At 39.6% G+C, this 288,358-nt stretch overlaps 1 protein-coding gene across 1 annotated transcript; it reads right to left on the bottom strand.

The window, feature by feature from the left end:
• Positions 1 to 108,504: 108,504 nt before the first annotated feature.
• Positions 108,505 to 256,706, bottom strand: PDGFC (platelet derived growth factor C). Its single transcript, XM_089525617.1, has 6 exons — positions 255,530 to 256,706; positions 177,051 to 177,246; positions 142,627 to 142,807; positions 116,329 to 116,536; positions 109,704 to 109,921; positions 108,505 to 108,633 (listed from the first exon to the last, which is right to left on the bottom strand). The coding sequence occupies exons 1-6, from the start codon at positions 255,666 to 255,668 to the stop codon at positions 108,517 to 108,519; spliced, it is 1,059 nt and encodes a 352-aa protein (XP_089381743.1). The 5' UTR covers positions 255,669 to 256,706; the 3' UTR covers positions 108,505 to 108,516.
• Between the last annotated feature and the right edge of the window lie 31,652 nt (positions 256,707 to 288,358).

Here is a 288,358-nt window from a genome sequence, read left to right as displayed (position 1 = left end):
GTCCACGGAGGCTCTGGATGCCTCTACCCTAGGTTCTGCTTGAATGTCGGCGTCAAGACCTTCGCTTATCCGAGAAGTTTTATCCGCGAAGAAGTTGTTAAATTGGTCACAGCAGGCCTTAGAAGGTTCAAGGATCTGGTTCGGGGCAGGAGGGAGCTGAGTTAGCTCCCCGACTACCCTGAACAACTCTGCTGGACGCGACTCCGTGGACGCGACACAAGCACCATAGAACGAATTCTTAGCTGCTCGTATCGCCTCTCCGTAGTCCACTAACAGTTGGTCTAGGAGAGTCTTGTCGTCTAAGCGAAGGTGTTTCCGCCAACGGTACTCTAGCCGTTGCAGTTCCCGCTTTCTCGCCCGGAGATCTTCCGTATACCAGGGCTTACGTTTGGAAGCGGGTCTGAGAGGGCGCTTGGGAGCGATACTGTGTATAGCCCTCGAGAGACCGGTATTCCAGATACCAGTCAGGGCATCAACAGAATCGCCGTCACTTCCAACCATGTATCCCTCTAGGGCTTCCTGGAACCTTTTGGGTTCCATCAGCCTTCGAGGGTGGACCATCCTAATAGGTCCACCACCCCCGGAGGTATCTGGGTAGAGACCTTGATTTTTGCCTCAACCAGTTAATGATCCGTCCATGGCAAGGGGGAAATATTAGTTATTTCCGCCCACGGATTTTCCGCATCCGAACAGAAGACCAGATCAAGAGTATTACCCGCACAATGCGTGGGACCCAAAATCAGCTGGGACAGGCCCATGGCCGCCATGGTATCCATGAATTCGCGAGCTGCACCGGGGGGAACATAGCTGGCTGTGAGGGAGATGTTGAAGTCGCCCAGGACAAGTAGCCTGGGCGTCTCCAGCATCAGTTCAGCGACCAGCTGTGTCAGCTCGTTAAGGGAGTCCGTTAGCGCACGGGGTGGCCGATACACCAACAGAATCCCTAGACTGTCCTTCGCTTTTAGGGTCAGGTAGATACACTCGATGTAGGACGTCTGACGAATGTGGTTCCTGGTGAGGGACACGGTGTTCCTATGTATCAAGGCCACACACCCCCCCGCCCACCTAACCTGGGCTGGTCCTTCACCGAGAACCCGGCAGGCAGGGTCTGAGCCCACACAGCATCCCCTTCAGGCCCAAGCCAGGTCTCGGTAATGCAAGCCAGATCGCAACCTTGGTCCTCCAGCAGATCGTGGAGGATGTGGGACTTGTTGTTAATCGATCTGGCGTTGCACAGGAGCAGCGACAGGGTTTGTGGCACGGTTGGAGCGACCCTCAGGTCCCTTAGGTTGGGAAGGGGACCGGAAGGAGAGATAGATATGACGCATCGATCTCGCCTTCCCCTGGAACGCAAGTCCCTTTTCCCACCGCCATACCTCTCCCTGCCCCACACAACCTCAATAGGAGCTCCGCTCAAGGCGATGTTATCCCCTTCCTCCCCAGCCCATGCATCCCCCGCATCCATGACCTCCCCCCACCCTCCTCCAGCAACTCAGAGAGCAGAGGTTAGCCACCTCTGGCATCCTCTGCTCTAATGCTGACCCACACCCTCCCTAGCCCACTAAGCTGTGCAGTTGCGCAGCTGCGCGGTGGTAGCGCTGCGGAGTCCCGCAGCGGTCCCCTTTTGCAGTCTGTGGGCGGCACTCCCGGGGCGATGCGCAGCTTCGCAGCTGCGCACCTCCGACACCACCGGGAGGAGGCCGCCCGGCAGAAGCGCGGCTCTGGCGGCGGCGGTGTCCGGTGAGGAGGCGGAGGGGGCGTGGCAGGAAGGTCCGGACGCCCGGCTTTATGCTCACCGCTCTCACCTGGTGAGCCTCCTCCTTGCCTTCCCCCCAGATGTTCCTTAAAGGGCCCCTCCCCGGCTGCCGCAAAACGCCAAGGCAAGCCAAAAGGAGAAAAGAGTCCCGCAGTGGTCCCCTTTTGCAGTCCGTGGGCGGCACTCCCGGGGCGATGCGCAGCTTCGCAGCTGCGCACCTCTGACACCACCGGGAGGAGGCCGCCCGGCAGAAGCGCGGCTCTGGCGGCGGCGGTGTCCGGCGAGGAGGCGGAGGGGGCGTGGCAGGAAGGTCCGGACGCCCGGCTTTATGCTCACCGCTCTCACCTGGTGAGCCTCCTCCTTGCCTTCCCCCCAGATGTTCCTTAAAGGGCCCTTCCCCGGCTGCCGCATTTCTTCCTTCATTACCCAATGACCTTCATTGTGGGTCACTATTTATTTGACACTAATGATGCCACCAGCCTTTGAAATTAGCCAACTCATACACTGAAACTTGGATATATGAAAAGCCACGTGTGAATTCTGTGATCCAGGAACCTTTATAATTTTTCATAATTAAAACCAAATTAATTATTATTTTCTTTCTCTGCTTTGTGTGGTCTTCATGATTTTGTGAAAGAGACATACAGACATACAAGGAGGTGTGGTGACTTTCAAGCCATTTCCTATGTTATTTTTAAACATTGCTTAAAAAAGGTAAAAAGAAGAGGCCAGGAAATACCACTCCTTTTTCACACTTCCAAAACAGGGACTTGCCCTTGGAAATGGATTACATAATATTGTTTCCATGGGCTAGAAAGAAAAAAGATTGTTTCCATGGGCTAGAAAGAAAAAGAAAGAAAGAAAGAAAGAGTTGGTTGCCTGCTTCCAGCAGGATAACTATCTTCTTTATTTCCCCTGAACTGCACTCATTACTGTCAAATTGTTTCACTTAGGACCTTGTTGCACCACTTTTAAATAACCTGGCTTACCTCTTCCAAATTGAAGTGTAAATCGGATTGCAGTCGGATCCTATCACAAGGATTTTGCTGTCAAAACCATTGGATGAACTCAGACTGGCTGCAACCCGGGTCCCCAGTGTGCTTTGGCAGCCATTTTTTTCAGCCGTTTCTTTCACTCATAAAGGTCTCTGTTTTGAAATGAGGTTCCTGAGGCATGCCTGGGACCCAGGTTGCAGCCAAGCTGGACTTGCCCAGCAGCTTTGGCAGCAAAATCCTTGTGATAGGACCTGTCTGCAATCCAAATCACACTTCAGTTTGGAAGAGGTAAGCTGGGTTATTTAAGTGGTGCGATAACGTGCTTATTTGCACTTCACAGGTCTATTGGCAAAGGCAAGATGAAAAGACAGAGGAGACAGAAGATTTTTTTTCTGTGTGCATTAAGTTATGCATATTTATTTTTCTTCAAGAGTGTAGCAAACAGAGCAGTACATGCTCTGATTTCTCTGAATACATTTGCATTCTTTCCTGTGTTTTTTTTTAAATAGGGAAATAATGATGTAGTTTGACATTATGAAAACATTGTCAGGAAATGAATTAAGTGATTTACTCTCTGATTGGGAAATACTTACTGGATACATGCTCTAAAATGTTTGTAGAGGCATGCTGGGGTGTACGCCTGTCTCTTAACCTATTTTAAATGGTATCTCAGTGTAATCTCATTTAAGGCTCGCCTGAATTCCTTAGAAGCACTTCTTAGCTTAGATAATATTTCACCCCTTCTACTCAGAATTCTTTTAGTTCCCTTCCTCCAACAACTACAAGACTGCAAGAATATAAAATATTTTTTTAAAAGATAGAATGTAGTTAAAATATTTTTTTAAAAAAAATCCCATGATAGTTTTTCAATATCATGATAAAATGTGAAAACCAGGAGGCAAAGATTAAAATAGATGGTTTGAAACAAAGTAGGTATGTCAGGGGTAGGAGTAATGCCACCCTCCATAAATTGGTGGATTGCAAGTCTCAACAACCCTAGCCAGCATTGCTCATGGTGGGTAATGCTTGGAGCTGCAGTCTAACAACTTCTGGAGGGCCCCATAATTCCCATTCCTGAGGTAGATAAATCAGAATGGGGCATACAAAGGTTTTAAGGATCAAGATCTCATACCTTCAGAGTTTCTTTTATCTAGAAAACAGGTTGGGATCTGATAAATGAGTAGGAATAGAAACAAACTAAGTGTATTTTCAATATACAGTCAAACTACCATGAGAGGAAGGTTTTGATTGGGTCAGATACACTGATCCAAAACCAAACTGTTTATGTCAATTTAGTCCTATCTTGCATAGGTATGCAAAAGTAACCACTATCCTATCATAACCTATTTAAGAGATATGGTTCAGCCCATTGGATAGGTCTTGTAAATGTCAGACTGAAGCCCTGAAGTGTATTCACTGCCCTACTGACCTGGAAGCCACCAGTTGCCACTAGCCTAGACTGGAAATGAAGAAATAGTACAGTGGGCTCTTGCTATACGCTAGGGATTGGTTCCAGGATTTCTCATGGATACCAAAACCCATAGATGTGCAAGTCTCACTGCCTGCAATGGCATAGTAAAATGGGGTCTCTTATATAAAATGGCAAAATCAAGGTTTGCTTTAGGAATTTATTTATATATATATATTCAAATTGTGGATGGTTGAATCTGTGGATAAAGAATCCATAGATACAGAGCTGTTGCAAACCAGCATTTGAACGGATTGTGATACATATGGCTGTCTAGAGGGGTGGGGCTGAAAGACCAGTAAAGACCAGAAAGACAAGGTAAGAGATAATTTATCTCACTACTGTCCCTATCCTTTCCTTTGGACGCTCCAGGTAATTGCAGTCTAATACCATCTGGAGGCCAAATATTGAGATGAGAACCACTGGAAATGGACAAAGTGAGTGTTGATTAAGGAGAAATCTTCAAAAAAAATTAAGAAAGATTGTGAATTGTTTATTTTTTGTCTTATTAGGAGTAGTACATTTTTTTTGGTAAAATAAACATAGTTTGTATGTCATAATAGCATAATGATGGCCTGATACAGATGGCGCGGAAGCGCTATCCTCAGGCCAAAACTAGGGCTGGAGAGCGCACAGCATTCGCACGCTAGTTCATATGGACAGCACCATTTTGGAAGCACGCCGTCCATACAGCGCACGTGACGATGGCATCACGCACGTGCCACCTCCACATGGACCGGCATGTGCGTGATGTCACCATGGCACTGCAGGGCACTTGGGGCACCCTTTCAGCATGGCGAGAAGGAGCTACAAAACAGAGCTCCTTCTGTGTGCGCGCATTGCTGGTGCAGCCTGTATATGACCGCACCAGCGATGCAATGGAGAAAGGGGCCAGGTGGCCCCTTTCTCCTTTTCTCTGCACCTGTTGGGGTGTCCGGGGGCATGAAGCCCCATGGACACCTCTTTCTAGGCCATGGAGAAGCAGCATTTTGCCACTTTTCCGTGGTATGGAAATGCGCCAGGTTGGGACCGCAGGGGCTGCCAGTGAAACTGCCCTGTCTCCAACCCAGCAAGAAAAGGGGCGGCTGCTGACCACCCCTTTTCCATGGTCTGTACCGCGCCTATATCATCATAATAAAGGAAATGTAGTAATAGTGGAATATATCCATCAGTTAGAGGGTGGGAAATCAGTAGTATGTTATCTGTTTGGGGCTTGTAGATTTGTTGTTGTTTATATTGTTTGTTTTACATAGCTTTACAGATTTTGTGTGTGGGTGTGTCTGTGTTCAATAAAAATATATTTTTTAAAAAAACATTGGAAACAATACTCATACAGAGGCCTCATCCAGGGCTGTGTTCCTATCATTGACAAACAAGGTGGAAAATGTATGTATGGTTCAGCATAATATAACTCAGCATGTGTGAGAGGAATCATGATAGCTTGCTAATTACAACTGCAAACCAGCATTAGAATGGATCTTGTGTCATTTTCACTCACTGTCACACCTAGCCAAAGCAGTGGAGCAATTCACTGTGATTCAATCGTAATGACTCTGCAAGTGACCCATATCTATACACAGCAGTGAAGCATAAACTTAAGCTTTAAGTATGTGAAATAGAATCAATGGTGTTGGCATCATTTAAATGCAGGAACATTCAGACACTGGAGGAGGAGAACATAAAATTTGTCTGCAATGAAATGATGTCCTGGATAGAAATGGCTAAAAATAGATTTTCATTGAAAAGCAAATAAATCAGGGGCACAATTAAAAGGGGCCTACATATAGAAACAGCAGGAAAAAGCTAGTTTACAATATTTAATTTACCGTATATACTCGACTATAAGTTGACCTCATGTATAAGTTGAGGGCAGGTTTTGGGGCCAAAATGATGGATTTTGATATGACCCGTGGATAAATCAAGAGTAAGACTTAGGGTCACGTAACAAAGGATCTAGAGGATGAAGCAGAGGAAAGCAATGCCAAAGAACTTACAAAATTGCAGGAGGCATAACTGTTTGTGTTCACACTGAAGGATGGATAGATGAAAGAGTAGAGGGGGGCCACTGCTCCCAGGATAGATTACACTCTTGCATTTCATCAGGGGATGGTTTCTATTTTTATGAGAGTTAAGTTACAGTACTTACATTGATCTGTGGATAAGTCAACTCAGATTTTTTGGGGTCAATTTTGGGACTAAAATTTCTAGACTTACACATGAGTATATACAGTATGTATGCCAATGTTATTTTTCTCATTTGTGTGTGTGTGATTGGTATAAGAAATAAAAGCAGAAAATATAAGAGCAAGAGTCCATATATCCAAAGATAACCTTATGAATTAAGAACAGGTGATCATTTGTATTGTGTTGAGGATGTGCAATACAAAATTTAGAGCAGAACAATAACCTACAATATCATTTATACTACTACTACTACATTTGGTTAGAAAACACTTTTTGAACATTTAAGCTTTTTATCTGTAAAAAAATGAGTCAAAACCAAATCCAGATCTTAGAAGTAACTATTTTCACAATAATGAGTTACCTATAATTATTTTGTTACAATAACTAAAGCATAGTTAATAATGCTAATACTTGCTTTTCATTACTTTTGTAGTTACAGGAGGTTTCACTATTTAAGTATGTTGGTGCTACAGGCTAGCAGACTGTAGCATTCACATTTTAAAAATGTAACTGTTTCCTGAAATAATGTGGAAGTAACTATAATAGCAGCAAGGAATTTTGGACTTTGGAACAATAATGACAATACTTCCCAATGTCCCACTGAACACTGCAAGTAAGGATAGTCTTCCATCAGAGCAAATTTCACATTATTTCATCTCATTATTGAGTTCAGCCTTGAACATACTTAAAAAGTAGTGTTAATATGACCGACTCTTAGATATATCATTCACATAATTTACTAGTTCCAGAGAGGATACCACACCCAAGGAAGAAAGTGGGGGGAAAAGGCTGTCACTTACAACTCACAATGCCATACTTCAGGGTGTGGGTTGAAATCAATGACAATTAGTCATGGCTAACTTTTCACATCAATTGCAAAGGGACTTGTGTGCAACTAACTCAGTATGAATCCAACACTGGATTCTTCACTCTTTTGCAGGAGCAAGAAAATGTGAATCTGTCAAATACTCTAAATTATATACTATAGTTATTTTTCTTGGGAAGATTACTCTTCAAATTATGGCTATCATCCTGCATTGGGAGAGGTAGCTGTTACAGCCCTTTGTTTCAAATAAGGTGAGCACTCTTTCTAGCCCTTTTCAGGTATGCATTTTCTGTCAAGTGAGCACACATGGGACTTTGTATATGTTCTTACAAGGACTACTGAAAATCAGCTGCACTACAAAAGGGAGTTTGGCAAGCTGTATGGGGGCTCCTGGGAGTTGTATTCTAATAAAAGTAATTTTTCCAAGAACTGCAGCAAGAGTCTGCATAATATAGACTATTATAATAGTAAGTATTATCTTTGAAAACACCATGTTATCCTCAGTTTTTAAAAGAAATATATCATCGTGTAGTGCCTGACATTTTGAACCCTTGCACTAGATGAAAAGCAACTCATAAGATCAACCCTAAGTGTGTTAGCACTATCAGAAGGCCACCTGAGTGGAAAATGGGTCGTTATTTTACACTTTATCACCTCTGGTATGTATTGTTGTTTCTCAACCTCATGATAGTATGTAAATATGGACAGGGCAGGATTGAAAGAGAGCAGAACACCCACAATCTCAGTATCATCTATATGGATTCCTAGAAGACTGCTGAGAATGGTACTGGGCAACTTGAGGTGTTTAGATTAAGAAAGAGAGCTCAGTAAGAAAACATCTTATCACACTTTTGTAGCATGTGACATAATATTTGCTTTAGTGGCACAAATCCCTGTTTTCATTTAATATGGCTGTTTGGATTAGGGTGACTACCTCTACTGCATCTTAAATTCAAATCATGGGCCCGTTACAGATGGGCACACTAGCACGGACTCAGTCCGTGCTAGGGTTAGAAAGGGGTGTCTCTTCCAGACGCCCCTAACCCTACTACGGACTGAGTCCATACGAAATGGCGGCAGCTTTTCCATACGGCCGCCGCCATCTTGACATAGCAGGCGTGCTGTGTCCGCATGTCGCACCCCGGAAATGACGCCGCGAGTGCGCGCTTCGGCACTTGCAGCGTCTCTTCCGGGTCGCAGGAAGGAGCGCGATTTTCGCGCTCCTTCTGTGCAGTGTCCGGGAACCACATCGTTTGGCTGCTGTGGTTCCCAGACACTGCAACCGGAGCGGCAGCAGACCGCCGCTTTTCAGCGGTCTGTAACCCGCCATGGGTTATTATTTAAGGCAGTCAAGGCAGAGAGTATCTATCTCCTCTTCCAAAGTTTCAGGGTTTTACAGTGGTTCTCCACTTTGAGTAGCCAAATGCACATTTAATCCCTCACCACCACACCACACATGCCCACAATGAGAGAACTTTCAATTTAAGTCTTTTTCAGTTGTGCTTATGTATATGATGGATAGCTGTGGCTTGGAAGCACATACATTAGAAAGTCTATAGGGATCCCCCCATACTTTTATATGCCACTAGGCTCCCTACAAGGCCAGTGTGGTTGTGGGCGGGGCCACCCCGCCCCTAGGTGCCGCCCCTGGGACTGGCTCCATATTTGCAACTCAAAAGTCTTTATAAACAAACACTGAGGCAAATAACTTTGTTAACCAAGCCTGCAGCCCTTCTTTTATTCTTAGTTGCTGGATACAGAATTACACAAGCCTATCTCTCAGTTATTTCACTGGAGATAGTAACAGAAAATAAAGTCCCGAAGCTACTGTGACACTGGCCTAGTTACCCCACTGGCTCATAAAGGACCTCTTCCTTTTCCTCGGGATGCAACCGTCTATTGGGCTCTTCTTTATAAGGTGTGTGAACGAGGAGGACAATAATCCCACGCCGGGTTCCTGGCTCTTTCCCTTGTGGGACGTCTCGGAAGTGCCGCTCTTGCTTGGCGCCCTTCCCTTAGCACCCACCACGGCTCCTCACCTTCTTCCAGCCCTTACCTCCTGCTACCTACTTCAGGGTTCCAAGGCCAACCTCTTCTTTCCAACTCCTCTCGAGGGCATGCAGGGTGAGTGGTGAGGACCGGGCCTACTCGCACTCTCCCTCCTATATAATAATCTCTTCTTCCGTGGTGTTCTTCTCTTCCCTCCGAGCTTACCTCCTCTCTCCCTCTCCACGCCTCCTCTCCGGGTCCCTGTCTTCCGCTTGCTCTCCTCCCCCCGAGCGCCTCTCCCTTGCTCCTTTTCAAACCCCCCAGGGCCTCACCCCTCCCCTCAGGTGTAACTCCTAATTGTTTCCCTCCTTCCATCTGCATCCTTTCTCTATCTTTCCACTCTCCTGGGTCCTCCTGCCCTCCACTCGCCCGTTCAACCCGACCACTAGCTTCCTTTTCTTTACAGTGGTATAGTGTTTTGAGTGTTGGACTATAACTCTGGAGAACAGAGTTTGATTTCAGGTTGGGCATGAAACCCAGTGGATGACTTTGGGCTAGTCATCAGTCTCAGAGGAAGGCAGTGGCAAACCTTCTATGAACAAATGTTACCAAGAAAATCCCATGATAGGTTTGCCTTAGGATCACCATAGGTTTGAAAGAATTAAAGACAAACAACAACAACAAAGGCTACTGACAGGCATTCTAATGAGCACATTGCTACTCAGGATCTCTCAGTGGATTGCAAAGGGGATCAGTTGTTGTAGCTGTCATTATTACTGTTGGTTCGATATTTTATCCAATAACCTTGTGTTTGATTGCTTTATTTTAACCTTTTTTCATCCTGTGTCTAATGCAATTGTAATTTTGTCACCAATACATGACTTGTTTTCCTAGATATATTGTTTTGTCAGAATGTTTTGTAATGGACATTGTGCCACAGACAAATCAAAATTATCTGTCTACTGAGGATCTCAGTCATGATCATTCACACATTAAGTTTGTAGCCCATATTGTGGGAATTTAATCTGTCTAATACAACTGAGCTTTTCCACAGAACACGCAGGGATGTAGCCAAGGGGTGGGGGTCTGTGGGGTCTGGACCCCCCTTCCATTAGATACAATGAATGGTGCGTACCACCATCCCCAAGCCCCATTATAATAGTGGCACTTAGTCTGGACCTTCCCCCCCCCCTTCCCAAAATCCTGGCTATGTCCCTGGAACACGCGACTCTCATGTATTCTTCTGTCTGGGTCTAAGATCTCCCTTTGGTTCACCTGGTAAGATATCTCACTGAACATCACCAACAAGTGTTATCACATAGCCTGTTATAACAATACATCTGTCCCCTACAACACCCACATGTGAAGTGACATCAGGAGCTCATCTGTGGGAGATTTGGAAAAGTTACTTTTTTGGCTAGACAATTCTGGGTGTTGTTATCGCCAAAAGTGTGACCTGCTCCATCACTGTTTATTGCTCGCTCTGGTCAAGAACCCATATTTCCAGGGTAAGAAATATTAAGACAGTGGTTATTAATATTAACCACCAAGATTCATGAATGTAGTTACTGTTTCACTTTTGCTGTGAGGATCTGAAAAATCTTGCAATCTTGCTTCATTCTGTCTGTTTGTAGAGGATATTTACTTTCTGATCTCATTATATACCGTGTGGGACAACTAGGGAGAGGAAGGCATGAAAAAATTGGGGCATTGGAAATAAAGCAAGAGGTTTATTACTCTTAAGTTTTCCTTAAGAGCTAGATAAGACAAGAATATGATTCTAGAATGTGTGGTGTATGGGAGGAACTCCTTTTCTAGGAGAGTATTGAGTTTTTTAATGAAATAATTGGTTAGTTTATTAGTTAAAGCACACATTTAATTGACTAGTAAAAAATCTTTAAGCCCTTGAAAGCCCTCATGTAAGCATATGAGAGCAGAAAGTGATCAGTAGTGAAATCCAAATCAGATGGATTTCAGCCAACTAGAAGATAAGCAATTAGATTCCACATATATGAGTCAAAGCAAGAAAAAAGGTGGGAAAATGAAATATTCTTAAGCAGTTTGCCAGAAGAAAATATTGACTGGAAAGGTGTCCTAGGAATCCAATAGGGTGAAGCAGGTAAAACAAAGATACTCCAGCTGATTGGCTGAAGGATGGTTTGTTGAACTGCAACGCCCAGCCTACCTTACCATGATCTTTGCCGGCTGGGAATCCTGAGAATCCAACAACATCTTCAGGGACACACAATTCTGATCAGTGCTTTGTAGTGGATGCTTAAACACGTTTTATTCCCATTCATATTTCAACAAGGCCTTCTAGAAAAACTATTTGTTGGCTAGGGCCTATATCCATCTAGAACAGACCATGGGATTGCTGTATGGTAAGTCAGCCACTCAATGAACCCCACTGATTCAGTGGGTCCACTCTACTTGAGTCTAACAATGGGGTGTAGGTTTAGCATAACATGTACATAAAAATAATTGATATGGTTGTCATTTTTAAAGAATGATTGTTTGCCACTGCAGTCACAAACTGTAAGTTTGCTTCACTTGCTCTCTCTCTCTCACTCTATTCATATATGTGTGTACATTTCAGAGGATAGTGGCTAGTCCATTCTTAAACTCTGACCTTAAGGATATTGCCATAATATTACTGAATTCTATTGACTGGACTATATCAGAGTCCAATTCTTGCACCAAACTCTTGTGTAAAGCATTTAACATTTATGTAGCTCATTCTCAGTAAAAAGACATTCCCTCTTTGAAGGTAAATGTTACTAGCCAGGCTATTTAAAAAAGTTATCTTCCCAGGAAGTTTAAAAAAAAATAAAAAAATCTTTCAGAGCCTACAAAAACTGCAAGGCGTCAAAGTACCTGCAGCAAATTTTCTTTTCAGATTGAACCATCAAAAATAAGGATTGTAATCCAATCTGACACTACAAATCAGCAAAAGTATGTGTATTTGGATCAGTGGTTTGGGGTGAAGATGCTATTCTGACAAAAGCAGTTTTGTTCAGTTCTGAAGCATATTCATCTTCTTATCAGGACTTGTGTAACTTATTCATAAACATTTGTAAGAGATTCACAAATAAAAATATATAAGGCTGATCTGAAAATTAATTAAATGAAAACAATTTGATTGATCCCCTCATTTACTTTTTAAAATATGTGTTATATATTTGTATGATAACAATATTTCATTCTCCCTTTCTCTCTCTTCCTCTGTGCATGCGTGTAAAGTTTGTTGTTCTGTGCCTTCAAGTAATTTCTGACTTATGGTGACCCTAAAGTGAACCTGTTATAGGGTTTTCTTGGCAAGATTTGTTCAGAGGAGGTTTGCCATTGCCTTTCCCTGTGGCTGAGAGCATATGACATGCCCAAGGCCACCCAGTAGGTTTCCATAGCTGTGCACGGATACAAACCTTGGTCTCCAGTTCAACACTCAAACCTCTGGGTAAGGCTGGATATTTTATATAAGCAATCCACACCTTGGTTTAAGCACCAATATGTCACAACAACAGCAACAAAATCTGAGCAAATTTCATGCAATATTTCTTGCAGGCAACTCTTAGAAACACTCATTATCAGATCCTTGTCAGCACATGGCCTCCTTGATCAGCTGCTGTTTCTTCAGAGGATTCATGTACATTGTTGTTTTTCTACCACCCCTCAACTGTAGGCATTATCAGTAGCTGGCAACTTTTTTATTCTCCCACGTTGCCTTGGAGTGCAGCTACATCAGGGGCATTGTGGATAATTTAATCCACTGTTTACTGCTGTAGCTACTTGATAAATTCATGACCTGGTGTACACACCAACACAGAATGGATTCACCCCATAGGGTATTAGACTAGAATCTGCTTAGGTCTGGAACCATCTAAGAACTTTAACCCAGTGCTTAAACTTATGTAATATTGCAAGAGATCCTGAGGTCTATTCATCAAAACTGTTACATGTAAAGTAAAAACATGTAAAGCAATCTTCTCTCATAAGTATTTTTGCTTTTGATTCTACCACAAGCCATCAGCTGCCAGGCTCTGGAGAATTTCCAGGAAAGAAATTTGTAACCAATTGACATAAATATGTTACCGATCCTTGGCACACTGGGGAGAAAATTGTCAGTATTCCAAATCAGATAGCTTAAGAAGCATTGGTCCAGAACATGGTAGAAGTTGGAAGTCTCTCTGTTCAGTGCTTCAGTTACCGAATATCTGACAGATGGAGTAGAAATCTAGCCTTATAGTCAGAGAAAAGGAAAGGAGGTTCCCTGCAGCCACTCTTCTCTGGAAGGTGGCTGGGATTGCCAGTCTTCTCTTGCCAGACTGGGATTGCCAGTCTTCTCTTAGAAGAGTGGCTTCGACAACAACCCAGTGGCCTAAAGAATGCTATTTCAGTGCCCTGAAATGGAGCTATTGCCAGAGCTTCTTAAAACAACACAAAACAACTTTTAATTATATATAGTGACAGCTAATCACAGCTTTCAGGCAACATCCTCTTTTTAGTTTTCATATCTTAGCAGCTCATTCTCTCTTTGGTGTCAGCCTTTGGTAAAGGATGAGGGCCAAGTACAGCAAACACCTTGATGTCGTAAGCTATAAATTTGTAGGTTTCTGATGGGTAGGGTGCACATTTGGTTCCGGTGGTATTGGGGGGACATTCATGCAGGCAAGCCTTGCCTTTTTCTGGCCATGTGGCTACTCTAGGAGATAAAATGTAAGTTTTTGAAATTCACTAGCAAGACAAAAAGAGATGCTGCTCTTAAGATCCAAATTGCCTCCATCCTCTGTGAAGCTATAAGCTCTTTTGTTAGGTAGAGAGCACTGAATTGCTCAATAAGTCCTTTGTGTTTTTGCATTAGGAAACAATTTTAGGTGCTGTTTTGGTAAAACATGTCCAATTTTTTTTAGAAAAATGTTTTACCTTTGTTGGAGGTAGACACTTGAACTAAGAGCAGCTACAGCATCTTGACAAAATGGTAGCTGGTGGCTAACATTGTCATCCCCCTCGCCCATATGATTTTTAACCCCTTTGGCTGATAAAGAAGCCTGTGGCGCTTTGAAAGCTTGCAATGTGTATTTTGTACATTTTGCTTGGCCCAATAAATATATCATTGTTTTGTGGAGTTTGGATGTTATTGTAGTTTGCTACATGGCTAATACATCTACGCCTGGATATGCTTCATGGCAATGACAGCATACCATTGTGCAATGTGTAAAGCTCAGTATACAACTGCAATACATAATGTTGCTATATACAAAACTCTGCTTCTACTACTGTCAGCAGAATATGTGTGTTGCACTATGGAGAATAATTTGTCTTGCATTCATAGCACATGCCTGGGACCAGCTTTGCAAATCTGCTGACTGAACTTGGGTTCTATCCAGAAGTTACACAGGCTGCAACCGCCCAGTGGCATCAGTGGCAAAAATCCATGTGACAGGATCCTGATGCAGCCTGAATTAGAATTCAATTTTGGAGCAGGTAAGTCAATTTTTAAAGCTATTCCTTTTGTATGAATGACAGAAGATATGCTTTGCATGTAGAATGTTAAATCCTTGTGCCTCTAGGTTGAACCAGAGAGCTGCTGCCATTCAGCATAAACAACATTGAGCTAGATAGATAAATAACCTGACTAAATACATAGGTAACCAAATCAACCCATTTATAAAGGGAAAATGCAGTATGTCTTTTCAGATTTAACATACAGATTTTAGGAGAATACAATGCCTTGAGATAATCAAGTAGTTGTACATTTCAAGACCAGCAAGTTCCTTCTGTGGACTTGGAATAATTTCTAATCAGTTGACCTTTAGTGCAAGAATATATGAGATTACTTTGCGCCTTTAGAATTTGCAGCAGTAAAAGAAAGTTTTCCAAGAACATTCATGTTGCTGTAGAAACAAACAAACATCCTCCAAAAGATTAGAATTTTGCTCTCCAAGACTCTCTTGAGGATAGGCATCAAAAGCACTTTTCAAGCCAAAAATGGATATACTTTGGTCATCAGAAGTAAACATAAACACATAGAATTCTTTTGATAACAGAGTCATAAACAGCTAAGGAACTCACTTTTTCCATCATGCTATTCCAGACTACCCCAGGAAATGATTTTTAATTAGCCAGGTGTCTAGCTTCTGTTTTTTCTGCTTCTGAATGGAAAAAAAACCCTCTTGGAATTTGAGTTCTCAGATTCATATTTTCCAGGTTAGCTGATTAATGTTTGGCATGAAACCAGGCAGCTGGAGTGTGCAAAGGTGGCTTTAAGCTAAATTTGCAGCCAGCTGGATCTGTAGTAGATCAGACATTCAGGTAAAAGCCTTTCCCATACCTTTTCCAGGGTGGCATGGACTGCTGTAAAGACACAACTCAAACAGAAATACAGGATCAGAACCAGATGTGTCCAGAAAAAGGAATATCACTTGAACTGTCTCTATAATAACTGTATAAAAATTAGCCTACCAAAAAAGAGATTCTCTTTGAAACCCTAAGATACTTTTGCTTGGGTTCCATAAGTAATACTGTAATTGCTACAAAAGACCATGGTATTTCACCATCTGCATTTATGCCTTCTGAAGTCGGATTGCAGGCTGACATACTGGCATTATGTCAAGATGTTTGTCTCCTTTGGGTATTCCTAGTTTAATAGTGCTAACTATATCAATTTACTACTTGATTACTACTGTTATTGTTTTTATAAAATTTCCTTCTCTGTTTTTTAAAGCAAACTGCAAATATAAAAATGCACATGTGCATGCTACATGCTAATTAAAGCAACCATGTTATTAGAATCAAAATGAAAGCTCCCTTTAAATACTAAATATTTCCAAAGGCTTGGTAGAACAGGTGCCTACATTCTTCTAAAACCTAGTAAAATGAATCAAAAGCCCAGGTGGGAGTGCAGAGGATGTGATCTGGACTAGGGTTACTAGGCCTTGAGGCATTGTCTGAAATGTCAACAAATTGCTATGCTTCTCCTGGTCTTCATATAGGATAAATCTTGTGGAAAATGTTACTGGGAAAGGAGAAAATCTATTTTCCTTTTTGTATGTGAGGTGGTTTTAAAGCACCCATCTGCACACTGTACCAGCAGGCAGCAGATTTGTCTGGCTCAGTGTGAAACTGTTTGTATGTCTTTTGTGCTTGTGCACCAAAATGTCAAAAGGAAAAGGCGTGAACCAAGGAGAAAGATGGTAGATACTTTGAAAATGGGGAGTGGGGCTGCAACTCATGAGCCTTACAGGCCCACTGGCATGGGTTTTTCTTGGCAAGATTTGTTCAGAATGCATTTTGCTTTTGTCTTCCTCTGAAACTGAGAGAGTGGGACTTGCCCAAAGGCTCCAAGTCAGTTTCCATGAACCTGAGCTTCAGAGTCAAAGTCCAAAACTCAAACCATTACACCATGCTGCCTCCTTTTATGAGAGAGGAAGGCAAAACAATTATCTGGTGGGGGCAAGGCTGGAATATCTACCACATCCCATTCAAACCTTCTTCTTCTGCACAGAGCAAGAGAGACAAAAATGGAACTCAGCATTCCTGGTCAGCATGTGCCTGCAACATTTACAAGGTCAGAGTACATCTCTACCTTTCCTTAAGCAGCTTGGGAACCCAGTCAGAATCTTCATATTTGTCCCAGGCATCCAATTCCTACCAGCCTCTTCCACATGTATACATTGAAGTTTGAAGGTCAGCTTATAATATGTGTGAGGAAATTGTGAGCCATGGGCCTTGTGCAGACACAACTTCTTCTTTCTGATCCCCAAGTTCCTTTTGACAAGAACCCCAACACATTTTTTTCAATAATAATAATAAAAATCCTGGAGAAACACCCCCCAAGAGAATTCAATTATCACTCCTGGGGCCCTTTCATGCTGCATAATTATAGCATTATGATTCCACTTTAAGTGCATTTGATGGAACCTGGAGGTTTGTAATTTGGTGGGACACTAGAGTTTTCTGACAGAGAATTTGAAGTACCTCTCCCTAAACTATAAGCCCCAGGAATCCATCAACAGGACCATGATAGCTAAAGTGGGATCACCATAGCACTATAGTTGTGTAATGTAAAAGGGTCCTTGGAGGCCTGGGATTAATCCAAAATCCCCCTCCAACCTCTCATAGCCCCAAATTTGGCCAATGGAACACAGATGTTACACTTGAAAGTGACTTCCAGTTGCAACTCCTTACCACTTAAGTAGTGTGGGAGTGAAAACTGGCCTTCACTGACTACAAGGTAAGCTGCTGTAGAGCTGGATTCTAGAACATCTGGAATGTCAGAGATCTGCCTCCCCTGCTTTGTGCCTCTCAAAAAAAGATATTTGACTCAAAAAGGTTTAATTTCATTCAGAAAACCCTTCATGACAATCTTTCCCATTTTTTTTTAAAAAAAAACTTGCTGGCAATAGCAAGTTTCACAGTGTTCTACTTTAAAACATATGAATTCTAAGTATCAAAACTCAGCAGCAGGTTGTTTTGTTGTTTTTTTGCATTGATAATAGTCATTGTGTGCACATGTGGGCCCACGGGTATTCACCATGGCCATAATCTAACACAGAATTAGGTGCACTTATGTCCATTGAAGTCAATGTATCTCTAGCTATGTGACTGGCCTTTTGCTAAAGTTCTATTTCCAGAGAGATTCCAGATGTAGAAGAACAATGAAGGTGATTTAATTTCTGGAATAGAATACAGTAAAACATTGAGAGTGCATCCAGATGCCATAGTTTCATGCAACCAGCTCAGCTGTGACAGGCAGGTACTGCACTCAGAAGAGTACATTGTCCTGTTCAGCAGCCTCCATCTGGCATGTGGATCAGGACTCTGTGGACTTCAGAAACAAGAAACAAGAATGCCTCTGGGGTCTGTACTAGCTAGATGCATTAAGAAGATGCGGTAATGAAGGCAGGCAATCCTCAGAGGGAATGAAAAACAGAAAGGCAATGGACTAGAAGCAGAGATGGCAGACACACAGGCAGTCTCTCATTAGCAGAAGGAATGGGTGAGAAAAAATAGCTCAGAAGGGAAAGCATTGCTAGGAAATCTAAGGGCATGGGAGGTGATTATAACAGTAGGATGTTTACTTCCAAATTTTTGTTTTTTCCCTTACAAGATGCAGACTCATCTGATTAACTCACAAAATACTGCAGCTTCTGCCCAACTTTCTGTGGAAAAGAAACATTGTTTTTCACACATTTTTGCAAAGCTATAAAGTGTTTTGCAACCGCTCCAGCTCTTGGTTCCAAAAAAAGGCCTATGTCACTTTTCCCAAAACAGCTTGCTTTCCCCAGAAACATCATTACCACAAAGCAGCCTTGTTTGTTTTTTAAACACGCATCACTCTAAAAGCCTCAGCTCAATTTCAGTTCAGTTGAAAGGTTTCTTCCACCTTTGTGTTTGAAGTGCATAACGAGATTTTTCCTTCTGTTTCTGTACAGCGTACATAATATTTATGTGGGCTGCTTTCATTCTCTTGTAGATTGGACCAGAATGTGGGAAGATTACCAATGTGGAAAACTGTGGAGATGATTTGCCAACCAGTGTATTGTCCTAAAAGTAGGAGCTTATCCAATGAACAAATAAGACGGCTTACCTCTTCTGGCTTGAATTCAGAATCCAGGATGCCCCCTGATGTTATCATAATCTAGCTGGGATGTCACCGCCTGGATGCATCCTGGGTTGAAACCTCGCTCAGCCAGCACTTTTTCGAAGTCGGGTTTGGGCTATGTTAGGCAGCCCTGGTGCAGCCTCAGTGCAGCCTCTGTGCAATCCAGGGATGTGCATCATATGCACACTCCGCCCCTGGATCAGCCTGATGCCAGCCCTTTTGGGCCGTCTGTTTGAGGCCATAGAAAGCAGTAGTAGAAGGCAGCATACTGATGGGACCAGACCTCAAAACTCTGAAAAACCTGTCCCAGTGGTTTGATGTATATTTAAATAGCATGGGCCTGGTACACATGGGCAGGAAGCAGTGCTGATTCTAGGGTTCCAGAGCGCACAGCAACCGCATGCTCCAGAACCCTAGAATGTGCTGCCACCACCATCATACCAATGTCCTGTCCATAAGGGGGCCGCCACGATGTACGTGACACATAGCATCCACACGTCATGCACAGGAAGCGGCGTCATAGGGCTGTGCTTCAGCCCTTATGCTGCCGTAAGGAAGAAGCTGCTCTAGGCAGCTTCCTCCTGGTTGAGTATCGTTCCCGCACTGTTTGGCTGGTCTGGGAATGATACGTAGCAAAGAAGGGCAGTGTTTTGCCACCCGTATGTACAGCCCCATGGAGAACAAAAGAGAACTGTGAGGGACATCACAGGTCAATGACCAAAGAATTTAACAGCATCACCTTCTGGATTCACCCCTCTGGAAATTAAAATGTAAAGTGAAAATGTAAGACAGTGCCTCCAAGTCGCATCCCAGCCAGGCAGTTCAGAAAATTTGATAATATATGCTTGATGATATCAAAAGCCACTGAGAGGTCTAGTAGAACTAGTAGGATCACATTCCTCCTGTACAGTTCCTGGTATAGGTCATCCACCAAGACAACCAAAGCTGTCTCTATCAGAAACCCAATTGAAATGGAACTAGGTAATCCAGGCCTGAAACCAGAATGAAATGGATCTATATAAACAATTTCATTCTGAAATTCCTTTATGTGGATGACTACCACATGTTCCAGTAACTTGCCCAATGGTGGAACATTAGAAACTGGTTGGTAGTTGTCCAACATGGAGTTATCCATGGAGGGTTTTTTCAACAATGGTCTTATAACTGCATTGAGCACTCCCTCTAACCAATCAGCCAGTCTCCCTCTGGCTTTTTTTTAATAAACCAGGAAGGGCAAGAGACTCATACACAGGTGGTGACCCTCATCTCTTCAAGAATCCCATCCACATCTTTAGGCTGTAAAAATTAGAAAGTATCCATTATCAGTGGACCAGCAGGGGCAAAGGTTTTACCCACTGAAACTATGGACCGTTCCGCACGGGCCTTTGCGGCGCCCCCGTCACGTGCTAGGGGTTGGCCGAGGACCTAGCGTCCATACCGGCCTCACCCCAGCACATGATGGGGGCGTAAAAATGTCCGTGGCCTATACACACAGGTGTGGCCATTTTTACGTGCCGGACACTTACGTGCCGCATGTAGCGTCACAAAAATGATGCGTCGAGTGTGCCATTGGAGCTTCTTTTTAGCTGCGCCGGGAAGCCTTGCAGTTTGGCCACTGGGACTTCTCGGCACAGCTAATGACAGTGCAGGCAGAACGCCACTTTTCAGCGCTCTGTAACGTGCCTATATTAGGTAAAGAAATGAGATTTATTATGGTCAATGACCCGCACAAATCAATACAATACAGTACAATATTATACAATGTACAATATAATAGAAAAAGCAATGTAAGCATACAATACTAATACAAAAAGGAATACACCTTGGAGATACCTCGAACAAGGGTCAATAGGTACTGGAATGAGTAATATTGTACATCAAGTTGTATCAATTTTCTCAGTAATTCAGAAGCTGAATAAATTCTAAAATCTATATAATAAAAAACTATTCAAAGAGAAAATAGGTTCGTTAAAATTAAAACACCATTCTACATCGGCACACTATTAGAGCGACACGAAAAATTGCCACCTTGGCTGTAAACCCTGGCTGAGGGTCAGCCCAGAGGTAGTGAGGTTTACCTGATATTATTTGTAAGATTAATGCTATAAAACAATGATGAAAAACAGTATGTTAGGATGGGCAAAATTATACATCAAATTTCATCAATTTTATCAATGGATCAAAACCTAGGTAAATGCAAATAACTTTACAGAGTTTAATCCCTTCAAATACTAAATGAAATTGGTGAAATTAGACTATATTAGGTATAGCATACAAAGTGGAGAGGATCCAAACAATGTTATCTGCAGAATGGCAGGCACGTTATTTACAGTGGGCTGTCAAGTGGTCTGGATTCTCTTCTTCTTGGCCAATGTGCAAGAGATCACTTGCAGCTTCTCTGCCCAGTTCCTTGCAGACACAATGGTGTCAAAGAAGAAATATTTTTTTCTGCTTGTTTTGCCACAGCATGGGCCTTGTGTGCAATCAAACCTGCTCTGAGTTCTTTTGCCAACGTCACTCTAGTAACTTTCTCACTAAGTCAAATTACCCACATGTGGCATATATTCTCAAAACTGAGATGCACAGTAGTGGAATCTGGGGAGTCCTGATTCTACTACAGTTGAATGTTAAGAACCTGTGGAGATACATGTATGAAAATCTGGACTCTTTAGATTTGTATAGCAGTAGAGAACAAAAAAAGTCAGAAAAATATATGAGGAAAAAAATACATTTCATTCATTCATTCAAGAGGTCAAAAATTGTTTCTTTCATTTAGGGTAAGCCTTTCAATATCTCAACAAAGAAAGACAGATATGATACAAACCTTTCTTTCTTGCATATATTTGTTTAGGTTTCTGTGTGCCTTTTGCTACGTGAATGTAAATTCTCCATATTTTCCTGTCTATTTGTCTGCCTAAACAGTCCTTGTGTTCATTTTCTAGTTACAGCATCTGTAGATTGCTTATATGAATCTACTACTTTGAAATATCCTCATTTTATGTAGCCAGACAAATACAAAAAAGGCTTGAGAAATTCTTGTTACTCAATCTCTGCTGGAATTCTTTGTGTGTAACAATAAAGCAGAAACAGAAAGTTGAGAGAGAAGAGAAATTCTCTAGAGATATTTTACTGTTTTTATTAAGGAAAAAATCTAATCTATAGGGATATTGATGACAGAAACATCTAGACAGAAAGAGTGAAAAATACACAGTATGGCCATGAAGTTGGGAGTAATTAAAAGTGATTTCGTGAGCTCTACAGTGATTTCGTGAGCTCTACAGTGATATATCATTATCATTTTCCAGATTTTAAATGCCCAACATTTAAGCTCCTCAATAGAGGCTCTGTTACATGTCCTACCACTTTTAGAGTCTAAGCTGGTGAGTACATAAGACAGGGCCTTCTCTGTAACAGCATCTCAGTCGTAGAATGTCTTGCCAAAGGAGTGAAGTTGTTCCATCCCTTTTGAGTTCTCAGCTGGCAGCAAAAATAGCACTGTTTTGTTTGACTTTTAAGCTTTAAAAGTAGGGCTGGGTTTGAGGGTTTTTTTTAAAAGTTGAATTTGTATTTTTAAATATTTAAAAAACTGTTTTAGTCTCTTTTAATGGTCCTTTAAAATATGCTTCACTCACTTGAATTATGCATCTCTTACAAGTCAGAGTCAAAGAATGCCCTCAAAGAAAGTAAGCAATTGTAAATGCTCCATATAGTAAATATAGCTTTGCTGGAATGTTTCTCGCCCTCCCCCCAGCCCTCCCCCCAACTTAGAGGGAAGCCACTGCGGAACAAATACAATACACAGCAGTTGGAAGAAAAAAGGCCACAACTTTATTTAACACAACTATAACAACCAGAAATGTAGGGTTGGCTCTAATGCATGAGGTCTGGATCTGTCATCCATCAGCCCCTGACTGAATGGATGAACCAAAGTACTTGGTCTCGGCCAAGCTTCAGGATGGCAAGGGATAAATTAGTTAAGCACCCATCTGTTCCAATAATTGATCATGCGATTGATTGCATCTCTATTCCTTATCAACGGGGGAAGGCTGTATCGATGTTGCCCCCGCAATGGCAACACCACATTGCTCAAAGCACCCCCGTGTCCCCATTGGACTCCTGATCCAGCGCTATGCAGCCCTGGAAACCATGCCCACCAGATCCGAGACCTATGCAACCGCCTCCAAAGTTGTGACAGCAACCCTGTTCCCCAGAGGGAGGGTGGGTGGGTGAGCCAAGCTGGCAATGGAGCAGGCTAGGGCGCCTCATGGCCTTAAATAGGCCTGGGAACCAATGGGATGCCGAGATGGGGCGGAGGACCTGCCTCCCAGCCTCCCCACCAATCCCGGGTGGTGCCACCTAATGACGGCACCCAATCAGGAGGCACTTCTGCCCCCTGGTGCCTTCTGGGACCTATAGTCCCCGCTGGCGTGAGCGGAAGTCCCTCCCTATCCCCTATCGCCGGCCAATCATGGCTTGGGTGGTCCTGCACAAAGGTTTCTGGGGCCACCCGAGCCGGGAGAGCATGGGCTCTGGGCCGTCAGTTCTGCCTGGGCAGCAACTGGGCCATCCCGCCGAGGCAGGCGGCCTCCTTTCTCAGCATAGAGTTCCACTAAATCTTTTAGTTTTGAAATATGGAAACTCTGGATCTTCTGCAGAGCAGCTGTTTGCTAAGGCTTCCCTACTATTCTTGGAAAGTTACAAAATGTCTGTGCTTCAGTAAAATTACAACGGTTTATTGCTCAGCTGACGGTTAGGAATGAAAAGCCAGAAATGATGGTTTGCAATGAAAAATGATGAAAACCCAGAAGTTTTCCAAGAACCATTTGATGGATTATATTTTATCAGAGCTTGGAAGGTTATTTTTAAAGCATAATGAGTTGCTGTTAGGGTTTTAAAGACTAAAAAGTAGTTTGTCAGTATAACAATCTTTAAAAGAAAAATAACTATTTGCACTCCTCCTTTCAACAGTAACAGTGTCCTTTTTAAAATCTATGTGCTACAAACCATGGGGTGATAGTAAAAAAACACATTCCACTCATGACCATCTCCTCATTGCATAAACACATAAAACGGAGCATGAGAAAACAACATGTGAATCGTGAGATTTTCTTCTTCCACTGTTTAGTGACGCCATATCACCATAAATATAAAAAAACCCCTCAAAATTTACAGGTACAATGTCATCAATTACAATGACAGGATCAGTTATAAGTAACTCATTGCTATGGTTCATCATTTTTCATTCTGGTGTCTGATCACAGTGGCGGTGGTAATCTTGTGGAAAGAACATCTGGACTACTCACTGAATCACTGCTACTGGGAAATGTTTTATTGGATGAAAAGTCATGGAGCTTCTTGCCTTTGACCTCCTCAGACTCCCAACTGCATCCTATACTTTGCCTCTTTAGGAAATTAAAATGTGAGGATTTGATTCTCCCTCCTCACAACTCTGTGAAGTCAATATGAACTCTGCCACAGACTTTAGCAAAAGCAGAGTCAAGCTCTGAATCATCCTTCAGCCAAGGACAACTTTCTTTGAAGAGCTGTTTTCATGAGGCAAGTGAAAAGCAGCTGCCAACTTCCATATAACCAAGGGAGTGATTATATGTTAAAAATATGGAGAAGTCAGTGGCAAGCTTTTCCCCTGTTAAATCTTCTTTTATTATTTTTATGGGATATGGACAATACTTCCCAGTTTAAGGACCTGTGCTCTCCGTCCCACCCAAAACACTAGGGAGTTTATTTAGAACCTTGATACATTTCAAGTCATATCAGATGGATTAACAAAACTAAAGGTTCACCGAGAGGGAGAGGTTACTGCTGTCTCTCTAGCCAACAGACAACAGCATATTGTGAGGCTATTTTGAGAGGTTATAGATGACATATATTCCATGATTCACAGTTCTCACATATGTTTACACATCCACGTCTCAATTCAGAGGTAACCAAATAAGGACTGAGAGAGATTCCCAAATGAAGCTTAGTGTCCATGTCAGTCGGTTGCAGCCAGCCCAGTTTCTTGGCAACTGCAGTGTGACCAGTAGCACTGGAAGGCTGGCCCAAAGATAATTGTATATGTTACAAAACCACAGAATATTATGGTTACTCAAGAAAGGATTGGCACCAAGACAGCAAGAATGTTGCATGTCAGGATTGATGTGATTTGGCAGGAACATATGGAGAAGCTTACACAATGCTTGCCCACCCTCTGCTCTGCTCTCGCCAAGGAGCTTTTAGTTCCCCTCCATCATGAGGGCTGAAATCACTCTTCAAAACTTCCAATATGTACTTAAAAATAGATGGAACCCTACCTCATTTTTCCTTCGGTCTGAAACCAAACAGTTTATACTGCACATAGGAATGTCACATCCAAATAAACCACAGTGTTTACCTCTCACGTATCAGTCGCGCACATGTGGTAGAGGCAGTGGACTGAAGTGGCCTCCACTCACATTGGGAGAGAAGAATGGGTGAGTTTGTTCAGCTGGTAGCTCTGCAGGTGAAGATAGTGAAGTGTAGGTCATTGGACCAATTGCCAGGGTATCTAGGCCACACTCTCATTCCAAAATGTTGATCAGGTTTCCTGACTGTCTGTGGTGCACTCCTGTACAAGTGTTGCAAATACAGCTGAGACCACTACTATTCCAGTCACAGCTAAAAATATAGATTCTGACAAGCTGAGGAAGATATATCCCGCAGTTTTGTGACAAGCTGGCCAGTGTGCTCAGAGAAAAAGAGGAAAACAATGCACTAGAGATAATAAAAATACCTTTCCTTTAATATGAGACCATTTTAGATGACCCACAGGAGAGCCACACCCCAGCACAGCCATGGAGATACAACACAATGGAATATCAGAGTTGTTTCCAAAACTGTAGAATCAAACTAAACAACCAGCTGCCTAATTTTCTTTGTTATTTTTATTTGTGACTAATCCTGGATACCCTAAACTTTTGAAAACTACACTTACACCTCACCATATTCATCTGGTAGAGGAAATATTTTGCAAGCAAATGTGTGAATTGCATGCAAATATGACTCTGGTTCAACCCCATGCCACTCAGATAGGCCTGGGGAAAATCCCTGTCTCAGATGCTGGAGAGCCACTGCCAGTCAGAATCCTGGGCTAAATAGACCACTGGTTTGACTCAGTGTAAACTGAGTCTAATGTTCCTAATATAGAAGTAGAGTGATGTCAACTACAGAAAAGGAAAAGCAGGAATGGACCTATTTGAAATCTGTAATAATTTAAACATACAGCTTGTAATCTGTTAGAAGGTTAGTTGCCTACAGGATATTGATGTCATATGTGCTTTCTTGATCTGACCATAAACTGAACACTGTATCATAAAAACTGAGGCTGGGATCTCTGAATAGGGATATTCCTAGTTCAAATCTCACCTTACTTATGATTCATTTGCTGTTTTCAAGCAAGTCATGATGAATTGCTTGTCTATTTTTGGAGTTTGGATGATTGCAACAAATGCTGGATTAGGTGGACCTTGGTCTGAGCCAGAAAAGCCAGAGGTTAGAAAAATTACTTTTTTGGATGCAACTACTAGGATCTTTAAGTGAGCACAGCCAGTGGGTGTACTAAAAAGAAGATTCTAGGAGTTATAATTGAAGACTAGAATCCTTTTTGATGCTAAGTGGAATGTCACATTTTACTAGCATACTTATGCCAGAGGTCTGGGGGTTGAAGCTTGCTCTTTTCTCCCAACTATGCCATGGGACCTGGATGCCAGCACAGCACAGTCACTTGGTGGCTTTTGGGGTTGGGGAGTTGAGGTACAAGCAGGTGCATCTATTTGCCATTGCTTAATGAGAAAAAAAGACTTTTTGCAAGGAAGCAGTTGTTACTTCCTTGTGCAACAGCTGAGTAGCAGTTTGAGTGTTGGACTATGACTCTAGAAATCAAGGTTCAATTCCCCACTCAGCCATGGAAACAATTGGGTGACCTTGGGTGAATTACACACTCTCAGCCCCAGAAAACCCCATGATAGGTTTGCCTTAGGGTCATCATAAATTGAAAATGATTTGAAGGCACACTACCACCACCACTGTTTATGCCAGTGTAAGTCACTATAAAAATTCCAGACCCCTGAAGTAACTTTTCCAAGTCTGAGCCATTATTGCCTTAAGCAAGAGTATATTTTCAGTAAAACTTAATGCAGAAAAGATACACCCCAATTGTTTACGAGCCTGCATTTGCACTTCTGTTCTGAAAATTTTAAACATATAAGTAAGCTCTTGAGGAAACTGAGCCAGAGTAAGAAAAAGTAGATGATGCAAGGCTGAAGTCAGCCTAACCTTGCGGTACAGCCTGTGTTCAATTATGCCACAGACTGAAGGATTGCTCCCTTGCAATCTTCAACTTCATGCTGATGGTTAGTAGAAAAATACAATAAGCCAGCAATTTTTCATGCCATTTTTTCCAGAATGTCCTTGTTTGTGCTTGAGCTATCCGCAGGTGTCTCAACAGCAATTGCACTAGAACAGAGTATTTGTTTTTTCTCATTCTGAATAGCAAGCAAGCTTCCCATTGGTCTTCTAGATTAGTGTAGAGTTATTTTTGCATTCTTTGTCCTCACGATGTGGATTGAGAGGGGAGTTTACTGGGTTTGATGGAAATAGGTCCATAGTAGAATTTTCTACAAATTTAAAAGAGTTTTAATACAATATTTATAGAATATGATGTGACACAGGACTTTCAAAAAAATTCCTGATAACAGAAACAAACAAAGGGTTAATGAGACCAAACTAACAGTAAGCCACAGAAGAAAGTTAAAGTTTGATGGCATTACTTTTCTTCCATAATCCTGGCTAGGAATAAAGCAGAGGTAGAGAGCCAGCATGGTGTAGTGGTTTGAGCACTGGACTATGACTCTGGAAATCAGGGTTTGATTTTCTGCTTGAGCATAATAAACACTGGGTGACCTTGTGCAGGTCACATTCTCTCAGCCTCAGAGGATGGCGATAGTAAACCCCCTATGAAGAAATTTGTCAAGAAAACCCTATGGAAGGTTTACCTTAGTAGCCAAACAGACTTCCCCCCCCCCCAAAAAAAAAAGTTCTATATTTGGTCTGAGGGACTACTATGCGCCGTGGCACGGTCTCAATATGTCACAACCATGCCGCCTCGTGTGGAGGCGGCGCGGTCGTGACGTATTCATGGCGGCAGCCGTGTGGAACGACCACCACCATTTTGTGCATGTGGAGCGCATACTAGGGTTAGGGGTGTGTGGAAGCACCGCCCCTTCCTAACCCTAGTACATGCTCGTTGCGTACTTTCTGGCGGTCTGTAACCCGCCTGTGTTTCCTTTTGCTATTGTGAGTTAGAAACACCACACTTCCTACTTAGTAACTATCAATGTTTTATTTTATTCAACTGTAAATTAATTAATATGATTGTTTGATAACAACATAAAAAGCAAAAATAAAGAGGGAGGGACTACCACACAACCTCAATTGTATTCTAATCCCTGTAAATCCCTCTGTTAGAAAGCAACCAAACACATTAGTGCTTCCCTTGGAGATGTACAAAAGAAACAGAAAAGTTGAGGGGGATGAAGGGTCCTGTAAAATAGGATTGTGACTTTCTCATCCACAAAATAAGCACATAAGCACTACAGTGATATGAATTTCTTGGCCTGAAGTGGCATTGTATTTCAAGGAGATTACAGCTTTCACTTCCCGGGTAGCTGTTGGAAAATGCTAAAATAAACCTTCTGGGACAGTTGGAGTTTTGAACACATGCAAAACCTGACAGGTTTCACATCTACAAATTTATGACTTGATCTTCAACGTTGTTATGTCAGAAAACTGGAATATAAACAAGTTTTGTTCCATTGGTTTCCAGCTTTAATATAAGTATTTAGGCAGAAATGGTTAACAGATTTAGCTGTCTAAATAGAGAGTGAGAATAAAAAGCCATATTCCAGCCAAACCCCAAACTTGTGGCAGGCTGCCCTGAAGACAAGGTGTTGTTCTCTTTGGGCTAATGATGAATACATCACCCTTCCCTTCAGCAAGGCATCCTTGCAATCATTCACACCCTTAAGTGTTAATTTCCTCTCGTTTAATTGATTGCCCCACAAATTAGCACTCTCTGGTAGAGTTGCTACCTGGAAATGTGTTATTAAGACTTCACTTGTAAATGTGCTGCTTTAGATCCTTTGTGCCTTTTACACTTTGGGCAAAACGAGAGCATGTTCTGGAGATATGTAAAAATCAATGCTGGGAAGTGGGAAAGACAATGTGAGTAGTGTGTTTCACTCAAAGAACAATGCACTTACTTTGTGAATACATGTAAGGAAAAGCACCAGGTAAAGATATTGGAAGTCTCCGTATAATCCACCCAGCTATGGCTAGCTAGCCATACAGAAAATGTGCTGAATCCCCAATTGGGTATCTTCTGCTAGTTACAGCCCAGTAATGAGTGATGATTGCTAATCCTGGAAAGCAAAGAGAAGTTTTTCCTCTTTCTTTACTGTCATTTCCTCTTCACGTGACCTCTCTAAATTTTTTGACAGTGACAATTTTGCTCCCCTTGCATTCCATCTCTTAGAAATATGTTGATTGTTAGCAAGGGGATAAGTGAATGAAACCAACAGAAAAATGGTGGTCTACCTCAGGAAAGAGGACCCCAAAAACATTTTGTCCAAGCAGTTCCCTTCCTCTTATAAATCTGGAACTTGCACTATTGGGATGCATGCACGTGAAGAGATTATAAAACTGGAACAAAAAGAATTTAACTGGAGCACAGTAAGGTGACAGTGAGACCCAGTGTGGTGTGGTCATTGGTGTTGGGCTATGATTTTTGAGAGCAGGTTTGGAATCCCCACTCAGCCATGGAAACCTACTGGGTTTGCTTCAGCAAGCTGCACTGTCACATCCCCAAAGGAAAGCCAAGTAAATACACCTCTGAACAAATCTTACCAAGAAAACCTCATGACAGGGTGATCATAAGTCAGAAAGAACTTGAAGACTAAAACAGTGAGGTGGCTCACTACAGCCTGTTCTTGTTTCATGTGAAGAACAGGGTGGTGGCCCACCATTCTTGGTGCACCTATGTATGGGCTGTATTTTATGCCCAAAAGTAACTGCTTGTGTGGAAAGTAGAAATTCTGCTCAAGGTTTTGTGATGCTGTTGAAACTATGCACTGGTCTTCAGTTACTAGGTTATGACCTGTATGAGGTAGGTCATACCAGTGGCAACAATATTTGAAAACATAGCTGGGGGGGGGGGGGGGAAGGAAGAGACAGAAACAGAGATATCAGTAGTCTATACCAGTCTAACTATTATGGCTTCCCTGTCAGCATCTATCATGGTGGCTATATGTAGCTTTGAGGCTAACAGTCCAGACTGACAATTTCTAAATGTGAAAGCCTTCAACTTCACAATTTCTAACGTTCCTAAAGAGAGTAAGTTAAGTCAGCTGGGCACACTGTCCCACACTTAGAAAATAGATTGGAAGAAGGAGGCACCAGTATTATCTAAACTGAAAACTGACTTCCTTGGTTAAAGGTTTGAATTTTAACCAAATGCATCATGGGCGTGAAGAAAATGAAGCCTGATCATCGTTGTTTCCATTTTAAATTCTTGATTTTTATAATGAAATAGGTCATTACTTGCCTTACCCTGAGTCCCTCTGTTGACCATCCTTTCAATTTCACTAGGAGCAAAAGCACTCTTAATCAAAGCTAGGCTTCACAAATTATGAATACAGTTAATCTGAACAGAGGTCAGAAGTTGGAAGTAACACATTACATACAGATCACAACACTGCTTGCATCATCTTGCTCTTTGGAATAACAGGACATAATGATGTTCTTTTTGTGAAATAATAGAATGGATATATTTCAGGGTGAAGAGCAAGTTTACTTTCTATTTTAAAACATTTCTTAGGGAGACATTTGGAGGGTTATGTGTTTGTGGTGTTGTTTTTGTTGTTTTGCCTTTGAAGCCATTTGTCTATTTTTATGTTCTCTTGTAACATAATAATAATAATAATAATAATAATAATAATAATAATAATAATAATAATAATGTGACACTAATGTTACTCACAAAGTGAATGTACATGTGTTATATTGAGAAAATAATGAAAAAGACCTAACACATTACTTTTGAAACAATAATGTTCAAAGCGTTGAGAAAAGCTGTCTTTGCTTTCTCTCTTTCTGTTCCCTACAAAGCCCCATTTCTTCACTCTCTCTCCTGCCAACTGGCTGCCTTCCAAGATTCAGCAGAAGCAACTTAGTCCTAATGCTGTTCCATGCACAGCTGCAGTGGGATTCAGCCTGTCAACACTCATGAAAGAAGGTAGTGAACTGAGATGACAGTTTAACAATATTTCGCCTTCAACCATTTGGTGCTTTCAAACCTAGACTGCATTTTTAACACATATAATTCACATCCTAGGCTTTCTACAAAGGATAGGATTCGGCACTGTGTTTACAGGAGATATGATTATAGCCAGTGATCCATGTATATTGTATTCTCCCCCGCCCCCCAATTTGGATTCACGTAACAGTAATCTATGGGTGTGCAACAGCATGCTGCTGTAACTGTCTGCTATGGTAACTCCCTCTGATCATTTTCTTTAGCCATTTATGTTATTTAATACTCTCAAAGAGTCAGAATACAAAACTATACCCCACCATCATCCTAAAAGCAAGGCTTGGGATGGATTTGTGATGGGGGCAATGAGGTCCATTCGGCATATTGATCCTGCTTAGTATTAACTTTTATGTGTAATTAATACTAGTGGATCAATCAGTCTTGGGTTTGGAAGTGAAATTTTATCTGATTGCAAGCATTACTAATGCTACCCCGATCCTTATCTGTTGAAAGAAAAAAGGAGTTCTTAACAGGCATGCATAACCCCCTTTTTATGATTGCATGTACCTTACCAAATATTATAAAAGGCCTATTGTGTGAAATGGATACTAAATGGACACTTGTGGTTCCCATGGACATAGCTGAACATTCAGTTAATGGGATCAGCACAGTCTGTTAAATTGCACTTTGCCCCCCCCCTTCCAAAAAAATGTCTATAAAGATCAATGTTTGACTACAATATTTGCAGATACTTTTCTATTTTCATCTTTTATACTTTGGCCCAGAAAACATCACAGTGATGGTATTCTGGAAGAGATATTGCATCTTGAGGCAATAATTGCTACACATTTTAATGTTTGGCTGTGCCAAATGTTTCACAATTTGTAGGGGAGTGCTTTAAAAAAAACTCCTCTGAATACAAGCATAGTCTTTGTTCATAATGGTGTGCACTGTCTTTGGTCTAGAATGCCAAGCCATTGCAAATATATTAAAACACACAGAGACACACAAACTCTCTCCCCCCACATTCCAGAAAGTTTGAATACACTGCCTTCCCAAGGAAATGAGAAGTGTTTTTAATTGTTTTTTTGTGGGTTTTTTGGGCTATGAAGCTGTGTTCTAGAAGAGTTTATTCCTGACATTTCACCAGTAGCTGTGGCTGGCATCTTCAGAGAATCCTGGTGTGGAGGAAAATGGGGTATATATACTGTTGGTTGAGGGGACATGATTTGCATGTTAATCTGTGTATTGTTCTGTTTTTGAATGGCAAGACCTACAGGGTGTCCATTTACTTAATGATCCATTGTCTGCTGGGAAACCCCCTCACCCTGGGTGGTTTTCATTTGCATTTTCTGAGTCTTGATTTTGGTGTTTTTCGGGACTGGTAGCCAAACTTTGTTTACTTTAAGGGTTTCTTCTTTCCTGTTGAAATTGTCCAGGTATTTCTGGATTTCAAAGGCTTCCTTGTGCATTCTGGCCAGATACTTGTTGGCATGGTCTAGAATTTCAGTGTTTTCCTTCCCTCTGGGTGGTTGTTTTTCTTCATTCCTATGGATTTTTCCTGGATCTGGCAGCCCTTCTGATGTCTGAGCTGGAGTAACCTACACACAATAGAACAATATACATAGATCAATACACAGATTAACATGCAAATAATTTCCCCTCTATCAACAGTATATATACCCCACTCTCTTCCATTCCAACATTCTCTGAAGATGCCAGACACAGCTGCTGGTGAAATGTCAGGAATAAACTCTTCTAGAACACAGCCTCATAGCCCTAAAAAACCACAAAAAACTATGGATGCCAGCCATGAAAGGCGTCATCTTCACATTTAATACTGACATTTCGCCAGCAGCTGTGGCAAAACATGTTTTAATATTTCTCAGTTTACAAAACAGAAATTAAAAGCAAATATAATGAAGGATTTTTGGTTTTGTCATACATTTGAAAATGTTTTTAGCCATATAAGCTCTGTAAGTGGTCATTAACAATATAATGTATTGGAGAATCTGAAAACTTTCTTAAGTGATTATTGGCTCAATAGTTTGAATTTTTTAGTCAGAACTCTGCAGCAGTTTATACTTAATTCAGTTCTTAACTTGTGCAGTAATGTCTCCTGGACTAGCACCCTCAAACCTAATGGAAGTATTATTCAACCATTCTCTGATCATCAATGGAATGGATCTCCTTCTCTCCATTAAGCTGATGCCCAGTAAAATAAGTTGGGAGGTTTGTTAAGACTATGACAATAATGTCAAAATTGTAAGTAGCATTCATGAATATAAAACAGTTACAGTTATGCTATTAGCACAATACTCACTCACCTCCAACCTACCTTACTCGGCATCAGCTGGTTGCCAATGACTTGCCAATGTTCTGAGCATTGTTGAATGACGTCTTTATTAGGCTTAGGAAGTTGGACAAGGAGAAGTTACTTACTTAAATATTGAGTTAAGTATAAGTTGATATATGATACTGACCTTTGATTTTATGTCATTTTCAAATAAGACACATATTTGGAAACACTGATAAAAGTCATTTATATTCATAGCACAACAAAATGGAAGTTCAATATGACTTTCAGTTACTGTTTATTGGCAGACCAGCCATTTCCCCTACTCTTTACACAATATTTTTCTAACACTTCAAAACCACATCAGGATGATGCACTCTGTGGTTGTTATTTGTTGTCATATTGAGTCTGTGTTAAGTTCTGAAAAGCACCTATTATCTTCAGCCAACCTGAATAACTATTGAAGGACTAAGTCCTGTTAAAGATATTAAAACAAACACTGAGATATTTCCCACAGAAGCAACTATGGCACACAACAGGTTTTGGGGTATCATGAAAAAGCAGCAAATTTGTCCCTCTTCATTCTTTTTTTAAAAAACTTATTGGACATAATTCTGCTAGTAAGATACAAAGATGTAATATCAAGTTATGTCCTTTAGCAGTCATTGGGAAAGTAAGTACTCACTACCTTCTTCATGCAATGAACCCCTGCCCACAAAACCCACCATCTCCTTCCCACCCCCTAACCTAGCCATTTAGTGGCCAGCAAAGGGCTTAGAATAGCCAAACAACATCCAGCTTTGTTCCTATAGGTCAAATGCAAAAATACAATGCCATCCTCTAGGACAGTGGTTCTCAACCTTCCTAATGTCCCAACCCTTTAATACAGTTCCTCATATTGTGGTGACCCCAACCATAAAATTATTTGTGTCTCTTGATGGAAATATGTGCTTTTTAAAAGATCTTAGATGACCCCTGTGAAAGGGTCGTTTGACCCCCCAAAGGGGTTGCAACCCACAAGTTGAAAACTGCTGCTCTAGGACCTCTGGAGGATCCCTGGGACACACCAGATGATGCCTTCTTCATTGCGCATCTCATGGTAGAAACATAACTGGATGTTGCCTGGCCCCTCCACCCCGCCTCTCCTTCAGCACTCAATGGTTGAAGGGAGTGGAGTTCCTTCTGGTGGACCACTGTGCTCTACCAGATCCATCTAGGATCTCAGCCACTGTATTTTCAGGAGAGGTTTTCTGGATCCTCTGTATATACCAAAATAACTTGGCTTGGCTATCCTTGAGGATTATGTATTCCCATTTATTATTTGAATAGAATGCTCTGTGCAACTGAGATTAATGCTTTATACAGCATTGTTAATGATGTCACCAGGATAGTACGATACCACTTGTTCTTAAGTTTTGGATTTCAAATCTCAGAACCTGGGATGGTCCTGAGCTAGCAATCCTAATCACATGTACTTACCAAAAATCTGAATACTATGTGCCTGTCTTGCATAAATAACCTATGCAAGCTGTATGTGGGCTTTGTTGTGACCAATACATAGAACCACAGAGGTTGGGAGAGGCTTTTGCCATCAAATTTGCTGCCCGAATGCAGCCCGGGTACATCCCTGCTTCCAGGAGCACTCTGCATAGCTCTTTTCGGATATGGGAGTTTCCCGGCTTAAGAAAATGGCCTCCGGAGCACTCCTGGAAGCGGGGATGCACCTTGGCTGTATTTGGGTGGCAAATTCAGTGACAAAAACCTTCTGATAAGATCAGGATGCAGCCCAAATTGAAATTTAAATCAGGAGATAAACCAAATTAATAAACCAAGCGATAAGCTCCTAATATAATCTATCTGTCCCTTCAAATAACAAAATATGTGTTCCAATATTTTCCACAGCTCTAAACAACTTGATAATGAATGATCTGAAAAGTATATATCTTTTGGCAACAACGTATTGTTGCCTTAGCCTAGTTTAAATAAATAAAGAGCTATTGATAAGATTTATTAATAAAGGTTTAATTTTTAAAGTGAGGATATGGTTGCCACCTTTCCATAAGCCTAATTATAAGAAAGAGCAGATGAGACTGGATAGTGTCATCCAGACTGCAGGTAGAATCTCACCACAGATCACCAATGCTATGGAATTCTAGGATTTGTAGTTTGTTATGACACCAGATCTCTCTGACAGAGAAGGCATCTCAGTAAAATGACAGACCTCAGAATTCCATAGCATTGATCCATGGTAGTTAAAGTGGTGTCAAACTGCATTACTTCTGCAGTGCAGATTAAATCTCAACCAAGAAAGCCATGGTTCTACAAGACCTGAGTAGCGTGGGTGATGATAGGGTGACTTGGAGGTCTCCCAGTCATAGGGCTGCTGTAAGTCAAAGTCAATTTGACAGCAGTTAACAACTAATACAGAGAGGCTATACACTCTCAGTGTAGCATGAATACACACCAGGTATAATATTGGATTCCTTAGTTGCTCATCTATTTGTGGAATGAAGCCATGGCCACATGTTACACAGGGATCAATTAGCTCCCGTTTCATCACATCAAAAATGTGGAAGATTCTTCTCTTTCTCTCACTCTCCCCCTGTATGTGGAAATGGTATTTACACATCTTCCATGAAAGCACAACTAGTCTACAATGATTTTTTACCCAAGCACAGTGCCGCAACTAGATGTCAACCTCAGAACTGTCACTTACAGAGCTGTGCGTAAAGCTGTGCATAAAATATAATAGTTGTGTATCTGTGCATAAAGTATACTAGATACCTTGTCAAACTACAAATCACAGGATCCCATAGGATGTGGCCTTGACAGTTCAGGTGTCATGAAACCTCTGTTACTAAGTACTGAGGATACATTCCCCACCACCTCCCAATTTTCTTTCAAGAAATCTTCATCTTCCAACCCTATTAACTAGGTTTTTTTTGGAGCAGAAAATATTTAAGCTTTTTTTTTTAAAAAAAAAAATAATGATGAGGAATTTCTTTAAAGATGACAGCATTACTCCACAGCCAGATATGTTTTGGGGAGAAGCATGTATTTGTATGCACATGTGCATTGCTTCTGCATGAACACCATCATCCTAACATGACTGAGTCATTTTGTCTGTTGCCTAGCAAGCTTTATTAGTGGTCAAAAAGATAAGAAATCCAAGTAAATTATATAAATAATTTATAAATCATATGGTACTCTGCACAAAACTAACATTCTGTACAATATAAGATTCTAGTATAATGCGTTTTGTGTATTAAAATGAGTCTAAAAATAACAACTGGGATGTCACCTGATCTTTTTTCCTGAATTAGTTTTTTGGAATCTTATTGTCTATTAAAGATATTGAAAACAAAAAACAAACACCAACTATGCCAATTACTGCATACCCCCAACAACTCTTCCAATTTTTAGTAGCTCATATGATGAGGACTGGTAATGTCATGTAACACATTCTCTCATTTCTTCTAAAACCACATTCTGGACTAATAGATTCTAAACAAAACAGAAAGAAACCGCTTACCAATTTCTTACAGGCAAGGAAATGAATCACTGCTCAGGACTTTGGATACATCAAATCACAATCTGGACAGGATACACCAAGTTCACTGGAGGTCTCCTCCTCCTCTTTGCAGCCTCCACTTTGTCACTTTTGGCTCTTAGATCTTGCTTGCCTTGTTTTATTGTGATAGTAGACAGAGATAGCCAGAACCAACCACAGAAGAAAGCCACATTTCTGCAAGACTTAAGCTGGATGGGCAATGATAGGGTGACTTAGGGGATTGACAGGCCGCCCCTTTCCTAGCCAGGTCAGGGCTGCAACAACCTTACACCACAGTCTCAATCTGGCCTTTGGAGGGTGTAAAAGGAGCCACAAAAAGCAGCTTCTTTTTGCACCCTTGAAAGGGTGCCATAACTGTGGCGGCACAGCTATACGGTGCTCCTTTGTGCTGCATTATATGGACACCGTGCCAGAGGCACACCGTGATGCTGCACACTGTGTGGATCAGCACGTGGCATCAAGGTGCCCTGGGGGGGGGGGGGCAGAATCGGGCATATGTCGTGAGGACACTGCACCCAACTCTGCCTCCATGCCGGCTTTTTGGGCCAGTCTGTAAAGGGCCTTGCATACAAAAAGAATTACTCAGTTGGACTACCCAACTACTCCAACTGTGCATCTCTGCACAGTTATTGTAGTGTTTTAGGCCTGAATTCTATTGTTAGTGCTAACTAAAGTAGACCCATTGAATCAATGGAATTTATAGGTGGTATCTTATCAAGTTATTGCTGCTTTAATGGATCTACTCTAGTCCACAGATTTAGACCAGACAGATGTTACTTTTCCTCAACCAAAGGATACACAGAAGATTCAGATGGGGAAAAAACAGACACTTTAATTTTGTATATAAGGTTATTTCTCAAATGTTACCTATACATATCTTACTTTATACACAGGATTGGCACAGCCAGTCATGCCGTGCCACTGACAACTGGATAATATTGCCTTAAGCAACATGTATTTTTTGCATTTGGTTAGCCCAATAATCATATCACTGTTTTGTGGATTTTGGATATTATTGTGCATTGCCTTAAGCAATACATTAAACATATTTATAAGAAGCAAACCCTAATGAATTCAAAATCCAGATCCATAATTTCTGCAGATATAGAGTTGTATTGAGAGCCAGCATGCTGTAGTGGTTTGAGCACTGGACTACAACTCTGAAGACCAGGGTTCAAATCTGTGCTTGGCTATGGAAGCCCACCAGGTGACCTTGGGCAAGTCACACTCTCTCAGCCTCAGAGAAAGGCAAATCCAGTTTGAATAAGTCTTACTGAGAAAACCCTGTGATAGGGTCACCTTAGGGTCACCAGAACTCGGAAATGACTTGAAGGAACACAACAACAATAATTATACTGCATATTTACCTTATGTAGGGTTGCCATAGGTCAGGACCTCCAAACCGGGACAAATGTAGGATAACATTTTCAAATGTAGGACACATTTTTTTAACATGGAGGACACGCGAAAAAAATGATGATTTTTTTAAAAATGTAAATATAAATGCATGTTTCTTAGGCATGATCAAAATGGATGACATTTTGGCATTATTCCTAGGCAGATGGTAGAAATGTAAAAAAAAATTGTGCAAATAGCCACCCACCTCCTCCTCCTCCTCCTCTTCATACTTGGTGCCAAATCGCGCCAGGAAATTCTCCTTCCCCTGGCCAAGAGCCAGAGGCTCTCAGTGCTCCTCCTCCTCTTCTGAAGCTTCCTTCTTCTCTGAAGCTTCCTGAGGCTGGCCAATAGGAGACTGGGGCTAGAAACAGCCCCGCCCCTGCTGTCCTCCTATTGACCAGCCAGCCTGATGGAGCTGCTGCCAAACTGCGCTTGCACTCGCGTGGAAGCGCAGCGCGCGCAAACCACAGCCAGCCGCGGCCCGGGCAACTGCAGCCCATGGGGGAGGCGGTGGAGGAGGAGGTGGGTGGGTGGGTGGCTGGCCGGCTGGCGCTGTGCAAACTAGTGCGGCATGCGCATGCTAACACATGGCGCGCGCAAGCTGCAGCCATCCGCGGCCCACACAGCTGCCTTGGGCGGTGCAGCCGCCGCCACGGCCCACCCAGGAGGTGGAGCGCGGAGGAGGAGGAGTTGGGTGGTTGGCTGGCCAGCCACATTAATGGCCGCTGGCTGGGGCAATGGCCGCATCGGCAGGCCAGGCCCCAGAGCCGGCTCCGGAGGCGGGATTTGGTGGGATCCGGGACGTGACCGTACCGGTACTGCCAAAACCGTGCATGCCCCACCTACCGGCGGGATATGGCAACCCTAACCTTATGCAATATAATAAATAATCACCAGAATCCTCTTCCGACCTTACACCTTCATAAGTGGACTTACAGTTTTGAGAATTAGAATTTCTCAGTAGTGTAACATTTGTCTCCAGTGGAGGGCTGATGTTACATTACTACTTAGCAGAGCCAGCAAAGTGATTGGTGTTCATTGGTGTGCAATGTACATCAGTGACCAATGCACATCAGTGTGCATCATGCACCAATACACACTGCACACTGACACACATCAGTCCTGATGCACATTGGACTATCTTGCCGGTGTCCTGTTATGAATCTTCACAACTCAGTAAAGGGACTTCTTAGGTCTATGTAAGTAAATATACATAAAGTTATGTAGCATAACAGGCCAATTTGCTTCCAGTGTTGGTTATCACCTTTAAAGCCCCTATATGGCCTGGGCCCAAGTTACTTACAGGAACTCATCTCCCTATATAACCCACCCTGCACTTTTAGAACAATGGGGAAGAATTTGCTAGCGCTAACAACTAAATTTACTTCAACTTCCCAAAGAGTGTTTAGCATAGCTGCCCCAAGATTGTGGAATGGTCTCCCAGAAGAGCTCTGTCTTACCACCTCCCTGGAAACCTTCAGGAGGGCAGTTAAGATGGAGCTCTTCCAGCGAGCATACCTACCTGATCTCATGTGAAACACAGATCCACTTCCCTGTACAGGATGAGAGCATTCTGCCGCACCGTTGCTTGTGAAACCCTGTTTTTTATTGCTATGTTAATTGCTATTTTTGCATTTTATGAACTTGTTTGTATTATTTGTATTTTAACTGTATTATATTTTATATTATGCTGTAATCCCGCCTCGATCCACCCAGGAGAAGCAGGAAAAGATTATTATTGTTATTATTATTATTATTATTATTATTATTATATGGGATTCCAATCAGTGGCATCACTGAAGGGTTGCGGACTGCACTGGGTGATACACGTTTAGGCCCTCCTCCCCTTTCATAGCAGGAGGGGTTTCCCAGGGGACAAAGCCTAGAATAGAGGTGCAGGAAGGGTTTGCATGCACCCTTCAATGAGAAAGCCTGATAGTGGTGGGGCACAAACATGCCCTTCCCACACCAGGTGACACCATCGTTAATGATGCCACTGTTTTCAGTGATTGTGTACATACTGTATACTAATACTGTTGATAGATACCACCCTAGTAATTCAGTATGGTAGATATTGTGGTTTGAGTGCTGGACTCTTACTCTGGATAAAAACTCACTTGGGCAAGTCAGACTCTCTCAGCTTCAGGGGATGACAATAGCAAACCTTCTCTGAACAAATCTTGCCAAGAAAACCCCATACTAGGTTTGCCTTAGGGTCGCCATAAGTCAGAAACAACTCGAAGGGACACGGCAATAATAAGAAAATTCAATATGGGTGGGAATTAGGAAAGTGCTTTCTCCACCCGATCCTCCCTATTCATGCCACTGTGCTTTTATTAGCACATATAATCCAAAATTCAAATCATATTTTTATATTGCTTAGACTATTACATTTTATGGAGATGTCCCTGCCACATGTCACTTAGCTCTTGGTCTGCAGACTCTATCTATACACACAAAATAAATGTTAAAGTGCCATTACTAACGAAGCATATATTCTAGTGGAGAAACATCTATTTTTAGGTCTGACCCAGGTCAGTCTGTTTTTATTTTTTTCATGCAACCACAACATCAGATAAACAGGACCTGTCACTGTGGTTCTATTTTGGGTTATATCTGTTTACCTAGGCTGTTCATTCCATAGAAAAGCCCATTATGAAGGAGAGAAAACAGCATGATAGTTACTGCATCCTTAGTGGTTAGCACACATCCTTTTTGTGCCAGTGTGGACACAAAAATGCAAGCTTGTGGGGGGGAATGAAGCCCCTCTCATTTAAAAATTATGGATTTGGAAACACTTCTGCTGCTGTAGCAGCAGCAGCAGCCTTAATGCTCACAAGGTTAGCCTTTTGCAACCAAAGCTGCCTTATTTTTCAGTTAAGCCACATGTGAGTGCTTAGCTACTAAACCTAATTTAAACTGTTCTCATTTCTTTTCCAGAAAGCTCTGAGCGGCAGCAGCAGCATGAAAACAGTGGTCAGCAACTGGGAAGTGGCTGATGTCTAAAGACCATTTTTCCCCATTTGCTTCACTGTCCTTGACTCATGCATCCTGTCTGAGCTAATGTTAGTGCTCTGATTGCAGAGTGTCTCGTACTTTGTAGACTCTCATCAGGAGCCAGAACTGACCTAGAAGGATCACTTTCAGTCATTAGGAAATGTAGTTCTACCCTCCAATACATTTCATCTTTTGCTGGGGGTCTCTGGCAATAGAATCATAAGTTACTTTCTGCTGTCAGCTATGTATCAGAAATTACTTGGATACTGAAGGTCAATTCACATGCTTATTTGGCAGCCTATTCATTCCCACTGTTAGCCCAACATTTTTTCTCCTCCCTCCTCTCCCCCTTCTCTCACTCCACACACACACACACACACACACACACACACACACACCTCACTTTGTTGTTGTTAGCTGTCCTTAAATCAATCCCAACTCATGGTAACCCTGTGGGATGAGATGATCCCTTACCCTCCACTGCTCTGTTTAAGTCCTGCAAATTCATGCCAGTTATCTCCCAGACTGAGTCCAACCATATGGCCTCTGGTATTCATTGCCTTCCTCTACCCTCTACCTTTCCTAGAATTATTATGATCCATGCCTTCTCATGATGGACAAAGTACAACAGCATCATCTTGACTTTGAAGGAGATTTCAGACTTGATCTGTTCCAGGATCCATTTGTTTGTCTTTTTCACTGTCTACAGTATCTTAAGCAGTCTTCTCCAGCACCACATTTCCAATTAGTTGACTTTCTTTATGTCTGCTTTCTTTACTGTCAAGTTCTTGGATCTATACATAGTGATGGACAATATAATGGCTTGGGCAATTCTAACTTTAGTGCACAGTTGTATGTCTTTGCACTTTAGGATCTTGTCTAGTTCTTTCATAGCTGCCCTCCTAGTGTTCTTTTTATTTCTTGACTGCAGTCACTATTCTGATCAATGTTTGTTCCTAAGCATGAAAATTCTTTAACTAACTATTTTAATTTCATCACTGTCTAGGTTGAATTTATGTATTCCTTCTCTGGTCATTATTTTTGCCTTCTTTATGTTCAGCATTAAGCCTACCTTTGCACTTTCATCTTTGATATTCCTTAGTAACTGTTCCAAGTCTGTGATGTCTTCTGCCAGTATTATAGTGACATCCATGTATCTTAGGTTGTTGAAGTCCTGTCTTCACTTTTCCTTTTTCTGAGTCTAACCCTGCTTTTCTTGTAATGTTTTCAGATTGTTTCCATTAATTTAAAACTATTTTTATGCCTTCAATCTGTCTTTCATTTGTTAATTGCTTAATATATTATAGCCTTTTAAAATTGTTATAATTATTTATACTATTTTAAATTTTGTCAGATTAGTTTTATTCTACATTGCCTTGAAATCTTTGGCGAAAGGGTGGGGCATAAATGCTTACCGTATATACTCAACCATAAGTCGACCTCATGTATAAGTCGAGGGCAGAGATTTTGACAAGACGAGGGTAAAATTTAAGGACATGTAACAAAGAACATAATGGATGATGCAAAGGAAAGCAATGTCAAAGAACATAAAAAATCCAGCAGATACTAAATACTGTATGGATGACATAATGGAGGAGGGTCAGTGCTTCCAGGCCACATTATGTTCTTACCTTTCACCAGGGTATGGTTCCTTTTTAAATAACTATGGCCCGTTACAGACAGGCTCTTCCGGCACTAGGGGTTGGCCGAGGACCTAGCGTCCACACCGGCCTCACCCCTAGCACGTGACGAGGGCGTAAAGATGGCAGCGCCCTATACACATGGGTGCCGCCATCTTTACGTGCTGGATGCATAGCATCCGCACGTCGCGCACCAGATGTGATGCCTCGAGTGCGCGAGTAGCGCCTCGTGGCGTCTCATCCGGGGCGGAAGAAGCACCATTTTGGTGCTTCTTCTTTGCTGCATCTGTGAACCGCGTGGTTTGGATGCTGCGGTTCCTGGACGCAGCAACCAGCAGCGGTGCGAGACTGCCCCTTCTGGGCGGCCTGTAACATGCCTATTAAAGAATAGTATTTATATTAACCTGTGGATAAGTCGACACAGGTTTTGGGGGTCAATTTTTCGACTCAAATTTATAGACTTATACATGAGTATATACAGTAAATAAATATCCTTAGGCAGGTTACAGACCACCCTCAAGCGACCGTTCTCCCACCGCCACCATTCGCTGCGGAGGGAAGCCCCAGCGGCCAGACCGCGAGGCTTCCCGGCGGAGCGAAAAAGGAGTGCCGAAATGGTGCTCCTTTTCAAAACATGGAAGTGGCGCTGCGAGGGGCGAAGCGTGCCCTCGCGGCATCACTTCCGCTGCGACACGTCTGGATGCTATGCGTCCAAGACGTCAAAATGGCGGTGCCCATATGGATGGGCGCCACCATTTACGACGTGTTCCGTGCGTGTTGGGGCCGGTTAGGAAGGGGCGACTGTTCCTAACCCTAGCACGCACAGAGCACATAGTAAGTGGCGGTTTGTAACCCGCCTTAGTTCCTTTGCCTGTGTATTTAGGACTTTATCACACAAGGCTATAAAACTGGAATTTTAACAAAATAAAATCTTCTCTGGCCAGTACTTATCACACAATGTCACATCCTGCTGCTGACTTTCATTCCATTTGTTACTGTACTGCATATTTTCATTGTTGGGGAAAGCTTGTCAACAGGATCTCAATCTCACTGCTATTCCATTGAATATGGTGGTGAACATGGAGAGTTGCAGTTCTTCAACATCTGGAAGGCTGCACTTGCCTGCCCTGCAACAGTGGCTTCATGCCCTAATGATCAGTCATTGGTCATGTGTTGGTTGGGTCCTCTGGACAGAGCCTATATGAACACAAAGTGTATCAAGCATTTTTGTAGGGTATCAACAAGCTTGAGCTCTCCCTGGAAGCCAAGATAATTAAACCGAGGCTGTTGCACTTCGGCCACATCATGAGAAGTCATGACTCACTAGAAACCTGATCAATGCACGGAAGTCAAGAGTATAATCCTACTCCTCGCTGTTGTGTTGCTGTTATGCTGAATTATTATCTGAACAGGATGTAATCTCTTAGCAAAGTCACCATCTTCCCACTTCAATTCACTATGGTGCGTTACAGACTGCCAAGAAGCGGCGGTCTGCCGCCGCTGCCAGTTTCAGCGTCCGGGAACCGCAGCAGCCAAACGGCGCGGTTCCCGGACGCTGCCAAGAAGGAGCGTGAAAATCGCGCTCCTTCTTGCGGCCCAGAAGAGACGCCGCGAGGCACTAGTCGCGCACTCACGGCATCACTTCCGCTGCGTGACGTGCGGACGCACAGTGTCCGCTACGTCAAAATGGCTGCGGCCGTGTGGAACGGGCGCCGCCATTTGTTGCGGACTCTGTACGTAATAGGAGTAGGGGCATCTATAAGAGACACCCCTTTTTCAAACTGGGACGTCCTGAGGACGTCCGAAATGGCGGTCTGTAACCCGCCTATGTTCCTGAATGGGTAATAACTCTGGTCTACTTTACAAGATTACTCTAAATATTATTAACATAAATTATTGGACAGTGACCAGTGCAAAAGCTAGAATTTTCAGTGAAGAGAGTAAAAAAGAAAACTTTAAAGCTTTATCATGTTGGACAGAAAGAAATGGTAAGACTTAGCAGAGTTCTGAATATAGAAAACTGTTTTCTTAAAAAGTTATTGGGCAGCAGCTAGTGATAGGTACTTTACATATAAAATATGCTGAAAGTGGTGATGACACTGAGATAATGGAACTGTCATCTTAACGGTGTCAGCAAACAATCAAGCCCCAGGAAAGGAGAAAGAGAACCTGGAAATTAAATAGAAATGCAGTATGTAGTTTTGGAAGATAATGGCACACCCATCCTATTATATTTATTAAATATCTTATTATCCCCTTTCCATGTGCTGCTCCAGATGAAAAATGCATAATAGACTATCCATCTGCTGCTCATTTCTTCCACCCATCCTTCAGTTTCCTACTTAAAGAAGAGATTCCCTCTAGGTCTGTCCTTGTTTCAAAGGCAAGTTGAATGTTGCAATAGAGAAATCACAGTTAAGTGAACAACATTATGATTCTCAAATGGTGGCCCAGAACTATTGGAGTGTCATTAAAGCTTGCTGAATTTTAGGAGATACAAGGAAAGAGTGTTAGGGGGTAATGGGGCAAAATGGCCTTTGGGAAAAATAATATTCTAAGTCAGTGGATCCTGCCCATGAAAAATAAAAAGTTAGTTGCAGAGTTGCCTATGCTGGAATAACATAGCTTCTTTTTTCCTTATGCCAATTTAAAACTAAGATATATGCTTGGTCTCAGCAACAGTTCACCGGGTTTTAAGCTCAGAGTTGGTCTATAGAAGTAGGCAGAGTGAAGTTCAGTGAACCAGAGGTAGATGACATGATTGAGGATTGAGGAGAGGCAAGTGGTTAGCTTCCAAATTAAGGAAACACTTGGGAAAGTCTTAGCCAGGGAGGCTATTGTGAGTGGGAAACATTTTCAGAGTAAGAAGGAGCAGATTTGGATGTGAGATCTTTCAACAGCTTGGATTCCAACTGGCCGATAGGACCAGCTAACAGTACTCAGGATAGCATTAAAATACATTGGTTGCACTCGACATCCAAACATTAATAAGCTTGTTCTACTGAAGGACCAGAATTCTGGCAGTTTAGGAGATTAAGAACCAGAGACTATAGGATTGGTCTGATTCTTTGTTCTTGTGTTTTACAGTAGTGTAAGCCTTCAACTTTCTGAAGCAGGCTGCTCTGACAAACTAGTTGTCAGCACAGAATACATTTGTCCATGAGTTCCCCTATCTTATCTCTACTTTGTGGGTCTCTTGTCTACACAATGAAGCAGAATGTTCACCTATTCTCAGAGCTTGCAATTAAAAAAACCCCAGTCTGTTACATAACTATTGCAAATTATCATACGCACCCTCCCCTGAGGGCTATTATCAGGACTGAGAACTCCTTATCAGATGAAGAACAAATCTAACCTTGGCAGCATGAAAATGGGGAGACCCAGCAGCCACCTGAAGACCCTCTGCTGTCAGGTACAATAGCTCAGAATCTGAAAGGGATAAAGAAGAACCACCCAGACCCTGACAAAAATGTAGACAAAAGCTGCTAACCCATAATTCTCTCCCCCTGCCCCCACACACTGTGCAGCTAAAATAAAGACTTGGGAGAGGCACATCTAAGAATGCATTCTGTGATAATTCCTGGAAAACTGGGTGGGACTAGGAGCCTTCAGCTTTAAAAGCAGGGCAATTTTTAAACCGGTGTTGCAAACAACTTCGGTCTTAGATCTCTATTTAGAATCTATGACTGATGTTTGTGATCCTCAGACCATTTCTGACTCTCTTTCTTATCTAGTGCTTTTGGATTGTCTGACCTGGCTCTTGATCTTTGGTTGTTCTTGGTACATGCTCTTCACTCCTTTTCTTTACAGCATTTCTGACTTTCTGGTGTCTGACTTGGCTTTTCTCCACCTGTTCATGAATTCCTGACTCCTATCAGTTGTGTTACACTGCACCAGAACTGCATTTAAGACACATAAAGACAAAGACCCCTTCCCCACAATGTTTTAACACTAATATTACTATTTTTTTTTTTGCATAACACATGCTGTTACTAAATAAATTACATTACTTTTAGGTTTTGATGATGGTGATGCTGATGATGTGAGTGTGGCAGCACACACATAAATTCAAGTCACCTGCTGACTTAGAGTGACCTCATAATTTCACAGGGTTTTCTTAGGCAAGGAATACTCAGAGGTGGTTTTGACGGTTCTTTCCTCTGAAAATTATAGCCTACAGCACTTACTATTTGTTGGTGGTCTCCCATCCATGTTCTAACCAGAGTTGACCTTGTTTAACTTCCAAGCTCAGTTGGGATCTGGTACCTTTAGCGTAGAGCATTTAGGCCTACTGGTAACTTAAAAAACCCACTAAAAGATGATCCACTAAAGCCTAGGAATGCTGAAAAGCATGATGCAGCAAGGATGCAGGGGTGGGCTGTACTGAGATCTGGCTGAAAATGTCCAGCTGCCTAACAGTCCAGGACTTTTATAAAACCACTAAATGAGCTATGGGAAAAATCAGAATACCTGATACATTTCTAATGTTCTAGCAAGTCTTTAACTTTGGATTAGACATCCAGATGACCCTCTGTACATTTATTCTCAGCTCTGTTCTCTATATCACCAGAAAAGATGGTCTTCAAAAACTTTCAAAAGAATCAATGACCTTAAAGAGATTAACTTACTTGCTAATTAGCTTACTTGATGTTCACCGCTATGATCTTTGGAATAGCGGTATATAAATAAATAAATAAAAACTAAGGGAAAAAAAGTCTCACCCAAAGCAATTTCTGACACAACAGAATGATTTTATATGCCTGCAGGTATTGACTACTGGCCTATCCTCCCACCACTTATAGTATGTTCCTGTACAAGTGTTGCTAAGCAATAAATTTTATGGTTTCTTCCTTATTTTCTTCTACAAGACCGCTAACTGAAAGGTATCAATTCAACAATGATTTGTTCAAGCCTGTGGTGTTCTTCCGGAAGAAAGATGCAGTTTTCAAAAAATGCATAAATGTGGAACAACTGTCAATAATGCCATTCAGTGTGCATTTAATAGGCCAGAATATTGTTCAAATGTTATACCATAGGTTGGTAATACTATCTGGTATTATTTTTAGGGCAGTTGAAGCTTGAATGCCCAGCAGAGTGGAGTTTTCTTCAATTTATATAGAGCAGAGCTCAAGTGCCACAACGAACTATAATCTCCAGAATTCCAGAGCATTGAGCCACAGCAGTTAAGGTGGTGTCAAACTGGGTTATTTCTGCAGTGCATATACAGACAAAGAGGACCTCATTGAAGCATGCTGCATCAGTGTTGGGCACATGGAAAGCACTTTCCATCTGACCTGCTGATTGGCTGTAGACTTCTGGACCCATGAAACCACAAAGGGGCATGGGAAGTAGAAGCCTTTCTGCAAGGGACAAGATAGCCCTACTCATGGAAAATATAAATCTGTAGTGAAATTTGCTTGTGTGGGCCATTGTAATAATCTGGCGTGAGTGTATATGTATATGCGACTTTAGGTCTCCTGTCGACTTAAGGTAACTCCATGAATTTCACAGATCAGAGGTGGCTTTGCCAGTTGCTTCCTGAAATACAGCCTAGAGCACCCAGTAGTCCTTGGCAATCTCCCATCCAAGTATTAACCAGGGCTCACTCTGTTTTAGCTTCCAAAATCAGACGGCATCTGGTTCCTTGGGGGGGGGGGATTTAGGCTAATAATCTGGGATGCTAAGGAAATGGGAAGGTGGAAGTTTAAATGATATGAAAATTTTTTTGAATGAAATTGTAGTTACTATTGCATCAATAGTACTTTGCTTGTGTGTTGCGTTAGTAATTATGAGTTTTTGTTAGTAATGCTGAGAGAGAAGAAAAGATAAAATTAAACAAACAGCTTTAAAAACAAAGCTGTTGATGTCTCATAACCAGAATCTCAGGGGCTATTTTCTTAGTGTTTGTGCAATGTAAGAGGCCACCCCATTAAAAGGGAACTATGCCCTATGGACTGAATTAGTGATTGGGTAAGGAGCGGTTGCACATGACTAAACTGAAGAAACAACCACTTTTTGATGAAAGTGGCCTCATGCTGTAAATCATCCTTGACGTTCTGTTCTGTGAGGAAATAAATGGTGCTACAAATGTGTGTGTATTGGCCATACTATTTGTTCCCTCTGTGCCAATAAATATATGCACTTTTGATTGAATTGTCTTTCATTATTGACTAAAGAGTACCTAGCAGTCAAATGATGCTGTAGTCTTCCTGTTAATTATTACTTTTTATATAAATCTGGCATGTTGGTTGATTCATTTGTTTTCATTGTTTGTCAACCTTTGTTCTCTTTCCCAGATGCAGACATGGAATCAGCCATAAGTAATCTGTTCCCCAGTGATTTTGTTTTGTTTGTACTATGTTTGCCCCCAAAAACAGGTGTTTTGCTTTAGGATTCAGTATTCAATCTATGTACTTTCTTCTTGAAAGTTTTCCACTCAGCACCTTTGACACAAACAGCAATATCTAATCAAATTCATGCATTGTATGCTACAAACCTTTAGAGGCAGATGATCTATTTCTAGAGGATTATGATTTAGTACCACATTAATTTAATTCATATAATTTTATCACATTTGTACCCATAGATTCCTCCTCATTATACCCCAAGCTTTGTCCTTGTTCTCAAAATTCCTCCTGGTTTTATTTTCATAATTGTAAAATAAGTAAAACTTTGGTCAGAACAGTAACATTTCTTTAGACAAAATCTACCCTTCCAAAGCTTCATTAAATCTTTTAGGATGGTTATTTAGACCAATGCAGAAACTTCTTTCATCACATAGCCAAATTCCATTTCAATGAATTTCTCAGGAGACACATTCCAGTGGTGCACAAGGCCAAAGGCAAAAATGAAACCAAAAATACAAGCATATTTAACTGAAAAGTCTTAATGCTGGTAACAAAACCTTAGGACATTATCACACCAGCCTCATATCATGGTGCAATCATGTTATGAAAGGAAACAAGAACATACTGCTTTGAAAAGTTTTCTTATCACGCCTCACTTATTTCACATGACTGCTCTGCTTTAAAACCCTGGGCCCTGGTGGCGCAGTGGTTAAATGCCTGTACTGCAGCCATTCACTCAAAACCACAAGGTTGCGAGTTCAAGACCAGCAAAAGGGCCCAAGCTCAACTCAGGCTTGCATCCTTCCGAGGTCGCTAAAATGAGTACCCAGATTGTTGGGGGCAAATTAGCTTACTTGCTAATTAGCTTACTTGCTGTTCACCGCTATGATCTTTGGAATAGCGGTATATAAATAAAACAAACTAATTAATTAATTAAAAATTAAAACTCCTGCAGGTGTGATAAGTCTCTTTGCTATAGTTCCTGCATTACAACAGTCAGTGCCAAGAGGGGTGCTGATTTTCCTCTCCCCCACTTGTTACTATGCTGTGTTTGCATAATTACAGCAAAATTCTTTTATCATTTTTCTGTAAGTATGCAAACACAGCCAAGATTTAAAAAAAAATAAAATCCCTGACAAGCATGCTGTTAGCCTGATTTGGAATAGTGAATGGGAGGAGGAGAGAGGGGGTCCCATCCTACAACTTAACTGCTGTAATGCCAGAATTGAAATGAAGAGACTTTTTGCACCCATGAAAAAATAGGAGATGTGGTAGTTCAGAGGTTAAGGTCAGCAATTCACTACCCAAGAGCAATGTGACAGAGTGAGCTCCCATCATTAGTCCCGCCTTTTGCCAACCTAGAAGTTCGAAAGCATGTAAAAGTGCAAGTAGATAAATAGGTACCACTTCAGTGGGAAGATAACAACATTCCATGTAGTCATTTCACATGGCCATAGAGTCATCTTTGAAAATGCTAGCTCCCTCAGTAACAGAGATGAGCACCACCCCCTACGGTCAGACATGACTAGAAAACTTGTCAAAGGGGAAACCTTTACCTTTACCTTTAGCTATGCTATAAAAGAGCTATTGATGGGTTTGCCTGCCAATGAAAAGATGCACTACAGTAACAAATGGAATGCAAGGCACAGCAGGATAAACACAACATCATGATAAGTACAGGCCAAAGATCCTGTTAAAATCTCTCTTTTTATCCTCATGTTGTAAAGTCCTTACAGACATTCAACCATTTTGAATTATAAAAAGCCACCACACTAAAGTGAGAAACCAACTTTCCTTCCAAATTCTTAGAAACCACCATATATTCCGTTCATTTGAGGTGTAGCCTCCTGGAAATTTCGAAGAGGCCCAATTGGAACCACAACAAGACTGAACCCAGCCTGCAGCCAGAAGTTCCCCACCTCTATATTAGACTGAGAAGAATTAGGTTGCCCTGTGTCCCATACTGGAAGAAAGCAGTACTTAGCTGCTCAAAGAGGTTCATTCATCATCCATTGAGGTATCTTTTCTCTTTGGCTGCAGATAGTGTCTTTTTGCATTTCTCCCTGACAATGTCCCTGGCTTCAGTATAGAATTCATCTGGCTCCTGGTCAATTAGGCTTAATAGTGCAAATCTACTTTTACATTATCTTTACATTCTACAGGGATGTTTTTCAGATTGTATTTTTGATATGGTGGTTGGTTTAGTCTTCCTCTTTAGCTTTACTCTAATTTTTTATATTAGTGATTCATGCTCTATGCCACAATCTGATCCTGTACTTGGTTTTGCAGAGAGAGTAGAACTTTGATCATCTGCTTCCAATTATGTAGTCTATTTGGCTTCTCTATTGGCCATCTGGTTGCTTGAAGAATATGTTTGCAATGTACAAACTGTTGATTTTGCAAAATTCAGTCAGTCACTCTCTTGATTCATATCTTGATATCAGCCCAAATTTTCCTACAGTCTTTGATTCCACTCTGTTTCCTGCTCTGCGTTCCAATCCCGTATGATTAACAAGAAGTCCTGTTTTGGTGTGTGGTGAATTTCCTCCTAGAATTCAGCATGGAATCCTTCAATTTCTTATTCTTCAACCTCTGTAGTTTGAGCATAAACTTGGATTATGGTTGTTGGTTGTTGTGTGCATTGAAGTCATTTCTGACTTATGGCAACCATAAGGCAAACCAAGGGTTTTCTTGACAAGATTTGTTCAGAGGGGATTGCCTTCGCCTCTGCTAGTGTCACACACTCAACACTGTTGCTACATAATAATTATTTGGCATGGCAAAAAGCCTGCCTGATGTGGGAGACCCCTACCACCAGCATTGCTGCCATCAGCATAGCCATTTTCCTCACAGGGGTATACAATCCCACCACTGCAGAAAGGTAATACCACTAGTTATATACCATATGATAAAAATGGACAGATCAAAATTCTTTGTATGTCCTAGAATGCTAGGAAAAGAAAAGGCATGATGTTTATAATTAGCCTGTCAGTTCTATACAATAAGCAGTGGAAACATTCCTGAACTCCCTTTGTGCTTTATTTAACTCCAATGAAAGCTGCTGCCACTCTGAAGAATTAATGCAGTTTGACACTGCTTTAACTGTCATGATTCCATCTTATGAAATCCTGGGATGTGTGGTTTGTTGCGGCACTAGAGTTCTTTGACAGAGAAGGCTAAAAAAAAATCATAAAACTACAAATCCTATAAAACCATAGCCATGGCAGCTAAAGTGGCATCAAACTGCATTAATTCTGCAGTGCAAATACAGCCTAAATCTCTGAGATTCAGAAAGTTTATTTCCCTCTTTCACAAGGTTCCCCCTAATACTCACAATACATAGTTTTCAGCATCAGTGAATAGGATTTTCTGATAAGTTTATAATTATCCAAAACTCAGGACTACATCCAGTCTCTCAGCTGAATCAAATTTTCAAGTCTAATGCATGCTTACTTAGAGGTACATTTACCTGCATTCAGTGGGGTTTATTTTCATATAAATGCTAAGTAGCAATATAGCAATAGCAAATATGTTTCTATGCCACTTATCAGTACACTTAAGCACTCCCTAAGTGGTTTACAATGTGTAAGTTAATTGCTCCTCACAAGCTGGGTACTCATTTACGTGACCTAAGGAAGGATACTGAGTCGACCCTGGAACCCTGGGACTGAACTCACACAACCTTGTGGCTAAGGATGACTGCAGTACAGGCATTTATCCGCTGTGCCATCAGTGCTCCCTTTTGCAGTAGAAACAGGCCTTTTAAAAAAAAGACATTCACCCACATTTACATAGCATAACATGTAATATTGCTGAAAGCTACATATCTACATATTTTAATTTCCCAAAGATTAGGAATATAATTTCCCAAATAAAGACTTTCCCCCCAAAGGAATGAAAGCAAGATTTTTAAATAGTATTTTTATACAGTGAAATGACATATACAAAAGACAAGGAGACTAGTATTGTCTCAAGCATGTAGGTGCAGAAAGGAGGTATGCTTTAGATCTTGCTACAGGTTTTGTGCATATCGCAACTAAAAAACTAAAAAAAAGCAAAGTATTTTATATCTTGTAAATATCATCTTGCAAATATATGTCTCTCCTAGCTGGAAAGTATTCTATATCTTGCACATATAACTGTAGGTTATGGAACAAATTATGAAGAGTTCCACAGTTAAAGCTGCACTATGTTCTTAATTGTCTTAAAACTAATTAAGAAATTGAAGAATAAAGATATTTCTCAATTGTTTATAGTAATTTATCCTTTCCTTTCCTAAATGGCTTGGGCCCAGGGTAATTGGAGGACCGCCTCTCTCCATACAATCCGCCTTGCACACTCAGGTCAGCCGGGAAGCAATTGTTAAGGGTTCCAGAAGCTAGATATACTACCACCACCCAGAGGACCTTTTCTACCTCGGCCCCCAAGCTCTGGAACTCGCTCCCCGGCGAGCTCCGCTCGGCCGCCTCGCTGGACCAATTCAAGAAGGGGTTGAAGACATACTTGTTCCAGCAGGCATACCCCTGACCCCTGAAGTACCCTCCCCCCTCCCCTCTCAACAGCATTGGAAGCTGGCTTGAGATTTTTTGGGGTGAAAATGTAACTGTGTTTTATCTTGTTTTTATTGTTGGTTTTTGTTGTATTGTGGATGTTTTTAGCCATGTTGTTAAACCGCCTTGATCTTTGGAAAGGCGGTATATAAATAAATTATTATTATTATTATTATTATTATTATTATTATTAGACATTTTCAAAATTACTGAATTGATTCAGAACTAATGCAAATTTAGGAACATTCAATTTTTCCAATTAGAAAAGCCTTTCTTTCTTCCTTCTTTTCTGTCCTCCCCTCTCACTTTTCTTTGCATGTATTCAGATTTAGAACTCATTCACTCTTACTCTTCAACATATTTGTTTGCTTGTTTGTTCATATATTAGGTTGTTAAGCCAAGCAGTCCACAGTTAGAAGTAATGCTGATTAATTCTCACAGAAGCATTACTGAGCAAGAGCTTGTCTGCAAAATTTAGTGAATCTGGCAAGGCCTTTCTCATCCCCCACCAAATACAGCCCCCTGACAATGTCTCAATGGCCCATTCCACACGGGCCTTTGTGCCACCCCGTCATGTGGTATTGGACTCGTAACCTTGTGGCTGTAGTACAGGCATTTAGCCACTGCACCACCAGGGATCCAGGTGAATACCTCACTAAACTACAAATCCCAGGATTCTGTAGGAAGAATTATGATAATTATAGTGGTGCCAAACTACTTTAATTCTGCAGTGTGGATACACCTGTAGCTAAAAGATTTTGGTCATTGTGAAGAGTCAATTATGAATGCCAACCTATGCACTGACCTTTTAAAAAGGTGTGACTTATGATGGTATACATTGGTCACTAACAGAATACCAGCCAATTATTTGAAACTGTAGTTTAGGTGGGAGGGGAGAAGGTAAGGTGAAAAGGGAATGGTGGTAGTCAATGAAATAATGCATATTTGTTTCTCCTTTCCCCATTAAACTACAGCATAGTGCATAATTAAACTATGAACTTTGCTGGTGGAAGATGTTGTAATGGTCACCATGTTGGATGGTTTTAAAAGGGGATTAAACTAATTCATTGAAACTGAAGCAAAAAGTGGCTTCAAGTTGTGATGGTTGTAAACCATCCCTGTGTTTCAGAAACTGCATTCATCTGAATACCAATTGCTAGGAAGAATCAAAAGAAAAGACTCATATGTCTGCTTGTGGTCTTCCCAAAGGCATCTGTTTGGGTACAATGTGGCACAGATTTTCAAGAAAAATAATGTTAACAACTTCTTATAAACAATATGTTGTATTATCACCTAACAGCTTCAGTATCATTGGTTGGTTTGTTTCTAAAAGTTCCAGTATGTCTTGATATGTCTTGATACTGGAAGTTGAAACAGGTTTATATTGCAAGTCCCACTCTGGTCCGTCCTGCATCACCAAGGGCAATTATGTCTTAGGATTGCCACTGTCCTGTTGTGGAGCAAAAAATATCTTCACTTTTGAATATGGATCTATATGCTGTTTCTACCTTGGAATCCAGGATGAAATTTATAAGTGAACAAGCTTGATCAAACAAATTAATGAGCATATTTGCATATCATACTTCATTTTGCACAAATGATTGGGATGATAAAAAGGAATTTTAACACTCCTGGCATCATAGGTGTTACCAAGTCAAGATAGCTTCTATCATCACTAGACACATGTGGCTTCATATTTTGAAATATGATGTTTGCACATTAAAGAGATTTGCCACCAGTTATTGAATTTCTTAGCTCTGTATAAAATGCTGTTTACCACAGATGGTTCAAAAACCTCTGAAGTAAATTGCTTATCGAATGAGTTGTCATCATAAGTTTCTGTATCTCTTTGTGGTTTCATCATAGTCTTTAACTCTTTCTGAACACATCTCATACCTAAAGATCTTTCTATTGATGCATAGACAAGCCATCTGGCAAACAAATCTATTTTGCTATTTAGCATCTCTGAAATTTAGTGTCTAAAATGTAAAACAAGAAACTTTCAGTCTGTAGTTTTGGATGGTGGGTGTTGTGGTTAAGCAACAGTCCCCTTCTTGTTTTACAGGCCTCATTACTCCTAACACCACATAAACCCTACAGTTATAATGGTGTGGGTAGGATTCCAAGGACAAGGAATGCCATCCATGTGAATAAGCAAAAGGAGATTACCTGACAGGAGTTGTCATCGAAGTATGACTTCTAGGGGAAAAAGGATATGTACTTGAGACCCAGATTTTACTTTTCTTATTCTATTGACAATTCTGGATGTCAGTCAAGTGACATGATTAGAGAAAACCTCCTTACCAGCCTTCTAAGACTATGACCTAATTTTGTATTAGCAGCTGCAATAATTTAAACATTCTGAAAACAATTTGTAATGTTGAGAATCATTTTTATCTGGTAACCTGGCATTTATGAGTATACAGTTAAGAGACTGTTATTGTTAACTGCCTTTGAGTCGATTTTGACTCATGACGACCCTATGGATGAGACATCTATCCTTCAAGGCTCTGCTTAATTCCTGCAACCCCATACCATGACCTTCTTAATATCCAGCCATCTGGCATGTGGCCTTCCTCTCTTCCTATTTCCCTCCACCTTTCCCAGCATTATTGTCTTTTCCAATGAGTTCTCCCTTCTCATGATGTGTCTGAAGTACAACAGCCTCAGTTTGGTAATTTTTGCTTCCAGGGAGGTTTCCAGCTTGATCCGCTCTAGGACCCATTTATTTGTTCTTTTGGCTGACCATGGGATCCTCAGCACTCTCCTCCAGCACCACATCTAAAATGAATTGATTTTCTTCCTATCATCTTTCTTAACTCTCCAGCTTTCATATCTATACATGATAATAGGAAATACGATGGCTTGTATGATTCTAACTTTTGTGCTGAGTTGTATATCTTTTCATTTTAGAAGCTTTTTTAATTCTTTCATAGCCACCCTCCCCATTCTTAATCTTCTTCTGATTTCCTGATTGCAGTCCCCATATCTATCAGTGTTTGATCCCAGGTATTCTTTTAGTATTTCTATTTCTTCATTGTCTAGGTTGAACTTGTCAAGGTCCCTGGTGGTCATTACTTTTGTTTTCTTTGTGTTCAGCATTAAGCCTGCCTTTGTCCTTTCTTCTTTGATCGTCCTTAATAGGTGTTCCAGGTCTGTGAGGTTTTCTGCTAACTATGGTGTCATCTGCATATCTTAGATGGTTTATATTCCTTCCTCCTATTTTCACTCCTTCTTCTGTGCCCAAGCCTGCTTTTCTTATAATATGTTCTGCATATAAGTTGAACAGATAGGTTGAAAGGATGCAGCTTTGTCTGACCCCTTTGCCAACTGGGAACCATTCTGTTTCTCTGTGTTCTGTTCTGATAGTAGCCTCTTGTCCTGAGTACAGATTCTTCATCAGGACTATCATATGTGTTGGCACTCCGATGTCTTTAAGGGCATTCCATAGCGTTTCATAATCGATGCAGTCAAAGGCTTTGCTATAGTCTATAAAGCACAAGCTGATTTTCTTTTGGAATTCCCTGATATGATCCATTAGCCATCGTATGTTTGCAGTGTGGTCCCTAGTGCCTCTTCCTTTCCTGAATCCCGCTTGAACCTCTGGGATTTCTCTCTCCATGTATGGTTGGAGTCTGTGTTGCAAAATTTTGAGCATGATTTTGCTTGCGTGGTTGATCAGTGCTATGGTTCTATAGTTGTTGCAGTCTCTTATGTCTCCCTTTTTATGGATGGGGATGTATATTGCTCTCTTCCGATCTGTTGGCCATCATTTTGTTTTCCATATCTGTTGACACAAGTTGGTTATGACTAGAGCTGACTCTGTCAATGTGGATTGCAGCAATTCAACAGTAATATCACCTCTTCCTAGTGATTTGTTTTTCGCTATTTCTCTTATTGCAGTTTCCGCCTCACTTTTTAGAATTTGGGGTTAATCTTCATATGTTTCTTCATTCCATGTGTCCTTCATTTTGTCATCCCTTTTGTATAATTTTTCTGTGTATTGCATCCAACAACTTTTTATTCCTTCCTTGTCTTGAATTATGTGATTTTTTATTGTCTTAGAGCATCCCAGCCCTTGGCTTGAATTTTCCTTTCATTTCCCTGATCTTGTGAAATAGATCTCTTGTTCTTCCCTTATTGTTGTTGTCTTCTATTTCTTTGCATTGGTCATTGCAGTAATTTTCTTTATCTTTCTGCCCAAGCCGTTGTACAGTTGCATTCATAATTTTTAGTTTGTTCTTAGCTCTCTTTTATTTTTCTTCTCTTCTTTTCATTATTGCTTGTGGTGTTTTTTTCTGTCATCAATGTTTTTTCTCTTTCTTTTTATTTATTAAAAGTGTCTGTCTGCATTTTTTTTATTATGTTCCTGGCTTCAGACCATAGTTCCTCTGGTTCTTGGTCTATTATGCTTAGTAGTGCAAATCTGTTTCTTATGTTGTTAGTACAGTGGACCCTTGTTATACGCTGGGGTTTGGTTCCAAGATCCCCCGTGTATAACAAAATCCGTGTATGCTCAAGTCCCATTAAATGTAATGGCATAGCAAAATGATGTCCCTTATAAAAAAAGGAAAATCAAGGTAACTTTATACTTTTTTGGAACATTTTCAAACCGTGTATGCTTGAATCCGTGTATAAAAAATCCGTATAAGAAGAGCCGACTGTAAATTCTGTTGAGATATTATTTAGATCATATTTTGGTATAATCACTGTTTTGTTTTCTTCTTGAGTCTTATTTTTGATATGAGTAATTCATGATCTGTGCCACAATTGGTTCCTGGTCTAGTCTTGGTCATCAGTATAGAGTCCTGCTATCTTTTACTTCCACTTATATAATCTATTTGATTTTTGTGTTGACCCTCTGGTGAGGGTCTTTCCGATTGTATGAAAAATGTGTTTGCAATGAATAGGTTGTTGGCCTCACAAAAATTTATCAGACACTCACCTGCTTTGTTTCTTTTGCCTAATCCAAATCTGCCTATTGTTTTTTATTCTTCTTTGCTTCCAACTTTTTCGTTCCAATATCCAATGATCAGTTTGATATTCTGTATTGGTTTGCTGTCAATTTCTTCCTGTACTCCTTCATAGAATCTAAAATTTTCTTCCTGTTCTGTCTCCATGATTGATGCATATACTTGAATTGTGGTGATATTCATTCGTTTACCATGGAGTCTTACTGAATTGATTTGGTCTAATTTTACATTGTATTTTCTGACTGCTTTTGCCACATCTTTCGTTAGTAGGAAACCCACCCCATTTCTTCTTGTGTTTAACTCACTCACACCCAGTACTGCTATGTTCATGCATTCCATTTCCATTTTTTCTGTGTCCCGCTTCCCTTGGCTCATGCTTCTCACATTCACCATCCCTATTTTATGTGTAATGCTGCTTTGGATGCCATTTGCCTTCCTAAGGGTGTCTGCTATTTGTCTGGGCATCTTTCTTATGCCCTTGGCTAATCTTGAAAATGTGATATCCCTTTATTTCTCCCTCCTTCTTTCTGTTAATGCTCTGTTCCTGCCTGTGTCTCACTTGGGGTGTCTCATCATAGAGTTTTCTAGGTGATGGGGTCACATAAGGAGGGCCACCTACACCTTCCTGTGCACTGTGCTAACCAATGTTAGTTATGGTGTCACAATTCATTCCTGTTAGTGACACCCATTACTGCTGCTGCTGCTGCCCTGTAGCTGTTTGTCTCCCTGTATTATTCTTCCTGTTGTTGTTTGTTTGCTTTCCTACCAATCCCATTATGTTGTGAATAGATTCTACATTCTCTATTTCATTCCTTATTTCACTTTTCTTTGACAGTGAGTAGTAGTTACAGTCAATGGCCATATCATATTGGATTACACAGTCAATCAGATTCTCAACACAACTGAGCAGAAATACTTTATAATCAGTTAGTTCAGTCCCACTGAAAGTTGATAGATGTGAATGAACACATTGCTAAGAATTTCAGCTTAACTGGGTTGTGGACCAGCCTGTTGCCTCTTAATTGCTCTTTAATTTTCCAGGGAGTGTAGTAACTTTAAAGCATGTTAGAGTGATTCTTTACATGAAACATCTGTAACATTTTTTTAAAATTATAAATGTTCCGGGATTGGGGACTCCAGCTGTTGCCCAACTGAAGGAATCCCCATGACATCAGCAGTTAGGAATTAAGTTTCATTTACCCATTTTGCCATGGTGAAGCAGAAGGGAGTCAACATGCTCCAGATGGTCGTTCTGGGTATTAAAGTGTGCTTGCTTTGTGACTGTGGTCTAGGACACAGGCTCTCTCTCCTTATGGTGCTGAAAGAATTGATTTCACCCTGCTTTCTAGAGTGTAAAAGAATCCAAGAAAGCATACACACACACACACACACACACATATATATCCCCTACACTTGAGGGTGGGGAACCATCTAAATAGCTTTATTGTTCTTCAGAATCCACTGCTTAATAATATGATGTAATGTTGATTTCTGAAATGCCAAGCTAGCTTGGCCTAAGCCAGAATTCATTGACTTTACGGAATAATATGGTATGATTTTGAGCTCAGAGTAATAGGAAAAGACATTACTAATTCTTCTTCAGTGTTAGATCCATACTTAGGGACAAATCATTGGACTTAAAACTTAAATGAGTAAGGATGAAGACCTATTTATTTCAGTATGATGATGTTCAGATCCAATCTATGGTGTTTTTTCTTAAGAAATGTCTTGAATTTGGCTGTATTAATTTTTCACTTTTGACTATCAAATGCCATAGCAAGAGTTGTCAGTGCATTAACAACAGAGCTTAGGAAAGTTAAGGGTTTTCCTCTGACAGTATGTAGCCTAAAGTTCTAAGAATCTCCCACCCAGCATGTCCTTTGACTGTGCTGGCTGGGGGAACCTGGGACCTGTAGTTCCCAAAATCAGTGTTTCCAGGTCCTGGTCTTAAGGAACCCTTTCTATTATTTCTGAAAACAGTAGCTGTAGAAAGCAAGCAGCTTAGTATAAATAAAAGACACCTGAAGAAGTTACAGTTTAATCTAGGAATGCAAATTACTCTTGCAAATGAAAGGTAAGAGTAGATGTATTGTAACAGCTAACTAACAGGTGCAGGCCCTCTGGTTCTTTTGAGCCTTCCATGTCATTGTTAAAACAATGTCACCTGCAACTTGTAAGCCCTTCTAGTTTTGAATCAAAATTGGCATGAATTTGATGAAAATAAATCCACATTTATTTGGGAATGTGTGTGTGTGTAGAGTAACCACCTTAGGTTAAAATATACTCACTGTTACAGATCATGTTGGATTTAGTGAATTTAATGGGGGGACAAGTTTTAAAGTGCTGAGGTAAGTATGTCAACATACCATTAGTCCACATCTAGTTTCTTTCTTGTAGAGTAAATGACATTTCTTAGAATCATAGCTGGAAGATTTAACAACAGTTTTCTACTTTAGTCCAAGTGATAGCACAGAAAAATCCACTGCCACACAGATGGTTATGTAGTCTTAAGTGGAAAAACTCCAACGAAGGACCTTACAAAGTTTCTGTTCCAGTGTCAAGCAGTTGGTATGAAATTTAGTCAAAACTCAAAATCCCGTTTCTTGTAATCCATATCTACTGGTATGTGTCTATATGCCACAGAGCATATAGAACAGATTTATTCAATATCCACACGACAACCCTTGTAATATATACATACTCAACTCTACAACTTTTTTTTACAGTTTTGCTTTGCTCCCAGTCCCCTTACCATTTTTGCAAGGTTCCTCTAGACACATTTCAAGGATCAATGTTTAAAACATATTATCATGAGGTAAGAACACATGCATTGCATTGACTTTGGTGGAGTGCCACATGCCTCCATGCATTTGTCTTCAAGTTAGGCCACTGCAGAACTTGGAAATAACAGATCACAAGTAACAAGGGCATCTATTTACCTAGGGGTGGGGTTATTGAGAGTGAAAGATAGATTTCAAAAGTAACATGATAGTAGATGCTAAATTATTGATATATTGTTATGAATAAAGCCTTCTAATTGCCTTCTCAAGCAGAGATGGGGAACTGCACAGTGAATTTCCCCCAAACTCCAAGTATCCCCATACCATCAAGTTGGCTGATAAGCACTAAGAAGAAAATCAGAAGTAACCTCCAGCTTCTGGTTTTTGGCCTACTTTCCTTGTTCAGGGTGGTATGGAGGTTTGTGGAAGGTTCCCACCACTTGTGGATGCTGCCAGGAGAGATTTTTACCCAGTTTGGAGTGATTTTCACCCCTTTATTTATTTATGGAATGCTGAGGTTCTAGGAGATTCAAGGGATCTGGGGCAGCCTCCAGCCACCCCTTTTATAGCTAGATTGGGGCCATGGCAACCACAAGCCGCAGCCCCGATCTGGCCTTTGCAAGGCGCAAAAAGGAGCCACAAAAAGTGGCTCCCTTTTGTGCCCTGAAAAGGGTGCAATAACCACTGTGCTAGTGCTTTACAGCACTTCTTCAGCACACATCATGTGACTCCTCTGCAGTGCCAAAAGAGTTCCGTGATGCTGCATGCTGTGATGTGCAATGTGCAGCATCACACCACCCTTGGGGTTGGGCTGGGGTGTGTGTGTGTCATGTAGACGCTAAGCCCTGACTTCGCCCCCAACCCAGCCCAAACTGCCGGTCTGCCCAGGGCCAAAATTAGGAGAGGTAGCCAATACTGCAGAGGACAGGATCATAATTCAAAATGACCTTAATAGATTAGAGAGCTGGGCCAGAACTAACAAAATGAATTTCAACATGAAAAAATGTAAGGTACTGTACTGAAGGAGGGGAAAAAATGCAATCCCGAGATATAGAAAGGGTGACACTTAACTTGACAACAGTATATGTGAAGGCCATCCAGGAGCCTTAGTAGACCACAAGCTGAATGAGTCAACAGTGTGATGTGGCAGCTAAAAAAACCCAGCCAATGTGATTCTAGGTTGCATCAATAGGAGTATAGTGTCTAGACCGAGTAGAGTAATAGTACCACTCTATTCTATTGTGGTCAGACCTCACCTGGGATACTATGTCCAGTTCTGGCCACCACAGTTCAAGAAGGATATTGGCAAGCTGAAACATGTTCAGAAGAGGGTGACCAAAATGGTAAAAGGTCTGGAAGCCATGCCCTTTGAAGAAAAGCTTAGGGAGCTGCCTTTATTTAGCCAGGAAAAGAGAAGGTTTAGCGGTGACATGATAGCCATGTTTAAATATTTGAAAGGATATCATATTGAAGAAGAAGCAAGCTTATTTTCTGCTGCTTCAGAGACTAGGATGTGCAGCAATGGATTCAAACAACAGGAAAAGATATTCCTAAGAGTAAGAGCTGTTTGAGAGTGGAATATGCTGCCATAGAGTATGGTGAAATGTCATCCTTGGGAGGTTTTAATCAGAGGATGGATGGCCATCTGTTGGGAATGCTGTGATTGTGTATTAATGCATGGCAGGCAGTTGTACTGGATGGCCCTTGTAGTGTCTTCCAACTCTGTGATTCTAAGATTTTACTCTTATGTTTATGTTTATCATAGAATCATAGAATTGTAGAGTTAGAAGAGACCACAAGGGCCATCCAGTTCAACCTCCTGGCATGCAGGAACTCTCAATCAAAGCATACCTGACGATGGCCATCTGTTTAGGGCAGAGCTAGGTGACTAAACACCTTCTGAGGATGTTGGGCTGCAATTCCTATCTATTATCAACTTCACTATAGAGTGAAGAAATGGTTTTCATGCCATGTGGATCAATCCTTGACCATGTGTTGATGGGGTATTTTGGACAGGGCCTGTATGAGACCTAAATGTGTCAACTGTTTTTGGAGGGTACCAATAATACAGGCAGAGCCTATTCTGCTTTGCAGACCTGATCTACGCACAGAGGTCATTGGTACATTCTCACTCCCTGTTACTTTTATGCTGAGTTATTATCTGAACTGGACTTAATATCTTAGTAAAGTCAAGTGTCTCTCAGCTTCAGTTCACCATGTTCCCAATTGGGTAATAGCTATTACTTACATTACAAGATTACATTGCATATTATTAAGATAAATTTATGAGGAGTAAGTAGTGCAGAAGCTGAAGTTTTTACTGAGAAGCCAAAGAAGGAGATTTAAAAAAAAACTTTGCAGTATTGGACAGCAAGGAATGAAATGACCTAGTTGTATACTGAATATAGAAAATTGCTTTCTTAAAAAGTTATTGTATAAAACTTTGTAATAGATGCTTCATAGATAAAATATGCTGGAGGTGGTGATGATGCTCAGATAATGGAATTGTTGTCTTGCAGTATCAGCAAACAATCAAGCCCAAGGAGAGGAGGAGGAGAACCTGGGAAATTTATTTTTAATAAATATAATAGGATGGATGTGCCATTATCCCCCAAAGAACTTATTTCTACTTATTATATTTATTAAATATCTTACTCTACACTTGATCTCTTAACAAAGTCAGTCTCACAGCTTCAGCATACCATGTTCTTATGGGGTATGGGAGATGATTAGGGTGAAAATTGGAGTTTTCAGTGCAGAGGAGGGACACCAAGCATTGTAGGTCAAAAGTATTGGGAGGGTCACAGTTTCTGAGTCCTAATTTAGGGATACAATTTGAATATAGGCCCCATTCCCACTGGCCCTTTTGGCTTGGATGGAACTGGGCAGATCTGGGTCCAGGTGTGTGTGTGTGTTGTGTGTAGCAAAAGTTTGTATCACTTTGCCAAATTGAAAGGGAAACATTCGCATTGTAGAATTTGCATCTTACACAATAATAATAATAATAATAATAATAATAATAATAATAAAGCCTCTTGCAAAGTGAGGTGCCCTGACGGGAGCAAGGAAATGAAAGAGAAATGTAGCACAAGCACACACACACATTCTTATCTATATGCATCACCCTGTAGCAACAAGCATTCGCATAGTCTTTATTTTTTATTTTTTTATTTTTTTTTTTAAAAAATTAAAATATAAAAAGAGACAGAGAAAGCTGCCTGCGAGAGGGAGGCATGTTCTGTTCTTTGCTCTCCCTCTGACCATCCCTCCCCTGAACTTGACCCTTTCTCCTGCTTCATCCTCCTCCTCCTCCTCCTTAGCCCTGATTCTGCCCTTGGCACCCCTTCTCCAGCTCCTTCCTTCTCCTCCTCCTCCTCCTTCACCCCAATGAAGGGGAGGCATGTTCCGCCCTCTGCCCTCCCTCTAACCTAAATCCCTCCCCTGAACCTGACCTGATCATGACCGGGGCAAAGTTCATATTTGCCAGACCCAGTTTTTCTCAAAAGATACAGCTTTTACTCTGCTTTCAAAAGACCTGTGCCAAGGGGCATTTGCCCCTGAATAGGTGTGATAGCCTCGATTTCACTTGTGGAAGGATCGGGTCCAATATAAACTTCCCATGGTTAATCCAGTTTCTGAACCGGGGTAAAAGGTAGTCTGAATGGCACCATAGTTTAAGTGCATGAAAGGCTGAAGGATGAAAATTAGCTGAAGAATGGATGTTTACATTTGTAGAAACAATGATGGAGGAATAATTGAACAGATAGATGTTTCTCTGTCCTGGGAAACCTAGGCCTGTTACAGACTGCCAAAATAAAGCTGCTTCGGGTCTCTTTGGAGGTTTGCTATTTAAATGATGCATAAGAGTCCGGAGGTTGTGCCAAAGCCACACTCCATTCCTAAGCACTGGAGTGCAGCTTTGGTGCAGCTTCTGGATTCTTAGGATGCATGCATCATTTAAACAGCATACCTCCAAAGAGACCCGAAGCAGCTTTATTTTGGCAGTCTGTAACAGGCCCTATAGTTCAAAGATAACATTGAACATATTGGGGGAAAAAGAAGCATGGTGTTGGAATGTCATAGCATGCAGCCATACATTCAATCAGTGTGGCTTTGTGGTTAAATAAATCCACTTGACCCCTTTCAGAGCTTCTTTGGATTTGGGGTAGCAAAGTGGTATAAAGCAGCAGACTGACTAGTCTGGAATATGAACCAGGTCCCTGTTTTCTCCATCACTGAAAGTTGTATCATATGTAGCTCAGATAAGTTACATTTTCTTGGTTCTTCCTTAATGGGGAAAATTTGGCATATGACAGGAGTACCTTCTCTACACTTTTTGCATCCAAATCTGATGTGTCTTCTTCTACATGCCTTTGCTATCCGTTTACACTTGTGGTGTGTATCTATATATGTGTAGGGGAGCAATATCTTGAAAGGCAAGGCTCACATTTAAAGGTTTGTATGGACCTAGGGGTATTCCACAATCACTAGCCAGGACAGTCATTCTCCTATCCTGGTTTATATCCTCTCTCTGGTGGAATGTGTGAATGGTAGTGGGGGAACTCCATGCTCTAAATTTTGTCCAGAAAAAAACAACAACCAGAAATTAATTTTGGGTTTAAGAAAGAGGTTAGATAATTCCATACTGGGAATAATTAGAGATATAAAGGCTATTCACAAGTTTGTGTAGCCTAATACATGAAGCACTACATTGAAAACAACAACAGCTGTGAAATTTTAAAATCATTTTGGTATTTATTGAAAAACAAAGTTTGTACAAAGGAAGGGATTATGGGGAAAGAAAATGTTTTGTGCAAAAATGAAGGCAGTAGTAACACACACACAAAAATTCCACAATGAAATCCCACCCACCACTCCCAGAAAAAAAAAATCACTGGAAAGCATGTTAAAAAGTGCAGTCTCACCTAGTGATGAGAAAAATAATTAATATCTTCACTTTCTGCATACCATTATGACACAGCAATCCATATCACCTTTATCCATATCCTCTACACATGATCTACATTCATTGTAACAGCAGACGTATTGAGCAGAATCCCACAGAAAAATGTGATCTGGAGAATTTTGTCATGTGGCTAAGAATGCCCTAGGGATAACATCTGTTGGCAATCATATTGCTGATTAATTGGGAACAGGGTGCACCAACTGTTGAGGATCCAGTGTAGTGACTGGCTTGGGGCATTACTGATCCAGATGGCATGAGCTTCTCAATCCCAGCACACCTGCAGCATGTAATAATGGCATCAAATATGGAAGATTCCTTTGAAGTCATGGATAAAGCTCTTTATCAACCACAGTGAAGCAAGAGATTTATCTCAGGAGTGTTATGGGATTTCAGAATGAGTTTTGGAATTTCCTCATATAATGAGCCTTTTGTTTAGAAAGGATGGGGCATGTTGCCCTGAGCAAAGAACTAGATTGACAGAAGCTGTGAAATTGTCTACCCACATCAGAGGAAGGAAATTGGCATTAAGCAGGAAGTGCTGCAAGGCTCAAAGCATGGGCATGATAAATTATATGGCAACTCAGAGATATATTGCCAGCTGCATAGGCCATTGGAAGAGCTCCCACCGAAACCTCCCTGAGGTTATCAGGAAGGGAGAAAAACCACAAAGCTTGGGAAGGGAAAAGAATCCAAAATACAAAATCTGTCATTAGCCAGATTGCCAATCTGCTGATGTTCTTATCAGCAATTTATCAAGAAACATATCTAAGTGAGCAACTCCATTTGACTGGATATAGGGAAGGAAATCTAGGAAGTAGATAGATATAGATGTCAAACATGATGGAAGAAATGGTGAATTATATCTCAGAGGTTGGACACACCTGCAGGGAATTGGACCAGATAATCACACGCACAATAAATTGTGTTAAAATGAGTAATTTTGGTTGAACATTTTTAGATAAGTGTCATTGTGGTAATGGCCTAAAATGTATTTTTATATGATTTTTGCATGAATAAAACAAAGTTGTGAAAAGGGTGGAATCTCTTGCAATAGCTATCTCTGCCTCATTCTCAAGTTATCTGTAATTATTCAGAGAGAGAAAGAGAAGAAATTTGCAAAATATTGAAAGTAAAGACAGAAAATAGTAAATTGTGGTATATAGTAATTTGCCCAACATTTGTTGGTGGAAACTTTTCTTTGACATTGAAATAGCAAACTAGAAATTGAACAGATTACAGTACATCCACGCCTTACGTGGGCGCACTTTACATGCCTTCCATGGAAGCTGAGTGATGATAAAAGCAATGGCGTGCACGCCTGTGGCACATACGCTGTCTTGAGCCACGAGCACGTGCCCCATTGTTTCCAATGGGGGACGAGCATTCGTGGATTTCCCCTTACGCCGGGGATCTGGAACAGATCTCCCGCATAAGGGGAGGGCCCACTGTATTAGTTTTCTGTGGGGTTTGGGGGCTATGTGACTGTGTTCTGGAAGAATTTATTCCTGACGTTTTGCCTTTATCTGTGGCTGGCATCTTCAGAGGGTGGTGGCATGGAAGTGTGGTGTGTGTGTGTGTGTGTGTGTGTGTATACACACTTCTGTGACCCTTGGTTGGGAGGAAGTGATTTACATGTTAATCTGTTGCTGAAGGCTTCAGGGTTGGAGGATATATGAGGCAGGTGTGTGTCTATTTAATTAGCAATCCATTGTCTTGAGGAAACCCCCTGACCCTGGGCATTGTTTATTTGCATGAATTGAGTCTTAATTTTGGTGTTCCTCAGGACTGGATACAGACCGCCTAAAAAGGGTGGTCTGCCGCTGCCTCCATTTCCGCTGGCAGGAAGCCTCAGCTGCCAAATGGTGAGGCTTCCTGCCGGCGGAAAAAGAACCCTCAAATAGCAGGTTCTTTTTGCGTCGCTCTTGCTATGCCCAAGTGTGCAAACGGCGCACTTGTGACGTCGCAAGTGTGACGGGACGTGTGGATGCTATGCATCTGTCATGTCAAAATGGCGGTGCCTGTGTAGACAGTGTGCCACCATTTGGATGTACTGAGTACATACTAGGGTTAGGGAGCGTCTAAAGGACGCTCCTAGGCAACCCTAGCACATACTCAGTACGTGCTTTTTGGCCCATCTGGACAGGGCCTTTGTTTCCTTTTAGGTTTTCTTCTTTCCTGTTGAAGTTGTCCAGGTGTTTGTGAATTTCAATCATCTCCCTGTGCATTCTGCCTGGTAGTTGTTGGCATAGTCCAGAATTTCAGTGTTTTCAAATAGCAATCTATGTCCAGGTTGGTTTATGATGTGTTCTGCTATTGACGATTTTTCTGGCTGGCTCAAGATGCAGTGTCCCATAGTTGCATGGTATGCGGTAAACTCCTGCAGCAGTGACAGGGTCTCTCCTGTTCTCACTGAGCACAGCATTTGCTGGATTTTCTTGCTGCTTTATCACACAACGAGCAAACAGGATTCAAACATGAGTTAAACTACAGAAAACCAGGAAATGTTGTGTGATAAACATCAGGCATTTCCTGGTTTTCTCTAGTTTAACTCTCATTTAAATCCTGTTTGCCCTCTAGTTTGATAAAGCAGTTGTTCAGTCTGTAGATGATTTGGAGGTTGTGGCCCATTACAGACGAGCATAAAGTACGGACTGGGTCCGTACTAGGGTTAGAAAGGGGCGTCCCTTCCGGACACCCCTAACCCTAATACGGACTGAGTCCGTACAAAATGGCGGCGCCTGTTCCACACGGGGGGCGCCATCTTGACGTAGTGGACGCTTTATGTCTGCACGTTGCGAGGCACATATGATGCCGCAAGTGTGCCATTGGCGCCTCGCAGCGTCATAACTGTGCTGCAAAGAGAAGCACCATTTTGGCGCTTCTTATTTGCAGTGGGGAGGAGCCGCGCGGTTGGGATGCTGGGGCTTCTCCACACTGCAACCGGCAGCGGCGTGAGACTGCCCATTTTGGGTGGTCTGTAACGTGCCTGGGTTTCCTTATCAGTTTCCTTATTCTGTCCATGACTCCTTTGATGTATGGTAAAAATACTTTTCCTTTGGGTGGTGTTTGTCTTCACTCTTGTGTTTTTTTGGGTTTTTTTCCCCTGGGTCTGGCAGCTCTTCTGATGTCTGACCTGGAGTAGCCATTAGCCTATAGAGCCCAGTTTAGGTTCTTCAATTCATCTTCCAGGAAGTGGGGTTCTCAGATCCTTTTTGCATGGTCTACCAGTGTTTTTATTGTGCCCTTTTTTTTGTCCCGGGTGATGGTTGGAGTTCTTGTGTATGTATCTGTCAGTATGTGCAGGTTTTCTGTATACCATGTGGCCCAATTGTTGGTTCAGTTTGTGGATAACCAGAACAGCCAAGAACAGGTAATGTTCTTTCCTTTTCCCCCCCATCATGAATTGGATGTTGGGGTGGATGTTGTTCAGATGGTTCTGAAAAAACAACAACTCAGAAGTAAAGATAACCTAATTAAATAGACACACATCCACCTCACATATCCTCCCACCTTGTGGCCTTGCCATACAACGACCAACACAAAAATTAATCACTTCCTCTCAACCAAGGGTCACACACACATCTGTGTCACCACACTTTGAATATGCCTGCCACATATGCAGAAATGTCAGGAATAAATTCTTCCAGAATGTGGCCACATAGCCACAGAAAACTGTGGACACTGGCCATGAAAACCTTCTACTTCACGTTGAACAGATTATTCATAATACACATTATATATAATTGTAATCAATTTAAAGTGATATAAATCAATTATAATCAAATTGTATATTTTTCAAAATACCTCTAAAACAAGGACCAGCTCTTAGTAAATTTAGACTATAGTTAGTATACTCATCCAACCTAATATTTTCCTATTAATAGAAAGTAAGGGAAGGATACAAAGAGCAGATACATGACATGGCATGGTGGATGGAATCATAGTGAGTGAGTAGTAGGGAAGATCAGCTGAGAGGATGAAAAAGACAACCAGGTTAACAGTTACTGGTGAAAAGGCCAGTCAGATATGTTGTGTCAATTTATTAGGCAGAAACATTATTTCCCATTCTCTGTTGAATTATTCCATGTTGGTTTTGAAATAAGTGCAGTAGGTTCCCCTGCCTAAAATTAATAGTTGATATGTTATTGCCTTGGTGGATCCCATTCCATGTTTTGGCCTTCATGTTCACAATGTGTTGTTTGTTGCTAACTACCTCAAGTCGACCATGACTCAGGGCGACCTTGTGGACAACATATCTCCAAGCTCTCCTATCCTCCACTGCTCTGCTTAGTTCCTGCAAATCCAGGCCCATGATCTCTCTGAGTCTATCCATCTGGCATACAGTCTCCCTCTCTTTCCACCCATTTGTAGATAATGAGCAACTTATGTATGTGTAGGGCACATAAAAATTTATGGGAAGATAAGAGAAAATGCATGTTTAGTTGGAAAGCCAGAGTCTAGTTATTTACACTTACATCAAAATAGGAGAATAACGTTCTCCAGTTTCTGAAGAGGTGAAAATCTTTTCAGGGTAGAAATAATTATCTGTAACTTGCAGACCTCCCTGGTCGTTTTGTACATGGCTTTAATGCCAAGAAACTGGCTCATGCTAGTTAGAAGAAAATGAACATAAACAAAAGAGTGTTATTGCTTTGCCAAGAGAAGGTGTCTTACACTCTGCAAAGAGTACACTCCTATACATGTCTACTGGGAAGTAAGTCCCGTTAGGTTCAGCAAGGACATTCCCTCACAACAGCCCCAGGTTAGTTACTATCAGGCTGCAAAAATCTTGACAGCTTAATTATTGATTTCAGCAGCACAAACTGGTTTCTACATGTATCCCCTAATTTCCAGTCACATTATTAGAATGACTCACTGCTAAATTGACTCAATTGATAACTAAGGCTGGACTGGTAAACTAATGTGGTTAGCCTAAACAGGACCTTTGAAGGGGCTTGAAATGTTTAACAAACCCTCCCATTACACCCCAAATGTTTGCCTTGTGTGTATTGGTGTTTATTGATGTTTGGTGTCCATCTTACAAGCTGACTCAATTTTTCAATATTATTTTTATTGCAATTTAATTATTTTAAAAAAGAAAAATACCCCCTCCCAAAAACAGTTGACAATGTCACTAGGACAATTAAAGACAAAGAAAGAGGGAGATGAGAGAACAACACTAGACAAACACAATAAACCCCTCTTTGCCACCCCAGTCAACTTTTTGCACATCACTGATTGCAGTTCTTAAACAGTCTGCCCTCCATATTCATGATTTCTTTATCAGTAGAGTCAACCATCCGTGCCTTGACAATCTTCACACAAAAAATAAGTTCCAGAAAGCAAACCTTGATTTTGCTATTTTATTAAGGGACACCATTTAACTACACCATTTTATTTAATGGGATTTGAGCATCCACAGATTTTGATATCCACAGGGGGTCCTAGAAGCAAACCCCAGTGGGTGACAAGGTCCCACTGCCAATCAAGTTTCTCCTCTTGGTTTATATACTTTCTTTTCCCATATACAGACGAGAGCTTATATAAAAATCTAAAAGTTCATCATCCCCTTTTCTTTTCTCAATAAATTCTGTGAAATTCAGCACCATTTTAAAACTACATGAGATAGGGGTGTAGCTACAACGAGGCCAAAATGAGGACATAATAAGAATTCTGCTCCCCAATAAAATATTCTTTCATTCCCTAAATTTGTAGCATTGCAGTAATTTAAACCTTCAGCTGAGCATTTAGAAATAGAGTTGAGGCATTCAAAGAAAATGGACGGGCTATGTTACCAAGGGAATGCAAGCACAGTAGGTATAAATTCTAGGTATAAATAGTTTTCAGTTTCTTAATCTCTGCAATGCAAGAAATGTGGGGAATGAAAGAAATATTCATTGGGGAGTGGCAGCATTCTCACTTGCAGGGCCGATACCCTCACTCCTGCTACATCCCTGAAGCAGCATCTTCCTTCTCTTTCAGGCTACATGGACATAGCTAACCACACCCATGTGTGTGCATATTTTAAAATGGCAATAGAGCAAAGACAGTGTTTTCTCTTCTCAACATGAAAATACAAATGCTTTCTCTTTTAGTCAATTTTTCCCCACAAAAATGTCACCGAAAGAGAGACATTTTTCACAGGGAGGCAAAATCATTGCCACTTGCACCTCTTGCTTCATCCTGTATAGCCATGGTGGACTTTTCCATTGAGTAGTATCCAGCATGCTGTAGTGGTTTGACTCTGGAGACCAGGATTTGATTTCCACTCAGCCATGAACCCTGCTGATTGACCTTGGGTGTAGGTCACATACTTTCAGCCTCAGGAAAAAGCAATGTCAAACCTCCTCTGGACAAATCTTGCAAAGAAAACCCTACGAAAAGTTGGAGGACTTGAAGGCACACATCAGTGAAAATATTTGCACTTACCCATATATCCAATTGTATGTTTCTGGGGATTTTCTATTGGCTGGCAGCAGCTTTAAGTAGAAACACATCTGCCTATCCATATTACATTCCATCTAAGCTTATTTGTTCAGTGGTCATCCTTATATTTTGACCATTATTCAGGTGTTCAGTAATCATGTGTAGTCCACACACATGGAATTTACTGTTTTTAAGAGCATGTTAACCCAGTTGAGAGCCAGTGGTTTGTGTTGAACCCTGGTGGAACCAGGACTCAAATCCCTACTTGGTCAAGGAAACCCACTGGGTTACCTTAGGTAAGTCACAGGAGTTTATCACACAAAGTTTATCCCATGAATATTAAAAAAAAACACCCATGTAAATACGCATAACAATTACACACGACGTCACACAAAACCCACCATTAAAGTGGTCGCAAAGAAGCATTCATGCACATCTTTTTACTTTTGGGATTTCAGTGACAATGCATTTCCGATATCACTCTATTTGCGCAATTGCGTGTGAAAATCATCTTTGCAATTACACAACATTCCTGCTTTATTTACGGGATGCTTTAAATGTACTGTAATTTCTCTTTTTTGCCAAAATCAGACCAGTGTGATAAACTCCATACTCTCTCTGCTTCACAGGAAGGTGAAGGAAAACCCCCCCTAATGAATTTCTGCCAAGAAAACTGTGTCAAGTTCAACTTAGGGTTGCTAGAGGTCAGAAATGACTTGAAGGCACACAACAATAACCACCTCTGTTGAGAGCTTAATTTGTCCAAGTCATGCTGTTTTTGTTCTTGCCCTGTCACCCCAGTACAGAGAATATCTCCCTAGAGTCCATAAACATCTCCACACTTTACAGTAAGAAGAATCACTTAAAGTACTAGAGTTAGGGTGGGTTATTTCATCAAAAGAAAACATGACAGACAGCTAAATCAAAGGAAATATATTCTAGGGTAGCCATGTTGGCCATGTAGCAAAGGACAATAACATCCAAAATCCAAAAACAGTGATACCTTTATTTGATCAGTCAAAATGCACAAAATACATGATGCAAGCTTTTGACACTCCATTGGATTCTTCATCAGGGAAAAGTGTTAAAAATCATCCTGGAGAAAAATGTTTTAAAAGTGACGATGTTAGTCACAGGGCTGCATTTTGTCAAGGTCTTCTTGATGTGTTATTTTGTGTTGAGATAGTGTGGAGGGGTATTTTGCAAACAGGTCCCTCTTCCTCCTGGCCATGTGGAACTGGAAGCAAAGGCTTTGGAGTGCAGGGGAATCCTAAATCAGCCAAATCACAAACCCGTTCCAGATGGGCATAGTCCTCATACTTAGGGGCATCATGCTAAAGCCTCAAAGAGCATCTCAGAGGTTCATAGCTAAAGTGCTGCTGCACTGAATAATGCAAAGAAAGGGAGGACAAAATCTAAAAATCAGAGTTGAAGTATTTCCCTGAAAGACAGCTTGGTGGGCACTGAATTGACACTGAGTAGGCAGTAGTGGTTGGCAGAACTAGGCAAACAGACTAAGCTGTGGAGAAGAGCAGCAGACACCTATGTAAGCTCATCCAAGAGATGTTCTAGGCTGGCATTTTCCACTAGTTTTGGAAACAATATGGAAAATCCTTTAGTAACATTCCCTTAGATTTGCATTTGAAATGCTGTACATATCAAGGGATCACTAGTAATCTAATACCATCATCTAACCATGGCATTTGATGATATGAGCTGGTAAGGAACCTACATTTTGTGTTTCAGTACACATTTGTATTCCGGCACTGAAACTGAGTGTATGGCTCATAACAGTCCATAATTAGCACAGCTGCTTTGTGTAGATAGTGAGATTCTGGGGTCAGTAGCATTAAAAAGTGCCCTTTTCAAGATCTATTTCTGAAATGTCATGATAAAAATACTCATATGCTTTACAAGATGGTTTTTAAAATAGCCACATAATCCTGTGTGTACGTACTCAAAAGTAAGCTCCACTGTGTTTTCAAAATCTTATTCCCAAGTGCTCGGTCATGGGACTTGGCTGATGGACAATTAATGTGAAACATTGTGAAGTACTGCAAAAATATTAAATATTATCATTATTTGTTTATAGCAAGTGAACCAGCATGGCCAACCCATCCCTATAATCTCCTCTATTGTGTTTTTCTGTACTATAGCAGTTAACTTATTCTTCAGTGCACAGATAGAGATGTCATGTGGCACCTAATTTGGAGATATTAAAAGCAGCTTGCACTGTTAAACTATAAAATTTCTGCAACTGTATTTTTTGTTTAAACAGTGACTCCCCAAGATACTACACATGCTGTGGAAATTGTTTATTCAGCAAAAGTGATTTATCTCTATATTACTGCAGGAACAAAACCATGGTCTTGCTTATCCACAAAGGAGTAAATCATGTGTACTTTGCTTTGAGGGATTACTCTATCATAATCACTGAGATTGCAAGTAAGTGGCACAGTTTCATAAATAAAAGGAGATGAAGGAAAAGTTGCTTCTGACATTATGCAATCTAAAAATATTTTAACTCTGACTAAGGATGGCATCTCTCCTCTGAATGCCTGTCATGGGGCGGTAATGGACTGGATGAGGGAAAACCGACTCAAGCTGAATCTAGGTAAGACGGAGGTACTCGCTATAGGAACCCCGAATCCAGGAATGGAGTTGTGTCAGCCAGTTCTGGATGGGGTCACACTTCCCCTGAAGGATTCTGTTCGTAGCTTGGGGTGCTCCTTGACTCATCGCTCCAACTGACAGCTCAGGTGGATGTGACAGTCAAGAGCGCCTGCTATCAGCTTTATATGATACGCCAACTGCAACCCTTCCTGGAGCCGAGGGACCTGGAAACAGTAGTACATGCACTGGTAACCTCTCGATTGAACTTCTGTAATTTGCTCTACTTGGGGCTACTTTTGTGTCAAGTTTGGAAACTTCAGTCGGTACAAAATATGGCAGCCAGATTGATCACGGGAACTTCTAGGAATGACCATATAACACCGGTCTTGAAGTCCCTGAGCTGGCTGCCTATTAGTTTCCGGCAAAGTACAAGGTGTTGGTGATCACATTTAAAGCCCTACATGGCTTGGGCCCAGAATACTTGAGGGAACGCCTTCTTCCCTATTGTCCGCCCTGCACACTAAGGTCCTCTGGAAGAAATCTACAGCCAAAAAAATCTAGGTTAACATCAGTTTCCCAGAGGGCCTTCTCTACTACTGCTCCTAAACTATGGAATGACCTGCCGGAGGAGATCCGTCACATTTCCACTCTGACAGCTTTTAAGAAAACACTCAAGACGGATATCTTCCGGCAGGCCTTTCCAACTTAGTTACCCTCCCCAGATATTGTCCCCTCATTTGTCTATTCTTCCCCACCTATGTTTCTGCCTTTTTAAAAAATGCTTTTAATGTTTTTAATGTTTTTATACTATTATTGTTTAATTCTGTTTTAGTACTGGGTATGGGGGGGTGGTAGGTCTAGGGTTTGATTTTTAACTCTATTGAAATTGATGTATTTTATTGTTGTAACCCGCCCGGATTCTTCATGATTGGGTGGGCTATAAATAAATCTTTATTATTATCTTTATTATAATTCACCGAAGATATTTTAATATCGCTCCTGATAGCTGTTTTCATTTCAGAACATTATTGTAGGGACAGGCCTTTTTTTTTTAAGTTAACATTGGCAGAAATTGTGAATCAGGAGATATAACATTCTGCACAGGCAGAACTATGACACTTGTCTCCACTTACCCCACTAACCATCCTTTAAACGTTGCAGCCCCCTCATTCCAATTTACTGGATGATGGAGAAATGCTCAGTTATGTTCCTACATATAGCTTTAAGTACAGCAATGAGGCATCCTTTGGGATCTCATTACATTAAAAAAAGTTACATTAAATATCTTTAAAAAAATAGATTGTATCTCTTTGGCAGGACTGTCTTTTTGTTGTTTTATTCTGTGATATTCAATCAACTTTTCAGTTACAGCTGATTCATATCTTCAACTTCTACCTTGTGGGCTTTAAGTTCAGTGGAGCATTATACATAGGCAAAGCCATGCCTATAGACTCCTCAATATTATGTGAAGTCTGGGGTCTTCGGTTCCTTACTAGAATAGGTAGGATAAAGTTAGCCTACCCTTACATAACGCATTACCTGGATAATCGCTTAATGACAAGCCGAACTTGCAGCAACACTCATGCAGTCCTCTTAGCCTCTTTTATATCCTTGCTGATGAAGTAGGGGCTCCCCCTCACTCAGGATAAGACAGAGGATCCAGCAACTCAGATAATTAATGTTGGCATACACATGCATTCAGTGGAATGTTGATCCTGTTTACCAGCTGGGAAATTTAAGACCTTGAGGATTAAAGAGTACACTAAAAGAGCTGAAGTATCTTACTGGTCATCCTAACGTGTAGGATAAAATTAGCTTGCCTTCCTTTCATATTTTAATTAGTTCTCTATTGGCAAGAGCCATGGCTTAATTCTGCTGCTGCTGCTGCTGGCAGCATCCCTGTCTTCACCTTTGGAAAGCATTCAGGGGTAGCTGTGTTGGCCATTTAACAAATACAAACAAAAATCCATCAGTGATACCTTTATTGGCCAACTGAAATGCACAGTATACTTGTTGCAAGCTTTTGAAACTCCATGGGCTTCTTCATCAGGCAGGATGTTACAAACCAAACAGGAGGGGAAAAAACAATTGGAGATGTTAGATGCCTGCAGGTTGTTTCAGTCCTTAATAAAGATGTTATGATGGGGAGGATATATTTTGCAGGCAGGCTCCTCCTCCTTCTGGCCATGCAGCAATAGGGAGATTTTCTATGTACAGGAAATTTAAACTCCATTTGCAATTCAGCAGGGACCCCTCTTTTGTAATCCAGTATTTCTCCATTCCAGTGAGGTCACAGGTGTCTTGGTAGGCATCTTCCTGATGCAAAAGCATGGAGACTTCTTGAGGAATCCATTGTTTTCTGCCTACAGCTTGAATCTGGTTCCAGTTTGAATCTGGATCATTTCCTGGCAGGGACACAGTGGCCTTCACCCACGTGGTGGGTGAAGACCCAGCTTTCTTGCCATTCCATGGGTCTCCCAGTAGAAGGGCTGGGGTATGGGTTCTTCATTGGTAGACAAGCAGATTGCCCAGTGGCAGGACCTGCCTTTTATACCACTCCATTGCCCATGACCGGAGTTTCCAGTGAAGTTGTGGCCATTTTAATACCAATATAAATGTTAACATGTATGATCTTTTTGATATCTCCCATTCCAGTGTGTCTAACCCCTGGGGCAGCAAATTAAAACTTACCACCCTAAAACAATTATGTATTTTACATCTAAACTATTTTCTCCTTTCACAGACAGATTGGTCTGCTTACTGAACGGTTCAGTGACTCCCATGTATCATATTTAAGAATGCTACATCTGCTGGAATATGGAAAGAAAGAATAAACTCTTGCATCTGCAATTTTTATCTGTGCAGGTAGCCACATAGAACTCCAGGGAGCCATGGGGAGCCCCATTAAAATCAACAGACATGATTTTATTTGTGGGACCAAAGCCAAAGGAAAAATACAGCAGGTGTTAATATTTGAAAGTTGGAAGTAACATCAGTCATCCAACTGTGTTGTGGTTTACAGCTGCCGATTATCAGTCTCTTTTCTCAGAAATGCACACCTGGGATAAGTTCCCATGGAAAGTCAGTTCTGTATGATGTGTAGCCTGGTAGCAGAAAAGGCTACAAGGTGTTTTGAACTGCTGCTACACCCCTCACAAAAACACTTTTTCATTGGTGCTGCTTCCCTCAACTGTATCCCTTTCTATGATTTCCAGATTTTCCAATAGGAGAAAGCCAAATTATTTTTCATTTACTTTATTAGCTGGAAAGAATTTTATAGCAAATGCTGGCATAAAAAGAAAGTGAGATTTCCAGCTGATTTTCTGGCTTCCTTTAGTATGAGTTGGGAAATAAAAGCCTATATTCTCCCTTCACACTGGTTATGCAGAGAATATTCTTCATGCATCATTTTGTTAATCGGATTTGCACACTATACTGTTTTCCCCCAATTCGGCAATAAAGAAGTTTAATTTATCAGTGCTTGGCCAAATACTGAAAGCAGAGCCAGCTCCAAAAATGGAGGGGATAATGCTGACTGGGCCCATCTTTTCATTCTTGTTCCCAGTTGCCTGTTTATTTCCCCCTTTCCTCAGCTTCAATCCATTTAGCTGCCTAGAAGTATGCAAAACAAATCAAGATGATGTCCTATCTCTTTATCCTTGTCACTGAGCATGCATGCCCTGTGAACAAGGTGAGATGGCAAGAAAAAACTGCCATAGGTTATAGATGCTGGTAACGCGTCCTCTACTGGGATGTGAACACTGTCAGGTACTGCCTACCCCTGATGTCAGCTCTCTCTAAAAATCTTTGGAAAACAGCAAGAATCTAGTTAATATGATTTTCTCCTGGGAAAATGCTCTTCTGAAGTGTGAAGGGAAACATTACAGCTCATGGGGTAAACATTTATTGGGAACAGTTATCATGATACACAAAATTCTCCTGCATGGGTACCTAGCACATGAATGGGAGTTATTACAGAATATGCACATTCAGAAATGCTTCTTAGCAGATTTTTCCTAAAATCAGAACCTGGTGAGTGGTGGTGTCAGGACAATGTTTAATGGCACAACGCTATTCATGTTATTCATGTATCAAACAAATCTTGGTGACTTCATGGGGGCTTACTTCCTAGTAAATGGGTCTAACGTTCCAGCTAAAGGCGCCTTGATTTCATTGGAGCCAAGAAATTTGTCCCCCTCCCGCATCATGTAGCATTGCATATGGGGAGATGTTTTTTCTGGCCTCCATTGGAGAAGAAGCCAGTATAAACGTGCCATAGGCGCGTTACAGACTGCCGAAAATCGGCAGCCTGCACCCGCCCCTTTCCCCGCCGGATCGGGGCCTCAGTGGCCAGAGCAGCAGCCGCTGAGGCCCTGATCCGCCGCTTTCCAGGCCGCAGGGAAGCGGCAAAAGGTCCCTTCCCCGAGGCCTTCCCCGAGGCCTGGAAAGGGGTGTCCTTGGGGCTTCAAGCCCCAAGGACACCCCGTGGTGGAGGGGAAGAGGAGAAAGGGGCCGCTTGGCCCCTTTCTCCCTTGCGTCGCTGAGCGCAGCCATCTAAAGGCTGTGCCCAGCGACGCAAGACCAGGAAGGAGCTCCGTTTCATCCTACTGTGATGAAAGGGCGCAGTAAGCGCCCTCGTGCGTCACGGAGGCATCACGTCCGCGCCACCTCGTTTGGAGGCGGTGCGTTTGTGACGCCATCATGGTGGTCCCCATGTAGATGGGGCACCGCCATCTTGTACGTCCTCAGGACGTATTAGGCTTGGAGGTGTCAAGAAGTGACGCCCCTTTTTAAACCTAGGACGTCCTGAGGACGTCCCTATATGCTGGTCTGTAACGCGCCATAGTGCTGTGTGCTTCAATAGAAAGCATAGGTGTTGGAGTTGGAGAGTTTATAAGTTACTGTTGCTCACCACTCTCCTTCTCTGGCTAGGAATTCAGGGTTCAGGGTGCACACACACTACCTGTATAGGTTTAGACATGAATGCTTAGTTGGTGGGGGAGGGGGTCACTTCTTTTTAAACTGTCCCAAAGGTCAATTAACTGATAAGAGGGATCAGCATTTGGATGAGAAGGGGAAGGAAATGCTTCTCTATCTCCAAAAGAGGACCAACCTCATTAATTTTCATAGATTATTGGTTTTGCTGCAATTGTATCCTGATAAGGTAGTGGCACATTATTTGTGGGAGGGATTTAGGATAGGTGTTGGACTTTCCATTTCAAGTAATTTGTTGTCTAAGAATTTAAAATCAGTTGTAAGCTTGCTAGGGGAAAGATTTAGAAAGAGGTCTCAGAAGGAGGGGTAGTTGGTCTTTTTCCTTCACCTCCTGCTTTCTATTGAAGGATATCTCCTCTCAGCATAGTACTGAAGAAAGTTCCTGTTGAATATGCAATCAATCCCTATTTGTCATATCTGAAAGGTGAGTCAGTTAATGATGTTATACCTACTGAACTGTGTACTGTCTGTTACACTCCATTTGATTTAGCAGTGAGAGAGGTTTGCAGGCATGGTGTGGGGACTGAATTGGCAAAGTGTGACATGAAATCAGCATTTCACCTTTTTCATTTGGCCCTGGCAGGCTGGTAATGGGTGAAGGGGACCCTTGGTGCATTGACAGAACCCAGAGAAATAGGGAAATTCAAAATGCCTTAATGAAAGAGTTGGTCCACCTTTTCCCACATCCTCAGATAATTTGTCAGAAGCTTGAGTTCTACATTGTTGATAGTGTTCACCTATTGGATGCAGGTAATCTGTTATGTCTGGGAGATTTGCAACAGGGGTGAGGGGCCTTTTGGCCAGCCTGGCAGGAGATAAAGGCTAAGCAGATGTGTTCCTCTTATCCAAGGCAGGTACCTACAGCTAGAGGGAAATAAGAATTCAGTGCACACCCATGACACTTGTTTGTTAAAGAGGTGGATTCAGTAGCTGCCTTTTTAGGTCTTACATGGGACCAGGAGAATGGGAAAAGACCTTTGCGGCTGGCACCAAAACTGAGCCTTCACTTTAAGTCATGAGACATCAAAGGGTGCTTCTTGGGTAGCCTTCCAGCAGTGGGCCAGTTGGAGAGCAACCCATCTTTTGATATTCTCCTCGGGGACCACTCTGGAGGAGGTCTGGGTGAGATCATCTGCCTCAGCCACTCCAAAGCCAGTTGCTTCCTCCTTTTGCATCTCTCAGAGGTTAAGGATTAAATAACATAACATTTAAATTAAATTAAAGTGGGCACTTTTCAACCCAGTCTTCATTGTCTGCCTCTTTGTTTCCATGGTTGATCAGCAAACTGCAAGGGCAGCATTCCCTTGTGTTCAGGTGAAGAGGAAGATGCAGGATATTATCACATGTGGTAAGGAGGGATCGCTTCCATCCTTACCTTGTCCTTATCGCTTCCATGATTATCCAGTCCTTGTCTTGTCAGTGGCTCGGTCATTGTATTAATGTGAATTTCCATTAATACAAACTGATGGGGTCATGCCACTTCAGGAGTGGGAGAAGAATGGGATAAGTGCAACATTGTCTGAAAATCTTATCATGATTGCACAACAGATGTGATAATGATGACATTGTAGGATAATTTTCATGTGATCATGTGGGAAGGATGGAACAGGGACAGAACAAGGATGTCCCGTCACCCACATCAAGAGTTACATGCATCTCTCCTATGTTGTAAATCACTGAACTACAGATGGCAGCTTCTCAGTGGAGAATTTTCCAGACTAATTCCTAGATAGGCCATTGGATTCTACTGGGCAAGTAGTATGCCTTGTTTCCTCCTGTTTTATCTGAGCCTTGTTGCATTCTTGCTTCTCCTTTAACCCTGACATTTGAGTTGCTTCTTGACCTTGCCTTTTGACTTATTCTTTGGTTCATTGCTAGCTTGTCCCGTATTTTCTGGGTCCTTCTCACTTTTGGTAAATATCACCATAAGGTCCTCTCACATGTACCTTGCCCATTGGTCAATCAAAATTATTTTAATTATTTCATTGACCATGTAAACAGGGCTGACATCTCAAACAAACATTTTGAAGAGTGCAAAATCAAGCTAATCCAGTGAATAATGCTAATGACAGAAGAGTGCATGTCCAGTGTTGACTATCAAGATGGTAGTACGAAGATGGTCTGACTGCACTAAAATCTGTTAGACAGAACAAAATGCTCTAGGCTGATGATTGTGGTGATGGTTCTACAGCATGAGGAGCAAAGAAAACAAACAACCATTTTCACCTTGCAGCTCTTGTGTGCAAACTTATAGACATCAGACCGCTGAAACTTGGTAAAATGATTCATTTTAAGCTCAAAAACTGCTGTGAACTCATTCATGGACCTAGTGAGCATCACAGAGAGAATAAAGTACAATTGTCAGTTATTGGTGTTTGGTTATTTAAATGAAGAACATGTGGAAATATTGACGATTACCTTTCAACAAATCCCTAAACATAAAGTTGTGAAGTGTATTTGTTTTGTTTTCCTACTCTCTTCTCTGTTGCGTCTTAATATCTGAGGCAATAGCATGATCTGTATTTCCCATTACTTATGGCGCTACACAACTAGCCACTGTTTTGACTCATCAGGATGACAGTGAGACATTTTAAGTAGGCTCCATTTAAATTGTGGTTTTTCAAAGGAAATGGCCTAACAGATGCATTGGCGAATGATGTACACAGCAGAAAACCAAACCTCAAGAGTGTTTTAGGGGTGTGGTGAGTAAAACATCCAAGTGCAAGTTAGTTCTTTCAGCATAAAAGTAAGAATCTTTATCTGGAATTCTAAAAGTATAGGTTACACAAATGGAAAGAAATCATCACCTGCAATGACTTCTTCTGGTCCAGAAAGGAAATGTTCAAACTGATCCATGTTCTGGCATATTTCTCAAAAGAGGAAAACTTTTTTTTTCATGCTTCTTACTACAACTGCTTTTGAAGAAATTCCAGAAAGTAGTGTATTCTAATGCAAAGGAAAAGTTATGAAATGTATGTGACTTGCAAAGAGGACGCAAGATAGTTTGTATCCTGGGCCAAAGGACAAAATGCCACACTATTTTGTACATTTCACATTGAAAAAATTGACTTGGGTGGCAGCTAAATTATCAACACTGAAAGCTAAATAGAGACCTGCCATGCCATGCCATGCCATGCCATGCCATGCCACTTCAAAGTAGCAGGGTAATTTAGGGCATAAAGACAGGCTATGTGGCACAAACAGTTCCATCCTGCAACAGTGGGAAATGGTCAGAGGGCTGGGAGGAGTCCCCATTGCTGTCCCCAAGCAGTTGTCATCTGGGGTGATTGCTCCACTCTGCCTAATGGTAGGACTAGTGAGAGAATGAATCTGCACATTTCTTTTTTATATTAGAGGAATAAGAACAAGTTAGTGTATAATCACACAAAGTAGTTTTCATGCCAGCACTGTTTATAATTTCACTAAGGGAGTAATCTAGAGCTATGCATTCATGACTGGTTCATATAATTTCTATGTATTCTCTAGTTTAGTGAATACATAAGGACTTTCATAGTCCCTATGTATCTTCTAAAGTAGGGAATACATAAGGACTGTGAAAGTCCCCCATTCCCCACTTACTGGGCAGCAGCCACAATGATCAACAATGATCTGTTTCTCCTGTCAACTGGAAAACAGCTATCCCATTATCCCTCGTGTGATTCATCTTCAGTGCACGAGAAGATTGCAGCAGGGTCCCTGCTTCTATGTCTCACAATGCAGATTGCTCATGCGAAGAGGTGGGAAATACAACAAAATCCAAAATGCACAAAAAAGCAATGCCTTTTTTGGACAACCAAAATGCAGAAAATACATTGCATGATGTATTTCCTGTTGTTTGGTTGGCCAATAACGATATCACTTTTGATGGATTTTTTTTTTTTTTTTGTATTTTGCTGCATGATCAGCATGGCTATCCTTGAATATATTTTTGGGAACAAGTGGTAACATCAGTCAGCTGCTTCCTCAGCGACAGGGGAACAGCCCCCTTTCAACTATTGTGGCCGCTGCTCAGTAAGTGGGGATTGCAGGGGGGGGAGGGGGGAGGAGAGTCAGGCCAGAAGACACTAAATAGCTAGTAAACTAATGTGGTTATATATTTCTGACTGCCTTGGTGCATTCTGGCCAAAATATTTAGGTGCAGATACATATTGTAAATGCCTGTTAAGTGCTTAGGGATGGTGAGAAAGATGTCCCTTTTTTTTCATTTTGTGTTGACAGAAGACCTATTCATAAATTCTTCACCATTCATAGGACAAAATGAAGAGTTAGGCAAAGCTTAATTGAATGGTTTCCACATTTTAAGCGACAAAGCTTCTTCACACAGGGGACCTTACAAACAATTCCATATTGGTTTCACTCAGCACTGAATTTTCCCAGTCTTAAATTTTATTTGTCTCATTTCTACATAAGCTTCTTACTTTAAAAAAAATCCACCCACATTTTCTTATGCATTTTCATGCACATTTCCCCTAATACCTGTGTTTCTGCATACATTTTTCTCCGTATACACCTTTGTGGTGAATGGTTTTCCTTATGTAATGCTTGTTATTCATATTAACATTAAAATATACATTTTTGTATTCAACATATATGCAGATTTTTTTGTTCAGAGATGAGATTCACAAAATGCTTGGTGGTATGATTTACTAAACAATAGCTGCATTCCAGTTTCCATAGTAATTTGTGAAGTGTGGATTTGGCAAATTCTCATCAAAATGTGAAGAAAACAAAAATCTCTAAGTGTGGTTGTACAGCCAGCCAAATGGTCAGCTCATTGTACATTGAGGAAGAGGAATGACAGCCTCTGGTAATACCTTCTCCATCAACACAAGGAACCTTGGGTGGAGGAATGTAATGAGCACATATTCCCATCCAAGGTATTGAAATATTAATTTAGTGGGTCACAAATTCTAGAATCCAACAGCTATCATTGCCACTAATTTCACTGGCTCTGGAATTCTGAGAGTTGGAGTCCAAAAATGTCCAAGCTGTCAATTTACCCCTATTTATTTTATTCTGTGAAAACATGAGAAAATCTGTCATGTGTACAAGTTAGTCAGGATCTTGAATCCTCCTTTCCTCCATAATTGAAAACTTGCATCGCTGAAGAGGCTTCTTGCGGATCAGAAAGGAATTTGGGGTGTTTGTGAAAAACAGTGAGTTTCTCTTGTTCCCTTATTACACAAGCACGTGAGTTACTGTGTTTCTTATGCACAAATTGAACCTTCATTTTCCTTTGTTGTGAGATGGTTGGGTTCCCTTACCTTTTGGGATCTTTAAAGTTAATATATGCAGCATAGTTCTGTGGCTTTGGGTCCTGACATTTCTCAAATAGGGATGAATAATATTTAGCTCAGTGCCCGGGACTCTGGTTTACTATAGTCATGCCTTTCTTTTCAGCGACCATTTATTTCAGTTGAACTCAATGCATGTCTTTGCATTTAAGCAGTCAAGGAATTCCAAACATTTATCATTCAGAATGGTGCCTGGTTCTTGTCTTCCTTGTGTGGCACAGCTTTTAACCCTGTATTAACTGACTAGAATATACTGGAATTAATTTGAAAACGTTGTTCCTTTTGTAATTAAGAGAGCTGAATAATTGTAATTAAGAGAATTGCACTTTGAGGTTGGATATACTTGGGTTTACATCACTCCTTAGCTAGCACATGAAAGTGATTATCTTTAAACATATCAATCAATAACTAGTAGATCCATGTCATTTTTGTGCAGCCACAAGTCTACCATACATTACAATAGTGTGGGTGGGGACAATCAGAGGGATGCTTGTTACTCCAGGATCCAGCCCCAGTTACCCCTCATTGGTTTATATCAAATTAATATCAAAAAGAGATGTTACAAGCAGATAGGCAAAGGGGGACAGTGCAGGAAAATCAGTCATACCATATTACATAATAAATCTGGATGGCTTAGCATGCGGGAGGCCTCAGCACTTAACTGTGATGATATCATCCAAGATTGGAATCAGCATAACCTCTTCACCTAGGAGTGTGATGGTGGATGCTGGACCTGGAAATTGCTTGCATACTACAGACAAAGGGAGTTTCCTTCTAGGAATGAAACTTTCTTTATCTGAGGACATGAGTGCCATTCTCCCATATCCCATTCCATTCTTCATCTCCGGGAAAGTAAGGCGCAGGACAGACCACCCCAAAAGGGCAGCCTGCCAGCAGCCTTCTTCCCTCTGGAGGGATGCCGCAGCCACCAGATCACACAGCATCCATCTGGAGGAAGAAGAACCTTGAAAAAATGGGCTCTTTTTGTGCTGTTCGGCAGATGTAATTAGTTCTCCAATGGCGCGTGTCATTTACGTTATAATGACAGCGCCTGTATGGATAGGACACTGCCATTGTAGCACTGCCACACCATGCTAGGGTTAGGGACCGTGAGGTTGCCGTGCGGTCCGCAACCCTAAAATCGGTGCCAGCACGACGCATTTGCGTGGTCTGTACTGCACCTAATTTAACTTCTGAAAAAACAAACATTTAACTCTGAAACACTGCCCCAGGACCCATGTCTTGCTATTAATATATGTGCCTGGACAATAACAATTCAATTTAGTTTTAAGCCAGACAGTACCTCTGTTCGATTTTAGCTGGACACCTCAGAAGCCATCTACCCCATGTGTTGCAGGTGGCTACTGAGCCATCCTCATTTCAGTAATCATGCAATTGGAGCTGTGCTTCAGGTTCAGTATAATAGTGCCTCTTTATAATCCTGCAACGTGCTGTTTTTTACTACCTTTGCATTGCTAGTTATTGTGTGTCTGAGAGAGTGTGTTTGCATATCTGGTAACTTCCCTTTCTTAGAAATACACTAAATTGATCTGGAATCTGTTTCTGGAGCTCTCTGGGTTTGGAGCCAATAGTCAAAAGATTAAGGTTCTGGGCTTTATGTTACCAAAGCTCTCTCACTACTTTCTATTGTGTTAAATCAATTTCCCCACTGAATACAATTATGAGTGCCCTGTCAGGACCCCTAGCAAATAGGTAACATGCCAATAAAGGTTTGTTGAGGTTCCCCATATTGTCCCTGCACTGTCATCTTGTTCTTGTTTTGCAGGAGGTTGCAAGGCTTTATGTTTTTGTTCATACTTTGGTTATCCACTTTTCCCAACATAATCACTCTTTAATATACTTTTCATAATTGACCTTCCCATTGACCCAAGTGTATTTGAGCATATTTTCCAAAGATACTTATTTTTACATTTGCACATTAATTTGTATACAATGCAAAGGGAGAAAAGGAAAAGGAAGCTAACACTTAAAAAAACAGTCCAAATTAAAAATATTTTTTCAAAAAGTTGCAAACACTGGACATTCAGAATGGCACAGCATATTTCTATGCAACCACAAGAGAAGCAACAAAGCATTCAAGTTATGCAGAAAGTCCAGAAGGGAGTTTTTATTAGATGAAGAACTGGGTAGGGTTTTTTCCCCTTTTCTTTTGATGCAGTATTGTCTCCAAAGTATATTTGGTCTGCTTTGCTTCAATGTGCCTTTTTCTGGTTGTTTCTCTTTTACCACAACTTTGGCACACACAAAATGCTATCACTGCATGCTGGTTTAATGCTGAGGGTGGAATGTGAAAAAGTTAAATTTTGATTACAGCCCCAAGAATACCAGTGGCCACATTTGCTGAAGGACTTTGGAAACTGTTGTCTAAAACAGTAACTTTTTCATGTTCTAGTTGAGAATTTAACTGCTTGGGTGTCAAAAGCATGACTAAGGAGCTACTGTGAATACAGAACAATTACCTAAATTTACTCATCCATAACTGTTTCATATTCACAATTGTTATTCAGTCACAATTTTGACACTATTGCCATGATTGTAACTCCCCCCACAAAACCCTCTGATCTCCAGAGTTGCAGTCCAATGCTCAAATGACTACACCACGATATTTTGGTTTGCCGTAGGGCCTCCATAAGTCAGGAACAACTTGAAATAGCACACCACGAACAATGAGACATTTAGTGAAATATACTTAATGAAGGAGCTGATAAAAAAGTTTATAAACATTTGCTGTAATTCTGCATCATTAGGCTTTCAGTTGTATCTTGTTTTTACCTTGTGGTAAAAGAGTTCCCCATCAGGAGAAAGGCATGATAGATATTTAAAAATAAAATAAAATCACAGTAATCTAACACTAAAAACACTCATTTTCAGTTAAAACTGTCTATGGGTGCAGTCACATCTCCGAGGGGGAAAAAAGCCTGGATTCTACAAATCCATTTACTTACAGTACACAAAAAGGTGCAAAATGAAACTGTTCCTTATGTGCGGTGGCTAATTTGAAATCCAATCCAGCATCACTTAACTGTTTTGATCTCGAGGCCCCTTTCAGGAACACCTGCAGCTTATATTGCACACATTTCCATTCAGAACAATCTGTAAAATTGTTATAGTGTAGTCCCGTACCATGTCACATTGTGGCAGTACCTTTGATCCCTGCCCTTGGGAAAGATTTCTTCATGGGGGTGGCAGCAGCACCAGCAGCTGTAAATACAAAAGTTAATACTATTGAGGTATTGAATTTCCCATTTATTTTGCTGGCTGAAGGCAGAGGACTGTACTGCATTTCCCATAAAGCTGGCTTTCAAGTCTGTGAAGTTTGAAGATAATCTAGTAAATGAATGGCTTTAGATACCTTTTTCAGTGGTGGCAGAAAAGGGGAAACACCTTCTGGTACTTTTTAAAACTATTGACACTTAGCTGCTAAATTGTGTGTGTGTGTGTGTGTGTGTGTGTGTGTGTGAAATTAGGTTTTTGATGTGAAGACATTCATGTTGCACTTACTGAGACTTCTTTCACAAACTGATGCATTTTTAATACTTGTGATGCATTTCAGAGATGAAAATACATGCATAAACCCCTGCATGCACATTTGCATGGTCTACACATCTAAAAATGCATGCAATTCCAACATGTATTTTAATAATGCACAGAAACATCTGTGTTCTTAAAAAATCCATACATATTAAGTTTTTTACACGCCTATACCCACAAATACAGATGTGTGTGTCTAATGCAAGGTACCAAAGTTTGGGGTGATGGTGAGATTTCAGTGCATGTAACTCAAAATATAAGCCCTCCTGCTCAAATAGATTTGATTTTGATCCAGCCCTGTTTGAGGTGGGCTTGCCTTCCTTGATAGTCCCCACAAACCCAGGACCCATAGATGTTATACAATTGTTGTTGTGTGCCATCAAATAGTTTCTGACTTATGGCGACCCTCATGGGATTTTCTTGCCAAGTTTCTTCAGAGGTATTTTCCATTCTCTTCCTCTGAGGCTGAGAGAGTGTGACTTGCCCAAAGTCACCCCGTGGGTTTCCATGGCTGAATCCTGGTCTTCCAGAATCATAGTCCAACACTCAAAGCACTACGCTACACTGGCTTTCAATACAGTTATACCGCTAACATTCCATTTAGTTGCCATAGTTCTATCCTATGGAATCCTGCAATCTGTAGTTTGGTGGGGCTCTGGAGTACTCCAGTTGAGAATTCTAAATGCCTTTCTCTAAACTGCAAATCCCAGCAATCCATAGGATGGACCCATGGTGGTTAAAATGCAGTGCTATAATTCTGTGGTCTGACTGGGCCCCAATCTTCACCATTGCTTTCTTTAAAAAAAACAACAAAACACCCCTCCCTAATTTTTGTGGCTATACCACAGGAGAGGTATTGCAGAGACTCTGACAAGATTCATTTTTCACTATTCTCCAGTGTCAACCAAAATCCTTACCTACCTGCTACCACTTTCCTTTCTGTCCCATAACAATTTTTAGCATTTGAGAAAGGTCGAGAGGACTTGCAGAAGGGAGGGCAGTGTGAGAAAACAGTAACTGGGGCTTTCAAAAAAGGAAGACTGATGCCATTTGAGCATTCAACTAGAACACTAGAAAAGCCCAGTTCATTTGGAGACCAGCTAAGGGAGCTCACATATACCTAGATGCCATGGGAACAGTCTTCAAAGTTGCCATTGAGTTCAATAGCCTATGGAAACTATCACTAAAAATGTGAACCAGAAATGCATGCAGCCGCACTCACAGTGACAATGTGGCAACTTTATGGTTTTAGCTGCACATATCACAACTATGGAGCTCACAGAAGCTGAGACTCATGAATTTCTGGTGATGAATAGATGATTACAAAGAACAAAAATTAAATAAATCCATTGATCCAGCTTTTCTTTCAAAATAAGTCCAATGAGTAGGAACCACATTTTATCTCTTTCCTTATGAAAACAGTTACATAAATTGGCATGTTTTAATTGGTGTTGAGCTGAAATTCTGTAAGAAAAACATTTGACTCGACAAGGGGAGCATGCATTTCACCATTCTCCTTCCATATCTGAAATATGATTTTGGAGATGAAACTGCAAAAAGTGTCATTGCTAATGGGCATGAGTTGGTTGGTTTTAGCTGCCCTGGCTGCAAAAGTTGTTATTGCTGGCAGGCAGGAATTGAATTCTGCTTTTGTTGGTTGGTGTGTTATTGTTGATATTGTTATTTTGCAGTGTGAACTCTACTAGAACACAGTCTGAGGAGGAGGGGGGTCACAGCTGAGTGGAGCTGAGCCACTGGCTTAGTTTGGATGGAGTTAGCAGCACTAGTGCTATGTAAGTGCTCTCATTCTCTTGTGAGTAGGAGCTCATGGACATGATCAAAGAGGCATGAATGGTAAACAAGCTCCATGTGTGACCTAAAACATATGTGTCATGTTTGTTTAGAGCAGAACAATCTCTCCTGGAATAGGAACAGAGAAGAATACTTTTAGCATTGAAGAAGACTATGAAATGAAGAAACAAACACTTGGAATAATGCAAGCCACAGAGGAAGAACTGTCTGGAACAATGTTGTGTCTGAACTCCTATGAGCCATAGGAACAGAAATGGCAGTTGCATAGCCTTGGAGGGTTCTGTAGGTTGAAAGATTTCTACAACTTCCCAGTGGAGAAAAAGATAGTGGTGATCATAATTAAATCTCTACTGTGGAAGACAGATGCAGCGGTGTGTGGAACTGACAGTATATCTGCTGCCTTCCTTGTGCAAGTATCCATAATATGGCACAAAGATTGCCAAGACTCATCAAACTTACTGGCCATAACCTTTTCTTTATGATCCGTATAGGAACTAATGATAGTATCAGACACAATTTTTAGTATAACTGACTATGAGATTCTGGGTAAAAAGCTGAAGGACATAGAGGCATTGATTCATTTCTGCACAGTTCTTCTGTTGAAGGTAATGGCACAGAAGTTGGCAGGGAGGATATTGCAGATGAACAACTGGTCAGATGATGTCAACAGGAAATATTCAACTTTTTAGACCATAGACTTCTATGGAAAGGGACATCTGGCTAGAGAAAAGTTTCACCTCACAGTGGTGGATAAGAAGATGTTTGCAAGCTTGGAATCCAAAATGGAATGGATCCAAATAATCAGATTCATCTGATAATGCTGTCCTTGTGGAATTTATTGTGGAAACAACCTTTTATGAAAATTAAGATTAGAAACTGTTCAGCAGTTAACCTGGGTGGTGTGATACCTGCTTTGTTTACAGGAATTAGAACATGGCTGTCTTTTAGGGAAGTACAGTATTTACAACCTCTGCCAGGTTATGGCCAGTTGTCTTGATGACGTTCAGCAAACTCTCTGGACATTTCATGGATCCCATGTCCATGTCTTCCCTTTTCAGTTCTTGTCAGAATGGTATGAACATGGCTGTAACATGTAAGTGACTCAGCCAAGCAACTTGTCTGCATCACCAGTTTCAATAAATTCATCCATAAAAACTGGACAACTGGTTGCCCCAGTGAACTCATCAGAATTCACCCCTAGTGTGAACCCCAAGGTGCAAGCAGTTTTTTTTTTCTGTATTGCTCACTACTCTGGCTGACAATCACTTAAACACTTGAAACAATTCCACACCCAACAACAGGTTTTTGCATCATCTTCCTCCTGTAAGATTTGTGATTGGCCTCTTCCTTTTACCTTGTTTAGAGTGGGGTTCAGGGACCCCTTTGAGATTCTGATGAAAGTTAGAGACCTCCTACCTCGAAACACACACACACACACACACACACACACACACACACACACACACACAGTATTCATATACTTTATTTTATTGTCCTAGAAATGGATTTCCTTCACATAGACTAGTCTGGAATGGGGGCGGGGGGGGGGGGAAATCATGCTTCAAACAAACACATTTTTACCTTGAAACTCAAACTGAAAAGAAAAATACAAAGTAATGGAACACAGTGCCAAAACATTTTGTACCCAGTTCATAGATCCCCTGCTGCAGCAATTGTACTCTTGAAGCTAGTGCTCTGTGCCCTCCAGTTCTCTTTTATTCTGAGGTTGTTGCTGGAAAATACCAAGTAGGCAGATCACTTTTCTGCCCTCAGGCTAAGAGCCCCAGAAAGAAGCCCTTCAGTCTTTTGCTTCTGACCCAAGCCAGTTCCAGCTATATACCTGAAAGGAGTGGAGAAAGATGGCTCAATTCAGTACTCTCACTTAGAAGGAAATGCTTGAATGCTGCTTAGTGAATTGTTACACATGAGGCAGTGCCAATAAAGCAACATTCATTCAGTTCTTTCTTTTTTTTTAATGATGAGGCTAGCAAATAATTTGGGTTTTGAATTATATGAAACAATAGTGTATTAATTATGATAAGTGGCTATATGTCTTCAGTAGATACATAATAATTAAAAAGAGAGAGAGCTAGGGATAGTGGTATTTATAGAATGCTTTCAGAGCAAGTGCCAACTTTCATCCTCAGGCACTGTGGCCTTTAATAACCTGCTTGAATACAGACATAGTTCTGAAGTCTAGACTTTGTATTTTTTTTTTCTTGGTGAACTTCAAGCACCCATTTATTATCAGCTTTCTAGTTATAGCTTTTTGTTCTACATGGGCATATTATACAGCTTGGTTCCTTTGATATGAAACTGTTTGTTTACACAGTGCTTTCTACCAACTCTGGCTATGCACCAAGGAATGTGTTTCTGAGCTGAAATCTGTCTGAAACATTTTCCCTTTGTCTTACTTTAACCTAAGAATCCTTTAAAAGAATCTTTTAAAGAATATCATATCAAAAAATTTGAAACTGAAATTCCTATTACCAAAATAGTTTTGTCCTATAATCTTCAAGTAGATCATTTCCCCAAGAAGTCATGTTATCTAAAGTTAAATAGGAATAGTATATTTATAGAGGGCCAAGATGAACAACACCTGGTATCCTGTTTCTGTATTTGTTGGATGAATTGTTAAAGGGTGGTCTGGAATTTGGGAAAATAGTTGTGTAGTGGTAAACCCATTATCTGTTCCTCCCTCATAACTTCAGTGTGTGCCCTTTGCCAGAACATTAGGTGAAGGAGGTACATGGCGTTGCTCCCATGCCACTAACATCACACAAGGACTGATCCACCACTATTGAATTGACCATGAATATCATTCTACTGTACAACAAACTGTCTGTCCCTCAAGTCTGCTGTTTTTGGTGCTATATATTATCGCCTTAAGTCTGTACCCATTTATGCAGATGGATCCTTGAGCTACTTGCACTAATATCACTCTGTATCTAGCATACAGTGTTGTTCACAGCACATTTTTAAAATGCCAGTATCTTTACATGTTCTTGTTGTTGTGTGCCTTAAAGTCAGTTCAGATGTATGGTGACCCTAAGGTGAATCTATCATGGGGTTTTCTTGGCAAGATTTGTTCAGAGGAGGTTTGCCATTGCCACATACCAAACAATAATCACATTTATACTATGGGTGTGGGTGGGCAGTAGATCTCACTGCCAAATTTATTTTTCCTTTTTTAATTGAACTTCTTGTTCCATACCAAATTTTCTTTTATCTGTCATGTGATAAGATAGCAACACCAACATAAATTTCTTGCAATATTTCAGTATGGTATCTTGTAATATTTCAGAATGAAGGTGTAGATTTCCTGATCTATTCCTTTGTTGTTCTTTCAGTTTGCACATTGACGGAATATGTGGAAAAAGTATTTTAGGCCATGATTTGCAACACAATTCATTTTGTGCCTTGTTTTAAAGCTATGTAGTGGTTGAACACCTCCATATTTAAAGACTTGATACAATTATGGCACCTTATCAATACTGTGTCTTAGGTTCTGTCTCAGGAGAAAGGTAAGATATGTTGTAATTATAAGATACAGTGCTTTATCAGTATTTTATATGCACATAAGCTATGAAGGAGAGGACAAAGGAACTGAGAAATTTAGCAAATTTGGGATGCAGAAACTAAAAATGGGAGAAAGAAGGTTTCCAATTTGTGAAGATGACTCTTGAGACCATCTCCGGCAAAGTCTGCACTTCAGAAATAGTTAGGGTTGACACCATAGCCATGGCTCAATGCTATGGAATTCTGGGAATTGTAGTTTATTATGGCACCAGAGTTCTCTGACAGAGAAGGCTAAATGTTTCACAAAACTACAGTTCCCAGAATTCCATAGTATTGAGCCATGAATAAGTTAAAGTGGTGTTGAACTGGATTATTTCTGCAGTGTGGACAGCCCCTCTGTGTGAGAAACCTGATCCACCATATTAAACAGATCAAATTGTACCATAATTATTAAAAATGGTTATCTTATTTTCAAGAAGAGTGTTGTGTGAAATACATCAACACTCATATTCATCAGTGGAACTTGTCATGGACCTTCCTGATTTGTGTGATTGTGTAAGTACTATTCTGGGGGATTTGGAGGCTATTTGGGCCTGATCTTTGCATCCTCTTTAAAGAATTTCTAATGATGAGGGTTTCCAATGTGATTTCAAATTATTTCTGGCTCCCTTTTCAGTTTCATAGCAGCATTTCCTTCATTTTTGAAAAGGCCATTGGTCCCTTAAGTTTACATTCTAAGCTATGCAGAAATACACCCTCCCCCAGTATTTCAGGAACCAATCCAATGAAGACTGAGAGCACTTAGTGGTGATGGAGTGCTGACTGAGGGGCGTACAAACAGCCCCTAAAAGGTGGCATGCAGCTGCCCCTTCTTCACCCGGATCTGGGATGCGGCAACATCACACCACAGCCCCCATCTGGCCTTCCGAGGACACAGACAGGAGCCGCACAAAGCAGCTCCTTTTTGCGCCCTCTAAAGGATGCCATAGCCACGGCAGGACAGCTGCATGGCACCCCTTTGGTGCTGTGTCATTTAGATGCAGCACCAGAGGTGCATCATGATGCTGCGCGCCATCTGGAGCGGCATGCAGCATCATGATGCCCTGGGGGCGGAGTCAGGGCATGTGTTGTCAGGATGTTGTGCCCTGACTCTGCCCACAGGCCAGCCTTTGAGGCTGATCTCTATAGGTTCTCACTCTTCAGCAGAAACATAATGGAAAAAATAAAGGCTGGCAGAAGAAGAGAGTAATCTGAGATATGGCCTGAGTGGCAGAATTCCACAATGCAACATGGGTTGCCATTCCTACCTGTGTATGCTCTTTTCAGAGTCCTTTGAGTGGGATTTACACATGCATGGTAATTAGTTGCAGGCCAGTCAGTTTTGATTTGAGTTTCCTTTTATATCAAAGGCAGAATTTCTTTTGAAGACAGAAACATAACAATCCCTCATCATTACTTGCTACCAAACATATGGGGAGGCAATTTCCTTTACATTCCCACCCTTCCCCATATTAATTTTGCTTCCCCTTATTTTATGGTCTGAGTTGCACATTATTGGGCAACTGAGCATCTTTTAAAGAATTATCTTCTCTGGTCCAAATCACACTGCAGAAATAATCCAGTTTTAGACTGCTTGAAAAGCCCAGGCTCAGTGCTAGGGAATCTTGGGAACTGTAGTTTATTGTGGCACCAGAGTTCTCTGACAGCAAAGACCAAATGTTTCACAAAACTAAAGTTCCCAGAATTCCCTAGTATTGAGCCAGGGCAGTTAAAGTGGTCTGAAACTGGATTATTTCTGCAGTGTGTTTTGGACCGCTCCACATTAGCTCATAAGAAATTTTCAAAAATCCACAGCAGGACTTTCCCCTCTTCTTGCTGCCGAAAAAGTCTGTTTCACTTCAGGATCTTTCACTTTAACATTTACATACAGTCGGCCCTTCTTATACACTGATTTTTTATACATGGATTCAAGCATCCACGCTTTGAAAATGTTCCAAAAATTATAAATTTCAAATATCAAACCTTGATTTTCCATTTTTTATAAGGGACACCATTTTGCTATGTCATTATATTTAATGGGACTTGAGCATCCATGAATTTTGTTATTCACGGGGGATCTTGGAACCAAACCCCAGCATATAACAAGGGTCCACTGTATCTGTGTATGGTAGCACTTAGCACTGGTGATCTGTAATGTAAGTTTCAGGCAACGTAAGAACATACATTCCACACAGCTTTCTCTTTTCATTTCAGTGACTGAAGAGGTCACCATTTTCCAGAGTCAATACAGTTTGAATTTATTGCCAAAAATAAATAAATAAATGCACCTTCAAATGTTATTTAAAAAGCTAGGATTCCTTGCCAGTAATTTTTACTTTGGTTAAAAGCAGGAACTACATTCCAATCATTCCGAATTCTTGAATAGCTAAATGTTACCCAGGAGCAACATTGTAGGATAGAAGTAGCTGTTGATTTATAATTGATGTGCAAAATTGCAAAAGGAGATGTAGAGTGCACATTTTTCCTCTTGCTGAAATGAGCTTTACAAACTAACAGCTGATATGAGAAATGCCTTAAAATTATTATCTTTGTCACTCCAAAAACCATATTATATATATACCAAAAAACAGACCTGTTGTAGGCATTGGGTGCCATTGACCTTTTGCCTTCCTTAACATAAACTTCAATACTGCTAAGAGAGGTTAAGAAAGACATTATAACTTCTTTAACTGAATTTCAAAATCATTACTGTGGCAAGACCTTTGTTAGGACATCCAAAAAAGTGTAAAATGCTGAGTCAAACTTTGAGGCAAGATAAAAGCAAATCAAACAGAGATTTTGCCTGCTGAAGAGATTTGTTGATCTCCACAGCTTGTACACTTTTGTGCTTCCTTGGTTGGCCTAGTAAAAGTAATATCAAAATATTTGATCAATTGATTGGTTGGTTTATTGATATCCCACCTTTCTCACAACATGCGACCAAAGTGGCTTACAATATGGAGTTGGAGTTGTTTTACCTCCAGCCAAGTTGTCTACCAATGTTGTTTTTGCTTCAGCTGAAAATCATCAGTATCATGAGAACAGCTTGTTGACTGGTAAATAGTCTGCAGTCTCTGTCCTTGTAGTGTATGAACTAGTGTCATGAAAAATATGTTAGCACATCATTGCTTTATACACTGATATGTCTTCAGGTAGTTAAACTCGTTGACCCACTGAAACTACTTAAAGAAAATGGAAGTGTTATCTTTACTTTAAAAAAACATGCTGCAAGCAAGAACTGACATGCAACAGACAATTTTAGGAAAGCCATTCAAACAGTAATTTAACATACTACAGAGCATATGTTAAAGAAGCTATTAACAAGTTAAAGACACCGTGGAAGATCTGAAACTCCAGAGCCTTCTTTTTCTCATTTGTTTCCAGCAATTCTAAGGTGCATAAAAGTTTGGGAAATTACATTACAGTATATTATGACTGCCAGTAGAAATGTTTACACATATGCTCCATGAGCAATTTTCTTCCATTCTGCTTCTCTTAATATTCTATGGGTTCACTCTTTCTGCATTCCACTCTTCCAGAATTTAGATTTAACTGGATGCTCTTAAATTAATGAATAAATCCTGTAATTGGAGCATGCACAAATTTGCTGAAACTTTCCGTTATTTCTGCTCATTTGCAGTTCCTCTGCACCTCAATATTATCCACATAGATTTGTTTACTGGTAAAAGCACAACCTTGATACAATGTTAGCTATGACAGCATTTGCCTTTTTCTGCATATATATATATTTTAATTTATGTGCATATTTAGGTCCTGTGCATTAGTGAAACACAGGAAAAGAACCTCGATCTAAGAGACTAAGGCAGTTTACAGACTGCCCTTTTGGGGTGGCCTTTTCCCGCCCCTTTCCCCGCCAGATCAGGGCCTCAGCTGCTACAGCGGCAGCCTCTGAGGCCCCGATCCGCCGCTTTCCAGGCTTTCCTGCAGCCTGGAAAGGTGTGTCCTTGGGGCTTCATGCCCAAAGACACCTGACAGCAGCGGGGACGAAGAGAAAGGGGCCGTGACACAAACCTGGAAGAAGCTTCATTTCGGAGCTCCTTCCGGCACCGTGGAAAGAGCACCCCAGGCGCCCTCGCGTGGTGCCAGGATGTCACTTACGTGCCTCTCTGTTTGGAGGTGGCATGGTCGTGATGTCCCAAAGGAGGCGCCCATGTAGAATGGGCGGCACCATTTTGTATGTACTAGGTACGTACTAGGGTTAGGGCGTCTGGAAAGGACGCCCTTTCCTAACCCTAGTACGTACCTAGTACATACTTTTTGCGCATCTGTAACGCGCCTAAGATAATTAAAATTAATTCATTAGCAATCTTGCTTTCTCACATTAATAAAGTGAAAGTTGTGGCAAACTATGTAAACAAAGTGGGCTTAATGCAATGGTGCACTGTCTGCTATAATGTACATTTCTTCTTTCCCCCTTTCACTGCAGCCCTGTGCACCAGCCAAAAGCTAGCTCCATATAGTTTCTCAGTCATTCATTGGATCATATGGGAGGCTGTAGAGGGTTAAGGGAATCACTCCTCCTGGTTGTGCCACCAGAAATCCAGCACTGGATCCTTCCCAATATACAAAATCTGGAACAATTGGGAATTCCTAATTAGAATTGCTGAGTCAGGAACATACCAGGCTTTAGGATTCAACTAACAAAACCAGAGATCTTGCAATGTCAATAAGTTCAATATATGTAACATCAACCACAGTTGTTCAGTGTATATATTTCAAACAACAAACTTGATGTCTGCCAAATGAGATAAAGTTTATCTTGTTGGAAAGCTTCCCAGGTTCTGTGCTTAAACAGAAGAAAAGTTTTCCCACTTCTGTTTTTAACACCTTTGTAACACATTGCTTTTAACAACATATGGGAGTTACAGTCTAAAAAAAGTTTTCAGATATTTCTGCTTTGAACCAAGAAGTGAACTTCACCCATTTTCCTAAATACATTTTTAACATTACATAAGTAGCACAACTAAAGGCACTGGCAGAGGGAGAGAAGGAGACATTTAGCCAGAGTTTGGGAAGAATACAAAACAGAAACCAGGGAAGAGTAAGGATGGACTACTAAAAAGGAAGAAAATGAGTGCAGGTAGGAGAGAAATAAAATCAGTTTATGGAGAAAAGACTCAAATGTCTAAGCAGAGCTGAACATAAAAGACATTTACACTGTGCTTTTTGCTAACAGTGGAGATTATCACATTAGGGATGAGGCGTCATTGTCTTGCACTTGACCCAGCAGGGAAGCACAAGTGAAAGTGATCTTGTGAATCACCGTCTCTCGCAAGTGCGCTGAACCCATTATTCAGCTGCTCAGGAAGTGAGAGTGAAAGTGATTGCACAAATCACTTTCACATGAAAGCAGGCTGAAAAGCGCTATCAGGTGTCAGCTGAAAGTGATTTCAGCCATCATTTCCAGTCTTTTGTCAAAATGAAAGAACCCATTATTAAAAAGATGGCTGAAAGCACTTTCAGCTGATGCCTGATAACACTTTTCAGCCCACTTTCATGTGAAAGTGATTTGCACAATCACTTTCACTAAGGTCACAGATGGGATAAGGATAGGGAATGATCTCCTCCCTATCCTATCCTGTGTGAAAGTCTCCAATGGTGTAACCCACATTTGGCTCAGCAAGAAAAGAAAAGTGACTGATTTCAGTTATTTATGGTAGGATAAGGCAGTTGGGAACAGAACCGGTAATGTTCATAAGCTAGCAGCAGTCATAATGTACCATTGACCACTTTCTCATGGAGTCCTGGTGCCAAATGCAGTTTAGCAAGCTTTGCAATGGAGAAGAGGAATAAAAGGAGGCAGGAGGATACCCTGCAGAATCTACAGAGTAGCCACTCTGAAGCACCTAGCAGTCGAGGGTGTTCACAGTCTACAGTGAGAAATCTTGTTTTCTTTAAAGGACAGTGCTTTTGCCCCAAGGTTCCTCTCCTCAACCTGAAGCACATGCCAAAGGGGTCAGGTCTTGAGAAACGGGAGTCCTGTATGCAATGCAGAGATCCTCCTTCAGAAATAAGACCACATAATTCTAAAATCATGGGAGATTAAAATCAGGAGAGAAATTCAGCATTTCTTATATTATTTTTCATCCCTCCTGGCTGTATTCAACAACTTGATTTGATATACATGTTAAGTATATGCTATCTTCATATACTTAACAGTGTTTCAGAATTTTTGTTGAAACATTACTTCTGTTGGGGTGGCTCAAGATGTGTCACACAGCCTTTTGACCATATAATGTAGTGCCAGTGTCCTTTTTAAACCCCTTGCTTCAAATAGTACTCTGATTTCCATGTTATTTAATTACAAATGTAGAACAAAAGCCAGATTTGACAGATAAAAGCCACCTCCAAACTTCTGAGAGTTAATTTTGCTGACTTTATGGATTTGCTTCAGTAATCTTGATTTAAGGCTGAGGGGAGACCAGGTGCTGGAACAACTCTCTCCTTCATCGCAATTAGATCACAGGAGGGTTTTCATTGTTTAGGTTTTACTCTTAACCACAAGAAACAATGCTTTTGAAGACTGAACTATGTTTTTGACTAATTTTAACCATACCTACAATACCATAGAAGTAAATAAATAATTGCCAACTAAATATGCTTAGGATAAACTACTATACTGTTTACTTTAAATAATTTCTTCCCAAGAGTCTTATTAACCTAAAATTAGTTGGAGCCTCATTCAATAGACTCTTGAATAAAGATTAAAATATTTTGGAGCCACTACCCAGACTGTATTAGAATTACTGTGTGAATATAAAAAGATTTTTTTACATATTCCTCAGTCTCTTCACATATACTCTTATCCCAGAGTTCCCCCTCCCCCCATTGCTGATAGTAGCAGATACGATAATTACAGCTTTAAATATTAATTAATATTTAATTAATATTAATAACAGTAACCAGTTTTCTGTCTCCAAATAGGTCTATCTTGACCATCTCTCTCTACAAAATTTCAATAATGGTTCCCATATTTGTTTACCTTTGTTGGATTTATCTCTTAGAGCCATAGTGATTCTATCCATTTCTACTATATCTAGAGTTTTGTGAAGCCATGTATCCACAGTAAGGATATCTGTAGTTCTCCAATATTGTGCTAGTGACATTCTGGCGATTGTAACTAAATATAATATTGGCTTTAATCTTTCTCTTATCTCTTTGTTTTCTGCCATGTTTAGGAGATTTCGTTCCGGATCTAAACTAAATTTGATTTGAAATATTTTCTGTATTACCATGTGTCTCTCAGTCCAGAATTTTTTAACCTTAGGCCAGGGCCACCACATGTGGTAAAAGCTACCAATAGTCTCATTGCAAGCCTTGGCTGAAGAACGTGTATAAATAAATTATTATTATTATTATTATTATTATTATTATTATTATTATTATTATTTCCAGCATAGTCCTTTGTTGTTCTTATAAATTTTGCCTAATCTTGACGGTGTTAAATACCATCTGTGTATCATTTTTAACAGATTTTCTTTTATATCCATACATAAAGTGGTTGAGATCTTTCCCCCAAGCTCTTTCCCATTTTATCAAGTCTGTATTGTGACCTATATTTATTGCCCATTTAATCATACAAGGCTTGATTGATTCCTTTTCTAGATCTAATTTTAAGCATAATTTATACAGTTTCAAAATCCTTCCTTTTTTCTCTTTTCTGCTAATAATTTTGTCTAGTTCTGTATTTTCTTTTCCAGTTCCACATTGACTATTGTCCATTCTATATCTTTCCACCAATTGGCGGTATGGGAACCACTGAAGTCTTATTTCCTCTTCTTCTAATTCCTCTCTTGTTTTAATCCTCTTTTTCCCGAACTCTTCTTTCAAGATTTCTTTATATTTTAGCTTTAATTTTTTTTGGGGTTTGTGTATCTCTTTTGATTTTCTTGTAGTTCTGTAATTAAGTTTTTTTTCATTTTTTAAACTCTATAAGCTAGAAATTTCCCTGCCTTATTTCTGTGTTCAAAATACTTCTGTTTTGTGAATTTTAATTTTTTTACTTATTTCCTCAGGCATTAAATAATCCTATTGTTTCTATAAATAGTAAATTTCTCTTTGGATTTTTCCCTCTTGTGGATTTTTTATTTTTGCTTTTTCTTTATCTTGAATTTCCATTGAGATTTCTTGGATTGCCTTTTTGTTTTGTTTTTTCTTCCTTTCACTGTTTTTTTCCCCATTAGCAAACCTCTAATGACTGCTTTTGAGGTGTCCCAAATTGTATTCATATTTACTTCTCCAACTGTATTCTCATTAAAAACAATATTTCATTTGTTCTTTCATTTGTTGTATTATTCAATCATCTTTAATTAAATATTCATCTAATTTCCATGTGAATTTCTTTTTGGGGGTATATGTTTACGGAACAATTTGATTGTGGTCAGATACTTTATTTACTTTTATTTCTACCTTTTTAATTTCTTTCCATAAGTCCTTTGAAATAAAAAAGATATCGATTCTTGAAGCTGAGTAATGTGGGTTTGAAAAGAATGTGTTTTCTTTGCTAGTTCCATGTTTATTTCTTTACAGATCCATTAGTGATAGTGTTTCCAAGAGTCCAAAAATGTTTGGGGTAAAATTCCTTGCTTTTTATCAATTTTTTAAAGAGGATATTCTATCCAGCAGGGGATTTACCACCTCGTTCCAGATGCCCATAAGAATGTGTTGGTCAGATTTCAAATTTTGTATTTTTTTTGTAAGTTTTTAAAAGAATTTTGATTTCCCCCCAGTTAGTCCATATAAACCTAACACTAATGTTTGTTTTCCATTTAATGAGATATCTATTGCTATGTATCTTCCCTCCTCATCTTTAAAGACTTCTTTTGTTTCAATATGATTTTTAACATAAATTGCGGCCCCATTTTTTTTCCTTATCCCCTGCTGAGATAAAAGTTTGTCCCAATTTCAGATTTTTCAAGCATTTTTCTTCTTGTTTTTTAATTCTGGCTTCTTGGATGCAGCATATGTCAATTTTTTTCCTTTGTCTGGTTTGTCTTAACCATTCTCTGAGGCTGAGAAAGTGTTTCTTGCCTAAGGTCCCCCAGGGGGTTTCCGTGGCTGAGCAGGGATTCGAATCCTGGTGTCCAGAGCTTCAGTTCAAAGTCAAACCATTATACCACATTGGCTCTCTTGTTTAAATACCTCAGTACTTTTCATTTCCAGACCCATGGGTTCTTTAAATTCTTTAAGCAGATGGGGTGCCTAAACTATTTACAAATGCTGTCTCTATAAATTCAGCTCTTGCCTTTAGTTTACAGGAAGAATGATATCAGAATTCAATGTAATCAGTGCATTACCCGTGAAGTGAATCTTCATAAAGCACCCGTGCAGTTGGTCAGAAGCCATGCATAGAGGACCCCTTCCAAGCAGTAACGTATTTATGATGCACTTCATTAAATCTGTGGGATTTTGCTATGGAATTTCATGGTTGTGCTCATAGAGGCCAAAATTTAAACTGATCACTTTATTATGCCTCAAAATATTCTTCCAATTATTATGCCTCTAAAAAGCCTAAGAATGGGTTGGTGGGATAGCATTTCCTACTCTATCACTTAATTCCTCTTTGAAGATACTTAACTCCTGGCTTTTGGATAAAACAAATGAGCGAGAGTGCAATCCACATTCCTTTAAAGAAAATGGAAAACTCTCATTGATTTATGCTGTTCTGGATTGTATCCAGTATTTGCTTTGTTCTTTGTATTCTTATTTTCCATTGGAAGCAGAATTCCATGCGGAAGCTATGTGGCTATAGTTCAAAGTCCTTCCTTCTAGAAACCTGAGACAGGTTGGAAAATAAAGGTGTGATTTCACACAGGATTACTTTTCTAGGCTCAAGTTCTTTGCTATCATGTGGCACACATTGTAATCTCACATTCTTATCTTTTCAGTTTTAACTCTAAAGTAATGATTAACAAAGCAGATACAAACACTAGAAGGATATTGCAGGCAAAACTAAATAAAATTTCTTCAACAGCTGTCAGATCACTATCATCACAAGCCAGCTGATTACTCAATCCCACAAAAAAGCACAACAAATGTATTTCCAGTATTAAATGATAACTTTGTAAAATTGAAAATCTTTTATGATACTAGGATGAAAATTCATAGAATCATAGAATCACAGAGTTGGGAGAGACCACAAGGGCCATCCAGTCCAACCCCCTGCCATGCAGGAACTCTCAATCAAAGCATCCCTGACAGATGGCCATCCAGCCTCTGCTTAAAGACCTCCAAGGAGGGAGACTCCACCATTCTCCAAAGGAGTTGTTCCTCTGTCGAACAGCCCTTACTGTCAGGAACATCCTCCTAATGTTGAGCTGGAATCTCTTTTCCTGTAGCAGAAAAGAATATTCAGGAAATAATATGTGGGGTATTATCCATTAGTTCAAAACTATTACTTCTCCCCTGATAACTACATAAGGACTTTCTTATCTAGTTGTTCACTTCCTGCTTTTTTACTCCATATGCCTTATTTCTGGTGACACAGATAGTTGTGGTACAAATCTGAGTAAAATACCTGTTTGTCTGTGTTGGCATTATCTCCATCATTATACCACCTTTTGCCATTTCTATGGATACTCCATTTCAATAATAGGTGGTGGTTGTTGTTGTTAAAAAGAGATTAATTGGAAAAAACCCAGAAACAAGTCTTTTGATTACTATGCCTGTGGAAAATATAAATATAGGGAATTTTGATATCGCCTTTAATAAAATATAAATCTAGCTTCAGAAAGATCTATACATCTTATTCTTTTTATAGGTTTCCCGAACAACAGTGAAATCTGAAAGCCTATTGCCTTCACTTGTATGGAAAGAAAGGGAAGTAGCAGCAGAAAGACAAAAAAGAGAAGAGATGCCTCAGGACATTTGAAGTACTGCAATTTTTCTTCATGAATTATTGGTTTAGTTCACTAGATGGCTATCATATACTAACCCAGAGACTACAGGGTAGCATTTTATTTATTTAAACCACTAATTTTGGAATATCTTAAGAAGCCTGCAATCTTAAGAGCACTACCAAAAATGATAAAGCAAAAAGGTGTGAATTACAAAATGTGGTGTTGGTAGAGACAGATGTTGATAGTAGAAGTTGTATGGCAATACACTAAGGCCTGTACAAATAATGCAGGCTGTGGACTGTCGGTTGCCCACAGATGTACTGATGATACATTTTGTCCATGTCAAGATGACTGTGTACTCAATTTGTTAATAGGAAGGTTTAAAATGGGGTGGGACATGAAGACCACCAAGACCATTTTGAGTCCCTGAGCACCTCTCATTTTTTGCCCCTGAAAAATATGTTGGCTGAAAATAGTTCTTACTCCCAGTGGGTTACTTGGGAGGCCACCAGGGAATATCAAATAATGTAGCATATATTCAAATAAAGGCAATGGCAAACCAACTCTGGGTATTCCTTGCCTAAGAAAATCCTATGAAATACATGGGGTTACTGGAAGTTGACAGTCAAATTAAATACACTTTCTACTACAACTAGCTGACTGAACTACTAGATATGTATATGCTACAGAAAATTTCATTTCTGGAATTTTTACTAAATTTGAACTATGTGCTATGCATTAATGTTGATGGCATTCCATTTCTTCTTTAATAAGTGAAATTACTATTAGGGTTATTAAAATGTATACATGGTTTGGGGTGTTAAAATATGTAAGCACAAACCGTAAACAGGAACACAAAAATACACTAGACAGTGTTGAAGCATTTTACAAGCAAAATATTTTACTACTTTTTCTGAGCTTGCAACGGATGGGATAAATGTGCTGGCTTACATATAGACTGTACATAAGCAAAGCTGCATTTCATGAAACTGTATTATACATCACTAGATAATGAAAGCCCATTGTCTTTATGAAGAAATAACCATCAAGAATAATAACAACAATAAAAATAAAATAATATTAAAAATAAAAAACCTTACACCTGTAGTAATAAATATATGTGTCTTTTTCACGAGCACATTATGTATTCTGGAGGCAAGAGCACTCTGAAATATCAGTGTTGGTTATGTTCTTGTCAATCTTTCTTTCACTTCTTAATTTAACAATGAAATAAGACTACACCCTCATCATATTTACTAGAAAGAAAGCTCCACCATACTCAGCTGAAATTAGCTGTGAATAAATCTGTTCAAACGTGGGCTCTAAGAAAGAATAGGCCTTTCTGCTTTGGATCCATGATTATTTTGAAGACAGCTCCTTCTTGGATCCTTCACTGGTCACATGTTAAAATGACATTTATAAGTAATTGCACCAGAATGTGGATAAGAATATACATGGAAATGCATGAAAATGAAACCCACTGAGTACAAAACAGTATGGGTAGATAACTGCTTTGTCATGTGTGTTCTGATGTTATCAGATTTATGGCAATGGTTGTTGATCCAACATCCAATATATATTTACTTATTCAAGTGTGCTGAAGCCTGCTTCTGCGCACAGACCTCATCTGGATTGAGGCACTGTTTTTTGAAGAGAAGGGTTTTAACAGCAAATATGTTTTTTTTTTTCACCCGCCAGCATCATGGAGCTAATTACAAACAACTATGAAATTCAGACTAATATTTTCACATCCTTTGTTTATCTTTATTGTTTTAATGTGCAAATGCACCATTTAGATCCTTGCATTTTAGAAACAGTAATTCTTCCTTCCCCTATTCTATAAATCTGACTCCAATATAAAACTAAAAAGTACTTTATCTAAGTTGTAATAAAAAAAAGAATATTAAATACCTTTGGTAAAAAATAGATATATTTAACATGATTAGAAAAGCAAATAGTTATGTTGTCAAAGAGAGTATAAAAATGTACACAATAAAGTTATAAACAAAGAAAAATACTTGCAGGTCATAATAATAAGAAAAACCCACTCCTTGGATATCATTTTTTTTCCTTGTTCATGTATACTGACCACTGAAGGTTGTAAACAACAGGAACCTTACTGGAAAGTCTCTAGGCTTTTCTACTTGTATCAGTGAAAAATTAAATTTAAGTCAGAATAAGAATCTGTAAGGCAATTGATACTTTGATTCAGCATATGCAAGTGTTGGTGAGTTAAGAAAGATTCCAGATATTCTGAACAGAAGCCAGAAGTAACAGACCATGACAAACAAAATAAAACCTGCAAACAAAACTTTGCAGGAATAAAGAGTCCATGTTTTGTTTGAATGTTGTTTTTTCTCTATATTTCTAAACTTAATATCTTTTAAAATTCAAGATGTTTGAGGGAGATGATATTATATATATATATATATATATATATATATATATATATATATATATATTGAGCAGAGAAAAACAGTTCCTCATTGATACCTCCTTCTGTTCATCCTGATAGGGGGCCTTCAAGCAATCATCCTGTTACATTGCATGTGTAATCCCAGTTTGATTTCTTCTCTCTTTGTGCCCCAGCAGTGTCAAATCCAGAAGACTGAAGAGTCCCAAAGCAAACAACTGAGATTACAGAAGGAAATTAATGCACAACCCCAGAACAACATCAGCCACTCTTTGTATGTTCTGTAAAAGAAGGAGAAGCACATCTAGTTCCTTTTATCCTTCTGAATGCCCTCTACATACACAGTCACACTCCTCATGGTGGTCCAAAGGTACATCAGTCAGAGATTTATGCAATCCTTTTCCACCGCTCCTGGGCTTCAGTTGCAAGACCTGCAGGGAGACAGTCTTGTCATTAGAATTCCACTTAGTATGCAGAATATATCCCTACTGCAAAGTCAGAAACAAGCTGTGCATAACACAGTAGTCTCTTTCACACCAATACAAACTTATGCTACAGCTGTATGGCACCTTGTTCATGGGTTAGCCATGCCACTTGTAGGGATACTGGTCATTTCTTGTTAATAGGAAAGCTTATAACAAAGAGATAGTTTCTTGACTCTAGAAATTCTGAATAAGGCTGTTACAATGTACAGTATTTCTTTATCTTCAGAATTCCTTCATGTAAGTCAACACCATTAAACATGCACAACTCCAATACAAATAAGCTACCAAGAGCTTCCCCACAACCATCCAAATATTGAATCAAGCTTCATCTATCTTACGTCAAGGTTAGCATCTGAAGTCACCATGGCTGAGCACCTATTAAGGGTAATGGCCTTTGCTGAGAAGTCCATGGTCAACATGGTCTTTGCTGATTCTGCCTGTTTTTCTGTCAGAGGGTGCTCTGGCTCAGAAGAAATGAGCAAAGGAACAGCAAGGATAAGCAAGAGCAGCTGTTGCCACCTCTTTACTCACAAGTTCTTTGCTGAAAGGTTAAAGGCCAGTGAAGGCACCAGAGTATATACTGACATGATATTGCTTGCAGGCCTCAAAATCTTTTATGCACCCAGATACTGGGCAGATAATTTCCCATATCTGGATAAGAGTTCTTTGTAACCTGAAATTTATTGTGCTGCAAACTGAATGCTGTTTGATGTAAACAAAAGTATTCTGCTAACCTTTGCTTGAGTCTAAATTTTGTTTGTTAATAACAGAGAGTCTTGTGCACCTTAAAAACTAACAAGTCTTATTTGGTATGAGCTTTCATGGACTGCAGCCTATTTTGTCAGGTGCCTCAATCACTTCACTTTAGACAAAATAAAATGTCATGACTTTAAGTTGCCATGAGTGTCTTTGTTGTTTCTGTTGCAACAGACTAAGATGACTGCCATCCTGAAAATTGTTTATGAATAGTTGTCTATGGCCAGAATTTTAAAAAAAGTTTTAATAAAACAGTGTACCTCATGGTATTTTTTGGTAACCTTTGTGGGGACGCATTGGCACTCAGTACAAGAATGCTGACAGCAGGCACAGTTTCCACCACAACGTTTAACCAGCAGACAAAGTGGCCAGAAGATGGTGTCCGTTCGTTTCAGCTCCTCCCGTAGAGAAACAGAGAAGTTGCGCGGAGTACAGCTATACATTCGTACCTCCTCTTTCAGAAGGTTTAAATCTACAACTGAAGAATTTAAAAAGGGAAATGTTTAGTGTCATTTATCTATCAGATTTCTGCAGCATAAATACCTCCTAGAAAAAAAGGCTATAAGATGTTTCCTGCTCCTTTCATACACATTTGTGTGTTTGCAGGAATGGATTTTGAAAGAAACTGATCAATGACAGCCCCCCCCCTCAAAAGCAACAAAACAAACAAACAAACCCAATGACTTGCACAATAATTGATTTATTTTTTCTTTTATCCACATCAGTGAAAATGGGCTCCCATTATCTGGACAACATAGCTGAGGGTCTCTCCTTCAGGTAAACAAAGGGTTAATAATGTGATGGTTTTAGGTTACAACATCAGGTGAGAACAACAGACAGCATGAAAGACAATTGCCCAATGAGGATGACCAGTTTATGGAGAAGAGTTGAAGCTTCAAGGTGCTTCCAAAATGAGAAGTTATAAAACACTGTGTCACAAAGCACAAGCGAGACTAACTGACAGATCTTCTGAGTCTTTGAAGAGACTCTGAGACAGATGGAGAAGGAGAGAAGGTACCACTTGGTTGTACCACTGGACACAGGAGTCTAGACTCCCAGCTTCCCATAAATATTCAAAGACCCAGAATGCTATCTGTACTGTGAGCAGAATAGGAACATTCAGTTAGCTAAATTAAAGTTTATGTTTCTCCTAACATTGGCTGAATATGACGTAGACTATTTTTGCAACTTTGTAACAACTCTTAATTAATGCCCGAAGGAAGTTGCCTTCGTGTACGTCATAACCTTTTCCTAATATAAGATCGCTTGCTTAGAATAAAAGCTTTTCTTAAAATAACTCATCTTTTCTAATCTCTCCATGTTCCTCTACTCAGTGTGTGCACATGTATGTGTATAGGGCTCTCATCTTCTATGGGAGCAAAAAGGACATCTCCAGAATCAGAGCTGAAACCCTTCAGTAATTCCCACTAGGTTACTTATTCTCATGGGGTGAATTTGTATTGGTAGTGGATAGAATTCTGAGATCCCTTTCCTACTCAAGAGCAGGAGACAGGCCTGGAGTTGTTATAACATCTATCAAAAACATTTCCAAGACTTTTACTTCAGCCAGTTTCTCTGCTTTCTGTGGTTTTGCACAGAGACATCCCCCACCCCCCCAAAAAAAATTTACTGAAATCTGGACCAAAAAACTCAAAAGCATCCCTTGCCTTGTTCACACTTTGGAGGCAAGAACTCTTCCACAGACTGCTTATTTCTTATCAGACTCTCTCCCTATTTCTCTGTATAAGAATGCAAAAAAAAAAAAAAAAAGTGTAAATTCTTTAAACCCATTGCTGAGTGGGGATGGAGGAAGAGAGCTCCCATAGTTAATTGCATCTTTAAGTATCAGGGAAGAACTTCCCTTCCCTTTTAAAACATACATGTGGAAGAAACGTTTCCTGCCTTCTATGTGGGTTTTGTGGCTTTCACTGGGTATGTTTGGATGGCACAAGCACCAGTTCCTCTCTTGGCAATGAGTCAGTGTGCTGAAGCACAATGGCAGATCCCTTCTAGTGTAATGGTTAAATAAATGGTCATTGTTCACTCATAGTCATAGCCCTTAGTTCAGATTTCATGACCAGATAAATCCATACATTATTCAATGAACAAAACTGTGGGTTCTTTCTTTAACTTGTAATGGGAGAGACTAGTCAGAGTGCAAGCTCCTTGAGGAGCCCTGGTGGTGCAGTTGTTAAATGCCTGTACTGCAGCCACTCACTCAAAAACCACAAGGTTGCGAGTTCAATCCCAGCGAAAGGGCTCAAGCTCGACTCAGGCTTGCATCCTTCCAAGGTCACTAAAATGAGTACCCAGATTGTTGGGGGGAATTAGCTTACACTTTGTAAACTGCTTGGGGAGTGCTTAAATGCACTAATAAGCAGTGTAGAAATGTACTTGCTATTGCAGACAACCTGATAAATCAGAGTTGGGCTAATTTGCCAGCACTAAGGACCAATTTAATGATGCAACTCTTTCTCTAGTGCCCCAGCAGTGACTAGAAGTGGAAAAGAGTAATTCTGGTAACCACATTTTCCCCCCAGCAATACAAGAAGTATTGTGACCAGGACACATATCCCTATATCCCTATTTCAGTGCTGAATTACACTTCCCAAAGGGTTCTAGGTGCACAGTTCCCCTCTGAAACATCTCTGAAATTTGGTGGGACTCCAGGGAATGCCTGGAAGTGCATGTACATATTGCCTTTGTTGTTGTGTGTTATCAAGGCATTCCCAATGTATGGCAATCCTATCACAGGGTTTTCTGGTGCTGAGAATGTGTGACTTGCCCAAAGTTACCAGTGGGTTTCCATGACATTGTTCCTAAATGGCAATAACTTTGAATCATTATACAAATCCTACTTAAGACTATTTCAAATAGGAAAATTGGGTTTCCTCGGCTTGTCAGAGTACACTAGGATGCTACAAGTTTGCATGTTTACAAAATATTATACTTTGCTTGCATAGATTACTAGCAGTTTTAGATAGTTTTTATGTTATCAAGTCTTTGAACTGAAAAAATCTCTTCTTTCGTTCCCGTATTTGTTTTACCTAATATATCCTTTAACACATTGTAGAATAAAATGCAAGTTGAGAAAACACACATACATACACACTCCCTTAAAATATTTACTTATCCAGAAGAAAATGTTATTTGGATCTACAAAGTGGATTCAGCTACAAAACCTATTATAATGTGAACATTTAAACACCCTTTTGAACTAGACTCCCTTTCATTCATCATCTTTGACACAGTAGTCAAAGAACTTTTTAGAACAGCCTCAGAAAGAACACAGGGTTATTTGCAGTGGCAATGTAACTGCATGAATCAGAGCTTTTACCTGAAAACTAAATCCAACTCAAACAGGGAAACGCTCATACTGTGTGCCTTCAAATAAAAATGTTTTTGAAGCACTGATTACTAAAAACAAAATTTGCAAGTGGAATATATAAAACTTTCAGTGAGAATTAAACAACCAGGTGTTATGATTTTTAAAATGTATTCAATTACAGCTGTGCTTCAAATGATCTGTATAAGGAATTTTTTTAGCACATAGTGGAACTTTTGTCACCATGCAAGATTCTGGCTTCTGCCACATCCATTGCTGGTGTCCTCAGATGTGCTGAGTATCATGCTCATCATCCTCAGCCAGCCTCTCAGATGGCCAGACTGACTGGGGAAGATGGGCATTTTCATCAAATACATCAGGGAGGTGCATGCCAGGTTTAGAAAGGGTGTTCTGTATGATAGCAGGATGGGATAGAAAGAGATGAGCTTTTGATTTTATGTGAATTTGCTGATTATTCATGAACAATTAATTCTGAATGAAACCAGAGAATTCATTTGTATAGGATTCTGCTTTCTTTTCAAGCAGAAAATTTCCTTCTTCAGTCAAAAGTTGAGTGTTGCTTTCCCCATTAATAGTGGAGGTTAAAGAAGAAAACAAGTGATTGATTAGTTCTTAGGTTTTTGATTCTTATGTCTTAGGGGCTATAAATTTAGGGATATTTTGAATAGCAAGGGGAGCTGCCATTTTATGTCCAACTGGATTCAGGAGATACTAAATTAATTTTTGAATGATACCAACGGTGGGAAAAGTGCATTTGCCAGCTGCCTAAAGACCACAGCTCTTCTTTCTTTCTTTCTTTCTTTCTTTCTTTCTTTCTTTCTTTCTTTCTGTTCAAGGGTCTCATAAGAGTCCCCATATCCCTCCAAAAATTGGCAATTTTGTTTGGGGGGGATTACCTCTAAAGGTCAACTGCTGTTCCTGGAGGGTTTCAGGATTAGTGAAGTGCACTCTACCCAAAACCAAGAAAAACACCCCTGAAAACCCAGATGTGGAAGCCAAATGCCACTTGTGGATCAGATTTGTGTTTTTTTCCAACCAAATGTGAAATACTGCAATCTGTCATAGGCATATAGAGCTGGTCTCCTGTTACCAACATACATATGTGAGTTGACCTATGCAGGCAGTGCTAATTATTAGCCATAGTGAAAGGGGCACATTCTGCTGACTGTGGTTCCAAACTGCAGTTATGCATATCATATTGTGATTACACAGTGCATATCACACACATTGCATCCAACTATTGACATGTGTTGGACAATGTTGTTTTTCTGCATGGGAGCTGAATAGTGCTGGTGTAGCATATCTCCACATGTGGATATTTTCACTGTGCCTAGGGAAAACTTGGCTCCTGCAGCAATTGTTCACTTCTGTATTAAAACATGCATAAAAAGGAAATACTGAATTTCCTTCATAATGAAAGGATTCCTCCACCTCGCTACAAAAAGATGAGAATCACCCTTTTGATCTTAATATTAATCTACATTTAAATAGCTATGGAACTGGATTTTTGACAGATTCTGCTAGACATATCATAATTCAAATGACTGCAATAGAAGTAAAACAGAAGAGCCAGCATTTGTTATGCACAGACAACCAAGATGGGCTGTACACATATCAGAAGTCATTCATGATTGTTTTTTACATTGCTACCAACAATAACTGATATAAAGTTATGCAAGTTAAACTAAACTATGATATTTTAAGTCAAAGGTATATGTTCTATTAAAAAAATCACACCCCCACTTCATTCCCTGAGATACTCTATAAAGTCCCCATGTTGTATTAAAAACCAAACATTTCATCTCTGTAACAATCTTATATGTCATGTTCTCTCAGGGGAGAGATTTTCAACCATAGGCTATTATATTACAAACTCAGTAATGCAGTCTGAGGGTGGTCCTTTTTTTAGAATGGATATTGCAATAGTCTGATATGTTTATTCAATAGCAATTCTATTTTAGTGTCTCATTAGAATTCTTTTAAAAAGTATTATCTCTGTACTGTTTTCCTCTGGCTGCTGGTGGTCCAGAAATTTTTTTGCTTTGCTGGATTGGTTTTGAATAGATGCTAATCAATGCCTGTGGGTCACTTTACAACACACAAGTGATACACAGGCAAAAGAGCAATATTCTAATTAAGAAAGAGCTCGTTATATACTTTTAAAATACAGTTTACAACACTAGAAATCCTATTCATCACATCACCACACATAAGATATTGGAGTTCCTGTATATATATTGATAGCAAAGATGTAGGTAAGAAGCCAGATATTTATTCTATATTCAGGTGATCAGGGCAAACATCCAAAACTAAATTTAGAAAGATTTTGCCCAGCTTCCACTTTGTAACAAATTTCATTTTTAAGCTTTCCAAGACTCTAAATTTAAATTTGATACAACTCCATCCATATTGTCATAGTTGTGCTTACATGTATTCAGTGATTAAGCTAGCAACAATATTGTTCACATCACTATGCTTAATATTGAACATGTTCAGGTTATAATCCTGTGCAAACTCACCTGGAAGCACGATGCACTAAACTGAGTGAGACTTATTTCTGAGTAGACATTCCTATAATTACACTGAAATTATACAATGGGGCCCAGCATCTTAACTCAAGGTACATTCAAAAGAAAGTGAAAGAAAACATTTTTCTACCCATTACTGCATGCAGGTAAGGAAACAGGTTTTAACATGTAATTTGAACCCTATTGATTCAACAATATAATTGCCTGCCATCATGAATGACATGATTATTGTGCTGGATGAGATGGAAGAGCAGCAGTGGAACAACCTTCCCTCCAGGCTTAATGCAGCTGTAATCCTACCCTGCCTTCTCTTCCACCTTAGAAGAGAAGTTTTGACTAGTCAACAGATGTTGATTTATTTTAATTATATTTAAGTGTCTGCTAGGTCACACTAAGGCTTTTAGTCCATTCATAACACATTCATTTATATTTCTGTTCATAAGTAAAAATCTACTAAGTTCAATAGGTTTAATATTCAAGTGAGTGAGTATTGGATTTCAAGCTAAGGTATGCATTCTCATTTTAAAAAAAGCAATTTAAACCAGTCCCTATCACTACTAGGAGAGGGTCAAGTTAAAACAACTGGGATTTCATTTGTTCTTTCCAAATTTCTATTTTTAAAACATTGCCAATGTAATCACATTAAAGGTAAAGATAGACATAACAATCATTGAAAATTTTACTTTTATAAAAGTATATTTTCATATACTTATATAAAATTATATCTGAGGATATAATGGTTTCCCTTACTGTTTGCTGTAATAACTGTTAATGAATGAAGAGGAAGTCCAACTAATCTATGCTATTTCAAAAAGCTGTTAATGCATTATTTTGTGAAAGAAGTAAACAGCTGCATAATTATGAGCATGAAGATATAATAAACATACAGATGGAGAAAGAACCGTGATTACAAAGTTCTCATAGGTGGTTAACATTTGTGTACTTAATCAAAGCATGGAATTGGGGAGAAGGAGTAAGAGAAAGAAACAGAGGATGGAGAAAACTAGTTACCTCTAGATTTTCTCCCATGAATGTAAGCTTTTCCAAGAAGTTGCCAAGTTGGTCTGTATAGGTCTTCCAAATCTAATTGCCATCTATCTGGCTCAAGATACCTGATAAGTTCCTCCACTGTACTAAATCCAGCAACAGCATTGTTTAGCAGTTCTAATGGTAAAGCTGATGGTGGTAGCACGGTTGGACTGGTAGATTCTGTATGATGCTGAAATGAGACAAAGAACATCGTAAATGAATATAGAATAGTAGTAGAGAAAAAATGATGACCTCTGTTGACTCTCATAAATTGGAAATTTAAAATCTGAACTCAGTTACACTGTGTAATACTAACTGTAGTGACCTAAACCAAATGAGAGCAAAATGTGATCCATTGGCAACATACAACTTCTTGGGCTGTTTTCACTGAGCAAAAAGGTCTCCATACCTCTCCCCCCCAAAAAACCTAAAGGAATGCCCCCCTGTAAATGGCTAATAGTTTCAACTAGCCATTTCTTGTGGGGGGGGGGGGCAGATCACCATTTTTAGATCTCTAAAAGCATTTCTATAGCCTTTCCTCAAATTAAGACTGCAGAAATAATCCACATTGAAACCACTTTAATTGTCATGGCTCAATGCTACGGAATTTTGGGAATTGTAGTTTTGTGAGACATGTCTCCTTCTCTGTCAGAGAGCTCTGGTGCCACAGCATGCTACAAATCCTAGAATTGAGCCATGGCAGTAAAAGTGGTGTCAACCTAGATTATTCTTGTAGTGTGGATGCAGCTTTAAATAATGGGACTTCTTGTTCTAGGCTCTTTCTGCCTAAAGAAAGGTTTATATAGGCCCATACTCCTTGAAATAGTGAAGATGATCAAAACTTGGCCAAATAGACAACAGTGCCCACTACCCCTGGCAAGTGCTAATTCCTGCCCTGGGTCCAATTGCTAGTCCCAAATAGAGTAGGGCAACTGTATTTTCTGAGTGGTGAGCTAGTATTTATGGAAATCTCATTTGTTCAATTGGTCTACTCTAGATGGCACTAGCAACTGGATTTATCGACATATATTTTATTTTTAAAAATAAAATATTTATTTTCTTTAATAAATACATTCCTTCCAGCTTTCATTATACTGTATAGTTTTCCCCAAACCTTAGCTATAAAATTCCAGTTTAAAATTAAAATATTTGATCCTCAGGGACCTAAATGAGAGTCTTGACCTTTCCTCTGTGTTTTTAAAAGATTGCTTCTAGTTCAGTCCAGTTACAATGCAATATCCATGAATGTTATGTAACAAACTCTTTCCCTCCAATGTTCACTGACATCCTAACCCCCCCCCCCAAAAAAAACACTTTTAGCCTTTTTAAATAGTGTAAGTTTCAACTTCAGAAATTTTCAGCATTAAATTTCAAATTGATATTAACATAATAATGATTTCACACATTGTAAAATGGCACTGTTTTACTATGTATTTATTTATGTATTGTATATTTTTATGATTTTTAAAACCCTGGTGGTGGATAATTACAGTTTCTGACAATGTGCTGGTACAGTAGTAGAATATTAATGACAGAGACACCACTACACCATATTCTTCCCCATATCTCACTAGGGACAAAAAGGTAAAAAAGAAAACCTTTTTGAAAATCTAAACGGGAATGGGTTTTACAAATGTGAAATTCAAACATTGATATCACTATTATTATCTCAGGATAAGAGGCTACAATCAGGAGAAAATACAGAGAAATAGAATGGTTTCCAATTGGCAAGGGAGTCAGGCATGGCTGCATTTTATCACCTTATTTGTTCAATTTTTATGCTGAACATAAAATAAGTAAAGCACAATTAGAAGTGAAAATTTGAGGAAAAAACGTCAACCATCTAAGATGTGCAGATAATACCATACTACTAGCAGAAAATAACAAAGACTTGGAATGATTACTGAAGAAAGTCAAGGAAGAAAGTGCAAAGGCAGGTTTATAGTTGAACATTAAGAAAATCAAAATAATGATCACTGATGATTTATGTAACTATTAGACAATGAAGAAATTGAAACAGTTCAATATTTTCCATAACATAGCTCAGTTATTAATGAAATGAAAACTGCCATCAAGAAATCCAATGAACATTAGGACTTGGAAGGGGAGCTAAGAAGTTACAATTTAGTATTCTAAACTGTCAAGATATATAATTGAATACTAATGTTAAAATGTTTCATATTTCATATTTCTAATTTCCATGTATGGCTGTGAAAGCTGGGCAGTGAAGAAAGCTAATAGGAAGAAAATTTAAAACGTGGTTCTGGAGAAGAGATGCTGTGGACTGATAAAAAAGACAAATAAATGGCCTCTAAAACAAATAAAGCCTGGGCTGTTCCTAGAAGCCAAGATGACTAATCTGAGGCTGTTACACTTTGTCCATATCATGAGAAGATATGACTTACCAAAAAATATAATAATGCTTGATAAGGTAGAAAGCAGTAGGAAAGAGGAAGCCTGCATTACAAATGGGTAGACTCAATCAAGGAAGTCATGGCACTGAGTCTACAAGACTTGAGCAGGGTTGTTGAAGATAGGGTGTCTTGGAAGATTCTAATTCATAGGGCTTCCATAAGACAAAGGTTCAAAACACACTGCAGAAATAATCTGGTTTGAGACTGCCTTAACTGCCCAGGCTCAGTGCTAAGTATTATAATTTATTGGGAATTGTAGTTTATTGTACCACTAATTTTGTATTGTAATGGTACTTAATGGCAATCATTGGGCCTGTACAGACAGGCCAAAATAAAGCTGCTTCGGGTCACTTTGGAGGTATGCTGTTTAAATGATGCATCCATCCTAACAGGACAGAAGCCACACCAAAGGCACAGTCCAGTCCTAAGGACTGGAGCGCAGCTTTGCCACAGCTTCTGGACTCAAGATGCATGTGTCATTTAAACAGTATGCCTCCAAAGTGACCTGAAGCAGCTTTATTTTGGCCTGTCTGTATAGGCCCCAAAATAAAAATTATTAAAATTAGAGTTGGGATGAATAAATAGCAAGTCAACCATATTCATAAGAATAGAAATTGTTTAGCATGATAAAAATTTCAAGAAATGGTACATATTAAATCTAGCCATTTATTTTGGAGTGTATGGTGTGTATGAGTTCATATGAAAGTTGATCATGGAAAAAGGTGAATGTGACTATGAGGAAAGAGATATCAGGATCACATATAGATTTTTTTCAAAATCAGCAAAAACAAAGCTTGCAGATTTCCATTTATATTTATTTTATTTTTGGGAAAGCATGTTTAAATACTCAACACCAAATATTTTATCAGAACTATAGTACTGTATGTGAATGGGACAGCAAACCAAAGCAAGTATAAATACCCTAGGCCTGCTGGTACCTTATAGTGGAGCCAAAAATGACAATTAGTGTTGGATCAAGTGGAATTTCCTGTACTGTTATTTATACAGTATTTTCCTGCATATATTTGAAGCTATCAAAATATGATTTCAGTGCAGAGCAAACCCTTTCCTGCAAGACTCCTGTGCTTTCATTGAGAGCAATAAAAGCAATGCTCTCAAAGCCTAACCAGAGCACAAATATTTAAATAAAGATTGTCTTGATTATTTGTAAAAGAAAACCCTTCAGACCAAATAAAAAAAATCTGCTGTTAACAGCTTTTAATGAAACAGTCAAAGCCAAAGAAAAGTACATCATTCATCAACCCATTAGTTATATTTAAAACAATGCTACCATGCTGAAACATATTATTTGGAAAATGCAACTGCATCATGCCCATCTATTTCCAGTTCACATCTTCCTGAACCATTTAACTCTTAGGATGGATCATTTACTGGTTAATGCCAAGAGGCTATTTTATAAGGTCCCTGGGGACAGAAGTGAGAGTTGCTTGTGTGTGCCAAGGTGTATTACAGCTGGGAATGGGCACAATGTATCTACTCTTCCTGTAATAACAGCAACAGCAGCAGTAGCAACAATAGCAACAACTTCTCTAAACCCTAAGCAGATTATCACACCCCATCTTACTGTGGTTAAAACGCTGATAAAATGCTCCAGAAATGCAAAGGTCGCGATTCTGAAGTGTTCCCTCTCCCCTCCCATCAGCAAAGCATTCGCGGAGCAGCCATTTCTTAATAACCGAAGTTCCTGTTATTGAAGAAATGCTGCTCCATGAATGCTTTGAAGACAGGAGAGACAAGGGGTTGATGCATGCTGGGAAGGGGTTGAAAAGTGAGTTTGCCTGGGCAGGGGATGTCTAGCTGATTATTCCAATGTCACCTATGTCTATGAGTGTGTGGCATTAGCCGGGTCACTGCAGAGTCACTGAAGTCTAGAAAAATGAAAGATGAGACCATTTTTTTCATCAGCGTAGATGTACTCTTAGATTACATTTGCATTTTCCTTATAGATGTAAACCTCCAGTTTCCATGGCTAGAACTGGCATTCTGTATTTTTGAAAGATAGTGGTTTGTTTTCATTGATGAAAAGGAACAATTTAAAAATATCCCACAACCCAAATAAAATGTTTAAGTGATGAGGCAAGGGGAGGATGAGAAAAGCAGTGTTAAATAAATTCTTCCAGAGTATGTTTATGTTTCAGCATGTCCTGTGTTTTTGGTCCTGGCAGTCATATTTGTGCCACATTTTAAATTCTTTAAAATGTAGATTAATGCATAGAATTTTTAACATATCTGAATAAAACTAAATATATTTTGCATTGAGGTGAACTTGAAAGTATTCCATTCATACTGCATGTCTTACTGTACAAAGGATACAGTAAAGTAATCAGTATTCTTAACTACTCTATTGGAGGTATGTGTGAAGTGAAAAGGCATCTTATCAGTTTTAAACTCACTGTATATACTTGGCTTAGAAAAGCTGAGACATAAATCTTTTTGAAGTTCAGAGAGCAAAATATTTTGCACTTGTTGCTAGGATGCAAAAAGTAAACTTGCATTCTTTGGGGAAAGTATATGTATATCTCGGGTGGGAAAGAACGACTCGTAAATGAAATGTTTTACAAATTATATTGGTTAAAAAAGGAGATAACAAATTACTATCCACTTGTGAGAAGATAAACAATGCTGTTATGAAAGTCATAGTAATTCAAATATTAAATGCTAGAAAGGGGAGAGAATGGACTTTTCTCTTTGAATAAAGAATCAAGACATGATTAAAAATTAAGATATGTATATAGTGACCTAGTTTGGACAGAACACTAAATTATAGTATTAGGATACACATGCAAGCCTTTGGCTTCTGCATTCCCTTTCCCCTCTTTTCTTAGAATCATAGAATTGGAAGAGACCACAAGGGCCATCTAGTCCAACCCCCTGCCATGCAGGAAAACAAAATCAAAGCACCTCTGACAGATGGCCATCCTGCCTGTCCTTAAAGACCTCCAAAGAAGGAGGCTCCACCACACTCAGAGAGAGTGTGTTCCACTGTTGAACAGCTCTTACTGTCAGGATGTTCTTTCTAATGTTGAGTTGGAATCACGTTTTTCCTGAAGTTTGAGTCCATTGCTCTGAGTCATGTTCTCTGGAGCAGCAGAAAACAAACTTGCTTTGGCCTCACTATGACACCCTTCCTTCTCCAGTAGAGCTTCAAGAAAGAGAGTGAATGTTTGTTTAGTTATAGTTTATCATTATGGGTGAATATACACTGTAGAAATAATGCAGTTTGACACCACTTTAACTGTCACGGTTCCATCATACATAATCCTGGGATTTGTAGTTTTGTCAGGCACCAGCACTGTTTGGCTGTGAAGGCTAAAGACCTTGTAAAACTGCAAATTCCAGGATTCCATATGATAGAGCTACAGTACTTAAAGTGGTGTCAAACTGCATCATTTCTACAGTGCAGATGTTCCATATAGTGCAGACAAGTGTTTTTAGCTCATAAAATTTTTTATATTATGGATTACTGAAACAAACCATCTTCATTAACCACAGTGGGTTCAAATCAGCTAAGTGTAGTTAAGAATAGCCACTAGAAATGCCTAGAGAGAACACTTCTCTAAGAATCTCTAGGTCCTCCAGCATGACTCTATGGTCAATGTCTGGCAGACACATACCACTGAATTGTGCTGGGGGACCTAGTAAATGCCAGAGAGAACATATTTTTTTCAGATGTTGGTAAGTGAAACTGGGTACCAGTCCTGCAGATATGGGGATCATACTATATTCCAGTGTAGTGGCATTATAGAATCAGTTTTGAACACTGATCTATAAATATATAAGTGTGGTTCTCCTACAAAATATTGCAATGTGGATTTGTTCAGGATTCCAGCCATTCATATTGTATCCTCTGCACAGCAGTATTTTATGTTATGCTCAGTCCTATGAGTGCAGCGCGCGCACACACACACACATGGATATCTGGATTTTCTACTCAAATCCAGAGCGAATCCTCGGATTAATGCCCTGAAGAGATGGAAAGACCTGAAAATGGGCTGAATAGTCCTGTCCTTTGTGTGGACTGCCCCCTAGTTTATTTTGTCCATGTAGACAAGCCCTAAGTGACAAGTAGAAATGACAAATCAGCACTGTAGGAATTTGTGGCCAATAAAACATATACTAACCAGCACTTGACATGTCAACTTCAAATTATTAAAATCTGGAGGAACTTCAGAGTAATCGTGATATCAAGTCTCTGACTAAGCCAAATAACATCTTTTTCATTAAAAATCACAATTATGTATCTTTACACATGGAAGCATTAACAAATAATTTGAGCCAAAACTTTAAACTCTGGTTTTTTTTAAAAAAACCCAAAAACAAGCTATTACAGCTGAGTAAACTACATCCCATTAAGAACTCAGCCTCAGACTCATAAATAGATAACGAACTGGAATTCTGAAATGAGGTATGCAGAAAACAACAGCTGCCTATACTCAGAGGATGGCTGAGTATAACAGCAGTTCAAACCCACGATGGAGAATCTTGTTCCCAACTGCTGGTAGCAAATTAACAGATCAAAATGTTAGGAATTGGGGAGTTTCAGGAACAGTAAGGCTTTAAATGAAGTACAATACTGTACAATTCTATATATATATATATATATATATATATATATATATATATAGACTATTTTTATAGCCAGCAATAATAATTCACAAATAATAAAGAATGAATAATATGCTACACATGAATACATACTGCTGACCCACAACACTAGCGCTGTCTAGCAGAGAATTCCACCAAACTACAAAACCAAGAATTCTGGAAGATGCAGCCATGGCAGTTAAGGAGGGTTCAAGCTATATCTATGTAATGTAAATATATGCCCTCCAGAATTTCAGTTGAGTGTGGTCAAGATGGCAAAATTTATTAATGTGGAAGTACAGACAAGCTAGGAGAGACTACAGCAGTTTGTAGCTGTGTCTACTGAAAAGAGCAAGATTCCATCCACTTCTGTCCTTTGTCCTGTACTGTATAAATTAAGTGCAAATTACTTTCCCACTCTGAACTGAGTTTGCAGCAATGGAAGTAAGCAGAGAACAAAAGAGGAAAGTAGGAGGAGAATGAAACTGGGACTTTTTCAAGGCAGTGGAAAAGGTGGTAGAACAGAAGATTAACTGGGACTGTCCCTGCAAAATCAGGACAGTTGGAGGATATGTAGATATGCTAATAAACTCTGCCTGCCCCCCCCCCCCCCCCCACCACAAAAAAATTCTGGATTAAATAACTGTTTTACTGTCACTGTGAATTGTCTTAATACTGATGAGGACAAAAGAAACATCAGTTTATTCAAAGCAGAAGAAACATTCCCTCCCACATTTCATTCAAATATATGGATGCGCCTACACAGAATAAGAGACTCAGAATCATAGAATCGTAGAGTTGGAAGAGACTGCAAGGGCCATCCAGTCCAACCCCCTGCTATGCAGGAAATCACAATCAAAGCATCCTGGACAGATGGCCATCCAGCTTCTGTTTGAAGACCTCTAAGGAAGGAGACTCCACTACACTCCAAGGGAGTGTGTTCCACTGTCGAACAGCCCTTACTGTCAGGAAGTTCCTCCTAATGTTGAGGTGGAATCTCTTTTCCTGGAGCTTGCATCCATTGTTCCGTGTTCTAGTCTCTGGAGCAGCAGAAAACAAGCTTGCTCCCTCCTCAACATGACATCCCTTCAAATATTTAAATAGGGCTATCATATCACCTCTTAACCTTCTCTTCTCCAGGCTAAACATCCCCAACTCCCTAAGTCGTTCCTCATAGGGCATGGTTTCCAGACCTTTCACCATTTTAGTCGCCCTTCTTTGGACACGCTCCAGTTTCTCAATGTCCTTTTTTAAATGTGGTGGCCAGAACTGGACACAGTATTCCAGGTGGGGCCTGACCAAAGCAGAATATAGTGGCACTATTACTTCCCTGGATCTAGACACTATACTTCTATTGATGCAGCCTAAAATCGCATTGGCCTTGTTAGCTGCCGCATCACACTGTTGACTCATATTCAACTTATGGTCTACTTGGACTCCAAGATCCCTTTCACACGTAGTTTCATTCAGCCAGGTGTCCCCCATCCTATATCTGTGCATTTCATTTTTTCACCCTAAGTGTAGTACCTTACATTTCTCCGTGTTGAATTTCATTTTGTTAGCTTTGGCCCAGTTTTCTAATCTGTTCAGGTCATTTTGAATCTTGATCCTGTCCTCTGGGATATTAGCTACTCCTCCTAAATTTGGTGTCATCTGCAAATTTGATAAGCATGCCCTCAATTTTGTCCTCCAAGTCATTAATAAAGATGTTGAATAGCACTGAGCCCAGGACAGAGCCCTGTGGGACCCCACTGGTCACTTTTCTCCAGGATGAAAAAGAGCCATTGTTGAGCACCCTTTGGGTTCGGCCGGTCAACCAATTACAAATCCATGTAACAGTTACTTTGTCAAGCCCACATTTTACAAGCTTGTTTGCAAGAATAACATGGGAAACTTTGCCAAAGGCCTTACTGAAATCAAGATATACTATATCCACAGCATTCCCTTCATCTATCAAGATGGTAATTTTATCAAAGAAAGAGATAAGGTTTGTCTGGCATGACTTCTTTCTCTGAAATCCATGTTGACTTTTTGTGATTATGGAATTGCTTTCTAGATGTTCACAGACTCTCTTTTTAATGATCTGCTCTAGAATCTTTCCTGGTATAGATGTCAGACTAACTGGACGATAATTGTTTGGATCCTCTTTTTTTCCCCTTTTGAAGATGGGGACAATGTTTGTCCTCCTCCAGTCTGCTGGGACTTCTCCAGGAGTTCAAAGATTATTGCCAATGGCTCCGATATTACATTTACCAGCTCTTTTAATACCCTTGGATGTAGTTCATCTGGTCCTGGAGATTTATATTCGTTTAGGTTAAACAAGTATTCCTGTACAATCTCTTTACTTATTCTGTGCTGAAATTCCTCTTTTCTGTCCTCTGCTCCATTATCCTCAGGTAGAGCACCCTTTTCCTTTTCTGAGAAGACTGAGGCAAAGAAGGTGTTGAGTAAGTCTGCCTTTTCTCTGTCCCCTGTTAGCATTTTGCCATCTTCTGCACGCAGTGGCCCAACCGTTTCTTTCTTCTTCCTTTTGCTGCGGACATATCCAAAAAATCGGCTTTCCTAAAGTCTAGAATGCATGTTTGACTATGCCTGGCTTCTCCTTTCCATTGTATAACAAACTCCAGGAGAACATGGTCACTTCCACCTAAGGATCCCACCACTTGCACTCCATTAACTAGGTCATCCTTGTTGGTTAGGAACAGATCCAAAATAGCTGATCCCCTTGTTGCCTCTTCCACCTTTTGGACAATGAAGTTGTCTCCAAGGCAACTGAGGAATTTGCTAGACCTTGAGGATTTGGTTGAGTTTGCCTTCCAGCAAATATCAGGATAGTTGAAGTCAACCATCACTACTACATCTCTCCTTTCTGAATGTGTGATCATCTGTTCTAGAAAGACATCATCCAATTCCTCAGTCTGACTTGGGGGTCTGTAGTAGACTCCCACAATAACATCCTTGTTGTTTCCCTGTGAAATCTTCTGTGAAGATTAAGAAATTCTGCAGCTTCTTAATTAAAAATGGCTTCAGATGCCAAGGGCAATGAGCAATGTCAGTCACGTTACATGAGAATTCAAATATAAATTAAAAACATATATTGTATGTACACTGATGCATCTTCAAGGTTTTAATTAGTTTTAATTAATTTTAATCTGGGTCCTGCAGTGGCAGAGTCCTTTGGAACAGCAGCCAATATCCACCCTTTTTACGAATGCATGGGTATCTCCTTGTGGCACAAAATACATTCTTGATGCCTACTGCATTCTACATTTAGGTAGTGGGGCATCAAATGTTGTTTTGGCTAATTTGGTATATATAATTTGGCACTTTGGATGGATACAGCAGGGTTCAAAAAGTGGCTTAATTAATAAGTACCTTGGTGAGCACTCTGAAGCATTCATAAGATAACAGGGCATTCTTGCTTTAGGGGTTAGAGAATAGCACTTTCAGGCCAGGTCAGCTGCATCACAACCAGGAGCAGAACAGCTGTGGTATCATCTGATTGCCATGGCTTCCCCATAGATGCAAACTGGGAACTGGCAAGGAGATGGCATAGGAAGGGAACAGGTTTATTCAGACCTGGAACCAAGGTGACATTACCCTTTACAGGTTGACATTGGGGGAAAATTCTAGCAGTTACCTGAAAAACAGGACATTCATTTTGTAGAATGTTAGTCTAGCCTGCAGACTAATGAGATCTGCTCATTGTTATTGTTGTTAACTGCCCTTGAGTCAGCCCTGATTCACGGTGACCCTGTGGATGAGATATCTCCAAGTCCCCTATGCTTAGGTCCTGCAGATTTAGTGTTACCTCACTGATTGATTCCAGCCATCAGGCACGGTGTGTTCTCCTCTTTCTACTACCTTCTACCTTTCCTAGCATTATTTATTGTCTTTTCTAATGAGTTGTGCCCTCTTATGAAATGGCTAAAGTATGACAGCCTCCATTTCATCATCTTGTTTTTGAGGGAAAGTTTAGGATTGATCTGTTCTAGGGCTCATCTGGTTGTCTTTTTGGTCCCTTTATTCTGAGCACTCTTCTCCAGCACCACTTCTCAAATGAGCTGATTTTCTTCCTATCCTTTCTTCACTATCCAACTCACATCTGTCTAGATCAGGGGTAGGCAACCTACGGCCTGCGGGCCGGATGCGGCCCGGCAAGGCCTTGGGACCGGCCCCAGCCCGGTCCTGCCGCTGATTGCCGCTGGGGCCTTTGGGGGGCAATTGTCTATAGAAGCCTCAGAAACATGCATTTATATTAACATTTTTTTAAAAATCAGCAAATTTTTTCGCATGTCCTCTTTTTTTTTTTTTAAAGTGTCTTCCATTTGAAAATTTTGTCCTACATTTGTCCTGGGTTATTTATATATTTATTTTTTGGCTTCGGCCCCCCAGTTGTCTGAGGGACAGCAACCCGGCCCCCGGCTCAAAAAGGTTGCCTACCCCTGGTCTAGATATCCTAATTTACTTCCACTTATCATATTCTGTTTCATCCCAAATTGAAAGGCAATATTGATTTGTATAATGTTCAGACAACATAGCTTTCTCTTTACAGGTGAGGAATACATTAACTGACAAGTGACTAACCCAAGATTAGTCAATATATCTACAGTAGTGAATTCTTCAGAGATGGTAGTGCCTTTGACAGCATATGCAGAGTGCTCTCCCTTTACTAATGAGCAGAACAGCAGCTTTGCATGCCCTCAGATACCTACTATTAAGAACTAGGACTCACAAAATTCTAACCTAGTCATATGTAAATTCCAGCACAACTGTTGATCTTAATCCCTCCTCCATCGAGAACAATATAAACAGAAAGCATATGCACATTCATCCCTACATAAACAATCCATTTGCTGTCTTCCCCTTTGTTCTCTGTGCAGAAAACAATCATTTCTCACAACTGTCTCTTGCCTTTTCCTATCACAGCATATTTAATCAATCTCGACCCTTCTCAGTCATAACTTGCATCAAGATTAATCAGGTATCAATTCAGAACATTGGTTTTCATTTTCAGAACTAAGAACAGAGATGCAATGACCATGTGCACAGGCATGCTGAATATGTCCTGTCCTCCCCCCCCCTCTCTCTCTATATATATATCTATATCTATATATATGAGCTGGTGAAACTATATTCTTTCTTGCAAATGGAACAGCCATAATTTGTTCCAGCAAGGCAATTCAAAAATACAAATACACTCTTTTTAAAATACAATTTATTGACAAAATTAAAGAGGAACCATCTCTCACCTTTTAAACTATTCATCTACCAGTAAATTAAATCAGAGGGCTAAAGAAAGGACTTCAACATGTCAGTCCTGCAAGCCTGCACAACAACTCCAGTTGGCTTTTTTTTTCCTTTAACTGTCAACCAATCAGCCATTTCTAATTCTTCATCCCTCCTCTTGTGTATTTTACCAAGGGTTTTGGAATAAGAATAGACAATAAACCAGATTTAAATAATCTATTTTGCATTTAGCCCTGAGGCATTGGAATAAAAGGTTCAAAGGAGGAGATATCAGCATTCGCTTTTAAAAGTACACAGAGCTTTCTGTACTACTTTGGTAGACAGTTCATTTGTGATAACAGTTCCCTGGCTTCAAGCTTTAACTAGCATGTATCATTAAAAAAAGAGAAAGCTAAAGAAGGAAAGTTTTAAAGTTAAGAATTACTTCACAGAAAACATATAAAAACCTAAGAACAAACAACCAAGATACCACCTTATTATCATAGAAGGCTATAAATGAAATGTGCTCAGTAACAAAGTCAGTGCAAGCTTATATGACTGGGGATGTGGTCAGCCACAATTAAAGGATGCCTTCATTTCAAGTCCTGTCTTAAAAATTACTCATATGAATAAAATACGGGAAACCTTATCAAAGCTAAACCAAAGTAAGAGGCAGTGTGCCTGGAGTCTGAGAACATGTTTGTCTTCCTCAGATTTCATATAGTGGCCTATTTGTGAAATGATTATTTTGCACTGTCTATGGGAGAGAGAGTGCTTAGTCTATCATATGCCACAGGAATATGACAGAACATCCATCTCCACATAAAAATTGAAAACTAGATGTACTTGACACATGCTTTTAAGAGAGCCACCATATAATTAAATTCATGTTTAGAGCTGTTTAATGTCTATTTGCAAAGTCTACTATATAGAAACTACTGCTTCAAGTATCTCCTTACCTGCTGTACAATCAACATATACCCATCAACTATTATTAATCACATTTATATTCTACCCTCCCTATAATGAGCTATGGGTGCCATATTGGATGCCCTCTTCCTTAAGTTGTCTTCACAACAACCCTGTCAGTTAAAGTCAGGTTTCGATTCAGTGGGCGCTCAAACCTGGATGTAAGCACTATACCACGCTGGTTTAAAATATGAGTATGTTTCTAACCAGCTACACTAAACCAAATGTGCTTCTATTCCAGCCTATTTCTAGGAGTTGATAACCAGTACAGACCTAAAAAATCACCAGTTTTCTTGTCCTCAAGACCACAGGGTGTCTTGACATCTAAAGATGCACTACAAAAGCTATCAGTTGCCATGAGATGGTCTATGAAAGTGAAAACAGTATCCCCCCACCCCGTATTTCCACTGGATTTTGTGCAAAGAACAAGACACAAATACATTTTGTGTAAAAACTAATGTAAGTTTAAATAATAGTTATGTGTCTTCAAGTTGTTCCCAATTTATGGTGACCCAATCATAGGTTTTTCTGAGGTGAAGAGTGTGTGGATCGACCAAGGCCATCCAGTAGATTTCCAGTAATTCAAATCCTGGTGCCCTGAGTTGCCATCCAGTGTTGAAACCACTCTACTACTCTGGTTTTTCGGTTTAGAGAACATGGTAGCTCCCAAATTCCAGGATCTTTTGTGGAAAAAAAACCATGTCTCATTGCAAAAATGCATCAAAAGTATACAAAAGCTTTTTTGTAAAAAAAATATTGATTTTATACACTAGTGTCATCTCTGATCTCCCTACCTCCCATTCCAATACCATTACAATCGGCCCTTGATATCAGCAGGGGATCTGTTCCAGATTCCTCCACAGATATCAAAATCCATGAATGCTCAAGTCCTGTTGTCTGTAATTGCAGTACTGCCATGTGGCCGTGCCACCATTAGGAACAACTGGACTGAATCCTTCCTCCACCTTCCTTCCCCTTCCCCTCTGAGATATCTACCCCAGGCTTGGCTTCAAAGGCAGTTTGGAGGCGGAGGCTGGAGCCCAGTCAGCTGGAGAGAGCTGGGTCTGGGTCTTGGAGCCTGGAGGTTTTGTCCCAGATGTTGGGCCGGAGGGGGGGGTGGCGCTCCATGACCCAGGCCCCACCTCTGGCTCCCTCCGGCCAACAGGGCTCCAGCCTCCACCTCCATACTGAACCTGAAGCTAGGCCAGGGCAGAAGCCTTGAAGGAGGAAGGATTTCATTTCAATTGTCCTTAAAAAGTGCAGCTTTTTACACATGCCACCACTGGGGACAATGTGGGCTTGCTGTAAATGGATGCTCAAATCTGCAGATGGCAAGTCCACAGATACTGAGGTCCCACTGTAATACAAAATTCTCTTAATCTCACAGAGTGGGGAGAAAATGTCTGACATTTTTGTTTGTGCTTGCAAGAATGAAGAAAGTGAAGATTTAGATCCCTATCAGAAATCCTCTAGAACAGTCTTTTCCAAACTTGGCTCCTCAGTTGTTTCTTAAAACACCCAACTTCCCTTACCAGCATCACTAAAACTTAGCACTGATCTGAACAGTGACTACACAACATCTGGAGGCCCAAGGTTGAACTGGGTTGGTCAGGATACTTATAATGGAAGTGTGAATGTGAGGGGCAAAGGAAGCTAGGTTAGGCTGCCTTCCTGTACGCTCTCTTTTGGCCCAGAAAGATATTTTTATTTAATCATGCTTTTGGCTATAAAGTAGTTATGAAAAATGGTCCTTGAACATGCTGTGTGTGCTGTACTATAGATGTTAATGCCATGAGTAATTTGCTATCTTCTGCAAATCCAACTCCTAGTGCAACTCTGACTCCATTTGAATAGCACCTGACACAATAAAGATCCAAGGAAAGCTAAGAGTATTTATGTGTATGTTGACCAGTCATTAATTGTTTTCCTCTGCTAATCTAAGAACAAGAGCAAATGCAAATATCAGTATAAAGCTTACAAAAAATGCATGTATATGGGTATGTGTACACACACACACACACACACACACACACACACACACACACACACACACACACCTATTTAGATGGACAAATACAAACTCATTTCAGAATAAGTATTCTTTTTAAGACTATGCTCATTAATACTAATGCTTGGGAACTCCTTTGAGAACCAAGGATCAGTCTAGCTATTCTTTTCATAAAATCAGAACACAGAACAAAAACAAAAAACAAACAAAAAAAAAATTAAAAAAAATGAAGGCCAAGTCTGCTGTCCTTACAGTACTACAGACTAACACATTAAAATGTATCTCAGGACTGCTACAAAAGGCTGAAAGGAAACATATGAAGGACTTTCACATAAAAGATTAATTTGTATGTCACTGTGTTTCCCTTCCTAAACAGGAGGAAAAAAATGATTTGTGGAAACGTAGGCAGGAAGGGTCAGAGTTATGACATATTTTTCATTGAGAAACTATCATCCTTTACAGAATACTCCTCCTTCCACTATGGTAACACACTATAAAACCAAAGTTTCCAGTGGTTTAGCAATAATTCTTATCTCAGTCCTAATGATTTACTATATGATGTATTCTAGCCTTCTTCCTTGCAGTTCTGCATGCTGCTCTGTAACTTTGTCCTAACTTGAGTTTTATGTCCCCTTGCATTTAAAAGTATGCTTACTTTTTAAAAATACATAAAATTACAATGGATCTATATAAATATAAATGTTCAAATCCATATCTCATGTGAGTATCCATTAAGCTGTTCACTCTCACACATTTCTGCTCCTATAGCATGCTATATTTATTTATATGCCTCACCCTGATGTCTTTCACATATTGCTCTTATACATGTAAAACATTCTCTCACACTCACAATCCAGCAGTTGGCCAGTACTGAAATAGCTCTGCCTATTTCCTTCTCTGATGCATCCCTTCCTATTAACACACCATTGCATCCTCACACACCTTTGTTTTGTGTAAGTGCCTTAATACATATTATCTCCTCTCTATTATTATTATTATTATTATTATTATCATCATCATCATCATCATCATCATCATCATCATCATCTCTTCAATGGACTGAAATCAAAGATCTTACAGATATTTGAATTTACTTCAATTTGAGGGTACGTTGGCAAAAATTATTATTTTTTGGCAAATCTTTGACTAAAGTAATTTAATCTGATATCTTGTTCCTCTGTGAAATGGATCACTAAAATGAACCACTAAAAAGACCAATGGATGCATCCTAGAGCGGATCAGGTTGAACTTCTACTTGGAAAAAAGATGACTGTTCTGAGGTTATCATATTTTGGCCATACCACGAGAAGAAAGGACTCACTAGAAAAGACTACAATGCTTGGTAGAGTGGAGGGCAGTAGGAAAAGAGGAAGACCACAGTCCAGATGGTTAGACTCAATCAGAGAAGCCACAGCCATGAGTTTGCAGAGGTTGAGCAGGACAGTTGATGACAGGGTGACCTGGAAGTCTCTCACATGTAGGGTTGACATGGGTCAAAATCAACTCAAATGCAATTAACAACAACAACAAAAATAATAATAGTTCTGCTTTGAAACTATTCTTTGACATTTAATTTTCAATGTAGAAATGTTATTTCCTGTGCAAAAATTTTGTTTTGTGCACAAATAACTACATGTGAATTTTGCACAGAATAAATGCTGTACTGCAAATCACTTTTGAAAACTGCATGGATTTCAAAGACTTGCATGCAGTAGAAGAAAACTGCTGAAATTACTCATTCCTACCTTCAAGAAGAAACTTAGGCCCCAAACACAGAAGCAAAACTGTGTGGTTTTGGGCCTCATTGGGGGCATGGCATTTAGATGATGTATGCGGCCAGAATATAGCCAGAAGCCATGCTGCCACTACGCCAAGGAAGAAGAACTGGGTCAAAAAGGAGTGGATATAATCCATTCCTTACAGCAGCCCAGACTATGGTTCCAGCCAGAACCATGGCAAATGCACAGGCCCAGACCTGATCTGGGCCACCACAGTCCTGAGGACACACACACACACACAACCATTTTCTCAATATTTTCAACTATTCTCTCCATCTTAGAGTAGACCCATAGACAAGATTGTTTACTGCCAAGTTTCCTTACACATTAATTTCACATACTAATTTCACCCAGGACAGAAATTATTTCCCTAAACTAACAAGCCATTAAGTTTCAAGAATTTTACTCTATGATGCTCTGATGTTTTGATGAACTTAACATTTCATGTGGGATTTTAAACTGTCATAATATCATTCTTGCTTTCAGTTGCAAACTTTCTCCAGCTGTCACTAGCAAGTTTCAGACCACTAATATGCAGGAGTAGCCACAATGACCTCAAAAGTTCTCTGGGTTTTCAGGCAAGATTTCTTCTTATCCTTATGTGGAAACACTAGGGACTGAACCTGGGACCTTTACAAAGTGCATATACTCTTTCACTGAGAACAGTTTTAGGTCTAATTGATTTAATAACAAATACTGGCCAAAATCAGAGAGCTTATTATTCCAGTGGTCTTATTTTTACCAAGCAAGCTGCTGAGTCTGGAACAGAGACAGCTCAGCAATTAAAAAAAGAAAATACAATTTAGCAGTACGTATTATGACTAAAAAGAGAAACAGATAATCCAGGCAATGCTAAAATTAACAAAATTAATAACTATTCTGCTGAAGTTCTAGCTCTCTTTATGTTTTAAATTTCAAGTGAAAATATTTGTTTCCAAGCACAGAAATATTTATGCCTTCAATATACCCATACATTCATTCCAAATAACCTTGAAGGCATGTGTGTTCTAAGAGAGTTTCAGGCTTTGTGCTGGTGTCATTTCCCTTCATTCATGTTCTTTCATGTTCTGTTATGTTATCTTACAAAAGAATGAGTTGCCTCCTAAAACTCACCTTCAGTGAATACTTTCACTGAAAATCCTGCAAGAGTGAATTAAGCATTAACACAACATTAACCCGTACAAAAAGCGCCAAAATAAAGCAGCAAAATGTCACCACTATTTAACTTAGAGGGAATCCTGAAGTTAATAAGTGGTGTGATTTTGCCACTTTTTGCATGGGTTAATGTTGTGTTAATGCTTAATTCGAGTGATGTCACCCAAAAACAATCCAGATCTTGTGGGATTTTCCCGGGTTTAAGCCCCATTTATCCATGGGATTTGTGTGCTTCCCTCCCGTGTGATAAACCCCTAGGTCTAGCTTCCCTCCCAATTCTCACATTCCATGGTCCTATAACATGTCTGTTGGAGCTCTTGACACTCTTTTCACTTTTGAACATGTCTGCTGCTTGGTTTCCCTTCTACTTTAGTTTTGTTGTGCCTTTGTCACATCCCTATTAGTGATTCTGTTCTGCTCTGCCCTTTTAGCACTTCCCTTGTGTTCTGTCACCACGTCTTGTTTCTGGATTGTATCATCACAGCATTTTTAAGTGAGGGGTTTCTGCAGTGGGCTCACCATTGCTCACCTCCCTATGCATGCAGGACAAATTTGTGTTGGTTGTGGTTTCACTGCTGTTGTCTCTAAGAGATCCTCCACCAGGATCATCACCCTCCACTACCACTGCTGCCCAGTAGTGGTCAACTTTATGTTTATATCCAAATTCACCAACCTTCAGCCCCCTCAGTACTGTCATCCCATATTACATCTACCATCAAGTTCTCTGTTCTCCCTCGGCCTGTCCCATTCTGCTCATTCCACTCTCAATTTTTAAAGGATCTGAAATTATTTTATTTTTATCAATAAACAGAAGAGGCTAAAATCCATGTGAGCCTTTTTATGTGTCCTCCGCAGCAGCCAACACACCTCCTCCCTTGGTGTTTCAGGTGTAGATGACTTGGGCTCTCTGCTTGGAAATGAGTTTGATCAGACCTTTGCTAAGAAGCTCTTGGAGGGTGGTTCTGGCCAGAGATCCCTGGCTCTTGAGCCTCTCGGAGACTATGGCCGGCGTGATGAGCTTGTAGTTGGGCACCACCTTGCAGAGCTTGTCGTAGGTGGCTTTGTTGAAGTGGACCAGGTTGTTCAGCTTGTCCCTCACTTTCCCTTTGGACCACTTCTTCTTCTTGACCTTCCCTCCAAATCTGTTGACATGGTCCTTGTCCTTCTTGTTGTCCTTGGGTGGCATGGCTGCATCAACGGAGCTTAGAGTGCTCCTTTATCAGATTCTGCTCAGCCCCCCCCCCCCTCATTTTTTAAGCTGACATTGTTTCCTCTTACTTTGTTACTTTTGCCTTTTCTTGCTCCGTCTCTCCCCCTCCCCTGTTGAATGTAGCTGGGTAGCTGTAGTGTTGATGGTGGACTGGACTAGCCCCTTGCTCTTCCCACTTGCTCTCTTGGAGACTGAGTGGCTGTGGCATCGATGGTGGGCTGGGGGAGCCCCTCACTCTTCCCCCCACTCCTGCCAGTGGGTCAGTTGTGGAATCAATGATGGGCTGGTCTAGCCCTTTGTTCTTCCCTCTCACTCTCTCAGCAGTTGGTTGTCATCATTTGTGGTAGGCTGAGCTAGCCCCTCACTTTTCCCTCTTGCTCTCTCAGTGGCGGGGTGGCTGTGGTATTGATAGCAGGCTGGACTAGCCCCTTGTTCTTTCACTAACCCAATTCGAAAAATATTGTTTCTTGCTAGGAAACCTTAGGTCCTCCAGTGTCACTCTATGGTAAACTTCTGTAGAAAGTCATTCAGTTCAATACTACCTGTAGAGTCATGTTTCTATAATATGTCTGAGAATGTAGCTCTACTGTATTCTAAAATCAATGCACTTTTATTTGTACCATTAACCCAATTTGCAGATTTCTTAAGACCAACAAGCAAAGCAGGTTTTTAAAACCTTTCTCTATGCTGTGTGACTAGTTTTATTGTGTTACTCATCTCATACAATACATCTTTCTATAATTCACATTTATGGTTTGGAGAAAAATTATGGTCTGGATTGATCTATATCAGAAGTGCATGCTTTGGCTCCAAGCATGCAAGACAAATTATACAAATGGAAAGTTAGTACAGTTTTAAATATTTCAGTGAGGCAGCTTTTCAGCAGCATCTCTCTTGATCATATAGTTTGAGATCATATCGTCTGAGCATTTGTGAACAGTGAGAGAGTTAGATGCCAGCTCACACTCCCATTTTTGTATAATATCAGCAGAATTCACACAATGTAGAAATATGGGAATTCTATATTCTGCCCCCCCCCCCCCCAATAAAATCTCCTGAGAAGCAAGAAAATTTCCCTCACCAGCTCAGTATCTAAACATTAATCTATCTGTGGCCAGACATTTGGCCTGGAGCTACTCTATGATGGTATAATATGCCAAGTATTTTTCATTTCCAAAGCTGTGTTTAGCAAATAAGGAGCTTTTACTCACTTGGGCTGATAATCAGATAAAGCCTCATTCTTTGATCTTTCATCTACTGATCAGTATTTATTATTTCATTTCTATTATATATCCGGTCTCCCCTGAAAGGACCTCAAAGATAATATGGATTGTTATTTTATCATAAATACTTTATTTTCATTCCTTTTCTTAAGCAATGACAGTGCCATGCTGAAAAGTAACTCTTATTGTCTGAGTAGCAATTAATTACCAACTAATTAGTAGCCCAATTATTTTAAATTACAGAATTAGTTAGAGAACAGTGTTGACATAAAACATCTTGCAACATGTAAAGAGGAATTGCTTAGAGTCTATAAATGTAGTGAATATAAGTGGTTAAGTATGTTGATTAGTCCTAAACACAGTATACCCATATAATCAATTGCCATGAGTAACAACAGGGTTTGGTCAAAGTCTGTTTTGGAAAACATAACTAGTCTCACAGTTATGCTTTTTAAGCTGGTTGTGGATTAGTCAGATACCTGATACCGAAGGTGGTTTTTCCTTTACTTAAAATTCCCTGCTGAAAAAAAACCCTTGCCTGATACTGAATTTTGATCTATAAAGCATATCATGAGTCTTTACTAGAGCCTTTGAGAAATTCAAAGTCTGGATTGTTGTGCAATAAATAAAATAAAGATGATTTCCTAAAAAAATAAAATTAGGTAAATTCCTATACAGGCAATTAGTACTACATACTTAGACTTCATGGTTATAATGTTATGGTTCATTTTATGAAAAATACTGTACATATTTCCTCTCCTTGAACATCATGTTAGACTATTAGTGACTCATGTTTTTTGGGGGGGAGGGGAGAGAAGGAGAAATTATAATTGTTTGAGGGAAATGCCAGCTTAGAGAGCTCTATTTCTCCTCCACCTTCTTAAGATGTGAAGAGGAATGATGGGTGATAGCAGCTACACTCACTGAGGCTTGACAAACACCTTTTGAGCCCAGCCTCAGAGGTTGCACCTATAAGTAACAGCTGAGCACATTTTGCTCTTTCTAGGGCCTTGCTTGTATGTGGAAGGAAGGGCAAATATGGCTTCCTTGTTTGACTGCCATGCTAAGTTTTTTCAGCTGCTGCTTTGGTTGGAAAATCAATGACCCCAGGGTTCATGGCCTGCAAATATCATTTGGCCAGCAGAAGGGTACAGGGAGGAAAAATGGCTCCTCCACTTCAAAATCTTTCTGAACTCCTGGCCTGGAGATGAATACATGAGAGAGTTATTTGCAGAGTAATGTTCAAAATATGTTTTCCTCCTTAAAGGGGGTGCATGGGTGGGAGATTCACACGATGGAGATCTGGCTCCTCAAGGTTCCTCAAGGTAAGGGGAGGTGCTCTAAAATAAAAATTCTCATCCACTGAACATAGATCAACTGCTTCTCCATGACCTGAATTGCCTCTCTCCTTCCTCCTGTCAGGGGCCCCCTCCTGATGCTTAACACCTGCCATACTGTGGGGACTGTGCATATGGAGCTACACAGAGATATAGGATCTTGACCACTGTCTCTGTGTCTGGGGGGAGGGATAAATATTGACTAAACAGAATTCTGCAGAAGAGCTTTAATAATGAATTGGACTACAAAGGTATGTAACATATCCGTACATATAGGCATGACTAGCTGACTGATATATACACTATGTGTGGAAATATGTATGCTGTGATTGCACGCTATGACTAAAACCTAGAAGTAACTAGTGAGAAATAATTGGTTACCTGTAACTAACCCCTTTGTCAAACTACTGTGGTTTAAAGGCTGAAATAGGAAAACTTTGTAGATGTTAAGGCAATGACAACGTGAACAAGAGGAGAATGTGTTTTGTTGTAGAAGTTGGTACATTGTAGCCATCGTTGTTATCATTGGTTGCCTTCAAATCGTTTCCAACTTATGGCATTATAGTACTGATGCTTTTAAAAAAATACCTGAAATATTTACTTATTCTCAACAAATAGCAAAGTAAACTTTTTAATTATGACAGTTACTACTTGTTTTCTAGGCCTCAGAACTGTAAATAATTACTTTTTAAAAGTAGCGTCAAGCTCTGTAGTGTTCAATGTATTCAGTATGATATGGGTTTCATTTATTTGGGAGGTGGGAGAAGCAAGCCAATGTTTTCAAACTCTGAAATATAGAATTTAAATTTATGATTTCCTCCCCCCACGAATTTACAGACCACTATGCTACTTTAAGGATAGGCCAATTAAAGCTTCACAAAAGGCAATGTGTATACCACCTAGATTTATCACAGAATGGAATTTACTTGATCAGGAATTGTTGATACCAAATCTCCAATTCAAACTTAAAAACAACAACAACCAAGTTTGAAAAAAACAGCTTCACTTGCCTCGGGTTAAAAAAAATATTTCTTAAGCCAATAATAACTACCTGTTGCAAAATTACTATCTCCCAGAGTGAATGTCTGGTACATATACAAAGCTCTAAACTTCTGACAAAATGCACTTCAAATTAGGGTGGTCACTGAAAAGCTTCTTGAATTTCCACCTTCTATCTCAGCTTCTATGGGAGAGGGTAAAGTGAGTTTGTTGTAAAGAAATTCTGGCATAATTCTGAATGACAAACGACATACTCCCAGGTGCCAAGATAGACGAGGTGGGGGATATAGTCACCCCCAACTTTAGCTTCAACTGGAGCGGCTTTGTTCTCAGTGCCCTGAATAATTAATAACTCCTTTGGCAATCAGTCATGCATTCCTTAATGGCACCTCAGGCATCAAGTGTCCCATTCACCCGCTCCCCCCAAGTAACAATAGACTTTACTACACTGGGTGTTCTATGCCAAGCTTGTAACTGACATAATTTAAACTAAACAAGTCGCTAAAAAGAATATTACCCAGACCCAAACTGGAATCTTTTATCAGGTTTGTTTACATAGCATACAGTTGCTATGTAAATTATATCAGTATCAGGGAGATTTGGGGTAGGCTTTCTTAATATCATTTTTTGGCAAGTCACTTCCCTTCTTGCATACCCAAGGAACTTTGATGCAAAAGTACTGTTATATAGCCCAAGGTGTAATATGATTGCATAAACGCAATAGCTAGGTATATCAGTATATTTTACAGGATATAAAACAATGCTTTCCCAGACCTGGATATTCCAAGTGTCATTTCCAGAACTACAAAACTGATTAAATGCCAGCAACCCAAGGCCACACACACACACAGTTATTTCAGTTTTTCATTTCATGACATTACTATTGCATGCAAATAGATGAGATCTGCTCAGTATTTGGGCATGTACTGTATAGCGCTTCCACACTGGCAAAAATAAAGATACATTTTCACTTCAAAATGACTTTCGCTTTAGGGAACAGCTTTGCTCAGTTCTTCCTTTGTCTGGACTGAGTCTAGTCTGAATTACCTCAGATGCTTAATCAACAAAAAAAGTTGGTTCTTTAAAATAGTTTACTAAATTTAAATAAATTACTTCAGAATTAAACAAAAAGGGCTTCTGAAAGAGGCCTAAGATGTCCCTTTCACTCTGTGTGGGCTCCAAAAACAAACACAAGCTTGCACTGTTCTATTTCATTTTTACTTCATTTCTCTTCAAACAATGTCTGTCTTCTAATCCATTCAGTCTTTCATCTTAGAGAACATGAGGATTGTTTCAATACTCAGTGCCTATTTATAAGAATCTGATCCAGTAGGTTGTTGTTTTTTTAAAAAAGAAATAGTAATATAATAACAGCTTTACCTCCACAGTAGTAGTTCTCTAATTCTTTCTACTTAGTGTCCTCCTTTTAAACTCTCTGTAAATTCTACCTAGACATTAGGAACTAAAAGTTAACCTTTTCTACTTGGTCCATGTATATGCTTCTTAGCATTTTCAGAGTTCCCCTTTACTGATCAAACACTAACTGTCCCCGGGCACATAAAAAACTAAGGCATGGAATCAGAGGAAAGATTCTTGAGAACAAAGCATGTCTGCTCTGACATCCATCTTAACTGGTAGAGGACCTCACAGTTTGAGAAAGTTTGTTCTACCGATCCTGGATTCCATATCTCTTAGCTGACTATACCTTGAATGATGCAAGATTTCTTTTCTTCTTAAAATGGGGGTGGGGGAATATACATTCCTGTTACCTTCAGTGTGATAGAATGAGATTAATTTTAAACATATTTATAGTTAACTTTATTATTATGGCTATGAACCAAAAGGGTACTTGGAATTTGAGATTTTCCCACTTGCTACAAGACCCTTTTCACCTTCAACATCTGCTCAAGAGGGCTAGGAAATCCCTGTGGAATATATTTTAGGGCAGTACAAAAGACTGGGAATGGGAAGTGACAAGGAGAAATTCTAGTAGAAGGGAGTTTGTGTGTATGTAAAGAGGGGCAATTGTCCCTCCTAATTCCACTGATGGAACACCTTTCATCAGCAAACATACACTACTGAATCCCAACATTTCTTTTGGTACAGTATTATGAGCTAAAAATAGCAACAAATCTTACTAGTTTCAATATAGATTACACATTGTTTAAAAAAAACCAGTCCTTTGGTGCATTGGCCACTATTTCCTTTGATCCTTCTCACAGCCTTTAATCACCAACTAAACAATGCCCCCCCACAAAGGTGAAAGCTTATGTCTTCACATTTTTCTGTACAAATAATGCAGAAGTATGTCTTATTATTTTCACATTTAATGACAAAACCTCCATGACTCACAAAAAGGGCTAATTTAGAAAAAGAAACTTGCTCCATTCTCAGGCAGGTCCAACCCTCCAAACCTGGGATGAACAACTGTGGTGCATCCAGAGTGCAATTTTCTCCTCTGGGACCCTTCTAGAACCACACAGTCTGCCCTAAATGCCTAAACAACATTCACAAACCAAATTTACCAGAAATCTACTTCTGTTTTTAACAAACTAGTGATTAAAAAAAAACCTCCAAAGATTCCATGTGGGCCATATATACAGATTCAATCCTCTGGGCAAGGTGCAGGATTTCGCATTGTCTTCATTAATGCATTATATTTTTCAGACTTGATATTTTTGTCTTTGACTAGTATAAAATGTCAGTTGTAGATGGCATGAATGTATCATGATTAAAGACATCAGCAAGGTTGTCCCTTATAACATCATTAGGGCCTGTCTCCTCTAACACAACAAGGGGCTGCCCCAGGTCTCCGATTTTGAACCTCAAATCTAAGGATCTAGAATAGTCCTAACATGGCCATCCTAAGCATGGGAGTCCTGCAGGGATCAGTTGGTGGCTAAAACTGCTTGGAGGGCCTGAGGACTGCATGTTTTCCATCTTTGGTCTAGGTGACAAAACTACAGGGTGATTCTGGTGGCTGTAATCAAGAGCAGAGAAATAATAGATGGGGAAGAGATTTTGATGCATTTCACTTCATTTCCCTTTTAAAATTTGTTCAAAGTTGCCTTCCCTTCTGTACAGAGAAAAATCGAAAGACCTGTTCTTTGCAAGGAAGAATATGAGTGAGTGAAAGGATGAGTACCAGGAAAAACTATCATCAATTGTACAACAAGAAAGCTTACTTTAAATTATATTCAGTACTCCAATACTATGTTGTGAATAATGCTTGATGGTTTTAAAATAAAAATAATTACACAACAAACATTATTGCTATTTATAATAAGAACATTTCTTCCTCTGTCCTTATGCCTTTGAAAATCTAAGAGGTATAAAAAACTGATATTACTTACTGATGTGAGAAGGGTATAATGAATACAGAATCCAGGTTCAGAAGGAAGATATTCATCTGAAACAAATCTAATCCGGATTTGGTTCCCTTTGGAAATCTGTTTGCCTGGAACAGCAGCAGAACCACACCACCGTCCTAAAATACTTCCATCACTAGGCTCTCCAACTTCTACAAAGTCATACCTAAAATAAAAGGGAAGAAGACTCACAGTTTACTATTATATTTTCTATAGAATCTTTCCAGAGCAAAGAAACAAGTTATATAAACTTATGTAAATGTGTTCATTTCAAAGCAGGCTACATCTTCATGCCCTTTGTTGTTGACTGCAACTCCTATAATTTCCTACAATGGGAATGCAAGTTGTATAGGGCTGCTGGGAATTGCAACCCAATATTATCTGATGGGCCATGAGTTGCTTATCCTCAGCTCTAGGCACATACAAATAGTGGAGCTCAACTGGAAATGGATATAATCATTGGGATCTATATGAGCAGTTAATACAAATGAGTGTCTACATTTGCTACTGCTCCAAATATGAATTATCTTCCTCATGATGGAGCATAAACACTATTGGAATTGGTAAATTTAATCATGTTTCATTTATTCAAAACACTTCTGGTTCAAGAATATACTAAAAATACAGATTGATGGCCTAAACAGATGGCCCTAAAGGGAGGTTGTCATGCCAGCCCTTTCTGCACTGGATCAGGGCTGCAGCAACCACATGCCACAGCCCCGATCCAGTGTTTTGCCAGCTCCAAAAGAAGTGGCAGAAAGCCACTCCTTTTGGAGCTGGCAAAAAACCACCCTTGCTGCTGCGATGGCACTTTCCAGTGCTCCTTTTGCAGTGTGGCATCTGAAGACTGTGCCAAAGGAGCACCATAATGCCACTTTCTGTGTGGTAGGCTGGGCAGCATGATGGCAGCTTGGGAGTGGAGTCAGAGCATGTGGCCTCCACACCCCACTCCACTCTGACACTCACCCTTTTGGCCAGTCTGTTTAGCCTCTGAATCTCTCTTATCTGGAAATCCAAAATATTCCAAAAACCAAAACTTTTTTCATGATGGCTGAAATAGTGACATCTTGGCATTCTGGTGGTTTAATATACACCAACTTTATTTCATGCTCAAAATTATTAAAGACATTGTATAAAATTACCATCAGGTTATATGCATGAGGTGTATATGAAACATGAATGAATTTCATTTTAGACTTGGGTCCATCTTCAAGATATCTCATTATGTACATATATATAAATACAGGTTACAAATACATAAGTCCCCCAAAAACCCAAAATCGAAAGCATTTCTGCTCCCAAGCATTTCGGATAAGCGGAATTCAACCTGTAGAAAATACAGCAAAAGAAAAATGGAGCTTTGGGCCTAAATCCAATTGGCAATCCCAACTAGAACAGGCTGAATCAATTACTGAATGGCAAGTCAACATTTATTGTAAGCCTGATCAGTTTGTAGGCCTATTTTAATTGGTTCAATGGATTTGGCCTTGGTATTTAGGCTGCACAGACAGGATGATATGGTACTTTGAATGTTGGACTTGGACTTTGGGAGGCCAGGGTTCAAATCTCCACTCAGCCATGGAAACCCACTGAATGACCTAGGACACCCTCTCTCAGACAGGAAGGCAATGACAAACCTCTGAATAAATCCTGCCAAGAAGAAGCTATGATGGAATAGTCAGTTGGGAACAACTTGAGGACACACAACAATTTTTTCAACATAAGAAATATGTTTTGCTTTGAAAATGTAGTTGTGGCTGCTGCTGTGTACCTTCAAATCATTTCTCACTTATGGTGACCCTAAGATGAAACTATCACAAGGTCTTATTGGCGGGTTACACACCGCCATGAAAGTACGCGCGGAGTGCGTACTAGGGTTAGGGAGGTGCAGTGCTTCCGTACCTCCCTAACCCTAATACGCACTCTGCGCGTAAAAAATGAAGGCGGCCGTTCCTGCCGGCCGCCGCCATGAGGACGTCACAGCCGCACCGCCTCTATACGGGGCGGTGCAAACGTGACGTCCTCGCTCCGCGCCAGGGCGCCTAGTGCGCCTTCAGCGCAGACCAGGAAGGAGCTCCATTTCGGAGCTCCTTCCTGGTTTGCGGCACCGCTTTGCATCGCTGGGCGCAGCCTTCAGATGGCTGCGCCCAGCGAAGCAAGGGAGAAAGGGGCCAAGCGGCCCCTTTCTCCCCCTCCCTGCCGCTGCGGGGTGTCCTTGGGGCTTGAAGCCCCAAGGACACCCCTTTTCAGGCTGCGGGGAAGCGGCATTTTTCCGCTTCCCCGCAGCCTGAAAAGCGGCGGATCGGGGCCTCAGCGGCTGCCGTTCTGGCAGCTGAGGCCCCGATACACCGGGGAAAGGGGCAGGTACAGCCCGCCCCAAATAGGCGGTCTGTAACCCACCATTGTTCAGAGGAGGTTAGCCATTGCCTTCCTCTGAGGCAAACATTTTTCAAAAGTTTAATTCTATTTTAATGTTCACTTTTTATATTTTTAAAGCTATATTGTGTTTTTAAATTATAAGATGCCTTGAATAACAATTTTGGGAGAAAGGCCAGATACAAACAACAGCAACAACAATGGTTCTGGGGGTCACATATGGTACACATGCTGCATTTTGCCCACTCCCTGTCCAAAGATTGAAGGAATATTTGTAAAGGAAGATCCTGCTTTTTTTGAGTAGGAACTCCCCATCATATGGAACCCTGGCATGAAGCATGTGTAAATGAACAGAAATACAGCTAGCTTGGTTATACAACTCCTGCTACATTTAATCTAGCCTAGAATACAATGGGATTCTGAGGAAGAAGAAAAAATGTTGAAATTGCCTTCCTTGTCTGTTCGCTTGTTTTCCAGGGTAGAACTAGGCACAACATTTAACTGGACAAAAATCCAATTTACAACATGTAACAGTATATGGGTTGAAACAGAAGGCCCTAAAGGGGCAGCTTGATGCCGCCCCTTTGATAACTGGATCAGGGCTAAAGCAACCATACTCTGGGGACCCAATCTGGCTTTTTCCAGCGCAAAAAGAAGCAGCAAAATGCCACTCCTTTTTGTGCTGGAAAAACGCCATCTTTTCTGCCGCCACCATGGCTTTTCGGCACTCCTGTGGCATGTAGCATCAAAATGCTGTACCACCAGAGCACCAAAACCTGCCTACCCTGTGGGCAACAGAGCAGCATAACGCCAGCGTCGGGATGGCATTGAGGCATGCATATGTCATGCCCCAAGCCACCAGGAAGCTGGTGTATTGTGCCAGTCTGTACTGTCCCTATATTTCAATTGGAAAGCACATGTTTCACAAGTAAGATGTCCCAAATTCAGTGTCACAGCTTAGTGCCATTAATTCAGTACAAAATTAATTAGTAATCAGAGAGGATCAGTTGTGTATCTCATACCCTGAAATTTGGATACAATTACACTTCTGTTTCATTGCATTTCACAATGTGATGTAAAGTAAAGAAAAACAGGAGCAACTTCACGTTATGAACATTTATGATGTTAATGCTAGTTAAATCAGGCTTTAAATCAGCTTTATTTAATAATTGGGATTTAAGAAATTATTTTAGTTCACTAACTTCTCAAAACTACAGGAAGTCAGGGATAATTTCAATGTATATTTATCATAAATTTTAAAAACAAATAGACTTTTGTTCTCTTTATAAATTAAGCATACAGTTGCTTGACTCCTAACTTTCCTTCTGTGAACTGGAATTCATACTCATGAGATATGGCTTTTCATCTCTCTTTTCAATGTGCCCACAAAATCCCCACAAAATTTTGAGAACCCTTAGAAACTGTTTAAGATATGATGTCTTTGTGGGACAGTCTGCAGATGAAGAAGGATTTATTATTATTATTATTATTATTATTATTATTATTATTATTATTAAACTTTATTTATAAAGTGCTGTAAATTTACACAGCGCTGTACATACAATCTTTTTAATTGTATGGTTCCCTGCCTTCGGGCTTACAATCTAAAAAGACACGACACAGAAGGAGAAGGGAGTGGTGATGGGGAAGGGGATGAGGGCCAGCAGTTCTTCTCTACCTCCGAGGCCTGGATCAGGGGAGATGGACTGGAGGGAGGGCTTGGGTTCTTAATGGATGGTTTCATACCCTTCCTTAGAAGCAACTTAGGATCAAAGCTGATATGTTTCCATTTTCAGTAAATATGAGAAGAAAATGAACATACTGATTTAAAATTAATGATTATTGCCTGTAGAATATGTGCACAGTGACTGCTAGTACATGAGTTTGAGCAACTTAAAATATAGGGTATAAAATAGTAATAACTCAAGTAAAAAAGAAACCAGTTATAAAAGTTATGCCAAACTGAATTATGGATGATTTCTCTTCAGATTTCTTATATTCAATTTCTGCTCATATTTTTGTAGCATGTTGTTTGCAAATAAAACACTTTTTAAATCAATCTTTTTTAAAAAAATACCTACTACTAATTTTTCACTCATTATGAGTCTTCTTTTCAAAGAAGCACACAGAGATCAAATAGATGCACAATCTATAAAATTTCAGGGCAGCAGAAAAGTGATATGATATAACACCTGACACATGAAGTGAAATGAACTACCACTGACAACCAGGATTCCAGATGTCCCCAGGTGATCATTTCAGAAACTTTGTAATCCTTGTAATATACGTACTGGTATTATATTGCACTGTCCAACTCAGTATTTAAAGGATTTACCAAACCTGTTTTATTGGCCAATCAAATGGAGGTTTCTCACAGCAACATGATACAGTACTTATATAACTAAGTGGCTTTTAATGACTACTTCTCTTCTCAGACATCCTTTGGGACATACAGAAGATTTATTTCCCTTCTTGCTTTACAAACAAGTATGTTTTTTGTAGACACAATGCATGTTCTGGTTTTGACTTAAAGCTCTAAATGGCAATTACATCTACTATGTCAAAGGTGCCTTCCTAAATACCTCAGGTACATCAGAGGAGAACAATGCATCCATGCAGAATGGGAGTCCAAATGGCTGCTTTCCAATTCTTTTATTTTCTTTCTCTAGAAATCAATTTTATAATTTCTGCACCAAGACCCACTAGCATATCTATTTGCAACTTCTGTCCCTCCAGATATTAATGAACCAAACTCCATCACTCCTAGCCTGCATGAGAACTGCAATCAAACAAGTAGAAGGCCACAAGTCCTCCAGTCCATGCACTAAACTTTGAAGTTTGGGATTTTGGGGGACTGAGAGCATTTTTAAGAATGGCTTACTGCTTAAAGACATTATGGAATTGTTTTAATGTTCTAAGTGCAAAACTTTAAATGGTTTTCACGTGCCCAGTAAGTATGAGAAAAGATGAAACTGGAGCTTAGAATTATTTTACCACTAGTAGCTAATGACTCACAAAAATAGATGTACAGTATTTCAATTCTCCTCCACTTCTAAGGTGGAATCCCAGCTCCTGCACCTTTCATGTCTTTGTTCCCATGTCTTTCAGTTCCATTCATCACAAGCTCCTCCTATATGCTTCACCCTAACCCACCGTCAGAAGGACCTCGTGACCTTTATTATACTCCATGAATAGAACCTCAAGCATGCAAAATTTAACATTTTCTCCCCTTGCTATAGTTGTATGGATATGGAAAATCACATACTTGAAGATGTAATTGCACTATAAACATATACAACACTGAAGTGGAGCAGAGTAGATTTTCTTTGGCACCTGTCAATAAAGTTATTTTGTTATATCAATACAGAGTTTGAAAAAGCTACTTTTCTGGTCTATGGTTCTGGCTGGCCTCAGACAGCATAGCCATTTCAACTAGTTAAAAAGTAACATTTTCAAACTCTGCATCCACATTAGAACCTCTAATTAGCACTTTATTGTCTCTGTTTTACTGCGTTTGTTCTCAGTCAACTCATGGTGTGTGACCTAATGTTTTATTTCCACAGACACGTCTTATACAACATGATAACCAAAATTATAGAGGCTGTGATTCCAACACTATGGCTCCTCCCCCCATGCCCTTAAAAACATATTTGTCTAATGAAGACACTTGTGAGCACTGAAAGCTTGAGTAATATATTTTGCACCTTCTGGTTGGCCTGATAAATGTATCATCACAAGATGAACTTTGGACTTAATTTTATTAGTACTTCCATAAACTTTGACAAATTGTGGGCCTTTTGTGGCCCTGCTGGGGTTTGGTCCCCAAATCCCCTTATACCAAAATCTGTGGATGCTCAAGTCCCATTAAACACAATACATTGCACAAAATAAAAAGCCTCTTGTTCATTCCAAGAAACAAGATAAAATATATCAGAGATGTTGTAAATGCTCAACTGAAAATCATTCTCCATCTTCCTCTTCTAACAACCATATAACTACAAGCAACACTGAGTTTCTTTCTCCTGATAATCCCCCCAATGAGCCACTTTCTTCATCAAAGGAAGTACAAGATCCATGGCAATACGTCTATGCCCGGAGCTGCATACAAGGCTCTAAGCAGGGTAATCTCGTTTATGAAGATATCAAACAACCTTCATCCTCTTGGAATTTGGTTCTAGACACAATGGCATAGTAAAATGGTGCCTCTTATATAAAATGACAAAAATCAAGGTTGGCTTTTGGGAATTTATATATTATTCAATATTTTCAAGCCATGAATGTTTGAATCCATGGATAAAGAATCTGCGAATATGGAGGGCTGAGAATATATAGCTAAATAGCCAAATGTAACAATAATAACATAGTTAAGCACAGTTAAAGTACATTTAAGAGAGGCACACTACTAGGAAGATGGAAAGTATAACAGCCTACTGACTAGATGATGGACTAGCATTTTTTTCCCTTTTTCTCAGTCACTATTCAGAGTGATTAGATACAGTCCAGTGCATTCTCTTTTTAAAATGGGTATGTGCTGCCTGACTAACTAGACTGAAATATAGTATAAGGAAAAATCAAACCTTGTGACATTTGAACTAAGGTACATCCAGAGAGAGATTCAAAGTAATAACAAATCTTGGTTCTTTGTTCACTGTAATTTCACTCAGAATTTCAAGACATTAAATATTATTGAACACACACACACACAAATTAGTGCCTTTATTGCTAATCATCCATTTTTAGTGCTAAAGTAAATGAGTACTTGATCCAGATAATGCTGTAATATTTAACCTTCAAAATAGTTAAGCAGTTGTAAAAAACCATGGAATAAAATCTTTTCATTACTCCTATTAACCCCTTGCTAAAACAGTGGTGCATGGAAATGCTCTTCAGTTATAGTGCTGTAACATCTTTAAATAAATATTTTTTTAGAAGTTACAGCTGGAGGTGTTTTAGTCATACTGTACTTGAAAAGTGATTAAAACATAAATAAATATATGATACATTTTTGCCTATTATAAAGGGTAGAGTGTATGGTAGATGCAGGGGCAAAACAGATTGACCTGAAAGGGTGGCATCAAGACCCCTGAGAGAGCCAGGTTGGGGCCACAGCCCCAATCCAGCCAGAATCTGGCCCAAATAGGAGTGACAGAAAGCCACTCCTATTTGGGATGGATTGAAGCCATCCCATTGCTGCTTCAGCTGGCTTCCAGCTGGTTTGGGGCATGTGGCACCTAAATGCCATGACCCCAAGTCACCCTGAAGCCACCTGGTATGTAATTGCTAGCGTGACTTCTGGGTGACTTGGAGACATGCCATGTGTAAATACCATGCCCCAAGCCAGCTGAAGCTGCCAGTCTCTTTCGGCCCTTAGCTGCCTGGTAAGTCACTACTCATAAAACCATACCTCTTTACAGAAAGATAAAACAGTAGCAGTGAGATATTGTGTGGAAAGAACCCAGACAATATCACAATCCATTTAAACTTGGTAGAAAAAAAATATTCTATCTTGAAAAAAATACAAAAGTACTACTACTTTTGCATTCTGTTCAAGAGAGAATCAGCCTTCTGATTCAGTTGTAAATGGATTATAATATTAAAAGGGGTAGAGCCAGTATGTTGTAGTGGTTTGACTACTGGACTACAACTCTGGATACTAGGGTTTGTATCTCTGCTCAGCCATGGAATCCACTGGGTGACCTTGGGAAAGTCACACTCTCTCAGTTTTAGAGGAAGGCAAAAGCAAAGACTCTCTGAACAAATATTGCCAAGAAAACGCCACAATAGTTTTGCCTTAGGGTCACCATGTCAGAAATGACTTCAAGGCACACAATGGCGGGGTACATACCGCCACTTTGCGGCGCTCTGCCGCCGCCGCCAGTAGGTCCGCGGGGGAGCCGGAGCCTTCACACGGCCCGACTCCCGCGCGGACCGAAAAAGAAGCTCCAAAATGGAGCTTCTTTTTTCGTCGCGTTTGCGACGTAGCGAGGCGCCAGGGGCGCGCTCGCTACGTCACAAGCGGCGCGACGCGTACGGACGCTCAGCGTCCGATACGCAAAGATGGCGGCGCCCATGTGGAAGGGGCGCCGCCATCTTGTACGTCTTCTATACGTACTAGGGTTAGGGGGGTGCGGAAGCACCGCCCCTTCCTAACCCTAGTACGTATAGAAGACGTACTATATGGCGGTATGTATCCCGCCAATGACAGCAATGGTCCAAAACAAACTACAGAAATAAATCAGTTTGAGACTGCTTTAACTGCCCAGGGTCAGTGCTAGGAAATCCTGGGAACTCTAGTTTATTGTGGCACTAGTGTTTGACACAGAAAGTTAAATGTCTCACAAAACTACAGTTCCCAGAAGTTCCTAGCACTAAACCAGGGCAGTTAAAGTGGTCTGAAACTGGAGTCTTTTTGCAATGTGTTTTGGACCAATGTGATTTCCTACCACTAATCTCACTTCCAGGCAGTGTGCCGAGAGCTGTTTTGCCCTGACAATACGTGAGGGTGAAATGAAACCTAGTGATGGCTTGTTCTTGCAAAAATTCTGGTCCCACGGGGGCAGCCAGGGCTTATGAGACTTGTAGCCTTGTAAGTATTGGTGGCCTTTAAAGACAAAAACAAATTCACCCAATCTCCGTTCCCTTGAACTATGGGCATAGTTTGTTGTGGGTTTTTTGAGCTATATGGCCATGTTCTAGAAGAGTTTCTTCCTGACATTTCACCAGCATCTGTGGCCATTCTCTGAAGATGCCAGCCACAGGAAGAAACTTTTCTAGAACATGGCCACATAGCCCGAAAAACCCACAAAAAACTATGGATGCCGGCCATGAAAGCCTTCGACTTCACAGTATGGGCATACCTAGTCATCTACTGAGGCTAAAACAGATATTTATTTATTTATTTGGGTGTACCCTCAATTGATCATGTTGCTTACTTAATAGTGTTGAGAAGTAAATAAGGCTTTGAATTCAGCTGGGCTGGTTACATTTTTACTGTGTTTGGTAGGGATTGTGGGCAAGCAGATCATGGACGATGTGGGTTTTGTTGTTAATAGACCTGGCATTGCACAGGAGCAGAAACAGGGTTTGTGGCACGGTTGGAATGACCCTCAGGTCCTTTTGGTTAGGAGGGGGACCGGAAGGAGAGATAGATATTAAGGATTGATCTCGCCTTCCTCTGTAACGCAGATTCACAAGGCAGAGGCTTAAAACTCTTGAGCTTGCAATAGGCATTTCTCAAAATATAATACCCATCTAAGAAGGTTAAGAAACAAATTGCGAGGGCAAGATTAATACCTAAGAAACCATTTACTACAAGACAGACCAAAACTAAAAACAACAGAACCTACAATCCCCAACGAACACCATTGAAGTACATCATTAATGAGCTACAACCAATTCTGGAGACTAACACAACCCTATCACAAACTCTGGGAGGCAGGCCTTGATTGGTCTACAGACAGCCTCCAAATCTTAAACAACTACTCACTTACAACAGGATACATAACATGGATTGTATTACAGGAAGAAGACCCTGCCACAAATCCAGATGCCAACTGTCTCCCTGCATCTACTTTGGGAGCAATATTACAGGGGACAATAACAACACCCACAACACCAATCTTCTTCCAATGTGACATATGGCATCGTATGCTAGCAATGACCCTCTACACACTACATTGAACAAAGAGGACAGTTTATACAGAAGAAGGTTAATGATCAGAAATCTAACATTACAAATAGCAATACCCAAGGACTAGCTACAGAACATTTCAACCTTCCTGGACACACAGTAAGTGATTTGGTAGTGTGTTCTAAACGGAAACTGGAGGCATTTAAGTATGTGTAGTGACCAGTGGATTTTTTATAGAGTGTGGGGTTTAGATATCCATTGTGCAGTATCACAATGGTGTCAAAGAAGTTAATTTGCAGAGATTTTATTTCCAGTGCTAAGAAAACTGCTAAAATTATTCATAGCTTCTTTTGGAAACCAAATTATTTAAGAATTGCATCATTAACACTGTCATGTTAGTCCCTCATTATTTTTTATTTCAAAATCTCCAAAGCAGGGTCTACAAGATCCTAAACTGACAGAAACACATCAAAATTCTATTTTATTTATTTAATTTATATTCCAGGTTTCCATTGACTAATTGTGTCAAAGCCCACATCAGCACACAGACTTTTAACAGTCCTCCCCATCCCCATTTCTCTGTTATTTTCTTCTTCAAACAAAACACAATATAAACAACATAAAAACAGATTGCTTTGGCACACTTCTGACACAATTTACCAAGTGAACAGTAAATTTGGGTAAGGTACAGAAAATACAGTATTAGCAAGCTAAGGAAATAATACAGCATATGAGTAATGTAGATTTCACTAGCTACTTTAGAATGACTATGTGCTTTTCTCCTCATCTATGTGGATTTGAAAGCCTGCCAACTGGGATCAGATGTGCATCGCAACATTCCTTGCACCACACATGTTGACTGAAATCTGAGATGCTATGAAAAATAATGGAGCAAGTGAAATTGCTTACAATGCTGTGATATTTTCATAATCTCCATGCTGCTAGTTAAAATGCAGCATGGAACTTGGATATGACTGGCCTGAGGAACAGATGTAGCCAAAAATATAGCAATCAAAATACTGGGAATTGTCAATCAGCAGTAACTGGTAAATTCTTTGTTGTGAGACATTCTAAACTCTTTTACATAATAGCTATTTATAAGTTGCACATAGCTGAATATTTTGCAACAGAATCAATTATAATAAAGATCTAGATAAACAGATTAATTTCCCCTCAGTTCATTGCTGGTTCACAAAGAGAAGTTTTTTCTTTAAATTGCTGCTACTGGCTAGGAATGGATTTGCAGATCATTTAGAAAGAAATGGATTTCTTCAAGGCTTGGATGTTATCAAAAATAGATCTGTATTTTTCAGTATTTAAAGACCCATACAAAAAAATCCCCCCAAAACTACAAGCCAATAAAAGTATTTTGCTAAGGAATATTTTTTAAATCACTTACAGTTATTTCCCCTTTTTGATGTGGCTTCCATTGTCATTTGCTAAATCTTACAGGATACTCTGCTTACTTAGGGGTCAAACAGACCAGCAGCTTGGAGCAGCCAGAGGCCAGCCCTGATCGATCCCTAAATCAGAGTGAAACTGCAGCAACTGGACAGACCGTTGGCAAGAAACTCACTCCCTCATTCCTTTTGCAGCCAGCTTTGGGCTGTGTTACCCGGCCTCTTCTAGCCGATCTGGGGGCTTGTGTCATCTGAATGCCACACCCCCAGATTAGCCCAAAGACGGCACTTTTTGCCTATCTGTTTCAGGCCTTTGACTTGCAAGCTTAATAAATACACACAGTATTACTTCCACCCTTTTTGTTATTACCCTCTAGGAATTTAAAAAATAAGTCAGTGGGTGTAAAACACAGAAACCCATCTATAATAATAAAAAATGTCTGCATGATTGTGGCATTCATAGTTCATAAGGACGCCATACACTCTAAGGTGACCTATCACAGAGTTTTCTTGGCAAGGTTTGTTCAGAGGGATAGATGCCTCTGAATTTGAAAAATAAAAGCATTTTTGGTTGCCATTCAATTTGTAATGCTGAGTTTGAAGTAAAAATTCCGAACAAAGGGATAGCAAGTAAAAGCAGGCCTGTCATAATTCATTTGGTAAAGATGTATTTTTAAAAGGGCTAGGAAAGAGGATTCTTCCTAATATTCATAAGGGAGGGGGGAAGGAAAGGAATAAGACTTTTGAAATTAGAAAAAGGGTAGGAAAATAAGAGAGGACTGTATAAGGTACTGCCAGTGGAAGCTGATGACTCCAATGTCAGTAGGGCAGTAAATCTGCTCTGCATTTCAGTCCAAATTTTAAAGGAGATCTTCCTGTGTTGAGCCTATCTCCAATTAAGGTTTACATGGGCGGGATACAAACCGCCGCTTTGCGGCGTTCCCCCGCCGGCGCCATTTGCTCCGCGAGGGAGCGGTAGCAGCTAAACCACGCGGCTCCTGCGCGGAGCAAAAAAGAAGCTCCATTTCGGAGCTTCTTTTTGCGGCGCCTCTATGATGTCGCGAGGCGCCGCGACACATCTGGACGCTATGCGTCCAGTACGTAAAGATGGCGGCGCCCATGTGGAAGGGGCGCCGCCATCTTGTACGTATTGTATACGTACTAGGGTTAGGGGGGTGCGGAAGCACCGCCCCTTCCTAACCCTAGTACGTATACAATACGTACTATATGGCGGTGTGTAACCCGCCATTAAACCCAGAGTAGCTTAACTGCTCCACCGACATCAGAGGTGTCCACTGGGCAAAACAACACTCTTGCAAAACAAACAAACAAACCAACAAAAAATTGAAGTCTACCCCAAATGAGAAGGTTTGAACCAATTTGCTGCATCTACACTGCAGATACATTTTGATACTGCTTTAACTGCCATGGCTCAATGAAATGAAATTCTGGGTTATTTAGCTCTCTGTCACAGAGCTCTAGTGGCACATCAAACTACAAACCCCAGAATTCTATAGGATAGAGCCATAACAGTTCAAGTGGTATCAAGCTTCTTCAGTGTGGCAGCAGCCAATATTGCCTCACGCAACTCAACACTACAGGATAATATCATCCCCAAACATGACAGTTGTGTTTCTTCTTTGCTCTCTCTCCTGTGGAACACAAAGACCTTTTTACATAGGCAGAACTTTGGCTCTAAACACCATCCTGATGAAAGGCCTTTCAGTGTTGTTTTCTGACCTTTCATCTTTTTATTTAAACTGAGTTCTAAAGGTGTCTAAAACTGTTATAACATTGTGCTTTTAGCATACTTGTATATTTAATTCTTTTTTGAAACTGTTGTATAATAAGATTTGTTTAATAGTATGGTTGTATACCACTTTTGGCCCCATTCCAGGGTAAGGTGGAATATAAATAAGATGTGTGGATGGATGGATTAATTCCTTTACCATTATTTTACTGATATTTTATTGCTGTTTCAATTAACAGAAGGCTGCCTCCTTAATAGTAACACCATATATAGTCTGATAAAATAGTAGAATTACAATAGCTGTGCTTCCTGAAATTCTTCTATAGGCTAGCAATATTTTAACAAGATATCCCAATTTAAATCAAAACTGAATATTCAGAAGCTTTCAGTCATACCAGAGTTTACTATGTACAATCAGAATTTTATATTGGATTCACACTAATAAAATTTACTTTAATTAAATTTACTTTCATACAGTTCAATTCTAGCTAATTTCCTTTAATATCTAATTTGCTCAGTTCATGTAATTTGTTTCTTCTGTCTTTGTATAACTGAAATTAAAATAGAACCCAAACCAATTTAGCAGAAAGTATTATAAGGCAGTCGTTCACGCAATTAATCTGCCCTTCAGAATGTGATTCATTATCAACCAATCATAAGTTTGTAAATGCATTATGTAACACTAAGTATCAATACAAAATTCTGCTTCATTTTGTCATCTCAATTTGTAATGTGTCACAACATTTTCAGTCAACAGTTCATTGCATCTGAATCTACTAATTTAGTAATAAGTCTTACAAAGTCATACAACTAGTAGAATATTCAGTGTTGAATCTCATCTCTGGATTCCAAACATGTTTACTCAAAATTAAGTCCCACTGATCTTGAACCAATTTACTTCCTAATAAATTCACTTAAGATTATAGCCTTAAGCAACTGCCTGACATCTCAGATAGTTTATTAAAAAATCTGAGCAGTGTTGGGTATTATTTGTTATTTCTGTCTAGTTGCCAAGCAGAGATCTGCTCTCATTACATATTATCACATCACCATCATACTTTTTCCTCTATTAAAACAGTCTTCCAGTTAGTCACTCACCTGAGGCAATTATTTCTTCCTGGATGAATGGCATGGGCAGACTCACCATTCAAACTGCACTGTGACATATGTGTCAAGGGGAGCAGGCTGATACAAAGCAAGTGAGCTAGAATTTGATGGTTGGTTGGGATACTTGCATTGCTTACTTTGGTACTGATATGAAAATTGTGTTAAGACCAAGAACCCTATGAGGAGATGAGAAACCAACAAGACCAAAGGCAAGAAATGAGTGGGGAAATTGTAACAGAGATAGCAGCTAGAACTATATATGCTGAAGAAACACAGATATAGATCTATAGAAGTATGTGATCTAAGAAGCATAATGACTTGCAATAATGAATTTAGTGCACCTATGCCGAAGACAATGCTAAGACAAAAAAAAAAAAAAAATCCTAATGAGGATTATGAAATCTTAATGCAGAAAGAGAATGTTGGAACAGCTGAAAAATCCTGACACAGGTATGAAGAACCACTATTGCCCCGAGGAAGGAGCAATTTGTCTAACTTCCACAACTTCCTCCCCCAGTTGTGATGGCTGCTCCCTGTCATCATCTTCTGGAACAACTCTGATTCCATGGCAGACCTACCTTCTGTAAGAGGAAGAAGACAAAATAACCAGTCTAAAGAGAGAATCATGAAAAGAGCATATGTTAGTGCTTACAGTTAGTCTGTCACAGAAAAAATAATCTGAAAAACAAAGTTTTTGAATGCAAGCAGTTCATTATAAATTGCCTGAGGCAATTTACAAATTCATAGAATTGAGGGGTTATTAAAATACACACACAGAATCACACAGAAGCTGTTACAGACTAGAATCCACTCTGTTTAATGCATGCAATAGTAATTCTGATACGCATCTGCATATATACTTGTTTGTTATATGAGGAAGAACCTTCTGAAACACAGAAATATTGACAATCATATTTTTCACAGAAAAGTTATTTTTGGCAACACAAACTGAGTAAGCTAATTAATGCTAGTAATATGCTAAATAGTGCTAGCCATGGGTTTCCTCTTCCCCAGCTTGAATTTGCCCCTTTTCTCTTGCCACTCCTCACTCCTGGAATCTTCTTCCCAAAAATTTGGGGACTATCATTTTCTTAGTCAAATAGATTAGCCCAAATGCTAGTATTATCCAGGTACCACAGATGTAAAGACCATTCATACCCAAAGTAAGACTTTTGCATAGAGATCAACAAGTATCTGAGCAATAGGAGAATCAAGTTATCAAATATGTCTATGCCCACTATCTATGAAAGTGGAAAATTTGAAGACCTGTTTTGTAAAGTTTGGGGTAAAATGTAACACTCCAATCTGAAAATATTTTTTACTATGACAGTGTCTAAGCTAGTTTCTGGTGGCATGAAGATGATATTAAATAAATCTTCAAAGATGATTAAAAAGGGTGATATCCAATATGATTAAAATCTCAAAGAAACTGAATATTATTTTTATTTTAGTTAAAATGTTTCTACATGCCACCATTATACATCAATAGTACTAGCTTTCAATATACTTTACTTCTATATCAGTCTAGACACTGTGGCATATACAATATTACGAAACTAGTACTAAGGGCTCCACAGACTGCCCCTAAGGGGCGGCCTGCAGCTGCCCTTTTTTGCACCGGATTGGAGTTGAAGCAACCGCTCGCTGCAGCCTCGATGCGGGCTTTTGAGGGCGCAAAAAGGAGCTGCAAAAAGCAGCTCCTTTTTGTGCCATCAAAAGGGTGCCAGAGCTGCAGCTGCACAGCTATACGGCACCCATTCGGTGCTGCATCATATGGGTGCAGAGTTGGAGGAGCGGCATGATGCTGCGCACCATGTGGAGTGGTACGTGGTGTTATGGTGATCTGTGTGCATCATCTGGACGTGGTGCCCCAAATCCACCCCCAGGCTGGCCTTTTGGGGCAGTCTGTATAGGGCCTACGTAAAACTAAATTGATGTCATTTGATCAGCAGCATTGAAAATTCAGACTCTAGGAGAAAAGAAGAAGAAGAAAACCCCCATAAAATAAGTAAGGGGCTTTCTAGAAGCAGATATGTGTACTGTATCTCACAGCAGAATAACCTACTTTTAAACCTGACAAATGAATCTGATCTCTGTAGGACATTTAACTTTCCAGTAATAGGAAACTGCCTGATATATGCTAGGGAGGTAATTCTTCACTATGTTTCTTCTGGAAGATAGCAACAAATAATTTCAGCATTTTTCTTCCTGCCTGAGAAAGTCTTGCAAAACTACAATTTTTAAAGGCCGTTCGCAATTAATGACTTATTCTGCATAAAACTCACATGTGGTTGTTCTGCACAGAAGACAGCATTTTTTTGTGCAGATAATAGCATTTGTGTAGAGAGAGGAGTATTTCAATGTAGAATTATTAATACTGACAGAGAAAATGCTGTTTTATATGTAAATGAACCATGTGCAAATTTTAAACAGAACAAATTCCCAATTACATTTTTTCTGTGCAGAAAACAGCATTTTCAATGCAATTAATATTCTACATAAGTTCAGAACTGCAAAAATTCTTGTTAGTCCAGAATTCTATTCATTAGAGTTTCTCAACACTATAAACACATGTTTCTGACCATTTTTTAAAAAAAAATATTTGTTAATATTCTTTCAATTCCTCAGAGATGCACAATCCTTTACAGTACATACATAGTATGTTTTTATTGCCGTACTTTCCATGGTTTTGCTTGCATTTAACTCCTGATTTCATCATTTATGAAACCACACAGAAGTGTCTGGATTCTTGGATTCAGATCTCTTGCCTGCATTATACACCTTAAATACAGAAGGTCAGTAGTAGAGACCTTCTGTTTTTATGTACCTTTATTGTCCTCATTTACTTGCATCTTTTAGTGAGTAATGAACAGGGAAAACACTCCATCAAGACTAATTGTTCCCAGAATCTCCTAGACAGAAACAAGATCTAAGAATACAGCACTTATTTTCAAGGAAAAATAACCCCATTAGACATAGAGCCAACAACAGTAACATGAAACAATTTTAGAAGCAATAAATCTGGATTAGGCTCATTTAGCAAAATATTTTGATACTGGAAACTAGTTTAATTTCTTCAAACAGGCTGTTTGATACAGAACACACACATCAGGCATTTTACAAAATATAAAGTTTTGTATACCAGATTTGGCAGATACTGGTGAGGAAAAAGAACTAAGGGTTAAGTCACTGACCTAATGTAATGCATTTTTCCTCTGGTAAATTAGAATCAAACTCATTTGCAGTTAACCAAATTATTTTACAAGCAAAAGAAACAGCAGCACATAACCTTTAAAGGATAAAAAGCATATAAAAATGTTCCTGAAAACTAAGGCCAATCATTTCAAAACCTTTAAAAAAATGCTTATTTATGAATTGGCACAAAGGTTGTGCTAAAAATCAACACATTAAAACTTAGCACTTGCCCTTAAAAATAAATAGCAATAGAAATATGAGTATAGGTCTTTGTAAAAACACTTTGACTTTCTCTTATGAATAAGCCAATCTGTGATCATAACAAATGGAAATCCGCCTATTTAATTTAAGGCTCTACCACTTTTAACAATTATCTTAACTTCTGGGACCTAGTATATATATCCTAAACGATCTGGGGATTCTATGGGCAATTTGATTATTCCAGTCAAAACTAAATGCCTTCATTCAAAAGATTTAGAACAAAACATAGCAGTGATAATGGCATAAACTGTTTGAAATTAATAGATCTTTATACTTATTTGAAATGTTGTGATGGAAAGGGGATCTATAGGTACTAGGGACTGCCAAAAAGATAAATAAATTAGTCTACAAACAAATCAAGCCTGAAGTCTCACTAGAAACCAAATCACAAAGTGGAGGCTATTGTGCTTTGAACATATTATGAGACAACTATAAAGTTCCAATCCAAATCAAACTGGCTGAGATCACAACATTTTGTAGGATGTTATCACAGATGGAAAAGTGACTTTACCACACAAACAGCATATTAGATATTCTAATGCATCCTAGCAGAGATATAGCCTATGCCTTGGTAACTGTCACTCCTCACCATGTCTGGCTCCATGTGGCTGATGTGCGGCCCGGGCGTAGCTTCTGTGTGGTTTGATGTGGGTCATCTAAATGCCATGCCACTAATGTGGCCTGACCCAGACCATTTGGACCGTCTGTTTTGGGCCTATGTTAGTGGATGCATAATTACATTGAGATGGAAGCCACCAACCATCATTGAATTGTCTAATTATTAAATTTGACTACGGACAAGCATCGGCACAGGAGAAAATTCTGTTACCATCATCTACAAATTACCAAATCATAGTATGCTTCATTCAGTCATATTTACACTTGGAAGTTGCCTTCATCTGTAGCTCTGCTAAGAACCCTACACTCCTTCTTCTAATTTATTAGTAATTAACATTTTTGATCTTGATTTCATTTTATGTATTTTGCTATAATTTTTTTAACAAAATAAGATAATAAATTCCCCCCCCCCCCCGCAGATATTTATAAGTGAACACCTGTTCTATAGAGTGATCATCTAGGGTCCACTTGTATCGGAGACGGCTCCTCGAGAAGACCATTACTTTGGTCTTATTATAATGAAGTTACCCCAATCAGTTGCATCTGATTAATGGCACTTTGTAGTTTAACTCTTGCTTGGACAAGGGATATGATTGTGGTTTTGAACTAATATGTCTTGAATGTGGTGCTCTATTACACAATATGATAGAGTTGTTTGTGAGGTGATGGCAGCCTACTCATTGTTGTGTGTTTGCCTGATTGCGCAGTCCTATCCTTGCTTTTTATCCTTACTTTTTATAGACTGCCATTTGTTTATACTCTCCAATCTGCCTGTACATGAACCTGTGTTGTGTTTTAAATTGGAATTTTGTAATTGTGCTGGCCAAATGGCCGTAATAAAGTTATTATTATAATTTTTTTAAATTTTTTATTAAACATTTAAAAAGAACATACAATAAGACAAGTAGTACCAAACACATGAAACATACAATATTGAACAAACAATACAAAACACAAGTAATACATCCTATTGCATTTAAAAAGACAAAGGACAAAAAGGTGAGATGATATAGAATTAGAAAACAGATCACATGGTTTCCACCAACCAGCTATATGTTTTATGTTAACTTCATGAAAATAAAATCACTTCCTAGATGAAGTTTACACTTCTGTTAACTTACACTTCTTGAGTTTCTTAACTAATTTTTAGTTAGTTAGCATCATTTAGCTATAAAAATTAGCATCATTCCTATAAAGGGAAGAGAAAAGAAGAAAAACAGATATCAACATTCTCTAAGAACTATTTTATACATCATATCTTTTACAGAGAGAGAGAGTATAGTTATATCCACTAGCTCTCATGAGAATAAGTATAAATATAGAGACTGGTTGCATTATAGTCAGTTTCCTCCCGAAAGAAGGGATACATGTTTTTTTCCTTTGTAATCGATCACACACTTCCAGTCTTTTTCTATTGATTTTAAGTTTCCAATACCAATACTTTTCATATGAGCTGTCAATATGTCCATTTCCATTGCCTCATATAAACTGGAGAGCCATTCGTGTTCTGTTGGTATCATCAATTTTTTCCAGTTTTTCACGTAGTTAATTCTTGCTGTTGTGACCATATATAGCATTATTCGTTTCTTCTCTTGTATTATTTTTCCGTTTCAAACATCATATTTAAGAGAAAAAAGAGTGGGTCAAAGGGTATCTTAATCTGCAAGATATCCTCCATTATCGAGTGGATGTTCCTCCAGTATTTCTCAGCTGACTTGCAATTCCACCACATATGGATATAGTTGGCATCAGGTTTGTGGCATTTCCAACAAGAGGCTGTCCCTACTTTATATATCAAATTAATTTTGTTTGGAGACATATGCCAGTGGTGAAACATTTTTTAAAAAAATTTCCTTATAATTTTGGCATAGAGTAAATTTACTGCTGTCTCGCCAGGTTTCTTCCCATTTCTCGATATCAATAGTTTTTCCAACTTCTTGTGCCCACTTCACCATAGTGTGTTTGATTGTCTCCTGCTCCAGTTCTCTCCTATTAATTAATTTATAATATTTTGACATGTGTCTCATTTTGTCATCAAAGAATATATTCTCAAGTTCTATCTTGTCTTTGCTAAGTCCCATACAGGAGTTATCTACCTTAAAACGTTCCAAGAGCTGTCTGTAAAGATACCAATCGTTCAGAACATTGTCGCTTTTCAATTTTTCCAGTGTTTTAAATTCTCCTCTTTTGTTTAATAAGTCTTTATATGTCAACCAATTGGATACCTTGTAAGATTTAGTTCTTTGAAAGAAGGCTTCTTGGGTTGAAACCCAGAGAGGCATCTTGTGATAGAACAGTTCTCTTACTTGCAATCAAACCTTTAATAATGAGTTTCTAATAAATTGATGAGTGAAGTCTTTGTTTATTGTATCTTTCTTGTACCATAGATATGCATGGAAACCAAACTTCAGGTGGATGCTTTCAAGAGTTAACAATCTATTGTTCTTAAGCTTGATCCAATCCTCGATCCAGCATAAACATGCTGCAAAATAATATGCCTTTAGATTCGGTAACGCGCATCCCCCTCTTAGGATCTCATCAGACAATATTTTCCACTTAATTCTTGGCTTATGGCCATCCCAAAGGAATTTTGCTAGTTCCTTCTGCCATGTCTCTAGCTGTTTTAGTTGGGACATAACTGGTAGATTCTGAAATAAAAAATTGAATCTGGGAAGGATATTCATTTTAATCACTGACACTTTACCAAAAAATGTAAGATTTAGCTTAGACCATCTTTCCATGTCTTTTTTAGTCTCTTTGAACATCACATTATAATTATTCTGAAAAAGATCAATGTTTCTTCCTGTTATGTAAATCCCGAGATACTTGGCTTTCTTTTCTGGTTTAAAACCAGATATTTCTTGTAGTCTTTTTTCTTCGTTTTGTGGTATATTTTTAGTTATTATAACCGTTTTATCCTCATTAATTTTAAAGCCAGAGTGGCAACCATATTCTTGAATTGTTTCTTTTAAGTGGGCTATACTGTATATGGGATCTTCCAGATATAGAATAATGTCATCAGCGAACGCTCTAAGTTTGAAGCAGTGGTCCTGAATCTGTACTCCTTTAATTTCGTGATTTGCTCTTATTTGATTATTTAATATTTCAAGCGTTAATATGAATAGTAAAGGAGATAGGGGACAGCCTTGTCTGGTCCCTCTTTCAATTTGCATATTTTGTGTTCTGGTGTTGTTAACAATTATCTGGGCTTTTTGTTCACTGTAGATCGCTTTAATCCAACTCAGAAAATTGTCGCCCATATTTATTTTCTTCACTGTTTCTTTTAAGAATAGCCAACTGACCCTGTCAAATGCAAAATAAGATAATAAATTCTGTCTTATAAGATAGGAAACTGCCTTATACTGAGTCAGACTAATGATCTATCTCAGTGATGGTGAACCTTTTTAAGGCCGAGTGCCCAAACTGCAACCCAAAACCCACTTATTTATTGCAAAGTGTCATGTACCTCTGGCTTTCTAGTAACAAACTCTGGCAAACTCTGTGCTGGGGCGACAGCACATGTGCCCACAGAGAGGGCTCTGAGTGCCACCTCTGGCACGCATGCCATAGGTTCGCCATCACTGATCTATCTCATTTAGTACTCTAATCACCGACTGGCTCTCTGAGGTTTCAGGACTCAAAACACCAAGACATCCTGCCCCCCCCCCCAAAGCAGTTTGAGACTACTCACACTTTGAGGTACACACACACACACAATCTCACACACACACACACACACGCACGCACGCACACACACACACACACACACACATACATACACATACTATTAATTTCAAACAGTTTATGTATTCCTCAGAAACAGTGTCACTGTTTTGTTCTATTCTAAATATTAACTAAGTCATTTAGTTTTGGCTGGAATATATGGAAGATGTGAAGAATCAAACTGCCTGTAGAATTCCCAGATTATTTAGGTCCCAAATGTTAAGATAATTGCTAAAAGTGGTAGATCCTTAAATTAAACAAGAAGACAGGGATTTGTCCATTTGTTATGATACACACAAATTTATTTGTGCAGTTTGAGACTACTCACATGTTTGGATATGCATATGTATGCACACACACACAGATACACACACACACATTTGTGTGTGTATGGTACACACAAATTTATTTACAATAAAACACTTTTCTTGTGCATTTTTAACCCTTGTGTTTTTCACTCAACAAGGATAAAACTTTTAAAATACTGTAACTCAATTCTTGCATATGGCTATGAAATAAATGGTGATTTACGTCGGTAACCAAGGCTCAAATCCCACTGCTCCCCCCCCCCATGTATTTTAAATGAGAAAAAATGTGTGCAGGGGTAATTCACACCACAACCATGCCACACAATGCCAATAAAATATAGCAGACTGAGGCTTGTGGCTTAATTTTTCTTTCTGGTCTCAGTCTATGGCTCTTTAAACTGCCTATAGTTCAGATCTATGGCATTAAGTAAGATTACAGCTCCAGCCCTCTTGCATTCCTTGCACATTCACAAGTACTGTGTTCACTTGTAGAAGTGCAAGTGTTTCTCTGGAAAGCAAAATTAATTATATATATGGTGATATGTGACTGTTCTAATCAATTTACAAAACTAGCAAAGATCCCAGTTATCAATTAGCATGAGTTCTTTACAGTCAATCCATATCTAAACCTTTGCAAAGAATTTTTAATCTTGAACAGAGTGCAAGATCTACACACAGAGAGAAAAGCTGATCTGGGTTTGTAAACAGTTATAGTAGCAATGAATGCAGAAATAATTTATCCAGACATTTCTTCAAAGCAACATTCATGTCCATCTTGCAATGTGTTATTTGCCAGCAATGCCTTTCTGTGATCTACATCAGATAGTCTATACTAAAAGTAATAAATAGGCACAAATCTCACCTTAAAAATGACAACATTATGGCAAGGTACATTTCAGCTTCTGAGATTATTTTGTTATTGATCTGGAAATGCCCTTTTTGTTTTTTTAGCAAACAAACTTAAATGACTTAACAACAAACCATTGAATAAGAATTCTTCAATAAACTGAATTCAGTCTTAGGTATTTGAATCAAGCTAAAGGGTACTTTTAAAACTGTAAGTAGCTGATTCAGCAACAGGATTACTGGAGTACAGCTGGTCAAAAGTGTTGATTATGAACCTCAGTTGTCTAGTAAATGTCCACTGTTATTCTTAATAGCAGACACTCTGATTGCTACTGTGATTGTCAGTGCTTGTACTTTCTGTATCTCGTTCCTCTCTTACCTCAGCCCTCCTCCACCTCAATCAGGTGCAGCTCAATGATCTCATAAACTAAATTTTAGATCACAAAAGCCTCAGCCATAATAATTTTGTTAATCTTCAAGATGCCACCAGATTCTTTGCTTTGCTGCAACAGATTACTATGACTACTCTTCTGAGTAGATTCTGTCTATTTCACCGAAACCCTCCTATTTCCTGGCTGAGGAAAATATTAAACCATCATAGAGGCAGCACAAGACAGACTCCTGGAAGTTGTAAAGATGCCAAACTCCGGAAAAGGAGGGTAATAGATAGGTCATCCCATAATAAAAAAAGAAGAAGCAAAAATAGAGAAAAATATAGTTTTCTAATTTGAGATGCTGTTAAAATGCTCAGATACACACTGATGTATTTATTCAACATGAAAAGATTAGCTCATATGTTTTTTATAAGCCTTTGCTACAATGAACCCTCAGATATCCAAATGTTTAGTCTATTTATTATGTTTATCATAACTCACCAATCCATAGTACTTGTTTCATGAATTCAATAGCTAAGAACTTTTTTCCATTGTGTAAGTACACGCTTCAAAGAGAATGCAACATATTTGATGTTGGAAATGTATTTCAGAAATGAAAACCTTCGACTTCACATATTTCAGAAATACTTGTATCACTATTCAAAGATGAAAGGCAGCTCCAGAAAAAACTTTTTTATATTTAGAAATGATAAAAAGGAATTAGTACTGAACTAGTATAATCTGCCAAATACCTGCTTGGTGACTGCCATCAGACAAGAGTAAGATGATCTCTCCCTTCTCTCACTTTTCAACATTACTTCTTAACCTTTTATACCACCTTGCTCTTCTATATCAGTGTTCTGTACTACACCACATATTGTGGTTGCTGCATTTTCTTTTCCTACTATTTCAGCTTTTCTCCACATTACTACAGCAGAATTGAATAGAACTCTGGCTGCATCCGCACTGCAGAAATAATCCAGTCTGACACCCTGTAACCAATATGGCTCAGTATTATGGAATTCTGGAAATTGCAGCTTGTTGTGGCACTAGAGTTCTCTGACAGAGAATGCTAAATATCTCACAAAACTACAATGCGTAGAATTCCACAGCACTGACCCATTATTTCTGCAGTGTGGATGCAGCCCAAGATCCTTATATCATGCCATCATCAATGCAGACCTGCATATAATAAATCTCTACAGAAGACATTCTCCACACCTTTTAAACTACTGCTGCAACAATCCCTGACCATTTATATTCTGGACAACGGGAGGTGCTCCTGGAGATCCAAAGATCTACCTATAACTAAGGCATACAATTGTATCCATATCTGTTGGACAGCATCTTCCACCTGCCCCACCACAGGAACTGTAGTCCAAAAACATGCAGAAGGCTACAGTTACCTACCCTGATGACAGTTCAAATGATATGGCATGTTAACTGTAACTGAATTATCTTGTGGACAAACAGGCGCTGTGAGCATTCTTCATCCATTTGAGTCCAACTTGGCTGAAGCCAACTGTCCTGATACAACATGCATTGCTACAGCAAGAGAAACAGTAAATGCAGTAGTGCTCTATAGGCTGACGTAAGGCAAAGATCACTTGAACCACTGGTCTACACATTCTTTTTCAGTACTATTAGCTCCTTGCCATTCACTTTGCTTTACTTCCTTGGGTACAGTATCTTTCTTGTACTACAAAGTATAAATGCAGTAATTTACAAACAAGTTAAACATGTTTTTATTGGAGTGAACATCTTCAATTTCTTCTTACTGTACATTGTTTCATTTGACCTATGATGGTTTATTCATTTGTTCCTTACTTGTGCTAGTGAAATTTATATTTCCTAGATATCATTTTTTTTAGTTTAACACACAAACTGATGGTCAATTCTACAATATAACATATTCAATTTGTCTTGGACAAGTGTTTTATTAGTGCATGTGGATATGGTCAGCAGTTAATGATGATAGTTGCATAATTCTGTCACTCAGATGGCAATTAAGTAACCAAACCAGCCAGAATTACTCAAGCCTGTTCCTCAATACATTCTGGGTCTCTGTGAAGAGATCCACAGACCCTTCTCCAGATTTCAGTTACTTCCGCAGTTATTCTTCTCCACAGTTATTTCCATCTGAAACAACAGTTTTACTACAGTGACACAGCAGCTGTCAGAGTCCTTAATGATGTCACATACCAAACAATGGGAAGCAACATCTGTCCATCCATAAAGATAAGGAGGAGCATCTTATGTTTGTTAAGTGACTTTTTAGAAGGGGAAAAACATACATTGGGAATATATTACGCTCTAAACCACCAGTACTAACAAATAAATTTCCCTCCCAAACTATGGTATATAAATGCTTGAAAAACTTTGGAAAAAGCACCACAATATTAGGAGGACTTTCAACCTGTGCTTAACGTCCATCTAAATAAATTTAACTCACCCTGCAGATCATCATGGTCAACAGTAACAAAACAAACTTGACAGATGCCTAGAGACACCTCCACCCTATGAGGAAAGATTGTTTGTTTTTCTCAGCTAGACAAAAAAACTGGACTCCAGAATCAACCATTTTTCATTTTCCAGTGAAATGGTTAATCAACTCAACTCAACTGAAACTGAACAGATTTTTAATAGTGACCATGCATTCCTCATTAATTTCAATGCCAAGCAGTACCCAAACAATCCTATTCTTCAGGAAATTAAATTCTGCATTGTCTTCTAAGCAGCTGGTGGTGTAGAATATTAATAAAGAAATGTATGCTGGAAAATGCTCATACTTTCACTTCGAAAGCATTACTATGGGGATCAGTCACTTAAATCCTGTTTTAGCCCAGATACGAATAGACCCAATTGAATCAATGATATTTACCTAGGTTCACTCACATTCAACCTTTCTTTCAATGGATCTACTCTAGCTGGAACAAGCCAATATGATTCCAGTTGCTGAAAGTAAGACTTAGCAGGCCATTTGTGGAAAAAAAAAGATTTTAAAAATAAGAAAGAAGGGCCAAGATAAACCTGAACAGGAAATAAAACATGTTGTCCTGAGATATAAACAAACAAGTTCCCCCCAAATTCCTGACAATCTTATCAAACAAGAGAACTGAACGTGAATAATTAACCCTAGACAAAATACAAAACTCAGTGGACTACACAAAGCAGCGCTATTATAAACATGGTAATAAAAAACTGGAAAGCCAGTGTGGTGCAGTGGTTTGAACATTTGACTATGACTCTGGAGACCAAGGTTTGTATCCCTGCTCATTTAAGGAAACCCACCGAGTGATTTTTAGCATGGCACACACGATCAGGCTCAGAGGAAGGCAAAGGCAAACCCTATCTGAAAAAATCTTGCCAAGAAAATTCCATGATAGGGTCACCTTAGGATTGCTATAAGTCAAAATATCTTGCTGTCACATGAACAAAAACAACTAGACCAGTGTGTGCCTTAAGGCAAAAATCTGAGAGAGACACAACAGCTTCAGTAAAAACCAATGAAGGCACAAAAAAACCCTGACCTCATCAATGAAATCAATCATGAATTTGTGAGCTTTTATTCCACATTATTTCTACATTATTACCAGCCATTAATCTTTGATCTCAAACAGATTTTCTCTCATAACTACTCACTAGTCATTTGTGGGAAGAAGAAAAAATTGACAAATTGTCTGCTTTGAATCTTTCTTTATTGGTTAAGATCAATGCCATTAAAATGTAGGTTGTGCCTCATTTTTCATTCTTATTGCAAACCTTACTCATAGATTTAGATACGGCTAAACTTGCAAGATGGCAACTGCTTATTCAAAAATGTATCTTCAAAGGTGTAAAACCTGGATTTTGTACATCTTCCCAATATAGTACTATAATTCATTTCAGTTATAGTCAATGGTCTAGATAATTCACTTTGGCCCGAAACAGATAAGCAAGAAAGAGTGGCTTCTGGCTACTTCGGCAAGATGTGCAGATGATGCATGCTCCTGGATTGTCTGGAAGCTGTGCCGAGGCAACCTAAGGTGGTCCAAACCCGGCCACAAAAGGAGCGTGAAATAACCATTCCATGCCAGTGGTCTGTTCCCTCCTCTATGTCAGCAGTGGGAAGCTGGCTGGAGAGTTTTTATTGAGTGTTTATTGGATTTTAACTTTGTTTGTATAATTCTGTATTATATTGTATGAAATGTTGTGCACCGCCCTGATTTTATAGAAGGGCGGTATATAAATAAAATTTTTATTTATTATTTATTATTATTCTGAACCATGGCAGTGGCTGGCCTCGGTACCGCAGCATCTGTTCGCTGCGGTCCTGCACTGACTGGGGTCCACTCACAGCTGTAGTACCAATTCCATCTCCATTCCATCCTTTTATCAATCATTTAATGTTTGAGGCTAATATAAATGAACAGGTAACAAAGTAATGAAAAAGAGGAAATTCTATAGACTTAATAATCTTATAACCATTTCTTTATATCTCCTACAACAGAAATGATCTAATCTGAATAGCTCATGGTTGCACTGTTTTCAAATATATAACTTTGTGATACAGCTGCCTTATGCCTCACAAATGCCAAGATCCAACATACATTCTCAAGGCCTTGTTTACAACCAAAAATTTAGTCTCTAGAGCAGCGGTCCCCAAACTGTGCCCTTTAAGAGATTTTGGACTTCAGCTCCCAGAATCCCAGACTATTGGCCAACATGGCTGAGGCTTTTGGAGCTGAACTCCAAAATCTCTTAAAGGGCGCAGTTTGGGGACCACTGCTTTAGAGGGTTAGTATATAGATACACCACTTGCTTTTAGACTACAGTACTTTGATAGCTTGGTAACAGGGTTGAAAGGATGGTGGTAATTAGAACTAATTCTAACAATCACTGAAGCTAAATGTTGACAACATATTGACCGCTTTGGGTCCCACTTTGGGAGAAAGGTGGTATAAAAATAAAATAAATAATAAATAAATAAACAACATGCCTCAAATTCCTATCAACTTCCCCTAGAGGGCAAGAATTTATCATGGGCAACCATCGGTCTTTCACTTGCTATCAACATTACAAAATTTACATTATATTATGGAGGTACTATGGGTTTTATTCATATGGTTCTTTTATTCTATACAGCTTCAGTGCCCCCAGGTTGTCCAATTTTGGATGAATATCCTAAACTTTTTATCTCAGATCAATTAGTACAGTCCTGTAAGTGCACTAGTTTTGCTACCTATATTTAAACAACACACTAAGACATATACAATTACCCTCATATTTATTCTCTCTGACAAGACTTGAAATTGCTGAACACTTGTTGATATTGAATGGTCGGCTCAACAACGTAGGGATAACAGTACTGGAACAGATCCCCCATGTAAGGGAAGAACCCACTATATTATCTTTGTACTTCTTAGTACATGCCCCCCATTGCTTTATCTGAAATATTAGAATACCCCTTTCTAACCATAATAAGTACTCTTAAGTAGGATCTGCATGGAGCAGAATATTCTGGGAGCAGCCTGGAGTAGTCTAGCTCCACAAGTGTCCTGACATCCTCCCATTATTTGGGTACACCTGCAGTGAAACAGGGCAGCTGTTCACACACATATCCTGCTGTGCCATTGGCACAGCAGCCTAATGTCAGAACAAATGTCCTTCTGACTTCATGGTGAGTGAGTGACTCACCACAACTGGTGAACCAGACAGCACAGTGGGGGACAATGTAAACATCTGCCCTGTGTTGGGACAGAGGGCTCCATATCTTCTGGGCTGATCTGGAGCAAGTAGTGAATTATTTTAATCTGTTATAAGAGGGTATATCACATGTTCTGTGCTGAACTGGCTGAACATCATCTGGACTGGACTGTTCACACCAGAATGGGGGTTTGGACTGTGCATCATTCAGACTCCCCACTGAGGATGAGGAGAGGATTTTTTTTAATTTGACCCATGAATACAGGCCCTAGTCTGTATTTAGAGGAAGTCTTGTGATAAGTTTATCTTGGATCCTGCCCATTATTTCTGATCTTTGTTCATTGCATTTTTCTTCTAAATTCGTTTTTAAAAAATGAATTCTGTTCTATCAACTTGTGATATTTACAAACTCTAGTTTTTTCCACATTATTGGTAAACTATTCCATTGGATTTGTTAGCTTAAACCTTGTTTGTTGTCATTCATTCCAAAGACAACCAAGACTATTTACTATAGAAAACATTTACCAAACATTTACAGCATATGATAATCTTCCTCTCAGAGTCATAAGCCACAGTAACCAAGTTGTCCAAGTTACTGTGGTAACTAAAGCAGATAATCACCTCTTCAGCTGAAGTAAAACAACAACAACATATTCTAACCATTTTAAAAAATCTGTCCACTGAGGTAAGACACCCAACTCTCCCTGTGGTGTCCTGTGATATTTAATATTTAAGTCAATTAGATGTGATTCCAGGCAGTCCTCCATCAAAGCTTCATTCAGAGTCCAATCTGTTTACCTTCTGCTTCTCTACATTTTTAAAAAGTGTATCTTCGGGCATCAGTGATATTATATACCTTCAAATAAATTACAATTTATGATGACCCTATCATAGGGTTTTCTTGGTCAGATGTATTCATGGGAAATTTCATTTCGTTATTGCTTATTTCATTTATGGCTGAGAGTGTGACTTGCCCAAGATCACTGAATGGCTGAGTGAGTATTTGAACTTTAGGCTCCCAGAATCCTTATCCAACATTCAAACCAATATGTCACACTGGCAATATTTTGATTGGTTATTATTAATATTTTGCATTTATTAAATAATAGAGTTGCCCTTCCTTTTTCTCAATTTTAGAGCTCTGAGGCCTACACAGGCTTCCTTCATTATCACCAATTTTAAAAATCCATTAACTGCACTACAGAAATAATGTACTTTGATACCATTTCAATTTCCATGGCTATAGAATTCTGGGGTTTGTAGTTTTATGATGTATTTGGCTTTCTCTGGAGTGATGCAGACAGGCAGCTTGGAGCAGCCTCTGGAATCTCCAGCCATGAGTGCCCCACAATTGGCTGGGGACCACGGTGCCTGGCGGGCCCTCTCTGAAAGTGGGCTGCCAGCCGCTGTGGTCCCAAATGGGCCACCAGCAAGAAGTGGACTTTCGTTGCTCCTTTTGCCAGTGGTCGCAGGCCGCCTTAGGCAGCCTGAGCAGCTTCTGCCCAAATGGGGGACATGAGTCATCTGCATGCCACACCCCTGAAGCAGCCGGAAGCCATACCTTTTGGCATATCTATTTCGGGCTTCTGTCAGAGAGATTTGATGTCACCATAAACTACAAATACCAGAAACAGCGCAGAGCCATGGTAGTTAAATCAGTGTCATTATTTCAAACTGCAATATTTCTGCTATGCAGATTCAGCCTAAATGAGCGTAAGATCAAAGATGTTTCTGTTTCCTCTCCGTCTTTTTGTCATATTCAACAGTAGAAACATTTGCCTCCTTGTTTTGAAGCCTCATATTCTCAACTATTGTTGGGTTTTTCTTTCCTCTTTTGCCATCAATTCTTAAATGAAAAGCAAACAATATGAAACAAACAGCTGGATGATGCTAGAAAAGAAAAGTCAACTTTTATTTTCTACCTTTTTGAATTTTTATTAGCTATGAAGCAAATTTTCAGTAGTCCAACAGCCTTCTCCAATGATCTCCTGTGCAGGGTTTTGTAAATGCAAAGTTGAAACTGACAACTACAGTTTCAGGCATACACTATAAAGTAAAAGTTTATGAGAAGGTGAAAATTTAAGCCTGAAAAAAAAATCTTGTGATGATTATGATGACTGCAATATGATTGATATTATATTTGTTTCTAGAAAGTGCCAAAGGTGGTCTATGGCAAAGTTTTGTTAGCCCAGTTGTAAAAGTAAAAAATATTAATATAACAGAATCATCCATTTTGCACAGGCAACATCAAAGATTTTAATGTGGATCTTGATGTCATTCACTGGACCAATCTTCCAGCTTGGGTTTTATTACGTCTTTACAAAATTGGCTAAGTACCACAAACACCCTTTGATGTAGCATCAAAGAGGGAATTTTCCTAGACTCAAAGTCTGAAAGAATTTCCTTTCCTGTCATGTGTGCTCTGTCTCCTCGAATATGGCTCAACAGCAATAAAGTAGTGTTGTGCACCTGCTTCATGTGCATCCTGGCTCAGGGTGTCAAGACATCCCCACTTTCTTCTCTAACAAAGTTCTAGCCAACACAGCTAATCATAACACACACTTAACCATACTCATGAAGATATATATAAAGTGCTACATGCATCAGTCATGCCGTAATATATCTAAAAGGAAAACTGTATATTTTCTCCTCTAGCTTTTTTTCCTTTTTATTTTCAAACAGAACCTCCACTAAAAGCACTTTTTAAGAGAAATACATGTGAATTTATTGGGCAGGGAGCCATTAGAGGACACTTTTGCTATTACCTGTTTCTGAATTCCATTCTTGCAAAACTACAACACAAAGTGGATTGCAGTTTTGGATAATTTGGTCCCACAGAACTCTTCCCCAGCACCACATTTCAAACGAGTCGATTTTTTTACAATCAGCTGTCTTCACTGCCCAGCTTTCACATCCATACATAAAAATGAGAAATATGATGTCATTGACAATCCTAACTTTGGTATCCAATATATATCTTTACACTTCAGGCTCTTGTATAGCTTCTTTTTAGTCACTCTTTCAAGTCCTAGTTGTCTTCTCCTTCTTTTGTATTGTACCCAACTGCATATAATTATTCCTTCCAAGCTTAATTTAAAAGCATTTGGCAGTTTATACATTTATTTGTAAACAGATAGGTAAATAGATAAATACAGAATAGACTGGGAATCTTATTTACGGGAATTCATTGGGCCCAACCTCCTTTTTCCAATTATATGAAAGGTGTTTTTATTTATGTCTGTCTTCATGTGTTCAGGGATACCCTACATGATGTGGCAAAACTTTTTTTTTTACAAATTGTTAGCTTAATCATTTTTTTAAAGTAAAACTCAGTTTTAACTGTACACAGAAATCTAAATAACTAAATAAATCTAAAATAACACCATACTTTTGAGTAATCTTATTAACTCTGGAGGTCTGCTGAATAATTGAGTTGTGGCCCTGAAGTACCTACAATGTATTTAGCTCCTTGACTGGATGTGTTCTCCAAGGTATGTAAACAAATGACCACTGATATAAACCAGCCACAGGGAAAGGCTGGAAAAGATGCAAAGAAATTTACTCTGAAGTATCACTCATTGTTATACATGCTGTCAAAAAGAAAAAGAACCTAATGCTCAGACAAAGCTAATTGCTGCTGCCGGAATAGCCCAAAGTTCTGCTACACATTTCATGTTATTTTACAAATAATAACAACACTTAATAAAACAAGCCAGCAAGAATACAGACAACTCTACTGTATTTCCTCCCTAATTCTTTTTCATAGTATACAAAGGTTTCAGTAATAATTAAAACAGTCTGCATGGAGAGCTCATATAAATCAAGTGTTAGATAATCTCCCTCATACATGAGAACATTTTACACATTTACTCAAAAGAAGTCCTAATGATTTCAATGGCATCTACTCTAAGATGAATACTGACAAGATTACAGACCAAATGTAGCAGACAGTACATGGTGCTGATTCACAGACTAGGCATACAGTCAAAGGTGGATATTTAAAGACATAGCTGTTAGTCTATACTTTTTGAACAGATAAGCATAATGTTGTGGCATTTTTAGACTTATTCAACATCAGCTTTTGTGGAGGTCACATTCTTCAGATGTCAAAGGTTGGATGGACCAGGTTAGATGTGGTTACTTCAAATGTGAACATGTTGTACTTAGCAAGAGATGAAGGTTGTAAGATTGAGCCCCAATTACAATTCTGTACTTAAAATAATACAGTGGGGCATTAATTCCAAGTTGTTTCTCTTTAACAAAAGCAAGCCCAAATTTATTTCATACAAAACTCTATTTTTAATGTCATGTTTCATACAATTTGTAATCTGAGTAAGTTTACTTGTCCATTGTGGTTAAAATCATTAAACAATGTAGTCAAATATTCAAACTCAGAAATTGTAAGAAATTATTCATAACATGTCCTTTTATATATTTGCAACTCCTATCTTAGTTAATAGCAACACAAGGCTTTGAATACACTAAAAAAGGAAGAAAAGTTTTCTTAGTGATGTTATTCATAAGAAGGAAAAACAATACCACAATATCATAAGTAGGTACCCAAAAATTATAAACATTTCAACAGTATGTTACTTGATTTCATACTGGGGAAAACTGAGACAGCTTACAACAAAATGCCATAGTTACATAACATTACACCTAAGATGGAAAAGAGCACAATGTGCTAAAGTGATACCTGGCTTGTATGGTCAACTTTTCTCATTATATTCTGCAAATAGAGACTGTTCCGTGGCACTAAATGGCCAAATGACATTTGTTGATTTAAAGGCTTTAAAGTCTTTCACCACTTAGATACAAATTAAATATATTTGTTTTTGGTAAGCCAGGCAAAAATACTGCATTCTAATTCAAATGTACAGAAAGTTTTACATTTATAGAGGAGGATAGCAAAGATTGTTGATCTACCCAAAATACATTACATTTGCTTTCTCATACTGTGCTTTACTCGAACTGTTCTTTGACTATAGAATAAAATGGAACTGAATGGAGGCAACACAGGAAAAAGGTTGTACAAACTATACAACAGGCAACAATGAGGAGGTCTAATTAAACATTTAGAAATAGTGCATGCAAAGTCTGTAGTATGGCTTCACCAACTCAGCAATAGTAACTTACTTGCATATATCATCTTCTGGGTCCTCAAGCCCAAATTTTTCATCAAAAGTGAGTTGTATCAACATATTCTCCTCCACTGCTACTAATCGCCACACCAATACTGTATTGCGGGGATAAGTATATGGGAACTTTGGGCTGTGAATACTTCCATTTGTAGACACCGTAATAATCTTCTCATGTTGTGGCTCTTGCACCCCTACAACAAGAGAAATACAGACAAGAATAGAGAAATATCAATTACTTCAGTCAACTATAACATGGGCAATATGATCCAAAGAGCTACATTAGGTTTTCCCAATGACATTTTGATGTTTTCCTTTGACTGCCATTCCACCATACCACATTGCTTGACCACATCATAAACTACTTACAGAATTTTCACTGTCAAAAGAAATAAAGGCTGCTATTTGAGAAACATGTTCTAATCTACATTGGCTAAGCAGAAAATATATGTCTGATTGCCAGATTAAGGACAGTGTGAAGACTTCCTTTTCAGAGATGTGCTTAATTCCATTATTGATAAATTGAAATCAAAGATCCAAAAACCAAATGGTTTACTACTGGTCCTCTCTCTCTCTGGATAAGTACAATTACACCTTTTTTGGATAAAAGACAGTGATAAATCATAAGTGAAAATTTACTTTACAAAGACTGTTTTTAAAAATAGAAGCATATGGAATAGAAGTTAGCATAATTAGAAAGCAATGCTAGAGATCAAACTACATATATCTTCTATCATAATTCTAGTGAAAGCATTTACTAGCACAAATAAATAATCATATTTGTATTCCTATAGTATTTTTTCTTTTATCTTTCATGCTCTGTTGTATCTTCTTTTCTAGCATGGCAGTCAATTTGTGCCTGCTGTAAATATAGCTCCTCACATCCATAGGCAAGAACAAAAATACAGCACAGAACTTGCAGGTCACTGCAACAGATCTCTCGCCTTCCTTGTTCTGTCATCCTATACAGGCAAAGCCATAATATTCTTCAAAATCTCCCATAAAACATCCACCCCGAATGGTTCTTGTCCTTCTGTTAGCTGACCTTCTGCTTGCCCTGTTACAGAGACTGAAGAAGCAACTATATAAAGAGCTACTGGCTGCTAGCTTCAACCTCATCCATCACTCTTGTACACATATGCTTGGTGACTATAAGTTGCATCAAGGTCTGGTTCAGGGAGGACATGAATTAGCAATTAATTTACATGAATACACATGCATTTGTGAAGGAGTTATTAGAAAGCAAATCATGATGCTATTCATGTTGTGCTGGGTAATCAAGAGATAACATACCAAATGATTTACCTCTGTTTGGGATTCTGGATTCATTCTAACAGTTTGCATGGAATGATGTATATCATTGGAGACTGCCATGGTTGCCTTAGTCCATGATCTCCATCTGGGCATCGACAGGGGAAGTGTGGTCCTGTTAGTGCTCTTGGATTTCTCAGTGGCCTTTGATACCATTAACCATGGTATCCTTCTGGAATGCTTGAGAGAGTTGGAAATTGGAGGCTCTGCATTGCAGTGGTTCCATTCCTACCTCTCGGGTAGATTCCAGGTGGTGATGCTGGGAGACAGTTGCTCTTCTGAAAGAGAGCTAACATCTGGCGTCCCTCAGGGCACCACTCTGTCTCCTATGCTGTTTAATATTTACATAAAGCCGCTGAGTGAGATCATCTGGAGACATGGGTGTTATCAGTATGCTGATGACACCCAAATTTGTTTCTCCATGTCTCGGACTGCTGCAGTGACTAAGAATGGTATCTCCCCTCTGAATGACTGAGGTCAGTAATGGTCTGGATGAGGAAAAATAGACTTAAGCTGAATCCAAAGAAAATGGAGGTAACCCTAATCTGGATGGGGTCATACTTCCCCTAAAGGCCTGTGTTCATAGCTTGGGGGTTCTCCTGGATTCATCGCTTCAGTTGTCATCTCAGATAGATGTGACAGCCAGAAGTGCCTGTTATCAGCTTCGGTTGATACACCAGCTGCAACCATACTTGGAGCTGGGGGACCTAGAAATGGTTGTACACCCATTGGTAACGTCTTTATTTCTGCAATGCTCTCTACATGGGGCTACCCTTGTGCCATGTTCGGGAAGTTTCAATTAGTTCAAAACATGGCAGCCAGATTGGATGCAGGAAAATCAAGATTCAACTGAATAAAACCTGTTCTGAAATCTTTGCATTAGCTGCCCATCAGCTTCTGGGCACAATACAAGGTGTTGGTTATGACCTATAAAGCCCTACACAGCTTGGATCCAGCTTACCTGTGGATCCAGCTTACCTCCTCCCATATAATCCTTCCCACAAACTCAGGTCCTGTGGGAAGATCCTACTGCAGTCACAGAAAAATAGATTGGTTGTGACTTCCCAGAGGACCTTCTCAATCATCGCTCCAAAAATTTGGAATGACCTGTTGGAGGAGATCCACCATATTACATCTTTAGATGCCTTTAAAAAGGCAATTAAAACGGATCTCTTCCACAGGCCTTCCCAGACTGATCTCCAAATAGTTTAGGACTACTCGCCCATCCAAATAAGACCTCTTTACCACTATTGTTATCACTATTTTAATGATTTAAATTAATATTATTTTGGATTGTAGGAGTTTATTTTACTTTATTTTATATGTGCAGGGGGAGGAATGGAGCGTTGTGGGAATGAGAGAATGTTTTGTATAATTGTATCGAATTTGCTGTTACCCGCCTTGATCCTTAGGGAAAAGCGGGCTACAAATAAATATTTATTATATTATTATTGGTTATTTCATTTCATATGCACAAGCACATAAAAAAGCACGTTCCTGTAATATTGTGCATTTGGGGCACTTTTTAAAGAAAATTTCACAAATACCATGTTTTGTAGAAAAGATATTTTGCATGATATATTTTTGCATAGGAATTATTATTTTATTGTTTATTACCATTGCTGCTAATAACTTTCACAGGCAAAAACTCCTGCATTGGTTGAAACCACTCCCCAGCCCTCTATTTTTAATGTGGTATCTTGACACATTGAGACTTGCTTTCTTGTCAAAGATAAGAAAATTTGCAAATATTTTTCAGCTCCCTATGTGCTCATGTGAAAAAGAAAATAAACTACTGAAGCCTCTGTGGAAATATTGTAAAATAAATTCCTTCAGGACTGTTGCAAATGATGGTATCAAGTGCACTGTTAAACATGTCATCATGAATTCCATTAGGAACAAGTCTGAGACTGAGGTAAACACAAATTCATCACATGTTTTGCAAAACGTTCATATAATCTGTTATTGCAATAGCATCCAATGTTTAAAGTGGAAATATTGGTTTAAATACCTTCTGAATAAATGTTTTACAAATTTGACAGCTACAAAGCAAATGAGGTACGTAAATTAAGAATCTTCTCCTTGTCTCTGTGTTTTGCTTTATAGGCAATATTATTTTAGTTGTTTAACTTAGGGTCATCTTTTAAGTATGTGTGCATGTTGGCAAAACCAGTTCTTTACTACAGTTATGTGGAAAACACTTCTTAACTTAAAAGCAAAATGTGGTACTTTCAAATCCAAAAGTAACAGGCCATTTATTTATATACAAATGATTTTCCAAGTTCTAGCAGATATTTTGGCAATCCATGCAAATTTTAAAGTAATTGGGCATCTAATTTCAGCACTCCAAAACTTTTACTTCAGGTTTGTTGGTTAGTAAGACAAACACACAAAACCCAGAGTGAGGAAAGAGAAGATTTCTGAAGATTAATACAACAATCCCACACTTTCTTGAGGATAAGTGCAATTGAATATACAAGTTGAGTCTTCAAAATCCAAAATTGTCCACACAGTTGATATCTTTGCTTTTGACAGTTCAGTGTACACAATCTTTGTTTCACAAACAGAATTATTTAAAATATTGTGGATAAAATTACCTTCAGAGTATGTGTATAAGTTGTATATGAAACATTAATGAATTTCATGTTTAGACTTGGATCCTATTTCCATGATATCTCATTATGTGTCTACAAATATTCCACAATCCCTAAAAATCCAAAATCCAAAACACTTCTGGTTCCAATCTTTTCAGATAAGGGAGATTCAACCCATAATGTGACTAACTAACTAACGTCTGAGTAAAACATGCATATGCATAAAACTGCTTGGTGAGAAAGAAAGAAAGAAATGGCAACACTAGAAAATCAGAATATGAAAAACAATCTTATGCTGAATTGGACTTTTGGTCAATCTAACTCAATACTGTTGATACCAACTGGCTGTGACTCTCCAGGGTTAAAGGCAAAAATTTTCCAGCCTTACTTGGAAATGCCAGAGACTAAACCTGAACCTGAGACTTAAACTATGGCCCTTTTCCATCAAGCCTCCCCCCCAAAAAAAATGTTACTAGCCCTGAGGCATAAAAGTCCAATGATAACATTATTACTAGACAGAAAGCCAAACCAATATTTCATTCAAACTGATCACAATTTTCTTCAGATTTTAAAGAAGGCAATTTAACATAATAATACTATCACTATAGTAAGTTACAACAACACACACTACTGAAATCACATTAGCGTTCTTGTGAAGCAGTACACAGTGACCCCATAGCTATGCAAACAAAACTGAAACCATGTCACTTACCAAAATCTGATAAGCATTGGTATCACAAACTAAAGCTGAAAACTTTAACAAGACAAGTATAGTCATGTCTGTTTTAAGGCAGAACTGTTCCCTGTAGGCACGATTTATTTCACAAAGAACAGGCCTGCTTCTTTAGAGGTATAAACACTCATCATCCTATATAATATTATAATCCTCATTATAATCCTATAAAGATTATACTGACAACTCCCACAGAGTATATCAAACTTGGTATGAAGCCAAGGCTGAATTTGTGGGAATAAAAGACAAAGAGGTATTCAAAATATGAGAGCAACAATACTATGAAACACATTAATGCACATGCATTTTAAATACACCTTAACTAGTATTTGTTTTATACAAATGTCAACACAGAATTTTTAATTCATGTTGTAATAGTTTTTAAGGAACTTTAAAATTGTTCTTTCTCGTCTTCTCTCACACTTTGTTTTCTTCTTAAAATGTGGGTCCTCTTTTCTCTCTCAAAGTGATATGTCAGTGCTTTGCTGGCAAAACTTCCCAGATATGTTCCAATTTTCAGTCTTCTCGAGACAACAGTAATAGCACTTACATTTTATACCACTTTACATTGCTAGGCATTCTCTAAGCAGTTTACAATGTGTTAACCAACTGCCCCCAACAGGCTGGGTACTCATTTTACCAACCTACGAAAGGATGGAAGGCTGAGTCAAGCCGGAGCCCTACAGGACTGAACTCATAACATCTTGGCTGCAACATTTAACCACTGCACCACCAGGGCTGGGAGAGACCCCTGTTGAAAGCCTAGATTTTGCTATACTGAGCTATATGGACCAATTAATAAAATAGACTTATGGAACATCTATCCTAACAAAAAAATTAGCCTTACTTTGCATTCTTTCTAGTCTGCAGTGATCTTGCAGCAACTCCATTAAGGCCTCACAGACACTGCCAAGTGACATCAACACAAGTGGCCACACATTTCCCCCTGGTTAAGTCACTTCTTCCCCACTTCCCAGCATGTATCAACCTATCAGCAAATGGTCCTTATTGTTTGCCTGTCAATCTGTTAGATCCACTCTTATTGGATGCCTCTCCATCAAATTCCTGTTTTCTTTTCAGAGCTCCACTGAATGAGTGAGTGAGGAGATTTAAAATGTGAACATACAGACATACACACACACAGAAACAACACACAGAGAAAAAATAAAATAAAATAGAAATTTTAAAATCTTTTATGAAGAAACTTGCTATGAAATCGCCATGATATGTTCACCTTAAGATCACCATAGGTTGGAAATGACTTGAAGGCAAATAACGCATCACATGTATAAAAATGTCCATCCATCGTGGAATCACAGATTTGGAAGGGACCTCAAGAGCCATCAAGTTCAACTCCCTATCATGCAGGAATACACAATCAAAGCACCCCCAACAGATGGCCATCCAGCTTCTGTTTAAAAACCACCAAAGAAGGAGACTCTACCACACTCTGAGGGTGTCTGTTCCACTGTCAAACAGGAAGTTCTTTCTAATACTTGGGTGGAATCTCTTTTCCTATAGTTTGCATCCATTGCTTCATTGGCTAGTCTCTGGAGCAGCAGAAAACTTACTTGCTCCATCCTTATTAATAGGACATCCCTTCAAATATTCAAACAGGGCTATTATGTCACTTTCTCTTCTCCAGGCTAAACATACCCAGCTCCCTAAGTCACTTCCCATAGGGCATGGTTTCCAGACCCTTCACCATTTTGGTTGCCCTCCTTTGAACACACTCCAGAAGTTCAACAGTGAGGGGTTTGTGCTACTCTCTCCCTCATTTGAGTGTCATTTTCATTTCTACTGTTTTTCCCTTCCCCATCTGATCAGTGTTGTGTTGTCTTTGTTCTTACTCCTTCTGTACCTGATCCTCCATTGATTATTTGCTCATCCGCTCATGTGGAGATCTCCTGCGATCCCACGTCCTATCATTGCCAATCCACACATCCCAAACCTTTGCATGAATGAACAAGTGAATGATTGGGGGAAAGATGAGAGGGAAAAAAAAATAAAAGCAGCAATAACAAATGTGACACTTGGGCAGGGGGAGGAAGATGGAGGGATAGCCTGATCTAACCCCATATCACTGATCTCGTGGCCGGACATATACTGTAGTGAAAATACATGGCAACATACACTAGGCTTGCTGAATTCAATCAATCCAGTCCACTAAAAACTCTTCCTGTCCCTGCACCCACACAAATGTTGCTATGGAGCAGAGCGCGCGCACACACACACACACACACACACACACATATCAATATCTGGATTCTCTGCTCAAATTCAGAGTAAATCTCCAGCTTTTTCACTAGATTAAAGTCCTGAAGTGATAGAATGCCCCTGATTCAGGGTGAATCATTGTGAACATTGTCTGGGCAGCTCACAGTAATGATGAGGTGAGAACATTTTATTTGGCCCATGCAGACAAGCCCTTAGTTGGATTACGATCTGATGAAGTCTGAGGCAGACTCTGTTGCTATTTCTGTTACTTTGGAGGGGGGGGGTATTACAAATTGAAATAACTTCTAAAATGTATAGTAAGGAATCATAAGAATATTCCGTCTCATGCTATGTTTCATTCAACACATTTGTACTGTCCCTGAGAGCCACACAATCCAACAGTAAAACGATTGTGCTTGAAGAGCATCCATGGCTCCTTTGATCCTACACAATTATAGCATTATGAGTTTACTTCCATTGCCATGGCAACATGCAATGGAATCTTGGGGACTGTAGTTTGGTGAGGCACTGGAGCTCTCTGAGAACTCTATATACTCCCTAAGCTGCAGCTCCCAGGAGTTCACAGAATGTTGCCATGGCAATTGAAGTGGAATCATAGGTATATGATAATGTGAAAGAGTCCCATGTGAAATTGTTCCATATCAGTCACTACATCACTATACAATGTCAGGTGATGTGTCATATTTGCTTTATAACAGAATCTGCATAGCAAATCAGTATGTGCAAACAGCTTGCAATGTGGGCAAAATCTTTATATTTACATGTTTGAGCAACCACTATGTCACTGGATGATCATACAGACTTTTCCTTGAGCTGGTTAGAAGATCTTGATACAGAGAAAATCTGAAAACATAAATATTTATTTCACATTGTTTTGAATGTGCACAATCATATATAAAACTTCAGCTGAACACTAAATAAGTTCATGAATAAGGAGCAACAGAAACCAAAATGGCTGGAATATTCATCATTTTGTTTTCAAGCTGGTCAGTTTTGAATTGCTGAATAAATTTAATGACTGATATGATATGAAGCATTTTATTACTGCCCAGGACCCAAGTATATTTCTTTTTTTTTCTTTTTTTTTGGAATAGTAATACAGGTGATTTTGCCAGATGTTAATAGTTCACAATAACATTGTTAAAAGCAATATTACAAAGTTCTTTCAATATTTTTGAGCTACAATTCCACCACATTTTCCCCCTTTCTGTTGCAGTTGCCAGACAACTAACCTGTAAAATCCAAAATCCAGGATAGAAGTTACACTCATTAACCAAGAGCCCTACCTGATCAAAAATGCTTTCTTCCAGTCTTCTCAACAAGCAGAAAGGGGTGGTATGTAAGAGGAGAAGGTCTGATAAAATGATTAAACAGGCCCTATTTTACAGTCGATATTTCCATTCATGAACCCTGATTCAGCAAAATTATCTTAGTTTTTAACAGCTTCATGACATCCAAACGGGGAAACTATAACTTGACTCCCTTCAAAATCATAGAAAATTATGGGTTCAGAAACCAAAAGAGCTTTACTGAATCCTTGTGCAAAAGGAAAGAAAGACGCGGTACAGAACACCAAAAAGAGGCGCTTCTCTGGCGCCTCTCTGCTCTGCAGGAGCGCTGCAGCAAACAAATTATGCAGCGCTACTGCACAGCAAAAAAGGAGCTCCTGGAAGCGGCTCCTTTTTCTTTCGCTGCTGCAACGCAGCAAAGCACTAGAGACGGGGCGATGATGTCACAGCTGCACTGCCCCGTTTGGAAGCGGCACAGCTGTGACATCATTGTTATGTGCCCCTTTGGTGGGTGCGCTGCAGCTGTGGTGCACCCATGATGTACTAGGGTTGCGGGGCGTGTGCACACCCCACCCTCAAGCAACCCTAGCACGTCCTGGATGTGCAGCAAAGGGCCTGTCTGTACCAGGCCAAAGAAAAGTAATTGGCAAGGAGGGGCATGCAATCAGAAAGTCAATTTCCAGGTTCATAAGGAAGTCTTTATTGGCCTGTGCTCATTTCAACTGAGCTGGACTTTAGAGAGGTTAGAAATCAGACATACACTGTAGGATAGTCCAAGTCAAATCTAAAGTCTGAAGTCTGGGAGCTAGATTTAACAGAAAAAAGGAGACGGCATGTTTCTCAGAGGGAAACAAGTAATTTCTTAGGCAACGGCTTGAGGCAGGAATGGAGGTCTGCTTGGCAGCATCTAATCAGGGATGGGCGGTTGGTCAGAGGATTAATTTTAACTAGATTTGATATGTAATACACTGTTTTTAGATGTTGTAACCTGCCTTGATTCCCTGTGAAAAGGTGGGCTATAAATAAATCATTATTATTATCATTATTATTATGTCCACACTGCGTATCGGAGGAGCTTTGTGAAGCTTTTGAAAAGCTTTAGGAGGATTATTCTGCTTCAGGCCTATTGCCTAACATATTTGCTGATGTACTCCAAGAAACACGTCCATTGTACTGGGGGCAGATCTTGCCTGATGCTCAAAGACAATATCAGCACTTTGGTCACTAAAATTACACAAGTTGTGAGCCAAGTTGAGTCCCAGTCAACTTGAGTCTACATCACTGCAAACAGAACTTGAGTCTACATGACTGCAAACTGTTATGGCTTCTCTTAATCCTTGATCTATGGTCTTGATCAGATCAAGTCACTTACCAAACAGCAAGGGGGAATAAAGTGCAACATTTATTGTCCAGTACTCTGACATATCACTCCCATTTTTTAGATTTAAAATTCTCTTTGCGTCTTGGGGGAACTGATGGCAATTTTCCAATGTTTTTCCTCTTACTTTCCTAGTTTTGGGGGGCCTGGAACATGGCAAAATTGCTCTGGGAAGTCATAGGAGGACAAGGGCAGCCTTCCAAATTCTGGAGGCCATATGTGCTTCCTGGAGCTATGGAAAGAGTAGCATCATGTAATTTGGCTTCACACCTATAAATTCTGGGAATTCAGGTCATGTGACAGCAAACTAAAAGCTATGTGGACAGTTTGGACTCCATTCTCCACTATACTTAAATGACAGTTGACATGGGATTTGTTTGACCCTACTATACAGCCTGCATGCACTGGAAAAACAATATAGTGTTCTCATCATTGAGATGGATCCAGAATTAGCTGGCTTTCCTCAAGTGGACTTTCCCACTTCAATCTCCCCAGAGAAGCCCTTCTAGTGCTCCTGAAAATGCTGCATAGAGTTAGTTGATTGAAAAAAAGGAGAACCTGCACTACTTAAGATAATGACAATTTGGCTTTAGTAGTAGTAGTATACTCAAGATCCTGGCAATGGCTGGAAGGGATATATATATATATTTAAAGGTGTCTTTAAAATGGTTTATACATTCAAGTGAGGTTCACTTTTGACAAACCCTTGATTTAGATCATCCTTATTACTAGAAAAATAAACAACTTGCCTTTTGATTCAGAGTAGTAAAATTAACCAAAATGAGTTTAAAATGTGTACCTTTGAATGTGTTGCCAACTCTCACCTTATTTTCTGGCTTTCTCTCAAAGAAAAGCAGGGCAATTAAAACAAAGTTTTACAGCATGCATGCTGAGAATTCCTGTAATAAAATAAACCCTTAAGATGATTCCAAACTAAATTCTTTTGAAAAAGTTATCTTTGTCCCAAAAGCTCCTCAACATTTTTCCTGTTAGATAAAATTTAATTTCTTTTACATTCAGCCTTCTCTATGCCTCTCCCCCATCTTCCTCCCCACTAAGGAGTATTAAACACATCTCCAGAGAAATGAAAGTCACTCTTTAATCTGAACTGGGCATGCTGATTGGAGGTTGCAGTCTGGCAAAGTAACTTTTCCATGCTCTCTCTTTCACCCCAGTCCCAGCCTCCACATGAAGCACTCATTTGCCCCAGGAATCAAGTTGTCATTTGTGCCAAATAACCTCCTCCCACAAAGGTGGAAAAAACAGTTGCCAGGAAGAACATTTTCATTAGGGCTACTTTGGCTGCATCCGCACTGCAGAAATAATCCAGACTGACACTGCTTTAACTGTCATGACTCAATACTATGGAATCCTGTGAATTGTAGTTTGTTTGGCACCAAAGCTCTCTGACAGAGAAACCTAAATGTCTCATAAAACAATTCCCAGAATTCCACAGCATAGAGCCATGGCAGTTAAAGAGGTGTCAACTGGATTATTTCTGCAGTGCAAATACAGCTATTGTGGAGAAAAATGTTAACCCTATATCCCTGTTTACTAGGGATGGCACTGTTTCCCAAGTGTCAGACAATCCTAATGAGAAGCCTGGACTGACAAAAACCTCTTTTTATTTGGGATTTATTTTGCACACAGTTCATATATGGGTTTTTGCATAAGAAACAGTATTTTATGGGCAGGAGACAGCCATTTTTGTACAAATTCTGTTTCTTGTCCAAAAAACATTGTTTTGTATGCCACCCCCCCCCCCCCCGACACACACATTTGACTTTTTTTTGCAGTTTTTGAAAACTTTCTTGTAGTGAGAAGGAAATTGCTAAAACTACTAATTTGCTCCTTTGAAGACAAAATTAGTGAGGAATAACAGCCCTACTGTATACTGTTATGATTCATAATTCTTATCAGGGGCTTCCCTTGCTGCTATTGAAAAAACAACAAAACAATATGGGAAATGCATTTCGACATGTCTTCTACTAGCTAGTTTAGTCCTAAATGCCAGTATGTCTAGACTCTTAAAGCAAACTCTCTGGGAACAAATGTGACCTACTTTACACCTGTCCCAATTGAGCCATGGCAGTCTTAATTTTCCAAGCCCTGCCCCAGAACTGGGGGGGGGGGGGATTCTTCCAAGCAGCCCCAATTTCAAAGGAGCATCAACATTTCCCTCTCCCCTATTTCCTTACTTTCCTCCACTGTTCGAAGCCCTGGTAGTTAAAGCTGAACCCTTGGGAGTAGATATCAGAAACTGACTACAAATATATAATATATTTTCTTTTTAAGGGAAGAAAAGCTAATAAAGAAGTTTGTGTTATTTTAAATGTAGTTCCTAGATGCATTTTCCCCATATGAACATTTCTCCAAATGTTTAGTGCTGCCTCCAAACTAAGTGGCTAGTTCTCCATACTGCTTGAGTCCACTAAGATCTGAGGGGAATGTCATCCAGTGGTGTTGTAGGAAAGCAGAAAATTCCAGGGGGGAAAAATACTTAGCTAAATCCAGTGGCTTAAAACATTTCTAAAATAACATTAAATCAATGGTGACAATCAAAATCAGGCAATACAGTTGTACAGTAGTGTAGAGACGTGTGTCAGGAGGATGCTGTTCTATGGAAAAGGAGAAGAAATCAAGAATGGATTTGTAGAAAGATAGGACTGTTGCAATTAGCTGTTTTCCTACAATCCTAGGCTAAGTATATGATTGGAGTCAAAATTCTAAAACTAGAGGTGTACAAAAAAGTGTAAAGATTGGATATAAGATTTTTTCTTCACAAATTTCAAGTCTAATTGCTGGTAAATGCTATCTATCCAGGGGCTACTTGCAAATATGAATATGAAACAGTTGTATCATTGCCATAGGACAGTGCGGTGAATTATGCAGCCCTTCAGATGTTGTGTAAGTGCAACTCCCAACAGTCCCAACCAGCTCAACCAATAGTGAATAATGCTAGGAGTTCTAGTTTAACATTTGGAAGACCACAGAATCTTCACATTTGAGAAAGGAAACAACCAGCAGCTGGAAACATTATCTTTGGACAATAACTCACAGACACTATGACTAATTCCATACTGTGGGAGTTGTGGTCCAAAAAAGCAACTTTCCTAAGTTCTGCAGTTATCTGTAACATTCAGTGCTAAAGAGGAGAAAAGTGATGCAAAATCTCATGCAACCAGTATCAGCCTGGACTTCTGGGCTCAGCACTACTGGCTGTTGACACAAAACAAGGTCAGCTCCAGACTAGATATGTGAAGGACTGGAAAGGGGGGAAACAGATTTTTTTAAAAAAATCTAAATGGAGACAATTATTTTATTGTTTTGTTTTTTTGTTGTTCTTGTTTTTAAGGGAAAATGTGTTTTCCCATTCCCCCCATGCCTTCTTATTTCTACAGTGAACTGAAGGCTGTGAGCAAAACATTTTGTAGACAGTCTTCTCCTACATGGCCTGGTCTTGGTAAATTTAATTACAGTAGTGCGAAACAGCACTAGCATTCTGTATCCACACTGAGCAAAGCTCTGGTGCCACAACAAACTACAATTCCCAGATTTCTATAGCATTAAGCCATGGCAACTAAAGTGGGACCAAATCAGATTACTCTTGCAGTGTGGATGCAGCCTAAGGAAGAGATGGGCAGACTATAGCCACATGTAGCCTGATGGCTAACTGCATGTCAAATTACTGTAGCTCAGGTGTGGGAAACTACACCTGTCAGAGTTCCAGTTTTCTTCCCTTGAAACACTAGCACTTTTGGTAAAAATTCTCCCACACTCCAAAGATTTGGAAGCGGCCAGAAATCCACTTTTGGTTTTGAAAAAGTTATATTTGTTAATGTTTTGGGGCAGAGATTGCAATCTATTTAAAAGGTAAATTACCATTCCTGGATGCTTCTATGGGAAGTGCTTCACCCTTTTTAAAAGCAAGTAAAAAGTTTCTCAGTGCAGTTTCAAGGGACCAAGGGCTACAAAATAACCTTGGAGGCCACACTTAACCCTCTGTTGCTTTAGACTAGGGGGTAAAGAAAATGCAGACCTCCAAGGCCATTTTTCTGGACCCAGAGCCTCTCAAAAAAATTTTAAGTGATTTTGCCCCCATCCCCATGGTGTACAAGAAGTTTATCCATGTTATTTGCTACCTGGTCATTTTTGGCACAACTAGAAAATCATCCAAAAGTTGACTTAACCCTTCTCTCTTCCCACAAAGTTGGTTAAAATTTCTTCCTTGCACTACTACTGACTTTAAGAATAACGTTACAGGTTGAGTATCCCTTATCCAAAATGCTTGAGCCTAGAGGCATTTTGTGTGTGTGGTGGATTCTGGAATATTTGTATTTGCATGGACATAATGAGGCTGGAGAGATTGTGCATCTGTGAAATGATGAAACACAAGGATTCCTGTCATTTCATAGATCCTCACATCTCTCTCTAGTCACTGTCTCTTTTCAGCCTTGCAAATACAGTTCATATACATACTATGGTACTTGAGTTGTAGCTCAAAGAATTTTGGATTTGAGTACTTCAGATTTCAGAATTCCAGATAAGAGATAATCAAATGTGTACTAACTGAAGGGTTTGTGGGAGGCTACATTTCAGCAGGATCACTGTGGTGAAAAAAAGATATGATCATGCCTTCCCTCTCTTTTACCACAGCGGTCCATCAGGATGGAAAGAAATGTAGAACATGGAAAAGGTGGCATGGCTGCTCTAGCTGAAGAGAATGGACATGGTACTTTAGCCAGTAGTTTCTTTCTGTATTACAAACTGTGGTCTAAGATAAGATTCTGCTATCAAGAAGAAAGAACAATTTCTCAGCCAGACTGAACAAGTATTTATCATACAGAGCATTTGCCAACAACAGCCTCATTGATAACACCTGCTCAAAATTAGTCTTTTTGTTACAAATGGGGTAAGAATTTCAGGGTAAGGCTGTGTCACCTACAACTAAAATGACAACTACAACCAGTGAGGATTTATTATACAAGCCCGATACTTTCCTGCCGCATTGCATTTAGGGGGGGGGGGGGGGACCCTGCAGTTTTGAAGAAGTCATGGAAGGGAAGGGGAATCCTAAAATCAAATTGTTGCATGGAGGGAAACTAAACATAGGGGCCTTTCCCACTGGGCATATAACATGAGGTATATCGCTGTGATTCTGACTCGGATTTTTTCCCCCCGAGTCGTAATCGAATCTGACCCATCGCTCCCATTAAAAATGGGTGCAGAGACCTGGAGTTTTTTACCCCTGTTTTCGTTCCCATTGGTATTTTCCCTGTGGTAATTTGAAGCAGGTTATTTTGCTCCCCGTTCCCATTGCCCTTCCGGGACCTCTTTTTTTTAAAAGCAGCTGTCAATCAAGTGCTTAAGTGCTTGACATCACAGACAATCAGTTGCTTAGGTGCTTTTCCCCTCTGGGGAAGGAGAGGGAGCCTCTATTCCCCTCAAATCTATTCTCTGGAGGCATGTAATGCGAAGCCCATCTGCTGCTCAGGCACTCAGGCAGAGGCAAAAAAAGAAAAAATGAAAAAATAATAGTTAAAAATGGTGTTCAATGGGTCTCCTCACACATCAGTCTATGAATGTGGAGCAGGGAGGAGGTTGCAGGGGGTGTAATGTGTTTACTGCATTTGGAGGTCAGTGTAGCACGATCGCCTTACCCTGCTTCCCAATCCACCAGGGGAAAGGCTATGCGAACTGGAGAAAATGGTGCCGTAATGCAGGAAAGAGAACAAGCGGGTGACAGCTCCAGGCCAGCCCCTTGAGCACTGCTTCTCCCATCCCCAAGTTCCCAAATCAGACACCCTTTTGTTCCCATTGATTTGCCCAAATCTGATGCGGGAGGCACAGAAAAACTCACTAAAAATGCACTGTTAAATTAAACTGCTTTATCAACCACTGATTCGGGGGTTTTCAAGATAATTCGATCACATGGGAGTCAGATTTGAATTCCAATGGGAACGATATCGGAGCAGTGCAGATCAAATGCGTGCTCAAATGGGAATGATGCTCCCATGATTTGCGTCCTGATCTGCGTTATAAGCCAGTGGGAATGGGGCCATATTGTGTTTTCTGTTTGCAGCAGTGCTTAGTTTCTATGGAGAATATGTCACCACTCTGTAATCAAGGCTTTACAGAATTCTCAGACTGATTTTAGGCTAGATACTTACTATTGTATGTCAGTGTTTCTCATTTGAAAGCTGGGACTGAAGTCCTCAAACTTCCAGTATTTTCTGTTTTAATATGATTTTGAGGTTGTTTTTAAATATTATGCAAGCTTGAACATTGTTTTTAACAACAAAAGGAAACCTTTCCAAGAAATAGGTTATGGTATTAGAATAAGGACTAATGAGCAACTGATGAAACTATTATGAAGAAGAACTATGGTTTTATGGGTGCAGGGAATCAAGGTAGGATGAATGGGGTGCAGCAAGGAATGAAGTGTGGTGAGGGGCTGTTGAACGTGTAGAAATTAAAAAGACTAAACAAAGAAGGACTGGAAGAGAAAGACAAGAAAGAAGAAGGAAAAAGAGGAAGTAGAAAGCTGAAACAAGAGATTTGTATGGATAATAAATAGTGTACAAGAAAGAAGATTTAATCAAAGAAGAAAACAAATGGGTATAATTGAAAATATGCCTTTGTATTTTATTGTATTTTGCTGTTAAAGGATACATACACACACACACACACACACACACACACACACACACACACAAAATAACAAAAGGATTTAAAAAAACTGAAATAAATAAGTGCATTTGTCATGTATTCCATGACTTGCCTTATTACTTTTGTTATTCAGATTTCCTTGCATGCACTTTTAGGAGCCTTTTGTCACAAGCAGCCGGCTTTTGGCACACTGGAGTGAGTGTCTTCACTATTGAGTCTCCCTTTGCTCTGCTTATGGCAGAACAGGCATCATTGCTCTGCCCTTATGATGAAAAAGAGCAAACTCTTCCTATTTTCAGTAGTGAAATTGTGGAGGATATTCTGCAATATTCACATAAAATTCACTGCTTCTATATAAACATGTACTAACAAAAAAATAAATAGTTCTGGAAGGGTGTACAGACGACTGGCATCATTTCAACATACTTAAATAGCTTCTAATTGTTACAACAAATGATTTTATTGCTTTTACTAGCTCTTGAATAACTTAATGTTAATTCCGCAGTGTGAACATTATGCTATCAGTGAGTTCTTGCAGAGCTGTTTAACTACTTGGTAATTCCTTTTATCTTACTGATGGAAGAAGGAAATTCTCCATCTTTTCAACATTTCTGTACCTCATCTATTTTCATCTCAATTAGGCTTTAATGACAGATCTATCACGTGGAATTATAGAAACAGGCCATATGAATTCAGAAGTCAATTACTGCATCATCATTACTCTCTAGAGAACTGTATAAGTCTAAGTAAAATTGTTTACAGTTTTGTCAGTGCATATTCTAAATCAAGATTGAAAACAGCTATGTGGGTCACTTTAATATAAAAATGGAAAGGTGGTAAAATAGCAAAATGAACCATCTGTTCAAGCTAAAGGTGGGAAAGTTGCAGGATAGTACCAAGGTCCCATAAACACCCCAAGAACACCAACTGAACCAGCAGTTCATGCTACTTTCAGTGACAGATTGCTCAATAATTGTATGATACTGATATATTCTGGACTAGAAATATAAATACACCTACAGAACCAATTGTTACTAGCTCTCCTTTCCACCATTTAGTGGTTTGTTATGTCTTTATTTTTGTACTTTATTATAACAGTTCTATAGTTTTATAACAGATCACCAACAGTAAATTTATTACTTATTAATGATTCTGGTGAAACGTCAGGAAGAAACTTTTCTGGAACATGGCAACATAGCCCGAAAAACTCACAAAAATCTTACTTATTAAGTTAGTGTGGAATATAATATAATATGATATAATATAAAGCTCAACTTGAAGTGGGCAGCTTGACATGACTCTTTCATTTGTTTAATGTTTTGAAGTGACAACATACCACAGCAGACTGCATAGCATTTATGAAACAGAAGCAAGCAAAGTGGCTATGCATCATTTTACTCCAAGCTGGTCAACCCCCATCTTCAGCACCAGAGCAAAATCCTTTCAACATTACGGGGAAGGATGTGGGTGAGGAAGAAAAGATTGACTCACTCCTGGTAGCAACAACAGAAACATATAATAAACTTTTACACCCTACTTTTGTTTACACAATCCACAGTGGCACAGTATGAAAGAATTCTTAACATTTCAAAACATTTCAGGAAAGATCTGAGAAAAATATTAAAATTCAAACATATCTGAACCAAACATTTTATATCTAAAATATCAAAGTCAAAGCACACACACATACACACACACACACAAATTTTGGAAAGAAAAAATGTTTTAAAACCCCATAACAGCTGGTTAAGTAGGGGATTTCAAGAAGGGGTGGTAATATCCAACAATAAAGCAAAGTATTATCTGCACATCAAAGCACAGCTGTCTGAAAGACATAGAAGGTGGCTAGGATTTTAAAGCAATAAAGCCAAAGAACTATAAAAAGATCAACACCACACAAATACAAAACCTGTATTCTCTAAACCAGGAGTCAAACACTCTGTAACAGCAGCAACCAGACCTCTTGAAAACTTATTCATGGAAAATTCTTTGAAACAGTTGACATTTGCACCTCTCTGGGAGACTAGAGAGAGGAATTCTGCATCACAAACTTCCTAATGTGGAATTTTAAAATGTTTTTGTTCATTCTATGTAATTGTACTATTTTATTATAAACAGCATTGAGTCTTGTTCATGAGAAAAAAGTAGGATACAAAAATCAATTGAATGAATACATTGTTCCATTTTAAAAAATGCAACATTCTTTTTTTGGCTATGTGGCCATATTCTGGAAGAATTTATCACTGACATTTTGCCTGCATCTGTGGCTGGCATCTTCAGAAGTTGGTGGCATGGAATTGAGTGGGTTACACTGTGTGACCCTTATACTGGTCAAAGACCAAATAAATTTTATTACATATTACTGTGTGACCCTTGGTTTGAGGAAGTGGTTTACATGTTAATCTGTCTGTTAGTCTGTTGTTGAATGGCAAGACCTCAGGGTGGGAGGATACGTGGGAGATGCAGGCAAAATGTAAGGGATAAATACTTCCAGAACATGGCCACATAGCCCGAAAAACCCACAAAAAAACTATGGATGCCAGCTGTGAAAGCCTTCGACTTCACACAAAACCATTCAGCTTTCCTGTTCACTGCAGCAGATTTCCACTGATTATTCATTGAGAGGAAAGCATGTTATGTTAACGTTACAGCTACAGGAGGCAGAGAAAGGTCACCTTGACCAAAAAAAAGGGGCCAAATTCACAGATCTGTAAGTGCAGTATGGTGGTAGGTGAAATACATTCTGGACAGTAGAGCGTAGGGCAGGTTTGCCAGTCAGTAGGGATTGCAAATGACTTATTTAATTAATTATTATTTTGCTAGATTTTTCTACCAATTTCATTTAATCCACTAGTTTCCTCAATGCACACTGATATTAAATACTGTATATACTTTAGTAAATTATGTCATCAGAGTTCATCAGAATTTGTTAGTGTGAGTGCCTCTCCCTTTGTCAGAATCAATAAAAATGGACCATCTACTGCCTCAGGAGGAGGAGTGTTTTTGAGGAAATTAGCCCGAAAAACCCACAAAACATTATCGATGCCGGCCATGAAAGCCTTCAACTTCACGTTTTCTCCTTTGTTGACTATATTCTGGAGTCTCCTGTATCTTATTTTATTTTATACAACTTTCTGTAATATTATAGGTTAGCTGCACTGAATCCTTTTGCCATTCCTTCAGTGTGTATCTAACACAGTACTAAGCGTGTACAGATTTAAGTGAAATGTCCCTGCTTTTCCTACTCTTGGCTTCCTTCTGCCATCCCTTCCATCCTGCCTACTGTTCCTACTTTTTTCACCCACTTTTCTTGAATCCCTAGCTCTTGTATGCAAACCATGAGTTATAATATCTTCTGATCTTCAAACCATTTCTTGGTTTGAAGTGGGGTGGCAGAAAGAATGCAGTGTTTCACTTGTAGATAAAAATGTTCATAATATGCTCATAAACAACACTCAGAACATTTTTGATTAAGAATACACCATTCTTAATTCACTCTTTAATCTTCATAGCTGTCCTCTTATTGGTGGGCTTGTGGTGAACTAGTGTCCTTTAATATTATTCCTTGTTAACCTGCATTCTCACTCCAGAAATAATCCAACTACTTGACACACTTTACCTTTCAATGCTATAGAATTCTGGAAACTGTAGTTTGTTTTGGCACCAGAGATCTCTGACAGAGGCTAAATATCTCACAATACTACAGTTCCCAGAATTCCACAGCCCTGAGCCATGGCAGTTAAAGTGGAGTCAAGATGGATTATTTCTGCTGTGTAGATGCAGCCAAACAATGCATTGGAAAGTGAATGAATAGTGTACATGGTGGTGGTGCTGGAAAGAAAAGAGCAGTGCAGATGAGTGAAAAACTGGATTGAAGACATTGTAAGAGATCTTTTAGCCTTTCTCAACCTGATCATTACCTACGCTGTGATGAACTTGCATCATTCCTAGGCAACCATCCTATTACAGTGGGCCCTCCCTAACGCAGGGGAACCTGCGTAAGGAGAATTCTGCGTATGCTCGGTCCCCATTCAAAAGAATGGGGCTCGTGCGTGCACCATTACCCCTTCCAGAGCACACCGAACCTTCTTCCGGTGCAGCTTTCAGCATATGCTGAAAGCCGCATAAGTTGTGCCTGCGTATGCAGTGTATGAGCTTTTTAGTCGATGTAGGGGGGGAAAAAATCTAAGTTGAAGTAAGACAACTTTAAAAGGACAAAAAAGCCCTTTTGAATGAGCTAGTAAGAAAATGTGATCAAACCTAATGTTCCAAGCTCTTGTTACCAAATATATTAGCATTTTAAATTAGACACCAATCTATTCTCATTTGAGTATGCACATTCAAAGGGGATAAGAAGCAATGATCTCCATGTGGTATCTGCTTACAGCAGTTTCATAAAACCTTAAAATTTGCTTCTCCTTCTGGTCACTTAGCAGACGAACATCCAAGTTCATTTATATTTATATCTGCGTACAAAACAGTTCGATGTCTGCTTCTTATGCAAAAGGGAGGGGGAAGCATGCAGTAGAATATAGACTATCCACATGTATTTGGAAAGCTGGTTGTCCTTCCTTTTTGGAAATAATATGTTTGAGAGCTTGGTATTGAGCCTTATATGGACACAGAAACTAGTATGCACACTATTATAAGATATTCAGTGGTGATGATCAATTATTAAATGTTTGATCCATGACAACCCCCACCCCCTGGACACCAAAATCTATGCATGCTCAAGTCCCATATATACATTGATATAGTAAAATAGTGTCTGCTCTATAAAATGGCAAAAACAAGGTTTGCTTTGGGAATTTTTTTTCAAGCCATGGATGGTTGGATCCATGGATGTAAAATTAGTGGATATGGAGGGCTGACTCGATTTAGAAAAAGACCAAAATGTGATTAATGAACTAGCAATGTGGTTCCCACTTGACTGGCCAAGCCATTTCGTTCCTGAATCCAAGAAATGGCTCAACTCATTTCTGAACCATTCTAGATTTGACTTCCATAAACCATACCCTATACACTGGAAAGAAGAAATTGCTTGATAGTTTCACACATCAAAACGAGAATTTAATGTGGCTGTGTGAAATGAATGGGTTTAAGCCTATATATGGGCACATGTTGTCTCCCCCCAGCCATTGTTGTTCATGCAGCGACCTTAAATCTTCTCAATTTAATCCAACAAAGGAACTCTGCTCTTTTAGATTGTGTATGAGAAGTTGTAAAGACATTGCAGAAACAAAAGAGGAAAAAACCAACTAGCGAGGACAAATTCTATTATTAAGGCCACACTTGCCCCAATACAACTTTGGTAAGAGCTGAGTGTTTACAATTCCCAGCTTAGTACTGCCTATTATGAGCCTCCAGAATTAATATCTGTACTCATACCTTGTGAGATTTATACCTTTTTAAAAATAGTTGCAAGTTTCTTTCTATCAGCTACACAAAGTCTGACAAAAAAAACATACGCCTGTTACAGGCGGGATACATACCGCCATATAGTACGTCTTCTATACGTACTAGGGTTAGGAAGGGGCGGTGCTTCCGCACCCCCCTAACCCTAGTACGTATAGAATACGTACAAGATGGCGGCGCCCCTTCCACATGGGCGCCGCCATCTTTGCGTATCGGACGCTGAGCGTCTGTATGCGTCGCGCCGCTTGTGACGTAGCGAGCGCGCCCCTGGCGCCTCGCTACATCGCAAACGCGACGAAAAAAGAAGCTCCATTTTGGAGCTTCTTTTTCGGTCCGCGCGGGAGTCGGGCCGTGTGAAGGCTCCGGCTCCCCCGCGGACCTACTGGCGGCGGCGGCAGAGCGCCGCAAAGTGGCGGTATGTACCCCGCCACAGACTGCCAAAATAAAGCTGCTTGGGGTCTCTTTGCTGTTTAAATGATGCATGGGTCCTAAGAGTCCAGAGATCGCGCCAAAGCCACACTCCATTCCTAAGCACTGGAGTGCAGCTTTGGTGCAGCTTCCGGATTCTTAGGACCCATGCATCATTTAAACAGCATACCTCCAAAGAGACCCCAAGCAGCTTTATTTTGGCAGTCTGTAACAGGCCATAGTCAAATCACATTACATTTAACTGCTTGTACACAAATAATCAATATTATAAAATTACTGAAATCAAAAGAGAACAGTTGGCTCTTTGAGGAAGGCCAATAAATGTGGCTAGAAGTTACATGTGAAATTGTGTAAGTATTTCTAAGTAAGCAAGTTCACCACACAACTCATTTTGTGGGCCGATTACCATCCGGGGCAAAAAGAGTCACCTGGCAGTCTTCCTCCATAAAGGAGTGCTAGTGTATTCTTCTCAAGATTCAGCATGGCTGATGCATCAACTAGGAGAAGCAGAACGCATTAGCCAATGAACTTGAACCTGGCCCAAGCTCTCTGGTTGATATATCTGGCTGGAACTAAGGAAGTATCCTTCACTCTGGTCAGATCGGGGATATTTAGAGAGCTTGCTGATTGGCAGTCTTGGGCCATCTTCCACCCACCCACCCACCCACCCACCCTTCCTTTTCTTTTTTTCTCTCTTTGGTGGGTGATGTGGGGTTGTATTGTTATGCAAGTATGATCAGTATTTTGTCACAGCTGTGGAGGGGTGGTCTGGGACATCGTTCACAAGTGTAAAAGGGCACTGGTAGCATATGGGGGGAGGGGTCCCTTAATTGACTTGGGTTGTGTGGGAAGGAAATGGTGCTTCCCAGGTGGTGCCACCCAGGTGGGGGGTGATCCTGCCCTTGGTCTGGTGCTGATCAGTGTTGGGCTCATAGATCAACAGGCAGGTTGGACTCAGAATCATGTGTTTGGCCAACCCCATTTTCAGCAGTAATCAATAAAGTTGTGGCCATGCTTTCTCCAATCAAGTTGATGGTGTGGTTACTGGGGTGACATCACCTTTGTATAGGCAATTAATATATATACACAAATCTGAGGACCATGACCATGGTAATAGTGTCTGTAATGTGGAAATGCCCTGCAAAGTGATCCTGCAACTCTCATCTTCTCTCATTATTGGATATGCTGGCTAGGGCTGATGAGAACTGCAGTTTAACAATATATGAAAAGCCACCCTGACTTAAAGTACCATACAGTGATACTGTCAAGCAAGAATATTCGCAAAATAAAAATATTTTATGTCTTGCCAGTCATTTCTACTTCCTTTGCAGTATTTTGCAGAACATTTATAAAATAAGCTTTAAATATGTGCAGAGTTCACTGGCAGTTCTCAATTTTAATTCAAGTGTATATTTTCATGAAAACACAAAGGTTTGATTTTGAATTGAATTTCCCATTATTCTTAGTGCACTTGTCTGTGCACAAAGATCAAGCAAAGCAGTACATACCAGAAAAATAAGCACAGAGAGAATTTCTATTCCCTCCCAGGTCCATTAGGTTTTGATGATAATTCTTACTTGAATTAATGAAAGAAAATGCAAAACCACTGCTCGGTTTTCACAAATTCCTATGTTTAGTATCCAAAGGTTTGTGTTTTTTTTATTTAAAAAAATGAAACATTGATCCACCTGGCCTTGCAGATATTTATTAAAACAATAAATAATTAGCAAAATAATAGTTTCGGTCTACAAAGCTGTTTCCCCATCAATACCTGAATGTTTAGGCTAGCCCAGTAAGTTTGATGACACAACTTACTGGAATTCCTCTCATCTGCCATTGTTTTCATTTATTCCATTTACACTACAGCTGGTACTATGGATGCATTCCAGATGTCATATAAAGCGCAGCTGCAAAATGCGGCCTGTGTCTGCTCTAAATCTCAAGCATTCTCCTCAGTAAGGGAATGTATTAATTCTATATATGGTAAATTTGGACCAAACTACAATGGATCAAGTTAAAAACAACACACAGGTTACATTAAAGCATTATTCTAGAGTCATACAGAATACATTCCAGGGTTATATTCAGTTGCAAATAAAAGTAAAAAACTAAGGACTAGGTTGAAGCTTCTCTGATTCTGCAAAAGGCTCATAGTTCCTTCTCAAGGGCTAACTACTGACATAACACTGGCTTCATCTTACTGAAATGAGTGCAGGCAACACTTACTTATCATGACTAGCTGAATTAATTCTGAAAGTTCAACTGAAGATAAAGAAGTGACTTTAAATGCTGACACTGGAAGTTTTCTTTTGGATACCTATGATCAAAACATATAAATAGCAAATCCCATTTCTATTCAATTTTATGACAATTTTTGCAAGTTTTAACTACTACATCAGATAAAATACATTTATTCTAAAAGGATCAGTGTTATGTAAAAAAAAACTAAAATGGATTTATTTTTATTTTTAGTAACTATTTGCCTTTTATCTTCATTAGGATTGCAAGGTCATAATCATCCCAGGTTAAGAAGTTTCTGGGCCAAACTCTGAGATGGAAAGATGGCTCCTGGTGAGGTGATGTCATTAAGCACCAAGCACAGTTGCTCGCAGCTTGTCATTCAAACACATGCATGTGCACAGAACATATTTACATCTTTGAAAATTAAGAGAGAAATCTTACCTAAAGGTGCTATTCGTATATCAAGGTGACATAACAGGATTATTCCTTCTTACTTAGGGAAATGAGATAAGGAGCTTTCAAACTAGTTTACTTGCTTCTAGCCAGAAAGCTGGTGGATAGAAGAATAAACGGTGAGTCCTGGTGCCACATTGACCAGGAGAGAAAGAGGAAGCTAACTAATGGATTTAGTTAGCTCTCTTCCAGAACATGACCACATAGCTTGAAAAACCCACAAAAATCTAAGGGATTGTCTACATTGCACTTACTACAAAGTTGTTGCTGGCAGTCTTGACAATATACAGCTACTTTGGGGGACAATCTGTGGTTTGGGGCCTTTAACCCAGAGAAGTTGTAGGCAAAGTTGTAGGTAACCCAGGGTTTCTTTGGACTGAGCTACAGCCAGGTCCAGTTCAACTGACCCAGTTCTTCACATGCCAAGAGCCACAACACCTCTCCTAAGCTGTACTGAGCAGTGCAGGGAATGGGATGGAACCCCTTCAGATCTAGATAACAGAGGCACCTCATTCTGAACTCCACAGAAGCAGGGACAGGCTTTACATGGAGATCCTGCCTGTGAAGAAGCAGTAGCAGTGCCTCCAGAAATGGGCAGGCTAATGGAGCTGATGCAGTATATGCTGGCTTGCCCATGTGGACAACAATGTGCCACCGCATCAGATTCGTGTGCCCACCACCATCATGATCAATCTGGGGCCAGTCCAAAGTATAATACACTCGACTGATCCTGGATTAGGCGCCCAGTGTTGACAAGCCCTAAGTAGACTCATGGAAAATCTTTGCAAGTTGCAGCAACAAGTCCATTAGCTGATATTGCTGTTTTTACCCTTCCCAGAAAGCATCAGCCTAGCAGCCAATAGTAATTACACTTTGCCTGTCAGTCTAATGACCACTGAGCCCTCTGACGGGATGTTTCCCTATTCAATTCCCCTTTCCCCTTTGTTGCCCCAATGAATTAGTGAGATACTATAAAAGCACATACACATACAGAAACACACAGGATGGAGAAAAATAAAATAAAAGTATATTTCATTTATCTTTTATATATGAAAATGTCCAGCCATGAGAGCAGTAGTGAGGGGTTAAATTACGCTACCCCCTACCTATTCTTTCCACCTGAGTATTATATTTGTACACCTCTCCCTCCTTCTTTTTCCTCACCACTGCATAATCAGCACTGTGTCATCTTACTTTTGACTTCAGTGACTGCAGCATGGACATTTCCCTCCCTCCGTTCATTCTGTCCCTTACTTGTGCAGAAATCACACTTGCTTCCTACCTCTCTCCCATCATTCGCTCACTTGCTCATGCAGAGATCTGCAACTTATGTATGGGTGGATGGGGGAGGGACTGTGTGTGATCTTCACATCAGTAAACTGGCCATATTTCCTTGAAACAAAAACATGACATTAGGATGGCAAAAATGGGACGGGGTTATGCAATATTCCATATTTGTGAAAACATAAGATGATAACAAAAGTTTTATTACATTAACATATTGAGCAAACAATTATTCTTCAGTGACAGAACTCATACAACAATTTAGGTAGCTGTAGAGGGAGACTGTATTTCACCACAATCATATGATGAAAATTTCTCCAATGATGTAATCTACACAGCAAATTTTGTTCTTTCAGCACCTTATAAGACTTCTCACAATCCATGGCACTCTTTATTTTTACAACCACAGTTTCAAATAGAGATCTTCAAACCATTTTTGTAACATAACAGGGCATTTTTCTTGAAAATGGGAGAAAATTGGTATTTATATTAAAACGATAGGACAGTCTGGAAATATGGAAAAATGGTACTGTTCTGTTTAAATCACTACATATGGTCAGCCTACTCATGAGTGAACGAGTGAATGTTTGGGGGAAGAGGGAATGCACATGTTCTAATCACTGAAGTCAAAACACAGATGACATAATGCTGATCAGGAGGGAAGAGGAAGAGGGAGTAGAACAAACATGACATTAGAGCAGGAGGAAGGAAGGAGGTAGCCTAATTTAACTCTCTCACTGCTGTTCTCATGGCTGAACTTACACTGCAATAGAAAAATATGGCAACACACAACAGGTTTGCTGGATAGAACAATTCCCACCCACCAAAATACTCCTTCCATCTCCCACACCAACATTGCTAAGGAGTACAGTGTACAGACAACTACAAATACTTGGATTTTTCATTCAAATTGGGAGTAAATCACCACTTTTTCCTCCAGATTAAAGCCCTGAGGTGCTGTAAAGGCCTGATTTGGCCCAAATCCTCCAGTACATCACCTGGACATAGCGAAAACAAGGTGAGAGTGTTTCATTTGGCCCTTGTGGTCAAGCCCTTGAACACTTGCAGTTTCTGTCTTCTGCTCCTAAATCTTGGGGATTGCTGTAAGCATCACTGGATGCATTTAATACTTTCTGTTTCTTTTAATAACATACTAGGATGCAACACTCAGTCATTGCTCTATGAATCAACAGTGTTAAACAATGTCAAGGAAAGGTGAAAAGGACAGTATTGTTAATCTGTATCATCACATTTTTTTGGGGGGGGGGAGGATCCTTGGAAGCAGAATTTGGAAAGTTAACTTTTAAAAGTAACTACTGTAGTTACAGCTATCATTTCAGCCCCCCAAAGTGCTTACAGTTAGAACTGCCATTTTAAAAAGCTATTTGTTTCCCCATCTCACGAAAGTAACTGAAAGAGTTACTTTTAGTTATCATTTTTAAAAACTGACTTTTTTTTTCTCTGAGCAGCATGAGGCACTCTACAAGCCAGCATTTCCTTTGAAAGAAATAAAACTTGAGGAATTACCAAAAGAAAATGCAAGTTTCACCTTTCTAAAGTGATTTTTTGTAATTTAAATTCAGAATGTAATTCGTTTATACCTTAACTATGAGAGAAAGGAATTAATTAAAACTACTACCAGGTTCTGACTTTTTTGCAAGCATCATGGGGCTGGAATCATTCTTTGTTGATTTCATCAGAAGATTAAACAGTGTTGTGATGGCATCTTCTCCCCAAAATCCAGTATTTCCACTGTGAATACATATTTAATTCAATATTTCTGGCAGCTCACAATTACAATTTTACATTAAAAAATGGATGGCTCGCTTCTTAACTAGACATCCATTTATTTTAACTATTCAAATATGTGTAACTATTTTAACTGGGTATTCTTCTACATTTGTTCCTGCTATTCAAAAATGTTTTTATCTTGAAAAAGATCAAATAATAGATTTAAAAACAGATGTACAAATCTTGACTTTGTTTTTGCATAAAAACCTTGAATGAACACCATCATCAAAGTCTGAACCTCTACCAAAAGCTGCAAGTTAACACAAAAGGTAGAATATATCAGATAATGTTAAAAAGCACTTGGTAATAAAAAGTTTCAAGAACTTTAATTGAATTTTTTATATTTTTTTGAAAACACCACTGGTTCAGTCTTAAAGTGGGGGAAATGGAGTATTCCATGACGTCTTAGGAAGTTTTGTCCTTGATTAATTAAATGGGATCCAGTCAATAAGTTTCAAAGCAAAGACCATGTCAAAATGCCTTCTTGTGTTTTCTTCCAGCGTGCCTACAGAGACAATGCTTATTTTTAAAAAATGGGACATGACAGTCTGCTCACCAACTTGGATGACAGCTGAATGGACAGCATCTGTCATTGTGAGAGGTTGTGGTTAGAGTGTTGGGCTAAGACTGGGGAGATCAGAGTTCAAACACAACAAAACCATGAAGCTCGCTCAATGACCTCAATATATGCAGAGAGATCTTGTAGCACCTTTGAGACTAATTGAAGGAAAGAAGTTGGTACCATGAGCTTCCGTAGACTTAAGTCAGCTTCCTCAGACTTAAGCCTATTAAAGCTCATGCTGCCAACTTCTTTTCTTAATTTAGTCCCAAAGGTTCTACAAGATCTGTGTACATGCTGATTCCACAGATTAACATGCCTATATCTTGAATTCAGTGACCTTGAGTTAGTCACTGGTTCCCAGCATAACCTACCTCACCTATGTAGAGAGATCCTGAGACTAACTGAAAGAAAGAGGTTGGCAGCATGAGCTTTCCTAGACTTCAGTCTACTTCTGCAGATGCATTTAGGCTGAGGAAGTAGACTGAAGTCAACGAAAGCTCGTGCTGCCAACTTTTTTCTTCCAGTTAGGGGCTGTGCATACTGGCCATAAAGGCTGGCCTAGGGACAGAGTCAGGATGTGGCATCCACATGACACATGCCCTTATTTTGCCCCCAAGGCACTGTGACGCTGTACTCTGGTCCACACGATGCAGTGCTCCACACGACGCAACTATTGTGCCCTTTCCAGGGCGCAAAAAGGAACCACTTTTTGCAGCTCCTTTTTGTGCCCTGGAAGGGACAGATCAGGGCTGTGGCATGTGGTTGCAATGGCCCTGATCTGATACAGCTGAAGGCAGTTGCAGGCCGCTCCTTAGGGAACTAATAGAGCCATTGTAGAACAGGATCTCCAAGCCCCACTTTGCCTGTAATGTGAAGGAAATTAGGTCAAAAACTCACCACCACCACCACCATTAAAGCAGGAGACAAAGACTGATGTATATTGCTTGGGGGCCTTAGGAAGTATCCTAACATTCCAGTTTAGGTACAGGATTGCTTTGACCAACTTTCAAGACAGAAAGATTTTATAACTATTCATGTTACTTTTTTCTCTTTCCAGAAACAAACACGCCTCCATTTTACTTAAGCTTTGAAGCAGAATAACCTAAACGTGAAGCTTGTTTACTGTGCTGAGCTGAATGCCTTTGAAGAAAATAAAAGATGGACCTCTTTAAAGCAGACTGTGAAAGCTGCAAGAATAACCTGTTGCTATTTCCAACATTCAGTATTTTTATCACTGGGAAACTGTTCAATAAAATATAAGGTCTGTATATTGGCCTGTGGCCTACAACTGTCAGAGTAGAGAAGTTTTGATATCCATTTTGGGAGCTTAAACTCAGTTTGACTTCTCCCCTGTCTAATGTCGTTCACAGAGCAAGCAATTACTTTCAAGAGACTCAAATAAGCACTAGAAAAACCACCTGATTAACCATATTGAAGAAATGCATGGGAAAAAATAATAAAAGTAACTTTTTGCTCCCCAAAGTAAAATTGTACTGTAAAAAAAGCATCTGAACAAAGGTGAGCTGATGAGCACATTTGCTACAATAATTTGATATAGAATTGCTGTAAAATGCGAAGTTTGTCAGATTGAGCTATATATGAGGAGCACAAAATACAGTTGGCCTTTCTTATACACTGATTTTTTAAACATGGATTCAAGCATCCACGGTTTGAAAATGTTCCAAAAAAGTATACATTTCAATTATCAAACCTTGATTTTCCATTTTTATAGGGGACACCATTTTGGTATGTCATTATATTTAATGGGACTTGAGCATCCACGGATTTTGTTATACACGGGGGATCTTAGAACCAAACCCCAGCGTATAACAAGGGTCCACTGCACATTCTCCTTTCCCTATTCCCACCCTCTCTCACATAACAGTATTAAAAACAGTTAAGCTCCTAATTTTCCCTCCTCTTCAGTTGTATCACAAAACAATGCGTGTGTTGGAGATGTAAACGTATAATGTAGTTAAGATAATTACAAGATGATAATCCGTTAATGTGCTATGGAGTACTTTCTTCTCACTCAAAATGCAAATTCCACAATAACAAACATGTTAGTCTGTTAAACACAAAACAAAATAATAACAATAGGCTCCTCCAGATTTATGTAAAGTAACACAGAGATTTTCCTCAGTTAACAAAGCCTTTGACAAAGGGTTTGTCTACACTAAGGATATATGCTGGACTCACCTTGGTCCCAGTGTGATCCCCCAGAAAACATATGGCCATATCCACTGCAAAACTGTTCTTTTAAGCCATTGATCAATTTTAAGAGAAACTGTGGTTTATTCTGGAGTGGGAACACCAGAGTGGACCTGGGTTGGTTGGTCATGAGGACAACTGGGTCAGGTTGGATCCAGAGTGATCCAGCTGTCCATATGTCTACACACCCACTGTATTGTCCCACTGGGCTTGCCTGCCCCCTCAGTGCCACCACTACAATGCTGACAAAGCATCTCCTTGTGAGACTCTGGCCATCATATTGCTTCTATTAAAGTCAGAACAGGACACCCTGCCATGTGCTCAACCAAGAAAAGGTCACTCTGCTCCCTCCTCATTGATCGCATGGGTGTCTTATTGGAACCTCAGGACATGACAGTGATGGCCCAGATATCACAGGGAGCTGCAGTGATCAGTGAGGCAATGGTAGTCACACCAAGGGGGACAGACAAGCAGGATGATGCAGTGTCACCTGGCAGCTCATCTGGCCATGCTTGGGCTGAATCATGTTAACTCAGGGCAACTCTGGAGTATAATATTCCAGATTAAAATGGGGGTGTAGGCATACCCAAAGAAGCTTCTTTTTACAATGTTTTACTGGGGGGGGGGGGGAGACACTAGAATATCTAACAAGCCAGGGATGAAAAACTGCATAAGTAGTACAGTAACAGCATATGGTTGGAAAGAGGCAAAAAGTGAGATATATGTAAGTGGAAACAATAGATAGTGGAGTATATGATGCTTGACTTTCTTTGGGAAAGAAGGGCAATATATATTGCTCAAACAAAATGAAGGTGTAAGGGCTAGAAACTGGGGAAAACTAGTTGATTAAGTCAATTGGATAGAGGGGATCAAGGAATAACATATTCTCTCCCTTTGTTTTTTTTTTGTTTTTTAAAGAATTCTGGGATATATCACAACAAAAATGTTTCAAAGATTTTGTGTGAATAAATAGTTGTGGTTCATACTGGTTTTCTTGGCTCTGGCAATCACCATTCTTCAGGAAGTTTTGCCTCATAGAAATTGCTAAGCAATGAAGAAGAGTTGGGTCTGCAACAGCAGCTCTCTCAGCCTATGCTTTTTTTTACTGCTTCCTTCTTTCTTTACTCGTGACCAGGAAATGGCACAGGAGTGGAGATTCTCATCCTTTTTAAAACCATGGGCAATGCGAAAACCCAGTTTTTTGGGGTTTTTCTTTATTATACTTTTTCAAATTAAAAATGATCACATACAGAATTCAGTAACTCATTTGCATAATATTCCATAAATCAAAAATTTTCATGCTTATCTACTTTTCCCTCATTTTTAAACACTCCCTTTCACACCTGCCCCTCAGGAACAGTCTAAGATCCAAAACACACTACAGATATAATCCAGTTTGAGACCACTATAAATGCCCTGGCTCAGTGCTAGGGAATCCTGGGAATTGTAGTTTATTGTAGCACCAGAGCTCCCTGATAGAGAACGCTAAATGTCTCACAAAACTAGAGTTCCCAGAATTCCCCAGCACTGAGCCAGGGCAGTTAAAGCCATCTCAAACTGGATTATTTCTGCAGTGTGTTTTGGACCTATTTGTTTTAATATCCACTATCTTACATGTGGAACATTATTTTAACGATATCTTTTAATTCTATCTACAATATCTACCTACCTACCTACCTAAATTAGAACTACAGCTACGAATGCCATAACCTTCAGGAATATTTGTCCCATCTGGAGGAGCTTAATCTGTTTTGTGGCATAAGGTTATTTTTTCTCTCTCATTCAGTGCTATGATGAAATTAGTCAGCCAAGGCTATTTTGTCTGGAATTACATGCCAGAACTTTAAATCTTGGAGTTGCATCTTTCTCCTCTTTTCAGCTCCATCTCATACTATGCCATTGGAGCTCCATCCTGCCAAACAAAAACATTTCTGCCACCATTCATCTTGTTAAGCCTACTCTCACAATAAGTGGGAAAAACAACATTTGATGACAGAATTATACCATCTGAGAAAGTGACAGACATGCTGCACACTGTCAAATCATGGTAAGAGAGGGCAGTTTGCAGCTGTTGTGATCAAAAAGGCAAAGTCACAAAAACTACTGTAAACACATTAATCAGATGCTGACAGCTGGAATATGAGTCCCATGTCAAAATGTTCCAATCACTGCGCAGGCTGTGCAAATATTTCCTTAGAAGAGTGAGTTACCGTAAGTGCAACATTTACAGTGGAAAGTCAAAGCCCTCTGCTATAATGCTGTCTGCAAATATTCAGGACAACATGATTATAACTTTTCCACTGCTATCTTGCTATCACTTGAGTTTAGCTGCTATTTGTTGACAGCATTACGCTTACACTACTGGTCACTGTTTTTCATCTACAATTAGGCTTTCTAGGGAAACAAATAATGATATTCCAGGGAAGCTTAACTACCACCACCAATTCTAGTGTCACAGCCACTGTTGTGGATTAAAATAAAACACTCAGTATATAAGCCTCTACTGGTGAGTGATTAAAAACACACATATATCTACCCTGGCTGTAGAAACAAACAGAAATGCAAAGTGTATTTGCATGTGTGTTATGTGATAACTGAACATGCAGACCTTCATCAGATTAATAAACATTGCTGACTATGTTACATCTACTTCAAGCATGTATATACAACTATCCCACAATAAAAACAGGATTACAATATTGTAAAAGACCACTGTTTTTCTTGTACTGCTCTATTCAGGTTGATATGTTCACGTTTTGTAATGGATCCAAGGATAAATTTACTGCTACAAAGCTAAACAAAATGAACAGGAAATTACTAAATCTTAGGTTGCTTTTTAATGAATGTGAATGCTTGAATAAAAGGTTTTTAAAAAACCAAAAAGCTTCTTAGACATGTTATGTAAACAGGCTATACTACCAGCTTCTATCAATCTCAAAGGTGTTACAATATTCCTTTGAATAATGATCCACACTAACACAGCAATGTCTTTGAATTTGTGCCCCATTAAATAAGAAAGAATGGAAATGATTTTCAATGAGCCTCGCTTAGATTTTATATTTCTGAATTCCAGTTAGCAGTTGCATACACACACACATGGTGGAGGTTGTACAGCTGTGAGCCCCATATGTGGGATTGCTATCTATGGCTTTAAGTTTACGTGGCCAGCAAACCCCAGAAGTTCCAGTGACACGCGCGCTCAGGAGTGTGTGGCCATTGAGACAAATGGGATTTGAAGTTCCGCGTTTTTTGCCAGGAATGGATCCCCCGTGTATACAAAGGGTCCACTGTATATCACAATATATGTATAGGAGCTGTGGCTGCGAAATATTTATAGGAAAGTGCATAAAATTCACTGCAAACTCTAGACCATAAAGTAGCTTGAATGCCTTCCCCAACCATAGGCTTGCTATCCTTGGCCACACATGCACACAGCTGCGGTAGAGCAGTTGCATGGCCATTGAAAACTATGGAACTTGAGGACTCACAGTTTTTTCCCTCCATAACAGAACCCCTGTGAAAACTAAGGGATGAGGGTATTTCAGCAAAAATATCTGTGAAAGGCTAAAGGTACAAGGTTAATGAGGATGGGTCATGTTGTTCAATTAATTCTAGGGGGAATGAATCAAGCTGATTAGTACTTGAGTACCACCTCTGAGTATTCCTTCCAGAAGAAAATCCTATGAAATTCATGAGGTTGCCATATGTTGACAGGCAACTTCAAGGTACATACACAGAAATAAAGATGAGATTTTATACCCAATCTTTACACTCAAAGGATGTGCAGAGGCTGTCTCAGAAAAATAAAATCATCATTTAAAATCATCACACAAAAATACTAAAGTAATACAAATTTATATAATTAATGCAATGAAGCAAAAATGCAATTTTCATAAACAAAATCTACTTTCCAAATGACGTATGGAATATCAGGGCATGCAGAGTTAAGAAGATAGCATTACGACAGTGGTGCAGAAATCAGATTGAATATACATGGTTCACCAAAGCAGAACTTACAACCACAGCAACATTTATTTATAATGCCCTTTTCACCAAAATGTCAAATATCAGACATTTTGTAGAATGTACACCATTGGAAAGTTTCATTTTTATTGATTTTATTATTTGTATGTACAGCGCTATGCAAATTTGCAGTGCTATATAAACTACAATAATAATAATGATAATAATCAGACATATATTATCAAGAACAAAGCAATAAAACACAACACTATACTATATTAAAATACTAATATAGGCCTGGTACAGACCAGCGCTATAGCACGTCATGAAGACGTGCTAGGGTTGCCTCAGGGTGTCTCTTACAGATGCCTCGCAACCCTAGCACGTCTTCCATATGTCAAAATGGTGGTGACCTGTACAGATGGGCGCTGCCATTTTGACACGACAGATGCCTAGTGCCCACATGTCATGGTGCCATAATGACGTCACGAGTGCGCCACTGGCGCACTGTGGCATCATTATGGCACCACAAAAAGAACCAGCTTTTCACGGGTTCTTTTTGCTCCCCGAGGAAGCCACGTGATTTGTCCACTGCAGCTTCCTCGCGGAGCAAACCAGGGCGCCAGCAGACCGCCCTTTTGGGCGGTCTGTACCAGGCAATAATATACTAATGTACTGAAAACTAAATTCTCATCAGTTGCTATCTATCCTGGCCATTTTAGGTCCACTAAGTAGCTTAATCTGACAAATCGAAGAAGAGAATCTTCAATCCTTTGCAAGAGCAGGTAAGGTCCTCCTTCAGCTAGAGGTGCAAAGGAAAACCCATCCACAAATGCAGAGCCTGACAGTAGGGATGTGACAATTATTGGTTGTTGTTCAGTAAACATACAGGATTTTTCTCTCTCAATCCCTTTATATTTCTCTTTATAAACTGAGAAATATTCACCTTAGGCATTAAAAATGAAATGCACAGATATAAGATGGGTGAAATCTGGCTTGACAACAGTACATGTGAAAAAGATCTAGGATATTATCGCATTCTCCTATGTGCAGCCCATATGCAACCACGGCTTTTCAGGGGCAGGATTTTCCTGTCCTTGAAAAACTGCGGGATAAGCCCAGGTTGCATATGGGCTCCATACGGGCTGCATATGGGAGAATATGATAAGACCCATCTTTGAAGTTAAATGTCCATGTATCCTATTGGGAAAAAGACAAGATAAAGCATATGTGATAATCTCTTCTGTATTCTGTCCTGACAGTAGCCTCTTATCCGGGATACAGGTTACACATCAGGACAATCAAAAGTTAATTACACCAGTTCTTACAAAACATATGGCAAAAGTGAGGTTATTTGAATACAGACAAACATAACCACTACATAAAACATGGAGTGTTAGTCTCCCTACACAAATATAGGTATATATGATTGAACAACTATCTCATCTTGCATGGCTTCAACATTATTTGTTAATTAAAACAGTATTTCTCAAACCATAAAAATGTCCTGAAGCATAAAGAAAATAACTCCCAAACGTAATCGAAATTCAAAACAAGTCATCAGTCATATTAGCACACTGAAATGTTAACTACAAGCCAATGTTTGGATACAGCATTTTGAAACGTATGATAATCTGTAGGAGACAAGGAAAGAATAACAATGTTTCAGATTCTTTTAAAAATGAGTCCAAAACATTATTTTTTTTTTGCTATAGCTTTTGTACAAATGTCAAATATCTTCAAGATATTGTCCTTGATAAATACCCATTATTTAGAGAACAGTTTTAGCCAAAGTGATTCATTTTTTGGAAACAAGACAAAAGTAAGTTTAAAAAACAAACTACTGTGGGCTATCTATAAAAACAAACACCCATAATTATTCAGCTTTTATGTGACTATATTCTTTTGTCTCTTTTGTGAACAAAACAGACATTCAGACTTTAGTTAAGATGTTGATTGTGTTTCCACTGACATGACTCACATTCAAGACCAGCAGCACATGACCTGAACATTTTGCAGTATCACTATAACCCGGAACTACAATTTTAGAAAGGTCTTCCTCCATAATTCCAGCTGCTAGACACATTTATAACAGGACAGTATTCATTAAAGTAAGCCCTCACCCACAAAAGGGAAAAAAAGCAATAATATTCAAATTAGAGGCCACATTCACAAGCCATTTTCTTAAGCATACCATTATCTGTACTCAATGCACTTTATCCTTCTCATCAAGAAAAAAACACATAAAATAGAATATTTTCATTTTCTTCTTGTTCCCTAAAGCTACCAGATCCTCTCTGATCTTGGAAGGTAAACAGGGTCAGCACTTGTTAGTTACTTGTATGACAAAGAATACCAAGTTCTATAGTCTACATTTCAGAGGAAGGAACTGGCAAAACCACCTCTGACTATTATTCTGTGAATAGCTGAAACAAAACAAGCTAGTTCCTTATTGCATAAGAAGATTCACATTTTACTATCATATGGTCAACCAGAAATACTTTATGTTCAAGTGCAGGGAAACATATAGAGGGGAAATGTTGACAAGAAAATGTAGTACTTCATTTTTATTCCACTTATATCTTCTTTTTCCTCTAAGGAGCTACCAGTTATATAAAAACTGAATTATTACTTTACCCTTGCAGTGCATGCCTTTGCTGACTGAGCTAAAGCGCTTACTTAGACCAAACCTAGAGAAGAAATTTTTCATTTTCCTTCCACTTTGTGTGCGTGTGTGTGCATGCACATTTACATGTGCATGAAAAAGAGAGAGGAGGAGGAGAAAAATGAGTTTCATCTTTAAACCAGCCACTTAGGCTGCTTCTGCAATGCAGAAATAATACAGTTTGACACCACTTTAACTGCCATCATGGCCCAATGCTAAAGAATTCTGGGATTTCTAGTTCTGTGAGATCTACCCCTCTCTAACAGGGAGCTCTAGTAACACAACAAACTACAAATCCCAGGATTCCATAGCACTGAGCCATGGCAATTAAATTGATGCAAAATTGGATTATTTCTGCTGTGCAGATGAAGCAGACTTTGGGGGAGATCTAGTGGGAAACATTGCAGTCAGGTTCCCTTTTCTACTTGCTCTCTGTTCAAGCTTAGGAGGCTGACACAACAGACATGCTACAGAGTTGATATGGTTCAAAATACAGCTGGAAGAAGGAAGCACTTGTGTGAGACACACAGGGCAGCTAACTCTGACTGATCCCTAACAATAATTGACTGCATTAGATGCAGCCTTCCCAATCATTCTGATCTCCCATTTTGTCACTCTGACATACAGCAGGAATTAGCCCAAATGCTTATTCTGTCTTGCCAGGAACCCCTATCATGTTACTTTCTCTCTCCCCCAGAAACACGCTAAAGCTACCAGATCCTTGGAAGGTAAACAGGGTCAGCACCTGTTAGTTACTTGTATGGGAGACTGACAAAGAATACCAAGTTCTATAGTCTACATTTCAGAGGAAGGAACTGGCAAAACCACCTCTGACTATTCCTTGCCTAGGAAAACCCTGAAAAATTAATGGGGTTACCATAAATTGAGAGGTAACCTAAGGGCACACATAAACGCACACACAGAGGCCTAAGTACATAAAATTAATGATTTTAACCTTTAAGGTTTCCTCCTGGATCTGAAACTCACTTTTCAGAAACCTCACAACTCTCATTCTTGCGATGACAATACTCTTTTAAGTTTCCCACATTTAGTTAAGCTTCACCCACAGAATTTTATTTTATTCACTCATTTATCTGTCTTATGTCCTTAGTATATCAGGCAAAGTATATCTTTGCCTTGTATGAGCTAATCAATTTCCTCTTATAAGTTCCATAATATTATTTGGCAATCTTCAATCCACTTATTGTTTATACTTCGATATATTTGTTTTCAGGAGCACCATCACAACCCCAAGAATTGTGATAAAGTAACATTACTAGGAAAAAGAGCACCATATAACAGGATCATCATATAAAAACAAATTATTTGAATGGTACAGAAAATACAGTCTAGTTAGAATTAGAACACCAATTGCACTAAGCAGTAAATGTTTATCTAGAGAATTTCTGATTTATTGTAAAGATTAACCAAGTCACTTAAGGAACACTCAGTCAACGTTGCTCCAGGGGAGGCCAGAAACTGAACTCAATGTGGTGGGTCTCTGGTGGGAGGTAGATGTGTGTGTTGGGGAACAGGGAGAAGAAATAGTTGATATGTGACAGACAGAGCATAGGGGTCAGGAATAAATCAGTCTATACTGGCACTGTGCACTTGTGTATTGCTTTCTAACCAGCCCCCCCCCCAAGTCTTCAAAGGTAAGACTTGCTATGTAATCCTGTGCACATTTATCCAGAAGCACGAACTGTATTCAATTAAACTTAATTTCTATATGTGTATAAGAGTGAAAGTTTATTTCCCTTTCACATGGGTTTCATATATATTTTTATATATGGGTGCACTTTTCAAAAAACTTGCTCTATTTCTTTGGATTTTCTCAAATGTTTTAACTAAAACATTTGAGAAAATCCAAAGAAACAGAGCAGGTTTTTTGCTAAAGTAAGCCAATAGAAGTTATGCAGTTTTGAAATTTTGTAAGAATTTTTTTGGTTTCAGTTTTGAAAGTCATAAAGATACTAATACAATATTAATGTTTATAACTCTCTAGCCTTTGCAGAATTTGGGTGGTTAATTAGATGACAATGACAATGACAATGATGATGACAATGACAATATTTATTGTATCCCACTCTTTTCCCAGAACTGGGACCTTGAGCAGCTCACAATATTAAAAGAACAATACAATTAAAAACACAAAAAAGTGGTATGTTAAAATAGAATTAAAATGTTACAATATTAAAATAGATTGCTCATTAAAAGAATAAAACACAATTAAAGAGCTAAAACTATTTAAAACACTTCAAATGATACAATACCCTTAGCTGGTCCTTTAAAAACATACTGTTTTAAAAGCCTGTCTAGATAAGAAAATTTTAACCTGGCGGCAGAAGGACAACAAGGAAGGGGCCATTCTGGTCTCCCTGGAAAGGGAGGTCCACAGTCTAGGGGCAACCAGTAAGAAGGCCCTCTCTTATACCCCCACCAACCGTGTGCGGGATGGTGGTGGGACTGAGAAAAGGACTTCTCCTGAGGATCTCAGGGCCCAGACCAGCTCATACAGGGAGATATACCGTTGCCATATCCCGCCTGGGAGCGGGACTTTCCCGGTTTGGGGTGGGTCTGCACGGTCCTGCCCCGGTTTGGCCCCGCCCCAGGATTCCCCCCACCCCCGGTGACGGACGCTAGGCAGGGAAAGGAGCCTCGTCTCAGCGAGGCCCATTCCCTGCCTGGCCTCCTCCGCCGGCGACGGAGGCGCCCAGGCAGGGCCAAAGGGCCTCGCTGAGGCGAGGCCCCTTTCCCCTGCCTGGCCGCCTCCTCTGTTGGTGACGGAGGCGCCCAGGCAGGGGAAAGAGCCTTTCCTCTTCTTTCTCCTCCTCCTCTTCTTCTGCCTCCTCTCCTCCTCCCCTTCTTCCTCTTCTTCTTCATCTTCTTCCTCCTCTTCTTCTTCTTCCTCCTCTCCTCCTCTTCCTCCCCTTCTTCTTCATCTTCTTCCTCCTCCTCTTCTCCACCTCTTCTTCTCCTCCTCCTCTTCTTCCCCTCTTCCTCCCCTTTTTCTTCCTCTCTACTTCCTCTTCTTCCTCCTCCTCCTTTTTCCCTCTTCCTCCTCCTCTTCCCCCTCCTTTTCTTCTTCTCCTCTTCCTCCTCCTCTGCTTCTTCCACTCTTCCTCCTCTTCTTCTGGTTTTTGGCCAGAAAGGGAAGCACATTTCTGCCATCTGTCTAGGAATAATGCCAATTGTCCTCCATTTTGATCATGCCTAAGAAACATGCATTTATATTAACATTTTTTTAAAAAAAATCATCATTTTTTTGCATGTCCTCCATTTTTAAAAAATGTGTCCTACATTTGAAAATTTTGTCCTACCTTTATCCTACATTTGTCCCGGTTTGGAGGTCCTGACTTGTGGCAACCCTAGGGAGATACAGTCTGCCAAATAGCCTGGAGTTGAGCCATACAGGGCTTTTATAGGTCATAACTAGTACTTTGAATTGTGCCTGGAAAAAAACTGTCAGCCACTGTCATCACGACATCAGTGTCATGAAGATGTCATCTTCATGGTATAAAATATAAAATCAGCCATCAGAGTTTCCTTGTCCCATAGTAAAAAGTGAATTAAGGGCCGAAATAGACTGGCAGTAAGCGCCAGTTTGGGGATGGCGTGGGAGCGTGACATTTAGATGACTCATGCCACAATGCTGCCCCCAAGCCTGCATCATGCCATCCGTCCAACCAGATGGCAGGCAGCATTGTGGTGCTCCGATGGTGCAGCATTCAGATGCCGCATGCCGTAGGAGTGCAGAAGAGCCACTGTTGTGGCAAAAAGGGCAGCTTTTTTCCACCCCAAAAAGTAATGGCATTTTGCCACTTCTTTTTGGGCCAGAAAAATGCTGGATCGGGGCCACGGCATGCAGTTACCATGGCCCTGATCTGATGCTCAAAGGGGCGGTGTCAAGCAGTCCCTTTAGGGATGTCTATACCAGCCCTAATTTACACTGGGCCATTCTGTTCTTCTGAGTGACAAGGATCTATAAGACAAATAACAAATAAAATGTATTAAAGCATTTTTAAAGTAAAAATGTAAATACTATAAAATAGATCATGGACTATATTTTTATAGGCTGAGTGAAGCAAGTCATGACAGCTAACATGCTCCAACTTCTGGTTCCAGAAGATAACCATCTGATTCTCACAAAGTCCAAAACGGTGGCCTGTTACAGACTGCCAAAATAAAGTTGCTTCGGGTCTCTTTGGAGATATGCTGTTTAAATGATGCATGCATCCTAAGAATCTGGAAGCTGCACCAAAGTGTGGCTTTGGCGCGACCTCCGGACTCTTAGGACCCATGCATCATTTAAATAGCATACCTCCAAAGAGACCCAAAGCAGCTTTATTTTGGCAGTGTGTAACAGGCCGTAGAGAACCTATTTTATGCTAACTACATACATTCCTCAATTTACTCAATATGGTACTTTGCATGTAATTAAATTCTACTTACAATATTATAAAAATCACAAATAAATCTTTTTTTCTAAAAAAAATAATTAGAGGAATTATATTGTTAAGGATTGGTAGCATAAAGGCTCTATTTAGCCACGATTTCTTATTTTAACGATAACAACAAACAGGTATTATAATACTTTCCTTTCACTATCTGAAGCCTCTTTAATTCTTGGGAGTTTTCACAATTTAATTAAACTTTGTGATACAGAAACCATAAAAGTAAGAGGGTTACAATGATCTCTCAGGCTAATTTAAACTAATAAATCTTTGCTTCCATATACAGACTTGATTGGAAGGAACGGCCCTTAGGGCATGTTTCAAAATGTCAAGCTGGAGTTATAGACAGAAATCCAGTTGCTAGTTCCAACTACAGTATGCTCACTGAATTAGTTGCTGTATGTTAAGTCAACACTTTTAAGCAAACCCCATTGGTATAATTAGTCTACTTTAGTTCAGATTAGTCAATTGCTTTAGACCAGAATACCTAGTGATGCAGATTCTCATGTTGCTACAGGGACCTTTAAAGCTTTTTACAGCTCCACACCAAAAGACAAACTTTGCACACTGAAAAGCTATATAATACACAATACTATTACATACTTTAGAATTATAATGGATACTATGCCCTGAGAGCTATCTAGTCCAACTCCCTGACATGCAGGAATGCACAGCTAAAGCACTCCTAAGAGATGATTTTCTGTTTAAAGATTTCCAATGAAGGAGAGTTTACCACCTTTTAAGGCCATCCATTCAAATGACGAACTCACAGAGTTTTTATGTTTACCTGGAATCTATTTTCTTACCATTTGAACTGAGTGATGCATATTCTAGTTTCCAGAGCTGCAGAAAACAACCTTACTCCACTTTCTCTGTGAGAACCCTTCAGATATTAAAAGATGGTTATCATGCCATAACTCACTTTTATTGTCTCTTTTTCCAAACTAAACATACCCAGCCCCCTAAGGCAATTTTCTTAGGACTTGGTTTCCAGACCTTTTAGCATCTTGATTGCCTTCCTCTGGATATCTTCCACCTGTCAATATCCATTTTGAACGGTGGTGCCCAGAACTGGACAAAGTATCCCAAGAGGAAACTCGTTAAAAAAACCCCAGAGTGATACTATTACTTTGCTCAATCTACACACTGTCCTCTTGTTTCTGACCGCTTATTTCCAAGCCATCACACTGTTGATTCATATTTAGCTTATGGTCTATTAAGGCCCTGAAATCTTTTTCACAGGTATTGTTGTCACGCCAGTCAGGTATCATCCAAGGGGCCCTGGTGGCGCAGTGGTTAAATGCCTGTACTGCAGCCATTCACTCAAAACCACAAGGTTGCGAGTTCAAGACCAGCAAAAGGGCTCAAGCTCGACTCAGGCTTGTATCCTTCCGAGGTCGCTAAAATGAGTACCCAGACTGTTGGGGGCAAATTAGCTTACTTGCTGTTAACCGCTATGATCTTTGGAATAGCGGTATATAAATAAAACAAATTATTATTATTATTATTATTATTATTATTATTATTATTATTATTATCCATCCTATATTAGTGCATTTCATTTTTTCCCCCTATCCATTTCATTTGTTCGTGTTGAAATTTAAGGAGATTATTGCATGCAACTATCCCTGATGGGATAGACACACATTTAACGCAGCAGTGATGGATCTTCACATTCCCCGTAGGCAGCCTGTAGGCAGCTTGTATGCAACATGGGCTTATCTTGTTACTTTTCAAGAATGGGATTTTCCCATTCTTGAAAAGCTGCAGGATAAGCCCGGGTTGCACATGGGCTGCATACAGGGAATGCAGTAAAATCCATCACTGATGGGTTAAACATACATCTATCTCATTGAGGATAGTCGCATGTGATAATTCTCTGAAGATGCCAGCCACAGATGCTGGCGAATCGTCAGGAAGAAATTCTTCTAGAACATGGCCACATAGCCATGATTCAGCGGGGAAGCAATAGCCCATAGGAGCAGCCTCTGGCCATTTCAGTTGCAATCACACCAGGACAGCAGCAACGGCACAGCCCACTTTCAAAGCAGGCTACTGCACAGTTCCAAGCTGGTGCTACCAGGAGTGGATTATTTCTGCTCCTTTTTGGGTCAGCTTTTAGCACCCTAATGCAGCCTTGGCACAGCCTCCAGCTGCTTTGGGGTGTGCATCATCTAAACACCACACCTCCAAAGCAGCCAGAAGCTGCTTGATTTGGCCATTATCTGCAAATTAATTTAGGACTTTTGGATGCAGTCTATTTAGTCCTGGAGATCTGAATTCATTTAGTGTAGCTAGATAGACCAGTGCTACCTCTTTACCTATTCTGGGCTGTATTTCCCTTACTACATAATTTGTCCTATTTGTACCAGGTTGAGTGATGTTTTTTCTTTTGGGAGAATACAAAGCCATAGTAGCTGTTGAATAGTTCGTCTTCTGTCCAGGAACTGACAGGAGACCTTTCATCCATAGGGCCTTTGAAGGCCACCTCTGTGCTCTCTGAAGACTAAGATCATTGTCCCATTCCTATTCTTCCTAATCACTAAACAGAGAGAGAGAGAGCCTGGAATAAATTGTTGTTGCCCTCATCCTATTCACCAAGTGTGATGCCCAGCCAGGTTGAAGATGAGGAGGCTGAGTTAGAGCCTCCACTGGGATCTGAGCCTGAAGCTGAAGTTGAGTCTGAACCTGGCCCTGGTTCTGCTCTGCCAGATCCAACAGAGCCTATGATCTCCCAGGGGACTCAGTAGCCAAGCCTCCAGGCAACAGAGTTATGGATGAGGGACAAGGGATAGTACCTAACGTCAGCCAGAAACAAGCCTAAAGGGAAGGCCTCCAGCATTCAAGGAGGCTTTATGAAAAACACCAAGGTAATCAACAGCAGCTGGACTCTTTAGGGAATTTAAAGAGGTACACAATGCCAGCCTTGGTGTCAGAGATTATCTGAGCTTCCTTGCAAAAGCATGCATATCCTGACCTCCCTTGTTGCCTGGCTGGAAACCCTGCTCCTCAGATTGCTGGTTTGCCTTTTCTCCTGGACCTCCTAACCTTGGATTTGCCTACACGTCTCGTCACTCTCTAGGACCCTGGACTTCAGATCTCCAACAACTCTCTTGGTTTTTACTCTTGGACTCTCTTGTTTGCTTTGCTGGACTACATTAGCTTTAGGACATTGTTTACTGCTGTGTGTTGCTATCAGCCTTCTTGGCTGCATTCCCAGGACACCAAGCTGCCATTTGTCTTCGTAACATATAGCACAGAGGTAGGAATCATGCGGCTCTTCAGAGGTTATTAGACTGCAACTACCATCAGCTCCTAGAAGCAGAGTCCAAGGTGAGGAATGCTGATAGCTGTAGTCAAATAACCACATGACTGCCACCCACAATACAGACTTTTGAAAGCCCAAGGTACTGCAACACCATAAGCCAGCCTCTGGTTGGGACATAAAATAATCTCTCCTCATGCCATAATTAGTCAACAGAACCTAACATTGCATAGAATCATAGAATAATAGAGTTGGAAGAGAGCACAAGGGCCATCCAGTCTAACCCCCTGCCATGCAGGAGCTCTCAATCAAAGCATCCCCAAAAGATGGCCATCCAACCTCTGTTTAAAGACTTCCATGGAAGGAGACTCCACTACACTCCGAGGGAGTGTGTTCCACTGTTGAACAGCCCTTACTGTCAGGAGATTCCTCCTAATGTTGAGGTGGAATCTCTTTTCCTGTAGCTTGCATCCATTGCTTCGGGTCGTAGTCTCTGGAGCAGCAGAAAACAAGCTAGCTCCCTCCTCAATATGACATCCCTTCAAATATTTAAATAGGGCTATCATATCACTTCTTAACCTTCTCTTCTCCAGGCTAAACATCCCCAGCTCTCTAAGTCGTTCCTCATAGGGCATGGTTTCCAGGCCCTTCACCATTTTAGTCACCCTCCTTTGGACACGCTCCAGTTTCTCAACATCCTTTTTAAATTGTGGTGCCCAGAACTGGACACAATATTCCAGGTGTGGCTTGACCAGAGCAGAATAGAGTGGCACTATTATTTCCCTTGATCTAGACACTATACTTCTGTTGATGCAGCCTAAAATCGCATTGGCCTTGTCAGCTGCCACGTCACACTGTTGACTCATGTTCAATTTGTGGTCTATGCACCCCAAAACAACAAAAGCAAATTCTTCAGACAGCTAATAGAAGAAATCCAAGAAGCAGCATATGAAAACATTATTATGCTTGGAGACTTCAATGGGGTAATAGAACCCTGAATAGACAAAAGCAAACTTTAGACCTTCAAGGTAAACTTCCTAAAACCTTCTTCTCATTAATAGAAGAATTGGAACTACAAGATATATGGAGACTTAAAAATCAAAGTGAAAAGGACTTTACCTTTTTCTCAAATCGTGATAATTCATATTCAAGAACTGATATGTCTTTCGTGACAAAAAAGCTATGTAAAATGGTGCACAAAGCAAAAATACAACCTAAATTAATATCAGACCACAATCCGTTGGTGATAAATATGAAGGGTTCTAAAAGTGAATTTATTTGGAGACTCCAAGATTATCTGTTACAGAACAACTTAATTGTAGAAGACGCGCAAAAGACCCTTAAGTATTATTTCAAAGAAAATGATAATATAGAGACAAAGGAAACCATGATGTGGGCAGCCTTGAAAGCAGTAATGAGAGGTTTCTTTATACAGAAAAAAGCAGAAATAAAAAGACAGAACGAGAAGAAAACTCAAGAAATAACTCAAGAAATTAAGAAAAAAGAATTGGAATTGCAAACAAGACAAACGGATAAAAAGCTGCAATTAGAAATAAAAAGCCTCAAACAGCAAATCTCGCAAAAGTGGATTAAAGAGCTAGAACAAAAAATGAAAACTGCAAAAGTAAAACAATTCCAACATGCAAATAAAGCTGGAAAATGGTTGGCCTTCAAACTGAAGAAGAAGAAAGAAATGTTAGTGATAAATAAACTAAAAAAGGGTGAAGACTATACCACAGACCAAAAAGAGATTAAAAAAATGATCATGGAATATTATGGAGACCTATATAAGAGTAAAAATAACGATGTAAAAGATATAAAAGAATATTTAGACAACACCACTATTGCACCTCTTACACCCCAACAGAGAGAATTGTTGGATCAACCTATTACAATTCAAGAAACCAAAGAAGCCATAAAATCATTAAAATCGGGAAAAGCACCGGGGCCTGATGGGTTCTCTGCCCAATATTACAAAGAATTCATAGACATCTTAGCTGAACCTCTGCAACGAATAATGAATAAGATCAAGATTGGAGAACTACCCCACACTTGGGATGAAGCGACCATCACTCTGATTCCAAAAGAGGGATGAGACCACACAACTCCAGCCAACTTTAGACCAATCTCTCTTCTAAACGTGGACTATAAGATTTTTGCCTCTATATTAGCGAAGCGGCTAAGAAAGTGTCTGGATGAATGGATACATGAGGACCAACGGGGGTTTCTACTAAAGAGGCAGTTAAAAGATAATATTAGATATGTGGTAAACATCTTAGAACATTATGAGGTCCACAATGAGAAAAAACTTGCTCTAGTTTTCTTGGACATAGAGAAGGCTTTCGATAATGTTCAGTGGCCATTGATCAAACAGACATTGGAAAAGCTGGAAGTGGGCCCGAAATTTTTGGAATGGACTATGGCGATATATTGTAAACAACATGCAAAAATTATTGTAAATAGTGAAAGAACTGACCCCATTGAGATACAAAAGGGAACTAGACAAGGTTGCCCCCTTTCCCCCCTCTTGTTTATTATGGTTTTTGAATTGTTATTGCATAATACAAGAAAGGAGGTTAATATAAGAGGAGTTAAAGTAAAAGATAGCGAATTTAAACTGCGTGCAAATGCGGATGACCTATTAGTATCATTGAGCAACCCATAAGAAGATGTATCAGTTCTACAAAAGGAACTATAGAGATTTGGGAAGATATCAGGTCTAAAAATGAATAAGGAAAGAACAGTAATTGTAACAAAAAACATGAAAGAGGGAGAAGAAATGGAATTAAAAAAGATTTCTGGTCTCCAAATAAATAAAAAGGTGAGGTATTTGGATATAGAACTGTCAAAAAAGAACACAGATTTATTCAAATTTAATTATAACAAAACTTGGACAAATATTAAAAAGGAAATGAAAAGTTGGACGAACATCAAACTATCACTATTGGGTTAAAATGACAATCCTCCCTAAATTATTATTTCTGTTCCAGTGTATCCCAATTTTCCAAAACAATTCGGTTTTCTCTAAATGGCAGAAAGATATTAATTCTTTTGTGTGGGAAGGGAAGAAACCACGCATAAGATTAAAATATTTGCAGGACTCGGTAGACAGAGGAGGTTTCACACTTCAAAATCTAAATCTATACTATGAGGCTAGTGGAATGATCTGGCTAAAAGATTGGCTAGAGTTGAAAAACAACCCCTTGTTGAAATTGGAAGGTTCAAACTTAAGATTTGGGTGGCATGCTTTCTTGTTTTACGATAAAGTTAAGGCAAATAAGGATTTTAGAAACCATCTTATTAGAAAAGCCATTTATAGAATCTGGATGAAATACAAGAAGCTGATTTGTAATAAAATTCCAATATGGTGTTCTCCTCATGAGGCACTCTTAAAAACTGATCCATTAAGAAATGAAAAATGGCTGAAATATATAGATCTGTTGAAACCTCTAAAGCAAGCAACATGGGAAATGAAATTGCTAGAGGAACTAAAGAAAGAGGGGAAGATAAACAACTGGTTTATGTATTTTCAACTAAATGAACAGTTTTAAAAAGACCTTAAAAACAGGGGGATAACAAATAAAAAATCAGATCTGGAGGAAATTATCTGAGCAAAAAAAGGGGCAACAATATCAGCGTTATATAGATGCCTTTTGAAATACTATACTGAAAGCGAATTAGTGAAAACAAATATGATTGCATGGGCACAAGGTATTGGGAGACCATTGAACCTGGAGCAATGGGAAAGATCTTGGACTAAAAGAATGAAATATACCCTGTGCCAAGATATAAAAGAAAATTGTTATAAATTGTATTATAGATGGTACCTCATGCCTGTGAAATTGTGTAAAATTTATGGAAAACATGATAGCAAATGCTGGAAGTGTGGGGAAAAGAGAGGGACACTTTCACATTGGGTGGGGGTGTAAAAAAGCAAAAATATTTTGGAGACCCATTCGTAAAACAATTAACAAAATATTAAATATAAACTTAGAGAATAAAACTGAAATTGTGTGTTTGGGCTCTGTATTAGGCGTTATTGTTCCACTTTAACTAATTTGGCTGCCTTGTGTTGCATCCTGGGACTTGTAGTTTAGAAAGGGGAATTGAGAGTATTCAGCCAGAGAGCTCAAGCAGTGGCTGAGAAAAGGAGAGAGGGGGAAAACTCTTTATCTGCTGTTTTTAAACCTAAGACTCACTGGAGCTGGAGAGTCTGACTGAGAGAGAGGGAGCCTCTCTTTAACTCTCCCCCCCCCCAAAAAAAATAAGAAAACAACAGCTCCTTGAGCTAGATTGCCCAAATTAAAAAATCAAAGGGATGGGGGGGGGAGAGAACTGTGGGGATGTGGCAGCAGTGATGGTTCTTTGAGCACCTCACAGAGCACCAAGAGCCAAGGAGACCATGGCAGCAGCTCTGATGCCTCCACTCAAAGGAGTGCCAAGAGACAAATGGAGCACAGGGGACAGGGAAAGAGATTCCACCTCAACATTAGGAGGAACCCCTGACAGTAAGGGCTGTTCCACAGTGAAACACACTCCCTCAGATAGTGGTGGAATCTCCTTCCTTAGAGGTCTTTCAAAAGAGGCTGGATGGCCATCTGTCAGGGATGCTTTGACTGAGAGTTCCTGCATGGCAGAATGGGGTTGGATTGGATGGCCTTTGGGGTCTTTTCCAACTCTATTATTCTGTGATGCAGAGGGAGTGGCTGCACCCTCGACATATCCACGGGTCATATTAAAATCCATAATTTTGGCCCCCAAACCTACCCTCGACTTATACATGAGGTTGACTTGTACATGAGTATATACAGTACATAACAGGAGGAGGAAAAAGATATCACTTTCCCCCAATCAAGGCAGCTAATTTAACCATGCTAACCTTAAGTGAATTAGTCAAATCAATAAAAAAAATTGAAAGTACTGCACATTTCCTTCTATTGCCAATGACTCCATTAAAAAGAGAGAAAACATCTACTGTTAAGACTCATAATTATTTTTGATTGGGGGGAGGGTTGGGGTCTTGGGTTTTTAAAATGTAATTTTTAATTGATGTTTTATTTATACTGTTGGAATCCACTTTGATTCCTTTGGGAAAAAGTGGAATATAAATTATTATTATTATTATTATTATTATTCCTTTTGCTATAAAATCCAATATTCCTATTTTGGCTCTCATAGCCTAATCAGTTTTATTTTCATATATACAGTATCTTCTTAAGGAGACATAAGCATCACAAGAATCCCTTCATAACTGAGTTAAAACCTTTGCAAATGGATATAAGGAAACCCACCATCATACTGACATAAATAGTGTTTCTAATCAATTTCCAATCAATACCTGGCTAGCCCACATATCATTACAAGAAGACTTTAGAACTATGTGCTACTACTACTACTACTACTACTACCAATTTATTAATGCTTAACCCCCCGGTGGCAAACCTATGGCACATGTGCCATAGGCGGCATGCAGAAGCCTCTCTGTGGGCATGCGGACTCACCTGCTTCCCTGCTGAGGGCTCAGAAAGCCAGAGAAGCCTTGCCAAAACACAAAAAGTTAACTCAGGGCTTACTGATCTGCCTCAATCCTGCCTCTTCCATATTCTCATCAGCCACTGGCCAGAAGGAGCTGTCAATCACCTTCCCGGGTGATTGACAGCTCTCTCTGACCAGTGGCTGATGAGAATGTGGAAGCGGCAGGGCAGAGACAGTCTTTCAACCACCTCAATCACCTAAAGAGAAACCTTGTGACTAACCAAAGAGTCAGTATCAAACAGAAGATAAAAAATACTATTTCTGAAACAGTTTTACAATATAGATAAGACAAAACAGATCTCAGAAATTTAGTTCTAGGTTCAGAATATAATGAACAGAAGAACAAATAATGAGGTAAATCTTCAATTTGTGAGGCCCCAGAAATATACAAAAAGAGGATTGGGAGGATAGCTGTCATCAGTCATAGCTGTAGACATGATTTGAAAACAAAGGGCTATAAAAGCTTGCTTATGTTTTGTGAACATGAACTTTGCCAGGTAAACAGCCCTTTGATGGTTAAATACATAAGAGTCTATACCGTTTTGAAAACTTAGCAATATTAAGCCTATCTGTCCACTTGAGTACCATAGTCAAAAATGTATACAGGAAATTTGTCTTTTGAATTCAATATAGAAAAAATGTCAAGCAGATTAGGATTCAAGCAACCTGTGACATCTTGATCTCAAAACTCTGCAGTTTCAAAAGATAACTTGGGGAAAACCCTAATTGAGGAATCTTTTACAATTCTCCAGTAGTTAAATAAAATAAAAATGAATGGAAGGAAAACTGAACTCTGCCTCAACTACAGCTGCCAGGTGGAACTATTAACAGTTTCTTGAGAAATGTGTTCTGAAGGGCCTCCAGTTTAGCTCTCTGAGACTCATCCCATCCCCAAACTGTGTACTATGTAAAAGAAAAAGAAAAAACATTTTAAAAATCCACCTGAATATTTTGGTTGCTATAATCCATTATTTATTTTATGTTAACCAGAACTCAGAATGATGAAAAATCATGTAGTTGCTTTTCTGTTTTTAAAGGGTTAGTTAGTAACCAGTCCAAAGTGAGCAACTATGAAACTTCTTAATGCATGACTAATGCAGTGATTATTTAAATAGCATGAACTGTGCTCTACCAGCATGGATCATATTCCTAAAGCTTGGGAACTGTCCATACTTCTTGCAGAAATTCCTGCTTTTTCAGGGTTACGTATCAGTTACAACATATTAATGCAGCATAATGTAAATGGTTTTAAAAGTCTCAGACTCAGATTTTATGTCAGAAGAGGATGGAGATTATCAGAGGTATAGTCTGCATTAAAATCTATTTGAAACACAAAGCACCATACAACAATAATGCAAAGACAGAGCCAACAATGCAAGCAGAGCAATACCAGCCACAACAATAATAAGAGAATCGTACAGTATTACAAAGTCTTGAGAAAGTTCTTTCAAATATATTTTCATTGACCATCAATAGTCAATATTTTCATTGAACATTAAAAAAAAAAAAGAAGTAATGGGATGCTTTGGTAAAGTAATGGGCTTCCCTGCGTAAAGCATTCTATTTATCACTGAAACAATGGAAAAGTCCCCGCTCCACCCATGCCATCTCTAAAAAGGAAAGGACCTTTCTACTGACCTCAGAGACTGATACAAGAAATTGTGAGCAATTTCTCCAGCAACTCAAATATACTGAAGTAACTTAGACTGGAATTAAATACAAATGAAAATGTTATCCCTCACACTACAAAGACTAAACATTCAGTTTCCAGAGGCCTTTTCTCTCCCCAGCTCCAGCAAATTATAACAGCTTCAAGGCCAAAGTCTCATTTCTCTCTCCAGTAACAAATTATCCTGTTGCCTTATCTGAAAAATGTGGGTGGTTTCTTCTATCAGTTCTGTGAAATGTTCAAACAAAATGTGGCTTGAATAAACTGAATTAGTCAATGGTCTTAAGAATAAACCTACTTATGAAATAAATACAGATATTATTAACATTATGTTGAGGCTTACATTTTACAGATTTTTTTGTCCCTCTTTGAAAAAAATAGGTACACAGTATTGGATTTTCATGTTATAGACTTATTTAAGCAATAAGGTACATCAGGGGGGAAAAACTTGTTCTTTTCTGATATTCACCAATCTAAAAAGAACTGAAGCAAATTTAACAGATAATCTATCACAACCAACACATACATAACTAGCAAAAGTATGATTAATGGAAGATTACCATTCTCAACCCCTATGTTTTGTGACTGAATTTCAAAACTGTTCTCTGATTCAAAACTTTAAATGTCCTTTCTACAAACTGTTTCCTTCCACTTTTTCGCAATAATATTACTTTTCTAGCAGTTTTTATTAGTTTTGGCCTCATTCCCCATTTAGTATACAAACACAGCAACTGTAAAGAAAACAAACAAGTAATGATATATCCACATGGATCCCAGAGACTTCTACAGCACTGAAAAACAATTTTCAAAAATTATTGGCTACAGTTCCATCCATAAACACACATAGCTGTAGTTGCTACTGGAATTCACCTTCATGGTGCTTTCACCCAATATAAATTTTAAATATCAAACCTTGATTTTCATTTTTATAAGGGACACCATTTTGCTATGTCATTATATTAAATGGGACTTGAGCATACACAGATTTTGTTATACACGGGGGATCTTGGAACCAAACCCCAGTGTATAACAAGGGTCCACTGTATTTTTTTTTTTAATCTGCTCTTCTAGGTTACAGTAATTAATAGAGACACCTGTCTCCATTACTTTCTCTAAGACTTTAAAGATAAAAGTTTGGTATTTAAAAAAGGCAGAACATAAAGAAAATGCATATAAATAAAACTGAGGAAAGTGAGTGGTAGAAAAACCCTTCTCTGCTAACACTTTGAAGAGTAAGTACAGCCTAGCAGCCTCTGCTCCTCTCTCAATTTCATTATAGCAAAAAACAAAAAACAAACAAACAAACAAAAACACCTCACAGTTATAGAGCTGTGGCTATAATAAATGTTCCTTGAGATTGTGGCTCAAGGGGCCATTTGCAGGAAATTGGACAAGACACACCAGTGTGTTAACTGTAAGGCTAAAAAATGTGTTACACTGTGCCCTTCCCTTACACGGGGATCCATTCAAGACCCCACCCCCACCCCGCGTAAGGGAAAAAACACATATGCTCAAGCCCCATTAGAAGTAATGGAGCTTGTGCACGCGACATGCTGCAGGAGGCACACTACGGCATGCATCCCATTACTTCTTCCAGGGCACGAGAGGAGTTTTTCCGGCACGGCTTCCAGCATATGCTGGAAACCATGTACGGTATGCCTGCCTATAACATGGGCATGCTGTACTTCCCATGTGTGCTATATTGTTCATAGCTCAATTTCTCATTCATATGGTCAGCTATGGTGTCTTGGGGGATCTACAGATAGGCAGGAAGGGGCCTGGCACCAATTTGCCCTCTGTAGAACACAAAAAGGAGCAGGAAAAAACGGCTCCTTTTTGTGCCTTCGAAGGGGTGGCACATGCTGTCTGAATGGCAGCATGCTGTCTGCAGAGCGCAGTGAGGGCTTTGAGCATACAGATGCTCAGCCCTCACCCCTCCCACAGGATGGCACTTTTCACCAGTCTGTAAGGGGCCTTGATGATTGTATTTATTTACTAAAGATGATGGTTTGTCTTTCACCAATTTGCAGCATGGCTAGAATGACTTTTATCAACTGTCATGGATTAAGATGGGTATGCAAATTCAGATTTCTTGGTGAACACCTTTGAGGCATCATGTGATAAAGCATGTCTTAACAGCCATCTGGTCAGAGGCGTTTTATTGGTGGCATGCCCTTGAAGAACAGACAGATAGACTGCAACGAATCTACTCAAACCTATTCAAGCCCAATTTACAAGACCTATCCTCTGTACTGCTAGGAATGTGGCTGTGACAGGACATGATGGGACATTGTCTCATGTTCATCTTTGAGCTGGGGAGATATTCCACCTCAAATCGCCCTTATGGGATGACTTCCAAGACCGTGCTGCTTCAAGTCAGCTTAGCTAATGACTTGCCATACTGCAGATTTTGTTGTTGTTATTGTTAACCACCGTCAAGTCAATTTCAACTCAAGGTGACCCTGTGGATGAGACATCTCCAAGACTTCCTCTCCTCTACTATTCTTCTAAGTTTTTGCAGATTCATGCCCATGACCTCTTTAATTGAGTCCATCAAACTAGCATTGGTCTTCCTCTCTTTCTACTTCCCTCCACCCTTCCTAACATTATTGTCTTTTCTAATGAGTTATGCCTTCTCATGAAGTGGCCATAGTACAACAGCCTCAGTTTAATCATCTTCGGGCAAAACAGATGGCCCCAAAATCCAGTTCCATGCCATCTTGGGGGCATGGCATTTAGATGTGCCACATCCTCAAGCCAGACAGAAACTGTGCTGCCAATTACACACCAGTCGGCTTCTGTTCATCTTTGGGGCGTGGTGAAAGGCTGTCTCTACTGCTATTTTTCCATTCCCATTTGGTGCGGAAACTGACTGGATTGGGCCCCCAATGTGCAGTTGCTGTGGTGCTCACCCAGCTCTGTTTTGGCCCTTTGACTCCAAGAAAATTTTAGTCTTCATCTGTTCAGCCATTTATTTGTTCTTTTTTCTTTCCACAGTATCCTCAGCACTCTTGTCCAGCACCACATTTCAAATGAATTTATTATCTTTTGGGCCATTTTTTTAACTGTCCAGCTCTCACAGTCATTCATGGTAATGGGGGATATGTATGTATGCTTGTCTGATCCTAACCTTCATGCTTAGTTGTATAGCTTTGCTCTTAAGGAGCGTTTCTTGTTCTTTCATAACTGCCATCCCCATTCTTAGGGGCTCGACAGACCATCCCAGAACAGGGAGTGTATGGATCTCATCTTATCAGTGAGTCTGTTTCCACTGCAAAAGCAATTTAAGAATTCCACATGAAACTTTAAATTCATTCTGTCACATTATCTACTTCAGGTAACTAATTTCTTGACCCAAACTCTGAAAAGTATATTTTCAAAATTATATCTGACATTGTTTCATTTTCAATACACAGAATACACTAAAATTGCCAAATAGCTCACCTTTAAAATGCGAAGCTGAAGGATAAACCACCTTCAGAATTCTGACCTTTAAGAACTTGAACTAAATGTATGATACACATACTGTTTTTCAGAATTTTTATAATGGATGAAATGACTTGTATGTCCTATTGTTAAAACATTTTAGAGTATCAAATACACACTTTGTGAACAGATTATATGGTCCTGAATGACAAGAGGCAGTTAAGAATTGCCTCAAGCTACAGCCAAAAAGTTATTATTTCTACCAAATACTTTTCTATGATCAAAGAAAATTAACTTTCTCCTTGAAATTTTCTTATATCCCACCATATAAAAAATTTATGTAACAATTTACTGATGTATATTTACTGTGTGTTTGGATGCTTTTTAAAAAACACTTATAGCCATAACAAATCAAAATAACCTATTTCTGTATTAAAATATGAATATCTCACTTTTCCACTGGATGACCATCAAGATGGTTAATACCGTCCACTAATAATATCAAGATTAAACAATTCAAATAATAAAATAATAGTCGAAAATATGAACGAAACCAGACAACCAAACAAATAAGAATAGCAAGTTAATTACCCCGATACAAAACCATTTTAGAAAGCCGAACTACTGCTCCTCAAACATAAACAGAATAGTGAACCATTCTAGCAACAAATTTTTAAAGGAGAAAAGGGTCAAAGTAAAAGTTGAAGCATGAAGGGTCCAACAAAACAAGTCAGGTAAAACCAATCCAAAGTAAAACACCATCCAAGTTAAAACAGTTGAAAGGTTGTTGTATGTCTTCAAGTCATTTCCAACTTATGGTGACTCTAAGGTGAACCTGTCATGCAGAAGGTGTATTGGAGTAGAACCATGGGACTCAATGAAGGGGCCAGCAATAGCTGACAGTGGTAGCATTTCTTCCACTAACCTAATCTTCCTCAGGCTGATCAGTGTGAGTTCCCACGGTCCAACCCAAGACTCTGTTAAAGAGTACTGTATTTTGGTAATAATCCTCTTCTGAATAAGAACCCTATGCCTGAGAAGACCCTTATTCCTGTATTCCAAAGGAGTACTTTACAGGCAGACACTTCTCCAGGTAACACCTAGCCTTTCCCATGTTTTATGTGATCTCTTCAGCTGGGAGAGGACAAAGCTCCCATTCTGGGATAGGCCTCAGCCCTTTCCCTGAAGGGCTCAGGATTAACTGGAGACTTGGCTTGAACTCCATTGTGTGGAAGTTCACCAAGGAATGCCAGGTGCTGTAGGCTGTATTTCAGAAGAAGGAACAAAAACACTGTGAAATTCATGGAGTCACCACAGGTCAAAAAACAATATGAAGATGCACACAGAATTATTGCAGCATTAGGGTTGTAGTCTCATTTCTCTGAGAGTCTTGTCATCAGAACAGAAAGGACTTGAGGCTTAAAAAGTGTTAAGACCAGATATCAGTTTGAGCATTGGACCGTGAGTCTGGAGATCAAGATCTGAGATCCCGTTCAGCCATGGAAATGTAGGTCACACATTTTTAGCCCCATAAAACCCTGTGATAGCTCCCTATCCTTCCTCAGAATCGCTATAAATCAGAAATGACATGAAGGGAAGCAGCAGCAGCAGCAACTGCAGAAAAAGCAAAGCGATCAGCTTTTCCAATCCTTAGTCTGAGGATAAAACTTTAAAACACAAAAAGGGCGAGGAGGCTCTAAATATTATGTCACTCATATGGAAACTGCCAAAATATCCTAAACTGATAATGATGAAGAAAGAGGGTTTTTTCCAAGTCTATGATTCTATGATATATAGCAGAACTACTTCCATTCTTCACTTTATTGTTATCTTGCCTTCTTCTCAGTCCGAGACTCAAAGCAGCTTACAAAAAGACAGAGAATACAATAATATATATATATAAAGGCTTGACAGACAGGCAGCCCCATGCCACCCGTCTTTGCTCTGCATCGTTGCTGTAGCCACCAAACGGCGCGGCAATGATGTGCTACCAGAAAAAAGCTGCCTAGAGCGGCTTCTTTTTGTGGTCCCGTAAGGGCCAAATGGTGCTGCCATGATGCCACTTTCTGCCAGTGCTGTTTGGGCGCTGTGTGACGCTCGTGCAATCATGGTGCCACCCGTGTGGATGGCAGCGAGCCATGATGGCGGCGTCCTCATGAACTAGAGCTGATGGGCATGTAAATGCCCAGCCTCATCTAACCCTAGTTCCCTGGGAGGATGCCACAAAATGTCCATCTGTACTGGACGATAGTTAAAAACATACAAACTTAAGACCAAAATTTAAACAGTTTTAAATACCAACAAAATTAAAACCAATTCATATCTTATTTTAAAACAGATTAATAACTGTATCACACCACAGAAGTCCTTTTTCTAACTATGGCCTGGTACACACCACCAGGAAGCAGTGCCCTGGCGGTGATAGTAGGGTTCGGGACCAGGCACCAACTGCATGGTTCCAAGCCCTACTACGTGCGGGCAGTGGCCTGATGATGGCATCCCGTCCACACAGGTGCTGCCATCTTTACGTAAGGGACGCGCAGCATCCGCACATTGCTGCGCGACTGTTACGCACTCACGACATAACCTGGGTGCCGCAAGAAGAACCCGGAAATACTGGGTTCTTTTTACTCTGATGGGACGTTGTGCTGTTTGGCAGCTGCAGCGTCCCTCCGGAGTTAAAATGGGTGCCTGAAAACCACCGTTTTTGGGCGGTTTGCACTGTGCCTGAGTTACATTTCATGCTAAGAGTGCCAAAAGGTTTAAGCAGGAACTACTGAAATGAACCATTACAGTATCTTACCAGAGAAGATGACATCCACATGGTTGTTTTTTGTTTATACTTCAACAATAGTTATGAAATTGTTAACAGCGTAATAACGAGGCACCAGTTCAGCTAAGCTCAAGTGACGTAAGGGGCCAACAGTGTTCCAATGTGGTTTTCTGAACCAGACTCTCTCTCAACTGCTTATTAGGAACAACTCAACACTTGGTCACTACAGGCAATGTCTGACTTCATATCTCAGCATATTTCTTGACTGCTTGCCTGTCTCACCGCCAGGCTTTCAGCTCTGAAATAACCATATATAGAGGCTGGCAAATGGTGCTGTTTTTAACAGTCCTTATATAGATTCTGTAGCATATAAAATTAAGAATCCTTCATCATACATTAGGAGTGCTCTTAATCCATGTATATGTTGTGCATTTGCAAACAGGACCAAAAATTAGTAACAGAAGGATATTAAAAATGCATGCTCTACAGTCTAGGATTGCTGAATGTCCCAAAAAGTAACTAAGAAGAAATATATTCAAGTTCTGTCTAAATGCTATTTTTGGAAACAGAAACAATGAATCAACTCCACTAAGTAGGAACAAGGAATGAACAGCCTATTTTTAGCGTAGATTAATTTATTATAATAGCAGAGCCTATTTCTACTTGAAAGGAAATATAGAAGAAAATTAACTTTTTTGCTAGGTTTTTTTTCACATCTTGCATAATATCATGAGAATTCCCCATTAAACTGAAAAATATATTTGATGTGGATTTTGTAATGTCTACAAATGTAGAAAAAAACCCCACTCCATAACTGACTATAAAAGGTCAGTAGGGAGGTTTATCAAGTGGAGAATGGAAATTTACAAATACATAGATACAAGCCATTCTTTGATGCTTACATAGTCTCTTCAAAATAAATCAGGAAAAAAACAACAAATGAGAGTAGATTTTTAATAATAAAAGTAATGACTGCAACAACAATAATAATTCAAAAGTATTTGCACAGGTCAGTATTGTCCACCATTTTCCAATTAAATATGGTATAAAATATGATTTTTTAAAGCAGTGAAGGAAATAAGAAGCCAAGCAATATTTACTAGAGCAAGCAATAAAATCTGTGATGGATGTATATACAAGAATCTAGCTTAAATCCAGGTAAGTAACTGTCAGAAATACTGGATGAAAGTTTCATTTAAACCATCCAGATTCTGTGTAGTGATGACAATGAGATCTTTTGAAGGGTCTACTAAGATCAAGTGTAATGTCATCCCCTCACAGGGCCCCACAATCAACTCGTCAAGGTGGATTCACAGATCTTACCCACAGGTCCTACAGCCGTTCGTAGCAGGCCCTGGAAATCACCATGTTATTCCCTAATCCTGTACCTTTATGAATTCTCACACATACCTGTCAAAACAGATGTGACCAAATTTGCCTAATCAAGATTTCCTATAAAAGGCACCTCATGGCACTCCTTATCAAGTAAGTTTAAAGAAGGCAAAACACAAGGGTCAATGGGGAAATAAGACAAAAATTACAGGTTCAGTCCAGAGGCAACCAACAATATTGAAGACCGGGAAGCAGAATGAAATATAAAAAATGAAATTAGGATGAAGTATGAAGAAGCACATGGAAAGATTTAACAGACTTTTGTATCCCCTGACATGATGTCACTTGAAGGTGCCAGGAATGTTCCACACATTCCTTTGTCCCATCCGGCAACTTTGTCTACCTGATGTATGCAAATATCCTTTTGTGGCAATACAACTTTGCTCAAAAGACACTTATTTAATCTTCTTTATATAATGAGGGAGAGATAAATTATAATCAAAGGCAGATGTTTCTGAACTGCAACTCCCAGCATTCCTCATCATTGGCTATCCTGACTAGGGCTGCTTGGATATGCATTCCATCACTTTTAGGGGGCTATGTTTTGCCCAATGCTCAGAGGGAGAAGCTGTATCTGATTTTATATAATAGACAGACAGACAGTTTAGGCAATTGTTATATCAGAAGATGCTGCCACAGATTGCTCTTTAAAGCATCCTGAATTCAAAAAAGCAGTTTGGAAAATGGGCAACAACAAGAGCTTTTCAAAACGAGAGGTCAGGCTGGTAAAGGCAAGATATGCTAATCCTGATTTTCAGCACTGCAATACATTACTACAGAATCATTTTGGAAATAAGGGAGTAGGCATTATCCCCTCCAGTTTGGAATTCCTTGAACAGTTTTGAGTCAAGGTAGCCTGCACCCAAACTTCACCCCAGCTTATAATAGCTCATGATCACTTCCTTCACTTACTGGCTTCATTCCTCAACAATGACCTGTTGTCCATAACATCAAGATCAAGCAAATACTTTGGCTTTGTTACTGGAGTCCTTTGGTTCTACTTGTAGTCTGCTACAAATAGAACCAAAGGACTCCAGCAACAAAGCCAAAGCATTATAGCCAAGATTACGCCCACATTCACCTGCAACCACCTAAAAAGAGCCAGACTGCCTTCAGACTGGAAATAGCTCATTCCACCAACTTAATACAGTCCTCCCTCCATTCTCGCGATCTTTGGACCCGCTTCCCTCACTTATGCATGAAGAACGGAGGGAGAATGAATGGGGGGTGCACCCACACCTATATTCAAGCCAATTGGGCTTGAATATAGGCAAAACTCCGTTTTTGCAAGGGGGTCCGGAAAGGATCCCCTGTGAAAAAGGAGTGGTGACTGTATTCACAAACAACTTCACTGGACCCTACTGACAAGCCAAAAAACCCTCACTAAAATCCAGAAGTCGAGTTATCTAAAAGTTACACTTGTGAATAGCTTTCTTTTCTAACAAGTCACAGAATGGTTAATTTTTTAAAATCCCATTATTTATTACTACTCTGCTAGAGTTTTAATGTTGGAAATCTCACACACGTGTACACGCAGGTACTCACTCTTATTGTCTTCTTAAGACCTTTCAGAAATAGCATACGTTATCAATTATTTCACAGCATTTGCAACTTTCTTTTCCATTCTCAGAAATAAACCATTTATTCTTATGAAAATTGTCCATGTCAGCTCATTGAAGATAGTTACTGGTGAAATTGGTTTCCCTCAGTGTGCATAATAAATTTCTCACTTGTCTTTTAATAAATTGAAAAATATGTTGCGAATGACTTTTTTTTCCCTGTTTGAAAATTTTGGGGAATAAAACAAAGAGACCCAGGATGCTACAATTTATTGACTCCAATGCCCCAATTTTGGTCACAAATCTTTTACATTTTACATAATTCTCCAACTTCTTTTCTAAGATTTGCCCTTTACAGCTTCCCATAGAGGCCTTTTGTAGGTGTTTTCCCCCCACCAATATCCTTATTTACCCTTGCTGTGTCAAGAGGAAATGTTAAAAGTGTCTGAAACTTTTAATGACTTTTTATGCCAGTGTTCATAAGGTAAACATGTTGCCTCACTTGACACCAAAGAAATATTTTTGGATCCTAATAGTATCATGGTGATAATGATCATAAAGTAAATGTCCAGAAGGCAAAATAAATTTGCCATAATGTTAAGGAAAACTATTACAAAGGAACTATCATGCCCAAAACTTCTAAAGTACTTTTCACAAATCCTGTCTCCTTTACCCAGACCCTCAGATCCTCCAGAGAGGCCCTTCTGTCAGTCCCACTTTCATAGAATGATAGAATTATCAAGTCAGAAGGGACCACAAGGGCCATATAGTCCAAAACACACCATACAGGTATACACAACTAGAACAGTTCTGAAAGATGCCCATCCAACCTTTGTTTAAAGACTTCCAAAGAATAATATGCATTATAATATGTTTTTATTTATTTTGACACCAGAGTCAGTACATTTCTATTGTCTCCAACACTGATTCCACACAAAATTGCTTCAGACTATGATTCTACCACTTTTGTCTTCACAGCCCTTCTTCTAGTCTCTGAAGCAGCAACAGAAAAAGCACTTTTTCTCAATATTTTACATCACATCCCTTCAGATACTGAAAAACAGCTTTTGTATCACCTCTCAGTTTTCTTCTCCAAGCTAAAGATATGCAGTTCTCTAAATAGTTCTTAATAGGTTGGTTTCCTGACCTCTGGTCATCTTGGTCACCCAGCCTGTTAATATCCTTCTTGAACTGTGGTGTCCAGAACTTAACAGAGTGTTCCTGATGATATCTGACCAAAGCTGAATAGATTAGCAAGATGGGTGACCAAGATGACCAGAGCTCTGGAAATCAAGACATATTAGGAAACTGGGTGTATTTAGCTTTAATCCGCCTGGAATCCCATTGTGGGAGAAAGGTGGGATATAAATCCTTGAAATAAAGAATAAATAAATATAGCACAACTACTTTCCTCTGGGTATGTCTACACAGGCCAAATGAGCCCCCCCCCCCCAAACTCCCTTTATGGTACTCTATATTCATGACACAGGACTAAAGCCCAATTTCGACTGTGGACTGTCTTCATGACAGGAGGTCCATCCCTCCCTTAAACCAGATTAAAAAGACTTATGTTTTGCTCCCAATTTTCCAGGAAAATCAGGAGCACTCTGGAACAATATGGGCAGCTGTTTACACATGCTGTGCTGCCTGGCACCACTGATACAAGTCACATTGTGGAGCCCAACCATTTGATCAATACTGGCACTTCATTTTCAATCTCAGAAGAAGCAACCTGTGCCAGCTGCTGAGGTAATGGGGAATTCATAGAATCATAGAATCATAGAGTTGGAAGAGACCGCACAGGCCATCCAGTCCAACCCCCTCACATGCAGGAAATCCAAATCAAAGCATCCCCAACAGATGGCCATCCAGCCTCTGCTTAAAGACCTCCAAGGAAGGAGACTCCACTACACTCCGAGGGAGTGTGTTCCACTGTCGAACAGCCCTTACTGTCAGGAAGTTCTTCCTAATGTTGAGGTGGAATCTCTTTTCCTGTAGCTTGCATCCATTGTTCCGGTCCTGTTCTCTGGAGCAGTAGATAACAAGCTTGCTCCCTCCTTAATATGACATCCTTTCAAATATTTAAACAGGGCTATCATATCACCTCTTAACCTTCTCTTCTCCAGGCTAAACATCCCCAGCTCCCTGAGTCGTTCCTCATAGGGCAAGGTTTCCAGACCTTTCACCATTTTAGTCACCCTCCTCTGGACACGCTCCAGTTTCTCAATGTTCTTTTTGAATTGTGGTGCCCAGAACTGGACACAATATTCCAGGTGGGGCCTGACCAGAGCAGAATACAGTGGCACTATTACTTCTCTTGATCTAGACACTATACTTTTATTGATGCAGCCTAAAATTGCATCTTCAGGGCCAGAATTCTCCAGGAGGAGCCCAGAGTATTCTGGTTGGTGTAGACCTGCCCTCTAGCTGGATGCTATACTCCTTATTGATGCAACCCAGAATTGCACAGGCTTTTTTGGCCACTGTATCACACTGTTGACTCATGCTTAGCTTGTGGTCTGCCATCATCAAAAGTACAGTTGCTGGGGATATAAGATAGCAGCCTCCTCAATGGCTGTCTGTAAGTTTTATTAATTCCCTTTCTGGGTGGACTAGAATAGCAATAGCAATAGTGAGAACATTTCTATACCATTTATCAGTGAACTAAGCACTCACTAAGCAGTTTACAATGTGTAAGCCAATTGCCCCCAACAAGGTGGGTACTCATTTTAGCAACCTAGAGAAGGATGCAAGGCTGAGTTGTTCTCGGAGCCCCTGGGATCGAACTCACAACCCTGTGGCTTGCAGTACAGGCATTTAACCACTGCACAACCAGGGATCCCCTTATGTGCCTTCTCCTCACAGCCCTTCCATTGGTAGGCAAAAACTTTTTTATGTCAACAGGCTTTTGAGCACTAAATACAGTGGAACCTTGTTATACGCTGGGGTTTGGTTCCAAGATGCCCCATGTATAACAAAATCCGTGTATGCTCAAATCCCATTAAATATAATGACATAGCAAAATGGTGTCCCTTATAAAAAATGGAAAATCAAGGTTTGATATTTGAAATTTATACTTTTTTGGAACATTTTCAAATCATGTATGCTTGAATCCGTGTATTAAAAAATCTATGTATAAGAAGAGCCAACTGTATTGTAAAAGGACTGTACAATGTTTTTACTATTATTAAATTGTTTTTATCATTTTAATTGTATGCTTTAAATTGTGCTTAAAGTTGTTTTTAAATTGATAGTCTAATTCTATTTTAACATTGAGCATTGTATGTTTTTAACTACATAGTATTTTAATTTGTAAGCTAGTTGGAGTCTTAGTTCTGGAGGGAAAGGCAGGATATAAAAAAAGTTTTTATCATCATCAGTTACACTTACAGCTTGAAGACATGACTGTACTGTTTTATCTGAAGGTAAGTATTTACTATCTTACTTCCCAAAATTAACTAAAGCAATTACTATTACACAGGTCTGCAATGAAAAGAACTTTCTTTAATGATTTCGCTATTTCATCTCAAAGATTATCACTATTCACTCTGAGATAGTCCCTCCTGATTTTTCTTCTACTCCTAATCTTCTATCACTCTCGCCTAAACAAATTCTGTGTTTCCTCCTGTTTCTTTGGTTGAACTCTCTACACTACTGAACTCTTCCAAACTTGCAACTTGTTCTCTTGATCCAATTCCTACTCATGTTCTAATTTCTATAGCTCCCTCTTTTCTGCCCTTGCTTCTCTATATCTTTAATCTCTCTCGCTCTACGGGTTCTTTCCCTACGGTCTTTAAACATCCCCTATTCTGAAAAAAACTTCTCTTGACCCCTCTTTGTCTAACTATCATCCAATTTCTCTTCTTCCTTTTCTTTTTAAGCTTTTGGAACGGGTTGTATAGTCTCGCTGTCTTGAGTTTCTTGAAGCCAACTCCATTCTCGATCCCTTTCAGTCTGGTTTCCGTCCACAGCATTCTACAGAGACGACTCTCACTAAGATCTCGGATGACCTTTTACAGGTCAAGGCTAATGGCCTTTAGTCTGTTCTCATTCTTCTTGATTTGTCTGCGACCTTTGACACCGTTGATCACAGTCTTCTAGTTGATATACTTTCTGACCTTGGGTTCTCGGACTCTGTTCTTGACTGGTTTAGATCTTATTTGTCAGACAGATGTTTTGCAGTGGTCATGGGTGGTCAGGCCTCATCCTCTGTTCCCTTATCTGTTGGAGCATCAGGACTCTGTTTTAGGTCCCCTTATGTTTTCTCTATACACATTGACCCTAAGAAAACTCATCAAATTATATGGAAATCTGTGGTTAATGAAACCTGGAATTGACTGCTTTTGAACTTATTACAGCTGTAGTTGAGGAGGAAATTGATTGCATGAATCTCCTGTGTTTTATTCTGTCATAATAAAATATGATTTACTGTGGTGCATTTCAAAGGAAGGAACTGGAAAAGCCACCTCTGAGGATTTCTTGACTCAGAAAACCCTATGAAATTCATGGAGTCACCATACATTGGCAGGTGACTTGAAGGTACACACACACTAACAAATCCTTATACTAGGCCTGCAGTGTATTCCACTGATGGATTGTTCAGAACAAGGCCAAAGTTTAATTTCTGAATCCCAAATCCCCCAGTACCGAACCCCATCAGAAAATAAAAGTCTATCTACTCAGAATGTCCCATCTAGCTCAGGTGCATGCTCAAGTCTTGTACTCCATTACCTTCACACAGCTGTGTTTTGTTCAGAAATATTTAACTATGTACCAGTCCCATTTTTCATATGAAAGACTGAACTCTTTTCTTTGTTGCTACCTTCTATTTCCAATTTGACATCAGCTACTAAATCAAAATTATATTTAAGTCTTGTTATGAACAGCTCTCACATACAACTTTTGAAAGGAAGTAAAAAAGCAACAGGAACCAAAGGGTCCCATTTCCCAACAATCATATGACTTAATGTAATATTCCTTTTTTCTATAAATAGGCATTTTTTATTTCATATTTTGTTTTGATATACCTTTGAACACTCTTGATGGAATGGCAGAAAATAGGTTTACCACTTTTCCTCTAATTATTTTTCCAAAAACATGGAAATTCCATACAGCTGAAATATAATCAAATGACTGTAAAACAAGGGTGGGCAGCCCATGCTTCCTAAGATGTTGACAGACTGCAGTCAGATTTATCCCTCACAATAAACTATGCTAGCTAAGGCTTGTGGGAGTTGCAGTTCAACTACATCTGCAGAGTCATACAATTCCCTCCCCTGCTATAAAATAACCCACACTCTTGAGTATGGATTTCATATCCAACACTTAAACATCTAGTAAATAAACCAATTTGTTTATACAACCCTGCAACTTTTTACAATTTTTCCATAAAGACCATTTACATCCATCCCTTTTATTTTGTTTCAGAGTATTTGAATGAGCTCCATAACCACAAGCAAGTTGAACAAGCTTTTTTCATGATGGAAGTGGCCTCATATAAAATTCACCACCACTGGTGAAATATTTGGAACAATATTTGTAGATTTAAAATACTATAAAGACCCCCACAAAAGAATTTCCTGTGCCTCATGCCATTCAAGGATCTCACCATATCTACTGGGAAAGGATGTGCTATTTTCTGTTTAAATACTATAAATATGGTGGCTGGGGTTCAAAGACACATGTGGGGAAGGAGGTGTTTAAGCATCTCCTTTTAATGGCAGCCCTCATTAAAGCCACCCAAAGGTCAGGGAACCCTCCAGGGACGCATTCCATTATGCGCAATAGACTGCCAGTAAGGGGGGAAAATTGCACCTCCTCCCCCCAGAAGGCACACGTCCCAGACTTCTCTGGAGTCAAACCATTCAGAATGCAATCCACACCAATTTAGGAAACAAAACGCAATGTTATACCCTTCTTTCTTCCATATTCAATGAGATTACATCAGGGTAAATGATCAGTGAATCACCACAGAGCTGTCCCTTTATGTAAAGCCATTACATTAACAGGCCTTCTGTCTCCTGCTATGAAGAAAGCAATGTGAAAGTATACAGCAGTGTACATTATTTGCTTTCTAAATACAGTCAGCCCCCTGTATCCACAGATTTAACCATCCACAGTTTGAAAATATTCAATAAATAAATAAATTCCAAAAACAAACCCTGATTTTATATAAGGGGCACCATTTTACTATGTTGCCATATTTAATGGGACTTGAGCATCCACAGATTTTGGTATACATGGGAGGTCCTGGAAACTGATCATGGAACCAAACCCCAGTGTATACCAAGTGCCTGCTGTATAACTGATGAAGTATTATCTGCCACCTTAGAAGAGTGTTTCCTTTTTTTGAGGCCCTTAAAAATATGAGGTTTTTGATTTCCGTTTGATAAGAATGAAATGTACATGCCGTAATTCCATTTTTACCATTTTATAAAGCTATCTTTTCTTAGCAACCTCCTCTGCAGCTTTCTTCAACGAATTCAACATTCCTTCAAATTCCACATCTCTAAGAAACCTTTATCACCTAGCCTTTGCCATATGCCCTGAACATTCTCCTCAGATTGGAAAGAAGAACTAAAGGCCTATCACACAAAAAAAGCTATAATAGCCTAAACAGATCCTCAAACACAGCTGCAACTCTAGAGGGAGTGGTCCAACATAAACCACCAGGATTCCCCAAAAGAATTATGATGTAAGTTCTACATACAGTCAGCCCTTCTTATACACGGATTTTTTATACACGGATTCAAGCATACACGGTTTGAAAATGTTCCAAAAAAAGTATAAATTTCAAATATCAAAGCTTGATTTTCCATTTTTTAAAAGGGACACCATTTTGCTATGTCATTATATTTAATGGGACTTGAGCATACACGGTTTTTGTTATACACGGGGGATCTTGGAACAAAACCCCAGCGTATAACAAGGGTCCACTGTATTTTCAACTGACAAAGCCCTCACAGAAATGCCATTGGGGAAAAAAAAAACAGGGAAGGGCATAATTTCCTTACTGTAAAGACGTGAAGTACATAGCACTATTATTTAATGATATGCCCATTATTCCATCTCTGTTACAAGTAACTGTCAGGTTTACAATGGAGAAGAGACAGAGTTAAAGGGGTTTCTAATATGTGATCCACTAGTAATTTTCTCTTCAGACTCCTAAGCACCACATATACATTTTGAAGCTTTCCGGCTTCAAAAAAAGTACTGGCGAAACGCAGCTGGACCCGGGCTGATGGCGGGTGGCAATTAGGCGGTGATTTAGCATATGATAATCCTTGCCTCCATCCCGAGTCCCGGCTGCACCCCAGGACACTTGAGCCGGTTTTAAAGGTCGTCTGATAAGCTCCTAACATTACACATGGCTGTAGTCTGTATTCACCTCCTTAATGTGGACAATGTATTCAGCTCTCTTCTGGCAGCTTGTTCCACATTCTAAGAGTGGTTGAAGAAAATGTCCTCTGACTGACAGTTGCCAGTACTGGATGACTGGAGTAAATGTCTGCCAGAGGATCCAAACATACGGGGCTGATTATATGGGAGAACACAATTCTGTAGATAACCTGGACCCAAACTATGTAGGCCTTTAAAGGTAATAACCAACACAATTAGATGGGAGTACTTCTCTCCACTCTTTCTTAAAACAGCAATCTGAAGAAAAGAGGGGTCACAGCTCAGTTGCAGAACATAAGATTTACTTGCTAAAAATTCCAGTTTCTGTGTCTGACATCTGCAGTTAAGTCTCAGAAACTCCCTTCCCCAAATCCTAGCGAGCCACTATCAATTGGTACAGACTAAATACAGCTATTTTATTTTATTTTATTTATTCAAAAATCTCATTTTTCTTCAGTATGAGACCTAAAGTGGCTTACAGTATAAATGGTCCGATGGTTTGATTTGATTTAAGGCCATTTCCTATGTCCCGGAACAACATTTTCTGTAAGAAGAAACAAAAACTCTGGGATAGCTTTGCATGACATTACTTTTTCCTTCTATGGACTGTATTTCTGTATATATAGCATACACAAAGCCATATGCATATATCTGAATAATCCCAACAGCTCTCCTGTGCAGTCACCCCTTTTTATAAATGAATGCTCCCATAGGATTTCCATATTAATTAAGAGCTACATCTTTATTACTAAATTTGTTGTTACTACATTACAATCACACAATTTTATCACCACATTTTTAAGTATTTTGTGCTTCAGCCAATGAAAAGGTTGCCTTCCTGCAAAGGACTTAGGAACACTGCTACAACATATGTTGAACTGGACAGAGAAAAAAGAACCCTAGAATTTGGAAAACATTTTAAATATCTACTCTTCTTTTTCACATGACATATTTCCAAATAGTATACTTATCTTTATGAACAAAGAAAGAAGTTTGCCACCCACTGAGTCACTGCATTTGTTGGCAAGATATAGATTTACAGTGCTTAAAAATGTACTCAATTGACATTGAACTTTCAACAGCCTACATTCCTCACATTTTTACTGCATTACGTTTCCTGAAATTTGCATGGTATGATACACAAATAATGAATATATAGCTGTTAGTCTTTTTCTGCTTTGAAGTTTAATTCATACTGCCAACACTATGCTAGAATCAGTTACATCCTCCAGTCAAATTCATGTTCCGCCTGCTGAAAATATAACAGTTATTGTTAAACAGAAATATACATAATCATTTTCTTTCTGTTCATTCACAGACTGTTTCCAGCCACATTCTTACTTCACACCAAAGGAACAGACATATTGATCCATATACATATGGATGCTGATCCATATACATATATTAAATTAATCAGTTAAAGGTTCTCTGATATCCCTCCCCCCAAAAAAAGACACTTGACCAACCTTTTAGCAGGTTACAAACAAGAAGCAAACCCATATGCGATTTTGTAGTATGGGCAGAGTTCCCAAAACAGGTGCTGATATTGCTGCACTTATTATCATGGTAGTAATGCTGTCAGGTCAGAATGGTGATGATAAGATGGAGTTATGTTATATTTGCAGTGTAGAATTGTGATACAGGCAAATCATAATTAGCATTGCCCCGATTTACATCATTAACAATTTACAACATTTCTCAAGAGAGAAAGAAATGAAACCCACAACACATAGCTCTCACAGACCACCTGTACAATTAAACTGGGAGGTAAAGAACAAGAAAATGTGAGAAAAAAGAAGGGGGAGATGTTGAGTTTGGCCATGGAGCTTTGAGCAATAAGAAAAAGTGACTGGTTTTCTTTTTCCTGCCTAGTTTTGGGTGAGTAGGGAGAAAAAAAAGCAACTACAATCTTGGCATTCCTGGAAGTGGCTTCCATTGCCTACTTCAAAGGGGGAGCATGAAGAAACTCTAATTTCCATTGTCTGGAAGATGAGGTTTCCTTTATCTATTTAGACATTGTGTGCTTAGATGTGGAGTCTCCATCTTCACTTGGCAAGCTTGCTGGAGAAGGCACAGCAGAAGACCATGGTTCTTACCAGTTGCTATCTGCCTATGTGCTCCTCTAAAGAGGAAATGACATCTACTGGCCAGCCAGCTCTCCCCAGATAAGCTTCCTTGGGGTCACCTCTTTTGGTTCCTAAGAACAGCATCAGCACAATTTATCTTCTGGAAAAGGTAAACTCTGATATGTTATACTGTAATTCTCTTTAACGTAGGTGGTGCATTGAGGAAAACTATTAACTTTGTGCCTACTTTAGTTCCACTTGGATAAATGGAGGTACTGTGATCTCCCAAGATTTCCTGTGGCACTAGTCTCAGTTTACATCATGAGTCCAGGACCAATGACAGAAATCAAGACCTGCCTGCAAAACAGAGTGAATAAGCTGTATGCTGCTTTCTCTACATATTATCAGGTTTTATAAAATCAGACAACATTGAGAATGTATGTTACTCTGTAATAAAAGCATGCCAGACTCATTTTTAAAGGGGGGAAAAGGGGGGGGGGGGTAGCAAATGTTATGGAAATTATGGTCAAGGAAGGACCTTCAAGAAACCTACTTCCTTTAAAAGCTGAATTTTCAAACTATGTCAGGTTTCCCTATGAACTATTAATTTGGCCTAAAGACACAGAATGCTGCATCAAACTTCTGGTTAATACAGTGAGCCCTTGGTATCCACTGGGGTTTGGTTCTAGGAACCCCCTCCCCAATAGATACCAAAATGTGTGGCGGCTCAAGTACCATTAAATACAATGGTATAGTAAAATGGTGTCCCTTATATAAAATGTCAAATCACAGTTTGATTTTTGGAATTCATATTTTTAAACAACACTTTCAAGCTGTCGATAGTTAAATCCATGGATAAAGAATCTTTTCCTCTTTTCTTTGTCTGAAAATGTAAACTTGGTTAAATTGAGCCAATCTAATTATAGTTTCACACACACACAAACACAGTGTGTGATCTCCAGATCCAAGCATTTAGTCTCCTTCTAATCCTAACCTAACAATGCCCCACTATGCAAGAGCAAATAAAGCCTGAACTGCCCCTAGAGGCCAAAATGACTAAATCCTGTTGTTATTCTTGACTAGAGTAGAGCCACTGAATCAATAGATTTATCTACAAAATTACATTTTTGACAACTCCCAGAATCCAACAGTCACTGCATTCAGTGGCTGTACTGGGAAAGTATGAGAGTTAAAGTACTTAACAGTGTTAATGAAGCTCTTCTGCAAGTCATGTTCTACTTTTCTGTTAAGCAGAACAGGTTGCCTGCTTGAGATTTAAAAAAACAACACAACAACCCCAAGAGATACCTACTTTGCACTTGGAATCATCACCTCCTACTCAAGTTGCCAGCCAAAATAAGCACAGATTCTCTTCTGTAAATCCCTTCTGCCTTCTCTAATGCCAAGTGTGATATTCCTCTTCCCTCCTCTTTCTCCCAAGCTGAAAGTCATACTATAAAATCAGACTGTTCATCCCACAACTTCTTTCTCTCTTTGTTTTTAATAGGAAGCCACTCAGAGTTACTGTATTTACTGATAATTGTTCTAAAACATTATTTTTTGGAAATGCTCTGATCTCATCGTCATTGCCTTGTATGGAACGATATGAGGACATTCTGCTTCCAAGACTAAAACATTCTCATTTCCTTATGTTTTGCTTAAAATATGCTAGCTTTAGACCAGTTTTACCAGACACACAGAAGCCTGCCTTGCAGTAGCATTATGTATTCTTTTTTCTTTAACTCTTATCTGAACTTTCTTTTGCCCTAAATTTCTCCAGTAGTTAATGTACCAAAAGAGTTTATTCCCTAAACACAAATTAGTCTGTACCTGAGAACATGGACAATCCTTCAGTATTCAATTATATATCTTTACACATGAGGGTCTGTTCCTTCATAGCTGCCCTTCTAAGCTCTAAGCATGAACAATTTAAAATGTAAAGGTCCAAAATAAAAGTATACTTTTACATCACTTTTGTGTCTCTTATTTTGCCATTTCAATATTATAACTTAGTCTTCAGCTCTACAAAGTCTGTTTAAATTCCAAAGGGTTCAATTTGATTTAAGCAAGCAACTTGTGTGCAGAACTGAAGTCTTATACCTGAATCTGCCACAAATACTATTTCAACAAACAATGGAAACAGCCGAATTTGTAGTAGACCAGTAGTGAAGCAAACCATATTTTCAAAGTATTTGTGGAACTTATTTCTTCAGATATTTTAAAATTTGTATTTTAATGTCATGAAGTCCCTACCATAATTTAATATTGTAAGTAGAAATGGTAACTTTGTGCTGAAAGCAATAAAAAACAGCATTCCACATAAAAACTTTTGGTGAGCCAGGCCTTCTCTGTGTTTTCAAATGAGCATGTTATAATTGTAACAGCCAAAAGATAAACTAATAAAGCCAGAGTTCTTCTATAAACAAATCCTTTCCCCAAAAAAGGTATTATAATAAAACATAAACTGGCTATACACAAGAGGACTTAAGAAGGCAGGTTTCAAATTGTTTTTCAGTAAAGATATGCTGGCTTCACAGAACCTATCAATCTGAATTCCTGGCAGGCAGTGGCAAATGCATGCTTCATAATCTAGACTTGGAAATTGCTACAAAAATATTATTTCTAGTATGTAATGCAAGGCTAGAAAAGTCATATTATAGTAACAATTAAGGCTACAATCTGCCCAAATGTACCCAAATGTAAATCCCATTTAATTTAAGGAGACTTTCTTCTAACCAGATTGCACTATTTATTACTTGATTTTTATACTGTGTTTTAGGAAACAATTATCCTTCAAAACAGTGTACAAGATTTCATAAAATGCAATAAAATATTCATAAAATATAATAAAATACTAATCTGATTAAGGCCAATTGAATTTACTTAAAACTGAGCAGTAGCAGTTAAAATATTAACAGCAATTCATAAAAGCAGCAATTCATGCAACGACTGAAATCAATCTGTTTTACATTGTTTCTTGAAAGTTTCCAAGAATGCTTCTCTCACATTTCACAAGAGACTCACGTCTGATAACAGTGGAGTGAATATTAAAATGGCCCTGTCCTCAGTATCTATCAGCCTAATATATATTGGTCAAACAGAACTTAATAGATGATATTAAAACCTGAGCAAGTCTGCTTGATTCCTCAAAGATACTGTCTACTTATTTAATCTGCATTTAGAAAGTTTACAATTTAATTGGGAATTACAAATTCTCAACAAAGGTGACTGTAGCCATTTAAAATTGGTTAAAAGATAACCAATAGCTAGTAACTAAGGCCTGTTACAGACAGCCAAAATAAAGCTGCTTCGAGTCACAGTGGAGGTATGGTGTTTCAATGATGCATGTGTCCTAAGAGTCCAGAAGTCGCACCGAAGCCATGCTCCAGCCCTAACGACTGGAATGTGGCTCTGGTGTGGCTTCTGGACTCTTAGGACACATGCATCATTGAAACACCATACCTCCACTGTGACTCGAAGCAGCTTTATTTTGGCTGTCTGTAACAGGCCTATGTCCTTGTTAAGAAACTGGGAAATCCATACCTCAAAAATGTGGCTCTTCCACAGCACAGTAGGTGACCTTAAGAATGCCTTCCTCTCTCAGTTTCAGCCCCCACACTTTCTGAACTATACAATAACTGAATTGCTCTACAGAGTTTCTTTAAAGATAATATGGTACATGGATGTGATGGTGAGGGAATACAGCTCAACAGCTGAGCACATGCTATGCATATAAGTTCCCAAGTTCAAATCCTGGCATATCCAGTCAAAAAAACAAACAAACAAAAAAAAAAAAAAAAACGAGCAACAGATAATCTAAAAGACATCTGAAAACTCTCAGAACCACTGCCAATACTGGGCTAGATGGACAAATAATAAGTTAGAAGTCAGATTCCTATGTTCTATGTTTTAATAGACAACTATGAACGACATCTCTCATTATCTCTTACCATTGTGCTTGCTGGCTAGGGTTGATGAAAATGGCAGTCCAACAATACCCAAAAGGCCCCAGATAACAGTGGTTGTGGGTTTCCATATCAGGGACATAGTGAATCAAGACTGAATTTTAATCCAAACTATAAAAGGGGCATCCACGGTGAATTCCATCTCAAAAGAAGATTCATCACTTTGGACAGCTCTTTAATGTTCAGACCAAACTTGAGGGTGGATTCAGTGCCCTACTGACATGGAAGTCCCTATCTACCACCACCCACAAGTTACCAGCCACTGTTCTGTAAATATCTAGAATTAATTCCCATGAACACACATAAAATGTGGCTTGAATCATATGCATGCTTCTTTGGGAAATAACATCTCTTAATCCAAACACTGTTTGGTTTGTTGTTGTTAAGTGCCTTGAAGTCATTTGTGACTTATGGCAACCCTAAGGCAAATGTATCATGGGATTTTCTTGGCAAGATTTGTTCAGAGGAGGCTTGCCATTGCCATACTTCCTAGTGAATATGTTCATCATTGAACAAGAAGGCAAGGTGTGAGGAAGCTTGACAGTATTATTGTTTTGACTTATGCACAACCTTGTCATGTAAAGAGTAAGTTTCCACTTGTGATTACAAGTAGTTTTAACTGGCTCCTATCTTAGAGACACAAAATATTTAAGCTGCAGTAGAGTGCAAAATCACTCTAATTATGCCAGTTAAAACTAGTTCAACAAGCATTAATGGCATTCCCTAAATAACTCTGAAGTGTTAGAAAATTATGTAGTGGTTTTGCTTTAACTTCTGTGTTAGAAGCTGTGCTACAGTAGCAGAGACTAGAAACTATAAATCAAGAGCAAATTTCAGTGCAGACATACAAATCAACTTACATAAAGCATAATTACTGTATTCATTAGAGAAAGTTTTTCTTTTCCTGAGAAGTTTTTATTTGGTTTAAGACCATCTGATACTACTAGTAGTTGACCCTATATCAATGGGCCATTACAAATGGGCACTGAATAGTCATCTGAGCAATATCAAAGCTCAGTAAACTTTGCTATGGTGCCCAATATCTAGTTTCTAGTGATAGGGAGTATTCCAACCCTAAATTTCTTGCACATTTTGGCCACTGTACATCCTTAAACACCAGTTCTACTTGCCACATGAGAAACATTTTTTGGACACAGAGACTATTTGAATTGACTTTCTCCACAGAAAACCAAATGTGCCCAGGTATTCACAAACTGCTGTTTCTTGGAAAATAACAGATAACAAGGTATATCAATAATCAGGGGGCATTTTTTTGGGTCTGAAAGAAGAAGCCAAGATGAATTCTAAACATTCCAACTACCTTGGCAGTGCAGTCCACAAACCACATCAGCTAGGGTGCTAAATCTCCCACAGAAATTTTTTTTTAAAAAAACCTCCAAAGATGAGCATGAAGCATGTTTTAAGCTTGGTGGCTACTGTGAACACCTTACAAGACCCTTAAAGTTCCATCCCACAGAGGAGCCAAGGGATGAAGAAGCTAAGAAGTATTTCTATTCTCATGCAAAGCAGAGATGCCTTCCTTGGCTCAAGGACAAAGGTTAGTGAGATCAGTGTCCTCTGGATGCAGGGCTGAGGTTTCAGAGCCTTTTGATCACTCTCCTCAGGCCTTTTGCAATGATTCTTGTTGCAGAATGATCCCTAGGCTGCTCTTTGATCATCACTTCTAGCACACTGCAGGTGCCATATGTCATCACATTAAGAACCAGCCACACTATGAATTTTCTCTGGATAAGAGTAATAGCACAAGGCAGAGTTTACCAGCTCATATAAAAGAAAGGGAATGTTTTTTTTTCGTCCAGTAAACACAGGGGAGGGGGAACTGCTTTGAGCTAATTTGTTCAAAGCTGACCTGTTATTTAATACTATGTTCTTTTTTTCTCTTTTTTTCCAGACAGCAACCCCCTCTCCCTTTATGCCTGTTTGGCTAGTTTGTGTCTAGATGAAATCATGTCCTCCTGCCTAACAAGGAAACTACTAAAAAGTTTTTCCCCTTACATTAGCATTCACCACTGGAAAGCAGGGTGTTTAATAGACTAAATTTAGGCAGCCTCCATTCACAGTGTGGTTTCATGTGGCATCTAGCATTTCTGTTTGCTAAGTACTCCTTTAAATGACTTCGTAAGAGAAGATCAAGGGAGCAGGAAGGCCTTAAAAATCTGAATAATGTATATCATATGGAGTTCGGAGGCTAAGCAAATTACACACCACAAAGCTGCCCTCGGTATGAAAGGAGCCTTTCTCCCTAGTCTCCTTCTACCCTGGCCCAGGGGAACTTACATTTGAGGGTTTTCTAAACATTTCAGGACACTTGAAAGCTTGAAAACTATTACTATTTCCTATGCAGATTAACTAGTTTCCAGCTTTGTATAAAAGAAGAGTTCATTCTCCATGGACTCCCGCCAGACCGAGGTAAACCTGGGAGGGTCAGGAGGGGGTGATCAGACAGCCATTGCAGAACCCTCTCCCCAAAAAGCTTGTCAGGGAGGGAGAAAAGGGAATAGAAAGAATTAATCTATGATTTATCTTTTGGCTTCTTAATTGGTGCCCTTTTACCTATCCTGCTTCAGTTAACAAGTTTCCTGGAGTGACCAAACACACTATGAAGGCAGAGCTGCCAACTCTCATTCATTGCAGCTTCAGTCTCCTAAAGAAAGGCTCACTCTGGCCAAGGGAGATGGTCTCCCCCACCACCAGCACCACCCAGGAGGTGACTTTCAAACGCGAGATCTTTGCAAACAGGAGGGAAGGCTTGTCATTTCCAGAGTGAACAACACACAGGCTCCCTTTAAAGAAAAGAAAAAAAGTTATCACCCAGGATTTCTGCGACAGCTACCCAGCCCCTGAAGCTTTGGAATGGCAAAAGCAGGCTGCTGATCCAGCCTTGGCCCAACGCTTTCTCATCTCCCCAAGCCTCTCTGCAACCACAACTTTTTCTATGGTGGCCTATGGTGCCTTGCAAAAGTATTCAGCTCCCTTTGACCTCTCAACAATATGGAACTAACATTGATTCAAATGGAACTGTGGCACTACCATTTGATGCACAGGACTAACTAGCATTGTGGAAGTCATGCAGTTCCACGCCGCTTTAGCTGCTTTGGCTCCATGCAGTTCCACACCATAGAATGCTAGGGAATTCTGAAATTTGTAGTTGGGTGATTGAACCATCTCTGTCAGGTGCCACAACCAACTTACAACCCCCACAATCCCACACAGCCTTGAGCCAGGGGCAATTCATGTGGCAGCAAACCAGATTTATTTCTGTATCTGTTCCAAAACACGCCTACAGAAAGAAATCCAGTTCAAGACCTCTTGACCTGTTCTGGCTCAATGTCTGGGGAATTCTGGGAACTGTAGTTTCATGAGACCTTGAACCTTCTCAGAGAGAGCTCTGGCGCTAGGGCAAACTCCAGTTCCCAGGATTTCCCTGGCATTGAGCCAGAGCAGTTCAAGTGGTCTCAAAGTGGCATCTAAACCGGAGCAATAACCTGGCTTGGCACTGCTTTAAGTGCCTTGGCTCAAGGGCATGGAATTCTGGGAGTTGGAGTATGCTATGGGGCCCTGAGCGGACCAACTCTCAGAATTCCATAGCCTTGAGCCAAGACGCTTAAAACGGTGCCAAACCAGGTTACTGTTCCAGTGTGGATGCAACCTTGTTAGGATACACGCGTAGGCGCCTGACCCGCAAGAGGCACGCATCCACACGTGCAGAAAACGGGACGTGTGCTTACCGTTCTGCTCCTTGGCGCTGGAGAACTGGAACTTACTGCTGAGGTTGGACTCGGCGCGCGCCGCCTGCTGCTGCTGCTGCCTTTGGCTGAGCAGGGCCGATGTCAGCAGCAGCCAGAAGAAGAGCCCGAAGAGGAGCATTTGGCCTCTTGCTCGGGGGGACAGGCAGGAGCCCTTTGCCGAGGGCCAGGGGCCGGGTCAAGCCTTCGCTCAGCCCCCAAAAGCTGCCCCAGTGGAGAGGAGGCAGAGGCGGGGGCAGCACTGAGCCTGTTGGGGAACCACCACCTCCAGCAGCAGCAGCAGCAGCAGCAGCAGAGAGGAGAGTAGTTTCCACATAATCCCATCCAAAACTTTTTTTGCTCCCCCCCCCCTCTCTCTCTCTCTCCCTCTGATGTCTTTTTCCCCTCTTTATCCTGCGTCTCCAGGGTTTTCTTCCCCTCTCTTTCTCTCCCTCCTCCTCCTTCTCCTCAGGTTTATACCATAATAATCCGGAGCCTCTCCAAAAGGCAGCAATCCGGAGCAAAGTTGTGGCGCAGGGAAGGCAAAGGAGGGAGGTCTGGGGAAATAAGTCAAGGGAGGGGGAAGGGGGGTCTTGGTGGCTGGAAGGCGCACCTGTCAGCTCCAGCCAGACCTGCTGAAAGAGGGGGAAAGAGAAGGGGGAAGCCTCCCGGGGAGGGAAAGGTTGGGGGGGGTCTCCAAGCAGCCTCTTTCCCCCCTCAGCCCCTGGCTAGAAAGCAAGGCTGCTTCAAGTCGGTGGCTCTGCTCCCTTCTTCGCGTGGGGCTGCCATTGCCCCCTCCTCGAAGGGGGAGGGAGGGAAGGGAAAAGAAAACAGAAAGGAGAGGGAAGGCGGGGAAGAGAGGAGAGGAAGCGGGGGAAACAAGGAGGGACAACAAGCCTCCAGACGCCCCAATTGGGGACCTTTAGGAGAGCGGCACAACCCCCTTTACCTCAGCTGCCTCGTCCCTCTTGCCTCCCCCTGAAGAAGAAGGAGCCTTTTTTCTCTGCTCCACCCCAAAAGCCTTGCTGCTCCCTCCCTGCTTCCCAGGCAGAGCCTTCTAAGGACTTGAGGGCTCCTCTGATGCCTAAAACCAAGAAGGAGAAGCAGAAGCAGAGCCCCGCTTTAGAGGCGGACCTGAGCCCACCTCTCTTCCCCCAAGCCACCCACCCCTTCTCCTCAGGCTTCCTCCTCCTGGTCTGGCGGGAAAAGGTGGTGGTGGTAAGGAAGAGAGAAAGAAAGAAAGAAAGAAAGAAAGAAAGAAAGAAAGAAAGAAAGGAGGGGCTACTGTGGCCTCAGCAGCAGCAGCAACAGGAGAGGGCAGGAAGGGGAGCTTCTTCTCCCGCCAGGAGGAGCTGAGGAAAGTCCTGCAAAGCTACTACTACTACTACTACTACTAGGCGCCCAGGTCGCAGTCCCTCTCTCTGTGTATTTCTCTCCTGAAGTGCCAGCTGCCCACTATATATTAACAGGTGCCAGGAAAAAAGAGCTTCAAGGAAGGTTTCAGTCAGGGCACGGCTTTAGAGAAAGGGCCCAAATCAAGAGTGGGCTTCCAGGCAGTCAGTGGCATCCCTAGGGTCAGTGTCACCCAGCACAGGGGGAAATTGGAAGTATAAATGGTGTTTAAGCCGTGATTAACCTGCCATTGTGTGAATGGTTTTCACATGATGTCACGTACGAAGTGCTTTTATCTCGTGAACAACTCATGATTAGCCCACAATTGCGTGGAATTGCGCAAATGGCTTGCACACGATGTTGCATGTAAAGCGCTATTATCCCATGAGCAACCCGTAATTAACCCACAATTGCATGCAACCACATGAATGGTTTTTACACTACATCATGTGAAAAGCACTATTATCCTGTGAACAACCAGTGAATTGTACAAATAGTTTTCACACAAAGTTGCATGCAAAGTGCTATTATCCTATAAATAACCCATGACTGACCCACAATTGGACACAAATGCATAAATGGTTTTCATACGACATTGAGACAAAATGTGATTAAAGTGCCATTATCCCATGAATAACCAAGCAAGAAACAACAGTAACTCATTCATGAAATTTTCCTGTGAATGACTTTTTGCTGTTTCTTGCCTGATTATTCCCTGGTTTTTTGCAGGATAATGGCACTTGTGTTAATGTCATTTTAAGCATTTTAATGTCAATTTTTAATGTCAGTTGTGCAATTTTCATGGGTTAATTGTTTAAAGTCCCATTTTCTCCGAGGTGATAAACTCCATGGTGTCACACCCCGCATTTATCTCCTGTTACACACCATACAGAATCCTTAGCAATGCTCCCCCCCCCCCATAAATTGTACCCATAAATTGTAATTCCCATATAGCACTGAGCACAATGCCAATAGATGTGACATATGCAACTAGCTAAATTAAAATTATACCTTCAAATAATAATATCATACACACAACCTAAATGTATTTATATACTGTATGCATAGTGAAGATTTGGTTGGCCGCCGCTTTCTCCTTCCACTGAGCTTCACTCCACTCCCACCACCTTTTAAAGCATTTTAAAGGAAAGCAGATGAATGCAACAGCCCATTTCTGCCAAAAAGTATGTGTTTGGGGAGCAGTGGTGTTACCCCTATTGGGTGTCACCTGGTGTGGTCCGCACCCCCTGCACCCCAATAGTGATGCCACTGCCTCCAAGGATGGAGAGTTCTTGAGTGCCTTCAAGCTGTTTCCAGATTATGACCTCTCATACACATAAGATCAATGTGTTTACCTATACATATGAGATTATCAGATGGGGGATGAAACGTCCTTGTCCCACACTTTTCCTGCTGTCATAGCACGATTGTAAGATGATTTTCATACGATGTCGCACTTATCTGGACATTATCCGTTCTGGAAAACATGATTGATCGCGATTGTACAAAAGACTTTCAAACAACATCGCACAGATCTCATCATTGTCCCAGCATTGAAGAGACAGTGCCTGGCATTTTGCATTAATGGGAGTTTGCATTAATGCAGTGCCACTTCAATGATGAGACAATAGCACTGCAATCTGCAAGCCTTTCGCGGGATCACAGTCAAAGATGGGATAAGGACGAGGGGGCGATCCTGTCCTTATGCAGTCCCTGTGCGATAGTCTCTATAGTTTTATTTGATTCATTTGGTAAAATGTGATGACTTTAAGGATCTTTTAAAAAATAATTTAAAAATATTAAAAATAAAAATCGAAATTTAATTATTAATTTAAAAAACCTGGGGCCTCTCTTTAATTCTCCCACTGTTTTCAGCATTTTAAAGATATACAGGCAAATGCCACAACCCATTTCTGTGCAAATGCAGATGTCTGAGGAGCAGTGGTGTAACCCCCCCTTCCCTTAGGGTGTCACCTGGTGTGGTCCACATCCCCTGCACCCCCTAGTGATGCCACTGTCCTAAGGCCACCCTATCCTGAGGTTTTCCTTTTTATTTTATTTTATTTATTTCAAGGATTCTTGGCAATATTCTTCAGAGAGGATTTGCTATGGCCATCCTCAGAGGCTTTAGAGTGTATACTTGCTCAAGGTCTCCAAAGCTGGAGTTCAACACGGAAACCACTACACCATGTTGGCTCTCCTACATGCATTTAAATGCCATAATTGTTCTTGCTGCTGCTGCTGTTGTGTACCTCCTCAGAGGCTTGAAAGAGGGTGACTTGCTCAAGGCCACCCAGTGGGTTTCATGGCTAGGATTCAAACCCTGGTCTCTTTAGCGGTAGTCTAACACTCACACCACTGGACCACACTGGCTCTCCTACATGCATTTAAATGTCATATTCATTGTTATTGTGTGCCCTTCAATTCATTTCTGACTTATGGTGACCCTAAGGCAAACCTATCATCGGTTCTTCTTGGCAAGATTTGTTCAGAGGGGGTTTGCCATGAGACGGAAAGTGTAACTTTCCTAAGGTTACCCTGTGGGTTTCCATGGCTAGGATGGGATTTGAACCCTGGTCTCCAAGTGTCCTAGTCCGCCACTCAAACCACTACACCACATCATGTCATACTGCATGCATTTAATGTCATACCCACTCAATGGGTTTCTATGGCTGAGCCAGGATTCAAACTGTGGTCTGCAGAATCATAATCCAGTGCTCAAACCACTACACCACACTGGCTCTGCAGCTGCAACCAAAAGTGATGTCTCTCTGAACCTAGGCAGAGCTCATATCCATTCTCAATGACTCCACCAGCTCCTTCTGTTAGGAAGCAAAAACATGAGGCTTCCCTGTATTCTCCAGCCTTGCTTGCTTGTTGTGTGCCCACTGAACCCCAGCAGATTTACATCTGCACAGCCATGTATACGACTGTGCTGTAACTTTTTAAACTGTCCTTTCAAAGTAAAGGGAGGGGGGAGAACAGTAGGAAGGTAATGGTATGGTACTAACACAACTAAGTGAATTTGCTGCCAAAGAACTGCCTATCAGTTCAAATGAGATCCTGATGTGGTTCACACCTAATAATCCTGCCTCCATAAACTATGATTTAGCCCACTGGAACAAATATTAGGCCTGGGGAAGCTTTCTTCCCTGTTTTCCTACACCAACCAAGCAGCTGTTTATGCCAGACTTCTATCTATCACATCCAATATGGAGAAGTTTCATCTGATTTAATACTGGTTTGCTAACCAGTATCTTGCTGCTGAAGCATAGTCCTGACCCACTGTTGATCATCTTTCCACACACACTCAGTAGAAGCTGAACTAGCTGAGTTTCCCTTTTCAAAGAAGTTTATTACTACAGTATAGTTTTAGGCCTGCAAAGCTAGCCTATAATTGTAGTTCTTTGGCCAGGAAAAAAGGAGGAGGAAGAAAAGGAAAGGCTGGGTGTAAAGTGAATGTGGTTTGTCTGTTTTCTCCAGGACCTAATGGAATCCCCTGAAATAACCAGCTAATAAGAAGAAAAGGAGAAGCAAAGGGTGGAAGCCAGAATGGGACGAGAAAAGCTCTATGTGTGATAGAAAGCTGGATTTTTACTGGAACAAGTACCAAACTGAATTAAATGTCTGGGGCTCTGCTGCTGTGCTTCTGGAATAATGTGCTTTAGATGAAAGGTTTGTGGGAGACCAAGAAGCTCTCAAGAATGTCCTAGGTGGTTTCAGTATCTGGTGTATTAGGGCTTCAGGATCCAAACTGGGTTAATATGTATAGACCCTATTCCACCTTATGCTGCAGTGCCACGGTCAACATTTGGTTAATTTTCAGAGACTCTATCCAGCTTTCCAGACTAGCAGTCTGAAGGACAACTAGTATGATAAAATAATAATGGGGCTGGCACTGTTGTTGTGAGCAGACTCCCACCTTGTTCTCCTACAGCCACAGCAGTGCTATAAACACCATTAGGGAGAATCCTGACCTAACAGCCTCACCATTTGTACTTCCAAGTGTAATGATACAATCTAGGCTACATTAAGCAAAGGTGTTTCTGTGCATTTAGATGCTTTCTTTTTCCCAGCACTGAATGATTTATTGAAAACTTCTATATCCTTTCTTTTCATTAAAAAGCTCAAAGCAGCTATCAAATTAAAAACAATAATATTGGTATCACCAACCTTTTATCCCTGCAACCCTGTTTCTGTATCTCTATCATACCAGTAAGCAGTTTACCAGAATGAGATTGATGTACAGTTGTGCAAATATATTACAATATATTTGAGCAATAGTCATAGCTAGGGTTAAATATAAAGTATACACCCACTGGGAAGTAAATTCCATTGATATCAGTGGAGCTTATTTCTGAGTAGACATTCATAAAACTGCTCTGTGAAAGGCTAACAGCTAAAGCAACTATGTAAACTATTTATATATTTATATATGGCTGGTATTGCATATTTATATGTGGGGAGTGGTTTCAAGAGAGTCTAAAGTCCAAATCTTCATAATATAATAAACATGCCAAAGGAGTCTATAGACTATTACATATAGTGGGCCTTTTAGCAAAGGCAATAAAGTTTAATCATATTTTTCTGCAAAATATTTTCCAAGAATTCATTTTATACCAATATTAGTGAATAATTTATATGGTTGTGTTGTCTGTTCTTAGGCAGGAAGTAGTAGTTGTCAGTTTTAGAATCCAAAATAAAAGAATCCACTCTTCTGGAGTAAAAAAAATCACATAAAAGATCCAGTAACAAATCCATTTTATTTTGAAAGTTAAGCAAAGTCAGCCCTGTTTAGAACTTAGATGGGAGACCTCCAACAAATATCAGGCTATATTTCAGAGGAAGGGTCAAACCACCTCTAAGTATTCCTTGCCTCAGAAAACCCTATGAAATTAATGGGGTTATCATCATGGCACTCGCATTCACACAACAACTGATTATCATAAACCAATAAGTAAATATAAACACCAGACTATTTTGAGACAGTGTGGTTTCAATAAGTATATATTGCATAAAAACTAATAATCCTAATCCAGGCAACTAGTTGGATTTTAATATGTGCACTATAAATAAAACAATCCTACTAAGGGTTATACCAATGTACCTCATTTGATAATTTGAACCATCTGGATTAACATCTACAAAGAATGTGTTGATTTGAAGCCGCTTTCTTTTGTCTGGCTTGAAAAGCCCTTAGTATATATAATTTTAAATGAGATCACTTACAGTTTATGGAGCACTGAGGTAAAATCACTGTATTGTGTCCTTGAAAGAAAACAACCATGTAAGAATCTCTAAGGGACTGCTGAAAAATTCCCCTAGAACTTTTTTTATACACCCAGGGCTGAGGGTCTGAAATTAAGAACTTGTTTATTTTTGACCAAAGGTTACTGTTTTAATATGTATTTCAGATTAACTCTGTATGCAACCATGTTTTACGGATTTTAAAAAAACAGTTAAATTTAACCCTTTCTATGACAAAAATGTCTCTTTCTAATGTGCAAGGAGAGTGCCTATCATGTAGAGTTAGTATATTACATTACATATAATCCTCTCAAAATTTGTACTTTCACTGACCAAAGTTGTCTTAGTTCCTAATAATTCAGACTGCATGTACTACTGCTTACTTCTGGTTTTTTGTTTCTCATAACACCAGCATCAAAACGTCTCCAGATGTTTGTTGGCAACTCTTCAAGGTAAATGTGCACTGCCACTGGACAAGCCTGAACTTGCCTGGTCTGTTATCCCTGCTATGCAAAGATCCTTTTGTGAACTCTGGACTGGCTAATAGTCCAATCTTATAAAGGCAGAGCCAAAACCATGAGGATTTGGAATTCAGTATTGGGTCTGGAAAGAGGAAAACTGATTTCTACTGAGTAGATAAAAAACTTAGGCTTTCTAATTTAGAAATGACTTCCCTTTTCTCTGAATTCTTCTATAATCAAGTAAACTATAAACCAGTTAAACTAAAGACAATTAGAAAAATACTGCCTAGTTTGTAAATGAAAACCAAATGCATTAAAACTGAAACATTATTTTGCTTTTGTTTCTCTAACTGCAGTTGTATTTTCTCAATATATAGTTGTATTTTCTCATTGGATGCATCTGCACTACAGAAATAATGCAGTTTGACAACACCTTAACTTCCATGCTATGGCTCAATGTGATGGAATTCTGGGATTTGTAGTTTGCAATGGCACAAGAGAAGACTAACTGTCTCACAAAAGTACAAATCCTAGAATTCTATTGCATTGAGCCATGGTAGTTAAAGTGGTATCAAATTGCATTATTTCTGTAGTGCAAATACAGCCAGTTTTAACAGTTTTATTTCTGTAATACAATTTTCAGAAGAGACTGAGAGGATGTGACTTGCTCAAGGTCACCCAGTGGGATTCCATGGTTTCCATAGTCATAGTCCAACACTCAAAGCACTACACAGTACATTTGCTCTCCTATATACTGTACATTTAAATGTCACATTGCCACTCACCCTGCCCTTGTTCTCCTCTCCATCCGTACCTGGATTGGGTACTTGGACCTCAGGGTGATCTCTTAAATATTTACCCATGGCTGTTTTGCTGCTTGATATAGACAGCCAGAAACAGTTATAAAAACAACAAGTATAGGTTTATTGAACTCAGTAGATCAATACATGAACTTTTCAATATTCTATTTGGAGATATCTCATTCACAGGGCCGCCATGAGTTGAGGTCAACTCGAAGGCTACTTACAACAACAATTCTTTCCTATTCTGTTCCCCAAAGCCAGAATCAGTTCTCTCTTCTGACTGGCTATCCTGTCTCTTCTATCCAGATTCTGTCTCCATCAAACCCAAACTTTCTGTCTCTCAAAATCTACACCCTATCTCTCTCAAAGTCAAGCCCTATCCATCTCAAGGTCCATTTCTCCCTGTCTTCCACTCCTAGGTGTGATGCTCTCTCAAAACTAGTTTCTTTTCTTTCTTTTTTTAAAATCTTGTTAGTAAAACTAACAAAATTTCTACAGCCAGGTGGGAATTCACCAGAGTTGTAGTCCAATGGTCAAACCACTACACAATACTGGCTCTTCAGGTATATTTAGGGTAATCTGAATGTATGTTGGGGGCTTGAGAAAGATAATAAGAATCCACAAATCAAATCTGTCTAACTTTATTTTATTGGAAATATGGTGTAAAATGTTGAGAGGGAGACATTTTCCACACAGTAATTTTTCAGGGCTTCAGAGGTATCTTTTTATTCATCACTAGCAAGTCAGTATTTCCATGAAAATGTATTAAAAATATTGCCAAGAAATTTTATTGATTATGTACTGGAATAAAATCCTACTGTCTTATTCTTACAGAAATAAAAGGGAGAGGGGAGGAAAAAAGGTTTTCAGCCTTGCTACCATCTGGATCACAGATTATTTTATAACATGTATTCATGATGATACAGTTCTTTTAAAGGATAGTTTTAAACACATTTCTTAGTATAGGTGTGTAGTTTTGCTTTTCAAAAAATGGCCCCAAGTCACATTCAGTGGAAAGAAGTGATTTCTATACAATTCCTATGGATTATTATATTCAAATTTTACCATGAATAAATCTTAGCAAGACTTTAAGAAGGATCCAAACAATGGCTATACCAGGCTGGAACAAATATACTGCAGTACTATAACTGGATTGCAGTAGAATGGATTGTACCATCTTGAGTTTCAAGCAGAAATGAACTTGTTGTTAGGTTTAGCAACTGAGGCATGTTTATATTCACTAATTGCTAATTTATATGTTACTCTAGAGTCTATAGGATTTTGGGCACAGTATTTATGTATGGTAATGTCCTGTTTGTTGCTTTTCTATACCATCTCTCTTCCTGTAGTCATTTTTATCATTTTCCTTTTCTCTCTCCTATTCAAATGTGAATTTGCATAATTAAAGTTGATTTTTTATCTCCAGGTCATTTCCTACTTATAACTATCATAAGGTGAACCATCCTAGGGTTTTCAAGGCAAGACTTGTTTAAAGGGAATTTCCCGTTGCCTTCTCCTGAGGCTGAGAGAGTCTGGCATGCCCAGGGTCATTCAAGGATGGTCTCCTGAAGTCCGAGTCCAACACTCAAATATCTAGGCCACATTAGCTCATACAAATAATCAAAGTATTTGCAAGTAAAGCTACTTTGGTATGTATTACAAAGAACACTGATTTGTTTCTTTTCACTGTTAGACCCTGGAGAGGGTGGGCTTCCTGTTCAGCTTCTGCCCTGCCAATTGATTTTTCTTCCCAAGAGATGCAGTACTACTTCTCACAGTTTCCAAAATGTTGAGATATTTCAAAACTGTTATAAGATGTCCCACTTTCCTTATTAGTTCTTGATGTGAGAAATTATTTTAGCATAATTTTCTTTGTAACAACATTATGCATATGGAATGATCCAGTGATGAACATGCTACTTTATCAGCCGTACAGTTCTATGCATATCAACTGAGAAGTAGGTCCCACCAAATTTAGCTAGATTAACTTCTATAAATGTGAGAGGGTCTTCTTGCTGACTTCTCCTAAATTCTGGAACTTCATCCTGAGAGAGAATAGACTGGTTCCCTCATTGTTGTCCTCCCATCCACAACTGAAGACCTTCTTATTTTAACAGACATTTGGGAATTGACTGTTGTATAAAAAGGGGCTTTTATTACTGTGCTGTACAGTACTTTTCTGTCTCACCTTTAAATGGGTGTTTTAAATGTGTTTTTAAAACTCTGTTGGTTGTTTAATTATATTTTAGAAACTTTTTGCATTGTGTTTAAATCTTTATGTGTTGTTACCTATTAGAGATGTAAATCCTCCTCTATTTGTCTTTCCATGTAAAGAAGAATAATTACCATAGTTTTCTCTCTACTGCCAGAGAAAGCAAATATTTCAGACATCCCAAAGTGTTCCAGAGAAATATTATACAGAGAAATATAATTCTTTATGCTAACCCCCCCCCCCACAAAAAAAAAACTGTTTTCTGCACAGAAAATGTGCTTCTTTTACCCGGGGGGGAGGGGGGGAGATACAAAACATTTATTTATCCACAGAATAAGTTCTTCGGAATAGCCAGAGTGTGAAAATACTCAGGGAAAACTGCAGAAATGTCTCAGTGCTGTATTATGGTTCCTGATGGGGTTTTCCCCACCATCAGAAAAAGCATGTTTCAACTGGAAATTGAATAATTGGGAACATTTTCCCATCCATATTACCTGTATCTGTTTTAAATTTTGTAAGTTGCCTTGGATGCAAGCTCTGGGGAAAAGAAAAAAATGATGATGATAGCAACAGCAGCAACTTGCTATCAGCAAGGAGGATGTCTTAGGTAGGGGTTTGGACAACTGGGAAGAGGGAAGTGAGAGAGTGCTTGAGAGTTCATGAAAAGGCTAGAAAAAATGCAAATGCAGCTAAGCAAACTAGAAAGGAGAAGGAGCCTGGTAGTGTTCTGTGTTTGAAGAGAAATCTTGAAATAAAACAAAAAACAAAACAAAAAATATTGTTCATGCTGAACAACTGCCTGAACCTATTCTGTCATATTCCCATAGTCACACAAGGACACGGCTTTCAGTATATATGTTATTGTTGTGTGTCGCCATGTTTCTGAGTGAGGGTTCAGACCTTGGTCTCCAGAGTCCTGTTCCAACACTCAAATCACTATGCCACATTGGCTCTATATATGCGATCAACTTATTTTCATTGAGAAAACCTAGTAGTGGGTTCTGGAGAAGAGTTAAGAGGGGGCAGAGGGGCTTGACAGACAGCCCAACAGGGGTGGCTCTGTGCTGCCCCTGGAAGTGCTGGGTTGGGAATGTGGCAACTGGATGCCACACCTCTAACTCACTCAAAAAAGGAGCCATGAAACGCGGCTCCTATTCCCAGTGCTACAGGGGTGCCAAGAGGGCTGCAGCACAGCCTTATGATGCCCCTCATGCGCAGCACCATTTGGACACTGCACATGAATGATGTCATCATGGCACACACTGTCTGGTCGAGCGCGTGCCAAGATGGCATCTGGGTGCTGCGAGAAGGGCTTGGAGCATGTAAATGCTCAGCCCTCAGACAACCCTAGTTTGGGCCTGGGCCAGCACAAAGTGCTGGTCTGTACAGGCCCAGAGTCCCCAAAGTAAGTAATATGATCTGAGATACTTGTCATGAAGATATTTAAATAGCAAAATATATTTAACTGTTAAGTAGAGGTGCCAAAATAGTAAAAAATAAATGTAAACATAAGAAAGAAACATGGTTAATTAAAGACTTGAGTGTTTTTTTCAGAAGTTATAGCAAACAAGATTTCAGGTTATGATGGATGGTTGCTCATCTGTCTTCCAGGATTAAACACTCCTCTGTATTCACTGTGGCTGCATCATCTATCAGTGATGGTCTTCCAGGTCTTGGCTTGTCTGTGAGAGACATGTGACCTTGTATATTATACTGATATCATTTTTTTTAAATTTCCTAGAATGTAAGTAACAGGAGAAGCAAGTATTGTTTTTAGAATAACCACAGTAATGCCCATCTCACTGAGATATTGCAGCTTAAGTATATTCAAATATGACCACTATGTATGACCATGTTTGAAGAAACCCTTTCTTGTCTTAAGGACATTGAGATGTAATTTGAAAGTCTAAATTTCTCTCCCCCTCCCCCCCACAGGAAAATAATTTTATTTTTTTAAAACAACTAACTTAACATTTACTCTGATAAAAATATTTACAATATTCCCACCTTCAAGAAGATTCCAAAAAAATATAAACACTCTACTTCTCCCTAGAGGAAGAACAAAAATATTCTCCTCATTAAAAAGAAACAGGAATACATTCATATTTCTCACTTTCTTTATACTCAAGTAGTTTTACAAATAATAGACTTCTGAAACATTTTATTTTACAAATCCATATATTTATATGTACACATTTATATTTAAAACAGATTTTACAGGCAAAGGCAACAACTGTGTATAATTTTTTTTTAAAACCAGCAATAAAATAAATGGTCAAACACAATCTGAGATTGAGCATAGTGCATTCTAGGACTTGGTGCAATAGCGCAATGACTGATCAGGACAGTTGCTTTATGAATTTCGCAAAACTACTAGATGACACCACCATTTGACATGGATACTTAAATAGCCCAAATCAGATGCAGTAATTATCAGTGCACAATGTGTTCAGTCTAGGGTAGATATGGAGGTTTCCTCTAGATGATGGCTGCTTATATTCCTTGGTGTTGTGATGTATAATCATCAACCATCCCAGGGAAAGGTGGGCACCTTACTCCTGCCAAACTCTAGCCATGAATCTGGCACTCAATTATGCAAGTTCTGCCAACTGTGCTAGACAACCTGACTGCAGGAGCTTTTAATATTTAGCATCATATTTATGAAGACCCAAAACCAGAGGTCTAGCTTCCATAATGAAAGCCCATTAAGGGCAGCTGTGCCAACTGGCAAAGAGGCCCATCTTCCCCTCACTGAGAAAACACTGCTTACACTCTCTCCATGTCGATTCATTTTTTAAGGACCAGCCTCAGCAGGAGATAATGAAAAGCAATTGCTCCAAGCCCCAATCTCCGTTTTTCCGACTCCAAACTTTTAAGGGGAAATTTCTCATAACATAGAAGCATTATTTTTTGCTTTCTTAACCCCATGCATCACATCATTCCTTGACAGCCTTAGTTCTTTTTTCACTCTTAAACATCAGAAGAGAGGAAAGGACATATGACAAAAAAGACATACTGCATCTTTGAGATTATGAACGTTGGTAACAATTGGGTCACTGACAGGAAATGACTACTGGACACCATAGCTGGAATCTTGTTGATACACTACACTTGCAGTTGCAATTTTTCCAGTGTCATACAGTGATGGCAAGGGAAAGCAGACAAAGTCTGTGAGTTCCAAGCAGCCTATTTTTGCAGTACCTTATTTCCTTTATGGCCACTCCTGCTGTAGACTTTGCCTCTGCTACTACCTACAGTGGCACAGTTATGTTGGCATAGTTCACCAACAGGATTCCAGTCCATAAGTCTTGCTCATGAACATTTGAAAAAAAGATACATAGATTTGGTTGATTTTTTACCTTTAATATGCAAATTGTGATCATATTCTATTTACAGGAAGAGAAATTTAAAATAATTTGATTCATATAAAGTATTAAATGAAAGAGGGGCACAAAAGTAAAATCAGTAAGTACTTAGAAGTAATGGGCTGTTTTTGTCGTATGCCTTCAAGTCATTTCTGACTTATGGTGACCCTAAGGCAATCCTATCAAGAGGCTTTCTTGGCAAGATTTGTTCAGAGGGGGATTGCTGAGCATGGATTCAAGCCCTGCTTCCTATAGTCATAGTCCAACACTCAAATCACTACACCATTCCTGATGTAATGGGTTACTTCCTTTTGCAATGACTAAGGCAAATTCCAAATTACATAATCGCATAATGATTCTAACAATGCAGAAAGGCTCATCATTTTTGTGGTATAATATACCTTATAGTTACAGGGGATGTACATTTTCACATCTTAGGTGTGTCTCAAATAATTATTATTCTTATATGATTATTATTATTATGTTGTTATTGTATTATTACTATTATGAAAGCCAGCATGGTTTAATATTACCAATATTCTGGAGACCAGGGTTCAAGTCTCCACTCAGCCATGGAAACCCACTGGGTGACGCTCTTTCAGTCTCAAAGGAAGACAAAGAAAAACACCTTGTGACCAACTCTTGCCAAGAAAAATCCTGTGATAGGTTCACCTTAGGTACTACTAACTGAATGAACTAACTGCATGAACTAAACTAAAAATCACTAACTGATGGAAAACCATCACTCATTGCACATGTTAATTCAACATGGAGCCTTACTATGGAGCATTCCTGAAGCATGAAGGTGTGATAGTGCATCCCGCTTCTCTCCTGTTGATGAAGTGGTTGCGGAGCAGCCATTGAAAGTGAAGCTCACAGAATGCCTTTTGGTATAAGGAAAAAGTTGTGCAAGGAATGTCCCTATTTTTACATGACACAGACTCAAGGATATGCCATTGACTCTTATTTGAAAGTACCTATGAATTCAGATTTCTGTGATAGCTTGAGCCAAATGAAACTAATTAGTGAGCATCAAAGTCTTTTAAATATGTATATAGGTACATTTCCTTGTAGTCCTTACAATAATCCTATAGGTTAGATCATTTTTCTTGTCCCAAGTGATTTAAAGTTGAAATGTAGGAGGCAGAAAGTCCCTGAGATTTGATTCATGAATATTAGTAAAATCAATTTTAAAAGTTCATGACAGTGGTGAAATTTAAACCAGGGGCTTCCCCTGATTTGAAGTTTAGCCTCTTAACCAAAATACTACATTTTGTAAAAGGGAAAAAATATTTAAACCAGGCCTACCTGAATAAAAATGTACCAGATACCAGCCAAATAACCGTCATTCACTAGGACTGGATATTTTAATCACTGGGGAATCTGCAGCACATAGGGTTACAGTCTCAGCATTCTGCAGTATTGTCACTTGCAGAGTTGAAAATATTGTCTCCAAATTTTAGCCACTTTCCTTGGAGCAAGAAATGCTATTCATTTTTTTGTCTGTTGGTGTGCTTTCCTCACCACCAGCAGCCAATGTAGTAAATTAAGGGAACCCGCTAATATCTTGCAGCAAAACAGCAAACCTGCTAATATCTTCTGTTGCCCAAGCCACTCACCTTGGTTCACATATAAACCTTGAACTCACACTTCATCAGAATCATGTGTCTCTATGATCACAGCTCCTTGCTATGACTCTTACTTGCCTGCCACTACAATACTTGGTATCATCTGAGTTAGTTATAGTACTCTGTTCCTCCCTGTGTCTGAAAAAGAAACAGAGAGGCCCAGACATGCATGCACCATTAAAACCTTTGCGGTAAAAGAAAGGCTGCCTGTCTGCAAAAATCTGGGTGGGTGTTCTTCAGCTGATAAGTCCACTTTCCTTTTGAATATCAGAGCAATAGATGTAATTCTACTGAAGTTCTATCATTTCAGTGACAGAAACAAGCAGCACTTTCCCCAGAACCATATTTGCATCATTCATGTTTTGTAGTTACCCCCATTTTATCTGAAGCACTGTATCTGGAAAATGTACATATAGAAATGTAATGCCGTACACATTTCTGTCCCAAAAATGATCATTCCAGTGAGAATGGAAGAGATGCTGATGTGTTTGTTAAGCTGGAGAGGACTTTCATTTCTAACAGGAGCTAAAAAGGTAAAAACCTCTCAACTGAAATTAAACATCATTGTGAAAGAATGCAGAAAACACTGGCTGTAGACATGTGGGATTAATAAGAATGTGAATAAGAAGATATATGTTTGCTGTGTTAGATCAGGTCCAGATGGCTCTAATTTTGATGACTGGGTACACTAGCTTTCCGTAACCTTCAGATATTTTATACTTCATTCCCCACCATCCCTGACCATTAGCCAGGCTTACTGGAGCTGATGGGAGTTGCAGGCTAAAATTGCTGGGGGGGCGGGATATCAGATGTGGCTAATCTACCCTCCTCCAGCATTTCAGATGCCTACAGTCCAAATATTCTGGATACTTTAATCTATGGTTGATCATCCAGTAATCCAACTGGGTAATCACAACCACCATGCACTGTGCAGTGTGTATTGCTAAACCTCTCAGAGTAAGAAGAGCAGTTCCTGAGGTAAACATTTGATCCAGACTCTTTCTGTATGCTGTACATGTATGTGAAGTGCTCTCCTTCATGGCACCAGTATATTCATAATCTTTGGGCTACAGCTCCCACAATTCCTTAGTTTTGACCATGCTGGCCAGGACTTCTGGGAACTGAAATCCATAACATCCAAAAGTCCAGACGTACCTTGTACCTGTCTTAGGGTGAAGTAAAAAATAGACCTCAATGGGAGTTTTAGGGGCCTTCTGAGCTCAGACCATTTGGTGAGAGAATATCATTATTGCAATTGTAGGGGAAGCACATAACCTTTTCTAAAGAATAGGCTTCTGCTGCAGTTATTTCACAGTTCCCAAATGCTAAATTTCAGTATGTTGAGGGAAAATTATATTTTCCTTCTGGTTAGTGTATCTATTTTAACTATGAATGCTGAATAAAATATGATGGTATTAAGACTGTGACCTGATCTCTGGTGATACATAATATATTACAACAGCCTGTTCCACTTTGTGAGCATTTTTGAAGTTTTGTTTTAGATATAGTCCCCCTGTCTCATGCAGATATATAGTATGGCTAACATTTTAAAGAGTATATTTCTTTTAATCATGCCAAGAAGCCCTGAGGTTTTGTGAAGACTAATCTGGTGTGAATTCAAAATTAAGCCTATGTGCCTAGTCTGAACAGAAGTAGGTAGCATTTAATAGGAGCTCTAGCACTTAATAACCACCCAGGCAAATAAATGGCCACCATCTGTCTAAAATTCTTGTGGCTCCCTTACTGTTGCAATTCATTTCTGTGTGAAACCTGGATAACTGGCAGGTCTGGAAGTAGCAGCAGATGTGTCTAATATTTGTCTGGATTGTTAGGATTTCCAATATAAATCTAGTTTTTCAGGAGTTTATAACTAACATCATAAAAAATTGCCTCAGGCTGGACTTGGCATGAATGAGAACAATTTTAAATGGCAATATGAGTAATGTTTAAAAATCAGCCACCGTGCATGCCCCATAACTTCTTTTCTCTACTATTATGAGCTAATAATGATGTTGTAAAGGTCCGAGAACACAGATGTGGTGCCCTCTCCTGGCTCTATCCTTGTGTATGTGGAGTTTATTGAACATTTCTGGAAGAAAAATGCATTGCAACAAATTCTTATTTCCTTGTTAGAAAAACTTGTTAGATGCTCTGATTTGGTTCTGAAAAAGGAAAAAAAATATTGTGATATGAGAGGATATTGTGGGATATTGAATTTATTTTGATGGTTGTTTAAAGGAGTCTAATACTATACGTTTTAAATGTATAACAGCATCTCAATTTATGGTGTAATTTATAAAACTGGTGTGAAATCATAACTAGCTGCCTATATTTTGAGAGATTTATCAACACTAAAATAAAAACTACTGAAACTTGTTTGACATTTTGGGATATATTGTGTGAGAGAGAGCAAATAGGAGGGAGATCTCAGAAACAAAAAAAGTTTACCCAATTTTGTTTTAAATGAAAAGAAAGCTACTTTAGGGGTACTGTATATTCATATTACTGTTAAGTAGATTGGTGTTTGTTTTCTTAATCCTCGTAATGCTTTTAAAGTACACATTTATATTGCAGCTTTTGCATATTTTAAAATCTCTTTTAGTGTAATTTTTAGTTTTTGTAAGCTGTTCTGGAATCCTTTTGTAGTGTGGAATATAGATCAAACAAACAAATAAATAAGTGTTCTTGTCTTTTTCAGTGTTCCTCTTTTGTCAAATCTGTGATAAAACAAAATAAGTACAATAATCAGATTTTCTGACTGACTTTCAGGTTTTCTATGCTTTTATCAATAACTTTTGTGTAGAGGTATATTTAGGAATTATTCCAAGTACATTGAATATTTCTTATATTCAATGAACTTTGAACACTCTAGAATTGTTAAGAATCCCACATAGTTTATACATTCCATGTCTTCAGAATGGATGTTTTATTACAGCTATTGATGCCTAGATATATTATCTATGGTGTAGGATAACTGACTCCAGCAAGTGAAGGACATGCCTAATCAATATAAATTTTTGGAGATGTGGTTAGAAAGTGGGGTAGGGGGTGGGTAGAGACAACACAAAGGCCTGAAATAGACAGTACAAATGACACGGTTTCCTGCCATGTTTGGGGTGTAGCGTTTAGCTGACACTGCCTCTTCAGAAAGGAAATTGGCCAAAAAGGAGCAGGAAGAATCCACTCCTCCCTGTGGCCTGGTTCAGGACCATGGCGGTGGTCTGGATCGGGGCCAGGTGTGTGTGGTTGCTGCAGCTCTGGCGCAAACAACGCTGGCATGATCCCACCATGGTCCTTTTGGCCCATCTGTTTTGGGCCAAGGAGAAATAATGTCTTTGGCTCTTTGTCTGATATGTTATTGTGTGCCTTCACACACAATAACATAGTGACACTAAAGCCAACCTATCACAGGGGTTTCTTGGCATGATTTGTTCAAATGGGGTTTGTCTTTGCCTTCCTCTGAGGTGGAGTGTGACTTGCCCAAGGTCATCCAGTGGGTTTTCATGATCAAGTGTGGATTTGATCCCTGGTCTCCAGAGCTGCAGTCCAACACTCAATCCACTACATCACACTGGACCTCAATTGGCTAAATGAAGTAGATACATGATCTAAGCTACAAAAGATTGCTCAAGTGGGGAACCACATTTTTCAGACTTGGGAGACACAAGCCACCCACCCAACTGTTAAAAAAAATAACCAAACATTAGTATTGGTGTTCATATACATTTTATCTAATTCCAGTAATTATATACTTCTCCTTCTTTCCCAGCTCTACAATGGCAGCTAGGGTACACCCCCATAAACAGTGCCAGAGGATGGAACTGCACCTTAGCACTGACCAGATGCTGTTGCAAACCCGAGGAAAAGAGAGCAGCCATTGCCCTCCAGCATCTGATGGAAGTCTGTGGGAGTTCCCTTCCCACAAGTTACGTATTGAAAACAAGACAGTGCCAAAGTGCATTTCCACCTTGCAATTATTGAATAGCTATGAGAGCGAACTGGCACTGCTCAGCTGCCCTTGCACATCCACAGCAAGGCTACCAATAGGCTTACTATTTGAACGCAAGGTGCTGGTGATGACATTAAAAACCCTGAACATCCTTGATACTTGAAGGAGTGTCTCTTCTTATAAACACCTATCTGAGCACTGCAATATTCTGCAGGGCCCCTGTTCTTTGTCCCACCGGTGCGACAATGCATTGTGAGAGAATGTGGAAAGGGCCTTCGCTGATGTGTGTTCTGGTTGCAGAATGCCCTCCTCTCAAAGAGCCTATTGATAACAATGCTGACATCATTTTGGTTGTTGTTAAGATGCCTTTAAGTCATTTCTGGCATATGGTGACCTTAATGCCAACCCATCACAGGATTTTCTTGGCATAATTTCTTCAGAGTGTTTCCCTTTGCCTTCTTCTGAGGCTGAGAGAGTGTGACTTGCCCAAGATCACCCAGTGGGTTTCTGTGGCTGAGCAAAGAGTCAGAGTCCAATGCATCATACGCATCACACTAGTTTTCATTTTGGTGCCATGTAAAAACTAAAGCCTTTGGACCAAACTGATTTCATACCAAAATTCACATATACATGGTTTTAAATGGTCATATACTGTTTTAACTGGTTTTAAACAGTCTTATTTTAAATTGTCATATTAATTTGCTTTTTTATGTTAAAATGTTTCTAAAACAATTTAAATTGTTTTAAAGTGATAAAATTGATTTTATTGTATGCCACCCTGAGATCCCATGGTATAGAATAGAACATTTATTTATGTAAATAAAGAAAGAAATGTGCAAGAAAGTACTGGATGCCTGATGACATGCATAGAAATATGTATATTTGTGAAAATAGTTACACTGGCATAAGTCACCAAGAAGATTCCAGCCAAAATTGCTCTAATTCAATATTTCTTTGCAGGTTTGTTTGTGAAATCACAGAGCTTCCTCATCTGTACAGCTTTCACTCCTCAATTCAGTGAAGAGGACAGTGATGTCAAATTGCAAGTATCATGAACCAAAGATATGAGTTAGCAAGATAAGATGAAAACATCCAGTTTTAATAAATGTATGGATAGCTATTATTGAATTACTCCAAATACTAGAGAAACTGGAAAGACCCCATCAGTTCTGTTTTGTGCTTTTAAAGACATCTGAAGTAAAAGGCTGCTCTTGTTTCTATTAAGAATGGATGGGAATTTTCTCTGCCTCAGACTGTCTGAGTGAAGATCAAACAAGCTCTCACAAGGTCTTTAGTTTCTTATGTGTTGGAAGGTCATTGCTAAGCTAATATCTCCCTGAGAAAGAGGCTTGTGATGGAAGTTTGCAATCCATTTTAGGATGAAATGTAGTTTGAAATGAAATGTTATGTTTGTATAAAGGCTGATAGATTAAATCTTTTAGGACTGCATACTCTGGTAACAACAATAACAACAACAACAAACAACAACAGAAAAAAACAATCATATCAAGATTATTGTAAAATATGATATTTTAACCTTCCTTCTTCATAGTGTGTCTAGTCAGAGAGGAAAGCATAGCTCAACATTTGGAAGTCTGTATTTAATGCTATTTAATTGCCTTGAGTTCATAATACATTCCCAGAACCATGACATACAATAGAAAGACATAAGAATGTTGATGAAAGAAGTGGCACCAGAGAGATCTTTGTTATTCTTGGCTGCAGACACTTCCATCCTCAACAATAGCTTGTTTTCTTCCTCTGTTTCACTGCCATCATATTGTCAGTCATTCAAAGCAGGAATTTCGTTATGTTTTAAATGTGTAGAAAGGCAGCCATCAGATGCCTGTAGCAGGTAGGCAAGAAATTTACCATACAGTACCTGGAAATTTACTATAGATTTTCAAAACTCAGAAGTGAATCGATGCTTCAAAACTAAAAAACAACTAGACATAATCCTCAATTTTCTAATGCTAAATTCAGTATTTTCTGTAATCCTGTATCCACAGCAATCACACTACTAGAAAAAGAAGAGGAACTAGACCTATCTCAAAATTGTCAGTTTAATCTGTTCCTAGACAATCTAATCTGACCACAGTGACTGAAAATAAAATATTTAGAAATCACTAAATAACATAAAAATAATTATTATTGCAAAAATACTATAAGCACCATATGTAAATGAAATTTAACTGAAATGAAAGCCATCACTGATGAAAAGACATGATTAACTAGAGATTTCATCAGCTGGTAACACAACCTTGACCATGTTAAGTTTTTTTTCTCCCTTGCATTAACATTCTACAGTCAAGAATGATTTTCTGCAGACAGGTATTCAGAAATGAAACTAGAAGAATCCAGTCTCACAAGCAACTTTAAATTTCCTATTTGATGTGTGATGAGATATCTTTTCATTAGGTTGACAAGAGTGGGACAAGATGTCTTAACCTAATAGTTTTCACTCACAGGCTGCTGTTAACACATTCTTTGTGGAGCAATTTCTCTCTTTTTTTGAGAAATGGGTCCTGTATTCATTTATCTCGTGGATTTTATTAAATAGAGAAATATCATGTCTGACATAAAAATAAAATAAAGTAATAGACCACTTTGCTTTGATATATCTGTTATACCTGTGGGAAAGAGCTAGAAAGAACTCATATGAAAAATGCTTAAACTACCTTTGCTTTTAAAGAGGAGAGTCCATGTGCCTATAAAATTTCTTATCCAGGCTCTATTCTTAAAGACTTTGATGCTGTACATTTTAGACTGTGTATTTATCCATTTGATTTTACATCCTGGTTAAAGCGTCTTCATTAATTTGTCTTCTTTCAGAATCTGTGTCATATAATAATTGGATCTTGCCAGCACTACTACTCTGTCACATCTAGTCTGGAAAAAGGGGAAAAAACATTGTCGAGCATACAGGATGGAGCTATATGATTTGTCAGCACCCTCACCATGGAATTATGGATTGTGAAAGGAAGATGAAATATGATGAAGATCTGCATCTAATGGTAAGTCTCAACTAATGTGGATTTATGCAGTCAATAAACTTGCATAAGCATTACCTTACCAAGTGCCTATTGATTTCATGGGTGCACTTTACTGTTGTTGTTGTGTGCCTTCAAGTCATTTCTGACTGATGGTAACCATTAGGAAAACCTATCATGGCATTTTCTTGGCAAGATTTGTTTAGAGGGGTTTTTCTTTGCCTCCTTTTGAGCCTAAGAAAATGTGACATGCCTAAGGTCAGCCAGTGGGTTTCATGGCTAAGCGAGGATATGATACATGATCTCAAGAGTGATTGTCCAGTGTTCAAACCACTATACCATGGTGCACTTTGCTATCAATTGATAATTTAATTTAGACTAGAGGCCTTAGCTATATTCAAATACTTTTGCTGTTTCTCAATCGCTGTGAGTTGAGCCAGTCCTAGCAATAGATAAAGTAAGATGGCCACATCATAATCAGATGTTGGAAGGCAGAAACAAGGTGTTACAGGAGGGAACTATGTGCCATATGAAGAAAAGCCTTATTCTCCCCCAAATAACTTGTGTCTTTCAAGCAATGTGGAGCACTTTATCCAGTTTCAATGTTGTGGTGTGATGTGATTATGGGTTTTGAACTACATAATATTCTTTAAGATGAGCACCCCAAGCAAAACAAAAACAAAATAGCATGTTTTACACATGGGCTTTATTGGTTAACCCAATACGTCTCTTAGATCAAAGTACAAAGGATGCCAGGGCAAACTATGGGTATGTTCAGAACCCTTCTTCAAATAAAGCTTCATGCACATAGTGCTGGTGTGTCTAATTATTTTTTTAAAAAATTCAGTCCATGCACCTATAATCCAAATACTGATGGGGATTAGAGTTTGGAAAACTTAGGGATTTGGGGGTGTGGTTTTTGTTGGTTGGTTAGTTGGTTTTTGGAAGATTCACAGAATCACCTGGCCATTTGGTCTTATTTGCTGGAGAATGCCGAGAGCTGCAGTCCAAAAGGTGACTTTTTCATGCTTTGGTGGCAAGAGAATTCTGGGAGTTGTTTTTCATACAGTGTTTTCTCTTCCCTAGGTTGCAGTCAGTAGAGTCATTTGTCCATCTGATGAAGAATTGCCTGAAAATGGGGGAGGTGGTGTTTGCAGGGGCTTTAGGGATTTCCAGGAGAGCTTCAACGCCCACAAAAGCTAGACTTAAGGGTGCACACTGCCCACATTTTCCCCACCCGTGCCATGTAGGAACTATCAAATCCTTTCTTGTCTTTCCTGTCCTTAGCTGTAACTGTGAACACCACAATGCGCTGAAATATTATCATTATCATTATACTTTTGTGTGCTTCACATAAAGGTGTCAAGTAATCCATCTCTTCTCTATAGCACTGTGGAAAAGAATACTCTCAAAAAAAATAAAGTTGTACAGTGGATGGATATGGTAAAATTCATCTTATCACACATGTGATAAATCAAATTTGTGTCTGTTTTTTTACAGCAGGGAAATATTTCCTTGACATTTGCAAATAGGTATTCCAATGGTCATCACACAGTTTTCTGCTTTACCATCAGTATTCAGTAGGAAATGAGTCTCACCAAGTTCTAGAAGATGTAAGTGTCCATAAAACTGCAACTTTAGCCTCAGGTTTTTTTTTTCTAATTCTTTCATAGGTTTTCAACACATTGACAATAATCTTACTGTTTTAACCTATGAACCTCCTTTTAGGACCCACTTTGTTCAGTCTCATCCAGTTTACTACTTCACTCTAGTTCCCTTCTGCAAAATTAAAGTGAAGTATGGACTTACGTTGTGATACAGGAACACACACACACACACACGGAAAATAGGGCATTTTTTTCTTCAGTGTGCAAAATTCTTTTCAAAATACTCCCATGCAGCTTAGCAACTGGCAGAGACATTCATTCCCAAACTAACATTACAGGCCAAGATAATGACTGGCAAACAACCAAAATGAACTGGTATTGTTGCCATGCCTTTCACATTAACAAAAGAAAGCAGTGCACATGTACTTCACATAGATTCTGACTCCTTTGCTCACTTGCATAGAAGTCAGATTTGCCCTTAGGATCTGCTTTCAATAGTTTCACTGACATCAAAGTATTCCAGCAAGAAATTGTAGTATGAAGACATAGTAAGAACTCCATATATAACCTGCCTGCCTAATGGTTGCCATAAGGACTTGAAGGTACACAGCAACAACAAACAAATGTCTGTATATTCTAACTACCAATTAATAGCTGAGGACACGTACAATTGCTCACAAGTTGTACATATGCAATACTTGTATACATAATTACTTCTACTTACCTATAATATCTCCATACTCATGAGGTGGAAGAATGTATTTGCTCTTCACCACAATTCTCCACAGATCACTTATTTATGCTTATAGTAATCCCACTCTGTCTCCAGTCTACACTGTTGCTGCTGCTTATGCAAGAATGAGATTGTCGGAAGAATCATACCAAATGATAGAAAAGTTTATGCAAAATTTCACTATGTAGCTTTACTGTTTTCATTAAAATCCTAAAAACAAAACAAGTTTAGACTGAAAAGAGGGCACTTATCACACTTAAATTAATGCTAAGTTGTTATTTAAATTTACAGTATGCTACTAAAAATTTACAGTATGCCCTAAAATCCTTATCTAAATGAAGATGAAATATCAAAGCCATACTTTTACTCCTTCCCCCACATTAAGCCTTAAGAGAGATAGAAACAGGAACATGAATTTTTGTAAACCCAATTTCTCTCCCACAGTCCCACTAAAATGGAATGGGGGAGGTTAAAAACTAACAGAGAGAGAAAAAGAGGAATAAAGCAGGGAACTTTTTTCCTATAAATAAACTATAACTGCTCATCAACAGTACTCTACAATTAAAATCTCAGATTCATAATTGATATTATTTTTTTTAAAAAAACAGAGTCCAACCGCTGTTGATCTAACAAGACTCCCTCCCCCCTTTTCACAGATATATTTTGGGTAAAAAATGATAGTTTAGCAATTGTATAGCTCAATGTCTCCAGCTTCTGGAGTGGGAGGATTACTCTACTGAAGTTCAGGGCCTTGGCTGCACCTGGTCTGGGATCACCACTATTGGTTGCTATGACCAATGACCTGATTCAGGTGAGAGACAGGAGACTGCAGCCCTGTTAATCCCAAGTCTCTTGCCTATCATGGGGTTTTCTTGGCAAGATTTGTTTGGAGGGGTTGACTGCATTCCTCTGAGGCTAAGGACTTCAACCCATGGAGGCAAATTGGTTAAATCCCATGCACATACAGGAATCTAAAATAAATCAAGTTTCTGCATGGGATCCATCCCATGCGATGAACTCTTAAGAGATTGTGAATTGCCCATGGCCACTCAGTTGATTTCCATGACTGAGCAGGGATTCAAACTCTGGTCTCCCAGAGTTTGAATTATAGTACAACTCCCAAATCACTATATCATGCTGACTTTCTGAAGCATATTTTCATTTTATTGTTCTCCCTTTCAAAAAGACAGGACAGGAATGACTGTGCAGGAAAGGAAGGGAGCACCTTTGCCAATTGTTTCTTTAACTGAGAATGGCTTCTGTCAAGGCTGGTGAAATTTGAAAGTCTGAATTTGTAAAGACATTTGTCCCAGGAAAAAGAGAGCTTTCTTGAAAATAAAGGACAACCATTATATCCAGATATGTAATAGATGTGGCCTTTTCCTGGCATAAGTCCTGTCCTTAGATTCTTTTATCTGAGAACAACTTTGTTGCTCCTTAGACAGTTGGCCCCCCAGCCACATATTTTTTTAATCACGAATTGAAGCATCCACAGCTTGAAAATATTCAAAAAAATATATGAATTCCAAAGAGCAAACCTTGATTTTACCATTTTATATAGAGGACACCATTTTACTGTCCACTGTATATCATGGGACTTGAACATCCACTGATTTTGGTATCAATGGTGGGTCCTGGAACCAAACCTCAGCAGATACCAAGGTCCCACCTCAAAGGTGCTAAGTCTCAGTCCTTCCATTTGGCTTTATTTGGCTTTATCACCTCTAACCTTGTACTTCATAAAGGGAAGGGGTTGCTGAGTTCCTTGTAAGGAGTGGGGAGAAGAGACCAGATACAAAGTTTCTTACTAGGTGTATAACATCCAGATTCCGTGTGGTTAGGCGATTCTGGCAGTTACAGTTCCAAAAGGCAACTTTTAAAAACTCTGGGCTTGGAACTCTGGGTAGTGGAAGTTTCTGCCTCCACAACAAACATGCCTCTGGCAGAAGATCTGTTCCTCAGGTTGTAGATCTCTCCCTATGCCTGAAGATTCCCCCATAGAACACCCTGTGGGATAACAAAATCGAGCCATTTGAATAGAAGGCTGGGGTAAAGCTAACAACATGAATTTCAACAGGGAGAAATGTAAGGTCCTACATCTAAGCAGATTTTTTTTCCTTTTGAAATACACAGATATAGGATGGGAGACACCTGGCTACACAAGAGTTCATATGAAAGGGATCTAGGAGTCTGAATAGACCACAAACTGAACATGAATCAGCAGTGTGATGCAGCAGCCAAGAAAGCCAATGTGATTCTTGGTTGTATTAATAGGAGTATAGTGTCTAGATCAAGGGAAGTGACAGTAACACTATATTCTGCTTTGGTTAGGCTTCAGCTGGAATACAGTGTCCAGTTCTGGGCACCTCAATTCAAGAAGGATGTTGACAAACTGGAACATGTCCAGAGGAGGGTGACCAAAATGGGGAAAGGTCTGGAAACCATGCCCTATGAGAAGTGGCTTAGGTTGCTGGAAATGTTTAGCCTGATGAAAAGAAGGTTAAGAGGGGACATAATAGTGATGTTTAAATATTTGAAGGGATGTGATATCGAAGAGGGAACAAGCTTGTTTTCCACAGCTCCAGAGATTAGGACAAAGAGTAATGGGTTCAAACTGCAAGAAAAGAGATTCCACCTAAATCTCAGGAGGAACCTCCTGGTAGTCAGAGCTGTTGGACAGTGGAACACACTCTTTCAGAGAGTGATGGAGTCTCCCTCTTTGGAGGCTTTTAAACAGAGTGGATAGCCATCTGTTGGGGGTGCTCTGATTTTGGGTTCCTGCATGGCAGGGGGTTGGACTGGATGTCCCTTGTGGTCTCTTCCAATGCTATGATTCTATGAACATTGCAGCAGAATTAACTATTTAACCATACTGAGGCAATTTAAAACAATTCTGTGAACTGTAGTTTTGTGAGACATTTTGTCTTCTCTGTAAGAGAGTTCTGGTGCCACAATCAACTACTGTTCCCAAGATTCCCGAGTACTGACCCAGGGCAGTTAAAGTGGGCTCATACTGGATTATTTCTGCTGAGAGCTTTGGACCATAAAGCACTTTCCCCCAATGCATTTTCAAGTGTGTTAGGAAGATAGTGCTATGTTAATTTGGTACCTTGTTTCCTTGTCAGTGACTCCCCTGACATCCTTAAAAAAATTTCTCTGTGGGTTGCAGTGACACTGGTGGCTGTGGTGTGTGGTTTAATGAACAGCAGCAATGGTATAAACTCAGTGCACTAAGATTATGAATATTCATTTAAACAAACAAACAAACAAACAAACAAACAAACAAACAAAGTATTCCTATTGACAAGTGCATGTTTTTTTTCCTTCCCAGGTTCTGATGCTTTTACAGCTACTGTTAGTCAGAGACATCAAAGAAGAGGTAAAGAAGCCATCAGTACTCAGTTTTGGATTGAATAACAAAGTATGGTTTCAAATGACCTATAACTCTTTTAGGCAGGAAAGGGGAGGGGAAGCTATCTTTGCTACCACCCAGTAATAATGGATAAGCATTTCACAGAATGGTGAGCTTGTTACGTTTCTGGTTCTGTTTTGTTTTTGCACATGACCAAATTATTAGGTACTGAGTGTGTTGTAAATGTGAAACACCTTTCTTTACACCTTTCTTTCCTTCTTTTACATCTTCAAAAAGCATACCCTGAAAAATAGAAACAAATTATGGTGTTCATTAGAAGAAAAGAAAAGATGAATCAAGGGCTGCATCTTCATTGCAGAAATATGAAGTTTGGCACCACTTTAACTGCCGTGGCTCAGTGCTATGGAATTCTGGCATTTGTAGCTTTGTGAAATATTTAGCCTTCTCTGTCAGAGAGCTCTGGTATCACAACAAACTACAATTCCCAGGATTTCATAGCATGGAGCCATAGCAGTTAAACCAGCATCAAGCTGAATTATTTCTGCAGTGCAGAACAGCAAAATGGTGTCTGCATGGCTGGAGGTGCACCTGCATAGGCCAAAACAGTGCCCACGCAAGCTGCAGCAGCATCCATGCAGGCCAGAGCTACAATCGCATGGGTCCAAGGGGCACCTGCATGGGCTCAAGAAGCACCCAGACAGGCCTGAGCAGTACTGTGTGGGCCTGGACAATGCCTGCAGGAGCCTGGGCAATGCCCATGGGAATGGGAGGCCAACTGGTGTCACCCCCCCCCATGATGTCAACCCCCTTCTAGGGTGTCACCCGGTGTGGCCTGCACCCTCCAGTGATGCTACTGGCAACCAAGGCTGTTTTGGTACCAAACTCTGGTCTGAAATCAGACTAAATCAAGCTGAAATGGGTCCAGATAACCAGTATTCTCTATTAACATGCAAAGCTCCTTAACCATCACACACTCACATCAAATTCTAGAATGCAGTTGCTCACAAAGTATGCCAATGAAAAGCACTGAGCATCCAGATTTTTTTTTCCTGAGGTGCCACTCTATTGACCTTGGTCAGCTGATGTCTAACCGGTAGTTGATCGTTATGTGGACTGTGTCTAAATCAAGAAGCAGTTAAGAACAAAGCTCAGTCAAAAAACATCAGTCTCCTAATAAGAGAGTAGGCATGCATTGTGGTCAGTAAGTGGAAACTTTCAGCTTCCACTTCATTGGCCTTGCTTTTGCCCACATATGCAGTCCTATAATTTCTTCATGAGTCAGTGAGAGCTGTATGGTTACTGCTGAAAGTAAAAATGTGCCCAAATAATGTATTTCATCTGGCAATATGCATTTCTGGATGTCATATGCTTAGCTTCTGAAGCAGAAAACAAATACACTTTCTTTAGAAATGGGAGGGATGAGATGAAATGAAATTACATTCATCTACATGGTACAGTATTTTACATATAATCTGTGACAATAGAAAAATTTGGGTTTGACTGCAAAAGATTTCAAACTGGTGAGATTCAGCCTCACTCCCTTAGTACCCCTTTTTGAGTGATGTGCATTTGTTTTACTCTTTAGCTCATGGATTCAGAGATGATCAAGGTTCCATGTGCTTCATTTTAAGGATAAACAGACTTCCTGATAATAAAACCCAGAATCCTAAAGTGTTTATATGTGCTGAGACATATTCCAGAATAACTAAAAGCAGTAGGTAACCACATATTGTCACTCCACTTGTCTGAGCTGTGAGATATTTCAAGGCCACAATGCTCACCCAAGTTAGATTCCCTTTAAAAGGAAGCCTGTAAGGCTCATGACATTTACTGCAGTAACATTTGAATTTATTGACAACTGTACTGGATGAACAGGGTTGGAGGCATGACTAAACAGTTCACAGACTGTAAAAGTCACCATCCTGCATCACATCTTCAGAAAGAGGCAGCCAGCACTCAAAAGTGCTATTATTTTACAGAGTTCAAAAACTTACCTCTCACTTTTAAGATAAGCTACAGTTTATCTTGTTTGTAATAATAATAATAATAATAATAATAATAATAATAATATAGCACCATAAATGGCACTTTATAGGCATAATCAATTCAACAATAAAACCTGACAATGGCATACAATCTAAAATCATAAATTGTAAAATTGTACAGCAATTAAGCAAATTATACAATTAGAATATAAAACTGTAAAAACAGATAATACATATAATCAAATCTAAGTTATACAGCAATATTAAAATTAAGTTCCAAATGCTTCGAAGAACAAGAAAGTCTTTAATTTGGATTTAATGCTAGCAAGAGAAGAGATAGCCCACTGATGTTGGATGGAAACCAAAGGACTACGGTGGGACAATGGGAGCCCTGTCAAAAGAAGATTGCAGTAGTCAAGGCGGGAGACAACCAAGGCATGAACTAAGGTTTTAGCAGAGGAAGCTGACAGAAAATGTCTAATTTTGGCAATATTATTAAAAAAAAAAGTCGGCATGACTTAGCTACAGCCTGAATATGGGGAGAAAAAGACAAAGAAGAATTTTAAAAATAAAGCCAAGGCTGTGTGCTTCGTTCACATGATGAACGGAAACATTATTAACAGTAATGGAGAATGTATGTTGTAAAGTAGGTTTGGGGGAAAAGCTGAGTAATTCTGTCTTTGCCATGGTTTTAGATGAAGCATCCATGATAAAATCGCTAAAAGACATGATGTGACACGTTGTTCAATGTCCAGAGAGAGTTCTGGAGTTGAAAAATATAACTGAGTATCATCAGCATAGAGATGATATTGAAAACCATACAGACTGATGAGATTAGACATAAGGTGTCTAAAGAAAATAACAACTTGCCCAGAACAGAGCCCTGTGGAACCCCAACCGACAGGAGAAGATACCTGACCTCTAGCTACCACAGCAAATGACCGATTTGAGAGATATGATGTGAATCAGCTAAGGAATGAATCAGTAAATCCTAGTTTCTATATTCATTCACAGTGATACAAATGGAATTATCCATAGCTAGGAGTTTGTGGAAGATAGGTATGCCTCACCCTTTCACATATTTCCTAGTCATTCAGTAGACTTAAATACGGACCTTATTGCATGAGCATTAAAACTGTCTCAAGCTTCCTGGACTGCATTTGGGAGGTGGAATGGAGGCGGGGATTATTGCTTGCTAAATCGGTGCCTAATCACTTCCCACCATCAGCCTGGGTCCAAGCTGGGCCCCAGAGCTTTCCGGCTTCTAAAAAGTGCTGGAAGAGCATGGCTGGGACCTGGGCTGGTGGCAGGTGGCAATTAGGCAGCAATATAGCATGCGATAAATCCTGCCTCCATCCCACATACCAGCAGCAGCCCAGAAGGTTTGAGAGAAGCTCATGTGATAAGCTTCTAAGAGTGGCAATTCTGAAAGTCCTGGACCATTAACACTCATCTTTCAAGGCCAGGATTCTAGTCAAATATTACACTAAATTATGTGACCCTCTGGGTGTTGTTGAACTAAAACTCCCAAGATTCTTCACCACTGATTATGCTGGCTATGCTTTATGACAGCTGGAGGCCAACAGTAATTCCCAGTCATGCCTTATGGCAGTAATACCCCTATTTAGAAGAATATGATAGGAAATCCACAAAATAGAAGGTGACAGGGGACACACACTGGGTTTTAGAATACATAAAGGACAATTTACATGAAGAGTTTGTGGTTGTTTTCAATCCTGTTACAATGCGATCTCCATTCTTAGAGAACCTTGCCACATCCCACCTCTCTCTTAGTCCATTTCTGAAATAAATAATCACCCTAAGCTAATTTTTTGGAAAATGAATTGTTTGTGTTCCAAGTCACTTCTCTGTGAACTACGAGCCCTTATCAACATACATAGTTTTGGAATGATGACAAGGACAATACTGATGAGTTGAAAATGTGTTGGTGTAATCTCTGTGGGAAACAAAATAGCAAGGTCAGTGCAGAGCAGTGCAGAGCCCCTTTTACATCTTATAAAAAAGCAACATAAAAGGAACCACAAGCATCTCAGTGCAATGTGATTTAAGAACCTGATGATCCAAGTCATCTTGGAAGCCAGGAAAGGCAATGTGTTTGAGACACGAAACTTGTATTTTGGAGCTTCTTCATAAACTCTTTAGAATGAAATCCTGTATTCATAATGAAGTTCCAATAAGTTTAGCGGGGTTTAGTCCCAGGTATCCTCAGTCACTGAAAATGTATTTGTTAGTTTCCCCCCCTCCCCTTCCTAATCTTGATTGGCAAGCACAGTTGGTCCATTAAGCACAATGAGGCAGCTGCTACTCCCTGCTCCTGCAGAGTTTCTGCAGCTGCCTCCCTTCCCTCCCTTCCTTTTCACCCACTGTGCAATCACTACCTCACCGCCTTTCTCCCTCCCTCACCTCATCTTGCACTGCTGCTCTATAACACAGCCCTGCCTACACCCCTCCTTGCCTCATCTCATGCTGTTCTCTGCCTTCCCTCCATAAAGCAGCAGTAAATGCACAAAACAACAGGACTCCTTCCTATGGAAGATGTTAGTATTGCTACTCCCATCACAAGGGACAGAGGGAGATGGGACAAGATGAGGCGTCTGTGGGGAAGCAGGCAAGTGAAAGTGAGAGCAAAGATGCCCTGGGGCAAGAGGAAACGAGGTACTCCTACCCTACCTTTGCCACTTTTTCAGCCACCACATTTTCCCACATACTAGTGAGATATGTTGGGAGGTGGGGACAGAATACAGTTATTGTGGGGTGATGAGTAGCCCAGGCTCTACCACCAACTAAAGGTAGAGGAAAAGAACCTATCTTCTGATATTGCTGCTTCTGCTCATACCCCATTGTGTTTCTCCTCCTACAATTGCCTCTTCTCTCTCTGCTCTCCATTTTTGGCTACTTATCTGCCTTCCTTCTGTTTAAAGCAGCACTGGACATCTAAGGTAGTGACTGCTACTTTAAAAAAGTAAATGGAAGAGGTGAGCAAAAGAGGGGAATCAAGGAAGAAAGGAAGGGAAGGTGCAAAGTAAGGTGCAAAGGTGGAAGATGCAACACTGCCAAGGGAAGAAA

The sequence above is a fragment of the Sceloporus occidentalis genome, unplaced genomic scaffold (assembly GCF_023333645.1).
Source record: "Sceloporus occidentalis isolate IW3139 unplaced genomic scaffold, rSceOcc1.0.p SCAF_5, whole genome shotgun sequence".
NCBI lineage: Eukaryota > Metazoa > Chordata > Lepidosauria > Squamata > Phrynosomatidae > Sceloporus > Sceloporus occidentalis.
This window is presented reverse-complemented; position numbering and strand designations above follow the sequence as displayed.

Excerpts from the sequence above, each read along its gene's own strand:
- PDGFC (XM_089525617.1), bottom strand. The coding sequence starts at position 255,668 with ATGCTCCTCTTCGGGCTCTTCTTCTGGCTGCTGCTGACATCGGCCCTG. Across the intron at positions 116,537-142,626 it reads ATTATACCCTTCTCACATCA|CATCATACAGAATCTACCAG; the intron begins GTAAGTAATATC and ends GTCTCATTTCAG. Across the intron at positions 108,634-109,703 it reads TTACCAAAAAATACCATGAG|GTCTTGCAACTGAAGCCCAG; the intron begins GTACACTGTTTT and ends GTCTCCCTGCAG.